Here is a 239,414-nt window from a genome sequence, read left to right on the forward strand (position 1 = left end):
CCCTGGCCGCAGCCAGCCCTGCTGCACCCCCTGCCCACACTAGCCCTGCACCCCCTATCCTGTCCGCACCAGCCCTGTACCCCCTGTCCTGCCCGCACCAGCCCCGCCCCCCCGCCCTGCCTGCAGCCAACCCCGCACCCCCTGCCCTGTCTCCAGCCAACCCCTGCCGCACCCCCCTGCGGCCCTGCCCGAAGCCAGCCAGCCCCACACACACCCCTGCCCGCACCAGCCCTGCACCCCCTGCCCTGTTTCCAGCCAACCCCTGCCACACACCCCTGCCTGAAGCCAGCCAGTCCCGCACTCCTCTGTCTCCAGCCCTGCCAACCCCTGCCGCACCCCCCCGCGGCCCTGCCTTAAGCCAGCCAGCCCACCCCACACCCCCCTGTCTCCAACCAGCCCACCCCACACACCCCTGTCTCCAACTAGCCCCGCACCCCTTGCCCTCCCTGCAGCCAGCCCCATGTCCACTGGTGCCCTGCAGTTCCCAGGGCAGTAACCCTGCACACCTGCTTCAATGAGGGGGGCAGGGAACAGCTGGGACGCAGACATGTGCACCCCCTCCCCCGGGAGTGGCGGGGACCCGCACATGTGAAACGGAGCTCATTAATAACTGATCAACAGCATATATGATGCAATGTACATAATATATCATTGTATTATTTATATAGTTATGGAAAGTGAATAATACATGGAAGAAATGAAAGGGCTTTTTTTTACAGGGTTTTTTGTTTTGTTTATGTTAGTCATCCCTGCCGGGGTCCCGCCGAAAATGTTCGAATTGGGCCCTGCACTTCCTAAAGCCGGCCCTGCCTTTACGTTAGCCCTGAGGCCGGGGTTTGGGGCCGCAAACCTGGACGGGGCTGCGGTCCGGGCTCCGATGTGGGGGCTGATTCCGGGTCACTCCACGGCCTCCAATACTAGGGACCCACGTACCATGGTAGCACGCTCCCTCCAAGAAACCACCTCAGGCCCCGCCCTTCAACCAAGTGAGCCCCGCCCCTCTCCCGTTACTAGGGAAGTGAGGTCACACAGTATGGCGGCTCGGGCCCGGAGACGCTGAGGCGGTCCGGGACCCTGGGGAATCCGCGTCCATCCGACCCGGAGCGGCGCCGCCCGCTCGCCTCACTGGTTTCGAGCGGCGGGACCGGGGGCTGCGATGGTCACAGGAGTTGCCGGGCTCTGAACTGGCATCCGTGAAGCCGACTTGGGCGGGCAGAGCAGCCGAACTGGGCCGCTGCCATGGAGCTGAGAGTCGGGAACCGATACCGGCTGGGCCGGAAGATCGGGAGCGGCTCTTTCGGGGATATTTACCTAGGTAAGGCGTGGGCGCGGAGCCTTGTCCTGCAGCGTTCTGTCTCTGCGGTGTTTGAGCAGCTGCCTTGGGGCTCACGAGCCTATCGCGAGGGGTGGGGGCTCTCGGAAGTCTCTCACTGTGTTCGCCCGGGCCGGGGTAGGGAGCAGGCGGGTGGGGTGGGAGTCAGTTCATCCTCCGGTGTCGCCCGAGCTGTTCTGCTGCCAAAGAAATGCCCCCAAATCTCAGGAAACTTCTTGTTGTCACGTACGGAGGAGAGACTAAATTCGCATTGAAGCATCATGCTCTAATTTAGGCAGGGCTGACAGCCAGATCTCCTGGATTCTATACACATTTTTTGCTGATTTACTCCCTTTGTGACATTGGGCAAGCTGTTTTCACACCCTGCTCCACTCTCTTCCCATCTGTAAAACGGATAAAGATACTGACTCACCATTTGACGACTGTGTAAAGTGACTTGAAAATGAACCATGAACATTGATGCTAGATATCATTATAATTGCTATAGAGTTGATGAAACTGCTGTGACTTTGTTTACTTTTCTGATTAGCCTATAAGAAATTGGCCAACTAATGATAATTATCAGAGGGATAGCCGTGTTAGTCTGGATCTGTAAAAAGCTACAGAGTCCTGTGGCACCTTTAAGACTAACATATGTATTGGAGCATAAGCTTTCGTGGGTGAATACGCATGTGTCTGACGAAGTGGGTATTCACCCACGAAAGCTTATGCTCCAGTGCATCTGTTAGTCTTAAAGGTGCCACAGGACTCTTTGTTGCTTTTTAATGATAATTAGGTATGGGCCAAAAAAATCAAACCCTTTTTAAACCAGTATAATATAGTGGGCCTATGTGACTTTTCTTGCCTTGTGTATCTCACTTACCCAGTCTTGTCATAAGTGTAAGTTCTTCAGGGCAGGGATTATCTCTTCCTCTATGTTTACACAGCACCCAGTTCTGACTGGGGCCTCTGGATTCTATTAATAATTTAAATCATAAGCAGACTTGAGAAATTGCATCTTTTAAAACACATTTGTAATGTGTTCTAAAAAAAGGTCTCTGGATTTTTATCTTTGGAAGGCTATTCCAATTTTTAGAAGCAGACACCTGTGCTAACATGCTACATATAGAATTTGAATGTTAGCACAGGTGTTTGCTTTCAAAAATTGGAGTAAAGATGAGCCATTAAAACATACTTTCCTGCAACCGCTGCTGAAAAATTGTAGCCACCTAAATTAAAAAGAATATCACTGATTTGTGTGTGTGTATCAGCTGCATCTGTATACAAATAAATTAATGTACCTTTCTACACTACAATATTTCTTATTGCAATGGACAGCTGTTCCTCAGAAATAACTTCTAAACTAAAATCACTTGTTCACAGGCACTGAATATTGATTATCCTTGCACAGAACACATGCGTAATGAAGTCTCCATGTTTCTAGCTGAAGGTCTGCAGTGTATATACAGGGAGATCAGGATTCTCAGTCTCTATTAATGTATTCATTTAGAAGGCTGAAGAAGGTGGTATATGTTGCTACGCACATGTAATACCAGTACTCCAGAATCTGCACTGGCTACCTATGGGTTTCTGGGTGGAGTTTAAGATGCTAGTTAGTTTGAGGCCTGCCTGCCTAAGGCCTTGTCTACACAACAGGTGAAATTCAATCTAAGCTACGTAATTTGAGTTACGTGAATAGCATAATTCAAATAGATGTAGCTCAGATCTACTTACTGTGGGGTCCACACTACACAATGTCGACCGGAGATGCTCTGCCATCGACTCCCCCGGAGAGCGATCTGCGGTCATTTGAGCGGGTCTGTAAAGACCTGCTAAATCAACCACCGATGCATTGATTCCCTGGTAAGTGTAGCCTGTGCCTCTCACCATGCAATTCTGCCATAGCTAAGATCAGTAGAGGCATTTGAATTGGACTTCCCATAGTATATTCAGACCTGTAATTATCCACTGTTGCAGTTCCATCTCTGGGGGGTGATGGCGGAGGCAAGAGAGCAAGCCAGCGCTTGTCATCCCTATCTACACTAGAGCTTCTGCTGGTGGAGCTGCACAAGTGAAGTATTAGGGCATGGCTACACTTGCAGATGTAGAGTGCTGTGAGTTAAACCCACCTTTGTAGAGCGCAGTAGGGAAAGCGCTACAGTCTGTCCACACTGACAGCTTCAAGCGCACTGGCATGGCCACATTTGTGGCACTTGCAGCGGCATTGGGAGCGATGCATTATGGGCAGCTATCCTGGCATGCAAGTGACTGCAATGTGCTTTTCGAATGGGGAGGGGCATGGAGTGTGACAGGGAGTGTGTTGTGTGTATGTGGGGAGCGAGAGAGTGGGTTTTTGGGGTGTGTCAGAACCAACCTCCCCCGCCTCTCTCTCACTCACGGAGCTTTGAATGGGCATTTCCGCATTCCTGCAGCCGATTTCACAACAATGACAAGAGTGGCCACTTGACTTAAGGGGATGGATTATGGGACGTTTCCGGAGGCTGATCACAGTGCAGTAATGCAACACCTCGTTCACACTTGCGCTGCTGTGCTCCAGTGGGGGCAGAGCAAACGTTATTCCACTCGCCAAGGTTGAGTACCAGCAGCGTTGTAGCTGCGGAATCAGAGTGCTCTATGTGCCTTGCCAGTGTGGATGGGGAGTGAGCTAGGGCGCCCGGGTTCCTTTATTGCACTGTAAATCACAAGTATAGCCAAGGCCTTAGTCCTGTATTTCCTAGCCTAGACAGTCCCTAAGAGAGAGAGTTGTTTGCAGAACATACTGCATGAGAGTGCCCCCTTTTGGTTCAGAATAACCAACTACTTTGGGGTTAGGGTTAGGCATGATGTTTTGGCAGACATCTGGGGAGAGTTTCAGTTTGAAGGGATATGGTTAATTATGTGGACTTTTTTTGAAGTGGGGGTAGAGAATCTGTTCCCCCCACCCCACCCCCAGGAGGTTTTTGTGAATAACAATTCTTAGTTTTATTATGTTTGTGCATTCAGCTACTTGGTAGGGTGTCTAGAGCCTAGAACAGGTATTGTTTGTCTAAATGTTGAAATAGAAACAAATATGAGCTGAGTCTATACTGTTTTTCCTCCATGTTGGGAAAACAATTTTTAAAACTAGTTTCTTCTCACAATTGTGAAGCCAGTATGAATAGGGCATAACTTAGTCAAAACAAGTTTAAAATCATTTTGAAACTAGTTCACTGCCTAACCAGTAATGACTTAATATTCACTCAGTAGATTTTTAAAATTCCACCCGAATTTTAGATTTAGGATTTTGGTTTCTTTCCCTGCCTTATCCTCCTCCTTCACTACAAATATAGGATGTGCTGGGAGGTTAGGGCCCTCTCAAATGACACTTTTCAGAAAGGAGTCCACAGTTCTTCCTCAGTCACTTTGTGCTTTCAGATTCTCTGCCTCATCCCTCAAGTTGTAGGTGTTTAGAATCACACCAAGCTGGCTGTGTAGGACTTGCAGACAGAATTTCAAAATCCAAAGCACTGTCTGAAATAAAACAGTTTGAAGTGCGAATTTAAAAAGAACAAACTAGGGGTTTAATATACCTAAATCTTTTGAAATTGCCCCCTTGAGAGAAAAAGGAAAAAAAGTAGCATGGATTCTCACATGGTATTTTAAATAGTCCCAAGAATGTATAATATACAGATAGAGAAGAATAACACATTTAAAATAGGTAGCTGTTCTAAAGTTTAATACACTAGGCCATAGTCTTTGGAGTCAAACCAGTATACGTTTTTACAAAACTTGGCCCACTGTGTTTCAGACTTGCGCATGGTGTTTACTGTCAGTTTGATAACTCCTTATTCTAAATCAGATTTTCACAACCTCATTATGTTTACTATTAAAAATAAAATTTAAAAATCTATACTACTGCTACATTTGACCACAAACCATGAAGGCCACCCCAAAGTTATTCTGGAAACTTTCTTTTATTTTATTTAGAATTGTAATAAAATGCCTTGCCTACCCTGATCACTCTCAGCAGTTGCAACTCACCACTTGGGAAACACTGCTCTAGAGTATAACCCTGTATGATTTAATTCTTACATCTAAATAGAACAGAATAAAACCAAATGTTTTCACTAATGATATGAACATTGAAAATTATCTAGACTTAAAATGAGGAAACAGGGAACTAGGAATGCAAAATTGTATGGGTTAAAAACATCACCTGCCCTTGTTTTTTATTAAGTAAAAAAAGGCCTTGTAATGTACACTCCCTTTTCACTCTTTCAAAAACTGAAGTTGATTTTTTTTTTAAATGTCTCATTTATTGTCTGTCTTTAAGGTAATAGTTTGTTTGTTTGGGTTTATACAAAAGAGTGCCTATCCAAGGCTCTTAGGTGCTCTTTACATATCCAGCAGAACTTGATCCCCTACAAAACACTGTCTCCATGTGGATCTCATCCCCATCAAATCCTATCCTCTGCAGCAGCTGATGGAAATATGTGCCTTGCAGCATGCCCTGAAGGTTAGCAGACCAGGACTGTTTCTGACTAGGGTAAGAAAGAAGGCTATTTCTAGAGGTGATGATCCCTGATAGAGAATGCTTCACCACCAGTCCTCTTTCAGACTGAGTGATCTCCATATGGAATGCTTTTACTGATTGCAGCTGTGGTGGTATGGTACAGGGTGGGAGAGAGTCTCTCTAGTCTCTCCAGCTGTGTACTAAAAAAAAAAAAATTCAAAAATTGCTGCTCTGATCTGGCAGGGGCAGGGCCAGCTGAGGGGGAGAGGACAGTGGGCCCAGTGAGTTCAGCAGGGGATCAGGGTGCGGGGATGTGGGTCTCTGGGGGGGCTCTAGGCAGTGAGGGGTTTGTGGCGAGGTGCTGGGCAGCATAGGCCTGGGAACTAGGTGTGTGGGGGATGCTCCAACACCCCCAGGCTTTACTTGGGGCTCTACTCCTGACTCCCTGCACCCGGGGTCCCGGCTGCTGGTTCTGGGGTCCTGGCTGCTGGCCCTGCGCACCCACTCTGTGGAAGGGTCTTTGGGCGGGGGCTGCTGGGCATAGGGGTCTGTGGGAGGCTTTTAGTTGTGGGGGCACTGGTCATAGAGATCTGTGGGGGAGGTCTTTGGGCAGAGGAGTGCTGGGTATAGAGAGTTGGGGTGGGGCAGCACCTGTCGGGGGTCGGTGTGGAGCGTGGTGCAGATCTGCCCCCGAGGGGAAGGGGCAGGCTGGCAGTGCAGGGTTCGGCAGGCCAGCATTGTCTGGCGCAGTGGTTCTCAACTGGCGGCCCACAATGGTAAATAGGTTGAGAATCACTGTTCTAGTAGGAAAGACCCAAGATATATGGAATGCTGTAGGTGAAAATTAACTCCTTAATAATTTAATAAGCAGATAGACCTCTGTTTCATGATCTGCACTCATGTGCTGCCACAGAAGAACCACTTAATAAGCAGGCCCCTTAAGATTTTGGATTGTACAGCCCTGTCTAAAGCGCACTGCAGTAATCCAGGCTCGAGATGACAAAAGCCAAGATCACAATAGCAAGGTTTGAATCCGAAAGAAACACTCACTATCTCCTGGACATTGCTACTATATGATTGTCTAACAGCAGTGAACGGTACCGAAGCACACCCAGATTGCAATTGAGTCACAAATGGCAGGCATATACCCTCTATTAGAGACAGAGAAATAATTTTCTCCATACCTCCTAGTTGCTTTCCTCTGTTTGCCAGCATCCACCTCAATATTAGCCAGATTACGCTTCAGACAACTTCTGCTTTCTTAAGGAGTGCTGTGAAATGTTGCCCAGTCAATATAAACCTTTGTGTTGGCTGAAAACCTGCTTACTTGACAAAGAAGGCTACCTTACCAGGGAAAATTAGGCAATTAAAACTCAAAGTTGCAGTTGATCCCTTTTATTACATTAATAAAAAATTCATTAATTGCAGCCTAGTGTGGGTTTTATGGTTCTCAGAACTAATTTTCGTTAGCATTTTCAAAATTCTGAGTGCTCTCATTCCCCACCTCTCCCCCACACCCAGTGCTATTTCTTTAAAATCAATTATATGCATCAAGCATGCATGTTCTTAGCTCCTTACCCAGGTCTTGGCACTGTATGCTTCGTGCATGCTCCCAGCATGCCTCTTCTCATCCCTCACCCTAAGCGGTAGGGCACCCCCAGATTCAGGCTCACCTGAGGTGTAAGAAGAGGATCTCAGACTACTTCAGAGGGATGATCCTGGTTCATATAGGGTCAGGGAGAGGGACTTAGACCTCCTCCAAAGGAGCAGGGCTTTCCCAGATGCCAGCTCACATGGGGGCCAGAGAGAAGGGCTCTGCCCTTCTCTGAATGACAGGGACCTCTAGATCCTAGCTCATATGGGGAACAGGGAAAGGGGTTCAGACAACTCCAGAGTGACAGCACACCCAGAGGAAGGAAGAACGTCGGGCTAACAGGTGTCCTCTACTTGTGATCCCTTCCACCCACTTCCATGAAACCCCTTCTAGTGTCTGTCCCCTCTCACTCCCCCTGACCCGACTCCTTCCCCTACCACTCATTTTCATTTATCTCCCTCCACTCACTATAGTCCCAAACCCCTCCCCACGCCTCCATTCCCTAATTTCCCCTCCTTGCCAGCAGGCATTCATTTGTGTAATTTATTTTCTTTTCAAAAATAGTTTTAGCACCTTCTGAATTTTATGCTGTACTCTGATTACATTTTTCCAAAACAAAAATCCTCAGAGCCAAATTGTAGGAACATGACAACTTTTTTGTACTTTCAGATTTCTTCAAAGGATCAGATTTGAACTCCTAGGTAAGGCTACACTTTAATCATGGGTATTTTTAGTAAAAGTCTTGGACAGGTCACAGGCAAGACTCAAAAAATCACTACCCATGACCTGTCCATGACTTATACCATAAATATCCCTGATTGAATCTTAGGGGAGGGTGCTGCCAGGGCGGGCGGAGCCCATGGCACAGGCTGCCGGGTGAAGGGATCCCTGGGGGACCAGCCACTGCTCTGGCCGCCGCCGGGGCAGGGGAGCCCCAGAGGGCCGGCTGCTGCTCTGGGTGCCCGGGACTGCTGCTGGGAGTCGCAGAGCAGCGGCTACACCCGTTGCATCCGGGGCTGCTGCTCAGGCGGTCCCCAGGGCCAGCCACACTGGCCACTGCAGAAGTCATGGAGTCCGTGACTTCTTTGACAAACATGGAGCCCTATTCATAGTGCCAGAATGTTGCTCAATTTCAGTGACTGTAAGATGTCCCTTAAGCTATTCAGGTCCAGAATCATGGCTGGCTCACAGTTCTCTTGGGAAATCTGTCTGCATCTGTGCAGCATAATCCGTTAGGTATGAGCCTAATGCTCAAATGCTAATCTGCGGAGCCAAAATCTTTTTTTGAATACTGTTTTCAGTATTTCTTCCTTAAAGAGTTAGTGATTGCCATGCTGAGGTAAATGTTGAGTGATTGAGTCCATTTGGGCAATGATCAAACCATGGCTTTGGAGAAAAGTTGATAAAATCTGTCAATCTTAAGGAACCCTCTGTGACAGGTTCCCCCCAGGGTGTCACCTGGAACTTGGGTACCACTGAGCACTCTGACACACAAGCCTGAGTGCTCTCTCATACTTTACAGCTGTGACAAGCTGCAAAGCCCTCCAGCCTGCACTTTCACCAGCATTCACACAGGTAGGGATACACAGTTACATGCAGTTACACACAGGCTCTCTGACCACCAGATTCTCAGCCTAGTACTCCAGAGTAGTACCATCTTGCCCTGGTCAAATCTGGCCAGTATATGGGTTAAATACCCATTCCACCTCTCCCTCAATGTGAAGATCACAATGCACACCAAGCAGAGATTTCCCCCCATCACTCCAGTCAAAGCTCATTGGTTTATATTAAAACAAAAACAAGTTTATTAACTACAAAAGATAGATTTTAAGTGATAGCAAACAGATAAAGCAGATTACCTAGCAAACAAAAAACTAAAACTAAGCTTAATATACTAAATAAATTGGATATGAATAGCAGATTCTGACCCTAACTGATGGTACAGGCAGACTTGTAGATTCTTAAGGCAGAGCTACACTTGCTTTGCATCTTGAAATCCCCAGGTATTTCATACACAGGCTAGAAATCCCTTTAGCTTGGGTCCAGCACTTCCCCCAGTTCAGTCTTCGTTCTGCAGGTGTTTCCAGGAGTCTTCTTGTGTGAGGAGTGAAGAACCACGGGTGATGGCATTCCCTGTCTTGTATAGCTTTAGCATATGGCGGGAACCCTTTGTTTCAAAACCTGGTTCTCAGACCTGTTCGTGGGAAAAATACTGCTATCCCAAGATGGTGTCCAGAATCATGTGGTCTGGTCATATATCCTTGTAGGCATAGCAGCCATTACTTACAGGCTGTCTGTAGCCTTCTCAGGAAGGCTCACCAAGTGGGAGATAAGCTTCTCCTAAGGCCTGTTGTTTTCCCTAATGGCTCATTGCCCTGAATAGGCCCATCCAAACCAGCTATCTAGACTGAAAGCATCTTGTCTAGTGGGTGTAACCCAGGTGTAATTACATTTGAAGTACAGATACGTAGTCAGCATTTATAACTTCATATACAAAGACGAGGCATGCATATAAATAGGATAATCATATTCAGCAAATCATAACTTTTCCAATGACACCTCACATGACTTATCTTGTACAAAATGCATCATAATTATGCCATAACCATATTTTAATAATATTACTAGGACGAATATGGGGTGCAGTGTCACACCCACATATGCCAGCAATGCTCCTCTGCCATGTACATTGGCCAAACCAGACAGTCTCTACACAAAAGAATAAATGGACACAAATCAGATGTCAAGAATTATAACATTCAAAAACCAGTCGGAGAACATTTCAACCTCCCTGGTCACTCAGTTACAGACCTAAAAGTTGCAGTTCTCCAACAAAAAAAACTTCAAACACAGACTCCAATGAGAAACTGCAGAACTGGAATTAATTTGCAAACTGGACACCATCAAATTAGGCTTGAATAAAGACTGGGAGTGAATGGGTCATTATACAAGGTAAAAACTATTTCCCCATGCTAATTTGTCTCGTATTGTTATTCACACCTTCTTGTCAACTGTTTGAAATGGGCCATCCTGATTATCACTACAAAATGTTTTTTTCTCCTGCTGATAATAGCCCACCTTAATTGATTAGTCTTGTTAAAGTTGGTATGGCAACACTCATTTTTTCATGTTCTCTGTGTGTGTGTGTGTGTGTGTGTGTGTGTGTGTGTATATATATATATATATATATATATATATATATATATATATATATAAATATATATATAAAATCTTCTTACTGTATTTTCCACTGCATGCATCTGATGAAGTGGGTTTTAGCCCACGAAAGCTTATGCCCAAATAAATTTGTTAGTTTCTAAGGTGTCACAAGTACTCCTTGTTCTTTTAGTTGTATTTAGGGAGGAAGGCCACGTCTGGGTGGATCTCAAAGTGACACACTTATCCAAAGTAACAGACTTATTCATATTAATAAATTCCAGGGCCAGAAGAGACCATTGTCATCATGTAATTTGACCTCTTGTGTAACAGCCCATAGAACTTCCCCAAAATAATTTATAGAGCATATCTTTTAGACAAACATCCAGTGCTGATTTAAAAATGGTCAGTGATGGAGAATCCACCACAACCCTTGGTATGTGGTTCCAGTGGTTAATTACTCTCATGCTTGCTATATTTGAAATGTCTCAAGTTGAGTAGGGTTACCATATTGCAGTCCTGGAAAAAGAGGACACTCCAAGGGGCCCTGGCCCCGCCCCAACTCCACCCCTTCCACAAAGTCTCCGCCCCCCTGCTCCACCCCCTCCCCTGCTTCCTGCGAATCAAATGGTTGTGGGAAGCCTGAGGCAGGCAGGTAAGCTGGGGCTGCGGTGGCGGGGGGGGGGGGGGGGGGGGGGGCATGAGGAGGCGCAGCCCAGTCCACCTCCCCCACCCTGGCTGAGTGGCTCCCTCCGGCGGCTGGCCAAGAGGCTCTGGCCCTGGCAGCTCTGGGCTGTTCCTCACTGCCTCAGCTGCAGCTCCTGAAGCCCTGGATCGCAGGCTCTCCTCCCATATGCTTTCTATAGTCCAAGCTTTGCCTGCAGAGAAGCTGACTATGGGGGTTGCGGGGGGAGATATGGTGCTGAGCACCCCCCTCGCTGGGCCCCCCAGGTGGCGGGTGAGGTGACACCCCCACGTGCCCCGGGCCGGGCTGAGCCTGGGTATGTGTCCCTTTAAGAGCGGGGCCTGGCTGAGCTGAGCCGGCAAGGGGGTGGCTTCGCTACCCGCTGCAGGCTGATGCCGGAGCCTGGGCTGAGAGCCCCGCTCGTCTCCTGCACCAGTTCCGGGCAGGGCTTTGCTGCAGCTCCCCCAGTCCCCCAGGACTGGGCTGCCCCACGGTAGGGGCGGGTTGCTTGAGGCAGGGCAGGACCCGGTGACGCCGAGGGCTGAACAGGCCTGGCAGGGCAGTGCAGGGGCTGCTGGAGGGGGAAGCTGGGGAAGGGGTGGCACGGCCTCAAACCCCTGGGGCTGCCTGCCCCGCGGAGGAGGCAGAGGGGCGCAAGCCGCAGCAGAACCCCAAACCCCCGGGGGAGGAGATCTGGGGCCAGCCCGGGGAGGCAGGAGCAGCCCTGGGGTTGCTGGGCGCGTGCAGGGCAGAGCCCCGGGAGAGCCCCAGCCCCGCGGTGGGCAGTGCTGCAGAGGAGCCCCAGGCAGGGGGAGCCGGGCCGCCCGCACCCACCTCTCGCCGCTGCTCCCGGTACCGCTTTCCGCCAGCGCGGCTGCCCTGTCAGCTGCTTTTGGGTCTTTAAATAGCCATCGGGGGGAAATCCCGGACATTTTTAGCTTTTTACAAATTCCCCTCGGACCGCTATTTAAAGACCCAAAAGCCGGACATGTCTGGGGAAATCCGGACGTATGGTAACCCTAAGGTTGAAGGAAAGATCATGATCCACAATAGAAAATGTATCACCTGATTACTTCCTTTATAGCATGAATGAAAATTGATCCTTATTTTGAAAAAAATTAAAAATTGTTTTTTTAATTTTGTTTAAATTGTTTCTTTTTTAAAATAATATGTTTAAAATTAAATCTGAATTTATTATAAAATATGTTAGGGCCTAAATTTATCTCTTAAATCATTTAAATAAAAAAATTAGCTGAATCCAGGAACCTTTATCAAAATCTTTTCTATATAAATAAAGAATATGTGGGAAAAAATCTAACTTTTGAGGTAAATATGGCACAGTAGGTCACTGTATTAAGGTCTTGTTTTGTTTAATAACAAACTTTGTGCTCTTTTGCTTGTTTAAATTCCTGTTATCCTAATGCATCTTGACACAAATCATGTGCAAAAAATTATCTAGTAAATAAGCAATATATCATTTATGATTTTCTAGCATACTAAAATATACAATTAATAAGAATCAGAAAATATTAAAATATAAAATTGCTTAAATGTACATAGTTATAGTGGACCTTCTTAGGTAGCAAAAATATGTACCAAATATAGTCTAAAGGCATGATTGAGTTGTAAATCAACATGTTTTAGTGGTTATATTAACCAATAAGAATGCACCTTTCTTTAGAAAATAAATGATGTACACATGGAAAACTTGATTACAATCAATTATTTAAACTGAGGCTTTCCACTTGGTGATTTAAATCATTTATTTAAATAGTCTTGATTTAAATCAATACACCCTGTTCCCTTCTGTGACTGACTTCTTCCCCCCATCATCAGCTGCTCTAGGTGTAGATTAAGATCTCTTTGGGCTGCTCTTGCAGAATGGGACCTCAGCAGATGTGGAAGATTTGACTTTTAGTATGTAAATTGATGAGTTTATGACTATGTATTTTATAATGAATACCACAGAATATAACTGAGCTGACCTTATTTTACAACCTATTTTCCTGTAGTGTAAGTCCCCTATGGGCACTCATGGTATGTCTACACTGCATTTAGACACCCATGGCTGGGGTTTGCCAGCGGACTTGGGCTCACGGATCTAGGACTAAGGGGCTGTATAATTGCAGTGTAGATTTTTGGGCTCAGGCTGTAGCCTGAGCTCTGGGACCCTCCCACCTCTCAGGGTCTTAGAGCCTAGGCTCTATCCTGAGTCCAAACATCTACACTGCAGTTAAACAGCCCTTTAGCCCAGCCCTACAAGCCTGAGTCAGCTGGTGTGGTCCAGCTGCAGGTTTTTAGTACATACTCTCAGAGAACTGAAAATTAACTTAGTAGATTTCCTTTCTAGGAATAACTTCTCCCCAGGTCCAAGACACGCTTCTTTGGGTATGTCTGCACTGTGGTGTAAGCCCGGAGTTAGTAGAACTCAAGTTAGCAGACCCTAGGCTTGTTAATTTAGGGCTTGAATGTTTACACTAATTTGTAACCCCAGGTTAGCAATTGTTGAACCCTGGGACCCCGCCTTGGGCTCCAGTGTCTACACTGCGTTATGTGGTCCCAAGTCCAACCACTCATATTCCAGACTTTCTAGTGCCCTCCCAGAATGTGGCTGCTCTTGCCCACTGTTCATGGTGCAGTGTGGGAACACTTGACTGTCCAGGGAACAAAGAAAATCAGCCCATGGGATTGTATATTACTTTTGGTGGACTCCAAGCACAAGTCCAATGGGACTGCTTGTCATGCCCTACTCTAGATGAGTACTTCCAAAGCTGAATTGAAACACTACACCCATTAGTAGAGTTATCTGCCTTTCAACTATGGTTTTGGTCCTACTTTACTCATTGCTGCACCTAGACAGCCAGTTGGCTAGAAATGTATTTTTCAGGCTATGTCTACACTATAAATCAACACCTCTGAGCAATGTAAGTTACACCAACCTAAGTGCTGGTGTGGACACCGCTATGCCAGCAGGGGAGCTTCTCCCACCAACATAGCTACTGCCTCTGGCGGAGGCAGGAGTTAAGACGAAGGGAGAGCTCTCTTCCATCTGTTTAGAGCATCTTCACCAGAAGCAGTACAGTGGTGCAGCTGCTGTAGTACAGATATAGCCTCAGTATCCAGTCATCAGGAAGGACTTTCCATTCATATGGGGACTTGGCCTTGGGTTTGTGGGTGATGGATTGTTGGCTAGTAAAGCTTGTGAAAGTGAGCCTGAACAAGGTAAAAGTTATTTGCTTAAAGTAGCTCAGTATAATGAGACACTATCTGTGGAGAACAGCAGTTTAGCTGTTGGGAGTGGCAACTTGCCTGTTAAGGAAGCTGTCCCACTTTCCAAGTATATATGTGAAATCAGCCATGGTTGCTGGGACAAGGAAAGGATCTCTCCAATTGTTTGTTAAGAACAGCAGTGTGCCTGCTGCAAAAGTGTGTGTCTCTAGCTCTTTGTTGGGGGGAGGGATAGCTCAGTGGTTTGAGCATTGGCCTGCTAAACCCAGGGTTGTGAGTTCAATCCTTGAGGGGGCTACTTAGGGATCTGGGGCAAAAAATAAGTACTTGATCCTGCTAGTGAAGGCAGGGGGCTGGACTCAATGACCTTTCAGGGTCCCTTCCAGTTCTATGAGATAGGTATATCTCCATATATTATTTTTTTTTATTTATTTATTAGAAGAAGCCTGTCAGCCTATGGTGGTTGAAAATTTATCAGTTGTACCAGAGCTGGTTCTGGATTCAACTGAAGCCCAGGAAGGAAATGTTCCTAAGTTTGTCTCTCCTGGGGAGAATGACATAGTAACTAGGTCGCACCCAGTTAGTGTCATAACAAAGTCCCAGGGACCAGGCAGTTCTGGTGTGTCTATTTTGCCTGTTGCTAGTGTGTTGCTGAGTAAAGATATGACAACTCTGTTTAATCAGGTTGATATCATGACTAGGGCACAAGCAGAGCATTAAGGTGGTTTATCTGTGTTATCCACTAACAGTGTGGATAGCTTTGAGAATGTTTTAAATGGAATGAAGATTGTCAGGGAATTTGAACAACCCTATGATAACCAACTTGTTGGGAAGACAATGGTGTTGGAACAGGAATGTCTCCATGTTGATTCTATAAATGAACAGTCTGTGTCTCCGGTTCAGAGGGAAGACTGGGTAGCTGAATCTACAGAGCAGGACAGCAGTGCAGTTAATCTCTCGAGAATACAGTGGATGGCAAGTAAACTCCCATCTCTAGATACTTTGGATATGTCTTGTAGTGTCTTAGTGGACTCAACATCTGATTCCATGTGGAAGCAGAGGTTGGTAATGGAAGGACAAAAGAACCTTGAATCTAACATACTAGTGAAAATGGATGGTATCTCTTTAAGATGGAGTCCAGCCTTGGAATTAGTAAAGGTTAAAAATCTGAAAACTAGTAAACAAGCTAGTGTCTGTGTTGTTGTAAATTACTTGACTGATGGTAGGGGGGAGAGACTTACCTGTAGCTGTTAGCAAAGAGGACACACCTAGCCAGCCATTGGATTCTGTTACACAAGAGACCTCAGATTTTGACCCTCCGGAACAGGGAGGAAGCCACAGGTTAACCCTAAAATGCCAAAATCCCAATGGTATTGAGCCAAAGGCATGGCATCACAAAAATGTTTGTAAATATACACTCGTAATAGATGTGATGTTAACTCTTGTAACTAATGTGTTGCTGATACCAAGAACTATAAAAATGTACAGTTGTTCCTAATCTTTTGGAAAAACCCTTGAACATGTTAAGAGTGATATATAAGAACACACTTTATGTTAAAAGGCCTTGTGATACTGATATTTCAAAGCTAGTGCCTGCAACCAGTCTTGGAACTTTTCTCAGCAGAAAAGATTCCAGATCTAATGTGTGGTATAAAAAGGGGAAACTGAGGCACACCATCATATTGCTTTCCTGGCTAAATGCCAAGATTTCTACGCTATGGAGAACATTAATATCTACATTGACTTGAAGTTAATTGGGTTCCAAACATTTGCCAGAGCTTGTTAGAATAAATTAGCTATTTTCAAGAGCAGATCTAATCCACTATTGGTCTAACCAAGTTTTACCTTGGGTTTGTAAAGGGATTCAATGATATTGTTACTTCCATAATGAACCTTACAAAGAAAAAGCTTGTTTTGATCAAACATAATTTGGATAAATCATTTCAGTTATACACGACACTGCTAATATGTGTTAGAAGCTGTAGTAATACAGAACCAAGAATGGGAAGTTCCTACCTTCACTTCCCAGCACAGACAGGTTGCCCAACACCTGCTTGCTTTCTCTTCAGAAACAGTTAACAGGTGCAGTTGCTAAAGTTATAAGGTACCAAACAGCACGTCTTATTCAAACCCACTTTATTATTAAGGTAAAAAGCATTATAGAGAAAACAAAAACAATAAAAGAACCTATATGAACGTTAATTAGCTCACCAAGGTTCACCCTAATGTAGATTGTGGAAGGAGCAATCCTTCAACAACCTCTGCCTCCCAACCCCATGGGTTTCTTTGTGGTTACCAGTTCATCACAGCTTCAGCTCAGAACAAGCACCCAGTCTCCTGGGGCCTCAGTAGGCCAACTCCTTCCAACCTCCCTAAGGACTGGAGCCCTCTGCCATGGGCCAGTTTATAACCAGCCTATTTGTTCAAAAACCCTTTAGTTGTCTGTTGGTTAATGGAGAATCCAGTTTGAACTAGTATATGGGTACCTCTCCATGATGTGGCTTCAAAGGACTAATAATAGAGGAACTAGATTAGCATCCTCCTCCCTATTAGAGGTACGTACAATGCCACAATAATACATGTACAATAGCATTTTAATACAATGTACTCCAAAGATATTAACCCTAACTCAATAAGGTTTAACTTAATTCTGTAAAGTTTATTTTAATTCCATATGGTTCACTCAGGATATTGTCAGTCTGTCACATGATCATTATAGAACAGTTTGTCAGCATCTTGTTTAATTGAAATTATCAATTTTCATACAGGAAACACATTTAGCAATAAATATCTTGGTTTTCTTGCGTTTCAATATCAATTGTCCTTTTCTTTTCTTAGGAACCGACATTGCTGCCGGTGAGGAGGTTGCCATCAAATTGGAATGTGTGAAAACCAAACATCCTCAGCTCCACATAGAGAGTAAAATCTACAAAATGATGCAGGGAGGAGGTAAACTTAAGTTTCTGTCTAATAAGAGTATTTTTGTCTGTGTTCATAGATATCAGATACATTAGTGTTCAGGTTCCCTTTTGGAAATGGGGAACACAGTTTTTCTGTGTTCGAGGATTTGCCCCGAAGACTACCATTTGCTAATCTAGTCAACACAACTCAGAAAAATGTTAAAATATAGCTCTTTTGCTCTGTTCAGTTTTTTAAAAGTTTATCAGTACTGATGTCTTATTGACCTTCAGTGGGATGCTGTCCAGGCACAGAGGATTATGCTAGCCAATCCCAACAGAGTTTTGGGGCCTAAACATATAGCTAACTTATTTTTATTATTAACTGCTTCAAATAAATAAAATCCGTTTCAAACGCTAAGCACAGATAAATGTTTTTATTATGATATGATCATGGTTCTGGAAATCAGAAAATTGAGTTCTAAAGCTTATTCTGACAAGCACACTCTGTCACTTTACCTCAGTCACTTACTTGTCACAGGCTGTCTAGCTGTATAATGGAGCTATTTACCTCCCTTATAGGGACTGTATGAATGTGTGAAATGTTGTCTAAGGCCCTGATCCAACAAAGCACCAATGCATGGGATCACATGCTAAGCACAATATGTGTGTCAGTTCTTTTTTGAAAGAGGAGGATGCTAGTTTAGATATCTCCTGCTATAAATTTTGTGTTAGTCCTTCTGCAGAATCTTAGGTTTATATTCTCAAAACACCTTTACATGGTGTAAAATATTATACATCACTAGCCCTCATTGGGAATATTTAAAATTTACAGAAGAATGTGTTTTTTAAATCTGTCTTAAGGGTCTTGAAGGTCCACGTTCATGATCTATAAAACTCAGATGAAAAGCACTGTGAATAAACTATTTTTCTCTGTTCTAGTGGGTATTCCCACAATTAAATGGTGTGGAGCTGAAGGAGACTATAATGTAATGGTGATGGAGTTGTTGGGACCAAGCCTTGAAGATCTATTCAATTTTTGTTCAAGGAAATTCAGTCTGAAGACAGTCCTGTTGCTTGCTGACCAAATGGTAGGAAATTGCTTAGAAGCTTTTGATGATATATACTTATCATAATAAGGTTTTCAAAGAGAGTTTACTGAGCTATATCCCTTGTCAGGAATTCAGAGGTGGGTGGGGTTTGCTATCTCTTTTAAAGGTTGTAACACTCAAAATTAGGTTTATTTTTGTAAATGCAAAACTTTAAATCAATAATTTTGATGAATGTTTAAATTAAAACAGTTTTTGTTGGAATTTAAATATTCTTCTGAATTGTTTACTACCTAGACGTTGTTACATTGTGCTAGTGCAAAACATCCAGAAAGTGAAGGGGAGTAGAAACAAATGTGAAATTTACTAAGGTGAGGGAACTTGAGAAAGATACGAAAACAATGTAGTGAAAAGTAAATGAAGTTTGTAAAATACATTTCTTTTAATAATCTGAGATTTTAAATGAAAAACAGCTAAGAAAATGTCTGTTTTTAAGACTGTTTCTAGTAACAGAAATTCATGCACGTCTCTTGAATTAATTTCTTCTCTGTATCTAGATTAGTCGGATTGAATATATACACTCTAAGAACTTCATCCACCGAGATGTAAAACCTGATAACTTCCTGATGGGTCTGGGAAAGAAAGGCAATCTGGTCTACATCATAGACTTTGGGTTAGCCAAGAAGTATCGGGATGCTCGAACTCACCAGCACATTCCATATCGTGAAAATAAAAACTTAACAGGAACTGCCCGTTATGCATCTATAAACACTCATCTTGGAATTGGTGAGCTGGAGGAAGATAACTTTCTGTCTAGCGAAATATGTATCTGTCATTTTGAGTCTTCAGTTAATGAAATACACAATCTGGATAAATCCTTTTAGCAAGCAGATATTCTTTTGTAGCTGATGCATTGAAAGAAAATGCCTATTACTATTAATTGGCTGAGTTTGCAAGGCTTACACTCAACTTGATGCTGTCTGTTTGTCATGCAATAACTTTTGAATGCTGCATCCAATACATTCCAGAATTTCAGCAAATATTTTAGGCAACAATGTGCAGAACCCTGTTGATTTTTTGGGGGAAATTAGAAAACTGAAGGGTGCAAATGTGGGGGGCGGAGAGGCACACAGATTTCTTGCCTCCTATTTAGATGAACCACAAATTCAGGCACCTCTGCAATTGTCTATAAATCAAATAACTGGTTGATAGGGGTATTATGTTGGAAGGCGTTAAATGATTCTATCTCATTTCTGGCCATCATTCCAATAGAATTGAAGATACTAAAACCCTGAATCCCAGTAAGAAAGAAAAGCAATAACAATAGTGGGGGCAGGTGGGAAGCAGGGGGTGCACGTAGCACCTTTGGCATAAAGGTGGGTTACAGAGATTTATTGGAAATAGAAGGGAATGGAAAGGTGGCACACAGGGAACTTGTGGTGGGAAATGGAGGAATGCAAGGGGTCCCCTGGTGTGTGCAATGAACTTGGCTTTCGGTGTGTAATTTCTTTAGGCTTATGTCTGCAGGTAGGAATAAAAGCAGGAAACTAATGGTTCCAAGGAATTAGCAAGTTTTTTCATAACTGCAAGAGGGATAACCGTTTCTAATTATTGGCAAGTTTAAGATGGACTTATTGACCTTCAGCCATATATTATGTATATGTAAGGCTTTCAGTGACAGTTTGTGGCATAAACATTTTTGTACCTTCACACCAGAACATCAAAGCTAACAACTCCACTTTTATACTCTTGTAGAGCAGTCTCGCAGAGATGACTTGGAGTCCTTGGGCTATGTACTGATGTATTTTAACCTGGGCTCCCTACCCTGGCAGGGACTGAAGGCAGCAACAAAAAGACAGAAATATGAACGCATCAGCGAAAAGAAAATGTCTACACCCATTGAGGTTTTGTGTAAAGGATATCCTTGTAAGTTATCCTTTTGATAGTATATTGACAAAGTGAGCTTTTTTTTTTTTTGATTTGTTGACATTGAATGGTAGGTTCTATCACTATTTACATTTTAAGATACATTCATTTAGTGATTACTTTGACATCTGTTCATAAATAGGCATACCAAACTCAATGATGGGCTAAATGTTCATGTACATGGATATCATACTTGCTTGTCAGGACTCCTCCCTGTCCCTTGACCAGCTCTCCTCACCATCAATTTTATATTTTATTTGAATGTGCATTCATTGGGACTTGGAGATTGAAAGCTGGCTCTTCAGGTCTCCTGACTCTGTACTTGTATCATATTTTTTGCTCTTGTAAAAATGCTGTGCTGTATGAAGACAGACAAAAATAATTATTTATAGGAGTTGACCAGTTCCAGGTTTTCATCCCTTTGAGTGGGCTGGATTGCAAAGTCAGATGCACCAATAGCACCTGCTGTACTTGGGAACATGGAGCATAGGAATTACCACACTGGACTGGATATATGGTCCATCTGATCCAGTATCCTGTCTCTGAGAGTGGCCAACACCAGATGCCTCAGAGGAAGATGCAAGAAACCTTACATTAGGCTAGTATTTTCCCCCACATTTGATCTGCCCTGTCACACTGTCCCTTCCCTCCCCAGAAAAATTAGTTATCTTCCTAATCTCTGGCAGTTAAAAATTGTTTTAAACCCAGACACATGAGGTTTAATCTCTTCCACAGTTTATTATCATTAACTAAAAATGTGAACATTTTTGTTAGCTGTATAAATGTCCAGTCTTTGAATCTTGCTAAGTTTTTGGCCTCAACAACTACCTGTGGTGACACTTCCACAGTTGGAATTGTGTGAAAAACATATTTTCATTTTTTGAATTTTGCCACCTTTCAATTTAATTGAATGTCCCTTTGTTCTTGTGTTACAAGAGACAACAGAAGATCCTGATCTGTCTTCTCTGAACCATTCATTTGAGTTGTCTGCATTTCATTTTAAGGAAACAAAGCTTACATTATGGTTGAAAATATAAAAAATGGGAAGCTTGCAGTCTAAAGTTCTCAAACAACGTTAACTCTGCCACTGTGTATATGTATAATTGTGTGTGTGTGTGTGTGTGTGTGTATATATATATGTATATATATATATATATATATATATATATATATATATATATATTTATATAAATATAAATAATTTATTGCATGGAGGGTATAGAATAGTAATATATATGTAACAAGAATATTCAGAGTTATAGCTTGTGTGTGTATATAAGGGCTTTCAAACGATTAAAACAAATTATCGTGATTAATCATGTGATTAAAAAAATTAATCGTGCTGTTAAACAACAATAGAATACCATTTATTTTAAATATTTTTGGATGTTTACTACATTTTCAAATATATATACTTTATATTTATATTTATTATTACAAATATTTGCATAGTAAAATATTTTTCAATTCACTTCATACAAGTACTGTAGTGCAATCTCTTTATCATGAAAGTTGAACTTACAAATGTAGAATTATATTTTATTTTTGAATGCAGGTTTTTGGTTTTTTTTTTTTTTTGGTACAGTGTAAAACTTTAGAGCTTACAAGTCCACTCAGTCCTACTTTTTGGTCAGCCAATCATTCAGAAAAACAAGTTTGGTTACAATTTTCAGGAGATAATGCTGCCTGTTTCTTGTTTACAATGTCACCTGAAAGTGAGAAAAGGCATTCGCATGGCACTGTATTAGCTGGCGTTGCAAGAGGTTTACGTGCCAGATGTGCTAAAGATTCATCTATCCCTTCAGGCTTCAACCACCATTCCAGAGGACATGCTTTCATGCAGATGATGGGTTCTGCTTGATAATGATCCAAAGCAGTGCGGACTGATGCATGTTCATTTTCATTATCTGAGTCAGATGCCAACAGCGGAAGGTTGATTTTCTTTTTTGATGGTTTGGGTTCTGTAGTTTCTGCATCAGAGTGTTGCTCTTTTAAGACTTCTGACAGCATGTTTCACACCTCGTTCCTCTCAGATTTTGGATGGCACTTCAGAACCTGAAACCTTGGGTTGAGTGCTGTACTTATTTTTAGAAATCTCACATCGGAACCTTCTTTGCATTTTGTCAAATCTGCTGTGAAAGTGTTCTTAAAACGAACATGTGCTGGGTCATCATCCAAGATTGCTAAACATGAAATATATGCAGAATGTGGGTAAAACAGAGCAGGAGACATACAATTCTCCCCCCCAAGGAGTACAGTCACAAATTTAATGGACGCATTATTTTTTTAACGAGCATCATCAGCATGGAAGCATATCCTCTGGAATGGTGGCCGAAGCATGAAGGGGCATATGAATGTTTAGCATATCTGGTATGTAAATACCTTGCAACGGCAGCTACAAAAGTGCCATGCGAACGCCTGTTCTCACTTTCAGGTGACATTGTAAACAAGAAGCAGGCAGCAATATCTCCTGTCAATGTAAACAAACTTGTTTGTCTTAGCGATTGGCAGAATAAGAGGTAGGACTGAGTGGACTTTTAAGCTCTAAAGTTTTACACTGTTTTGTTTTTGAGTGCAGTTATGTAACCAAAAAAAATCTGTATTTGTAAGTTATGCTTTCACAATAAATAGATTGCACTTCAGTACTTGTATGAGGTGAATTGAAAAATACTATTTCTTTTGTTTATCATTTTTACAGTACATATATTTGTAATCAAAAATAATATAAAGTGAGTACTGTGCACTTTGCATTCTGTGTTGTAATTGAAATCAATATTGAAAATGTAGAAAAAACATCCAAAAATATTTAATAAATTTCAATTGGTATTGTTTATAAGTGTCAATTAATCGCAGTTAACTCACGCAATTAACTCAATAAAATTGATCGCAATTAATCGCAGTCATATAATATAATTTTTTTTTTTTCCAGTGTGGCTTATTTAATGTTTTAAACATTCCCCATGTTTATTGCCTTTATGTAGATGCAGGCTATGCTACATTTTGCATTTTAAATACATAGGTGTGTCCAATAGCAAAAATGAATACTCTTCCATGAAATTTTACATAAATAGAGACTGCCCTTATCCTGAGAAAAGTACAATTTAAATGCATTTAGAAGCAGTGAACGGCACACACAAAATAAGACAGGTTTTTCCTGTCCACGGTCCTCATTGCTACTGTAGGAGTATAACCTGTTCTTTCCTCTCCCACCTTCAGCTGTTTGGGTGGGTACTCTTTCGTCAGGTCATGTTCTCTGCTGCTGGCAAGTGGGGTTTCTACCTACTTTGTGATTGGTGATGAAATATGGAATGTCACACGAATCCTTCCTTTGATGCCCACATCTTTATAGGTGGAGTCCATTCAATAGCTTATTCTCTACCATTTCCTTGTTCCACCTTATCTCCATGCCATTGAGACACAGTACTGTCTCCTCCAAGTCCCAGCATTATGGTTTTGATTTTCCTTTCATTCAGGGGATTCTGTAACATTTATATTCTTGAACCAAATCTTAATGTCTTTAGGCTTTAGAATTTCTGTAGACTTGGCAGTGTAAATATTACAGTTGCCCCAGGAAAAATTAATAGCTTAGCAACTAAAATGGTGCTGCATCTTTTTGATTGCTTGATGTGTCTGAAGGAATAGTTGGGAAGATAGTGTTGCATGTAGAAAAGGATGATAAAATTGTGCTATCCCAGAAAACTACATTAATTTTGGAACAATTATTTAAAAGTAAATATGAAGCTAGTAAACTAGATTTCTCTTGTTACAGCCGAGTTTGCTACATACCTGAATTTCTGCCGCTCTTTGCGTTTTGATGACAAACCAGACTATTCTTATCTAAGACAGTTATTCAGAAACCTGTTCCACCGACAAGGCTTCTCCTATGACTATGTATTTGACTGGAACATGCTCAAATTTGTAAGTAGATAATAACATTGCTGACTTAGTCAAAGAGGCCATTGGAAGAATCAAATTCTTCTATTTAGGATAGCTGCTATATATTTTAAGTTTGATTTCTTTACTAACAGTGTATATTTTGACTGCTACCCAAGACTCCCTGTGTTCAAACAACATTTCTGAGGGCCCAGCTTTCTTTTGGTGTTTTGAGTGCAGTCTGAAAGCTCGAAGAAGATTTTCTACAGAGCCTCTTCATTTCTTTAGTAAAGAAAGGGGGCATTGGCTTGAAGAAATATTGAGATGTTCAAATCAACTAGTATATTCCTTACACGAAGAATAAAATTTTAAGGGGAATTGGAACTTCCCATTATGAATTAATAGGTGGTAAGATGTTAATTTTCAAATGAGATCTCTATTGAAACTCTTTAGTAAATTTATTCCTTAACTTGTAGGTGAAAATGTGTTACATTTAATTCTTTACATCGAAAATCTAATTTTTGTCACTCTCTGGGATCATAGTATGGCTACACTGCAATGTAAGTCCAGGATTAGTGGGACGCAAGTTGGCTGACCCTGGGTTAGAGAACCCAGGGCTTGAGAGTCTACACTGATTGTTAACCCTATATTAAGATTTTTCTAACCTGAGCTTGAACCTGGGGCTCCGGGGTCAATACTGCAGCAGACAGACCTGAGTCAAACCAGCCATATCCCAGACTCCCTGGTGCCTTCCTGAAATCTAGCTGCTCTATCCCTTTGACGGTAGTGCACTGTGGGAAAAGTTGACCGTCCATCCTGCAAGTTTGAACATCCTGCCAACACGTCTTGCTGATCGGTCTTTTTGGTCTATGTGGTCCCAGCATCGTGGAGGAGGTGCCTTTTAAAGAACTTACTTTGCTTTTGTTTTCACTCCTGTGTCAGGAAATGGGCAGAGTTTCTGTGAGCTGCTGGTGGACATTGTGGCAGTGGTTTTTGGCCCACCAAAAGCAACTGAAAGAGATTATGATGGACCACGAGGAGGAGGGGGCAGAGGAGAGGGAGTACCCAAGCATGGCAGACTCTCACTGGCTAAGGCTGCTCATGACACTCCATATAGCTGCTGATGCCCCCTATGTAGGCTAGTGCTTTTGGTGCAGGACCACAAGAACAGACTGATGGGATCACATCATCATGCAGACCTTGGATGACCAGCAGTGGTTCCAGAACTTTTGCAAGAAGAAAGCTATGTGTCTGGAGCTTTGTGAAAGTTTGCCCCACCCACTAGTGTAAAGAAATGTATGAAGCCACCCTTACTGGTCCAGAAGCAGGTTGCTATAGCTATCTGGAAATTGGCTACCCCAGACTGCTTCATGTCTATTGCAAACCAGTTTGGTGTTGGAAAGTCAACTGTGAGTAAAGTGGTGGCAGAGGTTCCTGAGGCAATCAGGCACATGGTTTACCCAAGATGGCGAGCATAAAAGATATTCCTGAAGTAATTGCTAATTTTGAGAGAATGGGGTTTTCCAGATTGCTCTGGGACCATTGATGGGTCACATGTGCCCATGGTTTGTCCTCCTCAAGGAGCACAAGAGTATATATACCGCAAAGGGTACTACTACATTGTTCCCACCATTCTGAGAGATTTGTAGATGGAATCGTGGTCTAGGCTCAAGCCTGAATCTGAGACCAGGCTTACATTGCAGTGTAGACGTAACCAGTAATTACTAGAAATCACTGTACCAGAATAATGGATGTCTAATACCTAGAGTAGGAGGAACAGGACAATAATTGATCTCGAGGGAGAAATTTCCCACAAGTGGCCTTCCCCAAAGTAGGAAATCTTTTGATTGAATCCCTGTGCTTAGAATAATATTTATTGGCGTTTTTATTATGCTTTTGTACAGAAAGAGTTTTCAAAGTTGCCGCGCCTGTTGCTCTTGGGACACCTGATCAGTGTTGCATTCTGGAGAGGTGTAGGGAATGTTTGGGAAAATATAATTCTGCTATTGTAGTTCTGATTTTGGTGATCTCCATCCCAGTTTTCTTCAGAAATTTTGTTTCAACAAATAGCTTGATCTTGCTGCTGCCCATCCCAGTTTCATTACTATGAATCTCAGATCATTCAAAGAAAAATTTGCTGCATCTAGTTATCAGAAAATGCAAACTACCCAAGCTTATAAAACATCTACAAAAACAAATAATTTTTAAAACTTTATATTGCATTAGTTCCCATACTGTCCCTCCCAAACATAGAAGAAGATACACACCTTGCTTGGAAAGGCTTATAATCTGAAAAAACCCTACCAAGTATCATCAAGGGGGGAGGAAAGGGATAAAATGTATAAGCAAAATGATCAGGGGGTGACTGAATGCTTCTTGTTATATAATTGTTTAAGTGAAATTCTAATTATCCACCATTCAACCCCACATGTATTTCCCTGAGACCAATTCACAGGTTCAGTTGCAATGTTATGTCCCTCCACCTCTGCATTGCGTCCTTCAGCATGGATGAGCAGTTTAAAGTATAAGTTAAATAAGTGAAGGAAGTAAGTCAGTGATTTTGTCAGCTGCTTTTGTTATGCTTCCAGAAAGAGGTGTATCTTCAAGAGGGATTTAAATGAAAGAGAGGAAAGTGGCTTTTGTAGATCAGTTCAGGATTGGAATTGCATGCATAGAGGACAACATTAAAAGAAAGCTCGGTGATAGCTGAGAGGCATGGACGAAGTGGGTGTCAAAGTTGTCATTATTCAAACAAGAACAAAAAAGTGCTAAATAGAAGCCTATGGTAATGCCAGCAAAAGTTGATGCAGTACATAAGTGAAGGGAATCCTTCTACATATTCAGAGGGGGCCAGGGATGTGATCAGATCAACTGGTAAGGAGAGTTTAGCAGTTGCATTTTATATGGATTGAATGAGATGTACAGAAATTTGTGCAAGTTACATAACTTAGTTTGCCAGTTCAGATTATTCTTTGTTCAGTGCCCTACTCCTGGATTTTTTGGAAGTTGGCAGTAGCTGGAACCAGCTTCTAATCAGATGCTGACCTAATGGTGATCCTTGTTTTTCACTTCAAAACTAGATTACTGCAATGTCCTCTGCCAGTAGCTTCCCTAAGAGTTTCAAGCGGACTCAGCTTGTGGAGAATGAAATGGTTCAGCTCTTGAGAGGGTGATTTTCTAAGAGTATATTATACCAGTGTTTCATACTTCTGAGTGCAGCTTCAAGTGCTGATTGATGTAAGTCTTGAGTGACATGGAACCCTAAAGATTGCTTTTCCACTATGTCCTGTCACAATGGCTAAGGCCTTGTCTTTGCTACTGGGATAAGTCAACCAAAGTTATGCTACTTCAGCTAAGTGAATAACGTAGCTGGATTCGATGTAGCTTTGGTTGACTTACCCTGGTGTCTTCACTGCGCTGTGTCGATGGGAGACACTCTACAGTTGACTTCCCTTACTCTTCTCAGAGAGCTGGACTACCGGAGTCAACCAGAGAGCACTCCGCCGTTGATTTAGCGGGGCTTCACTAGACCCGCTAAGTTGACCCGTGCTTCATCGATTGCATCAGCGTCGATCTCCCCGTAGTGAAGACAAGCCCTAATATCAGCAGGGTTGTTTCTGGTGTGTTTTTCAGACCCAGGAAAAGTGTGTTCTCAGTCAAGCCCTTCACCAATGAATTCCACTCCTCTTGTGGTCTGCGAGTGTGATCAGCTTTAGGGTACAAAGTAAGATCAAGTACAACCAGATCTTTATTTGGTATTTTCCCATCAAAGCAGGTTCTGGGGTTTGTGAGGTCACCTTCTGAATTTTTGGAAGAAGGCAATTACTGTTATTGTAACTATTGTGAGGTACCCAGATGCCATGACAATGGACATGTGTTAGATAGGATTTCTGACACCCCAGTCCTCCTCATAACTATAATATCTGGATGTTATAATGAAATACAAATTAAATTCAATACCATAGTTTTTATGAGAACTTACAGGAACAAACTGTCAGGTTCCATTTCACATGCCATGTGTTAAATGCAACAGAGTCCTGTGGCACCTTTAAGACTAACAGATGTATTGGAGCATAAGCTTTCGTGGGTGAATGCCCACTTCGTTGGATGCATCCACCCACGAAAGCTTATGCTCCAATACATCCGTTAGTCTTAAAGGTGCCACGGGACTCAGTCTGGATCTGTAAAAAGCAACAAACACGGCTACCCCTCTGATACATGTTAAATGTTATTTTAGTAATTAGTATTTATATGAAATGGAGTACTAAGCTCAATACTCACCCTAATTGTTAACTAGTTTCATGACTTACAGGGTGCAAGCAGAGCCGCTGAAGATGCTGAACGTGAAAGGAGAGAACGAGAGGAAAGATTGAGACATACACGAAATCCTGCAGTACGTGGTTTACCCTCCACTGCCTCTGGGAGGCTGAGGGGAACGCAAGACGTAGCTCCTCCTCCTCCCCTTACTCCAACTTCACATACTGGTAAGTAATCAAATTCCTGGAGCAGACTCATCTTGCAGACTATGCTATTCTTCAGCTACTTCCTGGTTACTGAACTATACCATTTTGCCCTCCTTCAAAATCAACTTGAGTAAATAACCAGGATTAGGGAAATATTTTATAAATATACTCTCTGTAAATGCTGTTCTTTCCATAAATTACTGGACAGGTTTTCCTTTCTGCTGCGCATAATAATTGCCTTGCTACATGCTAGTCTGATTTAGATTGTTGCCTTAAATACCTGCTGTGGTTTGGGAACAATTACACACTTTACTCACTCTAGAAGGATCACCTTTTCCAAGTGAACTTGTTCTCAGGACATTCCATTTATAAAGTCATTACATTTTTATGTGTTTTGCTGAGTCCCCACTTCAAACTAATAAATGTAAAAAAAAAATTGTATGTAAAGAGATTTTCCCTAGTGGTGATTTTATTTTAATTGTATACCAAAATGATTTTCTACTTATGTAAGGAATAACATACGGTTCCATAGGACTGATCTATTATTTTTTCCTTTAAGGCTTTGTTAAAGATTTAATCGCCTAGTGTACTGAAGTTGGGCTTAGATCTTCTTTTATTGCACCTCAGCATAGTTATGAGAAAATAGATTTCCAGCACAGTGGCAAACTGAAATGACTTCAGATACACTTTGAGCTTGCTGCTACATAACAGATCAGTAGTTCCGTACTGACTTCCACTTATTCAGATAATAAAATCAATTTCTTTTTCATGGCATTACCTCCATAGAACCTCACCGCAGAAATCATGTGTTAAGACATGCTGCTACTGAACATATTAGAGCAGTAGTTGAAGGGAAACACAGAGCTCCCTCAAGGCCCATCCTCCTGCTGGAACCAACCTCTCCCTTTTTACTTCATATTACACAAACAAATCTCAATATCAGTTTTAGGCTGAAAAGTTCACTTTTTCAAATTTTTGATATTTTAATTCACATTTGGTCTTACCCAAAATTAGGAATTGCCAAATCAGACATGTGGTCCATCTAGTTTAGCATTCTGTTTCAGACTGTAGTCAGGTTTCAGAGTGGTAGCCGTGTTAGTCTGTATCAGCAAAAACAATGAGGAGTCCTTGTGGCACCTTAGAAAGTAGAGACTAACACATTTATTTTGTTAAAGTGCCACAAGGACTCTTTGTTGTTTAGACTGTAGTCAGTACTAGATGCTTCACAGGAAGGGGTGAGAAAGCCCTCAGTAGACAGATGTGGGATAATCTGCCCCTCTTCGTGCCTTCCCCCCCCCCCCCCCCCCCCCGAAAGTTTTATCCTATTCCCTAATGAACATAAGAATGGCCCTACTGGGTCAGACCAAAGGTGCATCTAGCCCCCAGTATCCTGTCTTCCAATAGTGGCCAATGCCAGGTGCCCCAGAGGGAATGAACAGAACAGGTAATCATCAAGTGATCCATCCCCTGTCACTCATTCCCAGCTTCTGGCAAACAGAGGCTAGGGACACCATCCCTGCCCATCCTGGCTAATAGCCATTGATGGACCTATCCTCCATGAATTTATCTAGTTCTTTTTTTTAACCCTGTTATGGTCTTGGCCTTCACAACATCCTCTGGCAAGAAGTTCCACAGGTTGACTGTGCGTTGTGTACTTCCTTTTATTTGTTTTAAACCTGCTGCCTGTTAATTTCATTTGGTGATCCCTAGCTCTTGTGTTATGAGAAGTAGTAAACAACACTTTCTTATCTACTTTCTCTACACCAGTTATGATTTTATAGACCTCAATCATATCTCCCCTTAGCCGTCTTTCATAAACTGAAAAGTCTGTCTTAATCTCTCCTCATATAAAAGCCATTCCATACCCCTAATAATTTTTGTTACCCTTTTCTGAACCTTTTTCAATTCCAATATATCTTTTTTGAGATGAGGCAACCACATCTGCACATATTATTCAAGATGTGAGCGTACCATGGATTTCTATAGAGGCAACATGATATTTTCTGTCCTATTATCAATCCCTTTCTTAATTATTCCCAGCATTCTGTTTGCCTTTTGAGTGCCGCTGCACATTGAGTGGATGTTTTCAGAGAACTATCCACATTGACTCCAAGATCTCTTTCTTGAGTGGTAACAGCTAATTTAGACACCATCATTTTATAGGTATAATTGGGATTATTCTTTCCAATGTGCATTACTTTGCATTTATCAACATTAAATTTCATCTGCCATTTTGTTGCCCAGTCACCCCGTTTTGAGAGATCCTTTTGTAGCTCTTTGCAGTCTGCCTGGGTCTTAACTCTCTTTAGTAATTTTGTATCCTCTGCAAATTTTAGCACCTCACTGTTTACCCCTTTTTCCAGATCATTTATGAATATGTTGAATAGGACTGGTCCCAGAACAGACCCCTGGGGGACACCACTATTTACCTCTCTCCATTCTGAAAACTGACCATTTATACCTACCCTTTGTTTCCTATCTTTTAACCAGTTACCAATCCATGAGAAATTGGGTTAAACTCTGAAGCACAAGTTTTATAATCCTTCCATACTCTTTAATATTATAACTCTGGATATTCTTTGTATCCATATAAATGTTTGCTCTTTCTGAAGTGTGCTAAAGTAGTAGCCTCATCAACATCCTGTGGCAGTTTCCACAGTCAAATTATGCATTAAACAAAAGAGCATTTCCTTATATCATTGTATGTCCCCTGTTCTTGTGTTATGAGATGGGGAAAACAGAAGCTTCTAATCTACATTCTCTAGACCATTATTTTATATACTTCTATCATGTCCCATTTTATTATCGGTTTCTCCCTCATACCTCCCTATGGTAGTGGCTAAAACCAGGGAATGTCTTAAATGCATTTATCTCAACCAGTTCTGATAACAAATATAATGAATGCCTCCAGTCTAGGATGGGGAACGCATTTAGGATCTCTGTCTGTGGTCTTCGGAAGCCTAACGAGCAGCAGCTCCACATAAATTTGCTAGAGCTGAGGGCCATCAGGTTGGCTTACAAATCTTTTCACCACAGATCAGAAACATAATTGTGTTGCCTCTGTCAGAAAGTAATCAGTCAAAGTGGATGGTTCATTAAAATAATATCTGCTCTGCACTTGACACTTTAAAAAAAAAAAAAAAAGTTGCTTACATCAAATGGAAGGGGACACATCATCCATTACAAGTGAGCATTCAGATCTTTGGTGGCTCATGTGAAGATCTGTTTGAGACCAAGCAGGGATCCCATGTGTATTAGACACCTTTTTTACACTGACAAGAAAGAGGTCCTCTTACACCTTTCATCCACATTTCCATTCATCCTTGAAATATTTATGGAGATTTGGCAGAAGAGACCCAGCATGATCTTAGTCTCACCAACCTGGACACAGCAGACTTGGTTATATCCAAGTTCCTGCATCTGTCCAAAGATTGATCTTCCCTTCCCTCTTATCCCTGCTTCCTCCAATACAAGATTTCTTGTCACAGGAGAACAGCATCTGGTGCAACTGACTGCTGGTCCCTCAGCTAACAGCATAGCTCATAAAGCGACATTTGACGAAGTGGGTATTCACCCACGAAAGCTTACGATCTAATACATCTGTTAGTCTATAAGGTGCTACAGGACTCTTTGCGCTTTTTACAGATCCATACTAACATGGCTACCCCTCTGATATTTGACAGCATAGCTCATGAGTTTCTAGGGCTTGATGTTTTATACTTGATCTGAGATTGAGACAGTCCTGTTTGTCTTCTACAAAATAAAACAGGTTTAAAGGGTTTGTTGAAGGGTAGGAATAAATAATCAATTTTCCTAGTGGAAAGAGGTGAATAGCGGGGTCCCCCAGCGATCTGTATCTGTTCAACATACTAATGAATGATCTGCAAAAGGGGACGAACAGAAGTGGCAATGTTTCTGGACAATACAGAATTAATTCAAGATAGTCAAGTCCAAAGCAGACTCTGAGGAGTTACACAGGGATCTCACAAAGCTGGGTGGCTGGGCAACAAGATGGCAGATCAAATTCAATGTTAAGTGCAAAGTAATAATTTTGTAATAATGGAGATATCCTATCTCCTAGAACTGGAAGGGACCTTGAAAGGTCATCGAGTCCAGCCCCCTGCCTTCACTAGCAGGACCAAGTACTGATTTTGCCTCAGATCCCTAAGTGGCCCCCTCAAGGATTGAACTCACAACCCTGGGTTTAGCAGGCCAATGCTCAAACCACTGAGCTATCCCTCCCCCCATAATGAACATTGGAAAAAATAATCCCAGCTATATATACATAGTGATGGATTCTGAATTAGCTATTGCCACCCAAGAAAGAGATCGTGGCCTCACTGTGGACAGCTCTCTGAAAATGTCCATTCAATACACAGCAGCAGTCAAAAAGGCTAAAAGTCTGTTAGGAGCTATTAGGAAAGGTATAGAAAATAAGACAGAAAATATCATAATTATAGAATCATAATGCTCCTACATATGGTGCGCCTACACCTTGAATACTGTGTCCAGTTCTGGTCACCCCATCTCCAAAAAACTGGAAAAGGTTCAAAGAAAAGCAACAAAGGTGATCAAGGATATGGAAACTTCCATACGAGGAACTAAAAAGATTAGGGCTGTTCAGCTTAGAAAAAAGGGGAGGGGGGGAATCTGATAGGTCTATAAAATCATAAATAGTGTGGAAAAAGTGAATAAAGGAGTGTTATTTACCCTTTCCTACATAAACCAGAGGTCACCCAATGAAAATAATAGGTAGCAGGTTTAACACAAACAAGAGGAAGTACTTCTTCACATGAAGCACAATTAACCTGTGGAACTCATTGTCATGGAATGTTGTGATCCCCAAAAGTATAAGTGTTTAAAAAAAAAAAATGACTAAGTTCATGTAGGATAGATCCATAAATAGCTATTACCCATGATGGTCAGGGACACAACACCATGGTCAGGGTGACCCTAAACCTCTGAATATCAGAAGCCAGAAGGGGTAGATAGGGATGGATCACTTCATAATTGCCCTGGAGACAGGGTGCTGGGCAGGATGAGCCATGGTCTGAACCAGTATGGCAGCTCTTTTGTTCTTAAATCTTGAGCTGTCTTCTGTCCAGTTTAAATGAGTGTATACTTTTTTTTTTCTTCCCCCTCTCTCCCCGTTGTGCTCAAATCCAACGCCTGGTTATTACATATAACTTAACTGCTGTTTCTGCCTACTGTCACTGCAAAAGGGATTTAGGTGTTTGTCCATTCCCTGGTGAAACAGTTTTTTTTGTTTGTTTGTTTGTTTTTTAAACGGTCTTAAAAACTAGCACCTCTTGAAATCCTGTTTAAAACTGTATTACAAGAAAGTTAAATGATAAGGCTAATACAGTCTTTCTCACAGCTAACGCCTCTCCTCGGCCAGTGTCTGGAATGGAGCGAGAACGGAAAGTGAGTATGAGATTGCATCGTGGTGCCCCTGTCAATATCTCTTCGTCTGATTTAACAGGCCGCCAAGATACTTCTCGCATGTCAACTTCACAGGTACAGAATAAACACCTTTTTATGGGAAAGGGAGGGGTTTAATTTGAGAGTACTTATTTTGATCAGGCTGTTGTACCTTCCTATGTCAGTTTACCAGTTTATCAATGGGATTTCATACTGAAGAATATTCACTTTCTTATTTTATAAAGGAGTTTAGAATATTTAGGTATGTAGTTCCTACCTTTTCACTTTGTTGGAGGCACCATTCATAAGGCCTTTGTCTTACGATATCAGTTCAATATATAACAAAGTATCATATTGATCTCTGAAGAACTGAACAAGGACAATATTTTTGTTTAATCTCCATCTTTCTATTTCTTTGTGTATGCCCAGTGGCAAGCCTTTTAATGCCAGGGCTGTATTAAAGAGCCATATGAGAAGATGTTCAGTATACAGTAGGAGCCCAAAGGGTCGTGTGTGCTATTTGGTGGAACATATGCTATATATTTGTTTCACTAAAGCAGTCAGAACCATTTCCTATATTTGCATTAGACATGATTACAGGTAGTATAATATTCAGGGTCTTAAAGGATCTTAAAATTATCTTAGTAATTTTAACTGCAGAATTCAAAAGTCTTGTGCAATCTAGAAAACATGGCTTGTGCATTTTAGTTTTGTTTGTTTTATTTTTTTTACTGCTGAGAGGATCTAATATTGTAGAAATATAGCAGTTGCTGTAATTCTGAGGTGGAAATATGATGATGCGGTATACTTAGTCAAGATAATTAAGTCTTGAACAACATTTTTTCTTCCATGTAATCTTTTACTTTTCTATTCCACTTCTGCTTTGTTCCTTCTTTCACTATATCTTTCTTCAAAAAGAAGAACAGGAGTACTTGTGGCACCTTAGAGACTAACAAATTTATTAGAGCATAAGCTTTCGTGGACTACAGCCCACTTCTTCGGATGCATATGCATCCGAAGAAGTGGGCTGTAGTCCACGAAAGCTTATGCTCTAATAAATTTGTTAGTCTCTAAGGTGCCACAAGTACTCCTGTTCTTCTTTTTGCAGATACAGACTAACACGGCTGCTACTCTGAAATATATCTTTCTTGTTTTGATAGCATGTTTAAGCTAGCTAGCTAACCTAGCTATCAGGTACCTTTCATTTATAACTTTCGGATTTTTCTCTTAATTCCCAGTACTCGTAGTTCCCATTTAAAAGTGTAAAAGTAAAATTTTCTTAAGTTTACTAGTCTTTTGGACATTTTGTAAACATTGGCTTATTTCTTCCCATCTGTGGATTTCTAGAAGAAACAAAACTGCTAATTGACTATTTAATACTTATTTGACAATCACATCATCACTGTCTTTAGTTAGAGTGACATAATTCTGTCAGAATTTAATTTGTATGCCTTCTGCAAAGTTCGCTGACTCTCTGCATTAATGGACTTTTTAACAAGGTTCGGAATTAACAGTAGCTTTTTAATTAGTGAAATTAATACGCTTTTTAAAATGTATAATGCCATTGTTTTTCCTACACATACAGTTAAAATTGTGCCTAAACTGCTTTAGTGACTGATTAAGTGCAACCTGTGTAGCATGGTGGTAGGCTATAGTGTAAATGATCATACTGTGGTGGTGCTCACTATGGAATTGCCTTTAAATCAATACAGCATTCTTAGTGTATAGAGAAGATGAGAAATTCTAGACCCAACAAAACCTGTATCTTAAATTTTAGTGTACACATGGCTTGTCTTAGGGTTCTCTAGAATACAGATTTATCTCCAGACATAGTTAGATTGTAGAGACTTCAGCGGTGTATTTGCTTTGAAATATCAGTTATTGACAGTGTCCTTCTATTGTTTAGGTAGTTTAGTTAATATTAGGGCTATCAATTAATCACGATTAACTCAAAACAAATTAACTCGATTAAAATAATTAATAGTGATTAATCGCACTGTTAAACAGTAATAGAATACCAATTTAAATTTCTTATAACTATCTTTGGATGATTTATACATTTTCAAATATATTGATTTCAGTTACAACACAGAATACAAAGTGTACAGTGCTCACTTTATATTATTTTTTATTACAGATATTTGCACAGTAAGAAAGATCAACAAAAGAAATATTTGCAGTTCACCTCGTATAATGGGGTGGGCAAACTTTTTGGCCCAAGAGCCTCATCTGGGATTAGAAATTGTATGGCGGACCATGAACGCTCACAAAATTGGGGTTGGGGTTCGTGAGGGGGTGAGGGCTCCAGGGTGGGGCCAGAAATGAGGAGTTCAGGATGCAGGAGGGAGCTCTGGACTGGGGCAGCGGGGGGTGGGGGTGAGGGCTCTGGGCTCTGGGGTGGGGCTGGGGATGAGGAGTTTGGGGTGTAGGAGGGTGCTCTGGGCTCGGATCGAGGGGTTTGGAGGGGGATCAGGGCTGGGGCAGGGGGTTGGGGTGCGTGAATTGGTGCAGGCTCCAGCTGGGGATGCAGGCTCTGGGATGAGGCTGGGGATAAGGGGTTTGGGGGGCAGGAAGGTGCTCTGGGCGATCAGGGCTGGGGCAGAGGGTTGGGGTGTGGGCTTAGGAGTGGGGCTGGGGATGAAGAGCAGGGCCGCCCAGAGGATTCAGGGGGCCTGGGACAAAGCGGGGGAGCTGCGGCGCTTGTACTCACCCAGCGACGGTCCGGGTCTTCAGTGGCATTTCAGCGGCGGGGGGCCCTTCAGTCGCTCCGCGTCTTCGGCAGCACTGAAGGGCCCCCCGCCGCCGAAATGCCCCTGAAGACCCGGACCTCCACCGGGCCGGGACCTGGGGCAAATTGCCCCACTCTCCCCCTCCCCCCCCCCCCGGGTGGCTGTGATGAAGGGTTTGGGGTGCAGGCTGCACCAGGGCTGCGGTGGGGAGAGAAGACTCCCTCCAGCCCTCTCTCCCCATAGGAGCTTGGGGCCCGGTGAGAGGCGCCTCTCCCTAGCTGCGGCAGCTCTGATGGCGCTGAGCTGGGCTGGGGGAGGGGTTCCTCAGCTCCAGTGGGGTGGGGATGGGCTGGGGGAGGGGGTCCTCTCCCCCGCAGCTCGGGCGGGGTGGGGCTTGACTGGGCTGGGGGAGAGGCTCCTCTCCCCACCTGCACGGCCCTTGAGAGCCTGCTGCACAGCTGTGCAGCTTATAGGGAACTTAGAATGTCACCTGAAAGTGAGAACATGCATTCACATGTCACTCTTGTAGCTGGCGTTGGAAGGTATTTAGGTGCCAGATATGCTGAACATTTGTATGCTCCTTCGTGCTTTGCCCAGAATTCCAGAGGACATGTTTCCATGCTGATAACGCTTGTTTAAAAAAAAAAAAAAAAAAAAAAGTGTTTAAGTTTGTGACTGAACTCCTCAGAGGAGAATTGTTTATCTCCGGTTCCGTGGTTTTACCTGCATTCTGACATATATATCATGTTACAACAGTTTTGGATGACGACCCAGCATATGTTGTTCGATTTCAGAACACTTTCATTGCAGATTTGACAAAACGCAAAGAAGTTACCAATATGATATTTCTAAAGATAGCTATAGCACTTGACCCAAGGTTTAAGAATCTGAAGTGCCTTCCAAAATCTGAGAGGGACGAGGTGTGGAACATGCTGTCAGAAGTCTTAAAAAAGCAACACTCCTATTTGGAAACTACAGAACCCGAACCACTATAAAAGAGAATCAACCTTCTGTTGGTGGCATCTGACTCAGATGATGAAAATGAACGTGCATCAGTCTGCACTGCTTTGGATTGTCATCGAGCAGAGCCCTTCATCAGTATAGAAGCAAGTCCTCTGGAATGGTGGCTTAAGCATGAAGGGGCATACGAATGCAACTCCAGCTACAAAAGTCCCATGCAAACACCTGTTCTCACTTTCAGGTGATATTGTAAATAAGTGGGCAGCATTATCTCCCAAAAAATGTAAATAAATGTGTTTTGTCTTAGTGATTGGCTGAACAAGAAGTAGGACTGAGTGGACTTATAGGCTCTGAAGTTTTATATTGTTTTATTTGAGTGCAGTTATGTAAAAAATAATAATTATAAGTTACACTTTGACAGTAAAGAGATTGCACTATAGTATTTATATGAGATTAATTGAAAAATATTATTTCTTTTGTTTGTTTTTTACAGTGCAAATATTTGTAATAAAGTATACAGTGCTCACATAATTTTATATTGTGTTATAATTGAAATAAATATTTGGAAATGTAGAAAACATCCATAAATATTTAAATAATGGTATTCTGTTATTGTTTAACAGTGCAATTAAAACTGAAATTAATTGTGATTTTTTTTTAATGTTACAATTAATCACAATTAATTTTTTTAAATTCTTTGACAGCCCTATTTGATATACAGGAATATTATCTGGGAAGTAAATTCAGCTCTCATGGTTGGCATTCCACTTTGTTTTGCTTGCAAATGTGTCAAATTTTGAGATGCTAAGTGCTAATCAACATTTTCCATTTTTAAAAATGAATTTAATGATCTGGGATTTTATAATAGAATTAATGAGTTCAGAATTAATTGCAAATACGTTTATTTTGAAAGTGAACTTGAAAGGCTTTCTCCCTTCCAAAATCTTGCAAAAATTGGACATGGCAAACAAAAAAAATCAGTTCAGAGAGCTCTCATTTTACTTGGCTTTAGAAATATACTAAACTGTAGCAGGGGAAACTATCCTCAATGTGGATTTTGGCAGTAGAGTGAAGGAGAGAGTCAAAGATGACAAATAATTGAAAGGGTTGTAGATGCGGGAGTCAGTACTCTGCACATCATGCATCTCATTGAATGAGCCAGGATTATGCAAAATACAGCTTCATTCAGTCCACACTGTTCAAATTCTGTAGCAAAGGAGGCAGCATTCCTCTGGGCTTCAGCCACAGACACTACAGAGCTCTCTTTCTCTCTCACCATTGAACTTGCACACTGAATGGGGAAGTGGAAAACTTTCTATTTATGGATGCGTGTAATAAACGTATAAAGTAATAGCTACTCTTAATACATTTTAGAAATAGTTGAGTTTATAAAATCTTTATTTGGACTGTTTTTTGTGTTCCTCCACTTGTAAAACCAAACTCTCTTAATATCATTACTCCCACAGATCTCAGAGTAAGAGGGAAATATATTTTTAAAGCCTCTTTTAAAATTACCTTAAATTCTTCACACACACAGAAATTTTATGACTTTTGAAGTCTGATATGTCAGGACCCATCCAGGTTTTAGAAACAAGTCCTGTTTATCTGTTTTGAAATCTGAGAATGGTCTCCATTTTTAGCTCTGAAGGGCAAGTTACTGAACTTTGAGTCCCAGATCACTGACCTGTCTCCTGGTCCCTTTAGTTTAAAGCAGGGGAGGGCTGGAGTTGTACAGTTGGGGAGAGGGAAGAGGTGCTTTTTCAGCAGATTGGGAGGAAAGAAAGCAGCTATTTTGAGAAGTCTTAAATTTGGATTTGTATAAATCCTAGCTGAGATAGTGAGCATAATGTAAGTGAGGTGATTATATCTGGACATTAAATACAGCTTATCATATAGCTTTCACTGCCCCATATGTGATGATTTTTATTATGTTCGGAGATTTGGCAAAGTATAGTTAATATTGTTAAATCCCTTGGAGGTCCTCAGATGAAAAGATGATTGTCTTTTCTAGCCCAATAGGCATTATTTCAGTATTTACTCAGTGTTTAACTCTCAGATTTGATGGAATTTGAGATTGTCTTTGTAACAGACGACATAAAAGCAAGTCATTAGTGGGGAAAAATTGCAGTAAGTGGTGTTTTATTCTTATTCCCTTCCATGTCTGAGTGTATCTTGCTTGTAATGAAGGAATAAAACTCCCGATGGTAAAGTTTCAGAGTGTTCTTAATCCTGGTGTGGTTAGTAATTCATTCCAGTTCTTTAGGTGGCTGTAGTTATGGAATGTTTGGCTCAAATTCGTGCATTGCATTTTTCTGAAGCATTTCTGTATTAAAGTACAAGGAGTATAGTAACATAATCCTGTAACATCTAGAGTTTTATAAATATAAGGCCCTATTCTTTCCAAATAGATCCATGTAGATTTTGGGACTTGCCAACCTGGATTCATGAATCCCTTTGCAATTTTGGAGCCAAAGGGAGTATAGAAAAGAATAATCTATTTTCATACCATGGTAGCTAGCCAAGGATTTCAAACTTTGTTTAAAAGTCCTGTGGTTTCTCAGTCTATAAACTTATTTACTTTAGTGCATAGTTTAAAACATTTCAGGTCTCCGTTAAACTTCAAACATATTTAGGATTTATTGAATTTCACTGATCTCAGAGACTTCCAAAATATTTTCAGGTATTTCAGATTTGAATCACACTTTTGTAATTTAATATAGATGACACTACAAGAATAGTTAGGGAAAATGTTTACTATCAATTTCTAATATAAATATATATCATATACAATATTTGAGAATGTGAATATCTTGAACCATGCAGATTTGTTGTCAGTTTCCTCATTGATTATTCCAGACACAAGATGTTCTTCAAAGCATGTATTTAAGATTATCTTATATATGATTAAGGAATCCTGCCTTTTAATTTGCTGATTGTTCCACTTTTGATACTGAAAAATTGGATTCAGGTTGGTGGTGATAGCTCCAGAATAAAGCAGGAAGTGTTAAAGGTTCTCATTTGCACTGACACTACAGAAATAAGTTTCAGAATTTTTTATTTGAATAGTGAATCATGTCTTAGTTTAGGGGAATTTTTGTTTTCTGTTACAATCCAACCAGACCAAAAGAGATTTTTTCCACATTTAACTTCAAAGGTGCTGAATCCCTTTTATAGAAGATAAAATAAACTTGATTGGGTATTTGGGATCTTTTTGATCAGGAAAATGTCCCATGTCTCACTTCAGTCAAGGGTTCTCCAGGATGATGTTGCCAGTTACTTTTAGGTTTTTTTTTAGCTGTAAGAGATGAAGATACCTGGATATCTGGAACACATAGGTATGTGTTCTTCAAGTAGTCTGTACAGATCCCCACTCCTGGGATGCATCAATGGTGCTGCCTGGACCAAAGTAACCTTCTAGTAGCAGTGCTTGTCAGAGTGCTCTCACACACATGCTGCCCTTCCTCTCGCTGCTACACATATTTGGAGTGAATGGCTATAAAAGGGGGCTTGTCCCGCCAACCACCTCAGTTCTTTCCAGCCCTGATAGCATACAAAACAGGAATCTGGCCATCTCCCCCAACCTGCATTTGATGGAACAGATCATTCCCAGTGCTGTCTTTAGTTTATTATGTAGCCATTTTAATTTCTTTATTTTGCTGAGGATTTCACACGGACTCCGATCCCCCAGTTCCCAACTGTAGAACCGAAGACCACAAAGTTGGGGTTCAAGAGATGTGCCTTTTGCCCTGCTATCTTTCCTATTTCAGATGCACATGTGAATTGTTTGGCCTTCTTGGAGGAAGGTCATTCACTATCTTAATCCTCTATATGCAGCAGACTGACCACCAGGGCTAGCAAAAAGTTTCAGAATCAACTCCAAGCATTGCTACTGGAGGAAGCATTAGCAGCTAAACTTTCTGGCTCCAAGTCCAGGGATCCACAAGTGTTGGAGACCCGATTCCCTTCTGACAAATGATGGGTCCAGAAAACCCAACAGTTCTCTGGTGCAGGTGTCTATCTTCTTAACTGGAGCCAGTCCTAAGGTGCCAGTCAATGTGAATCCACTTCATTGGATCATACTGTGGAGAAATCCCTAGCCTCACAGGTGTCAGACTCTGCTGAAAGAGCCAGACTACGAGAGCATGCCATTAAGGATCTTGTTCCTTACAACAAAATCCAAAATTGTTCCATCAAGGTGGAAGCCAGAGGCAAATCAAATGGTGATATAGAGGACCATCGTTGTAATATAGAGCCATACCCTGCCCCTGATCCAGGGCCAACAGTTAGCTTGAAAATTAATCAGAAGCTTAATAAAACATATATTGCTTCCTTCAAACTGTAGGTTATTGCAAGCTCCATGATTCAGTAGCCCTCTTTTTGTTCTGTGTTTATTCACTAGTATTTCTAGTTCTTCCTGTTTATTCCCCATACCTCTTGAATTAGTATAAAGACATCTAAGATGATTTGGTTTTCCCTCTCTGTTCCCTCTTGTCTCTCCTTTATCCTTCCTATAATTGACCATGCTTCCCCCCCCCCCCACCCCCATTTCCAACCCTTTTCCCAGGTGTCCATGTTTGTGATTTACTTGTAGGCTTTTATCTCCTGTCCCCTTTAAAACTAGTTTAAAGTCCTTCTCACTAGGTTAGCCAGTCTGTATCCAAAGACACTCTTCCCCTTTCTTGATAAGTGGACCCCATCTCCACTCAGCTGTCCTTCCTGGAACAGTAACCTGTGGTCAAGGAAGCCGAACCCCTATGTATAGAGGAATGTTAAAATACCCCTAAATCCTTAATGAAAAGCAACAGAGCACTCTCTATGGCTTGCCTTAGACATACTCTCATATTAGAAATCTGTAGATCTGCCATTTGGCATCTAGATCAGTTGCTCGGTTGGTAAGACAGTACTGCAATCCTCAACCAGGCATTCTCATCCAACCATGCAGAGGGAGAAGCACTACTTGCCAAATTCCCAAGAGTGGGAATATACCAAAAAGGTACTCTTAAGAAGAAACGAAAGCTACTCACCTGTAACCAGTGTTCTTACAGATGACCTTTGCACATTCACACTCCCAGCCCACCTTCCCTTCTTAGTTGGAATGCTGATTTCAACTACATCAATCTGGGCAAAATTATGGAAAAGCTGCTACAGGTTTCCATTAATAAAGAATTGAAAGAAGGCAATATAATGCTAATCCACATGGTTTTATGGAAAATACATCTTGTCAAGCAAATTTTATTTCATTCTTTGAGATGTTTGGATGATAAAAGTAACTGGATAGATGTAATATACTTAAACTTTTGTAAGGCATTTGATTTAGTACTATGTGGCATTCTGATTAAATAACTAGCCCTATACAACAACAATGAAGCACATGTTAAATGGATTAAGACCTGGCTAACTGACAGATCTTCAAAAAGTAGCTGTCAGTTGGGAATCATTAAATAGAGATGTTTCTAGTAAAGTTCTAGGGCCACTGCTATTCAGCATGTAAGTTAATGATCTGGAAGTAAATATAAAATCACTGTTGATAATTTTCAGATGGCACCTGTCCAATTTATTTGAATATTAACATTTGATAGACATGCCTGGTCTGTAAAATATGTGTATATAGAGATTTCACTCAATTCAATGAAATCACTTGACACAACATATTATAGGCACTGTAAAGATGTTCAGTGTGTAATATGGTAACACCCTGTTAAATAGAAACATTGGAATACTGTCAGAGCTATTAGTTTTTGTTTAAAGAGAACTCTTGTAATTGTTCGATATTTACATGGCAATTTTATTAATTGTAAACTAATAAAAACTTCCTCAAATAATATTTTAAAGCATTTTGGAAGAATTGCAGATAGCGCAAATGTTGGCAGAATGTGGTGAGGACAGGGCAGTCATACATAGTTATCTGGATCGCGTGGAAAGTTGGACCCATTCCAACAAAATTAGCCAAATGCAATGTCATATATCTGGGCAGAAAGAATGCAGTCCATACCTAAAGAACAGGGGACTGTATCCTGGAAAGTCATGACCCTGAAAAAGGATTTAAGGGTCATAGTGGAGTTCAGTATGAGCTCCCAGTATGATGCTCTGGCAAAAAGTCCTAATGTAGTCCTTAGATTTATAAACAAAGGAATAGGAATTAGGAGTTGGGATGTGTGTTTACCTATGTATATGGCATTGATGAGAGTGATACTGGAATACTTTGTCCCATGTTGGTGTTCATATTTCAAAAGGAGAGGATGCAGACAAAAGCCTCAAATGATTTGAGGGATGGAAAAAATGCCTTACAGTGAGAGAGATGGAGCTCAGTCTGTTTAGCTTATCAAAAAGTTCAAGAGGTGACTTGATCACTATGTATAAAAGTTCCTTCATGGGGAGAAAATACTTGCTACGAAAGGACTCTTAAATCTATCCGAGAAAGGCATGAGAAGAACCAGTGACTGGAAGTTGAAGCCAGACAAATTCAAATTAGAAATAAGGCACAGTATTTTAAAAGTGAGGATTATGAACTACTGGAACAAACTACAAAATAATATGGTGGATTCTCCATCTTTTAATGTCTTGAAATCCAAGACTGGATTCCTTTCTGGAGGATATGCTCTAGTTAAACACAAGTTAATGGGCTGCACAGAGGTAACTGGAAGAAATGGCCTGTGTGAAGCAGGATATCATACTAGATGAACTAATGGTCTCTTCTGTTGTTAAAATTAATCTATGAACTTTGGATCTGAGAAGGTGGTGGAAGTACCTGAGGCAGTCAGAATGCCATCCTACCTTTTATAGCTACACCCTTTGAGTCTTAAGAGTAGTGATGGAAGGATAGTGGGTGCATGAGCGCTCCCATGGGCACTGCTGCTAAAATTTCCAGTCCAGACTGTACAATCGGGCACATCTCAGGCGAGTGAATGTGCAGAGGTTGTCTTGAACTCTAGTAACAGGTGAGTAACCTTTGCTTCTCTTCATACAGGGCTCAATTCTGTAAGACTGTTTCAGTGGAACTTCTCACGTGCTTAAAGTTAAGCATGTGCTTAAGTGCTTTGCTGGATGCAGAGTGCATAGCACCTTGCAGGATCTAGCTCTTGCACAATTCCTATTTATGTTAATAGTAGATTGAGAATTTCTCTCTGTAGTTGGGAGGAAAAGGTTTAGAATACTTAAGAATAAAGGAATAATGGAATAAGTCTCTTTGACAAAGGAGAATGTTCATTGCCAGTGCTGGCCATTGATTTAAAATCAATCTGTGTTATTACCACTTTATTGGACTAAAACAGAGGCTGGAATAAAAATGCACTCCCAAAATACAGTTCACTTCCTAATGAGAAAACCTTTTATTCATATGTTAATCTTTATAGAGATCATTTTCTACATAGCTCCTCAAACCCTGAGCTTTCAGCTTTCTTTGAGGAAGAATGTTTTTGTTCCTTTTAAAATAGCTATTCGTACAGAAACAAGTCTTGTAGCAATCTGAAATTAAAGTCTTTGGAAAGTATATGTAGGTTCAACTGCAAATTTAGGTTGGATTTTGTAGTCAACTTTATATATTTGGACAGTAGAACTGTTACAAATTGCTGTCTTTTCCCCCCACCTCAGAATAGCATTCCCTTCGAACATCATGGCAAGTAGCTGCTCGTCTCCTCGTTGGAAGGCAGCACTGGGTGAGTCCCTTCTTGTTAGACCCAAATCTTTTTGGATGGGGTGGGATTAAATCCTATGGAAACATCAGATTTGGCTCTTCCTCCTCACATTAACTCTTACAATCGTACGCTTTATCTCTGTGCCCTACGCTCAGATGTCAGGTACTTGACATGGCATTAGGATTCCTTCTGACTGTAAAAGTAAACATCCTTCCAAGAGCTGAAGTATTTACTACTATTCTTCCTAAATTCTTTAGCAGAATTAATTAAAATTGGTGATTTGGGAAGCCCCTATGGCTGTTAAGGCATTGCTAATAAAATAAACAGACCAGCAACTCTAAAACAAGTCTATCCTAGAACCACTAGTCACACCATAATTATGCTCACAATCTCAGACATCCATTCTAAACTAGATTGATCTTTTAAAATTATGAAAACCGATTACTTGTTCTGAACTTGTCATGGAGAACAAAATTAACTAATTCAAGTAAGGATTTATCTTGGCATGAGTGGAACAAGTTATTAAAGTAGCCTTCATTTTTCTATATTTTTTAAATTCTCTTCCATCCCTTATGAGCTGCCAGAGATTAAAAACATTTTCAGATGAACTTCTCTTTAGTGTAGCTGAAACATGAGCACCTTGAATATAGGCAGACTTGAAATTGGACACTCAAAATCCTTTGCCCGTGGATAGTGAAATAATTTCTGCCTTTGTGCGCAGTTTTCTAGTATTTAAGCCAATGGTGTTTTAGCAATAGAAACATTTGTGGGTCAAAATCTGTACCTCACTGTTGAAGGATACTGACTCTTACATTATTTTAGAAGCTGCTTCTTTACTTTGCTATATATTAAAAAGGCAATCCTATTTTTCTGTTCCTTGTTACATTCTGTAGTTCTTTCCACTGCTTTACTTTCTCTATAAAGCTCCAGCTTGCACTAATCCTACATCTGCATTTGGTGTAGTATCCTTCTCTTCCTCTTTTTTTATTTAATTTTCTCCAGTTGTTCTGTGTACTTGGCTGACTCCAGAAGCTTCTTCTTTCTTAAATTGTTGTTGTAATATTCCAAACTGTCTGCAAATGATGGTTTACTTCTTTAGAGCCCCAATCATTAGGGCTTACTCAAGCAAAGCGCCCATTGAAGTCCAATACAAATCTTGCATGAGTTACGACAGCAGGAAACCAGCTGGATCAAGATCTTGTCTGTTGTGCTTGATCTTTATGTGCCAAAAATGTGGTAGCTACTTAAGACTCTGCTTCTCTATCTTAGAATGATATTGCTACTTTGACACTTGTAACTTCTTAAATTAAATGTACTGATGTGTGATGCCTTTAAATTTCTGTGGGCAGAATGTTACTTAAGACAAACTCAAGGTAAGTAAATAATATTGTGAAATGTGTTTAATATGGCATCACCAGTAAAAAGCCAAAGAGCTCATTTTTTTAAACATACTTTTAACTTTATGCTTCGATGTGGGTTTCTTCAGCCTTGAATCACCATCAGTTTTATTTTGAGAGCTCAGCAGTTTAATCTGGTTTTGTTCTTTTTTTGCATTCATGTTTTTGCTCTGATTTGTTTGTTCTTCAAACTCTGTTTTTGCTGAAGAGGTGCATTTCCTGTGTTCACCTTAATACAGAAGGAAAATGCAGATAACGTGATGTGGCTACAGGTAGGTATGAAATAGCCTGTGTAGTCCATTGGATTATAGATTCTAGAAAGATCACCTTTTCCTTTAACAGGGTTTTTATGCCCAGATGTTTTGCAACAAGTGGCTGAAACAATTTTGGTAGCACCATCTACGTGCTAGTTAAAATGACTTGTGCTGATGTTATCTTGTTCTTTGGCCCTGATAGATTCCTGCTCGTGTGACGACCAGTGTTCTCCAGTCTGCTGTGCACCGATGAAAATAATTTTGCCATAGAGGCAGATAATGCATGGCTGATCGCCTATGTTACCAATGGCTTTACTAGCAAAAATACCCCAACCTAGAGCAGAAACATTACAACTGGAGTTCTCCATGCCACTTACAAAGAGATACTTGCAGGAACATGGACAGACTCCAACAGGTGCCATTAAAAGAGGCTCTTGCCAGAAACCCAATGACCTTAAGTGAACTCTGTAGTAACAGGGCTGGAAAAGGAAGAGATGGTTTACAGAGTTAACCGCCTGTTGTTGAATAGCCATTTCAGTTCTCCCTCCACAGGTGGCAGACTTTACCCCTTTTTATTATTCTACTGTAACTATAAATCTTTTACCTGGTTGGTTTAAGAAAATTTTATATCATTTTGCTAAGATTATTGGCTTAATTCTGTGTAAAGAATTCTGTCTTGCTTTTGTCTGATTTAAAAATGTCAAATATGAACAATCCTGAATTAAAGACAATGACTTGAAATTTCTTGTAAAATTTAGTCTGGCAGGGAATATGTAAATTAATTAAAACCATCCGATTTTATTTAAATTGTTTACTTTTTTTGTATGATCCCATTTGGGATGTGGGGTGGGGGAGTTCTCCTGAAAGTTTTTTAATATGCATTAGTTTTATTACTTTGCTGCTTCCACATTTTAAATGGAACTCTCCATGAAACACAGAAACATTTTTGAATTTTTACTCTTCTAATACAGTCAGAGAAAACAAAAGATACTGGACAGAAGTGTCTGGGCTCTTTAGAGATGGTGATATTGATAGATAACTTATTCCTAAAGAATGTGAAGAATAAAGAGGGAGAAGGTCTCTGATATTTGAGGAATTTGTTGGAGTTTAGAGATGGTAAGCATGGCATGTGTTTCTCCTTCATTTGAGAAGGAGGATTGTGTATAAAACACTCTTCCTTGGTAAGATCTAGTTTTCTACATTGTGAGATTGGCTGGTTTGAAGACAGTTGCAAGTGGAACAAGAATTACTGCCATTGCAGACTGAGTGAATTTGTGTACATTTGCTTCAGCATCCACATACATAAAAACAAGTAATTCTGGTCTGCTGTGTATTACCAAGACTCAAAAAGGAATTATAAACAAAATATTCCTGCTGTGAAATCCTGAGAACTGATTCTCCGGCGTGAATTACATTCGTGATATAATACAAGTTGTATATTTCTGGGATTGCTATTCTTTACCTGGAGTTAAATGACTTGTTCAGATGCCTCGAATGTCCAAAATAAAAAGTGCTCTTGGCAGATGTCCCTATTAAGGAATATGGAAGGATCTTTACATTGTTTCTAACTTAAAACATTTTCATAAAGTAATGCTAAATATTTTATCCTTGCAGGAACTAGAAAAGTAGAATTATTAGTCATATTCAAGCAAAGTTAATGTCAATTTCCCTCTTGAAAATGAAAGTGCAATACATAAGTGTTATTAGAAAGATTCCATCCTATTTGGAAACATAGGCTAAAAACAAATCCATTAATGTTTTCCTTGTGCCTCAAACTTTGTTACGATAGTTTTTATTGTTCCAGAGTTTTGCGAATTCCTTTTCTATCCAAAAATCCACGGACTAAATCTGTCAGTCACTTTTCTTGAGATATTTCAGAATGCTAACTAATTGCTTGTGCTTGCTCTAGATCTCATTGGGGGAAACCTGTGTTTTGGGGGAGTGCAATGGAAAGGTTTAAAAGTTTGGTCCATGGATAATTTTGCATAACAGAATCCCTTACTCAGTTACTGTAGATTTCAGGACTTAAGGCATGTGCACTACCATTTGTACAGTTCTACATTTCACTGTGCTTTCTTTGTAAATATGTGTGGTTAATGATGTAACGTTAGAGAGACTTACAAAGGCAGCTTTTTTTTCCTTCCTCTTTATCCAGAATCTTAAATTGCTGTACTGTACTTAAAAGCTGACTGATGCAAATTTCTAGAATTGTACTTGGTTGTGGGCTGTTCTTGCCCTTTCACAATAGTTGTATCCCATCACCTGTAAAAATTAGTTAGAATGTCTGTATAAACCTGTGTATTGGTAACCAATATCTCGGAACACCTCATTTGTACTATCACTGTATTTGTGTACTTTACCAATTGTGTAAATAATAAATTCATAATGACTTCTACTTTTTTCTTAGTGAAATTTCTTTTTAATGGATTCTCAGCACATACACAGGCAAATTCCATACTACTGAGGACATGCAGAAATCGAGGTAATACCGAAACGTTAGCAAGAAGATTGTGGTGTGTACTCCATATTGGAGTACTCTGGCCTAAATTTAGACTAACCATACATTGGGGGAGAACACAAAAGGCCCTCACTCCTGTGCAGGGATTAGTCACAGTCACATTCAGTCCTTCACAAATGCTGAGCATTGAAAACTAGTGCCTACAATGATATCTTTCTTAAAGGTAGGAAGGGGGCAAGGACCGTGTGATGGCCATCTTCCCTGCACTGACCAGCAAAATTGGGTTGGCAAGTCTAGGGGAAAGTATATATTGAAAGTGACACATGCTCCCAGAAGTGTGGTGACTGCCTCAGCCAGATCTGGGGGAGGGGACTTCTGCCCCAATCTAGTCTTCTACTGCAAGTGTTGATTGAAAAGCCATGATTCAGCTATGGGTTTTTGTAGGTTTAGAGGGCTATGTCAGCTTATACCAACTAAGGACCTAACCCAGAGTATATAACACTTAGTGCCTGATCCAATGAAGATGATGGGGAAAAGAGTAACAAACCAATAACTGCAGGTAGCCCATGAGACGATAAGGACCTAACTGTATAGTAGTAGCCCATTTCTTCTCATTGAAATGAATGCCTTTTTTCCCTAATGGTAAAGTATTATTTATTTACTATAAATATAGTAAACTAATATAGTTTGCTTCAGTTTACAGTCTTATAAAGAGAAGCTTTTTCCAAGTGTTCAGTATTCGTCGTTCTTTTATCAAGTATAACTGTGTATTGATATGAAGCTTGGGAAAACAATTGTTGCGCTGTAAGACTTATAACTGAGTGGTAGGAGCTGTAGGTGAAAAGATGGAGGATGTTTTTCATATAACTAGTAATAATAGCTAGCTCTTAGAGAGCTTTTCAGCAGTAGACTGCAAATGCATTAATGCATTTATCCTTGCAACACTCCTGTGAGAGAGAGAAGTATTTTCCCCCATTTTACAGATGAGGAAATGAGGCAGAGAAAGGCCAAGTGACTTGCCAATTGTCACACACAGGAAGTAGTCTGTGGTATAGAGAATTGAACCTGAGTCTGAAGAGTCCTAATAGTATGTATGTTAGTTCTGATGCAGATGTATTACAAACCACTGTTTTCTGGCATTTAATCTTCAAAATTATAATTATTCACAAGTTTCTTCAGGTCATATGTGTCACTGTTGAAAGAATTATTAAAATTATGTTCCGTCAAAGCCTGGAAAGGTAGGCTTTACTTTGCACTTTCATAGCTGAAATGCATTATTTTAAAAAAATCCAGCCTTGCCATGTATGTAGTACTCCATGGGAACAATCTCCTTTGACTTTTTTTTTTTTTTTTTTTTTAACATTGACTTGGGCACCATATAGGGATAGGATACAGAGGGACCTAGACAAATGAGAGGATTGTGCCAAAAGAAATCAGATGAAGTTCAACAAGGACACGTGCAGAGTCCTGCACTTAGGATGGAAGAATCCCATGCACTGCTACAGACTAGGGACCGAGCGGCTAGGCAGCAGTTCTGCAGAAAAGGACCTAAGGGTTACTGTGTACGAGAAGCTGGATATGAGTCAACAGAGTGCCCTTGTTGCCAAGAAGCCTAACGACATTTTGGGCTGTATACATAGGAGCATTGCCAGCAGATTGAGGGAGGTGCTCATTCCCCTCTATTCGGCATTGGTGAGGCCTCATCTGGTGTACTGTGTCCAGTTTTGGGCGCCACACTACAAGAAAGATGTGGAAAAATTGGAAAGAGTCCAGCGGAGGGCAACAAAAATGATTAGGGGGCTGGAGCACATGACTTATGAGGCGAGGCTGAGGGAACTGGGATTATTTAGTCTGTGGAAGAGAAGAATGAGGGGAGATTTGATAGCTGCTTTCAACTACCTGAAAGGGGGTTCCAAAGAGGATGGATCTAGACTGTTCTCAGTGGTACCAGATGATAGAACAAGGAGTAATGGTCTCAAGTTGCAGTGGGGGAGGTTTAAGCTGGATATTAGGAAAAACTTTTTCACAGGAGGGTGGTGAAGCACTGGAATGGGTTACCTAGGGAGGTGATGGAATCTCCTTCCTTAGATGTTTTTAAGGTCAGGCTTGACAGAGCCCTGGCTGGGATGATTTAGTTGGGGATTGGTCCTGCTTTGAGCAGGGGAGGGGGTTGGACTAGATGACCGCCTCAGGTCCCTTCCAACCCTGATATTCTATGACATGGTGAAGTTTGTGTTACCTTTCAAGAATGTTAATTTAAAAAAAAGTGAAAAGATGCAGAAATGCAAAATTAGGGCTACACCTCTCAAACAAGACACTCAAATTAACGCTTCAGCAAGAGAGATGCCAGTTTATTATCGTCCCTTATGCAGCAGAATATCAAAATGTATACCACTGAGCACTGGTTTTATAGTTTCGTTTTGATGGGTCTCCAGTTAATAGTGTAGTGTGGTTTTTTTTGTGTGTTTTTTTGCCACACTATTTTGCTCTTTTGATGTAAGTGCTTTAATAGCATATGTCAGTTTCAGGGGGACCTGCACTGTATTCTCCCCTCCATAGTCCACCCTGGTGTGTGCATTCTGGTTTCAGGACTCCAGCTGTCATCTGTCCCTGTCTCACGCCTTTCTGACCTGGGGTGCCATATGCCATACACTGTGATGTTCCCAACAAGCCTGTCTGCCTAATGGACAGTACTGGAGTTTTGCTTTCTCTTGGAGGGCTATGAACAATGTATTCCCACCAGTTACTATACAGCTCATTCTAAACAAGCACGTTTGTTAAGGTAAAAAGCATTAGAGAAGCCCTAATAAAAACAGTTAACAGACTTAAACACAAACCAACATACCAAGAGTCACCCATCAGCCTTATATAGCCCTAGAAGGCTAAAGTCTCTACAGCCCTTCCACAAAGGGTGATGGCTGTCCTTGAACAGAAGGTCCTTTCTGTTTGCTGGAGTAGCAAGAAGGGCCAGTGTCAGTTTAACCTCTATACCAAAAGCACTCTCTTTATTTGAATCCCTTGAAAGCCCAGTTTGACCCAGTATATGCAAACCTCTTCAGTGGGTGGTACTGCTCTAGAGCTGTTTAGTCTCGGTGACATGCCTTAGTCACACCTTTGTGTTTCTGGTTCCGGCATGAGCTGTGATAAATCTCCTTCATGGAGTAGAACAAAACATTCATAAATTTAATAGTGGCCCCCAAAGAGAGTGCATGGCATTGCACTATCTGTCACAACATCAGCTGGGCTATATGAAACTTCTAGATGGAGACACATGACGCATTGGCTGCATCTGGCATTGATGCACGTGCTATAAGATCCTAAGTACTTCCTATGAGGAGGGCCTGGCAGGATTGGGCTGTGAATGGGCAGTGATTATATCTAATATGGATTTGTTCATTTGGGAGTTTGTAAATATTATTGTGTGTTGCACATTAATGTAAAGAAGGCTGTACAGTGATAGCACCATTATATGCTAAGGGAGTCTAATATTTGGGGGTCACGTAAAATAATTAAACTTTGCTTTGGAAGGGTAACAATGATTTTCTAATTTTGTCAAGACCATCACTTTAGTGGCAGAATGTACAGTGGGTGAGAGATTTGTTTGAGAAATGCAACCTTAACTATGAATTACAGCCACCACATTAAATATTGTGATGGCTGATGTCCATACTACCCTCCCTGGGTTGGTGGTGCGCATCCTCACCAAGAGCATGCCCACCGACCTAAGAGGAGCAGTGTGTGGAGCTGAGAGCTCCCGGCAGGCTGCCCCCGCTCACCTGCCCATTCCCCGTGGGGAGAAGCAGCTGGGGGCTTTTCGCCTCCCTATTCCTTCCCGGGAACTTGGGGGAAATTAAAAAGGAAGACAGTTAACAGCTTACATAAGGAACACACTGTCTACACAGACACTGTCGCCCTACATACACCAACATAACCCCTACACCTCTTGTTAAGGTGATTTTATTATGTCTGCATTAGCAGGGAGTTACATGGGCAAGGGGAATATTTCAGTGTGTACACTTGCACTTTTTTGTCAACAAAAGCTGGCTTTTATCAACAAAATGGTGTGTAGACAAGGGTTAGTCGTCTTTTCATGTGTGTGTATGTAGTGTTTACAGAAGAGGTGAGCACCTCTCACTTCCTCTATTTCTTAATATGTTAACATTTTTATGTAGTTATATTGCTGCAGCTGGGCTCTCACTATATGACTATGAATTTTAAATTGGCATAGGGAAGAAGTAAATTGTCACCACCCATTTAAAACAAAAATCATTTGGATGTTATTGCTGGTCTGTAGGCTGACAAAACTGTAGAATTCCAGTTTTCTGGTTTCATCAGCTCCAGAAGCCACAGCACACAGTCACTCCAAGCTATGCACAGCACATTCAGCAGCCCTCTTTGGGGAAAAGACCAGTATAAAATTTAGATATCAAATAACTTTTCCAATACTGATTGCTACTAATGGATGAACAAAAATTGAAATAGCTGGTTGTATTTGTTGTCTTATTGACATTTATTTGCTATGTATCACATTACATTTTTTAAACAAAATTATATTTTTTCTTGTGATGTCACCTCTCCAGTACAATAATTTTGCTAGTAAAAATAAGGTGATTCTAACAACTTTTTGTCCCCATGTTTAATAATTTTTAGCTGAAATTTAGAGAACGCAAAATTATTTTGACTGAACAACAAAGCATTAACTTTTTTCACCTTTTTTTTTCTTTTTTTTACTGTCCCTTAGCTTTATAGCAGATCCTTCCTTTGCCATTGGCACTGCTATCTGCTTCTCACTCATTCGGTACTAAATTATCTGAGGGAAACAGAAAACATTGGCAGCTATCTAATTTTCATAGTGTGCAGCCGTATGGAAAGCTACTCAACCTAATTTGAGGGAAGCATAACCAACAAGAACTTAGTCCTACAACAGAAATTAGGTTCCAGAATTTACTGATTTAGACAAATTGATATTAAGGCTCCAAAATGTTTTGCTGCTAGGAAACATAGTATGCCCATTATTAAATTAACCAGTAAAACTTCAATTTCTATTTTTACAAAGTAGTAACAAATCACTGGAATTACAATCACTGTGTAATAATACTGAATGAGCTCTTGCTCCATATCTATACCACAGCCTTATATTAAGAGACCATTAAAAGACTTTAGCTTCTATCAGCATCCATTAGTACAGGCCCTGGTTCTGCAGAGTCCCATTGACACCACTAGCAGATGCCAATGCAGGACTGTTGCCTAAAGATGCACAGTTAACACTAAAAAGCAACAGAGGGTCCTGTGGCACCTTTGAGATTAACAAAAGTATTGGGAGCATAAGCTTTCGTGGGTAAGAACCTCACTTCTTCAGATGCAAGTAATGGAAATCTCCAGAGGCAGGTATAAATCAGTATGGAGATAACGAGGTTAGTTCAATCAGGGAGGGTGAGGTGCTCTGCTAGCAGTTGAGGTATGAACACCAAGGGAGGAGAAACTGCTTCTGTAGTTGGATAGCCATTCACAGTCTTTGTTTAATCCTGATCTGATGGTGTCAAATTTGCAAATGAACTGGAGCTCAGCAGTTTCTCTTTGGAGTCTGGGCCTGATAGTTAACACTAACAGGGCCTAACTTGAATACTTAAGTTGCATTCACATTTTTTCATTCCCCCTTCTATGCATGCAGTATTATGAAAGACTTTAAATGCTACATGTGTTTTCAAATACCTTAGATACACTTGGGCTATGTCTACACTATAGCTTATGTCGGCATAACTTATATTGCTGGAGGATGGGGGAAAATAAATCACTCCCCTGAGTGACATAATTTACGATGACACGCATTGGTGTGGACAGCGCTATATCAGCGGGAGCGCTCTCTCCCATCAGCATAGAGCAGTAACATTAGAGAGCTTACAGAGGCATAGCTGCATCAGTGCAGGTGTGCCACTGTAAACTCTCTAGTGTAACCGTATCCTTAGACTAATTTTGTCATCCTGCTGCGTGACATATATGCCAACAACTAACTGTCAGGGTTAGGAAGAAATTCGCCATGGCCCTATACCATCCTCTTAGCACTGTCCACCTTTAGACAACAAGCTGAACTAGACAGATGGTCTGAACTGGTATGGTAATTTCTGTGCTCACACTGTACAAGGACAACCTTCTGCCTACAACCTCCAGTATAGACTTTATAGCTATAATATCACCATCTACTTTACTTCTCTGTGCCCTGCTGTCAGGTTTCACAGTGGGGTGTTCCTACTGGCCATAACTGCAGGCCTGTTCTCTGAGCCTAGGCTTAGGACCACCCTTCAGGGAAAAAAACCTCCAGCATTCTCTGCCTCCAAAGCTGTGCAGATGACAGAGTCCAGGGCTCCCTTTGCAGAGGAGTTTTCCATATTATTTAAAAATCTTTTGTAAAGTAAGTTTGTTTGTTTGTTGGCTTCAAGGTTTTCTCAAAACCCCTAAACCGAACATTTTCTTTTGGCTTTCTGAGGAGTGTTTCAAGGGTAGCAGCTTCCCACCCAACTCAGAGATAGCAAACAGAGAAGAGGGGAAGCAGAACGGCAACAAATATGCCCAATTTTCTCTCCACCACCACCCCTGGCAGGCCTCCGGGGGTAAAGGTGAGGCATCAAACTGACATGTTGGTAAGGAAAGAAATGGCAATAGGCAACAGGGTGACCAGACTAGGGAGCCAGGAGTATATGACTATGGGTAAGTTGTTTTTCCCCCCCTACCTTTTTCGCATTACTCTCACTGTTAAAACATCGCACTTTATTTCTAGTCAGAATTTGTCAAGCTCCCCTTATGCCTTGGTGGATCTTCTATCTTTTGTCTGTTGGATTGAAAGTCCAAGATCAAAATTTTGTTCCCCATGTAGGCACTTATAAATCAGGATCAAATCAGTTTAACCTTTACTTTAAAAAGCTAAATAGAGTGATCTCTTTGAGCATGAGCCTTTCATAAGGCGTGTTTTCCAATCTTTTAGTCAATCGTGTAGCTTCTCTCTGAACCAGCTCCAATTTACCAACATTCCAGTGCCAAATACAGAAGTAATATAACCTCCCTATTCCTACTTGAGATTCCCCATTTATACATCCAAAGATTGCATAAGCCTTTTTGGCCATAGTGTCACACTGGCTGCTCCTGTTCAGCTGCTTAGCCATCAAAATTTTCAATCTTTCTCAGTGCGTCTCCTTCCCAGGATAAAGTTCCCCTTTCCTATAAGCATGGCCTACATTCTTTGCTTTTATATGTATACATTTGGCTGTATGAAAACAGTGTCTATCTGTGCCCAGCTTACCAAGTGATCTAGCTCACTGCTCCAGTGACATATCCTCATTAGTTAACGTTTGCAGATAACACAAAGATGGGGGAGGGTTATCAGTTATCTCAGTTTTCATCCAAGTCACTGATAAAAATATTAAATAGCATAAGTCCAAGAACCAATCCCCGTGGAAGCCCACGAGAAACACACAGGCTTAATGATGAAGATTCCCCATTTATAATTACATTTTGTGACCCAAGATAAGGTGGGTGAGGTAATATCTTTTATTGGAACAACTTCTGTTGGAGAGAGAGAGACAAGCTTTCATACTGCACAGAGCTCTTCTTCAATTTGGGAAACTTATTCAGAGTTGCAGCATCTCAGTCTATAAAATCTTGGTCCAGAGCTTGTATTATCTCTTGGTGAACACATTCTTATGTTATTCAGCAGCCACCTGATGATGTGGTCTGAAAAACTAGTCCATAGCTAACTATACGGAAGTACATGTTCACTTAAAAATATATATAAATTTAATTATAGGCCATATCCACATAGAGACTATGCTTCTATCACCCCCACTCCGGCCTCTGTGTACCCTTTATTTATGCTGCTTCCTGATGAGCCTGGGTATTGGATGCATCCTGGAGTGGACCTGAGGGTAGAGGATGTTGTGGCAGGGATGTTGTGTGCACTGCCAGTTGTAGGCAGCCTTGAGGAGGGTACTGTAACTTAAAGCAGCCTGTCCTCATAGTAGCTTAAGTTACACCAGAAGCTGTTGTGGGTCTTGTAGAACCCAGGATTGGGAGAGTACAAAAGTAGCTCTAAAACCCCTTTGCCCTCCTCTCTTTGAGTTACCCCTCTTTAAGGCACAGTACAGAACCTCAGCCGAAAACACAATGCCTCAATCTACCAAAAATAAAATGCTTTCCCCTCGCCTACTATCCCAATTTCCTCACAGTAAAGCTTGTGAGAACAGCTAGGCTTTGGAACATGCCCCGACGCTCAATGAATCTGGCCTCCTTTGGAGCAGGAGGGCTAAGTAGTTTTCCAGACCTGAGGCTTCCTCACTGGGACTCTCCAGTACTATCCCCTCCCATTTAAAGGATGTTTGTTTGAGCAACCAAGCTGATTACAATTATCAGCATATCATATGAGGATAGCAACAGGTCCCTATGTCAGCCAACAGTCAAAACACTGCGGGTTTCCATCATATGGAAACAAATTGGAAGCCAATGCAGACTACTGCTTACAAGTGTAACATGCTCTCTACAGCAAACACTGTAAAAGATGTGGCCTCCTCCTGGCTGCACCCATGTAGCTTCAGGACAGCTCTGCAAATGTCCGCAGTGTCCCTTTTGGATAATCTAAAGGTCTCTATGCCAGCATGTCCTCAAATTTATCAACATAATTAAACAGAGGGCAAAAGTCCATAACCAAAAGTTCCACAACATAATCGATGTCCTCCCAGTACATGTAGTCTTTTCTAGTCCATCAACAGAGAACATACCGAATGCCAGTGTCTTCCACCACACCTGGGCTCTTCTTTAGTCCACCTCTATCCTTCTGCCAAGACTGCCACCCTGAGCCCTTCCTTCTGGAATACAATGCTGCTCTTCCTACCAGGAACTCATGCAGCCTCTCTGCTAGGTGCCTCATTATTCCCTCTCAGGCACAGCTGTCCAGCAAGGACATGCCAGCAGGTAAGGTCAACTGCTGCCAGGGCCAGCTCCAGCGTTTTTGCCGCAAAAAAAAAAAAAAAGCCACGATTGCGATCTGCGGCAGCAATTAGGCGGAAGGTCCTTCGTTCCAAGTGGGAGTGAGGGACTGTCCGCCGAATTGCCACCGAATAGCTGGACGTGCCGCCCCAAGCACCTGCTTGGCAAGCTTGTGCCTGGAGCTGGCCCTGACTGCTGCTCCCCCTGCTTTCAGCCCTCTCCTGTCCTTGGCTCCAGGTCTCCAGCTTGGAGCCAGCAGGCATCTCCTGCTGCTGCTGCTCCGCCTATCTTTAGTCCTCCTGCCCTGGTTTTCTTGCTTTGCTGCCCTTTCCCAGGAACCATTTTCTCTCTGTGATCACTCTGATCTCCTGTTCTGTCTTCTCTGAGTCAGTTTATTGTCTCCTAATTGACTCTCCAGGCCTCTTACAGCTCCCCAGCTGCTGCCCTACTCTTAATTGGCCAAGACATGGAGTACCTAGACTGGAACAGGAGAGCGGAGCCCAGTTTCCTTTAAGGAAGCAGCTACTCTGAAAGAATTGCCACATTCTATATTAGCTCCAGGTTCCAAATGGTCTTAAGGTATAGTCCCATCTAACGTGCATTCTGTCATTAAATTGGGAAGTGACAAAGGTCTGGATCACCGTGCTGAGGTCCCCATTTCCAAAATAAAATATTGCTACCGAGTAGGTGAGTGCAGATGAAGACAGCATTCTATTCCAATGATTACAGTATCCAGCAGCAAATAAACAGCCAGCAGGCCCCACAAGTTGTAAACCTGAGTATCAAAGAAACTCCTCACTCAAGGTAGCTAATTTTCCATAGCTTATTTCCTGACAGACTCCACCAGAGAGGTCCTTTGGGGCCATCTGCCTGTCCCCAGTCAGGATAAAGGAGGAGGGTTGGGCGTGGGGCTAGCTACTCCACCCCGTAAAAAATTAACTTGCTACAGAAACGCCAACAATAGAGATAACAGAGACTTTTAGCCTGGAAAAAGAAGGGCCTTCAACTCGAAGACACATGACGCTGGGTGGTGAAAGTCATGAGGAAGCCACTAAGCCGATTACCCTTCTTGCAACTAGGAGGATTACCATCGGTACATGGAACATGAGGACCATGTACGAGTCAAGAAAGACGACACAAGTCGCAGCAGAGATGAGGAGCAACAACCTGACCCTACTAGGCATTAGTGAGACAAGATGGACACAAGCTGGACAGAGACGATTGTTGACAGGAGAGCTGTTGCTGTATTCCGGACATGAAGAGAGCGACACACCCCACACACAGGGAGTAGGCTTCATGTTGTCCAAGCAGGCACAGAGAGCACTGATTGGTTGGGAGGCACATGGTTCCAGGATTATCACAGCATCCTTCAGAACTAAAATGAAGAGGATTAAGATGAATGTTGTACAGTGCTATGCTCCAACCAATGACAGTGAAGAGGGGGACAAAGACTATTTTTACAACAGACTTCAGAAAATATTAGAGATTCTCCCAGACAAAGACATTACCATCCTTATGGGAGACTTTAATGCCAAAATTGGACCTGACAACACAGGATATGAACAAGTCATGGGGACCCACGCTCTGGGAGAGATGAGTGAGAATGGAGAGAGATTTGTGGATTTGTGTGCACTTAACAATCTGGTCATAGGAGGTAGCATCTTTCCTCACAAGCGGATCCACAAGAGTACTTGGGTATTGCCAGCAGGCACGATAGAAAACCAGATCAATCATGTCTGTATTAGCAAGAAGTTCAGAAGATCTTTGCAGGACGTTAGAGTTAGAAGAGGAGCAGACATAGCGTCCGACCATCACTTAGTGGTGGCCAGATTGAAGCTGAAGCTGAAGAAGAACTGGATAGACACGTCAGATAAAAGAGCGAAGTATAACGTCAGCCTTTTGAAGGATCATAAGATCAAGGAAGATTTTGGACTGACACTGAAGAATGAGTTTTCAGTACTACAGGATCGGTCTGAGGAAGAGGAAGACAGTGTATCCAACAGATGGCAGGAAGTGAGAGAGACACTTAGGTCAGCATGCCAGGAAGTGCTTGGAATCAAGAAATACCAACAGAAAGAGTGGATCACAGCAGAGACCTTGACTAAGATAGAAGACACCGTGACATTTTGTCTTTCTGATTTGACTGGAAAATAAACTAGAGAGAGCCCTTGGGGGGAGGACTAGAGAGAGCCCTTTTTGCAGTAAAAATGAAGATTCCCTCCTACCCTGCCAGTCACCTGGAATTGAAGCAGAAGAAAGAAGAAGGAGGCAGTAATTAATAACAGCAGGACTAGAGCAGCAAAGGCTAAAGTGCAAGAAGAGTATGCTGAAGCTCATAAAGTAGTGAAGAGGAATATTAGGAAGGATAAGAGAGATTATGTGGATGGACTGGCAGCAGAAGCGGAACAGGCAGCATACAATGGTAATATGAAACAGCTGTATGACATCACCAAGCGACTGTCTGGAAAGTTCAGCAAGCCAGAACGTCCTGTCAAAGACAAGCAGGGAAAGTCTATAACAAGAATAGAACAGATGAATAGATGGGTGGAGCACTTTGAGGAAATCCTAAATAGACCAGCACCACTAAATCCACCAGACATTGGAAGGTCTTCATTGGCTGGGTCAATCAATTGTGATAGACCTACCAGAGATGAGATCAGAAAAGCCATCACTATGATGAAGAACAGGAAGGCGGCTGGACCTGACGATATTCCAGCAGAGGCCCTGAAAGTAGATCTGGATACTTCAGTGGAAATGCTGTACCCCCTTTTTGAGAAGATATGGGAAGAAGAAGTGATTCCGGCAGACTGGAAAGAGGGATACCTTATTAAAATCCCCAAGAAAGGAGACCTCAGCAATTGTGCCAACTACAGAGGAATCACACTTCTGTCGGTGCCAGGGAAGGTCTTCAACTGAGTTCTCTTAGAGAGAATGAAGGATGCCGTCGATCCACAGCTACGAGATGAGCAGGCAGGTTTCCAGCAAAATAGATCATGCACGGACCAGATAGCAACGCTCCGCATCATAGTCAAACAGTCTATGGAATGGAACTCCTCGTTGTACATCAACTTTGTTGACTATGAGAAAGCATTCGATAGCGTGTGGATCGAGAGACTCTCTGGAAGCTCCTTCGGCACTATGGCATCCCAGCAAAGGTGGTTAACTTGATTAAGAACTTATGACGGCATAGACTGTAGAGTGATCCATGAAGGGCAACTTACAAACAGCTTCCAGGTGCAAACCAGAGTCAGACAAGGATGTTTGTTGTCACCATTTCTCTTTCTCCTTGTCATTGATTGGATTATGAAAACATCCACTTATGAGCCCAGGAATGGAATCCAGTGGACGTTGTGGACCCAGCCTGATGACCTGGACTTTGCTATGTGAAAGGAGTGCAAGGTCGTCGGCAAACAGCAGATGCAAGAGAAGACTAACGTAGGGGCAGCCACGTCATCACAGGTTGGCCTCAACATCCAAAAGGACAAGACCAAGATCCTCAAGATTAACTCCATCAGTAATGACCCAGTAATGACTGAATGGAAGCCCTCTGGAAGAAGTGCAGTCCTTCACCTACCTAGGCAGCATCATCGACCAACAGGGTGGCACAGATGCAGACATCAAAGCAAGGATCAGTAAGGCAAGAGCAGCTTTCTTACAGCTCAAGAACATCTGGAGCTCCAGAGAGCTATCTTTGGCAACAAAGATTAGACTGTTCAATTCCAACGTGAAATCAGTCTTATTGTATGGAGCTGAAACTTGGAGGACAACTAAAACAACCACCAGGAAGATCCAGACCTTCATAAATAGTTGCCTTAGAAGGATTCTCCAGATCTGCTGGCCAGACACCATCAGCAACATCTACCTCTTGGAGAGGACCCGTCAACTTCCAGCAGAGGAAGAAATTAGAAGGAGAAGGTGGGGCTGGTAGGACACACACTACGCAAGCAGCCAACCAACATCACTAGACAGGCATTGCGGTGGAACACCCAAGGCAAGCGGAAAAGAGGCCGTCCAAGAAACACCTGGCAACGCGACCTTCAGGCTGATAGCCCATTTTTATGCTATACCTGGAACCAGCTAGAGCAAATGGCCCAGGATAGAGGACTCTGGAGATCTGTGGTTGGCGGCCCATACCCCGATTGGGGTGACGGGCATGAGTGAGTGAGTATTTCCTGACACCGTAACATTGACAACAGAATATATATTTATTCACTACATTTGCAACAGTTGACTATAAAAGCATAAAACAAATCTAAATATAAATCCACACACCTTACATTCAAGTGCATTTACTAAAAAGCAGGGACAAAAAGTGATCTTACTTGCATGAAACTGACATGCAAACTCCCCTCCCCCCCTTCCCAACACAAATAAAACAGCCACAAAAATTCTGCACTTACAATTTTGTAACTACAAGAGCTTTGTTCTTCTGGAAACCCTCCATCACCACAGCCTGGCCTTAAACTAAAGCTGCTCTTTGGGAAATACAAAGGCATACACTTGAGTGTGATGGAGGTTTGTTTGTTTTAGAAATAATTTGCATACACGCTACAAGGGTGGGGTAGTGTTTTTTTGTTTGTTTTTTGCTTTGATGGGGCTTAATATATATTAACATTACTGACTGCTAGATTTTCCAATCCTAAATGCTAGACATCCCTCATTCTCAGCTCTAGGAGAGCTGGATAATTTACTAGCAGCTAATATTGATTCTGTTGTTACTGTATTTATAAGGAGGAAAAACAAGGCTCCTGCTCACTATTTTAAAAGGACTGTTGCATTATTTAAAGATGTTTGGTTCAATCTGTTTTCTTGTATAGCCTCCAAGAGGATACATTATGTTATGTTTTTATTTAGAATTAGAATTAAAAGTAATTAATACTTGCTATGGTGTAGGAGGTGGTAAAGCAGCCTTGATAACTCCTCACTTCTCCTTGAACATATAGAATGTAACTGTCTGCTGCTCCTCTACTTTACTTTGGGTTTGCATACGTTTTTTATATATATATATATATATATATATATATATATATATATATATATATATACACACACACATACATGCACAAACCTATGCAGATACACTGAACATGTATGTTATACAGACACACACTATATTTCTTACATAAGGAAATGTAAGGGCCCAAGATCAAGACAAAATCCAATCTAGAATATTTAACCATAATCTCTATTGTAAACAATATACAGACGGTACAAAGATGAAAACACTTAAAAATTAAAATGTACTGTATATTGTACACCAAAAGAGCGAGTTTTTTTTCTCTTCCTCGCTATTTTAAAAGAAAGCAGTGCAAACTTTTTCTACAATATTGCACTTAGATTTTGCATCTGTATATTCAGATGGTTTCCCCCATAAGCCAGTTAAATGTGTTCTCAAACCATAGGTCCAGAAAAATTGTAATTGTTCAAATATTTTGGGATGCAAAAGAAGTATTGGCTTCTCCGCAATTTGTGAGTTAATTTTTTTTTTCAAAGCGTAAGAAGATGTGCTAGTCTGCAAGACCCTATCTCCTATGCCCTTAAGGTTTGCTAAACAACATGGAATGTTATAAAAATACATTGTGAATATCTGGTGTGCTACGGATTTCAATCACATAAAAGTTACATAACTTGACTCCATTGAGGTCTGGTGCTACTATTGAGGCACTATGCCCCACAAGTGAAGTAGTTATGGGCTACACCTCATGTTCTGCACTTTAAAAAGTTGGACCTATAGCATGTGGAAGTTAAAACAGAAGTAGCATTTCAGAGTAATTGTTTTTATAAAGTTATTTCTTGTCAATGTATAGTAAATAGAATACTTACATTTTGCAAAACTAAGGCCTAGTCTACACTACGAGTTTAGGTCGACTTTAGCAGCGTTAAATCGAATTAAGCCTGGACACGTTCACACGACAAAGCCCTTTCTTTCAATTTAAGGGACCCTTTAAACCGGTTTCTTTACTCCGCCTCCGACGAGGAGATTAGCGATAAAATCGGCCTTAGCGGGTCGGAATTGGGGTAGTGTGGATGGAATTCGATGTTATTGGCCTCCGGGAGCTATCCCACAGTGCTTCATTGTGACCGCTCTGGACAGCACTCTCAACTCAGATGCACTGACCAGCTAGACAGGAAAAGCCCCGCGAACGTTTGAATTTCATTTCCTGTTTGCCCAGCGTGAAGAGCACAGGTGACCACACAGAGCTCATCAGCACAGGTAACTGTGATGGAGTCCCAGGATCGCAAAAGAGCTCCAGCATGGACCGAACGGGAGGTACGGGATCTGCTCGCCATATGGGGAGATGAATCAGTGCTAGCTGAACTCCGTAGCAGTAAACGAAATGGCAAAATATTAGAAAAGGTCTGCAAGGCCATGAAGGACAGAGGCCATAACAGGGACACACAGCAGTGCTGCGTGAAAATTAAGGAGCTAAAGCAAGCCTACCACAAAGCCAGAGAGGCAAACGGAAGATCCGGGGCAGAGCCGCAAACATGCCGCTTCTACGCGGAGCTGCATGCCATGCTAGGGGGTGCAGTCACCACTACCCCAACTGTGTGCTATGACTCCGTCACTGGAGAAACACACAGGGAAGAGGGTTCTGAGTACGAGGAAGATGAGGATGAAGATAATGTAGACAGCTCACAGCAGCAAGGAAGTGGAGAAACCGGTTTCCCCAACAGCCAGGATATGTTTATCACCCTGGACCTGGAGCCAGTAACCCCCGAACTCACCCAAGGCGTGCTCCCAGCCCCTGAGGGCACACAGGGGACCTCTAGTGAGTGTATTACACATGGTTTAAAAGCAAGCGTGTTTAATGATTAATGATTAATTTGCCCTGGCAATCACGGCCAGTACAGCTACTGGAAAAGTCTGTTAACGTGTATGGGGATGGAGCGGAAATGCTCCAGGAACATCTCCAGAAAGCTCTCCTTCATGTACTCCCAAAGCCTTTGCAAAAAGTTTCTGGGGAGGGCTGCCTTATCCTGTCCGCCATGGTAGGACACTTTACCACGCCAGGCCAGTAGCACGTAGTCTGGAATCATTGCATAACAAAGCATGGCAACGTATGGGCCCGGTGTTTGCTGGCATGCAGACAACATCCATTCCTTATCGCGCTTTGTTATCCTCAGGAGAGTGATATCATTCACGGTCACCTGGTTGAAATGGGGTGATTTTATTAAGGGGACATTCAGAGGTGCCCGTTCCTGCTCGGCTGAACAGAAATGTTCCCCGCTGTTAGTCACCTGGTGGGGGGGGGGGGGAGCAGTGAAGTGATCATCCCCGATAATTGGGTGTGTGGGGGGGAGGGGGGTTAGTTGGGTTTGTGCTGCATGTTAACCTGGGAACCACAGCCCCTCCTTTTACATTGCAAACCCATTTTAAATGGCCAACCCAATGAGTGCTTGGTATGGGAAATGAGGGCGCTACTGTTTGAAACCATTCCCACATGTTAAGAAGGTTAAAAAAGCCAAAAGACTGTGGCTTACCATGGCTGCCTGCAAGCCGAAATCTGTTGCCTGGCACTGCATGAGTGATCTCTCACACCAAACTGGCAGGCCCTCAATATAAGAGGAAAAATGCGACCTTGTAACGAAAGCACATGTGCTGTGTAACGTGAACAGCAAAATTTAACGTGAAAGAGTGTATCCATTGTTCTCTAAAATGTGTCTATTTTAACCACCTCTCCTTTCTCCTCCACCAGCTGCAAATGTTTCTCCTTCACAGAGGCTAGTGAAGATTAGAAGGAGAAAACGGCGGACTCGGAATGACATGTTCATGGAGCTCCAGATGTCCTCCCACGCTGAAAGAGCACAACAGAATGCGTGGAGGCAGTCAATGTCAGACTACAGAAAAGCACAGTATGAACGAGAGGAGAGGTGGCAGACTGAATCGCGGGATGAACAGAGCAAGTGGCGGGCTGAAGATGATAGGTGGCGTCAGCTTGCAGACAGAAGGCAAGAGTCGATGCTCCGGCTGCTGGAGCATCAAACTGATATGCTCCAGTGTATGGTTGAGCTGCAGGAAAGGCAGCAGGAGCAGAGACCGCCGCTACAGCCCCTGTGTAACCAACAGCCCTCCTCCCCAAGTTCCATAGCCTCCTCACCCAGACGCCCAAGAACACGGTGGGGGGGGCCTCCGGCCACCCAGTCACTCCACCCCAGACGATTGCCTGAGCATCAGAAGGCTGGCCTTCAATAAGAGTTAAAGTTTTAAACGGCAATGTGTCCTTTTCCTTCCCTCCTCCCCCACCCATCCCGGGCTACCTGGGCAATTATCCCCCTAGTTGTGTGATGAATTAATAAAGAATGCATGAATGTGAAGTAACAATGACTTTATTGCCTCTGCAAGCAGTGCTTGAAGGGGGGAGGGGAGGGTGGGTTGGTTGGTTGGTTGGTTTACAGGGAAGTAGAGTGAACCGGGTGGGGCGAAGGGTTCAAGGAGAAACAAACAAAAGTTTCACACCGTAGCCTGGCCAGTCACAAAACTAGTTTTCAAAGCTTCTCTGCTGCGCACCGCGCCCAGCTGTGCTCTTCTAACCGCCCTGGTGTCTGGCTGCGCGTAATCAGCGGCCAGGCGATGTGCCTCAACCTCCCACCCCGCCATAAATGTCTCCCCCTTACTCGCACAGATATTGTGGAGCGCACAGCAAGCAGCAATAACAATGGGGATATTCTTTTCGCTGAGGTCTGAGCGAGTCAGTAAGCTGCGCCAGCGCGCTTTTAAACATTCAAATGCACATTCCACCACTATTCGGCACTTGCTCAGCCTGTAATTGAACAGGTCCTGACTACTGTCCAGGGTGCCTGTGTACGGCTTCATGAGCCATGGCATTAAGGGGTAGGCTGGGTCCCCAAGGATAACTATAGGCATTTCAACATCCCCAATGGTTATTTTCTGGTCCAGGAAGAAAGTCCCTTCCTCCAGCTTTCAAAACAGACCAGAGTGCCTGAAGACGTGAGCATCATGTACCTTTCCCAGCCATCCCACGTTGATGTTGGTGAAACGTCCCTTGTGATCCACCAGGGCTTGCAGCAGCATTGAAAAGTACCCCTTGCAGTTTATGTACTCGGTGGCTTGGTGCTTTGGTGCCAAGATAGGGATATGGGTTCCGTCTATCGCCCCACCACAGTTTGGGAATCCCATTGCAGCAAAGCCATCCACTATGGCCTGCACGTTTCCCAGAGTCACTACCCTTGATATCACCAGGTCTTTCATTGCCCTGACAACTTGGATCATAGCAGCCCCCACAGCAGATTTGCCCACTCCAAATTGATTCCCGACTGACTGGTAGCTGTCTGGCATTGCAAGCTTCCACAGGGCTATCGCCACTCACTTCTCAACTGTGAGGGCTGCTCTCATCCTGGTATTCTGGAGCTTCAGGGCAGGGGAAAGCAAGTCACAAAGTTCCATAAAAGTGCCTTTACGCATGCGAAAGTTTCACAGCCACTGGGAATCGTCCCACACCTGCAGCATGGCGGTCCCACCAGTCTGTGCTTGTTTCCCGGGCCCAGAATCGGCGTTCCACGGCATGAACCTGCCCCAGTAACACCATGATTTGCACATTGCTGGGGCCTGTACTTTGTGAGAGGTCTATGTCCATAATTAATTTCCTCATCACTCTCGTCGCCATGCTGCAATCGCCTCCTTGGCTGGTCCTGATTTTGCTTTGGCATGTCCTGCCTCTGCATATACTCCAGGACAATGTGCGTGGTGTTCATAGTGCTCATAATTGCCGCGGTGATCTGAGCGAGCTCCATGATCCCAGTGCTATGGCATCTGGTCTGAAAAAAGGCGCGAAACTAGTATCTGACGGACGGAGGGAGGGAGGGGCGAGTGATGACATGGCTACTATTGAGGCACTATGCCCCCCAAGTGAAGTACGACATGGCGTACAGGTACAGGGAATTAAAATCAACAAAGGTGGCTGCGCATCAGGGAGAAACACAAACAGCTGTCACATAGAATGCCCCCCCCCCCCCAAAGATTGAACTCAAAACCCTGGGTTTAGCAGGCCGTTGATTTCACGGAGGGAGGGGGAAGCAAATGAATACAGAACAAATCTATTTTTTACATCGACAGTGCAGCATGACTGATAGCCCTTGGCATCTTCTGGGCGCTTGGCAGAAAATAGCATACTACGACTGATAGCCATCATCGTCGAGACTGCCTAGGTGCCCATGATTGACAGCCACTGCAGTACAACGACGACAGATACCAGTCGTAATATACCATCTTCTACCAAAAGGCAAGGGACTGCTGCTGTGTGCAATGCAGCCCCACGTCTGCCAGCACCCAGATCGCCGATGAAGGCTACCAGGCATACTGCACCGTCTACTGCCAAAAGGCAATTAGCTGCTGCTGTGTAGCAATGCAGTACCACATCTGCCGGAACCCAGAGGACATGTGACGGTGAGCTGAGCTGAGCGGGTATGTTGTCTGCACAGGTAACCCAGGTAAAAAGGCGCGAATCGATTGTCTGCCATTGCTCTGACAGAGGAGGAGGTGCCTGATGACATGTACCCAGAACCCCCCGCGACACTGTTTTGCATCATTCAGGCATTGGGATCTCAACCCAGAATTCCAATGGGCGATGGAGACTGCGGGAACTGTGGGATAGCTACCCACAGTGCAACGCTCCGGAAGTTGATGCTAGCCTCGGTACTGTGGACACGGTCCGCTGACTTCATGCACTTAGAGCATTTTATGTGGGGACACACACAATCAGCTGTATACAACCGATTTCTATAAAACCAGCTTCTATAAATTCGACCTAATTTCGTAGTGCAGACATACCCTAAGTCATGGCTCTAAGGAAACATTTTCCCCTTTCTCATGTCTGATATATTTTCCAGTTACTGTTTTTAAGGTAGCACTGGGAAACCTAAGAACTGGCATTTTTACAGCATTAGGAGAAAACAATGGTGTATAGAATAATTCTCCAGGGGAACTGCATGGCTCACGAACTGGTGTAGGAAAAGCTTATACCTATTTTCATTGCCTCAGTGATATGTTCTGAGAATGTGTTAACTTGTCCTTGGTAAGCGGTTAAGATACAGAAAGAATAAATATATAATTTAGAGTCTTAGGATAAGTCACCCTATATTAGTTCGACTTACAGTCACCACAGTAATTACTGCAGTGGTGCTTGTCCATACTACACTCATTGGGTCGGTGGCGCATGTCCCTAGTAGGAATGCTTCCACTGACCTAAGAGGGGCAGTTGGGGAAACTGGGAAAGCCCAGTCTCTCAACTCCATTGGCAGCTCCCTTCTGGGAGACTAGCTGCCACACAGGCTCCTGGGTTCCTGGCAGGCTGCCTCTCACCCTCTGCTCCCCATTCTCCACTGGGGTAAGGGGTGGGCCTCCCTATTCCCTGCCAGGAGAAGGGGAAGCTGCCCAGGGCTTCTTCCCCCTCCCCCCACCTGCTCCCTGCCAGAAGCCAGACATCCTAGTTAAATTCAACACCATTCAGCAACTGCCCACTAAACTCAACTGAAATGAGACCCAAGTGTTACAACCCACAAGAGACTAGACTTATGCGCCACAGACACATCCTCTGCAGCCTTTCCTTTCCCCAAAACCATTTTTATAATGTATTTTAATGATTCTCTTCATTCATCAAAAAAAAAAAAAAAAGTGTTCTGCATAAGGCTATAATTTAGTCATGGGTATTTTTAGTACAAATCATGGACAGGTCACAGGCAATAAAGAAAAATTCACAGCCTGTGACCTATCCATGACTTATACCAATGACTTAATCTCAGGGAGCAGGCACTGCTAGGAGGAGCGCTCGGGGGGGGGCACCCTGGGGAGGGCCTGCTGTGGGGAGGAGCCTCAGGGGGCCGCTGCTCAGCAGGGGGGCTAAGGGCACCAGGTGCCAGATGCCGCTGACGGTGGCTGCTCCTGCCACCCCCGGGACCGCTGCTCACATGGTCCCCGGGGCCAGCCACACTGGCTGCTGCTCAGGTGGTCCCCAGGGCCAGCTGCCCAGGGCCATCCAAGCAGTGGCTGGTGCGGCTGGCCCTGGGGTTGCCTGAGCGCCTGGCTGTGGAGCTGCTTCAGCAGTGGCCTGTATGGCTGTCCCCAGGGCTACCTGAGCGACCTTGGTGTTAGCCACACTGGCCACTGCAGAAGTCACGGAGGTTGTGTAAAATCAGATTCTATGACTTCCATGACCGACACGGAACCCTAGTTATGCGTTGGGTTAAATCCCATTGAAATTGGTGAGCATAACCGCTGCCTTTCCATTCAGGCTAAATGAGGGAGCAGTTAAATGCCTCTTTGTTTAATAATAGCTGAAACACTAGAGGTCACTGTCCAAAACCCTGAACTCCATGGTAAAGCTGATTAAGAGGAAGCTATTCCATGCGGTCTGAGGGATTGCCTGGGGACTCACATAGCAAATGTAGGGACTAGGGCATTGATTGTGGAGCTGTTTGTGTCTATTTGGGGTGTTTTTAGCACAAGAAATGAAGACACCAAACAGCAGGTCCCAGGGCAGAAAAGCCAATGACACAGGCAGAATAAGCACTGGGAGCGTAGTGCTGAGAAAAGCTAAGGCCAGGTCTACACTATGGGAACTATATCAACATAGCTATGGTGTGCTAGCAATGCTGGCATAACCCTATAGCATAGCTACAGTGACAAAAGGTCCTCCTCTCTCCACTGTAGGAGCACCATCTCCCTGAGCAACTATAGCTAGACTGACAGAAGCACTGTTTTGTCAATCTCCATGCTTCTATACCAGGAGGTTAGGCTGGCATAGCTATGTTTTTCAGGGAAGTGGATATTTCCCACCCCCCCAAAGTGACATAGCCCAAAAGCTCTCTCTCTCAGGCCTAGTCTACTCTTAAAATTTAGGTCAACATGGTTAAGTGATTGGAAATGGGGCTTGGACTTGTAAGCAGGGACACTGAATGCAGCAGGACTCAAACACTAAGAGACAAGGAAACAGGACTTTCTACATTCTTTGTAAATAAAAAAAAGATTGCATCAAATAAACCACCTGACTACATGACCCATTTTACCTCTGAAAATTCCAAGACTCCAAATTTTTATCTAACTGATCAGGTCAAAAGGGGTGTAATGCATGCATAGGGCCAAATCCTGCTCACCTTACTTCTCCAATTAGTAATATTAAGTCAGTGAGACTATATACAGGGGTGATAGATAGGATGACCAGATGTCCCATTTTTAAAGGGACAGTCCTGTTTTGGGGGACTTTTTCTTAGATAGGCACCTATTGCCCCATCCCATTTTTTCCCCCACAGTTGCTATCTGGTCACCCTAGTGATAGAGAGATTTTTCCCCTAATGAAAAGGGGGAGTAACTCAGAGAGTTACTTTTAATTATTTTTAGCACTCTACTAGTATTCAGGGTATGTGAAGAAGCAAAGTCAGCATATTGCTGTACAGAAGTAAGGAGTCAATCTCATGCGGATATCTAATAGCATAGGATGTAACAGCTGCTAGCGTTGTGTGACTTTTCAACCAATTTCAGTAGCAGATGCCTGCATGTGTCAGCGCAGTAGTTACCAATAGGAGTCAGTGTATGTGCAATGCACATAGGCTGTAAAGAAAACAAGGTAAGCCTAGGTAAGGATTAATACTGCTCATTTCATTTTCTTTAGATGCTATTTAGGAATAGCAATTATGTGATTTGCTAAGAACAGGGTCTGAGTGCCTTTCAGTGTACAATATTTACAATAAAAATCCCAATTAAGAAAATTACATGTTTAGCTAAAACTCAGAAATACACTTACTTAAAACAAAGTAATAGATATTATTCTTATTATCCAACTTAGATTAGGGCTGAGCCAAAAAAAAAAAAAAAAAATCTAAAAATAACTAAAAAGTAAGAGGTTTCAAAAACCTTCTGGAGACCAGTAAGTTCCTGAGATTTTTTTCCCTCATCTCATTCTTTCTCCTTGAGAAAGAACACAGAAAGGGAAGTTACGTTTAATTGTACCACACGAACACAAACAAACAATTTCACCTATATTGAATGAAAATGTACATATTCCTCTCTAATTCAAATATATTTTCTTCCAAGTGAGAATTTTCTGGTGATGCATAGCAGGATTTCTACATTTGGTAACAAAGGCTGCTTAGTTTACTTAAAATGTTACAAACACAGAGCTCCACCTCTCACTGATAAATCCAGTTTTAGGTGAAAAGGATTCTTAACAAAGCTTCCAAACAGTGATTTGATTAGCTGATTGGCCCCCAGTTGGTCAAGCAGATGGCCCAGCCCTAAACTAGTTCCGTTTCTAAAATAGTGTTGAAATTATCTCACTCTTCCCTAAATGCTTTGCCACTCATCCTGTGTCACTCACACACACGTTTCTGGGTTAGTTACAATTTCCCCATTTTTTTCAGGTTCATCTTTCAGAAATTGTTCTACTTCAATAGAGTCCACCTTGGCATCTTCAGGTGTTTTGTCTTCGGATTTGTTTAACTCTTCTCTTTCTGCTGCCTCCTCTTTTGTTTGTGGCACTTCTGATTTTTTCTTAACACAGAAGAAATTTCCTAAAGCCATCACAAGGGCTGAAGTAACAACTTCAACTCCAGCAATAATAAAAACAAACATATACGTGCCTGTTGCATCCAAGAGTTTGCCTGAAAGACAAAATTCACAGGTAATTAACAAAAAATGCTTCTCTTGTAATAAATTTTTTTTTTTTTTTTTTTTAAAAACAAAATTAATTTTCCAAATGATTCTTGAAGTGAAAAATCTTACAGGAGTACTGGCATTTTGAGGTAAGATTTTCAAACGTGCCTAAAATTTGGGAACATAGGTCCCACTGAAAGTCTGTTCCCAAATCACTTAGGTGCTTTTGAAAAATTTACCCTTGAAGTCCAATTGATTTTTAAAACAAGTCAAAATAGTTTCACATACATTATGTGCCCTGGGGTTCCTGGCTAATGTCAGTGGTTTTACAGTTTCCTATTTTAAAAAAAAAAAAAAAAAAAAAAAAATGTCCCCTTCCCCTGTTTTGTGTCAAAGACCCACGCTAACAAAAGGGGATAACTGCCAAGCTAACTATGGCAGGAGGTGGGGTTGGGGGTGTGTGAAACTGACTGTATACAATGTGCTGTCAAATGGACAAGGTAAACAAACTGAAAAAACTAACCAATTTCTTTCAATTCTATTAATCTTACATAATTTATAACAAAAGACCAGAAAGAAGTGTGATTTTTAAATCAATGTTGGGTTCTTTTTAAGTGACATATAAAGGGTCTGATTCTGCATCCTTACCTTCACCATGCTTCTCTGTTTGCACATGAAATTTTCCAGGCCCATTGTTTACATTTAGAAATCTATGTACCTGATTGCACTTGTGAATCATAGAACTTGAAGCAGGCTGACCAGATAGCAAGTGTGAAAAATCGGGACTGGGGGTGGAGGGTAATAGGTGCCTATATAAGAAAAAGCCCCAAATATCAGGACTATCCCTATAAAATCAGGACATCTGGTCACCCTAACTAGAAGGGACCGCAAAGGGTCATCTAGTCCAATCCCCTGCACAAGACAGGACTAAGTATTACCTGTCAGGGATTGTCTAGATGTTTGTCCAACCTGCTCTTAAAAATCCCCAATGATGGAGATTCCACAACCTCCCTAGGCAATTTATTCCAGTTCTTAACCACCCTGACAGTTAGGAAGGTTTTCCTAATGTCCAACCTAAACGTCCCTTGCTGCAATTTAAGCCCATTGCTTCTTGTCCTATCCTCAGAGGTTAAGAACAACAATTTTTCTCCCTCCTCCTTGTAACAACCTTTTATGTGTTTGAAAACTGTTATGTCCCCTCTCAATCTTCTCTTCTCCAGACTAAACAAACCCAATTTTTTCAATCTTCCTTCATAGGTCATGTTTTCTAGACCTTTAATAATTTTTGTTAGTCTTCTCTGGACTTTCTCAAATTGTCCACATCTTTCCTGAAATGTGGCACCCAGAACTGGACACAATGCTCCAGTTGAGGCCTAATCAGCATGGAGTAGAGCGGAAGAATTATTTCTCGTGTCTTGCTTACAATACTTTTGCTAATACACCCCGGAATGATGTTTGCTTTTTTTGCAACAGCATATTTAGCTTGTGATCCACTAAGACCCCCAGATCACTTTCCACAGTACTCCTTCCTAGCCAGCCATTTCCCATTTTATATGTGTGCAACTGATTGTTCCTTCCTAAGTGGAGTACTTTACATGTGTCTGAAGTAAATAGGATGAAATTCCATAAGGACCATTTCTCCAGTTTGTCCAGATCATTTTGAATTGTAATCCTATCCTCCAAAGCACTTGCAACCTCTCCCAGCTTGATATCGTCCACAAACTTTATAAGTGTACTCTCTATGCCATTATCTAAATCACTGATGAAGATATTGAACAGAACCAGAACCGATCCCTGCAGGACCCCACTCGTTAGGCCATTCCAGCATGACCTTGAACCACTGATAACCACTCCCTGGAAACAATTTTCCAACCAGTTATGCACCCACCTTATAGTAGCTCCATCTAGGTTGTATTTCCCTAGTTTGTTTATGAGGTCATGCGAGACAATATCAAAAACCTTACTAAAGTAAAGATATACCACATCTACCACTTCCCCCTATCCACAAGGCTTGTTACCTTGTCAAAGAAAGCTATCAAGTTGGTTTGACATGATTTGTTCTTGATAAATCTGTGCTGACTATTATTCATCATATTATCTTCTAGGGTTTGCAAACTGATTGCTTAATTATTTGCTCCATTATCTTTCCGGGTACAGAAGTTAAGCTGACTGGTCTGTAATTCCCCGGGTTGTCCTTATTTCCCTTTTTATAGAGGAGCACTATATTTGCCCTCTTCCAGTCTTCTGGAACGTTTCCCGTCTTTCATGACTTTTCAAAGATAATTGCTAATGGCGCAGATATCTCCTCAGTTAGCTCCTTGAGTATTCTAGGATGCATTTCATCGGGCCCTGGTGATTTGAAGACATCTAACTTGTCTAAGTAATCATGATCTTAGACATCCATGTGTCAGAAGTTGTTCCCACAATTATGTGGCTCCAATATGTAGGCACAAACAGGGAGAAGACTGTCTTTTAAAAATATGTTTCAAAATTAGTAGATGCTTGCGTTTTTAATAGTAAATGCATTTTTAAGGCATTTAACAGCAATAACTTTTGTCAAACAAATATACTTATTGGGAGAGTATTTTAAGACATTTTTCAGCTTGTAGAACAGGGCTTAGGAATGCTCTCTTGTTATGTCAACTTTAAAATATACTGTATTGTTTATATGTCCTGAAACTTGCAAAACAACAAACAAAACAACAATCATAATAAGCTGGGATAGAGCTGACCATGACTCAAGGCAGCTATTGATACATTTCAATATAAACTATTTGCATGGGCAGATAAAGCCTGTACTACTTACACCTGCCTCTTTTCACTCCTGATAGCATTTTCCCTTCCACCCAAGTGCTGCATTTCATATGCTTTTAGATTTAATTTTCACTTAGCGAGCAAAATCTGGAGCACAGAACTGTCTCACAATTCAGCTTCTTAATTCAATTAAATTCAGGTGGACCCAGGGGTAGGAGTATTATTGAAGTGGTGATTGGGCCCTCAGCTGCTTGGAAAGGTTCTCGTTTTACAAAAGACTAAATTAAAGAATAGATACCCCCCCAAAAAAACAAAAACAAAATCTTACAAAATAAAATAAGCTGTAGAGTGAAGTTATATTGCATGAAGTCACCACCATATTTTTTCCAAAAAATTATTTTTAATACATGTCACTGTCACCTAATTTGCAGGACTGTGCAGAGCACTCTGCATGGGCTTGCACAGAGGCAGGCGGGTGGATGACATTAGACAGAAAAGGATAATGCACTGGAATGGGTTACCTATGGAGGTGGAATCTCCTTCCTTAGAGGTTTTTACGGTCAGGCTTGACAAAGCCTTGGCTGGGATGATTTAGTTGGGGATTGGTCCTGCTTTAAGCAGGGGGTTGTACTAGATGACCTCCTGAGGTCCCTTCCAACCCTGATATTCTATGATTCTAAGGGCTGGTCCACACTAAGCCCCCAGTTCGAACTAAGATACGCAACTTCAGCTACGTGAATAACGTAGCTGAAGTCGAAGTATCTTAGTTCGAACTTAAAGGTACTTACCGTGGGTCCACACGTGGCAGGCAGGCTCCCCCCGTCGACTCCGCCTACTCCTCTCGTGGAGCAGGATTACCGGCGTCGACGCCGAGCACTTCCGGGATCGATTTATCGCGTCTAGACAAGACGCGATAAATCGATCCCAGAAGATGGATTGCTTGCAGCCGAACCAGCGGGTAAGTATAGACGTACCCTAAGTGTTGTGTGAAAAAATAATTTCCTTTGATCAGTTTTGAATTTCCCACTTCCTTTTAATTTCCCTTTGTTCTTGTATGATGAGATAGGGAGAACAGAAGCTCTCAATCTTTTACCACATCAGCTCTTATTGTCTCCTTTCTAAGGTAACAATCCCAATCTTTTCAATCCCTCTTCATGAGAGATTTCAGAGTAGCAGCCGTGTTAGTCTGTATCCGCAAAAAGAACAGGAGTACTTGTGGCACCTTAGAGACTAACAAATTTATTAGAGCATAAGCTTTTGTGGACTACAGCCCATGCATCCGAAGAAGTGGGCTGTAGTCCACGAAAGCTTATGCTCTAATAAATTTGTTAGTCTCTAAGGTGCCACAAGTACTCCTGTTCTTCATGAGAGAGTTTTTCACATGACACTAATTATTCACTTCGTGAAGTTTTCCTCCTCCTTCAAATTCCCTATGGGGAGGTAGAATCTGTTCCATTGGGTTTTTAAATAGGGAAAGATTTCAGAGATGGGCCTGAACAAACCCCCAAATCCAAACAGGTCTGAACTTTACAAGAGTTGTGAACTTTCTGGCTTAGACCCATCTCTGATTCTAACAGCAATAAGTTATGGGACTGTGTGCATCGTTAGATCTATGGCGTTTACTTCTTGGGTGACTAATGTTACTTGGCTTTCTATCTCTTGTCTCAACACACATAAGTAGGCACCACTGTTTGAATAACACAAATGGTGTTAAACTCTTAATTGAATGGAATATTTACCTGCTGATGGTGGACCGATTAGAACAGCTAGAGCTTCAGCCAGAAGCACCAAGCCAATGGCACTGGAAAACTTCTGAGTACCCACAATAGCCATGAGAACTTCAAACTGAAGAGCACCTACCATTCCATAGGAAATGCCAAAGAAAATGCAGAAGACCGCCAAGCCACCATAATTGGTAGACATGGAACCTATGAGATCTGTAAAACCATTAAAAATCATAGCAAAACTAAAGAGATAAACACAGCGTGGTCTGACCCACTTCAGACCAGCTACCACTCCACAAATAGGCCGGGCAAAGATATCAACGAACCCAAGAATGCTCAGAAGAAAAGCTGATTTGGTGTCTGGATATCCCAAATCCTTGGCATAGCTCACCACAAAGACTGGAGGCACAAAGAGGCCCAGCACCATGATGGAGGCAGCCACAGTGTAGACTAAAAAACCAACATCTTTAAAGACACTGAAATCCAGAAGCTTTTTCTTTGTTTTCTTCTCAGTAAGTTCTTTAGCAGCTTCAGATTTCTTAGGAGGTTCCAAAGGCCTCATTAATGCCCCACAAACACAGCAGTTAAGCAGCATTCCACCCAGTATAAGGAATCCCCCTCGCCAGCCATACTCATGTTGCAGTATTTGCCCCAGAGGAGAGAGGGTACAAAGAAACACAGGGCTTCCAGCAGCAGCAAGCCCATTAGCTAAAGGGCGGCGTTTGTCAAAGTAGCGATTTAACATGATGAGCGATGGCTGGAAGTTGAGTGCCAGACCCAAACCTGAAATAGAGAGCACACAAAAGTCAGGCGTCAGCTGCAGTGTCTATATAAAAATCTCCACCGTTACAACATTCTTTGATTCACAAACACGGACAAAAAAGGTCAGGCTTCTCTTATGTCAACTGGAGGAAAGATTCCAGAATAATCAAAAACCATTAAAAATGTTCCATCATAATATTATTCCTGCACGCAATGGCTAACATAACAGAAGAGTTAACATTTGTTAGAACTAGTCTGACTAGTTCCTTCCAGGTTGACTTGGGCTCTTCAGAGAGGCCCATTACTGAGGATCTAATGCTTTAGGTGTTTGCCATTGATACCAGTGCGAACGTCAGAATCTGAGATGGAGCTAACTTGCGCATTGTCAGTCACCCACACCTACTTACCAGTAATGACACCTGCAGTGAGATAAAGCTGAATGATGCTGGTACAGAAGGAAGCTGTCACCATACCCAGCGAAGCAAAGAGCCCTCCAACCAGCATGACTGGACGACAGCCAAACCAATTGACACACATGCTACACAGGGGACCTGAGCAAGAGGAACAAGAATATGCTTGATACAGTAACCAGGACAATCCAATTTCTCTATTGATTTAATCTATAGATTCGCATTTCTTCCTACTTTCTGCACATCTCCTCTCTGGTAACTCTCCATACTCAGCACTTTGCAACTTCAGAGTGCTGTGAAACTTTCTTTTTCTACGGAGGATGATGAAAAGGAAGTTACAGAGACTCTTTTTAGAGACATGATGGATGTACCCAGGGAACTGACAATTCATATGTTGCCCTATAGTTAATTTTTTCGAAATGCCTGTTTTGCACGCAGATTAACAATAAGCACTTAAGATCTTTCCTTCTAATGTGAATTTTATTTGTTTGTGTCCCAGACTACATTGTTTTAAAAAACAGATATAATTTACCTGTTCCATAGAGCATAGCCAGTAGAATGGAGGAGATCCATGCTGTGTCACTGTATCCAACACCAAACTCCCGGATAAGCTCTTTAAAGAAGACACTAACAGCCTTTGGAAAGGCATAGGAAAATCCAGTGATGACAAACCCTCCAAAGAGAACGGCCCAGCCCCAACCCCCATCAGGGGCTTTGACACCAGATGGAGCATCATCAACCACCACAGCTCCCATAGTGAAACTCAATGGGTTGCCTAAGAAATAATAAAAATACAGTTACTAGAATCCATAGATACATATTGGAATGATAATCCACTCAAGTTTATTCTACAGGAAGGAGGTGTTGTATATGCAGACACATGAAACGTGAAAACATTCTAAATATAGTGGCCGAAGACTTGGGAACAGAGGTTTGTTTGTTTTTTCCTCCTAATAAACAGAAAATCTGTAGCCATTATGCAGAAATGTAATTATTTGGTAGAATTTTAAATGGATATACATCACAGATCACCTGAAGTTCAAATAGAGAGGATTTCAACCAAAAAGATAGTTTTATAGAGAACTAAGATAAATTCATTATTTCTTGGCTTCTCTTTGCATATCATAAATATGTTAAGCCCACTTGCTATACAGGAAACTCTGCTTTCCTTATGCTGCGAGGACTGTTTGTCAATAACCTTACAAGACCTAGATGCTAGCAAGGAAGGGTGATTCAGTGCTTAGGGCAGTAGCCTAGCATTTGGGAGACCAGGGTTAAAGCCTCTGCTCTGCCAGTCTTCTTGTGTGATCTTGGACAAGTCACTCTGTGCCTTACTTCCCCATCTGTAAAATGGGCATGCTAGTACCTCACATGGATGTTGTTAGGATAAATACTTTATATAGCTTTTGAGGCATTCAGATACAATGGTAATGGGTGCGGGGGCAGAGAAATACAATAGATTAGATAGACACAGACAGACCGACCTACAGTGGTGACACACCTGCAGGCAATTTTCAAAGAACTAAAAACAGTTATAAATCATAGCAATTGTGATTCTTCAGTAGGATTGAAGGAAGAAACTGCCCCCTCATACTCACCCCCCTCAGGTTATGGGCCTGAGAGTGAGTGACAGGATGAACACTGATGCTGTCACTGTGACAGAGAAACAGAGAGTTTGAAAGGAGAGAGGGCCTGAGACTCAGGAGATCTGGATTCAGTTCTTGACTCTGCCAGACGCTGCCTCTGTGACATTGGGCATGTCACTTAAATTCTTTATGCCTCAAGTCTCTATCTTGAAAGTGCAGATAATACTGTAGTCAACCAGGCCTTGGGGCGGTCAGGCCTAGTGGTTGAAATGAGCATTTTTCCTGCTGGCTATAGCTGGGTCCAGGGTGGGCAGAGTCCAGGAATGAGCCAAGGGTCAGTGCCACAGAGATAGAAGCCAAATGCCAGAGCTGGAAGGTCAACCAGGAGCATAAGCCAGAGGCAGAGCTGGGGATTGAAACCAGAAGTCAGAAGCAGAGGGGGAATAGGGGCTACAACAGGGACTGGTAGCAAGTTGGAGCAGGGCTGGAACAAGAGCAAGTGCAGCTGTGGACATAGTACATACTGAGCAAGCCCCTGATTTTTGTTTTTGTCACATCAGCTTCATCATACAAGGCTAGGACATCCACTTGTTTCATTCATTTTTGGCTAAGGTTTTTTTGTTTTGTTTTAAATATATCCTTTTACTCAGGCTAGGATCCTTAAGGACATGCAGCATGGCCTTTTTTGCACTATTCCATTTCCTTGACAGTCTCACTAATCCTTTAGGGAAAAAGGAAACTGCACAAGGAGAACATTGTGCATCACTATCAGAATCCACAGTATTTCAGGAATAAAATACAACCATTGTAAGTGACGAACACCTAATAAAAGTTTGCCTAGTGATACTATCTCCCTCCTTGGTTATGGTTGTGATAAGGAATTTTGTTTAAATTGGAAACAGATAATTCAGTCCCGCTGCCCACACTCTGCAGAATTCTGCCCTCCTCCCTCATACATTGGGTTTAATCACTGGATAGGGGAAAGACTTTGTGGGACCCTCGTTAGAATACTTGAGGTACCTCAGTGGTTCATTAATTTGAATTCATTAGTACTCACTTAAAAAAAAAAAAAAAAAAAAAAACCCACCTTGGTCACCAAATTGACAGTTCACCTGAATGAAAATCTGAGTGTCCACTGTCACGGGAAAGTCACACTAAAACTAGAAAATTTTTCTTATTATTGCATTATATGGGCCTGCTTGGGGTAAGTGGCATATGATCTTACATAATATATTGTACACATGCTCAAAATATGGGATGAGGGCCTGACAAAATAAATTATGCCAGCAGATTATGCTGAAGACACAATAACCCTCTTAACATTCAAATTATGACACAAATTTTGAGTTAAATGTCAGATAAGCTACTAATATATATCTCAGCATCATGGCACTTCACAAAATTCAAGATAACAAAGCTAAAGAGCCAATTAATAAAGAAGATGGAAACTAGCTCAGTCTGAGGAAGTGTTCAGACTCCTGAATTTAGTATCATACTAAAACAATACATTGAAACTTCCTAGCCCTAAATAGTTTTCCCATAGGAGTTTGTTTTATATGCATGTCACAGGGCGAGTTATTCTTTTAAAGGCAGGCATAGGTCCAGTCCATCCTTCCTTCTAGTTCTGACTCTTTAAGGACATGCAGTTTAGCTGTATCCATGTTAGGTGCAGTATATTAGAGAGACAAGGGGGTGAGGTAACATCGTTCATTGGTCCAGTTTCTGTTGATGCAAGACACAACCTTCTGTTGAGAGAGACACAAGATTTTGAACAAAAGTTGGTCCAATAAATGATATTACCTCACTCACCTGGTCTCTTTAAGGACAGGTATTCTGGGACTTGTAGTTGCATGAAAAGTCATATGACAGCAGTCTTTAAAAAAAGCTTGCGGGGGGGACAAGGCTAATATGCTCTGCTCAGTGTGAGGGAGACCTAGGTAAGAAACCCATAGAAGGGAGCTGATGGAGAAGGGGCTTGAGGGAACCTATCTGGAAGAAGATTGAGGGAAAGGTTGGGGAAAGAGGCCTAGGGGGATGGCAAGCAAGTGCTTTGGAGATAAGAAGCAGGATTTATTTTTTAGGTGGAGTGGACAGCAGCTTCATAGAGCCTAACATAGAGGGAGGGTTGCTAACTGTCATGATTTTATTGAGAGTCATGTGATAGCTAGTGTTTTTCTTAAAGCCATAGTTCTGGGAATTGAATGTCAGAATCTCAACTTTTAATTTCAAAGAGTATGTTTATAGCTTTCATAATTGCAGAGAAAAGCTTGAAAACAAAAAGCCTAACGGCTCAAAACCTAGAAGGCAAATAAGACCCAACATCTCATGATTTTTGGGCCTAATTAATGATTTTGGAAAGCTAGGGATTGGCAATGCTGGCACACAGAAGAGGTGTGGAAATGCCTCCAGCCATGGTGGAGGAGCTTAAAGAGAGAAAGCCTTAGACCACAGAGAGACTGAAGTAATGTTTTGTCTCCATTTTCCTAGAGTGCAAGACTGGTCACAGACCTCACTTTGGGGGTGGGGTCCTACACTTATTTGGACATATCACTTAAAAATCGCCAACCCACCAAATCACCCTACCAGGCAAAGGAAATCTGAAGTGGTGGAGGAATCTGCATGCCAGAGAGGTAAGATGCCCATTACTAAGCAATACTTCTATTCTCTTATGAAATATCAAGACAACAGTGATTGTTGATTCATTATGCATTTTGTACTTGGCTCACTGTGCCTTATTCCTGATAAATGCACTTCAAAACCAGTGTGTAGGCCTCGCTATCTTTCTGGTACAGACTTGCTGTCTAGACAGCTGTGTGCTGAATATATGATCATTCTTAGTCTGAAATGAGTGTCCTTTCTATGACATTTAGACCAGCACTCTGCTACTTGGAAGAAATAATTTCACATTCATGTTCCAGAAATAAACCTGGCAGTGATCATCACTGATCTATTTCACAGGTCTGTTCTTTAAGGGAAAGCTAGCACCACACTCCCCCCCACCCCCTTTTTTTTTGGGGGGGGGGGGGATTCAATTGCAACAGATACCTGGTATTCAGGAAGTTGGGTATCAAGACCCTAAAACCAGTATAATACCAACAGGCTGTGAAGCATAAAACCCCAAGAAAGTAAATGTATTTTAAACATGGATGCCAATATTTTTAAAGGTATGTGCTTCCTCAGTACCTTTTGAATGTTAAGTCACTTTTATTTTGGAGAATAAGCCCCTAATCCTTCAAACACTTAAATGTGCTGAACTTTTACTACTGTGAGTAGTCCCATTAAGTTTGTCTTACACACTTAACTCTGAAATTTTGGAATGGAATTTCCATCTGGAATATAAACTGAAAAATTAAAGAATCCTTTGTGGAAGAAAGAAAACAAAATGCCTTGTAGTAAGAGACTTAAAGAACTCAATCTGTTAATGTTTCAATCTATTTTGATAAAATAACTTAACAGTATATAAGTACCTGGATGGGTAATAAAGGGCTCTCTAATCTAGAAGAGAAAGGCAGAACAAGGCATTAAATATAAACACACTCTGAGAAATCTCATGTGTCCAAAAAAGTTCTGGAGACACTAGGATACCAAAGACATATGTCACGCAGGGGCATGCACAAGGGGCAAGTAGGGGCACACTCTCCCACTCCCTTCCCCTCCCACCCCCCCAATAATCAGTGGGGGCCCAGAACTCCAGGCAGGGAGAGCAAGCTCCTCAGCCCCCAGGCCCCTCCAAAAGCAATGAAATTTAAATTCCAGCACATGCCTGGCTTCCTAACACTGGGGTCAACAGGAGTGAAGAGACTATATGTACTTTACTGATAATTATTTTTGCACAGCAAGTTAAAATTCATTAATGTATTTAAACTTGTTGGTTTAATACGTTTTGCTAAATAAAATCATATGCCATTCTGTTTCAGTAAATATTTTACCATTAATTTATTTTGTCGCAAAATTAGGTGATTTGGAATTTGTTCCATTCATCATATAGGTTTCTACCAAAATATTCTTCTTGAGCAAATAGCCAAAGTTGGATTGTATTTCCAGTACATTTGCTAGATAAGTTAGCTTCCTGATTCCAGGGTCTTCAGGACTTTGGTGTGCATATAGAGTGAAGCAACTGCAGGAAAAAGTATTGTTTCCATCATGACATTTTTACAGGAACAAGTTTACAAATGACAGAAAGTAATAGAAGAGACTTTCTATGTGCTCTCGTATCTGGATACCCAACTTAAAAAACAAACAACTTTTCCTACCACAGACGACAGGTCACTACTACTTCCTGTAGATATGGTTTTATGTGTGCCTGTACTGTTTCTTTGGTGAATTTACAGCAAAATTCTTTTAAGGGTAATCCTCTGTAAACTGACATAATTTAGTCACTAAAATATCCATCTGCAAAGCCTCACAGGGGCAGATGGATTATTAACTAATCACTGTTAAATGGCAGCACACTAATTCTTACTAGAAAAAAAAATAGATACAAAATAATGCTTTGACAGAATTCTTTGTCTCCAGTTAGTCAAGCTGCTGCAAGGCTAAACAATGGGAGTATGAATAATGGAGTAGATGACTCTCTCTAAAATTAGAATTCCCACTCTGTCCAGCAGGACAAGGAACCTTTTTTAGAAGCTTCTGTGTCTATAGGCGCTGACTCCGTGGGTGCTCCATGGCTGGAGCACTCACGGGAAAAAATTTTGGGTGCTGAGCACCCACCAGCAGCCCCCTACCCCCATCAGCTCCCCCCACTGCCTCTGCCTGCTGGCGGGCCCTGCAGTTCAGTGCCTCCCCCTCCCTCCCTGCGCCTCCCGCCCGCTGCAATCAGCTGTTTCATGGCGTGCAGGAGGCTCTGGGGGCAGGGCCGGCTCCAGGCACCAGCTTGTCAAGCAGGTGCTTGGAGCGGCCGCTCCGGAGAGGGGCAGCACAACCAGGTATTCGGCGACAATTCGGCGGACGGTCCCTCACTCCACCTGGGAGTGAAGGACCTCCCGCCAAATTGCCGCCGCAGATCGCGGCTTTTTTTTGTGTTTGTTTTGGCTGCTTGGGGTGGCCAAAACCCTAGAGCCGGCCCTGTCTGGGGGGGATGGGGCGGAACTGGTGGGAAGAGGCGGAGTGGGGTCTTGGGGGGGAAGGGGTGGAGTGGGAGCCGGGCTTGGGGCAGAGTCAGGGGTCGAGCACCCCCTGGCACTTGAGAGTCAGGGCCTGCATCTATGAAAGCAAAACATTTTCTTTACAATCCAGGAAAACATTGTAAAAAACAGACATCTAGGAAGAAGCTAGTGACTTCCCTTCATATACAGTCCACCTGCCAATTAAAGTCTCTGCCAACAGATGAGTGCCTTGCTTTTACACAGTAAAACTCCAAATTCATTCCCAAAGCCAGCTGCGAAAACCCTCAAATTCGTGCCCAAACCACTCTGTCAGGCTCTGCCAGTGCATGCAAGAATAAAACATAAGGGCCAAATTCTGTACTCAGTTACACTGAGACCAGAATTAGACCACAGGAGACTTTGCCAGGGATAAGCCTATCAGAGTGAAGCATTCAATACCCATTATGCAAACAAAAGATACAGTATTGCTGCAACTGATATGTGTAACGTTCCCAGTCCCAAAATCAGGAATTCTATGCTTAGCTGAAAGAATACCTGTTCCCTGCAGAAACATGAGCATCCATCCATCCATGTGTGCACACTTTGTGAGCAGCTGCTCACTCACATCAGGACCAGCACCTACCTGTAAACTTATTCTGATCCATAGTTGCACGGGCAGAAGCCCAACTACCAGAACTGTTCATTGCATTCATACTGTAGGTGGAATACAGGTATTCTTATTTCTTTGGTTTTGCCTCACTGTATGAGGGATAAGAATACTACATAGTGAGTCACAGTGTGTTTTGGTATTTCATTTTTATAAAACCTATATCGGTTTTTTCCCCAGCCCTCTATCTAAAAAAGCCTCATGGACAGAAATGGAACCAGGCTACCATTCTGGTAAAAATGGCAGCTCAGTAGAGAACGCTGCTGACCCGCGTTGTGCTGCATGAAGGTTCCTAGCGAAAGCAGTCTCTGGAAGCCAGGACCCCAAAAAGTTTGAATTTGGCAGCAACAAAAAACACTTCAAAGTCAGTTACTGGAACAAGAGAACAATGTTCTAAACATCAAAGGTCTCACAGATTGTGAGGGAGATGGACAACTATGACCTTGAAATCCTGGGCATGTGGGTGGCCAAAACAGGTGGGAATAAGAAGTGCTTCAAGCAAGAGAAGAAACATCTCATCTATTCAGGTTGTAGTGGCACTTGTAAACTCAGAGGGAGTAGCACTCATTAAGATAGGTGAATTTTTCCCACCCACAGAATCTATCAACCAATGCCTCGTGTCAGATTTCAAACCAAATTCCTAAAGATGTCAATCATACAGTGCTATGCTCTGATAGAGGAATACAGTGATGAGGATAAAGATAAGGTCTATAAATGCCTCAAGTATAATTGAAGGTATTGAGGTAAAACGGAATATGGTTAATGGAAAAATTGTGAAACAAGTTGAAATTATTAAAAAATGTTGAACACAATAGTTGGTGAGAATCGGTTTTGGGATGGTCACCTACCACAAAAGGAGTTCTGAATGTAATGTTGCATCCTATAGTTGTAATATGTAGTATACAAATTGTTTGGTTTCACAGTAGTAGCCGTGTTAGTCTGTATCAGCAAAAAGAATGAAACTGTTAGAAATGGGCCATCCTGATTATCACTACAAAAGTTTTTTTCCCCCTGCTGATAATAGCCAATGATTACTTTCGTTATAGCTCGTATGGCAACACCCATTTTTTCAGGGTGGGTTTGTGTGTGTGTGTGAGATAATCTTCCTACTGTATTTTCCACTGCATGCATCCGATGAAGTGGGTTTTAGCCCACGAAAGTTTAGGTCAAATAAATTTGTTCGTCTCTAAGGTGCCACAAGTACTCCTCATTCTTTTTACAAATTGTTTGTCAGTTATGCTTTTCATGTGTTTTTGGACCAAAATAGTGTATTTTACATTGTGAAGCGTTCAAGAGAAAATGAGAATTGAAATGAACCTGTTCAGCAAATTAGACGTGTGATAAGAAATTTGTAAATAGGCCCTGAAATGAAGTATAACCATAAGGAATATCTTCCTTTGAGGACTGGTGAGCCAACGATGGGTATGATGCCTGAAAGACAGGGGCAACCTAAGGCAGGCCCAGTTGTTGGGAAAGAAAAGAAAAAGCAGTGGAATGCAGGCTGCGCTACCAGGAACATGACCAGCAGAGTAAATGCAGCCTAGAGCTATCAATCAAGCTGTCCGATGTGTAACCTCTGTGAATCTGCACATATGCAAAAGGGACTCCTGGCCTGAGGTATGCAGGTCTCAGGATCCTACTTATGATTATGATTCATGTGAAAGATAACTATTTTTAGGTAAACAGTTCTTGGCTGGTTGATTGGGTTAAACTAACAACAGCTCAGGCTCTGTGTTGTTAGGTAAACAAAGTAACCAATCAACAGTTCACATGGCTATGTATTGATTGGTCAATTGCTTTAACTTACACTCTCTCTCTCTCTCTCTCCCAGTTTATTGGAGCTATCTGCTGGTCAGATTACACCACCATGACTCTGCTGAACAGAGCTCTGGTGTCTGTAAACCCACATCTTCAACAAACAATTTGTTAAATACTTACCTGTGTTCCAAGAGTCAATTTCTGTATGGATCAGGAAGTTAGCAGGCAGAACCTGAGGGATTACTACCACCTAGAGCAGGGGTGGGGAACCGCTGGCCCACTGCTTCTTTTCATCTGGCCTGCGGCAAGTCTCTGCACTGTGGGCTGGACACCCTGAGCCTCGGCACTGCCCCACGGGGTTGGAGCCTCGAGCACCAGCTTGTCCCTGCAGCCCCTAGGCGGAGGGGTGATCAGAGAAGCTCCACACACTGTCCTCGTCCCCGGCGCTGGCTCCGCAGCTCCCATTGGCTGGGAACCATGGTCAACGGGAGCTGCGGGGGCAGCGTCTACAGCAGCAGGCAGCATGCGGAGCTGCCGGACCCCTCCGCCTAGGGATCAGACATGCCGGTCACCTTGGGGAGCAGAGCAGAGCCAGGGCAGGCAGGGAGCCTGCCTTAGCCCTGGTGCGCTGCCAACTGGGAGCCGCCTGAGGTAAGCACCTCCCAGCCAGAGCCTACTCCCCACACACACCCCTGCATCCCAACACCAGAGTCCCCTCCTGCACCCAAACTCCCTCCTGGAGTCTGCACCCCCACCTGCACCCCAACCCTGTCCCAGCCCTGAGCCCACTCCCGCACCCAAGCTCCCACCTGGAGCCCACACCCCAAACTGCCTCTTGTACCCCAACCCCATCCCATCCCCACCCCAGAGCCCACACCGCCAGCTAGAGCAACACCCCCTCCCACACCCAAATCCCCTGCCCCGAGCCCGCTTGTGCACCCCAAACCTCTTGGCCTCAGCCCAGAGCCCCCTCCCACACCCTGAACCCATTTCTGGCTCCACCACAGAGCCTAGGGAAGCCCTGAGCCTCTGTGCCCCCACAGAAGTGGGGAGCTGTGGGGGCAGTGCTTGCAGAGAGGGGCCACATGCCCCCACCGCCCTCTCCAGGAGCTGCAGGGGTGCATTGGCCCCTTCCGGGAGCGGCATGGGGCCCAGGGTAGGCAGGGAGCCTGCCTTAGCAGCAGGCACACTGTACCGCCAACCGGGAGCCGCTGGAGATAAGTGCTGCCCAGTGGGAGGCCACACCCCCCAACCTTGAGCCCCCTCCTGGAGCCAGCACCCAAAACCTCCTCCTGCACCCCAACCCTGACCTCCTTCCCGGAGCCAGCACCCTGTACCCCTTCCTGCATCCCAACACTCTGCCCCAGCCCAGAGCCCCCTTCTGCACCCAAACTCCCTCCCAGAGCTGCACCCCTCATGCCCTCCTGTACCCCAACCCTCTGCCCCAGGTTCAGCCCAGTTCCCCCTCACACACTGCAAACCCCTCAGTCCCAGCCCAGAGCCTGCACCCCCTCCCAAACCCCTACCCCAGCGAAAGTGAGTGAGGGTGGGGGGAGAGCGAGCAACAGGAGGGGAAATGGAGTGAGCAGGGCAGGGCTTTGGGGAAGGGGTGGGGTAGATCCTGGGTTGCTCTTAAATTCAAAAAAAGTTATCTTGGGTGTAAAAAAGGTTGGAGACCATTGAGTTACAGTAATTTTTGTTAAAATAAAAGCATCCTTCGATAGATAATTAATTTGATTAAATCTCAGAAACACCTGCCCCATATCAGTTACAAGTGGTTCCTTTCTCGACATCTGGACATTTCCCGAAGCATCACAAGTTTAGAGTTAAAAGGACACAGTGTTATTTAACACCACACAAACACACTACAGAAAACTTTCAGCTTACCAACAACACAATACGGTCAGCTAAAGTTCAGAGTAAAAACAAAATGGATAATAATGTAAAAGCCTTGTAGGGCAATGACATTAATTTATCCCAAATAAAACTCTTTAATGTTGTGTAGCCAGCACCTGTGGCTAACACAGAAAAGATTCTGAGATGTTTAGCCAAGAAATCATGAGTGTTTAACATAAAAAAAAAAAAGATTAATATTTACCAACACTGAAGAAAAATGGGACATCCTCAGAGATAGTGATTCAAGCGGCAACCATCACAGTTAGATATTAAAATAGACAGCCAGAATTGGATAAACCAAGAGATGTTTTCTCTCATAGAGGAAAGAAAAGCACTGAAGGGGGAAGTCCCAAATGCTAAGACCAACTAAATATTGGAAAAAATAAAAAGAGGAGTACAAGAAAGCAAACAAAACAGTGAAAAAACAACACAATGAAAAATAAATGGAGATATGTTGAAGACCTAGCAGCTGAAGGTGAAATTGCTGCTATGACTGGTAAACAACTCTGTGGTTTCCTATTGACTAAAACCCTGTGTGGAAATTTCAAAACATGAAATGGGCCAATAAAAAATTAAGATGGAGAAATGCTTACAACTGAAGTAGAACAGAACAAGAGATGAGTGGGGCATTTCAAATAAGTCCTGAGACAAGCTCTACCTCACTATCAGAATTCAGTTAAACAGGCAAACCTGGTCAACTTGAGATTAACATTGGTCCAACATATATGTCAGGCTGGAGTCAAAAAGCTGAAAAACAACAGAAGTGTTGGGAAATGATAAAAATCACAGCAGCAATGCTAAAAGCACTGGACACCAACACCCTAATGAAACTGACAAAGCTGTTCAAGGAAGTTTAGGGGGGGGGGGGGGGAAGAGACCCCTTGTGGCCAGTGAAAACATGGGAGAATGGTCAGAATACCCAAAAACAGTAATCCTAATGACTGTAGAAACTGGAGAGGAGTCTCTGTTGTAGGGAAAGTTTTCTGTAGTGTGGTACTACCCAGGATGAAAGAGGCAGTGAATGCAAAGCTGAGGAAGATCAGGCTGAAGAGATCTGTATAGATCAGATTTTCATGTTAAGGACATCATAGAAGGATGTCTAGAATGGCAGGCTCCCAGTATCAATTTAATTGATTTTCAAAAAGCATGTGACAACCTGTATAGGCATGCATTGTGGAATATTCTACAGTCTGATGGAATTCCAGCTAAAGTAGTCAACATCATTAACCTATGTACAGTGACACAAAGTCTGCTGTAAAAGTGAACCAGACAACAGCATGGTTCAACTGGACACAGGTGTAAAACAGGGCTGCATTCTTGCTCTCCTGTTGGTTGGCATTGCCATAGACTGGCTGATGAAGAAATGTATTAGCAACACAAACACTGGCATAGCATGGGTAGATAGCAAAGTCTAGGCCTTCTAAACATTTGCCAAATATATCATTCCATTCAATAACACCCCCAAAAAGCTACAAAGCCAGACACCTTGGCAAAAAAACAGCAGGCCAAAGCAAGGCTCAAAATCAGTTATGCCAAAACAAACATCCTTGAAACCTAGATGTCAAGCAGCAACATCATACTGAAAGGTAAAAAACTTCAAGAAAGTAGAACAGTTCATTTATCTGGGCAGCACCATAATAGCCAACAGAGATCTCAAGAAAGAAGTGATATCAAGGTTAAGAAAGGCATCCATAGTATTTCACTACACTCAACATATGGAAATCAAATATATACAGTACCAAAACAAAAAAATTTTTAATTAAAATATAATCTCAGTGCTAACATATGGCTATGAGAGTTGGAGATCTATTAAAAAGTTAGAAAATGAGATGCCTTTGAAAATATAGCCTTTGAAAGACTCTGGGCATTGAATGCAGAGACTTTACCAACCTGCAGCTTGTTTTCATTAGAATTAGAAGGAAGCGTTGTACAAATTGTGGCATGTACTCTGGATGCCAAGACACAAACTCCCACCTGAAGCTGTCAAGTGAAAATTATCTGGTGTAGGGAAACAAAACAGCCCAAGAAAAGCCTTAAGAAGGCCCCTTATAAGGGGGAAGGGGGCAGAATAGTTGCTCTCAAGACCATAGAGCAGATGGAAGCAGCTGCTCATGACAGAGACGGATGGAAGAGACTTGTTACTGCCCTGTGTGCCAACACTGACGTGAGAAGGCTGTACTAATAAATAAAACACAGGCCACATCCTAGAAATAGTTTTATTTCCCTGCTTGCCTGGCTCTTGAGCCAGTGAAACAGACAGCAACTTGACTGAGCAAAGGTACTACTTGCATCCAGCCCTTCCCTTACCCACTGAAGCCTCCTAGTGAGGACCTCCTGTCTTCAAGCCAGGTCTTCTGCATGTAAAATCAGACCCATGGAGTGTCAGAGAAGATTCAATCAAGTAGTGCTGCAGGTGGTGATTTAACAGCTGAGCCACCTGCAAGCAGCTACAGAGTCTTCCTGGACCACTATATGCACTTCTCCTCACCTGCCCCTTATCAAAGGTGAACACCAGATTATGGCAGAACACTTGAGGAGGGGAGAAAGGGATGATCAGCTCTTCAAAAGGGAAAATAAAGGACACTTACAATGCGGTAAGGGAGGGTGGTGAAGGGAACAGATTGTGTGTGATTATCATGGAGGATAGGTGCATCAATGGCTATTAGCCAGGATGCGCAGGGATGGTGTCCCTAGCCTCTGTTTGCCAGAAGCTGGGAATGGGTGACAGGGGATGGATCACTTGAGGATTCACCTGTTCATTCCCTCAAAAGCAGCTGGCATTGGCCACTGTCAGAAGATATGATATAGAGCTAGATGGATCTTTGGTCTGACCCAGTATAACCATTCTTATGTGTGGGTCAGGAAGGTGGGCATAGCAGGGTGTGATGAAGTGAAGAAACTGTCCACCAGCATAGCATAGATTAAGGACAGCCTTTGGGCCCAGCTAGCCCCACCCTATTATACCTGCAGCCAATGTCAAGCCTAGAGGGGGTAGAAAAGGAGAGGGCATGGCCCAGTTCAGGGCTGACTGGTGAAGAGGTATGAGCTAGCTACTGCCCCATCTGATTGGAAGGACCACTCACTTGGCAGCCACCAGGGAGCACATTCTGTCTACCTGCATAGGGATGCTGTGAAGGAGACCTAGGAATCTCTGGCAAATCAGGTAACTGGATGATCACACCCCAGAGATATCGTGGGGGTTTGGCTGTACCAAACTTATAGATACCCTGCCTGAATGAGCCTGGGACAGTGGCAGGGTGTCACCCAACATCCATGAGAGGGCACCATGGGAGGCAAGCCACCCCAGCAAATTGGACAATGGGGCCACACCCCAAACTGAAAGGACTCTGGTAGGAAGTAGCCCAGGGCAGTGGATTTAGACTCCATGCTTAGAATGCCTCCTATTCAGGGGTCAACTCCCCCAGGCACCTAGTGGAGTGGTAGGGCCTGGGTCTCCCTACCCCCACTGCTTGAAAGACTGAGGCACCTTGACCAAGGAAACAAGGGGCTGGAAGTCAGGTGCACAAAACTAGCCTGCCTGGCCCTCCAAGCACTGTTACACATGGCTTTGGCAATAGGGGAAGGGGTAGAGGGAGAAATCTCAACTACTCTCTCATAAGCTGAGCTATCCCCACCTCACCTTCTCTCTTTTCAAGATAAAACTGAACAATTTACAGTAAGAGTCAGGGTAGAAGAAAATAATCCTCATACCACTCAATTCTTTTACCTTTTTCTCCCAGTATCAGCCCCTCTCTTCTCTGTATCTAGATGCCCAACACCTTTAGGAAATTTTTCTTTTCTATGCTCTCATCTTGTGTCTCTGATCTCCACTCTCTCCTAGATTTTCTATTTGTTTTTTGATCCTGTTGCTTCTTTTTCCCCCTCTGCCATACTTTCCCTCTGTTCATTGCTCCCCTCCTTCTTCCTCTTCCACCCCTAAACTGATCTTCCCCTTGCTTTGTCAAATTCATTCCTTTTCTTATTCACCGTCAGTCCTTTGTCTCCCCCTCATGCTCTCTCAACAACAGATTTCAGAGTAGCAGCCGTGTTAGTCTGTATCCGCAAAAAGAACAGGAGTACTTGTGGCACCTTAGAGACTAACAAATTTATTAGAGCATAAGCTTTAGAGGATGAACCTCAACAACAGAGGTTCCCTGCTGCCCTAGACCTGCTCTAATCAGGTGTTCACTGCTGATGCAGGGACAACAGCTTCCAGCAGATGGGAGATGTGACTGAGCAAGACTCACTGTTCCCAGAACTATGCCCATATGTAGATCTAACTTTGCTGGGTGGAGATGGCTAGCTCAAGGGAAGGTCTGGCTCAATGTGGGAAGAGCAGAGGTAGGGCAATCCTGATGGGCAGCCCCTAGGCACACCTGTTCCCAGCAAACATGCTATTCATTTGTCTGGCCTAACCAGCCAGGGCCAGTGGCTCCTTCCAGTCTGCCTGGGTTACAAAAACCTGGGCAGAATAATGGATTTTTCTGAAATCTGTAGGAACAATCACTGAAAGCAGGGGCAGTTCTCATTTCCTGGGACACACACCCATCATATTAGGCTTCCTTGTGTCTCCCTGTTTCTGGGGGAGAGGAGTGGCAAAACTCAATATGAATGAATGAATGAGTGTAGCAGTGAGGGACAGGAAGAATGGGGAAAGGAGTAAACAGGGAGGAAAACCAGTACAGACCTGAGAAAGAACAGGATGGAGATGAAGATCAGGAAAAGAGGAAACAGTGAAGGGAAAACCCAAAGCACGTGCGCCTGCCGCGGGAGGCTAGGAGCCTGTAACAGAATGGGCGGAAGCAGCAACGTGCAGTTTCTCCCACCCCAGACTGGAAAGGGGCCCAGTTTTCATTCGCCGAGCGGGAGGCCCGGCTGCCTTCTCCCTCGTGCGCCGTGAGCCCATCAAGCCATCTCCGCCGCCGCCAGTTCACGCCGCAGCGTCCCACCTTCCCGGCCTCCGCTCCCCACCCGCTGGTCCTTGGGATGCGCTGCCGCCCCGCAGCTTGGCTGGGGGAGGCTCCATGTCGGGCTCAGGCAGGACTCAGGGGCGACACTCGCTGATGCGAGTGCGCTCAGCAAAGGCACATCTGACACTCGAGCGCCCGGCTGCACTGAGACGTGAAGGACGTGACTCAGGCAGACGGGAGCTGTTGCTACCGTAATTACCAGATACGCTCTTGCCATACAAACCAGGGCTCCTAGAATGACCAGAGGATTCACGGTCTCACCACACCGCCCAGAGCGAATGTAATGACTAGAGAATAGCTCTCTCTGCCTCCATTGTCTCTCCCCCCCCCCCCCATTTTACTTCAATATATCCTAAATCTGCCTTTTAAAAAGAATACCAGCCTCTTTCCAGTCACCGTCACCACACAAGGAACTAAACTTTCTATTATTCATATATGCAACACTAATGGCAATTATAATATGTAATGGTTTGTGTATCAACATAACTGTGAAAGGAATACACATACAAACAGCAGTCAGTAGCTATCACATTTGCTCTATTCTATATATGATCCGGTTTGCTTACAATCTATGTTGTACTGCATGCTCAGTATAGAAAGACACTGCTCTACATATGGGTTGAAATGGAGCATTCCAGGAAGTAGATTTTTCAGCCCAAGAATAAATTACACTTACAGTAGCTGTATCAAAGTAATAGGGACTCATCATATGGATTGATGTGATACTTCCAGATCTCATATTATGTTATACAACAAGAGAACAGCAAAGACTCAGGGGTGCTGGAACAATTTGTATAGCGGGGGTGCTGAGAGCCATTGAACCACACTGGAAACCACTTCAAGCCAAGGGGTGCAGCAGCACCCCTAGTACCAGCACCTATGCCAACAATTGCAGATACGACAGCTCCAGAAACTCTGAGGGGCCCTGTCTATGTCTATGTTAGAAAATGAGCAATCAATCCTCCTCTTGTGTAGTTATCTACCCTTTGCAGAGCAGGTCAAACCAGGTTCACTACCTTATTCAGAAAGCCCTTTCAACTCTATTTGGCCTGGTCTACATAGGCTGGCTAATCACATTTGTGTGCTTACAAAGAGGCGCAGTCTTTGAAAATAGGCTAGTTTTCTATTGTAGATGGGCCCATAGGGTCCAATTTTCATAGCTGCTGTTGACCCACAACTTGAACTGAAGTAGGGAGAGCTGCAAATACCCAGAACATCTAAAAAAATCAGGCCCTTGGGTTCCATAGGGAAACAGAGCAAAATCAATTTACTCTTTTCCCTCCCAAAAAAGTGTCAAAGTATATAGGACTAGAGTTCGAAATAAAATCGCAATTTTTCAAAATTGGTCTAATGATGGATTCACACAGAGCTATGAGACAGTCTGATCTTAACCCATTGCCAATTCTCCATATTAAATATGAATTGATGTTAGAAGAGAAGTCTAAAAACTATGAGCGATGAGCTCCATCTCTTTAAACTTATAGAGAAAGCAGATAATGAGCAGTCTCAGGGACAGTGTGTGTTAGAAAGGAGATTTACTAGTCTCACCCAAAATGTCTTTTCAACAATTGTCACAACACAGTGTTAAGATCTCAGTGGTAACTCGTTCCTTGTCTGGTGCTAGCAACAGTGAAAGAACTAGAGGAGCAGTATTGGTGGTAGCAATGGCAGTGAAATGTTAAGGGGAAAAAAATCTAATACAGACAAGAACTAAACTAAGTGATAGATTGGAGATGAAACATCCTCTATTGGCAGGTTACTCAAAAATTGTCCATTACAGGGGTTCAAGCACCTTTCTCTGCAATAGCTGACTCTGGCTATAGTCAGAGATAGGGGGGGGGGGGAGAAAAATCAGACTAACTAGGCTTAATATATGGAGATATACCTATCTCATAGAATTGGAAGGGACCCTGAAATGAAAGGTCCTTGAGTCCAGCCCCCTGCCTTCACTAGCAAGACCAAATACTGATTTTGCCCCCGATCCTTAAGTAGCCCCCTCAAGGATTGAACTCACAACCCTGGATTTAGCAGGCCAATGCTCAAACCACTGAGTTATCCCTTCTGATCCAGCCCACCCATTCCTATATGCCTATGTGTTATGTTTACACTAAATTTCACCTATTAAAGAACTGCATGCTTTAGTAATATTACCCATTTTTAATCATATATAAAATAACCAAAAGAGAATGGGAAGGTTTTATATGCTTCTGCTCTCCAAATTATGTCTTTGCCTGTTCCCTTGGAAACCAGTGCAGGAATAAATATGATGGAACGTTAGCTGATTGTTTACAGCAATATACAGGATGCTGTAGGTATGAGAAGTGTTGGCTTACTGTACCCAAAAGGAGAAGCTTTGTAATATAAAAATTTTTAAACAGAGCAGTTTTAGGATTTGCAAGTCAGCCTGACACCTTCTATTGCCTGTGTAGCAGTATCTCATGGTGCAGGGATTAAGGCACAGATTTTTAAAGGTATTGGGCCACTCAGCGTTCCAAGGATTTAGGAGCCCAAGTCTCAATTCCCAATGGGTACCAAAAGGAAAGCAGATCTTTGATTAGTAGCAATAGAGCAGCAGTTGAGATCAGGACCCCATTGTGTTTCTTGGTGCTATACAAATGCAAAGGAAAGATGATCCAAACCTGAGAGTTGGGTCTCCTAAGTTTAGTATATTAAAGATTGGAAATTGCTTAGTAGTATGATTATGTGGGGCATACAATACCTAGGTGGATAAAAGAGATGGTACCTACCCTGAAGATCTTAATCTAAACGGACAAGACAGAAAAAGAATGCATTATTATCCCCAGTTTACAGATGGTGAATGGAAACAGAGATATTGACTTCTCCAAAAATCACATGGGAAATTATGACCCCTATAGAGATCAATTAATTTTCATTAGACTTCTCCCTTTAAAGCAACCCTCCTCCTACTGATACACTTTTCAAGTCTGCATAGTCAGCCCTGCAACACAGCATGAATACACCTCTATTCTGACACTTTGCTGAATTATTTTCGTGTATTTTTAAATGTCACATCTCGATTACTATAACTCACTTCAATAGTTTCCCAGAATTATCCAGATCCAAACTCTAATCTGTTCAGACTGTAAACCGGTCTTCTCACTCACACAAACAACATCCTCAAAGGCTATCACTGACATCCCATCCACAAGCCCCTTCTAACTACCTCTGTGACTGTCTCTCCCCCATGTCCACTTGAGCCTTTTTTCCCTACCAATCCTGGCTTCCTTTCCACCATGAGAGGTGAATTCTTCACTTCTGCTCTTTGAAACAGTTTGCCAGTTTCTATCATTCCCCTTCTGTCTCTTAACATCCCCTAATCTAATAAAACCCCATGCACCAATTCTATGCTGTCTAGCTGTTGATCATGTTCCACATCAGCACTTACTATATCACCAGCCCATTTCCTATGTCTCTTTACCTTCACACCATCTTATTGTGACACTTCCATTGGTGTAACTACAGTAATATACATGGAGATACTCATCTGAACAATACATTAAACTATATTGAAACCCTCCCTATAGAGAGGAAGCTGGATGCTGCTCCTTTTGAAGATAGGCAATGCTGATCATTACATCACCTGGGATACTAATGGGAATTACAGGAAGTACTCCTTTCTAAACACTGAGCATGTTACCACCAAATATGTCCAGCCTATGCTCCTCCAGAAACAAAACTATCTGAAGATGCAAATATAAATCTGGCTCAATACACTCAGAAATGTTTACGTAGATTTCCTCATATCAACAGAGCTAGAAAGAGCATGTCTGTCAATTATTTTCTTTAACATTTATAGTTAAAGAACACCCATAAGTCCAGCTTTCACCCTATGAATCCTTAAAGTGTAATTCTGTAATCAAGATGTCATTGATCCCTTAGCTTACTGACATTCACTAATTTCTATGTCAAATGTGCTTAATGTACAAATAAGCAGATTTTTTCCCCTAATGCCTGTGTTTTTACATCACATCCACCACCACTGTATCTAAGTGCCTTACTGTCAGCATCACAAACTCACCTTGGGAACTGATAGTCAATCCATGCCCTGTCTTTGTACATAATCAGCTGAAAGCTAACTTAGAGACACCTGCATAGCCCCACTGAAACTCCATTGCCTTCAGTATGTTTGCAAAGGTAGATGTTACTGGACCTGAAGCTAGCGTTCAGTACATAATTGTGTTGATGGTACATGAGAAGGACTAGAACTAAAGTATGTCTTACAGCTATGCTGGCTCTGCAGTACTTCTAAGAGTAATAAATAGTATAAAAAATGGTCATAACTTCTTCATAGCAGGGACTGCCTTTATTCGGTGTTTTTTGAAGCACAAAATAAATAAATACTAATGAAGGCTCAAATCCAGCAAACACATACACATTTGATTACTCATACTGAACATTATGGGACTACTCAGGTATACAGAGTTGTTCACATGCATAAGTGCTTATCGGATCAGGGCCGGCTCCAGGATTTTGGCCGCCCGAAGCAGCCACTTCCCCCCCCCCCCCCCCAAAAAAAGTCCTCAATAGTGATCTGCTGTGGCAATTCGGCAGAAGGTCTTTCGCTCCGAGCGGGAGTGAGGGACCGTCCGCCGAATTGCTGCTGAATAGCTGGACCTGCCGCCCCTCTCCGGAGTGGCCGCCACAAGCACCTGCTTGCCAAGCTGGTGCCTGGAGCCGGCCCTGTGTAGGATCAAAAGCAGATCTGAGTGAATATACAGGAAGAGGTCTGTTGCGTAAGATGGTGTCGTTTTACTCAGTCACTTTTCAGCATAGAAGTAGAACTCTACTTTACAGTCTCACAATTTAAAGTCTATGTGAATTTATGCCTCAAGAATATATGCTTCATTCACAATTTAAGAATGCATACAACTGATGTGAATCCTTGTCCTAAATTACTACTTCCAACTTAATTACAATACTGATACATTGTACTAACCCATGCACACAGGCTTCTGGTCCAAACTCTTTCAAACTCCTGATTTGCCATTCCAAAATAATGGAACCACCACTCCATCAGACACAGACATTGCAAAACTTTAAATAACTCACTATGTAACTCTAAGAGGAACATAACTTTTAATTTATCTGTATTCAGCACTCATGCAGTCAAACACAATGTCCATTTCTGTCTGTGTTCCAGGACCAGTGCTAATAATCTTGTCAAATAAGGAAATGGAACTGTTAAAATTTCAGTCTCTTGCTTTTGATTTTTTTAAAAAGCCAAATAAATTAAATAAGGCAAAGCAATAACTCAGTGTGTGAACAGCCAATCCATTTGTTTGCAAAGTTAGCGTAGTAAGGAAGTTGCAAATCAAAGCAAATGCCCTGAATCTGTACAAAAAGGAGGACATATGGGAGGGGGGAGGGAGAAAAAGTGTGTGTACCTACCTGCAGACACATCCTGGCTCAACCAGAAGAGGTTGAAGTTGTCTCAAGCTGGTCACCAAAAAATTAGCCACCAATATCAATAGCCACTTTCGAAAATATCAGGGGGTAGCCATGTTAGTCTGTACCCACAAAAACAACAAGGAGTCTGGTGGCCCCTTAAAGATTAAGGGATTTATTTGGGCATGAGCTTTCGTGGATAAAAAACCCCTCACTTCTGTTAGTCTTTAAGGTGCCACCAGACTCCTTGTTACTTTAAAAAATGTTGGCCTAAGTAGCTAATGATGTTCACATGCTATGCTGAGATAATTTGTCTTCTTTATAAAGGGGAATATTGGTAGGGCCCTACCAAATTCAAGTCCATGAAAAACACATCAGACTGAAATCTGGTCTCCCCCCCCCCGGTGAAATCTGGTCTTGTGTGCTTTTACACCATGCTACAGATTTCATGGGGGAGACCAGTGTTTTTTTTCCAAATTGGGGGTCCTGACCCAAAAGGAAATTGCGGGGGGGACGGACGGACCAGGGGTGTCACAAGGTTATTCTAGGGGCATCATGGTATTGCCATCCTTACTTCTACACTGCCTTCAGAGCTGGGCAGCTGGAGAGCGGCAGTTGTTGGCCAAGTGCCCAGCTCTGCAGACAGCAGCGCAGAAGTAAGGGTGGCAAAACCATAACATGCCATCTTTACTTCTGCGCTGCTGCTGGCAGTATCTCTGCCTTCAGAGCTGGGCTCCCAGACAGCAGCCACTGCTATCCAGCTGCCCAGCTCTGAAGGCAGCTGCCACCAGCAGCAGTAAGGGCAGCAGTACCCCAACCCCCGCCCCCCCCCCCACACACAACCTTGCAACCCCTCCCCCCAACTCCTTTTTGGGTCAGGACCCCTACAATTACAACACTGTGACATTTCACATATAAATACCTAAAATCATGAAATTTATGATTTTTAAAATCCTATGGACCATGAAATTGACCCAAATAGACCATGAATTTGGTAGGGCCCTACATATTGTGCTTTACTCTGTTTAGTCTTCTATTAAACTTAGTTTGCAGATTTTACATTTAATTGAAGAGGATTTCAGAATTTAAATCATGCTAAAATAAAATATAAGAACATAAGAATGGCCATACTAGGTCAGACTAATGGTCCATCTAGCCTAGCATCCTGCCTTCCCACACTGGACAATGCCAGGGGGGGGAGGGGAGATAAAGGGAATAAAGAAGAGATGGTTGGATGAATAAATCCTCAGCTCCCAGATCTAGGTATAAAACTATCAGAGGCATCACATGAAACACAGAAAACAGCAAGGAATCGATGGAAAAGGCATTTGAGTATCACATTATATATACACTTCTTCAGTACTTGCTGGTGAGGGACACCCTAGCCTAGCCTCAAATGAGAACACTGGGAATAAACGCTCCCAAGACCGCAGTCGTACCAGCTTCATGGTGCAGTGCTTACGTTATAACCACGGAGAAATCCTCCGGATTGTTCTACTCTCAAGAATAATGTAAAGAGTTAAGACAAGACACTAGATAGAAATGCCTCTTTCTTACCTTGTCCAACCCAAAACGGAACAAATCAACTTCCGAGGCTAATTTTGCATATTAATTGTCTGTAACTCAGCCCGATGCAGGCTCATATGAAAACACATCCTTCCCAAGAGCCGGCAGAACCAGATCAGCCGCCACTGGAGCTAGGGTCCGGAGGAGGGGGAGGCGGAGGGGGATCCCAGCTCCAGAGAAGGGAGCCGCAGAGCGCGGGGCCATTGGACACCTGACGCGCAGGTTGGGCACCGGAACATTTTGTGCCTGCGCCATGCCAGCGGAGACAGTCTGTTCCCATCACTCACCGCACGCGAACACGCAGCTCCTACCCTGGGTCTCTGAGCTCCCCAGGGGGCCCAGACTGTCTCCGCGGAGCGGCGCTACAAAGCGCCCGAAGCAGAGAATCTGGACAAAGAACAACAGAGGGGATGCACCTCCCGCTGGCGACCGTTCCCCGCCCCTCCTGCTGCACAAAGGTGCCAGCCTCCCCCGGTTCAGCTCGGATGAGGCTTTTTCTGACCGGCTGGTCGAGTCCTGCCAATGACCAGGCTCCGCTCAAGCACCCCCGCGCCCCGGTGTCCTGGAGCGCCGGCCGAGGGAAAGAGGATGCGCGGGTGCGCTCCAAGCCCGCACCGCACCGGCCTCATGACCTAGCCCAGGCTAATCTGGAAACCCCAACTCCTGGGTTCTGGCCCGCGTCGGGCCGGATCTCTGTCCCGGTTCTGGAGCAGCTGATTTAATCTGCAGCGCCAGGATCCCTCCTGGGGAGGCTCCGACCCGCTGCGGGGCTCGGGGAAGCAGCTGCCGCCTGCGCACCGGAGCGGACAGTCAGCATCTCAGCATCCCGAACGGCTGCGCCCCGGCTCCCTGGGATTCACGTACCTGGGACAAGCCTGCGCCGGTCTCAATCCCGGTTCCGAGACCGACCCAACCCGCTGCTTTCGTCTTGTCTTCCGGGGCGATTTATCGCCTGTTACTCAGCAGTAGCGGGCGGCAGCCGCTAGTTTCCGACGAACGTCAGAGCAGCCGGGTCCGGACTCCTGACGGGTCCTAACGCCTCCTATCGCCCGGTTAATTCAGAGCCAAGCCAGCCCCCGACCTGGGCCCACCCGGGCCACAGCCAGATTGGTCATAACGATCATCATAACATCCAGGGCTACAGATTCGGAGCCACCCCCTCCCGGGCTACCTAACCAGAACCATCCGGGCAATAGGCTCAGGGCTAAAGGTCTGGGTACAAGCAGGTCCAGAGCCTTAGGACCTAATTCCCTGAAGTCCCATGTAGAAGTCAAAGTCCTAAACTCCCCGGGTTTCAGGGCACTGGCTCCCCCCTCATCCTAACAGTTTCCAAGCTCCAGGGTCACGCCGCTTTGGGTAGCTGGGATACAGGACTCCTGAGTTCGCAGACTGGCTCTGACACTCACCTATTTGCTGTGAGCCTGAGCATATCACTTACCCTAACATGAAGATTAGGGAGCTAGGCAGCAGATCCCTGCATTAAAGGCACCTTAGATGCCTGGTGTTATTATTTCAGTGTCTCATTATATCAAACCTATCCAGGCTCTGTCACACCCAAACTGGCTGCATTAATCAGTGTGGGGATCATTATACACCCAAAACAGGTGATTCTGATCCAGTTAATTCTCCCTGGTTTAGCTGTTAATTTTGAGTGGTGAGCTCTGCATTTCAGGAGCCCTGTTACCAAGGTTAATGCAGGATGGTGGGTGTGCTGAATATCAGAAATAAAACAAGTATTTTAAGGGCTGGGAGATCAATATGTTGAACAAAAGGCAGATCTCATGAGCAGTTGCATGGTCGGCTGTATAAAAATTCAAGATTCTAGCTCTAATCTGACCAATTAAAGTATTTTTGTTTTTTTATTAATTATTTTTAGGACACAGGCAATGTGAAATTTAATGGGGTTGTATCTTTTATCTCTGACCCCTCTCCCCACCCAAGCTGCAGACTTCTCTGGAATTGCTCAGATTTCACCTTTCTCCCTGGAAAATCTGTTCACTGACCCTTTCCTATGCAAGCCTATTTTATTCTTAAAGTAAAATAACAACAGAGAAAACATATTAAAAATAAAAGAATGTACATGCATGATAATATGCTTACCAGAGATCACCCCAAGCCTAACATGGGCTCTGGCAGGAGAAATCCTTCAAAATTCTACCCAAGGGGTTCTTTGTGGTTTTAAGTTCATCACTGATTCAGCTGAGAACAAGCCCATAGTCTCACAGGGCCTCAGTAGGCCCTGTCCTTCCAACCCTTCCCTAAGGACTTGGGCCCTGCATGGACCACAAGTCCTGTCCTTTTGCTGAATCACAAAAAATAAAAAGGCCCTGACCCTGTTTCAAACTAAAAATCCTTTATTTGTCTGCTGTTCCCTGCATAATCCAGTTTGAAATAATATATGTGCCCCTCCCCAGGGGGTAGTTTTGAATTGCTGATAACTGGAGGACTGCACCCCCTATTCCTTATAGTGATCTTAATATGATAGGATTGTGACATAATTATGATGTATTTTATGCAAGATAAGTCATGTGAGGTGTAATTGGAAAAGTTATGATTTGCTGACTATGATTATCCTACAGATGCCCCCCGGGTTACACAAATCCGACTTACGCAAATCTGCATTTACAGAAAAAGTTCTGTAAGCTAGAACTATTTTTTTTTTCTGTTGCATAATGGTCAGGTATACGTTTCCGACTTACGCAAAATTCAAGTTACGCAAGGCGTTCCAGAATGGAACGCTTGTGTAAGTTGGGGAGCGTCTGTATTTGTATGCATCTATCATGTTTGTATCTGAAGTCATGAATATTGACTATGGGCATGGCTACACTTGCAGTTGTAGAGTGCCGGGAATTAAACCAGCCCTTGGAGACCCCAACAGAGAAAGCGCTGCTGTGTGTTCATACTGTCAGCTGAAAGTGCAGTGGCGAAGCCACACTTGGCAGCACTTGCACCAGCATTGGGAGCAGTGCATTATGGGCAGTTTCCCACAAAGCACCTCTTCCCATTCTGGCACTGTGGCTTGTGGGAAGGGGGAGGGGACGCGGGGCATCCTGGGTCCTGTCCCAATGCCCTGTGATGCATCGCTTCGCATCCCAGCAATCCCTGTGCTTCTGTCCATATTTGGCGTCATCTTTCAACGGTTTTTGTACTGCACGCTCTGTCTTCCCTTTCGGTCTGCAGGAATGGATCCCCAATTTGTGAGGAACATGCTGATGGGTCTCGCCAGCACGTCACAAATTGCAGTCAAGTTACTTCTTAAGCTACAAAGTGACAATGAGGAGTCCGATAATGATGTCGACACGCATAACGCATATGACACGAGATTGCTTGTGACATTCACGGACATGCTCACCACAGTGGAACGCCGCTTTTGGGCTCGGGAAACAAGCACTGAGTGGTGGGATCACATCATCATGCAAGTCTGGGATGACGAGCAGTGGTTGCAGAACTTTCGGATGAAGAAATCCACTTTCATGGGACTGTGTGCTGAGCTCACCCCCACCCTGCGGCGCAAGGACCCGAGATTGAGAGCTGTCCTGCCAGTGGAGAAATGCATGGTTATTGCAATTCGGAAGCTGGCTACTCCAGACAGCTACTGATTGGTCGCTAACCAGTTCAGAATGGAATCTTGCAAGGCATTGCTCTTGCAACGCCAGACTGCTACCGGTCAGTGGAGAATCAATTAGGAGTGTGTAAATCTACCTTGGGGTATGCTGTGATCCAAGTTGCCAGGGCAATCAATAGACTTCTGCTAAGAAGGGTAATGATTCTGGGAAACGTGCAGAACATAGGGAACCCCATCGTGGCAAAACCATCCACTAACTGTGGGGGGCGATACACAGAACGCATATCCCTATCTTGGCACCAGACCATCTTGCCAAAGAGTACATAAACTGAAAGGGGTATTTCTCATTGGTGTTGCAAGCGCTGGTGGATCACAGGGGCCTTTTCACTGACATCAACGTGGGATTGTCGGGAAAGGTGCATGATGCGCACATCTTTAAGAACTCTGGTCTGTTCAGAAAGCTGCAAGCAGGAACTTTGTTTGCAGACTACAGAATAACCACTGATGATGATGAAATGCCAATCGTGATCCTGGGAGACCTAGCCTACCTCTTTCTCCCATGGCTCATGAAGCGGTACACAGGCATCCTGAACAACAGTAAGGAGCAGTTCAACCATAGGCTGAGCAAGTGCAGAATGGTGGTGGAATGTGCCTTTGGACGTTTAAAAGCCGGCTGGCATAGTTAGCTTACTAGGTTAGACCTCAGTTAAAGCAATATCCCCATTGTTGTTGCTGCATGCAGTGTGCTCCATAATATCTGTGAAACAAAGGGAGAAGAGTTTCTGGTGGGGTGGGAGGTTGAGGCAGATTGCCTGGCATCCAATTTTGAGCAGCCAGACACCAGGGCAATAAGAAGAGCACATTGAGGCATGGTGTGTCTCCGTGAGGCTTTGAAAACTAGTTTAATCAATGACCCACAGTAATGCAACACTTGTGTAGTGTTCCTTGCCAAACTGTCCCCTTCATTGCATGTACTCCCCTGTAAACTACACCCCTGCTATCCACAATGTGCTGAATGAATAAAGAGCCTTTTTTCCTCAATCCATCAATTTTTATTATGCTCACAAACACTGAGAGACAGCAAAGAAAAGTAAGATAACATGGGGCTAAAGGGCTGATAACACTGGGGGAGAGGGGAACAAGGACAGCTTGCTTACAATTGCACTGCAATAACATCAAAGGGAATGGGAATGGGTGCCTTCTGGTCCTTGTACCCTCCCCTGGAGTTGAGTGCAAGGGATACCGGACTCTCTCCCCTCCCCCATCCTAGGAAGTCTGGGAGAGGAGGATGTGGAACTTGGCGACGATGACAGCAGGTTCAGCATAGGCTGCAGTGGGACTCTAAAGTCCAGATGCCTTTCTTGAACCTCAACCAGATGCCTCAATATGTCTGTTTGCTTCATCATAATCCACACCATCTCATCTTGCTTGTCAGACTTATGTTCCCTGCATGCTCTCGTGTCCTCACGGTCATTATGCAGGCTCTCCAACAGTGCAATCCTCCATGTGCTAAGCTCCATCTTGTCATTCTTGGGGGCACGCATTAGCTCATTGAACATATCCTCCTGAGTCTTCTTTTTCTGCTGTGACAGGGCAAGGCCAGATGCCTATAGGAAAGTAGTGGGAGACAGATATATTAGCCCCAGGCTAAACAGATCCCTGTTAGCAGGGTAAGCAAATGGCAGTTGCTCCAGGTCAATTAAGACATCTGGGGCCAATTAAGATCCTTCCAGAAAGCAGTGAAGACAGCTAGGTTGATTGGGACACCTGAAGCCAATCAAGGGCTGTCTGAAACTAGTTAAAAGCCTCCCAGTTAGCCAGGTGGGTGCGTGTGTTAGGAGCGGTAGGAGGAAGTCACACTGCTGGAGAAACTAGGCAGTACAAACCCTATCCAGCACAGGGGAGGAGGCCTTGAGGTAAGGGTGAAGTAGATGGTGAGGAAGTGTAGGGGGCTGCTGCGGGGAAGTGGCCCAGGGAATTGTACCCGTTCTGTTTCAAAGTCAGCTACCAAGGGTTGCTGCTATTAGGGTCCCTGAGCTGGAACCTGGAGTAGAGGGCGGGCCCGGGTTCCCCCCACTCTCCCCCATTAATCACAGAGACTGTGAAGCAACAGAGCCTGTGCAAGGGAGAGTTGCTTCTTCCTACCTCTGTTGCTGGCTTATGATGAAAATGGCTCAGTAGGCTGTGACCCTTGCCCCTTGAGAAAAAAGGGCTACGTGGAAGGTGTCTGAGTCTAGCATAATCAGCCTGGAAGTGTGGGACCCAGTGAGACAAGGTAGGAGCTCTGCCACACCGCCTTTTAATCTGGGAAAGTCTCTGTCCCGGTGTGGAAGATGCGCCTATGGATAAAGTTTCAGCTGCAAAGAATACAAAGCACAAGGGTAGCATTGACAATGCATACATTGTTTCTGGTGCAAGGTTAAATCTTTTTTATAAAAGAAATACCCCTCAATGCACTTCCATGCAAGCCACAACGTAAGCAGAACCGCTGGCTACTGCAAGAGTCTGTTTGCTGCTTCAGCCAGGGTGAGTAAAGCCACGAGACATAGGCGAGAGGTCTTGTGCTGCAGTTTTTGTTAAGACATCCTTGGATCAATGGTTCTGACCTCAGCACAGCCCCCTTTCCCATAGCAACCTGGATGGTGCTTGAGGACAGGCACCAGTGTAAAACCCAGCAAATAGTTTGATTGTTATACCAGGTTGAGGTAGAAGGGAGATGAACAGGAAGTGACGCCCACCCCACCCTTTTAAAATGCTGGCTGCAATACAGGGTGATCCCTTCCAGCCACAACCAGGGCATGCTTGGGAAAGCGTGATTGTGTGACCCAAAATTCACCAAATGGGGTGGATTACCTGTTGAATTGCTTGTGGTTTAAGGGCTAGCATCTAAAACTCCCCCAATTTCTCCTACGTGACCATATGCGATATGACTCTCCGAGGGTAACAGAGTCGGAAACATAAGGGAGCAGATGCTGCAAGCATCTGGGTACAGGCCTGGTCCTTATTCTGCAATGCTGAGTGCTGCAATGATGGCAGAAGAGTTAATATTGGAGTGGCATGGGAAAGTGTCCTACCGTGGTGGATGAAATAAGGCAGCCCTTCCCAGAAACCTTCTGCAGAGTACCTCCATAAAAGCTTCCTAGAGATCTTCATGGAGGATTTCCAGGCCATCCCTTGGCATATAAACAGTCTTTTTCAGAGAGCACCCTCTATGTAGCTGGAGTGGCTGCTGATAACCACTATCCCAATGTTTTTATTGAAACTCAACATTAAAAATAATACCATGTAACTCCTACAGTTTGATTGAAAATGTGTACTCACCAGAGGTGGCTTCCCCAGCCTCACGCTCCTTCGATAACACTGGTCTACAATTTTTGAGAAGTCGTCTGCTTCAGAGATAAAATGTGCTATTTATTATGTATTTTGATGTGCTGAATTCAAATATGACAATTAAAACAACTGATTGGCTACTGTTTCTAAGATATTTAAGTTTTTACATTTTATGTCTATGTATATTGTGTAGATAGTAGAGTTTTAATCATAAATTGTAAACCTGTCTTTTCATGTGTTTATGGTTGCTTTACATGATAATATTTCACCTGTCCTGTTTATGTAACACTTTAAAAATCAACAAGAGGGTTATATAAATAAAATTTATTATGAAACAAAAGGCAAAAAACTATTATGTACATAGTTTAGTCCTATTCAGTGTCTACTCAGCGCTTCTTGGCTTGTCTCTTGTATTCATTAAATGGAGCATCTCTTGTCACTGTCCAGCAATAATCTGCAAGCATTGATGGGCTCCATTTGCCCTGATAGCGTTTCTCCATTGTTGCAATGTCCTGGTGAAATCGCTCGCCGTGCTCTGCTCCGCTGTTCGGTGGAAAAAAATCTAGATGAGAGTGCAAAAAAATGTATCTTTAGTGACATGTTGCAACCAAGGCTTTTGTATGCCTTGAGGAGGTTTTCCACCAACAACCTGTAGTTGTCTGCCTTGTTGTTTCCGAGAAAATTTATTGCCACTAACTGGAAGGCTTTCCATGCCATCTTTTCCTTGCCACGCAGTGCATAGTCAAATGCATCTTCTCGAAGAAGTTCACGAATCTGAGGACCAACAAAGACACCTTCCTTTATCTTAGCTTCACTTAACCTTGGAAATTTTCCACGGAGGTACTTGAAAGCTGCTTGTGTTTTGTCAATAGCCTTGACAAAGTTCTTCATCAGACCCAGCTTGATGTGTAAGGGTGGTAACAAAATCTTCCTTGATTCAACAAGTGGTGGATGCTGAACACTTTTCCTCCCAGGCTCCAATGACTGTCGGAGTGGCCAATCTTTCTTGATGTAGTGGGAGAAAACAGCAGTACTTTGTGTATCCAGTCTGCAGACCAAGCAAGAGAGCAACAACCTTCAAATCTCCACAAAGCTGCCACTGATGTTGGTCATAGTTTATGCACCTCAAAAGTTGTCTCATGTTGTCATAGGTTTCCTTCATATGGACTGCATGATCAACTGGAATTGATTGCAAAACATTGCCATTATGCAGTAAAACAGCTTTAAGACTCGTCTTCGATGAATCAATTAACAGTCTCCACTCATCTGGATCGTGAACTATGTTGAGGGCTGCCATCACACCATCGATGTTGTTGCAGGCTACAAGATCACCTTCCATGAAGAAGAATGGGACAAGATCCTTTTGACGGTCACGGAACATGGAAACCCTAACATCACCTGCCAGGAGATTCCACTGCTGTAGTCTGGAGCCCAACAGCTCTGCGTTACTCTTGGGTAGTTCCAAATCCCTGACAAGGTCATTCAGTTCACCTTGTGTTATGAGGTGTGGTTCAGAGGAGGAGGATGGGAGAAAATGTGGGTCCTGTGACATTGATGGTTCAGGACCAGAAGTTTCATCCTCTTCCTCTTCCTCGTCTGACTCAAGTGAGAATGATTCTGGTGCATCAGGAACCGGCAGTCCTTCTCCGTGGGGTACTGGGCGTATAGCTGATGGAATGTTTGGATAATGCACAGTCCACTTTTTCTTCTTTGACACACCTTTCCCAACTGGAGGCACCATGCAGAAGTAACAATTGCTGGTATGATCTGTTGGCTCTCTCCAAATCATTGGCACTGCAAAAGGCATAGATTTCCTTTTCCTGTTCAACCACTGGCGAAGATTTTTTTGCACAAGTGTTGCAGCATATGTGTGGGGGCCTACCTCTTGTCCTGATCTCCAATTTTGCAGCCAAAATAAAGGTGATAGGCTTTCTTAACCATAGTGTCAAGTATCAGGGGGGTAGCTGTGTTAGTCTGAATCTGTAAAAAGCAACAGAGGGTCCTGTGGTACCTTTACGATTAACAGAAGTATTGGGAGCATAAGCTTTCGTGGGTAAGAACCTCACTTCTTCAGATGCAAGAAGTGAAGTTCTTACCCACGAAAGCTTATTCTCCCAATACTTCTGTTAGTCTTAAAGGTGCCACAGGACCCTCTGTTGCTTTTAACCATAGTGGTTATACTGTGCTTTTGTGATGCAAAAGTCATTTCACCACAAACATAGCAGAAGTTATCTGCACTGTTCACACAAGTACGAGGCATCTCTGCTCACTTTGGCTAAACAGAAATGTGTCCCTTTGCAAAATCAAACACTGACAAATAAGAGAGCATGACACTATGATTTCTAGAGCTTATATTTGGCAATTTGTTCAGCAGAGTGATGTAAGCTTCGTTATGATTGCATCATCCATGACTTCTAGGACTAACATGATGCAATTCATATCCTGTATGATGCAATACCAGCTTCAGATTGCATCATTCATTGTTTTGCCTAAAAAGCAAGTACTGTCCAAACCCAGTCATAGATTTATTCATAGATCTAGTCAAAGATGTATTTTAGTCATTTCTGGTTTAAATTGAGATCCCTTCCCTTTATAACTCACTTATCCTCCGCCATTCCCAAGTCAAGGGTCGTATATACTGACCCAATAGCATATCTTGAAAACTAGAGCCAATCAACAATTTTAAGCATCATTTTCATTCTCAGTGACCCAGAATTAGTAAAGTTTGACTACATTTATTTCAGAAGCATTTTGGCTGTTTGGTCCTGTGAGGCGATGGGCTCCAGAGTTAAAAAAAGGTCTTGGCTGTCGGGGAGAATGGATCCTCCATTTGCCTGCCACGCATTCTCATCCTCCTCTTCCTCGTCAACAATGTCGTCCTTGTTGTTGCCCGAGGTCGCCCCAGGGAAGAAGGTGTCCATGGAGCGTTTTGGGGTAGTGGTGGGGTGGCCACCTAGAACTGCATGCAGCTCCTAATAGAAGTGGCATGTCTGTAGCTCAGAACCAGAGAAACTGTTCACCTGCCTTGTCTTCTGATATACTTGCCAATGCTCCTTTATTTTCACGCGGCACTGCTGTGTGTCCCTGGTGTAGCCCTTCTCCCCCATGCCCTGCGCGATTTTGGCATACATGTTAACGTTTCTTCTGCTGGTTCGGAGCTCTGCCTGCATAGACTCTTCTACCCACACAGCAATAAGATCCACTACCTCCTGGTGTGCTCTCCATGTTGGAGTGCATTTGTGGCCTTGAGTATCCATGGTCAGCTGTGCTGATGAGCTCTCCATGCTGATCAAACAGGAAATGAAAATTCAAAAGTTCCCAGGTCTTTAACAGGGGGGTGGCTGTTTCCTGTGTACCTGGCTGAAGTGCATTGGAATTGAAAGTGCTCTCCAGAGCGGTCACTGTGGAGCACTGTGGGACACCTTCTAGAGGCTAATTCATTTGAATTACACAGCACAGTGTCTACACTATCCCCATGTCGACGTGTGAATGTTTATTGAAGCGCTACACCTCTCGCAGAGATGGAGGACAGAGGTTGAGTTTACAAGACCTTTAGGTTGGTGGAAGGGACTCAGTAGTGTAGACACATACTTTATTAACTTGACCTAACGCGGCATATGTCGACCTAACTTTGTAGTGTAGACCAGGCCTATGGTCCAGCAACGGGACCCATGGTTGGGTTTCTAGCTCCCTAGCCATCACCTCTCTTGGGTGGAGCTAGTTACCGTGGGTCAGGTTACAGCAGAAGAAGACGGTGCAGCTTGTGAGTTGCTCTCCGTGACAGAGGATCCCGGACTCCATTTTGTCTTTCTCAACCTGAGAGGCTACCTGCCAACTGAGCCTGGTAGCCCTCTTCTGTAACGCAATCTAGTGGATAGCCAAGGCTTGATATTGACCAGGAGCACCTAGTGCCACAAAGGAAAGACTTAGCCTTGAGGCTCTGCCTTCCCAGAAAGAACTGATTCCCAGCTGTATCTGGTAAGCCTACCTTGCACCGGAAGAGGACAGCTAGGGATTCACAGGAAAGGGCACTACACCCTTTTTTCAGACTTCAACTCCACCATCCAGCTAAGTCATAAGGCATGACTTCATACACCTGTAGTTATTGTGAAATATAGATTTGGGTGCTGCCTTTGAGGATCTGGGCCTTAGAGCTTGTCCATAGAGAGAATTAGCACATGGGAAGCTGGGGTGTAAATCTACAGTTGCTAGCCTGCTGTGTATTAAGTTGCCATGTGGACCCTGTTACTGTGCACTTAAAGTTCTTTAGTGTGTTTTGACCTTTTGCTTTTTGAAACAGCAGTAGGCCAAAGCCCACTATAGAATTTGTAGAGCTCAGTAACAGAGTCAACAGCTAGTGTGTGGCGAACTCGAGCACTGTAGACTTACACTTCAGCTTGCCATGCACTAAATTGTTGTGTGGACCTGTGCTTAGTCATAGAATCATAGAATATCAGAGTTGGAAGGGACCTCAAGAGGTCATCTAGTCCAACCCCCTGCTCAAAGCAGGACCAATTCCCAGCTAAATCATCCCAGCCAGGGCTTTGTCAAGCCGGGCCTTAAAAACCTCCAAGGAAGGAGACTCCTAGTGTCCAGCTGTACTATGTGCATTTTGTTACAATGATGGATGGTTAGGTAGGACTACTATATAGTAAAGGTTGTGTTAGTACTCTCATTATAACCCAACTTTCACATGCTCAGAACGTTCTGAAAATTTTTCTTTTGGGGCCAAAAGATTCCCAGCTTGTTCTTAGACCAGAGATTTTTTTTTTTTTTAAGTTTGAGACAAATCCTATTCTTCTGTTCAGAAAAGGTGTCAATTTATATATATATATATATATATATAGTCAAATTAAACATCAGGCATCTCAAAGGGCAAATTACTCATCATTGAGTCTAGTTTTTATAACAATTAATGGAAAAACCTTCTTGGTGGCTATAAGTCCCTTATTATTGGGGAGGACATTATATTGTTATTCTTAAAAGCATTTATTTTATTATCCAAATAAGAAATATGCCTGAATCAGTGACAATGCAACAACTTCTTTGTTGTTGTTGATCCTATACACCTCTACCATAATGCTAATTTCTATAAGGCTCTGGTTGGAAAAAGGAGGCATGAGGTCTCTTTAGTCTGGCAGAACCTGGAAACTTGAGATAAATCATCAGTGAACAAACATGTCAGTAAGTTAACTACTTGCTTGCCAGACAGATGAGTCATTGAGAGTCACTAAAGCGGATGATACTTTACATCCTGCTTCTTCCTCCATCTCACATAGATAGTTAATTGAGTACGGGAAGGAGGAGAAGAAGGAGTTCAAATCTTATTTTGGTTTCTGGATATATTAAAAATAACTTTAAATTATGGGTTCCTAGCAATGTCTCATTAACAAAAATCCCTATTCCTGCATTATGCAATCACCTCTATTTGCTAGACATGAGTTTGATTGTTATGAACTCTTCAGAACCTTCCCAAGTAATGTGTAATAGGTGTTGGGAGTCTGCTCATTACATAACTACTCCTAAGAGCTGCAGCTAAAAGGAGTCATGGCACTATCCTTCAGAAATACAGCTTGTGTGCAGGATGGGGTGGGAAGAAATCAGTTGATACTAGATAACCTAGGGGTGGGGATGGAATATGTGGGAAGAGGCACTGAGGGAAGGGACTTATATAATGGATTCACAAATTCCAAGGCCAGAAGGGACCATCATGATAATTTAATCTGACCTCCTGTATTACATAGCCCATAAACATATCTAACATAATTCACAGAGCATCTTTTTAGAATAACACCCAGTACTGACCTATACATTGTCAGTAATGCAGACTCCACCATGCCCCTTGGTAAATTGCTCCAGGGGTTGATTCCTCTCACCATTTAAAAATTTACATCTTAGTTCCAGTCTGAATTTGTCTAGCTTCAACTTTCAGCCATTGGATCATGTTAGGCTTTTCTCTGTTAGACTGAAGAACCCATTATTACATATATGTTCCCATATAGATACTGGCAGACTGTAATCAAATCACCCCTTAACTTTCACTTTAAGCTAAATATCAGCTAGTGCAATGGTTCTCAACCTTTCCAGACTACTGTACCCCTTTCAGGATTCTGATTTGTCTTGCATACCCCAAGTTTCACCTCACTTAAAAACTACTTGCTTACAAAATCAGACATAAAAATACAAGTGTGATAGCATGCTATTACTGAAAAAGTGCTTACTTTCTCATTTTTACCAAATAATTATAAAACAACGTTCTTAGAATATAAATATTGTACTTGCATTTCAGTGTGATACTTGAGCTTGTTTTTCACTTGTGAGCCTTGTCTGAAGCCAGAACCCTCACCCCCTGGAGATGAAGCATGTAACTTAGCTGCACGAGGCCCTGGGCAATTGCACTGCTTGCTACCCCTAATGCTGGCCCTGCACTTGTGACCCCCCCCCCCAAACCTGTCCCATGATCCCCCTGGGGGTTGCAACCTCCAGGTTGAGTAACACTGCTCTAGATGAGTTGAGTACCCCTGTAAGACCTCTGTGTACCCCCAGGGGTACATGCACCCCAGGTTGAGAACTACTGAGCTAATGTATGTGTGTGAGGGGGAGAAAGCGATAGAATTGAGGAAGAGGCTGATACTAGATGTTGGGATGGGGGTATAAAAGGAATAATATTAGGGGAGGGACATGTGTGCTCATGTAATATAGTGTGGTTTCCCAAACAGTGGGTCATGACTGTCATGATAGAGGGGTGACTGTGCTAAACCTGAGTGGCAGTGTGACCACTTGTGCCAGGTCGCAATTCCCAGAATGGGGAGCTGGGCCCAGCCCTGTAGGACAGGAGCTGCCACTGTGGGGTGAATGTGGAGCAGGTTCACATGCCAACCAAAACTCTGCCCCACTGGGCTTCCCCTCTGGACCAGGCTAGGATTAGGGTTATGGCTGGGATGAAGGGTGCTGCTGTGAGTGGTCTGTGCCCTCTCAATGGTGAAGGAGAAGAATCCTGGCCTATTGGCCCTCACCCACAAATTTGAACCCTGGTTAGGTCACAAAAAAAGACAACATGCAGTTGGTGCATTGCCTTAAACCAGTGATAGAGTGAAGGGGCTGATACCTGCCAAGGGGGAGGGAGAATTTGTGGAAAATGTAGGTAAAGGGGACAATACTGCATAATCGGGGAGGAGCTAAAAGAACAGGGCTGACACCTGTTTGTTGGGGAAGACGGGAAGGGGTGTGATGGTGATGTTTAGTACTTCCTAATGTTAAGGAAAATTTGCTTATGTAATTCCATTTTGGTTTGGGCCCGCCCTTAGCTAGAAGCAAGCACATCGCATACCAGGAGACAAGGGGGGAGGAAGGGGGACATCTGGACACAAAGAGATAAGGGCAACAGGGAAAAAAGCTAACCGCATGCCTAAGTAGTTGCAACCCTAGGCAGCATGGGCAAGGGCCTAGCGGGGATAGGTGGTAGATAAGAAAAAGGCTTGTTTATTGGCTAAGGCTTACGATGCACGAGGGCAGCATGCCTTGCTTAAAGGTATATAATCTTTGTGTAACCTCCATTTTGGGTCCCTCCCTGATTAGCAGGGGGGCACCGCACTCGGGCATAATAAACCTGTTATCTTTGGATACTCTGCAGTCGTGGATTTGTTTATGTGCCTCAGCCTAGACTCGAACTGCGCGTGACCTATAGGTATAATTCGCAACACTAATAAAGGTAGAGTTAGAGGCAATTTTGGGGAAAGGGACTGATACTAGCTAATTGTGTGTGGAGAGAGAGCTGGTAGGAGGTAAAGGGCTTAAATTGGATAATAATGGGCGGGACAGCCAGAACTAGCGAATGGGAGGTATGATGACCACATGATTGAAGAAAATGAAGGAAATTGTATGAATCTCCTATGGCAGAGCATGTTCATGGGGGCTTAGATGATGTAGATGAATAAGGGACAGATGAATGGGAAATTGGTAAAGGACTGATAGATTCTGGGGGTTGATGAGGGATATGAGTGGATAGGGCCTTGGTGGGGAATTTTTGGGAGCACAGGTTGGTGGGGGAAATGGGTAGCTAGGGGGTTGGTGAGGTTGATGGGGGATTTGAGGACTTGATTAGAGAATGGGTTGATGGTGAATGTGAGATGATGGGTGTTAATGGGGGGATATAGATGGATGAGTCGTCAGTGGGGACATTGGTAGATAATACACTGGTGAGAGGTTGATAGGTGAATGGGGCATTGGTGAGGGTTGTTTGATAGAAGTATTGGAATGGGCTGAGCGTGACCGGATGTGGGTTGATGGGGTGAGGGTGGATAGAGATTTGGTGGAGGGGTTTATGGGGTAGAGGGTTGAATAGGGTGGATGGTACATTGGTGGGGTGGTAAAAAGAACAGGAGTACTTGTGGCACCTTAGAGACTAACACACACACACACACACACATATATATATATATACACAGAGAGAGAGAGAACATGAAACAGTGGGTGGGGTAGTGATAGAGTGCAGCTCCCTCAATGGGGACAGCTCAGGTAAATGGAGACATGGGATAATGGGGAGGAGTTGGCTTATGCTTTAGTGGGAGCTTTGGTTGATGATAGTTACTGAAAGTGGGTAGGAGAGTAAGGCTGCAGAGGCATATGGGGTATGTGGACTGGGGGGTGGATAGTACAGTGGTGCGGTTCCTGCCATTGTTTACATCACAGCAGCTGGCACAACACCCAAGGCGCGTCTCAAGATATTGGCATGATGCCAGACCCGGTCAGAGGCCAAGGGGGGGCCTCCATGAGGGCGCGAGGGAAGGGGTTTGAAGCGGACCCCACGGGCGGTCCCGATGGGGTTGGGGCCCACGTTCCCTGGGGAGGCGTGTTCTTGGAACACCAGCAGCAGCTACGGTTCCCATGGAGACGGGGCCTGCTCAGCAGAGACCCGCCGCCGCTTAGAGAGCAACTCGTGAGTTCCCTCCCCTCGCCCCCATCGAGCCCGGGCGCCCAGTCACCCGCGCGTCCCCTCCAGCGAGTCGGGGCGCCCAGTCACCCGCGCCTCGTCGGCCCTCCCGCCCCCCATATCCCACCGGGCTGCTCGGTCCCCCGCGCCTCCTCTCATCTCCCCCCCCGCCCCCGAACCGGGGCACTCGGTCACCCACGCGTCCCCCATCTGCCGCTCCCTGTCATACCACCAGGGTGCCCTGTCATTGGTGTGCCTCCTGCTGTCCCATTAAGATACCCTGTGACGATTGTAATAATTTAGTTTGATTTCCTCTGTAGTATAGCACAACCCATAGAACTTACCCAAAATAATTTCTAAAGCATGCATTTTAGGGGGGAAAAATCCAATTTTGATTAAACATTGTCAGTTATGGAGAGTCCGCCTTGTACCTACTAGCATTAACTTTTAGTTGTGTGATCAGTTTCTCTTTCTCTGTTAGGACAAGGTGGAACAGAGAATACAACCATGTTATCTGCACTAGTTTTTGAGTTAGGAAATGGTCATCTATACTATTTAGAAATTCCAAGGATGTTTTAGTACTGGCAGCATGAAACCTGCATCATATGTCACTCGAATTGAAGACCTCCATGAACATATTTTTTTCTACGTTACAGATAGGTACATAAAGAGGATGGTCACTGTGTTCCCTAGTATGGTTTGGTAGTCTGTAGCAGAACAGTTAGTACTCCAGCTTGTGCTGTATCTCTTAGGACATTGATCCATAAGGATTTAAGATAATTTTCTTCTGTGCCATTTTTGATGTAGAGTGCCATTCTCCCTCTCCTTATGTCCACTCAATCCTTCCTAAATATCTTATAACCACTGATTTTAACATTCCAATTGTGTGAATCATCCCATCAGGTTTCAGTAATATCAACTAGATTGAATTTATGCTCCCAGATCAGCAATTCCAATTCCTAACGTTAGTATATAGATTATTAAAGAATGTATTCTTTTAATGTTCTTTGGTTTCTTGATAATTTTGTTCTCAACATCTCAATTTAGTGTTAAGTGCTTATTTCTTCCCTCCATAGAAGTTGGATCAGTGTTCCACAAAACCTTTACCTTAGTACTTACCTAGCTTGCCATTCCGTTCCAGAATCTTCTGCCTTCTGTCTTCCTTTACTTGTGGGACAGGAAGAATCTCAGAGAAGATTGCTTGGATAGTCTTCTTCAGCTGAGTTCCCTGAAGTAATCTACTAGTTTTTGTAGTATTTCATAAAAAGGATCAGATTTTGAATTAAAGCTATCTCTTCCGGTGTTCCATAGCTGAATCTTTTGAACTGAGAATACTTCATCCTTGGCTCTCATGTGCTTTGTTTTGGGCTTTGTGGTATATGGTGACCCAAAGAAAGACATTTGTTTTAGCAGTTCATAGATTGAAATGCATTCTTTAAATGCATGTAGCTGTGATTTAACTCACTGTTTTGAGATTGGGACAAAGCCCTTAAACTGGTAGTGGAAATGAATGGGGAGGACTGAAGTACAGTCTTGATGTGCTCTTGTGTGTACTGTGAAGTACAGTAATCTTGTCTGGGAGGTGACAAATGCATTGATCACTGGGGCCAGCTTCTCATCCCGGAGGTAGGGGTAAAGTTTCCTAGTGCATCCGAAGAAGTGGGCTGTAGTCCACGAAAGCTTATGCTCTAATAAATTTGTTAGTCTCTAAGGTGCCACAAGTACTCCTGTTCTTCTTTTTGCGGATACAGACTAACACGGCTGTTACTCTGAAACTAGTGCATTGGAGATTGGAAAAAAAATGTTTTTAGCCACAAGTGCTACCTAGTGAGCTAAGCTTTAGTGATGATTCAAACAGACCCCAAGACTTTGAACCATTCTGACAAAAGGAGCCTGTATGTCTTTGACAGAAAGGTAGAGGTGTGCAGAGTTCTAGCTAGTTCTTCAAAGTGCTTCCCCCCCTTTCAGCCAGTATCACTTGGTCTTGTCTGGGTTGGTCTGAGCCAGCTGCCATCTGATCTTTTATAGGCATTGTAATATTTTTAGTAATGGGAGTCATTGGATCAGTGACAAATGAGATAGACATTTGAATGTCATCAGCATATTGTTGGCAGCTGAGCCCAGAGCATCTCACAATCTAAGTGGTCTCATGTAGATATTCAGTATGGATCCTAGTGAGATTCTTCATGATTACTCCTCTTCCCCAAAGGCCCTCTTACCAATCATCATTCTTTGGGTTCAACTGGAGAGAAGTCATTGGAATCATTGTAATGTTATGATTTACCCCAGCTGTGTTACGCAGACAGTTTAGCAGTACTTCATTGTTTCTTGTATCAAAAGTTGCAGATACATCCTGCAATATGAACATGAAAATCTTGCCTGTATCCATGACCATTAGGAAGTAATTTTTGGTGCCACTTGGGCTGTGTCTTTACTGTACTCTGACTGAAGCTTGATTGTGAGACATCCAGGATTTTGTTCCAGCTGCTGTATAAAATAATGCAGTAGTTTTCACAATACTGTATACATACCTGTCATAGTTTTAGTAATTCCCTATTGTGAATACTGCTGCTCTCAGAAGCAAATGCTTTCTTCCCATTATTAAGTTCTGTATTTTTAAAGCTTTCCTCACCCCCGTCTAAACCAAGGAAATACTGAGGGACTAGAACAAACCCAAAAAGAAATGACAATTTTTTCTCTGTTAATTACTATTTTCAGTTAAATCACATGCACACAAAACATTAACACTTTTTCTAAATGTAAAATGGAAGATCCTGTAAAAGTAAAGATTGATTTACTCTAAGTTTCATGTTGTTTAACCTCCTTTTGAAAAAATGTGACTTCAGTTTGATAGATACTTAAGGGGAGGTGACAGAGTGGCAGTAAGATGGAAGATCTAAATTTTGCTCCCTTCTGACTGTTACAAAGGTCTTGTCTAAAGATTGTATGGCCAAGTTTAGCTAATGAAGTATGTGTCAGGTTTTATTTTAAAAGCACTTATGAAACTGTTTTGATACCACTCTGTTTATGGGCTGGCACAAAAGCCTCTTTTGTTTAACAGAGCAGATAACTGTTCAGTGCAGTTTGAAATATTTTGAGATGATTCAGCCCACTAATGGATTTTGAACTAATGATAATATTGTTACATTCTGTGTATAAACTTGGCATTTGTTCCTTTGCATTAGAAATATTGTACTTAACATTTGTGGCTGTGTTAACAGTCAAATGCATTTGGAGCAGCAGCAGCTAAAAGGAGTAAGAGGGAGATATAAAAAGAACAGACCTTTCTTTAATGTTGTCTGATAAGTACAAGAAGCACAAAAGAAACATTGCTCATAAATGCCCAGTAATATTGCTTTTGGTAGGAAATATCCATCTCTGCTTACTAAAGTAAAAAGAGAGATTGGATTATAATATTAGGAACACCTTCTCCATAAATACACAACTATCAAATTTAAGTTGAATAGAGTATTCCATTTAATTTTTCTTCCATTAATGGAAACAGTAATGACAATGGCAAAACTGAGCCACAACAAATTTTAAAATCCATCCAGACCACTGATTCCTCTAACAATGGTTACTATGTGATTTGTCAGAGAAAAACAAAGCTTCCTCAGAATACTATGCTGCTTATCATTTTCCATCCTGACCCTCACAGACTAAATTTTAAACCCTGAAGAATGAGATTTGTTAGGTCTATGGGGAAAGAAATCATGTTTAAAATGTGGCATCCTTTTGGAGCAGGGATATTGTATCAGGTTTGCTGATCTGAAAATCTATTTTGCATTTTAAGAGATTAAAGAGCCACCATTGGAAAGACCTGCCAGTCTGATTTATTGTTCTCTGTATCCCCATGCTTATACAGGCAGGATTATCTGTAATAACTGATACAGAATAATACTGTGCTGTGAGAGCATCTGTACTGACTCCAGAGATTTAGGAAAAGGGGCTGAGCAGAGACTATCATATATTATTTTTACAGCACCCAGAAGTGTGAATGGCACTGTACAGAATAAATGGAAAGTCATGGTCCCTGTCCTGAAGAATTTATAATATACTAGATATGATGTAAATGATTGAGGATAACAAACAGTAGGAAGAGGGTGAGAATGGACAAGGATTACAGCAATAAGATTACAAGATTACTCAATTTAGGCTTGTGCACATCTTGAGAGGTAGATTTAAAGATAATTTTAAAATATTGTAATTATTTGACTCATCTTCTGAGTATTGAGAATGGAATTTCAAGGGAAGAGAGGATAGTGGCTTGGCAGAGCAGAATTGGAAGGGAATGATGTGGAAAAAGGTACCCAGATGATTGCGGGGGGGGAAGTGGACAAATAGGGCATAGAGACTAGCACCATCAGCAGAATGGAGAGGTCAGGGAGGCAATGAAATAAGAGACCATTTTGGAGTGTGGTGAGTAAAGTTATTTTCTTTAAGAGGAGCAAAATACATGGGTGAGTCACAACTGTTCAGGCCTGGAGTGGATTTTATAGCCCTAAAAATTGGAGTCTCTAATGGAAAATGTATCATTTCCTTTCTGGTGGTAGTGGTGAGAGCAAAAGTAAAGGATTTTATGTTACTTTTATTATTTGTATTACCATAGTGTATAGCGGCCCTGGTTATAGACCAGGATCCCTTTGTGCTTGGTGCTGTACAAAAACAGAAACAAAAATGGTCCCTGCCCAAGAGTCTTATGGTCAGAAGTGCTTTCATAGAATATCAGGGTTGAAAGGGACCTCAGGAGGTCATCTAGTCCAATCCTCTGCTCAAAGCAGGACCAACACCAACTCTTTTTTTTCCCCCCCAGATCCCTAAATGGTCCCCTCAAGGATTGAACTCACAACCCTGGGTTTAGCAGGCCAATACTCAAACCACTGAGCTATCCATCCCTCCCTCCTCATGGCTGTAGTGTAGATGCTTCCTACATCAACAGAAGGCATTCTAGCTAGTTAATCCACCTTGAGGGTGGTATCTAGGTTGATGGAAGATTTTTTGTTGACCTAGCTGCCTCTACACTAGTTGTTAGGTCAACCTAACTGTAGTGCTAAGGGTGTGAAAATTCCCACAGCCCTGAGTTACTTAGCTAACACAGGAGACAAAAGATGGATGTAGACAGATGTGGAAATACAAGTAAACAAAGAGACATTATTGGTCGGCATATAGGCAGTGATCTCTGCCCGCTAGCAGCCTGTTATCAAGTACTCTGTAGGCATCATGGCAAAGGAGAATTTTGAGGAGTGATTTGAAGGTGGATAATGAAGTAGTTATGCAGATGTTTATGAGGATTGACAATAAAGGGTCTCGAAAATGAATGCAAGCAGTTTGTTCGATGTAAAAATAAGAGAAGGGGGAGCCACTGGAGGGATTCAATGAGAGGGGTGACATGGTCAAAGTGACAGGGTAGGAAAATAACCTTTGCAGCAGCATTCTGAATGGATCTGAATGCAGCAAGACTGCATTTGTCAAGGACAGAGAGAACAATGTTGTAGTAATCAAGATATGAGATGGATGAGAGCTTAGATAAGAGTTTTAGCTATGTGACGGATAGAAAAGAATGCATTTTAGAGATGTTATCCAGAAAGATCAGCAAGATTGAGATATAGTCTGGATTTGATTACATAGAGTGAAGTCTGAGCAAAGGTGATTCTCAGGTTATGGGCCTTCATGACAGGCATGTATGGTTGTGTTGTCTACAGGGATTGGGAAAAGAGGAAGCAGAGATGATTTGTGGGGGAGATTAGAAGCTCTGTTTTAGCCATGTTCAGCTTCAGCTGGTGGCTAGACCTCCACAAGGAGCTTTCAGAGAGACAGGCTGTGATTTTAGTTTGGACCAAAGGAGACTGGTCTGGGTTAGAGAGGTATATCTGTGAGTTGTCAGCATAGAAATGGTAGTTGAATTTGTGTTTGCAGATTAGATTTCCCAGAGATAATGTGTAATGAGAGAACAGAAAACATTAAAGAGTTTTGTTCAGCCTTCTACATAAACAGCTAGCATCTTCCTGAAAATTGTCATTACTGAGCAGGTGCTGATGAGTCCCTAGGTCAGACAGTGAAAGCTGCCACAGAGACCAAAAGTATTAGGAATATAAACTATAATTGAAGTTTTATGGGGGATGGATAAGGAAGAACAGTCCAATGAAGAAGAAGAAGAGCTCTGTGTTACTCAAAAGCTTGTTTCTGCGTCTTCCACCAACAGAAGTTGGTCCAATAAAAGAAATTATTTCACCCACCTTGTCTCAGTCCCATTAAGTAACAGGTTAATTAAAAAAAAATCTTAAAATGGACACCGTTACATATAGAAAACACTGTTGCCTCTATACATCAATGCAAGGGCCTTATCTTCACTAGAAAAAAAGGTATATTTTTAACATATGTTTCAGTTCTAATGTGGACATAAATTATAGTTCTAACATGTGTTAGGTGGTCAACTACAACTGCCTTGTCTTTTTCCACTGTACTTTTTACTCTCCCCCCAAGTTAATAAATTGCCAATTAAATCAAGGTATGTTACATGTTTGCAAAGGCTAATGTGAACATTCCCTATGCATTTGATAAGGAAATAATTATTTATTTTTTACCTTAAAGATCATCCTAGGGCAGTGGTTTTCAAACTTTTTAGGCTGCGTACCCCTTTCCAAATAATGTAGTGTACCCTATACTCCCATCTGAAATAGGCAGAGGCAATGCGTGGGGAGGCACATGGGGTCATGTGCCCCCCAAGTTTTCTGCCTTCTATTTAGCAGCAGCTTGTAGAAGTTTTCAAACTATGGGGCGCACCCCCCCTCTAGGGGGGCACAGAGGAATGTACAGGGGGGGCGAGCAGCAATGCCAGGTGGCTCAGGGAGGGAACGCCACCTCCATCACCTGACTCAACTCAGTGGGCCACCCAGCCTGTCTATATTTGGGGGAGCACAACTAAAAATGTAACTCCCAAGGGGGGGGGGCTTAGCTCATTGTGCCCCCCCCCCAACCCAGACAGCGTGGGCAGCGTGGGTGGCCCGCTGAGGTGAGTCGGGGGTGGAGTGGTGCTCCCTTCCTAAGCCCCGCTGTGTGGGGCTGGCCTAGCTGCCTCTCTTCCCCCCCCTACCCCGCAAACAGTCCTCTGCGCCCCCATTAGGGGTACGTGCTCCACAGTTTGAAAAGTTCTGTATTAAATAAAATGTGTGGTCCGCCAGTACAGGATTTTTCTCACATGCCCCCTGACAAGAGTTTGTGTACCCTAGTTTGAAAACCACTGTCCTAGGATAAAGAACAAATGTTTGTACCCTGGAACAAAGTATAGCAAGTGCCCATACTAGCCTTTACACATTTAGATGGCAATCAGTTAGCTTGAAGGGAAAAAAAGATAGTGCAAAGGCTGTAATAGTGTATGTCTATCAAATTATGAACTTAATTTTGTTCTGTGACCTCCATTGTGCATCCTGTCTTTATGTGCTAACTGCCATTTTGTATTCTGTGTCAAAAAAACAGCCTGATCTTGACAAAGTCAGTCTATTATGCTGCATAATTATGACTATTATGACTTTTTTTGGTGAAAGCTGAAACAAAAAGGTTAGTAGTGATTGGATGTCTAACATAGTGAATGCCAGTGAAAATGAGGCTAAAATAGGGAAAGAACAAGTTAAAAATTGCTTAGACAAGTTAGATGTCTTCAAGTCACCAGGGCCTGATGAAATACATCCTAGAATACTCAAGGAGCTGACTGAGGAAGTATCTGAGCCATTAGTGCAGGGGTGGGCAAACTTTTTGGGCCGAGGGCCACAACTGGATGGGGAAATAGTATGCAGGTGGTTGCAGTGCAGGAGGGGTGCAGGGTGCAGCAGGGAGCTCAGGGCAGGGGGTTGGGGGGCAGATAGGGAGCTTAGGGCAGGGAGTTGTGGAGCGGGGTACAGGAGGGGTTCGGGCTCCAGCCCTGCTTACCTCAAGCGGCTCCGGGATGGCAACAGCGCGCACTGGGACCAGCAGGCTCCCCGCCTGCCCTGGCCCTGGCCCTGGCCCCGGCCCCGGCCCCGGCCCCGTGCCGCTCAAGGAAGCGCTGCGGCCCCTGGGGGAGGAGGGGCGGAGGGCTCTGCGTGCACTGCCCTTGCCATGCCTCCAGGTACCTCCCCCGAAGCTCCCATTGGCCGCGGTTCCCCGTTCCCGGCCAATGGGAGCTGTGGGGGGCGGTGCTTGGAGGCAAGGGCAACGCATGGAGCCCTCTGCCCCCCCGCCCGGGGGCTGCAGGGATGTGGTGCCAGTGGCGCCGCAGGCTGGAATCCAAAGCCCTGAGGGGCCGGATCCGGCCCGCGGGCCGTAGTTTGCCCACCCCTGCATTTGTGATTAGATTGAAAAGTCATGGCAGACGGGAGAGATTCCAGAGGACTGAAAAATGGCATTATATTTGGCCATCTATAAAAAGGGAAGTAAGGACAACCTGGGGAATTACAGACCAGTCATTTTAACTTCAGTACCTGGAAAGATAATGAAGCAAATAATTAAGCAATCAGTTTGCAAACACCTAGAACAGGGGTGGGCAAACTATGGCCCGTGGGCTGGGTCCGGCTTACAAGCTGTTTTAAGGTGGCCCAAGAGCTCCTGCTGGGGAGTGGGGTCTGGAGCTTGCTCTGCTCCGGAGCTCCAGTCGGGACGCAGGGTCGGAGGCCACACCACACAGATCCCGGAAGCTGCGGCATGGCCCCGCTCCGGCGCTCCAGCCGGGGTGCAGGGTTGGGGGGCGCACCACGTGGCTCCCAGAAGCCGCGGCATGGCCCCCTCCGGTGCTCCAATGGGAGCTGCAGGGGTGCTGTCTATAATTTAGGATCCATCATAGAACAATCTAGGTCCATCAACTTGGATTGTCTCTCAACTGCTGGCTCTGCCTAACCCAATGGCACAGTGAACTGTCTATACAAAAGCCTGCATGGGGGAAAGGGGCTAGAGTTTCTCAAGCTGTGTCTACACAACAAGCACCACATGGCAGTGCTGAAGCCAGGCTGCTGTAACACTGTAGTGTGGATGCTTTCTACAGTGTTGGAAAGGGTTTTTCCATTGCTGTGGAAAATCTACCCCCTCTAGAGATGGTAGCTAAGTTGATGGAAGAATTCTTTCATCAACCTAATGGTGTCTATACTGTGGCATAGGTTGGGTTAACTATGTCGCTTGCATCTGAATTTTTGACACCACTGAGCCACATAGCTAGATTGACCTAAGTTTTAGGTGTAGACCAAGCCTCAGTCTGGTCACATGGCTAGAATGAGTGAGATTGTATATAAGAGGGGGTACTCTTAGAGAAGTGGAGATTATTCACTAACACATGACAGAAGACCAGGCTGGAGAGAGAAAAGGAAGGCAGAAGAGAGGGACTCTGCATAGACTGAAATACTGACTAGATCTCAGATTTGCAGGAGGAGAGAAATCAAACTAGAGAGTCACTGTAACTCTCTAGTGCTTTTTAAGAGTAGAGTGACTGGATAAGAAATTCCTTTGCTAAGTTTGTGTTCTTTGCCTTCATACCACGTTGGGCCTGAAGCAGTTAAACTAGAAGCCTAAAGTGTTCAGAACCACCATGGAACTCTGAGGTATCATGTGGGGGGCTTAGGAGGGCAGAGGCACTGGTTCTGGAGCCTGGAGGCCACCAAACAGTGGAGTCCCATATCCCAAAGAAGGGGTCAGACAATGGGTCTGGGCCTGGAAGTATGCCTTACAGACCCAGAGCTAGGAATTGTGAGTAGGTTCTGTCTAGACCCGGTGGTTTAGGAGAACGTGGGATTGAGCAGTTGGGTCTACTCAAAACAGATATGTGTCCATTCAGAAGGAGACTGGGCCAGGTTGTTACAGACACACCGTAGGAATTTAACACGTTAGTTAACTCATGTTAAAAATACACCTTTTTTTCATATTGTAGACATGGCCAAGAAATTTAAAAGCAAAAATGGATAAGATCGGATGTGTGGCATTGCAAAAAGAACCTCTGAATAGGGGTATAACACCTGTGCGACATGGCCCTCACCTGCATAATTGTCCTTCACAGGAATTTTAACAGAATTTGTGGGAAAATGCTGGACACTCATAATCTGAGTTTAAATTTAAAACTAAAATTTAAATTTAAAACTTCCCCCTAAGTTTAGATTTTGGTATCTTGTGGACTATTCTCATCCCAATGGGCTTTTGAAATCCCAGTTACCATACAGAAAATGGAGGAAAAGAATAGATTGGTGAAGGGATGAAGTGGAACACAGACATGAAGAATGGTCCAGTGGTTTGAGTGCTATCCTGGGATTCAGCACTCCTCAGTTAAATTTCCTGCTTCATTACAGACTTCCTGTGTGCCATTGGGCAAGTCTCTGAGTCTCCTGTGCCTCAATTTTCCATCTGCTTAATTGGGGATAATCGTACTTACCTATCTCACTGAGGTGTTATGAGGATAAATACATTGAAAAGATTATGGGGGAGGGTGTCATGTAAGATAAATAGCTTCCTGCTCTTAGCCATGACCCATTTCAGAAAAAGTTAAAGTCCACTTTAAGTCCATAAAACATCTAACTAATTATGCAGTACAACAGATGGAGTGTGGAGAAGTGAATGGTTGGAGAGGAGACATTTTTCAGTCATCAGGCTCCAATCAGTAACTTTCTTCTATCTTAGGCTCAACAATGTTACAAATGGAGAAAGAACTAAATGAACTTCTTGTGAGGAAAGAACAAGAATGGAAAGAGCTACAAGCTCGCCATCTCTGTTTTCAGAAGACAACATTGCAGGATACCAGAAAGCAGCTCCAAGAAATGCATAAAAAATTCAATAGGTTAAAAGAAGATTTCACCTATAATCTGAAAATTCTGGAAGAGAGAGACAGAGAACTGGAGCGCTATGATGCCATGTTTACTCATTTGAAAATGGCTGAAAATGCTAAACAGGCAGAAGTTAGCGATCTTAGGATACAGCTGGATAAGCTGCAACAAACACTTCTCAAGGAAACCCAGAAACAAGAGGCTCTGCAGTACCAATATCAACAAAAACTTAAAGAACATCAGTTAGAGATGGAGCGGCTGCACAGGTAAGAGATATTTTTCTTTATAGTACAGTACTATCTTGGAAAAGTAGACATTGAGCCTCCCAAATGAGCATCTATGGATCTGATAAAGCAATAGTTTCTTTAACACATTAAAAAGGAAGGTACGTACAAATTTGACAAGCAGATTAAAAGCTCCATTCTGGCTGAGCTATGCTTAGCACAAGAACAGAGTTCGGGTCTGCAAAGATAGCTTTAAGTCACCTTTAAAGCATCTGTTTTCACTCTCTAGTGGAGAACTTCCAAACCTCTGGCATTGTTAGAGGAGCCCCAGGGTTGCTCTCAAATGGTGCACCATATCTCTAACACAAAAGCTGCCAGATGGGGGAGGGGGATTGGCATAGAGGTGGATTTCAGAGTTGATAGAGGGAAGGCTTTTCATAAAATCATAGAAGATTAGGATTGGAAGAGACCTCAGGAGGTCATCTAGTTTAACCCCCTGCTCAAAGCAGGACCAACCCCAATTAAATCATCCCAGGCAGGGCTTTGTCAAGCCGGGCCTTAAAAACCTCTAAGGATGGTGATTCCACCGCCTCCCTAGGTAACCCATTCCAGTGCTTCACCACCCTCCTAGTGAAATAGCTTTTCCTAATATCCAACCTAGACCTCCCCCACTGCAACTTGAGACCATTGCTCCTTGTTCTGACATCACTGAGAACAGCCTAGCTCCATCCTCTTTGGAACATACCTTCAGGTAGTTGAAGGCTGCTATCAAATCCCCCTTCACTCTTCTTTTCTGCAGACTAAATAAGCTCAGTTCCCTCAGCCTCTCCTCATAAATCATGTGTCCCAGACCCCTAATCATTTTTGTTGCCCTCCGCTGGACTCTCTCCAATGTGTCTACATCCTTTCTGTAGTGGGGGGGCCCAAAACTGGACGCAGTATTCCAGATGTGGCCTCACTAGTGCCAAATAGAGGGGAATAATCACTTCCCTCGATCTGCTGGCAATGCTACTACTAATGCAGCCCAATATGCCGTTAGCCTTCTTGGCAACCAGAGCACACTGTTGACTCATATCCAACTTCTCATCCACTGTAATCCCCAGGTCCTTTTCTGCAGAACTGCCACGTAGCCAGTCGGTCCCCAGCCTGTAGCAGTGCATGGGATTCTTCCGTCCTAAGACTCTGCATTTGTCCTTTTTGAACCTCATCAGATTTCTTTTGGCCCAATCCTCCAATTTGTCTAGGTCACTCTGGACCCTATCACTACCCTGCATATCTACCTCTTCCCCCAGCTTAGTATCATCCACGAACTTGCTGATGGTCCAATACTGGCCACTGCTGGAAGACAGAATACTGGGCTAGATGGACCATTGCCTACCCCAGTAACTTATGGTCTTAACTTATCAAAATCTAAGAGGACAGAGAAAAGCCTCCAGTAATCAAAGTCCTTTAATTAGTCTAATTCGCTTGGAATGTTTCTCTAATATTGAGACAATTAGAGAGTAGTAAGAGACTCCAGACAAGAAAACTTCCCACAGCTTCTCTCAGTAAGTTTATTGACTGATGTTTATTTGTCTGCTGAAGATAGAAATAACTAAAATAGTTAAATGTTAAAATAGTTAAAAGTACTCTTTGATGCATGAAACATATGTGAAACGTACACAATGATAAAATATGCTTTAAGAACCAAAATCTTTAACTAAATTTTACTTAAAACTAGATTTAAAAGAAAATTTTCATAAAAACCATCACTATTTTGAACAAACTCATGCAATCACTCCAACACTAGATCACCATAACTGACTTTTCTCAACAGTATCTAGGTGAATATTGAAGGTCTTTATTGTTTTTGTGAATCTGAATTTGTCTAGCTTAGTGCGAGATTTGAATATGAGAAGTGCTTGTTGAAGTAATGGAACAAGTAGCCAGTTCAAATGGCAAGTTGCCATGTTTTTGACTTATAAATAGTAGTGTCTGACTGCACTTGGTTCTTGGTTTCCAGTGCAAAAGATCAAGGATCTTCCAAGGACTTGGCTCTGCTTAAAAATGGGCCTTTAATAATAATAATGCTGACCAAACTTATTAACTTTAAAAATGTCACTTGAGTCTGTGATTTTCTTGCATTAAGAGAAAATTTTAATAAGTAATGATAGACAACTGTGCCTGTTCTGTGGCTTATAAACTTGGAGTAAGATTGTTTGTGACAGAGTGAGACCCTGCCCCTGTCTTCTGCTCTGTCTACACAGACTATTCGGACACCTTCCATTGTTAAATACTACCGGGTAGTTTATGTACATGGTTTTTCCAATGACCTTGTTAGTCCATTCACCACCTCATTTACAGCATCAGGTTTCTCCTCAGCCCTCTGCCCAGGAGAGGGAAGAAAGCTGTTCACTGAGAGATCCTTCTTGGTTCTGGCTCAATTAGCTTGCCTCTCTCTTCAGCACTTCCTTTCAGTACCACCTTCTATCCTTTGTGGTAATGGGCTAATTAGCTCTTTAGTCCTCCTCAACCCATTCTAATCTGCTAATTGGGCACAGTCAGGTCCATCCTTGAGTTTGGAAGAATTAATTGGTGTTTAAGTGATCAGAGTGCTGGCTCAGCTTTTGGTTTCCAGCAGTCTATCATACAGTCCCACAATTGGTCTTGGATAGATGCCTATAACTGGATAGCTGATTTATAGTTTTGTATAGAATTGTTGCATTTTTAGATAATTTCTATAGGGATAAATCGTACCTATGATCTTGGACCAACAGCCCGCAGTTGGATATTGGCAAGTTAAATGAAATAAAAGACAGTAATGACTCAATATTGGAGTTTGATTTAATGGGTTAAAGAAGGGGGGACCTATGCTCTTCATGTTGCTTAAGTAACGGGGAAGAAGGATGAGCCATTCAAAACTGTTTTTCAGTAGATCATATAAGGAACACTAGAGCAACTAACTTGGCTTTGCTATAACTAAGGCTATGATTTTTGTCATGGACATTTTTAGTAAAAGTCATGCACAGGTCACGGGCAAGTAACAAAAATTCACAGAAGCCGTGACCTGTCCCTGACTTTTACTAAAAATGTCCATGACACATAGGTGGAGGGAGGAGGGTTCAGCACCCTGCCCTGCTGTGACTGGGTGCTGCGGCCTGTGGCTGGGAGCTGTGGGGGTTGCCTCTGGGGGCTGGAGAGCTCTGGGGGATTCCCCCCACACCCGTGGTGGCTGGGGAGCTCCGGGGGTCCCCAGCACCCATGGAGTCTGGGGAGCTGTGCCTCCCCCCGCCCTTGGTGGCTGGGGAGTTGCCGCCTCCCCCCCCCCCATGGCAGCTGGGGGTCTCCGGGGATTCACAGCACCCACGGTGTCTGGGGAGCTGCCAGGGGATTCCCCCCACGGTGTCTGGGGAGCTGTGGGGGGATTCCCCCCACTGTCTGCGGGGATTAGGGAGCTATGGGTGTTCCCACCATCCATAGGGACTGGGGAGCTGTGGGGGATTTTGCTGCTGCCAGCTGAGGAACTGCCTGGGAACTGTGGGGGACCCCCGTACCTGTGGTGGCTGGGGAACTGCCGGGGGATTCCCCCCACCGTCCATAGGGATTAGGGAGCTCCGGGGGTCCCCGGCACCCATGGGGACTGAGGAGCTGTGGGGGATTCCCCTGCCGCGGCCGGCTGAGGAGCTGCCTGGGAGCTGTGGGGCACCCCCGTACCTGTGGTGACTGGGGAGCTGTGGGGGACCCCGCCATTCCAGGCGGCAGGGGTATCCCAAAGCTCCCGGTCACCAGAGGAGGTGGGGGTTGCCAGCAGCTCCCAGCCGCTACGTGCTGAAGTCATGGAGGTCTGCCGAAGTCATGGATTCCATGACTTCCGCAACCTCTGTGACCAAATCGTAGCCTTAGCTATAACAGAGTCATTTTCTGTAATGAAAAGAGAGAAAAATGCACACTGAGCTAGACCCTCACTTAACTAGCAACAGACTTGTTTGCTGGGTGGAGGAGATGGAGAAGGAGACACTATTACATGTCGGAATGTACTTATTTTTAAGACTTTGAGACAGTTTTAAGCTTTGTGATTTAAGTTTCTAACTAGTTTAGTGATATATTATAGATCCTGCTGCCCGAAGAGGTTGCGCCAGGACAAGTTTCCTTGAAGCCTGCTACTGCCAATCTTCTGTATTATCACCTTGACTCCTTTTTTTGGTGTGTGGGAGGGTACAAATAGTACCTCTGTTTTTTCATAGCCTAGTCTTCAGTCACCTGTGCATAAGGATGTCCCTACCAGGAGGTAACACTGCAGAAGAATGTTAGAGAAATGTTTGCTGTAGGGGGAACTCACAGCAAAAAAGGTTTGCTTTTCTGTAAAAGCCATTATAAAGATGATCTCCAGACATATATGCATAAATTTATACATGATTAAGTATAGTTAAAATTAGATTCGTGTATATTGCTGACTTCTTATCAACATGATATCTTTTGGCAAAAAAGACAGAGCTAAGCTCCCTTCATAATTCAATTAATGATGCTCTGTATTTGTTGCTGCTAAGTAATACAATCATAGAAATGTATGGCTGGTAGGGACCTTGAGAAGTCATCAAGTGCAGCCCGCTGTGCTGAGGCAGGACCAAGTGCACCTACACTATCCCTGACAGGTGTTTGACCATCCTGTCCTTTAAAATCTCCAATGATGGGATTCCACAGTGTCCTGTGGAAACCCCTATTCCATAGCTTAACTGTCCTTATAGTTAGAAAGATTTTCTTAATATCTAACCTAAATATCCCTTGTTGCAGATTAAACCCATTAATTCTTGTCCTACCTTCAGTGGACATGAAGAATAATTGCGCACAGTCCTTCTTATAAAAGCCCTTAACATATTTGAAGACTGCTATCAGGTTCCCGCTCAGTCTTCTTTTCTCAAGACTAAACATGCCCAGTTTTTTTTAACCATTCCTTATAGTTCAGATTTTCTAAACCTCTTATAATTTTTATTGCTCTCTTCTGGACTCTCTCCAACTTGTCCACATCTTTCTTAAACTTTGGTGTCCAGAACTGGGCACAGTTCTCCAGCTGAGGCTTCTCCAGTGCTGAGTAGAGCGGAACAGTTACCTTCTGTGTTGTACATATGGCTAGAATATTAGCCTTTTTCTCAGATGCATCACATGGTTGACTCATGTTCAAGTTGTGATCAATTATAACCTCCCAATTCTTTTCTGCAGTACTACCACCGAGCTCATTATTCTCCATTTTGTCATTGTGCATTTGATTTTTTCCTTCCTAAGTGAACTGCTTGGCACTTATCTTTATTAAATTTAATCTTGTTGAATTCAGACCAATTCTCCAATTTGTCAAGGTTGTTTTGAATTCTAATCCTGTCCTCCAAAGTCCCATGCTCCTCATCTCTGCACTAATGCCTTTTCCAGGCTCTGGTACTGACTCAGACTTCTGGATACCATAGCTCTCCAACACCCTACAGATTTTTTCTCCAAGATGACCTCTTCATACCAGAAGAACTGCAGTCTCACCTGTTATGGACCTCTGACAACCCCTTCCCCAGTACCGCTCAGACACCTTCAACTGCAATCCTCCTGGATTGAACACCAGTAGGACCTTCTGTCTCTGGTACTGACACCTGTATTTGATGTTCCCCCTTTCAGCCGAGGGGAGGATATTTCTTCAGACTGATGTCTTGGCACAAGGCTCTTTTTCAGCACCATACCATCACACCCTTCTGAGCCACTATTCCTGATCTTCCAGACCCCACCAGATGCCCTAAATTCAGGGGTTATGAGTATCTGTGGGGACTGTTCCATTATCTGCTTATTCAGTAGGCTTACTAGAATCCCTGGGGGTAACTTTGGTGAACAATTTTGTAGGGTACCTGCCAGAAAAAGACCCATATACCTGCTGGTACTGCATCATGCTGAGTACTGACTGACCAGTCTTTGGTACCACATGATTGTCCTCTGGTACCCTATGGCCCTTTGGCACCAGGAGGCATGAAGAACAGCAGGAGTGACAAATGGAGGAAACTCAGTCTTGTCATCAAAGTCCTCACTATCCCCTGATGAGGCGATAGTGGCCCCTCCGCCCTCTTATGCTGATAACCTTCAGGCCTCCCAAGTCCTCATGAAATGTCTGTCAGAATCCCTCCACATCCCATTAGAAGAGAAACAGGAGTCTCAACACATTCTGAATATCACCTGTAAGAGGAAATTAGCCCTCCTAATCAATGAGGCTCTGTTACTGCCTATTCGCACCCTCTGGCCAACAATAACAATATTCTTAGACAGCAGAGGTCCGTTATGCCGAGTGTCCATGACCACACTGTATGGCTTTATTCCAGATGTCTAAATGCTCCTTGGGGTTAGTAGTGATCTCGTGCAGCCAGGTTAATCATGGGGTGACTGTGTAACTTCTGCCAGCCTGTTCCCCTCCTGACCTGAAGTCCCATCTTCAGGGCTCTATGTGCACAGACTTTGTCTCTGAGGCAAGCAATGTGCCCAAAAAGGGCTAGCTAGTAGTGGCCAATGATGACTTAAATTCTTGAGGCCAATTCTCAAAGATACATCCCTATTACTGATAAAGTCAAACCATCTCTTACGCATATGAAATGCCTCCAGCTTCCTGGTGTCTTGTTTAAGCAGCGTCCATGTTTCCAATCCATATCAGAGGTACGCAGGTTTGATAAAGTCTGGCAAACACCTAGCACTATCCAACCCACCTATAAATGGGTGGATAAAAAGTACTATATTCCCGGCAAGGGAATAGAGCATTTCTTTTTCCACCCCACTCCCAGTTCCCTGGTGGTGGATGTGGCTAATGAAGGAAATTGACAGACCTGCTCCAGACCCTTTCCCTATGTTATGGAGTCTATATGTTTAGCCCTCCTGGATACAAAAAAGCTACTCCTTGGCAGCTCTCCAGTTTCAGATGGCAACCTACCAACTCCTGTTGGCAAAATATTTAACACGTTTTCCAAGTTCACACATTTTATTGAACATCTGCCACAGGACCAGAAGAAATAATTTCAAGTCCTCATTTTGGAAGATAGTTGATAGTTAAAACCTGCCTCCAGGCTGCCTTACATGCACCAGACACAGCTCCTAGATTCTTAGCCACAACTGTGGTTATATGGAGAACATCCTGGTTCCAGTCTTATGGTCTCCTGAGAGAGGTGCAGAATATGATTGAACGGCCCAAGCCCTTCAGTGATGACAGACTCCTCCTTCCACACCCTGTGGGACTTGAGGGCAACATTATGGCCTCTGAGAATTTACATTTGTGCAACAAAGATATGGTTTAGTAGGTCCCAGATGTCTCAGCACTCTAAATCGTTTCAATACCAAGGGTGTTATGAATCCATTGGGATGTGGCCTCGGTACAGTAACAGTACATTCCACTCAGGCTGAGTCCACATCTATAATGCTACTGAAAGATGTTATAATAGAAATCTGTAGGAATGCAACCTGGTCATCTCTTCATATCTTTGCCAAGCATTACACCATCTTACCTGCTTCCAGAGATGATACTACCTTTGACAACGCAGTCCTTTGAACTGTCTTAGACTTGCCTCCTCAGCACTCACTCTTAGTTACTGCTTGGGAGTATCCTGTGCTAGAGCACCCATAAGGACATATACTCAAAGAAGGAGAGGTTACTTACCATACAATGACTTGAGTTCTTCTAAATGTTTTGTCCCTCTGGGTGCTCCATCTCTCCCCCTCCTCCCCCTTGGCTGTGGAGATTCTGCTTCGTGGTTGAGAAGAAATTGAGTGGCAGCGGATCCGCACCACCTTACATGTCCTTGTTTGGAGGCTCAAGGTGCTGTTCTGCTCAGGTTTGGGACCGTGGATGCTTTGCATTCTCTGGTGGGGAGCACACATGGGCATGCACACATCCAATGATGGACCACCAAAGGGACAAAACATGTTGAAGAACTGAAGTTACTCTAAGGGAAGTACGCTCCTGGTCCCCTGTGCATTCCAAGAATTTATTGGAAATTTTGTGTTTTGCTGTATTACTTTTTCAACAGATGTCTGGGTAGTTAACATCTCCCATTACTACCAAGTCTTGGGTTTTGCATAGTTCTGTTTGTTCCTCATTCACCTCTGGAAGTATTAGTACATAAGCTAAATTATGACTAAGGCTGCAAATCTGTCACGGCCCCCCACCCGGAGCACTGCTTTACCATGTTATATCCAAATTCATGTTATATCGGGTCGCGTTATATTGGGGTAGAGGTGTATATACATTTTTTATGAGGTCCAGAAAGAGGTGAGAGGCCCACCAGTTGAAAGTCCCTGGTAAAGATAAAAGGGAGAAAAATAGGAGTGAAATCTGTGACTCTGTACCTCGGGGAACACCCTGCACCCCCATATTCATCCTTATGATTGTGTGGTATCCAATGTAAAATTTGTCATGTCAGGTGTCTTCTGAAGGCTCATGATGCACTGAGCATTGTTGTTATAGTAATGTTATAGGTTGTAATTTCATGTATATAGTTATGAGGCTGAAAATGTGTCCTCATGGCTTAAAACAAGCCCAGGCAAAACTCTCTAGGAGCAGAGGGACAGTTCACACCTCATCAGGGCATGTATGGGACAAACCCAGCCCAGCCTCACAGGAACAAAGGACACTGGCCTAGACAGCAACAAAGGAGCTGTTGAACTCTCGAATGAGTCACCCCCCCCTTCCCTTGGTCAGTTTGGGACTACGATGGGGTAATGCTCACCTGACTTTGAAGGGTGGGGGCAAAGCCAAGAGGGAAGAAAGGACATGATAAAAGTGAGAGAAGTTTGCCATGCTCTCTCTCGCTTCCACCTACATCTACAGACACCACCATCAAGCGACTGAAGAACTGGTCAAAGAGGAGAGCATGGCTGAAGGGCAGCCAGCCTGCCAGTGGTGAGAAGCATCTAAGTTTGTAAGGGCACTGAAAGTGTTAGGATCAGCTTAGAATGTGTTTTGCTTTTATTTAATTTGACCAAATCTGACTTGTTATGCTTTGACTTATAATCACTTAAAATCTATCTTTTGTAGTTAATACATTTGTTTATTCTACCTGAAGCAGAGCATTTGGTTTGAAGCATGTCAGAGACTCCCCTTGGGATAACAAGCCTGGTACATATAAATTTCTTTGTTAAATTGACGAACTCATATAAGTTTGCAGTGTCCAGTTATACCCGCTGGACACTGCAAGACGGAGGTTTCAAGGGTTGTGTCTGGGACCAGAGATATTGGCTAGTGTAATTCGGTTGCACAATCTATGGAGCAGCTTACATGCCAGAGGCTGTGCGTGAACAGTCCAGGAGTGGGGGTTCTCACAGCAGAGCAGGGTAAGGCTGGCTCCCGGAGTTAAGGATTGGAGTGACCTAGCAGATCACCTGTCTGCATAACACCAGGGGAATGTCACAACATCATGATAAGGGTCTACTATAGACCACCAAATCAGAAAAAGGAGGTGGATGAGGAACAAAACTGAAATATCCAAAAACCACCTGGAAGAAAATCTAAAATAATTGCTGTAATGTTTTCAGATGACAGAAAAATTGGTGGAGTGGTAAATAATGGTGAGAACAGGTAACTTATATGGAGTCACCTGGATCACTTGATAAGTTGGCCACAAACAAAAACCATGCGTTTTAGCTAGATTCAAGGTCATACATGTAGAAGCAAAGAATGTAGGTCATAGTTGCTGCATGGGGAACTGTATCCTGGAAAGCAGTGACTCTGAAGAGCACTTAGGGATTCTAGTGAATGACCAGCTGAACATGAGTCCCCAGTGTGATGCTATGGCTAAGGGTTTTATGTAATCCTTGGATGCATAATTAGAGGAATATCGAATAGGACCAAAGAGGTAGTATTTCTTCTGTTTATGATATTATTACAGTAATGGTCTCATCAATGTGTCCAGTTCTGGTTTCTGTGCTTTAATAAGGATGTTGAAGAATTAGAAGGGGTTCATTAAAGAGCCACCAGAATGAGGTAAGATCTGGAAAGCTGCCTTTCAGGGGCAGACTTAAGAAGCTCGATCTATTTAGCTTATTGTTGTGGGGCAAGCACGTCCGTCTTGGGTCAGGATCGTTACAGCCCCACGGCTGAATCCACTCAACCACCCTTAGCCTTGGGGTGGTGCAACCTAGAGGCCAAAGTCAGTATGGCTGTCCTCTCCCTCAGGGTTGCGTGGCCTAATAACCGGAGTCAATATAGCTGCCCTCTCTTTTGGGGCTAGGTGGTCTGATGGCCAATGGGGAGAACAGGGCTGGCACCTAGGGGCAGGTGGCTGCTGGGACCCAGTTCCCTCTGCTCCACTGGGTCCCAGCCCAGGGTCCTGTCAGTGGTGAGAGTATTTGCCACTGAGTTAGTGGGGATCCAATCAAAACAGACTGACATCACTTGGCCCAATGGCTAGTCCTCCCCTGGGCTACTTCCTACCCTATCTCTGGAAGCAGTGGTCTGGGCATCTCTGGGGTTGCTGGGTTCCTCGGTGTGTGTAGCTCCTGATGGCACCGACCTCACTCGGGCGTCTGTAGGCCTCTGGGTATCTGCCTGGGTCTCTGCATCTCTGGCTTCAGCGGTCTCAGGCTTCAGCAGCTCCTGGACTGGAGCCTGCAATGTGCATCCTCCCTCCTCAGCCATCAGCCCTGACTGAGCTTAGCTGCTCCCTTTTATACCTGGGTTCCAGCTGAAGCATGCCCAGCAGGGCCAAGGGGTCATGGCCTCCTCTGCCCGCAGAGTAGGATTAACTGCTGCTGAACCAGTGCAGTGCAAGTGTGCCCTGTCTCATTTATCAAAGAGAAAGTTCAGAGATGGTTGATCATGCTGTATAAGTACCTACACAGGAAGAAGATATCTGATGCCAGAGGGCTCTTTAACCTATCAGACAAAGGCATAATGAGATCCAATGTCTGGAAGTTGAAGCTAGCCAAATTCAAACTTGAAACGAGTCAGATTTCTAACAATAAGGGTAATTAATCACTGGGCAACTTACAAGGGATGTGTTGGAGTCTCCATCACTTGAAGTCTTTTACTCTTTAGGCCAGGTCTACACTACAGAGTTTATCAGCCTAGCTATGTCTGTCAGAAAGTGTGAAAAATCACTCCTAACTGACATAGCTATGCTGGTAAATCCCCCCATGTAGATACTGCTTATATTGGCAAAAGAGTCCTTTTGATGGCATAGCTTATGTCATTCAGGGAGGTGGTTTAAGTATACTGGCAAAAGACTTCTTTTTGCTGGTATAGTCTGCATCTCAACTAGGAGACTTTGCTGGTATAGCTGTACTGGCTTTGTAGTGTAGTCTAGCCTGGATTAGACATCTTTCTAAAAAATATGCTGAAGCTCAACCAGAAGTTATAGCCTATGCAGGAGTTTGAATTAGATGATTATAAGGGTCCCTTCTGATCTGAAAATGTATTAATTGTTAAATATTTACTTATTTGTAAGACCTGGTCTACACTGGGGGTGGTATCGATCTAAGTTATGCAACTTCAGCTACGTGAATAACGTAGCTGAAGTCGACGTACTTAGACCTACTCACTGCAGTGAGTCGACTGTTGCCGCTCCCCCATCGACCCTGCCTGCGCCTCTCACGGCGGTGGAGTAGAGGAGTTGACGGGAGAGTGCTCGGGAGTCGATTTATCGCATCTAAACTAGACGATAAATTGATCCCCGCTGGATCAATCGCTGCCTGCCAATCCGTCGGGTAGTGTAGACATACCCTAAGAGAATGAAAACAATTATTTTGTAATTGTATGTTGTGAATGGAAAGTTAAGATGCATTTTTGTTTAAGAAATTACATTTTTGCAAGTTATATTTCTGAGTGCATTGTTCCTGGAAGAACCTTTCAGAAGCACCTATTAATAGTTCATAATTGACCACATTTCATATAAATTTGTTTGGTGTTGTTACAGTTCTAAGGTTTCTGACATTGACCATCACTGTGAGGAGTATAAGAAGCTGAAACAGCAGTTGGAGAGAAAACTCCAAGAAGTGGAAGGAGAGCTTGCTTTGCAGAAACAGGTACAGGAGTCTATAGAAAACAACTTTGTGTTAAACAAGCCACAGTAGATGTAATTTCTACTTTACAGTCCATCCATTCTTATGGGAGAATTATGCATTATAGATCATAGAATCATAGGTTGGAAGGGACCTCAGGAGGTCATCTAGTCCAACCCTCTGCTCAAAGCAGGACCAATTCCCAACTAAATCATCCCAGCCAGGGCTTTGTCAAGCCTGACCTTTAAAAACCTCTAAGGAAGGAGAGTCCACCACCTCCCTAGGTAACCCATTCCAGTGCTTCACCACCCTCCTAGTGAAAAAGTTTTTCCTAATATCCAACCTAAACCTCCGCAACTGCAACTTGAGACCATTACTCCTTGTTCTGTCATCTGGTACCACTGAGAACAGTCTAGATCCATCTTCTTTGGAACCCCCTTTCAGTTAGTTGAAAGCAGCTATCAAATCTCCCCTCATTCTTCTCTTCTGCAGACTAAACAATCCCAGTTCCCTCAGCCTCTCCTCATAAGTCATGTGCTCCAGCCCACTAAACATTTTTGTTGCCCTCCGCTGGACTCTTTCCAATTTTTCCACATCCTTCTTGTAGTGTGGGGCCCAAAACTGAACACAGCACTCCAGATGAGGCCTCACCAGTGTCGAATAGAGGGGAATGATCACATCCCTCGATCTGCTGGCAAAGCCCCTACTTATACAGCCCAAAATGCCGTTAGCCTTCTTGGCAACAAGGGCACACTGTTGACCCATATTCAGCTTCTCGTCCACTGTAACCCCTAGGTCTTTTTCTGCAGAACTGCTGCCTAGCCATTCGGTCCCTAGTCTGTAACATGGGATTCTTCCATCCTAAGTGCAGGACTCTGCACTTGTCCTTGTTGAACCTCATCAAGTTTCTTTTGGCCCAATCCTCTCATTTGTCTAGGTCCCTCTGTATCCTATCCCTACCCTCCAGCATATCTACCACTCCTCCCAGTTTAGTGTCATCTGCAAACTTGCTGAGAGTGCAGTCCCCGCCATCCTCCAGATCATTAATGAAGATATTGAACAAAACCGGCCCCCAGGACCGACCCCTGGGGCACGCCACTTGAAACCGGCTGCCAACTAGACATGGAGCCGTTGATCACTACCCGTTGAGCCTGACGATCTAGCCAGCTTTCTATCCACCTTATAGTCCATTCATCTAGCCCATACTTCTTTAACTTGGTGGCAAGAATACTGTGGGAGACCTTATCAAAAGCTTTGCTAAAGTCAAGGAATAGCACATCCACTTCTTTCCCCTCATCCACATAGTCCGTTATCTCCTCATAGAAGGCAATTAGGTTAGTCAGGCATGACTTGCCCTTAGTGAATCAATGCTGACTGTTTCTGATCACTTTCCTCTCCTCTAAGTGCTTCAGAATTGATTCCTTGAGGACCTGCTCCATGATTTTTCAAGGGACTGAGGTGAGGCTGACTGGCCTGTAGTTCCCTGGATCCTTCTCCTTCCCTTTTTTTAAAGATGGGCACTACATTAGCCTTTTTCCAGTCATCCGGGACCTCCCCCGATCGCCATGAGTTTTCAAAGATAATGGCCAATGGCTCTGCAATCACAAACCCAACTCCTTTAGCACCCTTGGATGCAGTGCATCCAGCCCCATGGACTCGTGCACGTCCAGTTTTTCTAAATAGTCCTGAACCACTTCTTTCTCCACAGAGGCCTGGTCACCTTCTCCCCATACTGAGCTGCCCAGTGCAGCAGTCTGGGAGCTGACCTTGTTCATGAAGACAGAGGCAAAAAAAATCATTGAGTACATTAGCTTTTTCCACATCCTCTGTCACTAGGTTGCCTCCCTCATTCAGTAAGAGGCCCACATTTTCCTTGACTTTCTTCTTGTTGCTAACATACCTGAAGAAACCCTTCTTGTTACTCTTAACATTTCTTCAAAAAGAACAGGAGTACTTGTGGCACCTTAGAGACTAACAAATTTATTAGAGCATAAGCTTTCGTGGACTACAGCCCACTTCTTCGGATGCATATAGAGTGGAATAAATATTGAGGAGATATATATACACACATACAGAGAGCATGAACGGGTGGGAGTTGTCTTACCAACTCTGAGAGACCAATTGAGTAAGAGAAAAAAAACTTTTGAAGTGATAATCAAGATAGCCCAGTACAGACAGTTTGATAAGAAGTGTGAGAATACTTACAAGGGGAGATAGATTCAATGTTTGTAATGGCTCAGCCATTCCCAGTCCTTATTCAATCCTGAGTTGATTGTGTCTAGTTTGCATATCAATTCCAGCTCAGCAGTCTGAACTTAACATTTCTTGCTAGCTGCAACTCCAAGTGTGATTTGGCCTTCCTGATTTCACTCCTGCATGCCTGAGCAATATTTTTATACTCCTCCCTGGTCATTTGTCCAATCTTCCACTTCTTGTAAGCTTCTTTTTTGTGTTTAAGGTCAGCAAGGATTTCACTGTTAAGCCAAGCTGGTCGCCTGCCATATTTACTGTTCTTTCTACACATTGGGATGTTTTTTTCCTGCAACCTCAATAAGGATTCTTTAAAATACAGCCAGCTCTCCTGGACTCCTTTCCCCCTTCATGTTGTTCTCCCAGGGGATCCTGCCCATCAGTTCCCTGAGGGAGTCGAAGTCTGCTTTTCTGAAGTCCAGGGTCCGTATTCTGCTGCTCTCCTTTCTTCCTTGTGTCAGGATCCTGAACTCGACCATCTCATGGTCACTGCCTCCCAGGTTCCCATCCACTTTTGCTTCTCCTACTAATTCTTCCCAGTTTGTGAGCAGCAGGTCTAGAAGAGCTCTGCCCCTAGTTGGTTCCTCCAGCACTTGCACCAGGAAATTGTCCCCTACACTTTCCAAAAACTTCCTGGATTGTCTGTGCACCGCTGTATTGCTCTCTCAGCAGATATCAGGGTGATTAAAGTCTCCCATGAGAACCAGGGCCTGCGATCTAGTAACTTCTGCTAGTTACCGGAAGAAAGCCTCATCCACTTCATCCCCCTGGTCTGGTGGTCTATAGCAGACTCCCACCACAACATCACCTTTGTTGCTCACACTTCTAAACTTAATCCAGAGACTCTCAGGTTTTTCTGCAGTTTCATACCGGAGCTCTGAGCAGTCATACTCCTCTCTTACATACAACGCAACTCCCCCACCTTTTCTGCCCTGCCTGTCCTTCCTGAACAGTTTTATATCCATCCATGACAGTACTCCAGTCATGTGAGTTATCCCACCAAGTCTCTGTTATTCCAATGACATCATAGTTCCTTGACTGTGCCAGGACTTCCAGTTCTCCCTGCTTGTTTCCCAGGCTTCTTGCATTTGTGTATAGGCCCTTAAGATAACTCGCTGATTGTCCCGCTTTCTCAGTCTGAGACAGGAGTCCTCCCCTCTTGCACTCTCCTGCTCGTGCTTCCTCCCGGCATCCCATTTCCCCACTTACCTCAGGGCTTTGGTCTCCTTCCCCCGGTGAACCTAGTTTAAAGCCCTCCTCACTAGGTTAGCCAGCCTGCTTGTGAAGATGCTCTTCCCTCTCTTCATTAGGTGGAGCCCATCTCTGCCTAGCACTCCTCCTCCTTCTTGGAATATCATCCCATGGTTGAAGAATCCAAAGCCTTCTCTCCGACACCACCTACGTAGCCATTCGTTGACTTCCACAATTTGACGGTCTCTACCCAGGCCTTTTCCCTGCACAGGGAAGATGGACGAGAACACCACTTGCGCCTCAAACTCCTTTATCCTTCTTCCCAGAGCCACGTAGTCTGCAGTGATCCGCTCAAGGTCATTCTTGGCAGTATCATTGGTGCCCACGTGGAGAAGCAGGAAGGAGTAGCGATCCGAGGGCTTGATGAATCTCGGCAGTCTCTCCGTCACATCGTGAATCCTAGCTCCTGGCAAGCAGCAGACCTCTCTGTTTTCTCAGTCGGGGCGGCAGATAAACTCAGTCCCCCTGAGGAGGGAGTCTCCGACCACCACCACCCTCCTCCTTCTCTTGGGAGCGGTGGTCGTGGAACCCCATCCCTAGGACAGTGCATCTCATGCCTTCCAATCTGTGGAGTCTCCTTCTGCTCCCTTCCCTCAGATGTATCATCTAGTCCATTATCCGCATTAGTACCTGTGGAGAGAACATGAAAACGGTTGCTCACCTGTATTTCCATTGCTGGTACATGGATGCTCCTCTTTCTTCTTCTGGAGATGACATGCTGCCAAGTTTCTTCACCGTCCCTCAGTCGCCTCTGCGCAACCTGCTCCAATTCCTCAGAACGTTGTGCCTGTAGAAGCATATCCTGACGTCTGTCCAGGAAATCTTCATTTTCTCATATGCAACGCAGAGTCGATACTTGTTTCTCCAGACCTCGAACCTTCTCTTCCAATATGGAGACCAGCTTGCATTTTGTACAGACAAAGTCATTTCTGTCCTGTGGAAGAAAGACAAACATGGCACAACCTGTGCAGGTTACAACAACTGAACGCTCACCTTCCATAATTTCTTCCTTCTAAGAGCTTCCTCAGCTGTTGCAGCAACTCGCGGAAGCCCGTGAGATGTAAGCCTCAGTGGGCTCTCCCGAGGCAAACTCCCTCTGTTAGCCTCCACTGTTCGCTGCTCAGCTGGTTCACTGCTGACTGCCTTTTTATACCAGTCAGGCCCACTCAAGGCCCTCCTGGAACAAAGCACTCCCAATTCACACTGTTCAAACAAACAATCAAACAATCAAGCACACGGTCAAACTGACAAACTGGCCCCTGCAACAGACACTCAGATACTCACCAACACAGTCCCTGCAACAGACACTCAGATACTCATCAACACAGCCCCCCTAATGCAGCACTTAGCGTACCTCCTCTCTGACAGATCCCAGGCAAACTCCCTCTGTTAGCCTCGGCTGTTTGCAGCTCCCCTCCGCTGTTTGCCGCTCGAGATGAATCCTCTGGGTAGGTGTAGTTATCTGATATCTATTCAGGCAATCCTTTTTAGCTCTAATGTTAAAATTAATGTAAGATGTGCAATGGGCAGTACTGCATGTTTCTTTACAGTAATAGGTGTCATGTGGTATTTGCATACTGGCGGATGCTTTACTTACTAGTCTGGCAGCCTCCCCTAGGGAAGAATTGGTAAGATTATGTTTAGTAAACTGAGATGGTGTAAGATTCTTGTATATGAGGATACAGCCAGCACACTGTGCTAAATTGGCTAACGTTGAAATTCCAGGAAAGGTCAGCTTCTATAAATCAGAAGCAGCTTTAGGCAGGCATATAGGCTAAATAAACACATTAGCATGTGCCAGCATGCTGTACTTCTCTGATTTCAAGACTTTTTCCTCCCACTTTTTATGCCATTGTTAACACACAATCATCTGCTACTATTAATACTCAATCATTTCATAATATGAGAATACTTAGCAATGGAGTTTGTTTGAGCTTTAGTTGTGTCACCTGACTGAGGGTGTCTTACTACCCATATATTGCAAAAATGACATTTTTTAGGATAATTTATACTCCCTTCACTTTTTTTTTTTTAATTTTATTTAGGACATGTCAAGTTTACAAGTCATTGCCATGTAAATATCAGAAACAAAATGATAATGATTACAACAGTGGGCTTATTTTTTTGTTTAGCAAAACATGCAGTAATATAATAACCAAATCTCTCTATTTAACAGGGGGTTACCTTGACAGGATTATTGGCCTGCTGGATGGTGGGAAGCAGGAGATATGACATATTTTGATTTTCATAAGGCTTTTGACACAAGCCTTACGAAAATCAAAATTTATCATATTTACTGCTTTTGGGTCATTCCTGGGTCTGGTACGACTCAATGTTTTAATTAATTACTTGGATAATGGAGTGGAGAGTATGCTTATAAAATTTTTAGATGACACCAAGCTGGGAGGGGTGCAAGCATTTTGGAGGACAGAATTAGAATTCAAAACAATCTTAACAAATTGGAGAATTGGTCTGAATTCAACAAGATGAAATTTAATAAAGTTAAGTGCCAAGTACTTCACTTAAGCAGGAAAAAATCAAATGCCCAACTACAAAGTGGGGAATAACTGGGTAGATGGTAGTACTGCTGAAAAGGATTGGGAGTTACACTGGATCACAAATAGAACATGAGTCAACGATGTGATGCAACTGCGAAAAAGGCTAATATTCTGAGGTGAATTAACTGGAGTGTCATATATGACTGAGGGGGAAATTGATAAGTCTTCAAATATGTTAAAGGCTGTTATAAAGAGGACCGTGATCAATTGTTCTCCATGTCCACTGAATATAGGATAGGAATTAATGGTCATAATCTGAAGCAAAGGAGATTTAGGTTAGCTATCAGGAAAAACTTTTCTAACAGTAAGGGTAATTAAGCTATGGAATAGACTTCCAATGGAGGTTGTGGAATCCTCTTTATTGGAGGTTTTTAAGGACATGTTGCAGCTGATACAAAACTACTCAAGATAGTTAAGTCCAAAGCAGCCTGTGAAGAGCTACAAAGGGATCTCACAAAACTGGGTGACTGGGCAATAAAATGGCAGATGAAATTCAGTGTTGATAAATGCAAAGTAATGCACCCTCGAAAACATAATCCCAACTATCCATATAAAGTGATGCAGTTTAAATTAACTGTTACCACTCAAGAAAGAGATCTTGGAGTCATTGTGGATAGTTCTCTGAAAACATCCACTCAATGTGCAGCAGCAGGGGGCTGGATTTGATGACCTCTTGAGGGCCTTTCCATCCAGTGGCGCTGGAACACTTTTACAGTGGGAGTGCTGAAAGCCAGTGGTCCCCAAACTTTTTGCTTTGCACCCACCTTACCCCTGTCTGTGCCCCCTCTCCCCAGAGCTGGGGCCAGGACCAGGCCATGGCTCTGGGAAGGGGGGGACACGGACAGGGGTAAGGGGGCTGATACTGGGCCCACAGCTGGAGGCAGGAGCAGAGCCCCGAGTGCGGGTCCGGCAGCCGGGACCCCGAGTGCAGGGCCGGAAGCAGAGCCCTGGGTGTGGGGCCAGGAGCAGAGCCCCGGGAGCAGGTCCTGCAGCCGGGACCCTGGGCGTGGGGCCAGGAGCAGAGCCCTGGGCACGGGGCTGGCAGTGCTAGAACCCTGGGCACAGGGCCGGCAGCCGGGACCCCGCACAATGCACCCTTAGTTCCCACACCCTATGCTTCCATCCCTATATTTCTATGATTTTATATTATAGTGAATCTCTTTACACCATCAAGATCATGTTGTTTTGGGGCATTTTATTAACTTCAGTAAAACTACTGACTCCTCTCATTGCTTCAATTCTCCAATTGTATTTGTGCCAAATTTTCTGAAGATTTAGATTTTTCTGGTAGTATTCATAGTTCAAGTAACTAGAATAACATCTAATTTATGCAAGAATAGAAAAAATGGTCACACTCTAATATCAAGTTGCATTTATAAAATATTAATAAATGATAAATATGTGTTTTAATCAATTGTCATAGATTATTATGAAGTCCAACAGGTCACTAGATTGTGTATAACCATTTGTAACTACTTTACTGATATGATTATAACCATCTATAACACACACTATTCATGTCTGTTAAAATTTAACATTTATTATCCCTTTATAAACTATTTATAAATGGAACCTTAATACACAGTATGACCAAAAAAGTTATGCTGAAATCATTTATTCTGTTTTTCGCAACTTGTAGTCTACTTGATTTATTGTTATTAGTAGTTTGAGGTTATTGCTTGTTTTTTGACAATTCATATGTCTAGAACAGGGGTGGCCAACCTGAGCCTGAGAAGGAGCCAATATTTACTAATGTACTTTTCCAAAGAGCCACAGTAATACATCAGCAGCCCCCCATCAGCACCCCTCACCCTGGCTCCCAGAGCCTCCCACCCACGGGCAGCCCAGCTGATCAGCACCTTCTCCTCCCTCCCCTCCCGATCAGCTGTTTCATGGCATGCAGGAGGCTCTGTGGGGGGAGGAGTGAGGGCACAGCAGGCTCAGGGGAAGGGGTGGGAAGGGGTGGTGTGGGGGCAGGGCCTGTTGCAGAGCCAGGGGTTGAGCAGTGAGCACCCCTCGGCACATTGGAAAGTTGGCGCCTGTAACTCCAGCCCCAGAGTCGGTGCCTATACAAGGAGCCGCATATTAACTTCTGAAGAGCCGCATGTGGCTCTGGAGCCACAGGTAGGACACCCCTGGTCAAGAAGGAAAACCCCACAGTACTGGAAGAAACAGCACATTCTTGGATCCATATGGGGGTATAGTTTATTTCACTGTTCAAGTAAGATTTAAAGCAAAACTCATATTTTCTTATCAAAAGTTATAGGTTGCATAGTTGGATAAATATTTATTATAAAGGAATATGACTTTAACATATGTACATTTTTAGTTAAGAAATACATTTGGTAATTTCATCTTTTCTACGACTGTGGATTGTTTTGACTTTAATATTACATGGAAGATGCCATTTTAGGTAACACAGGAGCCTTCTTTACACTGAGCTTTTTCTTTAAATTCCCCATTGGCATAACTCCACTGGTGCAAGCAATGGTGAGAGAATTACTGTACCCCAGACACAATGTTTTAGCCAGTTTGTTGTCTAATTCTCCTCAAATCAAACCTAGATAAGACAGTGGTTAAGACACAATGGTTTAAGACACAGTGGTAGCTGACATATGGTCTATATTAGGATTCCCATTCTTTATGCAATTATTAATCCATTCCCTGTAATCCATTACAGGAGCTGCTAGTGGAATTTGGTGCAGAAATTAAAAAGAGAGAACATGCATTTCGACAGCAGGCAGATGAAATGAGTAATTTAGTTCTTTCTCATGAACTGAAGGTAATTGTGTCTTTAAGCTATACTTTCATTTTGTCTACAAAATAAACACACTTTACTATCATCCCAAGTTTGATATATTCTGTGACACACATAGACAGGTCACACTCTTCCTTTCTTCGCTAGTGGACCGAATGAGTTGTTTCCAGGATAGTAGAAACTGGAGGTACTTGAGGGTTGCATCTTAATTCCATTATGGTTAACAGAATCTTCCTGCACACTGATGAGAAAATTTACCTGTCAGTCTCCAGAATGCCTATCTCATGAGATTGATGTTTGTTGACTATTAGTGAAGAAATATGCAGAGAATCTAAATAGAAAGATGAATTCAACATCACTTGGATGTACCCTTTTTGTTACCAGTGTCAAGTTATTTCAGTGTGTTCTAATTTTTTAAAGCGCTTATGAGATAGGTACCACTCAAAACCAGTTACAGCATCTTGTGCATAGATATTGACAAAGGCTTTTACTTCCTCAGACTTTATTGAGTTTAAGACATCATTATAACAGTAATAAGGTGAAATTAGATATTTTATAAATTTGTTTTTGTTTCATCATTTATGGCTTTTGAATTTGAAGGCTAAAGGGCCGAATTCTGGCCCCTGTCTGGCTGCTGCTAACTTGGTGCCTTTATTCATACTATATATGTAGTATTTCCTATTCCTGTTTTCCTTGTTGAATTTAAACTTTTATGTATTATTGTTTTTTATTAATATATAGATATCAAATAGATAGTGTATGTGGTACAGCTGAGTTGATACAGTGGAAGAAACCTTGACCTTTGGAATTTTCTGACTTTGGAGTGCTTATTTTATAACTTTATGTATGTTTGTGTGTCCATAATTGTAGTGCTGACCTAAATATGTGCTTTTCAACATCTGTTCATGTTAAGTTTATTATTTGAATGCCACCAGTGTGCTAAGTGCTGTATAGAGGAAGACACTCTGTCTATAGGTCAAAGATCTTTTCTAAGTCAAATAGAGATAACACATTTCAGATACAAATAATATATTTGATAATGATGCAAACTTTAGGCAATTGAGGGAGATTTTTTTCATTAATGAGGCACATTGCTGAAGTAAGTAGAGATCATTGTTGAAAAGCTTTTTGAAGAAGGGAATTTTAAGTGGTGATCCAAAGGGAAAATGGTAGGTCATTTAGTACACAAAAAGAGGTCTAGGGTTAGCAAGGAAGATAAATGAGGGGAAAGGATACAAAATGAGTGTTTGGGAGGTGTATAAAAGGGAGAGGGTGAATGGGAATAAATGAGTGGAGATTGCACTCATAGTGTGGGTTTTCAAACGAGCTCAGTGTTGGCCTGGGGCTAATCCCAATCAAAGTAACTGACACTTCTGAAAATCTCACCCATAAGATTTATTCTAGTATTTTATTGCATTTTACTATTTATAAAATAGTTCAATTAGACCAAGCAAGTGTTTTGACCTTTTAAAAAAAATCCTAACTAAAAAAAATCAAAATCAAAGAGGGAAGTATTGTGCCTGGTTGACAGGTTTCAGAGTGGCAGCCGTGTTAGTCTGTATCAGCAAAAAGAACAGGAGTACTTGTGGCACCTTAGACTTATTAGTCTCTAAGGTGCCACAAGTATTCCTTTTCTTTGTGCCTAGATGGGAAGAGAAAGAACTCTTTCTGGAGTAGGAATACATTTTCATGATCCAACCCTAAGGCAGGGATTGCAATCTCTTCTGATTTCAAAAAGGGTAGGAGAAGAGGGAGGAGGTAGAGTTTTAGCACCCTGATATTATTTTGTTGTTCTTGAGATATTATGAGTTTCTCTTGATATGCTGATTATATGTGGTGGGGTTTACAACCTTCCTGCTGTCGCCAGGAGCATAGTGAAATAGTTCTGTTATGCCCTTGTTATTACTTTCTAATTTTGAGTAATTTGAGTAATTACTTTTTAATTTTGTTTCCTCCTTTGAAAGGTGAAGTTGTTGACCAGAGAACTGGAGGCTCTGAAAGAGGCTGGGATGAAAGCTGCAGAATCATTGCAAATAGCAGAAACTACTAATTTGAAGTTGGAGAAAGAGGCCAAATGCAAGGACTGGGAACTTAAAGATCTTGCAGCTGTGAAAGATGCTCAGTACTGTACAACCCTAGCTATGATTAAGAGCAACTACTTTTGAATTCACGCTTCCCTTCTTTTCCTTCCACACTCTTTTATAATCTCAGCAGCTTCATACCTCTTGTATAAACAATCACCTACTCTAATAGTACATACTATCCTATTCACAACAGAAGGAAATGTCCATTGATCAGAGTGCTCACTAGAGTGTCTCTGGGTAGTGTGGGTTTTAGACCAGTTCTGCTGCATTCTTTATTTGGTGTAATTTTTTAAAAATTTTCTTTGTTTGTATAAAGTATTTATAAACACTGTGTTACATTGCATGCCTGAACTATATGTTTGAGCATTATCTCAGTCTCTCCCGAGGTCACCCTTTCCAAGAGACACGTCTATACCTGCACTTCTTTCAGAGTGGAACCCTATGGTTCACCCCACTTTGTCGCCAGGTTACAGTACATCCTGTTTACCGGCTGTACTTACCTCCACCAGGCCCATCTGGATTCAGGCCTGCTATATGCTTCCCCCCCAAGGACCTCTGACCAGCTGGTAAACCCATTGATAGAAAACAGCTTACTCAAAACAGAGTATGGTTTATTTATTCATAGGAACTTCACGAACAGAGAGAACAGGATTAAAAATAACAAAAGCTTATATGCATATTGTCTTCCCTAAGCTTGGCCCTACCTTGCCAGTTCAGGTCGGACTGCACTTATTCCTTGTGCTCCAATATCTGGGAACCGTGTTACTTTAGACCCTCCATCCTTCTTCCTCTCTCCAGATCTAGGTTTTTAACTGCTTTCAGTGTCTTTGTTGAACATTCCTGCCTGGGCTCCCCCCCCCGCCCTTTGGAGTCACCAACCTGCTTGCTGATCAGAGCATGGTGGGGGTGAATTTTCAAAGGAATTGACACTTGTGTTATATTAAGTATTGGGATTAGGGTTAGCTACACTTGTTGTCTGCCTTCCTGTAGTCCTACAGAGCCCCATAGAACTGAGTTAACCCTTAGGCTTCCATATAGCTATTGCCCACTCATAATCAAACAAATGGAGTTTCCCATAATCATCATAAAAATATTACAGATTGGTCCCTCATTTTTCACACACTGCTATGTGGAAACTTGGTGTAGATTATCACATTTTTACTTTCATAAACTTCTTAAACCAGCTGTTCGTCAGAGCTTGTAAACTCTGTAGGTTGTGCATGAATTTAAGGGCAAAGTACTTTGACACAGACAGGCTTACAATTGGTCCATCTTTCCTAAAGTGTGGTGCCCAGAACTGGACACAGTAGTACAGCTGAAGCCTCATCAGTGCCAAGTAGAGCGGGACAATTACCTCACATGTCTTATATACGACACTCCAGTTAGTACACTCTAGAATATTAGCCTTTTTTTCAGCTGCTGTTGACTCATATTCAGCTTGTGATCCACTGTATCCCCTGATCATTTTCAGCAGTACTACCACCTAGCCCATTATTCCTCATTTTATAGTTGTTCATTTGATTTTTCCTGCCTGAGTGAAGTACTTAGGACTTAGCCTTATTGAATTTCATCTTGTTGAATTCAGACCAATTCTCCAGTTTGTCAAGGTTGTTTTGAATTTTAATCCTGTCCTCCAACGTGCACCCCTTCTTAGATAGGTGTTATCTGCAAACTTTATAACCATACTCTCCACTCCATTATCTGAGTCATTAATGAGAATATTGAATAGTACCAGACCCGAGACTGATCCCTTTCGGGACCTCAGTAGATATACCGTCCCAGTTTGACAGCGAATCACTGAGTATGGTCTTTCAACCAGTTGTTCACTCACCTTATAGTAATATCATCTAGACCACATTTTGTTGGTTTGCTTATGAGAACGTCACGTGGGACTGTGTCAAAAGCTTTACTAAAATCAAGATATATCATGTCTACTGCTTTCCCCCATCTGCTAGCCCAGTAACCCTGTCAAAGAAGGAAATTAGATGGGTTTTTAAACAATGACATTAATTTTAAAAATCAATATTTTTACAAAAAGAGAAGTGCGTCTGATTTTTTTTTTTCAAGCCATTGTATCTCATTAGCTCCTGTTGTAACGGGCTCCCTTCACAGGGTCTGACTCTCAAACACCTCAGTGAAGAACATGGTATAAATATAAATAGAGAGAGACTGTATGTCCTTTAAATTCACTGCCATTTTTATAGATGGAATTCCTAAATGTGCCTTTTTATTTTCTTTTTAGAAGATCATTGCTTTGACTTCAAATGGAATTGATTAAGCCAACTGCCAGAGCTTCTTTCTTGCTTCAGTTCCCATCTTCGCTACTAGTCGTCTCACTTTATTCATAGGAAGCAAACTCAAACATTTCTTTTGCTTTGTCTCACATTTTGTCTAATTCAAGTTCTTACATATCACTATAATTCTCAGCCCCTTCTTCTTGTTATTCTCTCATTTTTACTTCTCTCTGAAAGCAATACATTCTCGTACCACATGCCCATTCTCAAATATCTAACCACCTTTGAACCTTGTTCTAAATTCTGTCCATTGTCCACTTTCTGACTTTATCCCTCCTTTCCTGGCCATTTAATATTTGACCTTTTTCTGGTTTCTTCTCCTTATTCTGAGTTACTTAATCCCCACCATCTTCCTTCCTTGCTGTAACTAAGCATAACAATTTCAGTTACAAAATTGATAAATCTTATTTCTTCCTTTCCCAATGTTTGCTAATTTAGGATACAGGATTTAGAATGTAAACTTCATTTAGTATACCAGACCTGGCAAAAAGAAGAGGAAACATTTCAGAGAAAGTAAGTATTTCTGATATATAATATTGTATTTCTCAGTATTACATGTTTGTTTAAGGAAGCATTATTTCACTGTGTGACATCAGCCTGTATAAGTGTTCTATCTTAACAAATAGATTGCATGTAGATCAATTCATGAGGGTTTCAGTATTCATTTGTCACTACCAGTTACTCATATGGTTCCTTATTCAGTTCTGAGGTTTCCTGACATCAATAAGTACAACTGTGTAATGGCTGTGGAACACCTGACTCAGCAGAATGTTTTTGCCGTGTCTTTTCTCCTAAATTTTAGCCAGCCCTTCTCTGCCTCTCTTTAAGTGTATTCTTCTTTCGGTGTTGAAGATTGGTAAATGAAATGATGATGAAAACTTGATTATTCAGCTTACAAGAGAAGTTCTTCTTCGAGTGCTTGCTCATGTTGATTCCATTCTAGGTGTGTGCGTGCCCATGTGCACAGTTGTCAGAGACTTTTGCCTTAGCAGTATCTGTAGGGTTGGCTGTGATGCCTCCTTGAGTGCCGCGCTCATGTGTCGGTATATCAGGCGTGGCCAGTCCTACACCCTCTTGGTTCCTTCTTACCGGCCGTGGTGGTTGGCCGGAGCACCTCTCCCTTGCTTCGCAAGTGGTCAGCGGTTTCTTTACTCTTCGAACTTCATGTTCCAGATGTAAATAGTTTTGGTTTATTGTAGATTAGTTATTAACCCTAACCCTAAACTGTTAAGTACTGTAGTTAGTCAGCTAAGGTCCTGGCGGGGCATGCCCCAGTCACTGGGTTTTAAGCCCTGCGCTGACTGTAATAGGCCTATGCCTGTTAGTGACCTGCATGGCAGCTGTCTGAAGTGCCTGGAGGAATCCCACATTAGAGAACAGTGTCGCATCTGTAAGAACTTTTGTCCCAGGACACAGAAAGAACGCAACGTTCACTTGAGGGCCCTACTCATGGAGGCTGCTCTTCGCCCAGCCTCAGAAGTGCACCCCCAGCACTGGGCTGTACCTGGCATCAGTCCCTTTTGCCAGTGCCCAAGAAAAAGACCAAGAAGCGGGACCTGGCACCAAACAAGTTGGACCAAGGGGCACTGGGCAAAGGACACTGCTCGAGCTACTCGTCCACACCAGAGCTGTAAGGGGGCACATCCTTGAGGGGATCTCCTACCCTCCTAAGGGATCTGCCACCAATTCCAGGGAGTGGTAGGGAACCCAGACTGATGGCGCAGTCACCACCTTCTCAGCTCCCAGCTTCCAGAGAGCAAAGGACTCTCCCATTGCAGCCGGCTCCGCATGCAGCGATAGACCCGACAAAGGCTCCAGATGAGGGCAAGCCAGCCGTGAAAGCCTCCCAGAAGGCAGTGGGTGATGTCGGTCTCTGGAGCCAAGGCAATAATAATAAAAATAATAATATATGGAGATATACCTATCTCATAGAGCTGGAAGGGACCCTGAAAGGTCATTGAGTCCAGCCCCCTGCCTTCACTAGCAGGACCAAGTACTGATTGACCCCAGATCCCTAAGTGGCCCCCTCAAGAACTGAACTCACAACCCTGGGTTTAGCAGGCCAAACCACTGAGCTATCCCCTCTCCCCAAAGCAGAGCCCTTTGTTGCCACCATAGGCAGCAGGGGAACCCCTGCTTTGGGGAGGCTAGCCCGCCGGCCCCACCCCTTCTGCCCAAGGGCCCCCCCCACGCATGCCGGAGCCCCAACCACCTCCCTCCCTCCCCCCGTAAAAGGAAAAGCCCTGAGGGGGCCCCCCAACCAGAGGAGCCCGAGCCGTCCTTAGCCACATTGGGCCAAGCCGCCGCTGCCAGCCCCCAAATGCCAGTCCCCCGACCCACCGCCAGCAACAGCCTGAGCCTCCACCCCCCCCCAAGCACCGGGCCGAGAATTTAGGAGAAATGTAATCTGAGTACAGCAGATAATTCATACAATCATAGAATATCAGGGTTGGAAGGGGACCTCAGGAGGTCATCTAGTCCAACCCCCTGCTCAAAGCAGGACCTAATCCCAACTAAATCATCCCAGCCAGGGCTTTGTCAAGCCTGATCTTAAAAACCTCTAAGGAAGGAAATTCCACCACCTCCCTAGGTAACCCATTCCAGTGCTTCACCACCCTCCTAGTGAAAAAGTTTTTCCTAATATCCAACCTAAACCTCCCGCACTGCAACTTGAGACCGTTACTCCTTGTTCTGTCATCTGGTACCACTGAGAACAGTCTAGATCCATCCTCTTTGGAACCCCCTTTTAGGTAGTTGAAAGCAGCTATCAAATCCCCCCTCATTCTTCTCTTCTGCAGACTAAACAATCCCAGTTCCCTCAGCCTCTCCTCATAAGTCATGTGCTCCAGCCCACTAAACATTTTTGTTGCCCTCCGCTGGACTCTTTCCAATTTTTCCACATCCTTCTTGTAGTGTAGGGCCCAGAACTGGACACAGTACTCCAGGTAAGGCCTCACCAATGTCGAATAGAGGGGAATGATTACGTCCCTCGATCTGCTGGCAATGCTCCTACTTATACAGCCCAAAATGCCGTTAGCCTTCTTGGCAACAAGGGCACACTGTTGACTCATATCTAGCTTCTCGTCCACTGTAACCCCTAGGTCCTTTTCTACAGAACTGCTGCCTAGCCAGTCGGTCCCTAGTCTGTAACAGTGAATGGGATTCTTCCGTCCTAAGTGCAGGACTCTGCATTTGTCTTGTTGAACCTCATCAGGTTTCTTTTGGCCCAATCCTCTCATTTGTCTAGGTCCCTCTGTATCCTATCCCTACCCTCCAGCATATCTACCACTCCTCCCAGTTTAGTGTCATCTGCAAACTTGCTGAGAGTGCAGTCCCCGCCATCCTCCAGATCATTAATGAAGATATTGAACAAAACCGGCCCCAGGACCGACCCTTGGGGCACTCCGCTTGAAACTGTCTGCCAACTAGACATGGAGCCATTGATCACTACCTGTTGAGCCCGACAATTTAGCCAGCTTTCTATCCACCTTATAGTCCATTCATCCAGCCCATACTTCTTTAACTTGGTGGCAAGAATACTGTGGGAGACGATATCAAAAGCTTTGCTAAAGTCAAGGAATAACACATCCACTGCTTTCCCCTCATCCACAGGTTCCATTTATAAATAGTTTATAAAGGGATAATAAATGTTAAATTTTAACAGACATGAATAGTGTGTGTTATAGATGGTTATAAAAATTGATTCCTTGAGGACCTGCTCCATGATTTTTCCAGGGACTGAGGTGAGGCTGACTGGCCTGTAGTTCCCTGGATCCTCCTCCTTCCCTTTTTTAAAGATGGGCACTACATTAGCCTTTTTCCAGTCATCCGGGACCTCCCCTGATCGCCATGAGTTTTCAAAGATAATGGCCAATGGCTCTACAATCACATCCGCCAACTCCTTTAGCACCCTCGGATGCAGGGCCGGCTCCAGGCACCAGCCGACCAAGCATGTGCTTGGGGCGGCACCTTGGGCCGGGGCGGCGCTCAGGTTTTTATTAATTTATTTATTGGGCGGGGGCTGGTGCGGCGCTGGGGGGGCAGGGGCTGGCGCTTGGAGGAGGGGCGGGGGCTGCCGTGGCGCGGCGCTGGGGGGGACTGGCGCTCGGAGGAGGGGCGGGGGTTGGCGCAGCGCGGCGCTGGGGGGGCGGAGGCTGGTGCTCGGAGGAGGGGCGGGGGTTGGCGCGGCGCTGGGGGGGGCGGGGGCTGGCGCTCGGAGGAGGGGCGGGGGTTGGCGCGGTGCTCGGAGGGGGCGTGGCTTCGGGCGGCATGGCGTTCTGGGGGGCGGGGATTCAGGCGGCGTGGTGCTGGAGGGGCGGGGATTTCGGTGGCACTGGGGGGGTACAGCGGCACAGCGTGGCGCTCGTGGGGGGTGGGGGGGCAGCACTCTTCTTTTTTCCGTGGGGCGGCAAAACAGTTAGAGCCGGCCCTGCTTGGATGCAGCGCATCCAGCCCCATGGACTTGTGCTCATCCAGTTTTTCTAAATAGTCCCGAACCACTTCTTTCTCCACAGAGGGCTGGTCACTTTCTCCCCATACTGTGCTTCCCAGTGCAGCAGTCTGGGAGCTGATCTTGTTCGTGAAGACAGAGGCAAAAAAGTCATTGAGTACATTAGCTTTTTCCACATCCTCTGTCACTAGGTTGCCTCCCTCATTCAGTAAGGGGCCCACACTTTCCTTGACTTTCTTCTTGTTGCTAACATACCTGAAGAAACCCTTCTTGTTACTCTTAACATCTCTTGCTAGCTGCAACTCCAAGTGTGATTTGGCCTTCCTGATTTCACTCCTGCATGAAAAACTGCATAAGGTGCTCAGACTATTTTCAGAAAGGGGGAAAAAAATGCAGCATGTAAATGCTTGCTGGAAAGGGAGGGGCAGTATGTGGCAAAGGAGTTAGGGGAATAAGGAGAGAGGGGTTTGGGACTATGGGGAGGGGAATGGGGATTATGAGGATGGGGAGGGGATGAATGGAGATGGGTCATAGGTAATGTTCCCTCTAATTTTTTTTGTCCATGTGCAGAATGAATTTTGTTATGTGCACCAATATCGAGGTAATGTGCAGATGTGTGCCACCATTAGAAACAAAACAACAGAACAGCTGATGTAACTCATATGGGGGGGACGGATAGCTCAGTGGTTTGAGCATTGGCCTGCTAATCCCAGGGTTGTGAGTTCAATCCTTGAGGGGGCCACTTAGGGATCTGGGGCAAAATCAGTACTTGGTCCTGCTAGTGAAGGCAGGGGGCTGGACTCAATGACCTATCAAGGTCCCTTCCAGTTCTAGGAGATAGGATATCTCAAGAATTAAAGAACAGATCTGATATATCTTTTTTTAAAAGTTACCATAGGGATAATTACTCCAGCCAGGACAGGTTAGGCATTTTAGAACTCATTACTCAGAGAATTAAATTTAAACATAAGAGAGCAATAAACTTATGAAATGCATAGAACAGTCAAAAATCTAAAATAATAGCACTTTGAAATTTTGGCACATAGACCATGTCTGTCATTTCTTTCACGGGTCCTGTCAGCAACTACACAAGCCAAACATTTCAAAGCAGGACCATTATCCCCTTTAAACTAGCAAAATGTACAATGAGAGGAGGAGCACTTAAGAATGACATAGCAGCCATGTGGCCTAGCAAAAAGAACTCTGGACTGGGACTAAGAAGATCTGGACTCTATTCCCAGCTCTGTAACTTGGAAATATCTGCATGCACTACAGCTGCATTCACTGTCAGCTGTAACTGTATTGAATGGCAGAAGGACTAGTTGGAGAAGGTTGGCGGAGCTGCGATTGTGATATGAAGCAATCTGGGAGGCCTTGCCCTTTGAATGGTCTGAGCCCCTCTCCCCTTGTGTGTGATGAAAGGAAGGAGTTGAGTGTGTACGTTGAAGGATGCACTTAGCTTCATTTCAGCACTGAGCTGTGTGACATGTGTCATTAGTGGTGCCCAGGAGTCTTCTTCCCATGGGAATAGTCAGCAGCAAGGTGGGATATGAGAATGATCTGTGAGCTTAATGATGGGTAAATGAAAGTATAATGTTAGATGGCATCCTGTGCATAAGGATGAAGAGGCTGGAAACTTAGCATGTATGGTGTTGTTTCTGTGGAGCTGGCTCAGTATTTGAGTGAACAGGTGTGGGTAACTCCTGTTAAGTACAGCTCACCTAAGCAGAAGTTTTGCTTTTGCAAAAAGAAAGCATTAGATCCTGTCCTACAATGACCTTGTGCCTGTTCCCTTATTCTTCTGCACTGTCTTCAAAAACAGAGTGTGAGTAGGTGGGTTTATTGGGTCATTGCTCAAAGATGGAAAAGTTAAGGTTGTGTGGACTTGTACCTCAATTCTTCATTTCCTAGTTTTTAGAGGTTTGAGTGTAACTGAATTTGACCTTCCAGAAGGACACAAGACACCCCAGGGCAACCTTAACTCTGCGTTAACAAAGCATATTGTCAGTCAATTAAGAAAGTGTATTAAGAAAGTGACAGTTTTGTTAATGTTGTTGAAGTTTAATGCCTTGATTCAATAAAGCATTTCAATATGTGCTTAACTTTAAGCATGAGTGGTCCCACTGTTGTCAAATGGGCTATTTTATGTACTTAAGGGTAAGCACATGCTTAAGTGCTTTGCCGAATGGCTGCTAAACTCATTAAAATTATATAATATATTTTTGTCATTTTACACCAGATTGCTTGGCTCCTTTGAATAGTATCATTCTTTGTTGAAGAAAATATTTAATCTGTCCCATGGATAGATGAGATTGACTCTAATGGTTTTGGTACTTATTCTGAGAGCTTTGACTTTTTAGTTCTCCAGATCTTTGCAAACAGAAGTGACACAAATATTTGTCAGTCCCACTGATACACACAAGTTTACTCTGTACTTTGTATCAGTTAGGGGAATGTGTGTCTTCATTTTAAATCTTGGACTTGAGGGAAAAACCCAAACGAACAATGGCCTTATTTTGCATATTTGTGTTTCTAGACATGAGGTGCTAGATCGCTTTGCGAAGGAAAAGGATGCAGTACTGGCTTCAGTGAAAGAAGTCCATGCTGAGCAAATACAGAAGTGGGAAAATCAGATAAGAGAACTGCAAATAAGTCATGAAACTCTGGAAATGGAGCTGCGTAGAAGGGAATGGAAGCATGCAGATTGTTTGAAAGAGAAAGACACTGTTATTGAAAAGTGAGTGATTTGATTCATCTTAGTTCAGTGAAATACAAGTGAAGATAGAATTCAGAATATCTTACATGAGCAGTGTTGTGTTTCATTGCTTATATGAATCAAAAAGTGTACAATTATTTAATTAAGATTGCTTTAAATACCAGGTGTGGTATCTGACCAAAGGTGAGTATTTATAGAATTTTGGAAGTAAAATGTTTTTGAGAGTAGAACCAGTGGAAAAAAATTATTTTTGCTATTACCAACATAAAAATTTAAGACCTTTTTTTAACCTCTCTATTGTTGAAAGTGAGAGGTTGTTAAAGTTAAAATATGGCATAGATATATCCTTAGGTTGGACTTTTATAGTCTGGTAAAATCTGTTTTGATTTGGCTAAATTATAAGTTTAGAAATTGTACTACTCTCATGTGAACTAATATTTTTAAAAACAGCAAGGGTTTTTAGGATTTGGGGTTTTTTTGTTTGGAATTTTAGTAATATTTTTCCAGCATTATAATGCCAAAATAGCTACAAGATGGGATAGGCCCGTTACTCAGTGGGGGTGGGGGGGAAACAATAACAGAAAATGTAGAAATGGCAGAGGTGCTTAATGATTCTTTGTTTCGGTTTTCACAAAGAAGGTTGGTGGTGATTGGATGTCTAACATAGTGAATCCCCGTGAAAATGAGGTAGGATCAGAGGCTAAAATAGGGAAAGAACAAGTTAAAAATTACTTAGACAAGTTAGATGTCTTCAAGTCACCAGGGCCTGATGAAATGCATCCTAGAATACTCAAGGAGCTGACTGAGGAGATATCTGAGCCATTAGCGATTATCTTTGAAAAGTCATGGAAGATGGGAGAGATTCCAGAAGATGGGAAAAGGGCAAATATAGTGCCAATCTATAAAAAGGGAAATAAGGACAACCCGGGGAATTACAGACCAGTCAGCTTAACTTCTGTACCCAGAAAGATAATGGAGCAAATAATTAAGCAATCAAGTTGCAAACATCTAGAAGATAATAAGGTGATAAGTAACAGTCAGCATGGATTTGTCAAGAACAAATCGTGTCAACCAACCTGATAGCTTTCTTTGATGAGTAACAAGCCTTGTGGATAGAGGGGAAGCGGTAGATGTGGTATATCTTGACTTTAGTCAAGTTTTTTTTTATACCATCTCGAATGACCCTCTCATAAACAAACTAGGGAAATGCAACCTAGATGGAGCTACTATAAGGTGGGTGTAAAACTGGTTAGAGAACCATTCCCAGAGAGTAGTTATCAGTGGTTCGCAGTCATGCTGGAGGGACATAATGAGTGGGGTCCCATAGGGATCAGTTCTGGGTCCGATTCTGTTCAATATCTTCATCAATGATTTAGATAATGGCATAGCCAGAACACTTATAAAGTTTGTGGATGATACCAAGCTGGGAGGGGTTGCAAGTGCTTTGGAGGACAGGATTAAAATTCAAAATGATCTGGACAAACTGGAGAAATGGTCTGAAGTAAATAGGATGAAATTCAATAAGGACTAATGCAAAGTACTCCATTTAGGAAGGAACAATAGGTTGCACACATACAAAATGGGAAATGACTGCCTAGGAAGGAGTATTGTGGAAAGGGATCTGGGGGTCATAGTGGACCACAAGCTAAATGTGAATCAACAGTGTAACATTGTTGCAAAAAAAGCGAACATCATTCTGGGATGTATTAGCTGGACTGTTGTAAGCAAAACATGAGAAGTAATTCTTCCACTCTACTCTGCGCTGAGTAGGCCTCAACTGGAGTAGTGTGCCCAGTTCTGGGAGCCACATTTCAGGAAGGATGTGGACAAATTGGAGAGAGACCAGAAAAGAGCAACAAAAATGATTAAAAGTCTAGAAAACATGACCTATGAGGTAAGATTGAAAAAATTGGTTTTTTTTTAGTCTGGAAAAGAGAAGACTGAGAGGGGGCATGACAACAGTTTTCAAGTACATAAAAGGTTGTTACAAGGAAGAAGGAAAAAAATTGTTCTTCTTAATCTCTGAGGATAGGACAAGAAGCAAGGGGGTTAAATTGCAGCAAAGGAGGTTTAGGTTGGACATTAGGAAAAACTTCCTAACTCTCAGTATTTTTAAGCACTGAAATAAATTGCCTAGGGAGGTTGTGAATCTCCATCATTGGAGATTTTTAAGAGCAGGTTTGACAAACACCTGTCAGGAATGGTCTAGATAATACTTAGTACTGCCATGAGTGCAAGGGACTGGACTAGATGACCTCTCGAGGTCCCTTCCAGTCCTATGCTTCTGTGGTCATTCCACCTTCTCTCCCCTCTCTGAGCTTGTGATATATCAATACCAGACAGGTTGAGATGAGCAGCACATGACTGACACAATCATCCAGCCAAATTCTGCTGATAGTCTTTGAGGTCATGTGTCTTGGCTGATATTAAGTTGTTGATGGGTCATCAATAGAACTATTACTATCTTGCATATAACCAGCATGAACCTGAGTTTCAGATTGTATGCTCCAGGTGTCCCTCCTCCAGAGAGATGGTCACAGGTAAAGTCACAGAGATGGATGGTCTCATCTAGGAGTTAATCTTGTTTTGTGCACATCATGTCTGGGATTGGGGTGATCAGGGAGTGTTTGCCCTTTGGGTTTGGCATCCCCCTTGTGTGCCCAATCCTAAGACATACTAGGATATTTTTATCCCCTTCAACTGCTGTACTGTCATGTTGTTTCTTGAAAAGTAGCATATCCCCTGGTGAATGTTGGGGATAAATTTAATATTGGTTGTGGAGATAGGATAGAAGAAAGGTAGGAGGGAAGAAAGTGGGTTTGGTCTCCACAATAACGCTTTAAAGGGTAAGATAAGTAAATACCAGAGGCTTTTCTGCTGGCCTAGGATTTACCGTCCTTTCCTCTTTTTGAACTTCTAGTCAACCTCCTCATACGGACTCTGAGCTGTGTGTATATTGGAAATGTGGACTGATATTGAGAAAATAACACCTGACATAATTCAGGGAGACAATAACTGACTGGTAGAAATGAGCCTCTTTGGCTAAGGAGCCTGTTTTAAGGCTTCCCTTGGCCTGGAAGACTGCAGCTGGAACAACATGGGCCTTTTTTTCTAGGGTGCCTCCATTTTTTTTACACATTTGATAGTACACAATTTGCAAGCACACATTTCTGACTCAAAAAAGTGGGCGCTTCTGTGATATTTAAAAAGATTTGTCATAAAACAGTCCTCAGTCCTCTTCACTGAAAGTCTATTAATTTCTGTGGTTTTTAGAGAAATCATCATTAATATTAATATTGCTTTGGTATATTTGCAAAATGTAAATTTTAGGAGCATAATACACCTCTACCCCAATATAACACGACCCGATATAACATGAATTCGGATATAACGTGGTAAAGCAGTGCTCCAGGGGGGCGGGGCTGCGCACTCCAGTGGATCAAAGCAAGTTCGATAGAACGCGGTTTCACCTATAACACGGTAAGATTTTTTGGCTCCCGAGGACAGCGTTATATCAAGGTAGAGGTGTAATAGACATGTATTTAATAGAATCAGTTGCTTTGAATAAGACTTGCTTGCTGTCTTAAAAAGAAAAAAGATATTTTGTTTGTAGAAGTATATGTTTTTATATACTTTGTATAGGCTTCAAAGAGAGCTAACAACACTGAAAACAAGCTGGGATTCTCATCTAGCTCAAATCTCCAAAGAGACTGTTTCTAAAGACCTTCAAATTCAGTCATTGCATGAGGAGGAGGTGAAGCTGAGGGCAGAATTGGCCAGATTCCAGCAGGATATAGAAAGGTAAGGGATTCTAAGAGATTGTTAAACCTTTGACCCCTTAATGTTTTTGTTTAGGGATAAATATTTAGAATGGGTATTTTAAAAGCTGTCATGATATGTCTGCACTGTAGCTGGGAGCGAGCCTTCTAGCCCAGATGGACAGACTTGCACTGGGGGCTCAAGCTAGCACCCTAAAAATAGCACTGTGGAGGTTGCAGCTTCAGCGAAGACATGAGCTGGCCACCCTAGCTCAGATCCAGGGGGTCAGATGGGCTTGAGACCCCGAGCTGCAGCCCAAGCCACAACATCCACACTGCTATTTTTAGCACATTAGCTCAAGCCCCCACTAGTGTAAGTCTGTCTATCTGAACTGAAAGGCTTGCTCCCACTTGCAGTGTAGACATACTCCAAGTGATTGGACCTACCCTTGGTGCCATTTAAATCAATAGGAATTTTGGCGTTGATTTCAGCGGGAGCAGCATTTAGTCAATACTGAGTGCTCTGGAAAATCCCACCCTTAAGTCTGATTCTTTTACTTTCCCCTATCAACCATGTGTCCTGGTTCACCCGAGCATCAATTATATTCCATTCTCAAGGTGTCTCATTCTACTTTTCTGTTATATTACAAATGGAAGAAAAATCACAGTTCAGTCATCCTGGAGTTTCTCTATGTTGTTATCTCCATCTTTGTTTAACCAGAGTCATATTCTATTTCACACAACCTAGTTTTTTTTCCATGGTTGTAATTTCTTCTCATTTCATTTACCCATTCAGCTAACAATTTTTTTTTGCCATTTTGAATTCATTTCTACAAGTTGATTTACTATCCATGAATACTATATTCCTACCTTATCTCTACACTCCCTTTTTCCATTTCTTGTATAATCCCAGTATTCATTTCAGCTGTATACATAACTATCTTCATTCATGACACATTAGCCTTCCCTCTGTGCCTCCTTTGTGGTACAATATCCTGTAGGATCTTCCATCCTTCACTTACTTCTTTCCCCATTAATACTTCTGTTCATGGGACCTTGTCCAATAGTTCCCTTCATTTCTCTAGTTGTTCTTTATAGAATTGGTGTAACTTTGTCTAACTACTACTTTATAATTTTCTTTCTCAGTTTTCACCAAATTGATTGGTATGTACTCCAAGAATTCTCCTTTACTATCAATACCCTAATTAGCTCCCTTCCAAGTACATATAAAATCCAAAATTGCCTCTCCTCAGATTGTCTTCCACATTCTTTGAAACAAGAAGTTGTCCTCTACAGAGTTCAAAATGTCAGTTAATTACCCATTGTATGTTTCAGTAATTAAAATCTCCCTTCAGCACCAGAGCTTCAGATATTGGACATACTATGTTGTTTCCCCAGTTCGATGGTCTCTTAGGCCTAGTCTTCACTTACCGGCTGGTCCGGCGGCACGCCATCGATGTTCTGGGATCGATTTATCGCGTCTGGTTAAGACGCGATAAATCGATCCCGGATCGATCCCGGAAGTGCTCACAGTCGGCGCCGGTACTCCAGCTCGCCGAGAGGAGTACGCGGCATCGATGGGGGGAGACTTCCTGCCGCGTCTGGACCGCGGTAAGTTCGGACTAAGGTACTTCGAATTCAGCTACGTTATTAACGTAGCTGAATTTGCGTACCTTAGTCCGATTTGGGGACTTAGTGGGGACCAGGCCTTAGTAACTGAACTAGAAATTCAGGGAATGGAAAAAAACATTCACGCTGGTCCTCTGTGTCATAGGTATAAGCAGCAACTGTCTCTGGCAGCAGAACGAGAGCAGATTCTGGAACGGGCTAAAGTGCAAGCAGAACTGGACTGGCAGCGGCGCTGTGAAAATGCTGAAAGAAATCAATATCAGAAATCAGAGGATCTAATACAGAGCCTGTCAACAGCAAGGGACCAGGTCATTATTAGATCAAATTGACTTTGGTCTGTACTGAATGGTTTCATCACTCTCGAGGTCTCTTCCAGCCTTACATTTCTGTGATTCTACAGACTACTTACTTGGATTTAGAATAATAAAAAAAAGATACCCTGTCCAAGGCTGTAGGCACCTTAACATCATTAATAAAACAATAAAATCCCAGCCACATTAAAGTAATCATTTCAACAGGAATTCAGACAGCTGGACACCTACAAATACTCTTTTCTACTCCTTCATCATTATGGGAAGCTTACCCTCAGAACTCTCCCCAGAGCCTATCAAACAGATTTATTTTGCAATGTTTTCAGGAAGTCACCCAAATTCGGGATATTTTGGATCAAGTGAGGGGAGCAAGTCCTAGGTCTCGGAGCCCTCATGGAGAACACTCTGCCAGCCACCCTTTTCTCTTTTCTCATGAAAGGAGTTCAGGTTGAACACCCCAGCTGTGTCAGTATGGCATAGAAAGAGAAGTGATTCCTCAGGTACATAAACTCCACCTGGAAACCAATGGGGAGCCAGTGTAGATCCCAGAGCACTGGTGTCATAGTCTTCCAGCAATATGCCCTGCTCATGAAGCAAGCCATTGGATTTTGCACCAGCTTCAATCTCTGAATGGTTTTAAAGTATAGTCCCATGTAGAATGGACTACATTGCAGACACACCTTCTTGTTCAGAGATTTTACAGAATGTACTGGTTGATGGTTGTCAATGGCCAGTTGCTAAGTAACCACATGGGTATAATGAAATGACCTATTTACTATTTTAAAAAGTAAACTTTAATCCTGGTGTTTTATAACACCATTCTGTATCCCAAGTGCTTTATAGACATTAATGAATATCTGGGAGGCAAATTATTATTATTGTCACTTTTACAGGTTAGGAAGTTGAGGCACAGGGAAGTTAAGTGACTTTTTCAGGGTCACATAGGAGGTCTGTGGCAGAGCCAGAAATAGAACACATGTTTCTTGATTTCCTGTCATGTGATTGAACCAGAAGACCATTGTTCCTCCCTTCTAATAGCTCTGTACTGTCTGTACTTAAGACACAGTAATTTGTGTTTTGTAGGTTACAGCTCAGCTACAAGAGAAGGAAAAGAAGCTGTGTGAAATGGAAACAGTCCTGTCTGCTTTGACCTTTGAAAGAGACCAAGCAGTGCAGGCTCTTCAGAAACATGGTATATTGCCTGAAGGAGAGAAACAGGTTAGACAACACTTATTGCCTTGTCTTTGGTTGAATTAATTCCGATACAGCTAGCTATGTGGGGCTTGTCTTCACTAAATCTGTATACCTCAAGTTAATTGATTGCTTGTTAATTTGAGGTACAAACATTTCCAGCCTAGAACAAATGTATAGGGGTGTCTACACTAGCCTTTACAAATGTGTTAAGTATCTGTACCTCTGGTCAATGTATACCATAGAAGATATTCCATTTAACAGATGTAACATGTGCACTGGAAAGGACGGTCAGAGACCCCAACAATTCATTTTGGGATATTATCCTTTAAAGGAAAATTCAGTGATTAATGCAAACACCTTAGGTAACTTAAGGGCTAGATCAGTGGTTCCCAACTTTTTTCGTCTGGCAGGCACCAGACGACGACTCACGGAGGACCGTGGTGGTGGACGAGCATCCGCCATGCCACCGACAAGCAGTGTCATCCAGAGGCGTCGCCGCCGAAAATTGGCGGCATTTCGGCAGCGACACCTATTGACGTTGCCGCTTGTCGGCGGCATTTCGGCGGATGCTCATCTGCCGGCCAGTACGCGGGCACAATGGCGCCCGCGGGCACCGCGTTGGGGACCCCTGGGCTAGATTATCATTGGCCTTATTCAGTCATGCAATGGGCCCTCTCTTACTCCCCTGTTTGGTCCTGCTCAAATTTAGATTCTGGCCATAGGAAGGACAGAAGAGGCTACTCGTCCACTACTTTGAATGAGTGGACAGGGATGGGGAGGAGCCCTGACTGCCCCAATCACTCACTGGCCAAAGTATTATGCCAGGTGTACAGAGGAGGTAAACTGCTCCAAGAAAAGGAGGAGCAGAGAAAAAATTGTGATTCTCTGTTCTGCTCCAGGGTTGGCACAGTGCAAATTTTAAGGTTATGTTAGTCTTAAATGAATATTTTAAAAATATATGAAATTGCAAAATCTGTTTAGAATGCCTGCTGCTGTTTTAATATCTCAATTACTGTCTCCCATTAAGAGCTGCCATTTTACTAATTCATCTCAGCAGGAAGTCCAATTTGCAAACATAGGCTTCAGTTGCAAATGTACTTAAGCACAGTGGGACGTAGGGCAATAGTCATCATCCCATCACATGGAACCATAGGTGCTGCATTTGTAAAATTTTTAGTGGGGCCCAGAGGTCAGGGATGCAAGGGACAGCGCCTCCTATAATTGGAGTCTGGGGGGGTGAAACCCTCCCAATTAGGAGAAAAATACCTGCCATACCTCCAGCATACTTGGTGCATAGGGTCACAGTGCCACTCAAATTTGGTCCAGATACCCCCCAATGCCACTCAAATTTGGGGTGTCCCAGTAAGTAACCTGGATCCCCTCTTCTGGTTGCACTCTTGGCTTAAACATTGGTAGGGCTGGGCCTTCTTTCCAGAATATTGGTGGGGCCTGGTCCCCCATGAGCCCATATAGCCCAGCGTCTATGCATGGAAGAATGATTCTCTGCTGAGTTTTCCCTGAATCATAGAATCATAAAAGTATAGGACTGGAAGGGACCTCAAGAGGTCATAGTCCAGTCCCATGCACTCAAGGCAGGATTAGATAATAATTAGATCATTCCTGACAGATGTTTGTCTAACCTGTTCTTAAAAACCTCCAATGATGGAGATTCCACAACCTCCCTAGGCAATTTGTTCCTGTACTTAACTACCCTTACAGGAAGTCTTTCCTAATGTCCAACCTAAACCTCCCCTGCTACAATTTAAGCCCATTGCTTCTAGTCCTATCCTCAGAGGCTAAGGAGAACAATTTTTCACCCTCTTCTTTCTGTACTTCGTGTCCCCCCTCAGTCTTCTCTTCTCCAGACTAAACAAACCAATTTTTTTTCAATATTTCCTCATAGGTCCTGTTTTCTAGACATTTTTGTTGCTCTCCTCTGGACTTTCTCCAATTTGTCCAGACCTTTCCTGATAGGTGGCGCTCAGAATTGGACACAATACTCCAGTTGAGGCCTAATCAGCATGGAGTAGAATGGAAGAATTACTTCTTGTGTCTTGCTTCCAACATTCCTGCAGAACGATGTTTGCTTTTTTGGCAACAGTGTTACACTGTTGACTCATATTTAGCTTGTGCTCCACTATCACTCCCAGATCCCTTTCCGTAATACTTCTTCCTAGGCAGTCATTTCCCATTTTGTATGTGTGCGATTGTTCCTTCCTAAGTGGAGTACTTTGCGTTTGTCCTTATTGAATTTCATCCTATTTATATCAGATCATTGTCCAATTTGTCCAGATTATTTTGAATTTTAATCTTATCCTCCAAAGCACTTGCAACCCCTCCCACCTTGGTATCATCTGCAAACTTTATAAGTGTACTGTCTATCCTTGAGTGGCACTGCGACCTCATGCACCAGGTATGATGGAGGTATGGCAGGTATTTTCTCCTACTGGGGGTTTTTGCCCCCAGACTGCAATTTAGAGGGCTCTACAGCTTGTACCCCGACCTCTGAGCCCCACCAAAAATTTTATAAGGAATTATTCCTTTTGGGGATCTTAGGAAGAATGTACTATTTTTCTCAATTTATTTCTGCAGTTAGCTAGAAAAATGGATTATAAGTGAAAGTTAGTTTGTGTTTTCATTAGGTGGTAATATGGTTTTAAATTTGTTGTGGACAAAGATGAAGTGGTTGGCTCCTCCCCAGCCCCGTCTCATATCCTGTACTTCTAATCTTATATTAATATGTCATTGTGGCTGTCCTTGAAGGACTGTATATTTCCCATCCTTGTTGAAGTAAAGTGGCCTTTTAGTACTGCAAAATCATTCTTGCTGCCTTCTGTCCTTGAAGATTGTAGTCCACAGATACTTGGCTCTGGACCAGTTCGTATATGACCAGAAATAGAAAGCAGGCACATAAATTGTGTGTAGACAGAAACTTGGCTTCTTGTTTGAATATTACAGTGGAAGGAACTATAATGTTCAGGGAATAATTTTTGCCTTTGAATGGCATGTGCTAAAGATCTGAAAGAAATTAAATTCTGTTGGAAATATTAAAAAATTACTGTTTTATAAGTTTCATTGTGATGAGGTAGACAGAAATATCATCCCACTGCAGCAAGTAACAGTTAAGGGACAGGCTTGTCATGTGTATTTACATAATTATGCCACCTCTGACTGAATAAAAATTTGGGAGACTGTCGAGAATCCCAGACTGAGAGAGCAGAAGGAAAATTTGAAAATCTGAAAATATTCCAGAGGAAAACATTTTTGAGGTTGCTGTACTCTAAATGGGGAAGCAGGCAATAAAGAGTTTTTCAGCAATGCTTAAAATTATGCTGTAAATATTAAAATGGAATAAATCGGACATGAAAAAACCATCATGTGGTGAAGAAATCTGCAGGTAGGATTTAGAAAGTTGGAAAGAGACTTGTCTGTTAGAATATTGAAGAAAAATGGAGAACCATATCCCTAGCATATTTTTTCATAATGTAGCTGAACATCTAATACGAATCAGCCTAATAATACAGATTTCCAAGATACATTCAGTTTGTGCATTAATTTTGGACTTTCATTTGTTTTCTACTTTCATATTTTATATTGTGTTAAGGACTGCAGTGCAGTAGAACAGGAAAATGTATCCCAAGCATAGTTGAATCCCTAAACACTACTTTCTGGCTATATGTGTAACTTTCAACACTTCTGCCATCTGTATTACTGATCCCTGCTTTAGGTTTAAATCCTTCTAATCAACTTGCAAATCATTGAGAAATGTGAAAACTTTCCTGGGGCTGGACAGGAGATTTCTGATTTTGCTAATATCTGTTGCTTCACCCCATTGAGATTTTGGCAGAACTGTATTCATAACAGGCCTTTCTGAAGGATGAAAGTGAAGAACGTATTGTGGTACACCCTAGTGCCCAATCACTACTTGTTAACCAGGAAAATGGGGTCCTCCCTGAATAGAACATGAAGAACTGTGTATGTATTAAAAAGCAGTATTAACCAGGTCTACTATTTTCGGGAGGTAGGATACAGAATTTTTAGCTCAAAGAAAATACTACAATACAGTTTTTATATATTCCCAGGCACAACGTACATGAAAATAGTTAAGGTTGCAAATACATATCAATTAAGAAAAACAATTGTTACAGTATTTCTACTATTTTAAAACAACAACAAGCACATATTTGAAAGCCTGGAAATCTAAATTAAGAATAAAGTTCTAGGGGCAGATCCTCAGCTGGTGTAAATTGTCATAGTTCCATTGAAGTCAATAGATCTATGGCAGTTTTCAGCTGCTGAGAATCTATTCCTTTAGGTTACACAAACAACCTTAACTCTGGCCCCACATCAATACTCATCTTTGCCTGTCCAACAACAGCTTGTTTACACCCAACTACCAAAATGCCATACCACAGTGTCATAACATTTCTAATATGGATCACAAACCCTCTGCTGCAAACCATCTCCCATTCGTCACATATGAGCCACAAACCGAAATGCAAGCACTCCTCAACTTCAATACTTAAGTTTTACATTCTCATAACATTTCATATAAATATCATATAGTAGCATAACTAAACCAAGCATTTTGTTACATTTATTAATCTTATGCTTTCTCAAAAATTCTCCTCTGGCAGAAATTTCTCTACACAAGAAATTTCAGGTGGAAAGAATTTGTTTTGAGGAAGTAGTAAGGTGAGGGAACAAAACTGGGCTGACGATGGAAAGCTGGTTATTGTGTAACCTTTCTTATAGAGTCACTTCAGCAACTTTATAAGAAAGTGCAGACTGCATCACCATATATATCTGAAACTCACCTGACTCTCCATTCATACTGGCTGCTTTTATTCTTCCCTCACTGTAAGTTGGTGCCAATAATTATTACTGAGATTTTTTCAGTGTTACATTTCTGTTTACATTTATAATTTTTCCTTTTCTGCCTCTGAGAGACACTATACCCATCTGTGCAAAATGTTCTCTCTTGTCTCTGCTTTTGATGAAGGACCCTATTTAAATAAAAAAAATGAAGGACCCTATTTAAATAAACAAAACGTGCCCCTGTGCCCAGCCCACCCTGGCCTGGGGCTGGCAAGACAGGCGCTCAGGGCATCAGTGATCAGGGTCAGGCCAGGCCTGCAGCCTCGGCGGGTCTCCTGGCTGCAGGGTAACTGCATTGTTGGTGCTTTGGGGGGGTGCCCTTGTTGGTTGTTTGCCTAATTTAATAGAGGGGAGCGTGTCAGGCCACCGGTGCAGAAGCACGCATGGGCACACAGGTGTGGGCATTTTTCTCTCCCGTGTGAGCCCCCCTGTGTATGTGTGACCAATGCGGGGGAACAGGCGCGTGCAGCACTGTGTGCCCATGTGCTTGTGCATGACTGGGGCATGGGCCAGTGTGTAAATGCACATGGGTGTGAGCACCTCTGGGGCTGCCCCCCTCTCCCGCGTGCACGACTACAACCACAGGCGCACGAGGGCGTGTGCACATGCATCCGAAGAAGTGGGCTGTAGTCCACGAAAGCTTATGCTCTAATAAATTTGTTAGTTCTAAGGTGCCACAAGTACTCCTGTTCTTCCTATTTAAATAAAAACTCCATTGAATAGAGAGGGGAAGAGTGTATTTCTGTCAGTTAAACTGATCTACTTTTTCTTTGTCATTTTAATAAATCTGACCACAGTTCTAACTGTTGTACTTTTTTCTCAGGTAACTCCCAGAATTACCTGATTATTTTCCTCTTTCAGCTGTTCTCTTCCCATATGATCTTAATACTTTTTAACCTTGAGCGGATTATTATTTGCTGTGTTTGGAAGACACAAAACTCTAGTTTGTCTCCATCACTGATAATAACATGATGTCACTGTTTTATTTTTCAGATGTTTCTAGGTGGTGATAAAGGAGTTCTTGGAAAAGATTTTCCTGCCACAGAGATCCAAAGATTAAAGGAACAGAACACCAGCCTGCGGGCTGCTATTGCAGAAATGAGGAAAGAAATGGAGACTCTCAGTGATCAGACAGCATCCTCGTTCCCCAGGAAAGAAAATATACAATATACACAGCAAACTGCCACTGATACTAAGGCTGCTACAGTCATATTTACTCCTGGTAATATAGAGAACTGGGTTGAAAGTGCTACTCTGTAGTAGTTGTGTATGGCATTTCACACTTTCCTCTCAAGTCACAGCTCTTGCCTTAGAATACTATTTTCAACTTATTTAACAGAAATAATAGCTATAAACAAGAAAAAATGCTATTTTAAAATGTATCCCGCCTGCTTTGTCCACTGCTTGCAGGAAGAGCAGCCTGTTGGAGCTAGCTGGTGGGGGCTTGTAATCAGGGTGGACTGGCAGCCCCCAATCAGCTCCCCTAAGTTCCCTGTGCTGCAGCTGCCCAGCAGGCTAGCAATTGCAGGCACTGAGCTGTCCCTCCCTCACTGCCATGTGCTGCTCCTGCCCTCTGCCTTGGAGCTGCTCCCAGAGACTCCTGCTTGCTGTACGGGGGTAGGGGAGACGTGCGGGGCTAATGTCAGGGTGTCCCCCTCCCCCTGCACTCCACTTACCCCATTTCCATAGAGCAGGGGGTACACATGACAGGGTGGAGGGAGCTTCCAGGCAGCAGCTGCAGTCTCAGCAAGCTGATCTAATTAACAAGGCAGTGTACTTAAGACTGGGGTCAGCTACTTAAAGGGGAAATGTGCATCTCTCGCTCTCAGACACAGGTGTGTGTCTCTGTCTCTGTCTGCTATGCTTTCTCCCCTCCCTCCATGCCTGCTGCCTTGTAGTAGGGTTACCATACGTCCTCTTTTTCCCTGGACATGTCCGGCTTTTCGGCACTCAAACCCCCGTCCGGGGGAATTGCCAAAAAGCCGAACATGTCCGGGAAAATGGCGGCTCTGCTCCTCCCCTGACTCTTCGGCTCTGTTTAAGAGCCGAGCTGCCCGAGCGCTATGGGCTTCAGGCAGCCCCCTTGCCGGACCCCAGCCGCCGGCCTGGCACTTCCCCTCCCAGGCTCCAGCGGCGCAGGGTCCGGAGGCATGGGGGCTGCCCGAAGCCGGTAGCGCTCGGGCAGCCTGGCTCTTAAACAGAGCCGAAGAGTCAGCAGAGGAGCAGAGCCGCGGAGGCTCTGCTCCTCCCCTGACACTTCGGCTCTGTTTAAGAGCCGGGCATGGGGACTGCCCGAAGCCGGTAGCGCTCGGGCAGCCCGGCTCTTAAACAGAGCCGGGCTGCCCGAGCGCTACTGGCTTCAGGCAGTCCCTGTGCCTCCGGACCCTGCGCCGCCGGAGCCCGGGAGGGGAAGTGCCCGGCTGGGGGCGCAGGGTCCGGAGGCAAGGGGGCTGCCCGAAGCCCAAGCGCTACTGGCTTCACGGTTTGCCGGGCAGCCTCCAGACCCTGCGCCCCGGCTGGGTGCTTCCCCTCCCAGGCTCCAGCTGCACTGGGGAAGCGCCGGCCGGGGGCGCAGGGTGTGGGGGCTGCCCGGCAAACCGTGAAGCCGGTAGCGCTCGGGCAGCCCTTTCCCCGCGGCTGGGAGTGGGAGGGAGGAGGGGGCGGAGTCAGGGCAGGGAAGGGGTGGAGTTGGGGCGGGGCTGGGGTGGGGAAATGGGCGGGGCCAGGGCCCGTGGAGGGTCCTCTTTTTTTATTTAATAGATATGGTAACCCTACTTGTAGAGTGAGGCTACATTAACAACCAGTTAACCCTTGAGGGCTCAGCCAAATGCTAGTTCATCATTTAGCAGTAAGGTATTCCCTGGGAAATATCCCACCCTCTGACTTCACCCCAGCTTCACAATCATCATTGCTGTGTGCCAGTATTAAATTGTTTGTTTAAAACTTATACTGTGTGTGTGTGTGTGTGTGTGTGTGTGTGTGTGTGTCTATGTATATATATATAGAGAGAGAGAGAGAGTCTTTTGTCTGGTGAAAAAATTTCCCTGGAACCTAACCCCCTCATTTACATTAAATCTTATGGGGAAATTGGATTTGCTTAGCATTGTTTCACTTAAAGTCACATTTTTCAGGAACATAACTACAACGTTAAGTGAGGAGTTACTCTATTTTAAATACTCATCACTCAGAAGGAAATTCAGAGAAGAATACATGGGTTGTGAATGAACATGTACATTACAGGGGGAACTGGTAGCAACTACTATAGTTAAGATTTGCCAGTTATTTCTGTTTGCAACCCCCAGCTCATAACTTGCTGAAAATTTAACCATTTGAGCTACAGTTTTGCAGGCATAGTCTCTACCAAAAATTTTCTAAAATAAAGTTTGGGCCAAAATTGTTCACTTTTTTGAGTATAAGGAGAATGAAAACTACAATTTCCCCTTCATAAAGAAATTCTTGTGACCTTTTTTGAACTTTGGGAAAGAAAGATAACTGTAATTTGATAGGGAAATAACCATCCCAAAAGAGAAGCATTTGAATGTTTTGGTGAAAAATTGACCATTTTTTGAGCCTTTTAATGGCCCTTTTGCACATGTATGGTACAATTGGTATAGATTTTTTAAACCCTTTTTTTTTTTTTGCCAATAATCTAAACATGTGCAGATGAACTGCATATTTGCTCACTGCACATGCCTCGCTTAGCTAAACATTCAACTTCTGAGTCCTCTGAATTATTCCAAAGCCAGCCTAGACCATTTTTTGGATCTGAGAAAACCAGACAGACCCAGCAAAGTAGATTCTCCTGCACCTGCTGCATTCCCCTCCAAAATGGCTGTTTATTCTGTTCTAACTTTGAGGTTTCATTTTGAATAATTATGAATAGTTAAGAATAGTTAACACAGTTATTTTACACCTTGCCATTTCCAAGCAAACATGAATTGATGGGCTAATTATTATGTGCAGAGGTGTTCATTAGACATAAACTCTTATTTTACCTATTAATTTATACTCTGTTAGTGAAACAATATGATTACTCAGTTCAATCAAAGATTTCTATTCATTAATTCTAAAGGACATTTCTCTCTTCAATCTTCTATGCTAGTTCTGATATGTGCATATAGTTCTTCCCTGCTAATAGCTGAAGACAATACCATTGAGCCTTTTTGTTGACACCATCTTCCTATATATAAAAAGTTTCCAGCTGCCAGAGCTCAGTTGTTTCTGTTTCCAGCAGTTGGAGGATATAGTACTCTTATCAGCTGGATCTGATGCTGTTCACCCGAGGGTACTGAAAGAAATAGCTGAAGAATTCTCTGCGCCACTGGCAATAATATTTACGAACTTATGGATGACAGGAGAGGTCCCAGAAGACTGGAGAAGGGCTAATGTAATGCCCATTTATAAAAGGGGGAAAAAGGAGGAGCTGGGGAACTAGAGACCAGTCAGCTTGACTTCAATACCTGGGAAGCTACTAGAGCGATGTATAAAACATTCAGTTTGCGAATACCCGGAGGATGAAGGGGTGATCACTAGAACAAATCATGCAAAACCAGCTTGGTTTCCTTCTTTGACAGGGCAACTGATTTGGTGGATGGGGGAATGTGTTGGACATAATATACCTGGACTTCATCAAGGCTTTTGATACAGTCCCATATGCCATTCTGATAAGTAAGCTGAAGAAATGCAGGCTCGACAGAACTCCCACTAAGTGGATACATAATTGGTTAAACAACTGCAAACAAAGAGTAACTATTAATGGAATCAGGTTGTTGGGTTGGACGGATGTCTCAAGTGGGATTCCACAGGGATCTGATCAAGTTTGCAGGTGACACAAAGCTAGGGAGGCTGCCAACACTTTGGAGGATAGAGCTAAAATTCAGAGCGATCTTGCTAAATTGGAGAACCGAGCTATAGACAACAAAGTGAAATTCAACAAAGACAAACGTAAGGTGCTACACTTAGGGGGAAAAAATCAAATGCACAAATACAGAATTGGGGGAAACTGGCTTGGCAGCAGCACAGCTAAGAAGGATCTGGGAGTTGTCTTGGATCACCACCTCAACATGAGTCAGCAATGCGATGGTGTTGCAAAAAAAGCAAATGCAATTTTAGGTTGCATTAACAGAGGCATAGCATGAAAACCATGGGAAGTGATAGTACTGCTCTACTTGGTGCTGGTTAGGCCTCAGCTGGAGAACTGTCCAGTTTTGGTCACCAGTGTATAGAAAGGATGTAGAGAAACTGGAAAGGATCCAGAGGCGAGTGACAAAGATGATCAAAGGGATGGAATGCAACCCATATGAGCAAAGTCTGAAGGAAATGGGTCTGTTTAGTTTGGAAAAGAGGAGATTAAGGGGGATATGATTGTGGTCTTCAAATACTTGAAAGGCTGCAATAAAAAAGACGGAGAAATGTTCTCCTTTTGCCACAAAAGGCAATGATTTCAAACTACAGCATAGCAGATTTAGATTAAATCTCAGGAAAATTTTCCTAACTGGTAAGAACAGTAGGACAATGGAACAGACAGCCTAGGGAGGCTATGGAAGCTTTTTCACTGGAGGTTTTCAAAAGGAGGCTGGATAACCATCTGCCTTGGATGGTTTAGACACAACAAATCCTGCACTTTGGCAGGGGTTAGACTAAGATGATCCTTGCGGTCCCTTCTAACTCTAGAACTGTATGATTGGATAAAAGGAAATTCTCTAGCAAGTGGTCTGCCAAACTCACTATGATTTAATTGCTTGTTTAAGTTAAAATACCTTTTCCAAGATCATTTCTTTTATGTTTGTAGATTATGTTCAATCCCTGGAAGAGGAAATAAGAAAGTTAAAGCATAAATACTGGATAATGGAAGAGCAACTAGAAAAGGCATTTAAATTTTCCAGAAAATCATCTGCTCCATCCCATGACCCATCCAGCACTCAGCACCACTCAGCTCCACCCATCACTCAGCTCCACACCCACAATTTCCAGGAAACTAATGGTAAGAGAAACATGTTTTAGCATTAATCTCAACTAGGATCCAGTTGGTGCCTCCCTGCCATGTGGCCTTGTAGGAGAACTGCAAAGGAGAACCAGCCTCAGACTCCTGCTGGTAGGAGCAGAAGCAGCCAAAGCATACTTTTGGCACTCTTGACATTCCAGTTAAAACTGCGGAATGTTCTCAGACTTTTTCTCTGCCCTGTGCTGATTGGCTGTTTGCTCCAACCTACTACTCCTCCATCCCCTCCCTCACATCCTCCTCACTTCTGCTTCACTCCACACCTGCCCTTCCTGCCCCCTGCAGTAGTCATATCATATAATTTAATTTTCTGGGAATTTAGCAGTATTTATTTAAAAAATTAATAAACAGCCAAAGAGGAGTGTAAAAAATTAACTTCACAGTTTTCTAGGTGAATATCAGGGTTAATATTGGGGAACAGGAAGAGAGAAAAAAGCAACAGAGAGAAAAGTAAGAGTTTATTGTTTATGAAATCATTATCTCTAATGCCTGTTGGACAAATAAAACTTATTTTTAAAACAAAAATAGTTTACTTTGGGTGACTTTTACAGTTACACTGAGGCCTCTTGTATCAAGTGTAAATTCCAAAAGTCCTAGGGAGTGTAGGAAAAGTGTCTTTTCCAAGGCTTGTTCTCCTGAAGTCTTGGACATATCCCTGGACCCAGCTTCTCACACAGGCTATCACTGGGGTCTGTGGGTGGTGAGTAAGGGGTGCCCAGTGAGAAGAGGGAAGGTCCCCAATACTCATGGATCCCAAAATCATCTTTCCTGTCACAGAGGTGGGACACAGGGGCAGGGAGTCAGGAGAGAGCAGTTCCCAGTCACTGATTTGCAAACAGCAGGGGGGCTGCCATTACCCTCCTCCCCACATGGTGTGCTCTCCAGGTATACTCCTCAGGGCCACAGGGAGATAGAACAACTGTTCCTGGCCCAGGGGCAGGCAGGAGCTCTGTCTGGTGGTGCAGTGGATGGAGTTTTGTGCTCTGGGGCTCCTCTCCAGACAATGACATGTCTCCAGACAGAGCTGCTCACAGGAATTATCACAGAAAGGGGAAATGGGGGGTGGGGTGGCAGGGAGAGGGGTGTCTGTGGGGGCTAGGGGTACCTGATTCGGTGGCAGGGGGAGGAGGTGTCAGATGGGGGAAGGGGTGCCCAGCATTCATGGCGGGGAAGTTGGGGAGGGAGATACCTGGTGGGTGGGAGTGGTAGATAGGGGAAGTGGACTGGTGGAGAGAGATGGGCTTCCTGGCATGCACAGGGGGGAGCGGGTCTGGAAGTGGAGAGGGAGACAGAGATTGGGGGAGCAGACAGGAGTCTTTGCCCTGGGCCGTGCTGAATGGCTGGGGTCAGGAGGGGGCCAGTACTCACCAGGTGCAGCCTTTCACTCCTTGTAGCCTATCATTGCAGCAGTCAGTGGTCTCAGCAGGCTCCTTACCCATCTTGCGCAGCTGCAATGGTCACCAACTGGCACTTACCCTCCCCCGTGCAGGTGCACTGTGCTTTCTGTTATGGAGTCTGCAAACAGGCCTGGGGAGTTTGAGCAGGTACAAAATCCAGATAGAAAATGGAAAAATCTGAATACTGGATTTTTCAAAACCTACATTTTTTTGGAGGGTTTATGGTAAAACCTGAAAACAAAGGGCACTACTTATAACGATGACACTCTTTCTAGTCTAATAGTATCTCCGGAGGATATTAAAGAGCTGCTACTAAAGTAGAAATTTTAAAATCAGCAGGTCCAGATAATATGCATCCAGCTGATTATCCACTGAATCTTTTTCAGAGTCACGGATTCCCAGGATAGAGTTGGCCATATTTATAGGATGATCTACATTCTTTGTTGCTAGATGTATACATTTACATTTGGCCATATAAAAACACATACTGTTTGCCTGTACCAAGCTTACCAAGCGATCTAGATCGCTATCAGTGACATATCCTCTTTATTTTTTTCCACTTCTTCAATCTTTGTGTCATCTGCAAACTTTATCAGTGTTGATTTTGTTTTCTGATTAAAATGTTTAATAGTGTAGGGTCAAGAACCGATCCCTGAGGGACCCCACTAAAAGAAACACCCGTTCAATGATGATTGTCGATTTACAGTTACATTTAGAGACCTATCAGTTAGCCAGCTTTTACTCCATTTAATGTATGCCATGTTGATTTTGTATTCTAGTTTCTTAATCAAAATGTTATGTAGCACCAAGTCAAATGCCTTTACAGAAGTCTAAGAATATTATATTTGCATTATTACCTTGATCAATCACATTTGTAATCTCATCATAAAAAGATATCACATTAGCGTGACAGGAGCTATTTTCCATAAATCCATGTTTATTGGCATTAATTATATTACTCTCTCTTAATTAATTAAAAAATATATATGGAGATATACCAATCTCATAGAACTGGAAGGGACCCTGAAAGGTTGTTGAGTCCAGCCCCCTGCCTTCACTAGCAAGTACTGATTTTGCCCCAGATCCCTAAGTGGCCCCTTCAAGGACTGAACTCACAACCCTGGGTTTAGTAGGCCAGTGCGCAAACCACTGAGCTATCCCTCCCCCCCCATATGAGTTATATTAGCTGTTCTGTTGTTTTGCCCAGGATCAATGTCAGGCTGACAGTCCTATAATTTCCTGAGTTGTCGGGTCCACCCTTTTAAAATATTGGCACAACATTAGTTTTTTCTAGTCTTCTGGAAAAAGTGTTCCAAGGGTTATTGAAAATAAATATGCTGACTCTAAGGGTACGTTTATACTTACCTGCTGGTTCGGCGGCAAGCAATCGATCTTCTGGGATCGATTTATCGCGTCTCGTCTAGACGTGATAAATTGATCCCGGAAGTGCTCGCTGTCGACGCCGGTAATCCTGCTCCGCGAGAGGAGTAGGCGGAGTCGACGTGGGAGCCTGCCTGCCGCGTGTGGACCCGCGGTAAGTACCTTTAAGTTCGAAATAAGATACTTCGACTTCAGCTACATTATTCATGTAGCTGAAGTCGAAGTATCTTAGTTTGAACTAGGGGCTTAGTGTGGACCAGCCCTAAGGCTACCATCTCCTAATCATCCTATTTACATTTGGAACTAATTTTGGAATGTGAATACCAGGTGCCCAAGATTATTTCCGCCGATGTAGCACCCTTTAAACAAAGTTATTGAGAGGTGAATGCTCATGATTTATGAAGCATGAGCCCTGTTGTATTATCTAGAAGTATTTCTGTCTATCAAAGACAAATAATAACCATATACTGTTAAGTTACCCTACTGTATCTGCATGTTCAGGACTGTCTACTATAAAATATTCATTACCTCTGGTGGAACAATATACCTGTGTTGAAATCAGACCAGATAGTTGCTATTTAAATCCCTCAAATAAAAGATTCTTGATCCATGGTGTAGTTCTTGTAGGTGCTAATATGTTATGGTGTTTTTTTGCTTTATTTACCTTTTTTCTTTCAGGTGCATTTTGTGCTCATGAAGTTTTCTCTGGAGCTCCTTTGAAGAAGCTGGAAGCCAGAACAGCACCCTTGGACGCCATGGTAACACAGCACATACAAAAGGTATGAAGAATCTTGAGCTACCCAAAGCTGTTATCTTTGCTATTTTATATATTTTTGTTATACAAATTTTCTTTGTGGGTAAAATGTTCAGTATATGGAGCAAGATCTGTCGCACAGGCTGGCCTTTACAAAGGTGTCAGGGACTGGCCTACTGTGATAGATTCCTGTAAGGGAGAATGAGCCAATTCAGATCTACCTGGAAGTAATTAGATCTGTAGGTGGCTGGTTGGGTACTAAGCCTGCTAAAGGATTACCAGGGCTCAGCTGAGGTGGTCCCTAGAGACAGGAAGCTCCTGAGCAGAAGTACTCCCACAAGAGCGAAGCAGGAGAGCTCAGCAGAGCAGGGGCCTGGAAGGTGTGCTGTGGGGGACGGAGAACTCCTGAACGGTGGCAGGAAGCCCAGCCTGTTAGGAGCTATATGCTGAGCTGCAGCTGACAGATCTCCACAGACCTCTGGCACCAGCAAAAGATTCTCCTCACATAACTGGCAAGAGGCCTGACTCCAGGGAAGGTACTGAGCCAAGAGAACCCTGTTGGAGGGGAGTAGCGGCCCCTGGTTGGAACAGATAATCTAAGATTGACTCTGTTGCCCAGCTAGGATGCTGAGGTGAAGGTTTTCTTGTATTTTCATTAGGCCTTCAGAAGGGGCCTTGTTCACTATGTAAAGCCTTGTTTAACTTATTGATGATGTATGGGAAAACTGAGGCTTGGTCCACTTGGGGTGCTATAGGGCAGGTACACCCTGTGACATCCTCCATCTGGCTAATCAGTACTGTCCAAGACTGGAGAGGAAATAAAGGTGGCTTTAAGCCAACTTTATGTTCCTCCAGTCCTGGGGCAAGCTGGTGTCTGGTACTGTCCCTGGTTCATGTCCTTTCTTGATGTTTACACTTTTCAGATATTTTGTCATGCCTACTACCTTTTGTTGTTGCTTGTCTAAACTATGCAGATCTCACTCTTTTAGTCTTTCCTCATAAATTGATTCTTCCATCCCCCAATAATTTTTATTGCTCTTTTCTGAACTCCCACAAATATTTCAATATCTTTCCTGTAATGAGACACACAGACTTGAATGCAGTATTTTAGGTGTGATCTCACCAGAGTCCTAGAAAGAAAGCAGAACTATTATGTTGATGTTTCATAATGTGTGATGGTTTTTATATGCAATTCAAACTACATTCATTGTTTTTTTTACAACTATATCACTTTGATAAACTCATGTCTGATTTGCTGTCCGCTAGAGCCATAAAACTGCTTAAAAGAGTAAAAAACATGCCTTAATGGATAGACTTAAGGAGCTCACTTAGCTTAACAAAGAGAATGTTAAAGGGTGGTCTCTGTCTCTCCCTCTCTCCCCCGCCGCAGCAGCTCCCGAGCTGGGGCTCGGAAGGAGGACTGTCTCTCCCTGGCAGCCACAGCCCTGGAGCTGGGGAAAGTCATCTCTTTCTCTGGCTGCCGCAGCCCTGCACATCCCAAATTCACCCCACCCGCTCCCCCCTACCACCTATTCCCTCCAAGGCCACCACCTCACCTTACATGTGTGTCTTCTCCAGGTCCAGGCACCTAATTAGTGAAGCCACACCTTCACAGCTCCACTAATTAGGTGGGTGGCCTGTCAATGTCTTGTGTGCGGCCGCCCAGGCGCGCACCTTAGAGGGAACTATCTGTGGACCACCTGAATGGAGCTCGGTCCGCAGACCACAGGTTGAGAACCTCTGATGTAGATCATTTTACTGTCAAGAACTTAGTTTTCATATGTTGAGTGGTTATGCTTCTGATAGTTATGCCCCTTAGGAAGCCACCTGATGTGCTGAGATAGCACTGAGTCTACCTGTTCTGCCAGTTTGGGCCCCCTTTAACCTGTCTTGCTGAGCCAGGCAATTAAAGCTGCCTCTAACCCACACAGGCAGGGCCACACCCAGCTGCAGATCACTCTGGGAAGACTCAGTTTAAGGGACTTGCTCCAACACTCTGATGCTCACTCCTTTTAAGGGATACAACCCAAAGCTTTTATGAAATTCGCCCCCTCCCTCAATGTAGAGAGAGGTGTGCACACTTCTTGCCCCCCCCCAGTTAGAAATTACAGAAACTGGGTTTAATAATAAACAAAACAAATTGTATTAACTATAAGAGACAGATTTTAAGTGGTAAAAGGGGTACTGATTACTGACCAAACGAAATCAAACACGCAAACTAAGCTAGTTTCACTAAAGAAATTGGTTACAAATAGTATTTCTCACCCTAGATGTTGTTGCAGGCAGGTTGCAAAGTTTCTGTGATTCAGAGTTCCAGTTACATTCCTTTTCAGACTGGACCGCTGTCTCAGTCTGGACTCCCCCTTTGCCTTCCCTTCAGGTGGCGTTTGCAGTCTTTCTTCTTGGGCAGACAGCCATGGAGAGGAGTCCAGTTTGCCTTCCTCCCCACCCTTAAATAGGATTTACTTAAGGCAGGATTCCTTTGTTTCCCATACTTGATCCCCCTTCCCTTACAGTGGAAAGTTATAAGAAGTCCCAGGAAATGTTTTAGTATCAGGTTACAAGACCACCTGACTCTGCAGTATCACAGCGTCCATGAGTAAGTGGCAGTATGGAGTGTCCACAGGAAAGCCAAGCTTTTCACAGTCCATTGTCCTCACTGATGGGCCATCCACCCTGTCTGGCTTTTCCATTGTTGTACCTGAAGTGTTAGCAGTTGGCGTCACCCAAAGTAGCACAGTTGAAATACAGATACATAGTCAATATTCCTAACTTCAGATACAGAAATGATACAGGCATACAAATTGGATAATCATATTCAGTAAATCATAACCTTTCCAATGATATCTCGCATGAGCCATTTTGCATAAAGTATATATCAGTTATGTCATATTCATAGCATAAGCATATTTTCATAAAGAATATGGAATGACACATCACAATGCTGTACTTCTATATAATATGTTTTCCAGTTGTGAGCATGAATGAGGGTCAATTTTATGGATTTGCTAAGTTGCCAGTTAGATTTTAAAGCTGAAATCTAACAGACTAGATTTGCCAATTTGATAAGTGTTTATGGTCACTATTGTGGTGGAATTTAATCAGGATAACCCATTTTTATTGAGTTCAGGGTATGTCTTAACTACCAATGTTAAAGCGCTGCCACGGCAGCGCTTTAACGTGGCTGTGTAGTTGCGGCACCAGCGCCAGCAGTGGGAGAGAGCTCGCCTAGCGCTGTAAAAATAACCCACCCCCACGAGGGGAATAGCTCCCAGCGCTGGTGCACTGTCTATACTGCCACTTTACAGCGCCGAAACGTGCATCACTCCAGGGGGGGGTTTTCACACCCCTGAGCGAGAAAGTTTCAGCACTGTAAAGTGGCAGTGTAGACAAGGCCTGAGCTTATTAATTTTAACTCTAGGTTCTTTTCAGGTCAATTTTTACCTTGGACAGTATTTCTTAAATCAGGACACCTAGTGTTTTTAATCAACACTTTATTCATTCATCCAAAAACACATAAGTATATACACAGTTACATACATCAAATTTTCTAGGTATGTACAGAACACACAAATGCAGTCTCTCAAGCAATTGTCATAGGGTAAGTTTGAGTCTCAGCAGTTATACGATATATCAATACAAATGATCAAGATTCTTATTACATTTTCTTATGCTCATCAATCATCACTTCTTTATACTGCTAACACATTTCTTATTCCAAGAAGTAAGGATGTTTTATTTTAAAGACTCTTTTAAGAGTGAGGTCCCTGCTATTTGAATAGTTTGGTATGGAAAAGTCAAGTTTAAAATGTCAAAAGCAATTACAGAAAGTTATTTAAATCTCTCTTAGGCCGCTTTGCTTGGGCTTACAAAGGAGAGCACGCATGTAGCATTAATTAGTTAAAATCCAAAACATGAGGTCTCACTAAAGAGTGTGGACTCAACAAGAGAACTTTCAGTTATTTATATTCAAGAACAGAAAGAGAAATACAGTCTTTGAAACGAAATCTTATAGTTTCTTCTTTGTCCTGTTAACCCTGGAACTGGGTCTTTTCTACACAGCTGGTCCAAGTGTTGGTAGCACTTCTGGATTCTGCAGCTTCTATATAAATTCATTCAGCTCTAGGGTCCACATGAGGGCAATCTTCTTATTTTCTATTGGGTACTGATTTTCAGGGCACTCTGATTTCAGCTTATCTGCTGCTTCCATTGTTATCCAGTAGATGGCAATAGTGTATAAGAAATTTCTTCCATGTTTCTCTGAGTTGGAGGGTTTTCATGTTTGATCAGTTTCAAAAATTTCACGTCAGGATTAGCACACATTATTCATGGAATTCCACCCCTCTCCCATTTTTAAGCAATTTCTCTTAATATTTCAAAGTTATACTCTGGTTATGTGATTATATCTTTCAGTATCTTGCATGGATTCTTAAAAATCTCCAATGATGGAGATTCCACAACCTCCTAGGCAATTTATTCCACTTCTTAACCACTCTGATAGTTAGGAAGTTTTTCCTAATGCGCAACCTAAACTGCCCTTGCTGCAATTTAAGTCCATTGTTTCTAGTCCTTTCTTCAGAGGTTAAGAAGAGCAATTTTTCTCCCTCCTCCTTATAACAAACTTTTATGTACTTGAAAACTGTTATCATGTCCCCTCTCAGTCTTCTCTTCTCCAGACTGAACAAACCCAATTTTTTCAATCTTCCCTCATAGGTCATGTTTTCTAGACCTTTAATCATTTTTGTTGCTCTTCTCTGGTCTCTCTCCAATTTGTCCACATTCTTCCTGAAATGTGGCACCCAGAACTGGACACAGTATTCCAGTTGAGACCTAATTAGCGCAGAGTAGAGCGGAAGAATTACTTCTTGTGTCTTGCTCACAATACTTCTGCTAATACATCCCAGAATGATGTTTGTTTTTTCGGCAACAGTGTTACACTGACTCATATTTAGCTTGTGATCCACTATGACCCCCAGATCCCTTTCCACATTACTCCTTCCTAGGCAGTCATTTCCCATGTATGTGTGCAACCAATTGTTCCTTCCTAAATGGAGTACTTTGCATTTGTCCTTATTGAATTTCATCCTATTTACTTCAGACCATTTCTCCAGTTTGTCCAGATCATTTTGAATTTTAATCCTATCCTCCAAATCACTTGCAACCCCTCCTAGCTTGGTATCATCTGTAAACTTTATAAGTGTACTCACTATACCATTATCTAAATCATTTATGAAGATATTGAACAGAATCAGACCCAGAACTGATCCCTGCGGGACCCCACTCTTTATGTCCTTCCAGCATGACTGTAAACCACTGATAACTACTCTCTGGGAATGGTTTTCTAACCAGTTTTGCACCCACCTTATGTAGCTCCTCCATCTAGGTTGCATTTTCCTAGTTTGTTTATGAGAAGGTCATGTGAGACAGTATCAAAAGCTTTACTAAAGTCAAGATATACCACATCTACCGCTTCCCCACTATCCACAAGGCTTGTTACCCTGTCAAAGAAAGCTATCAGGTTGGTTTGACACGATTTGTTCTTGACAAATCCATGCTGACTGTTCCTTATCACCTTATTATCTTCTAGATGTTTGCAAATTGATTGCTTAATTATTTGCTCCACCATTTACCTTGTGCATGTTGGTTCTATCACTAAGCCTTTTATACCAGGCCTCATGTTTCTGGCTCACTCCCTCTCTACTACAATGAGCACTAAGTTTGTGTTCTTCGTTTTCTGGTTGCCTAGGTTGACACACCTGGGGACTGAATGTAGAAGTACTGAGCTCTCACAACTGCAACTGAAGTCAATGGAAGCTGTGAGTGCTCAGCACCTCCAGCAGTAAGACTGTGTTCTGGAGGAATGAGAACAGAGGGACAGAGTTCTAGACCTGACTCTGCCAGTTATTCACTATGTGGTCTCATGTCAAGTCTTTGACTGAGTTTCTCCATGTGTAAAATGGGGATAATACTGTTCTTCTATCTCAACATTTATTGTGAAGATATATTAATGAATATTTGTGAGGCACTCAAGTACTATGGGGTCTAGTGTCCTGGAAAAGAGCATGGTGAAATAAATCTGTATTAATTGAGACATTGGATAACATGCAGTAAATAAGGCAATGGACATTAATTGAATAATGGGAATAAAAATACTGCTGCCTCATTCCTTGAGCACTGGCCATCCTCTGTTCTGAATAAGACAAATGCTGTGGAAAAAATAGTAGGTGGTCATTTAATTAAAGACTGTGTCAAAATACACATGTCCTATGGGGCAGAATTAAGATTGCATGGACAATCTAAATTTTTCCATTTCCTAACTTTCAAGTGTTTGACTTTGTACCTTAAATAATGTTCTTTTAACATAGATTTTTAGTATGTAAATATAGGCAGTGGTGGTAGTTAAGGTTGCCTAATACTTTCCATTATAAGAACCTGTGTTCAGTTTGTTATAACTGCCTAGCTTTAGCCATTTGGACTGAATTTTTCCTTGTCAGGTGTCTGGGAAAGTTTCAGCAAAAACTGTTGAGGCATTTCCATGTATGAGTTGTCAAGGAGTCCAACTCCTGAGCAAGCCCCACATGCCCAGAAGCAACTCGCCAACTGGTATCCTCTTGTGGCTGGGTGTGGTGGTTGTTTCGGAGAATAACAGCGTTCTCACTCTTTGTTTGGGTACAGCAAAGTCAGATACTTTATTCTCTTTAACAGCTGTGTAAAGGAAGAGAGTGCACTAGGACACAGGGTCTCCCCCTCCTAGGCAGGTCTCTTCACAGGTAAACAATTACAGCAAGCATTTATACCTTTGTTACAGACAATAATAAGCAACAGCTGCATTTTGTTTATACATTGGTCATTCTGATATCTTGTTTTTCTCACTTATGTAGACTCTTAGTCTACATTCCATATTGTCTGCACATTATCTAACATTATCTACACAAAAAAGCAACAGAGGGTCCTGTGGCACCTTTAAGACTAACAGAAGTATTGGGAGCATAAGCTTTCGTGGGTAAGAACCTCACTTCTTCAGATGCAAGTAATGGAAATCTCCAGAGGCAGGTATAAATCAGTCTGGAGATAACGAGGTTAGTTCAATCAGGGAGGGTGAGGTGCTCTGCTAGCAGTTGAGGTGTGAACACCAAGGGAGGAGAAACTGCTTCTGTAGTTGGATAGCCATTCACAGTCTTTGTTTAATCCTGATCTGATGGTGTCAAATTTGCAAATGAACTGGAGCTCAGCAGTTTCTCTTTGGAGTCTGGTCCTGAAGTTTTTTTGCTGTAAGATGGCTACCTTAACATCTGCTATTGTGTGGCCAGGGAGGTTGAAGTGTTCTCCTACAGGTTTTTGTATATTGCCATTCCTGATATCTGACTTGTGTCCATTTATCCCCTTGCGTAGTGACAGTCCAGTTTGGCCAATGTACATCCCGCAAGGATTCGTTCTTGGCCCTGCGCTATTTCACATTCTTATCAATGACCTGAGCCAGCTCCACTACAGCTATTTCCTTCCCCCTGGGAGGATGAGATGATCTGGAGCGAAACGTGGACATTATTCTGTAGCCTGGAGGCTGCAGCTCCGCAGCGGGGCAGGCAGAGCCCGGGGCGGCTCCAGCTGGCCCCACTCAGAAGGTTTGGCAGACTTCAGGATAGGCGAGGCTGAGCAGGATATTTCCTACAGTTACTCCTCCAAGCAGTTAAGAACTGCTGTGGCACCCAGCACCATAACTGAGAATAGAGAGACTCTCTCTCCTGTGCTCTCAATGCTTTTCGTGCTGGTGCCTGGGCAGCATGAGGAGAAGGAAGCAGCCTGACTTGTTCAAATACAGTGGTATGGAGAAGAGGACTGGAAGGATGTGGAGAGTACAGGCTGAAGGGACAGCGGTAGCGGAGTAGGATAGGGACAGTTTATGCAGGGATAGGACCAAAAGGGAAAGTGGACAGAATGCAACATGGCAGATTGGAACTGAGTAGAGGCAAAAGGGTCTGTACCTTCCACTGTACCTTGCAGTTACTATATCTGGCAAATTGTGTATCTCCTCCCCTGCTAATGGCTGGTCCACACACAGAATAATTGTTTATTATAGCTGTAAATTACTGTGTTAACTCCAGTCCTACTGATGTCCCATGTAGAGCTCAGTATGCTTCCATATGAATAAATTTCTATTTATTTTGTCAGTTTTGTTTTTTTAAAAACTGAGCAAATTACAAACAACCTTAATTTGCCTCCCTTGTGTATATGGATTATGAAGCAGTCTTTAGTTATATGATCACATACTATTTTTCCTCATGACCCCTGTCTTCTCCAGTGCACAGGATCGAATGTAGTCAGAGAATCAATCAGATGTGGCAAAAGTACACTTTGAATGGCAGGGCAGAGAGATGGAAGTGGGAACAGAGTGGGTGCTCTGCATGGGGAATGAGGGGAGTGACTGACACTCAGAGGAACTGGTTCCAGGTTGGGAAGGGGGATCCTTGCAGTTCATGTTTCTCTCATTAGCGACAGAATGTAGCTGCTCCCAGCCCCAGCCTACCACCCCAGTTCCTATCTGCTCCCTTGGCCTGATCATGGGCACCATGGTGCCCCTCTGGGTCCTACTCTTGTCTTCATCTCCCCATGCATGCATACAGTTTACAGAGCAAATCACATAAGCCAAACTTTTCACAGGTGGCAGCTGTTTATTCCTTATTTGCTGAGTGCATATCTTGAGACACCTGGGTCCTGATTTGCAGAAATGCTGAATATTCACATCAGTAAATTAAGTAAATGGGAGCTGTGCTTTAAACATATACAGCATTATTAAAAGGCTAAGTACTCTGAATAATCTGGTTCTAGGCGCATCAACTTTGGCACTCAACATTAGTGGACATTTGACAATTTTAGTTTTAATCTCTCTGTGACTTAACTCTCCATCTGTAAAAACGGGGCTAATAGTACCACCTTACCAAATAGGGGTGTTGTAAAAATTAATGTTTGTGAAGAATTTAAGTACTCCAGGGATGAGTGTCATTAAAAAGCCTATGTTGAAATTAATAATTCTGTATTCAGTGCAGGGTTCAAATGATGTGCAGTATATAAAGCTTGAGGCCTCACATTGAATGGTGAGGATAAAAGAAATAGTGAATAGCTACCCATTTAGTTAGCCTGATCTATCCAGCCCACTGAATGAGACAGATCCAGTTTTGTAAAAGATTCCAAGGCCTGAAGGAACCATTCTGATCATCTAATCTGGCCTCTGTCATAATGCAACCCATAGAACTTCAACAAAATAATGCCTTTTGAATTGCATAGCTTTAAAAAAATTCAATCTTGATTTAAAAATTCCCACTGATGGAGAAGCCACCACAACTCTTGGTGAATTGTTCCAGTGGTTAATTACTCTGTTAAAATGTATGCATTATGTCCAGTCTGAACAGGTCTAGCTTCAACTTCCAGCTACTGGATTTTGTTACATCTTTGTCTGCTCATTATCAAATATTTAGTCCTCATGTGCAGGTACTTTATAGACTGATTAAATCACCCCTTAACCTTCTCTTTGATAAGCTATAATAGTTTGAGCTCCTTGAGTCTATTGTTATAAGGCATGTTTTCTAATCTTTTAATCATTCTCATGGCTCTTCTCTGAGCCCTCCAATTTATCAACGTTCTTCTTGAATTGTGGATATCAGAACCGGACACAGTACTGTAACAGCAATCGCACCAGTGCCAAATACAGAGGTAAAACAACCTCTATACTCCTACTCGAGATTCTCCTGTTTATGCATCCAACGATCACATTAGTCCTTTTGGCCACAGTGTTCCATTGGGAGTTCATGTTCAGCTGGTTCTCCACCACGACTCCCAAATCTTTTTCGGAGCCACTGCTTCCCAGGATAGAGTCACCCATTTTGTAAGTATGACCCACATTCTTTGTTCCTTTGCTTGTGCCCAGATTGCCAACTGATCTAGGTCTGTATCAGTGGCCTGTCTTCTTCATTATTTATCACTACCCCAATTTTTTTGTCATCTTCAGGGGGAAAAAAATAAAGTGAACTTGTAATTAAAGATTCTCATAATGCATATGCACAGGTGAGCCAAATTAAGGTTGCACAGGTCAACTTAATTCTGTAATTTTCTAACTTGTGAGTGCTTGACTTTGCAACATTAATTTTTAACAGCATTTTTTGGTATGTGATATATTACATCCAAGAATATGACTTTTTTTGTACTGGGGTGTTGCACAAAGAGCTTGCATTTAATTTACTGCCTACTGTGAATTCTCATTCTCAAGATCTTTCTCAGGCTTACTGCTCTCCATTTTATAATTGTGCTTTTTCTTTCCTCCTCCTAGATGTCTGGTATTACATTTACTAGTAATGAATTCCATGTTAGTGTATGAAGACCACTGTTCTAATCTTTTCAGATGGTGATTTAGGCCCTGGCTGAATTTATACCGTAGACTACATTGCTAATGGAAATACTAAAAATGGGCTCCAGTATCGGCTCTAGTTGAAAGTGTTACCATTCAACTATTTTGTTTTGTTGTTGTTGTTTTTGGCTTTTTTTGTGGGGGGCGGGAGGGAACAACCAACTTCTAAGTAAAATAGTTTGTATCCTACTCTTATCCTTAAATTAAAGGAACTTTTATGCTGTCTCTTTCCCTTTCAGGGTTCAGTGATTAAAGGGCTTCAAGACGAGATTGTAGATCTCAGACAACAATTATCAGGGGTGGAGTCAGGCGATGGCCCCCACCATTGTATAAATTGCTCTGCACAGCAGATGCAGAGTAAACTGAAGGAAGCAGTGAGAAAGATCTCTATTCTGAGCCAAGAAAAGCAACAACTAATTGAAATGGGAAACAGATTTCGAGCAGAACTTGGTGTAGTATCAAAGGAAGGTAAATTCATTCTATATAAGGCTTTTGTTCCTGATGGGAGAGTAAATCACACTGATTTGAGATGTAGAGAGCTAGATGGGCTTGTCTACACTTACCAGGGGATCAATGAGTGGCAATTGATGCATCGCTGGTCAATTTAGCGGGTCTAGTGAAGACCCACTAAATTGACGCAGATCGCTCTCCCATTGACTCCGCTGGATCGAGAAGAGTAGGAGGAGTCAATAGGAGAGTGTCTCCCGTCGACATTGCGTGGTGTGGATCCCATGGTAAGTAGATCTAAACTATGTCGATTTGAGTTACGCTATTCATGTAGCCCAAATTGCATAGCTTAGATCGAATTTCCCCTGTAGTGTAGACAAGGCCTAATGTGAAAGTAAAGTGCGGGGAGCAGGCTGATCCCTGAGACAGTGCATTTCTGTTCCTAATGTGAGAATTAGGTGCCAGTGCAGGGGTGGGCAAACTTTTTGGCCCAAGGGCCACATCTGGGAATAGAAATTGTATGGCGGGCCATGAATGCTCAGAAAATTGGGGTTGGGGTGAGGGGCTCTAGTTGGGGGTGCAGGCTCCAGGGTGGGGCCAGAAATTAGGAGTTCAGGGTGAGGGAGGGGGCTCTGGTCTGGGTTGGGGGAGTGGGGTGCAGTGGGGGAAGTGAGGACTCTGGCTGGGGGGAAGGCTCTGGGGTGGGGCTGGGGATGAGGAATTTGGGGTACAGGAGGGTGCTCCAGGCTGGGATCGAGGGGTTTGGAGTGTGGGAGGGGGATCAGAGCTGGGGCAGGGGGTTGGGGCATGGGGGGAGGCTCAAGGGTGCAGGCTCCGAGCAGCGCTTACCTCAAGCAGCTCCCGGAAGCACTGTCATGTCCCTTCTCCGGCTCCTATGTGGAGGCACAGCCAGGCAGCTCTGCACGCTGCCCTGTCTGCAGGCACCGTTCCTGCAGCTCCCATTGGAGCACTGGAGGGGACCATTAGAGCGCATAGGAGCCAGAGGGGGGCCATGCTGTGGCTTCCGGGAGCTGCGTGGAGCAGCCCCCGACCCTACTCCCTGTCTGGAGTGCCAGAGCGGGGCGATGCCGCGGCTTCCAGGAGCCGTGTGGTGTGGCCCTTGACCCTGCGTTCCAGCTGGAGCACCGGAGCTGGGCAAGCCCCAGACCCCACTCCCCAGCGGGAGCTCGCAGGCTGGCTTAAAACGGCTTACAGCAGATCTGGCCCACAGGCCATAGTTTGCCCACTCCTGTGCTAGTGGTTGAGAGCAAGTTTGTCCCTAATGCAGAAGATGCTGGGCTAAAACATGACACAGAGTTTGCCAGTCAGTAACTCTTGGATATGAAGATATTCAGTAAAGAACAACCTAGTGCTAAAGTGTCAGTGTGGACTTTGCATAAGAGTGAAAATTTGGTTCTGTATTTATAAAGAGGTTATTCGTCTCATGTTTGATCCTCATGGAAGAGGAGAAGAAAGCAGAATAACCTTATTGAATAAACTTAAGATGAATTTTGAGGTCATGTGAGAAAATTTCATTGTAGAATTAAAATCTCTACAATGAAAATCTCTCACTAGTAAAAGGGTTGAAAAAAATCACTAGTAGGAAAAGACATTTCTAGGCTAATTCTGACACAGCTTTGTATCCCTATGCAATGAGAGGCTGCCATGTTCTGTAACTCATTTATGACTGCTGTAAGCACCTAAATGAAGAGGAAATATTTTTTTTAGTTAAGAGTGACAATATAGAAAATTCCCTCTTCATAATTTATTTTCTCTCCTTTTTAGGACTTCAGCATTACATTAGCTCTAAACAGTGCCCTGTTCATACGGTTTATGGTGCTCTGTATCCTAAAGAGCTTGCCAATGAAGCACAACATCGATTCTCAGCTTTAGAGCATCTACAGTACCAGCTTACAACACAGGTAATGATATATCCTCCATAAAACTAGGCTTTTGATCAGATTATTGAGACATTGTGCTAAACCCGTATTTTCAGTTGCTTATAACTGTCCCCAGAATCTTCTTGGATTGAAATATCTCATGCTAGATCTGAGCCCAGAAGCCTTTTTGGACCATTTGTGCTAACTCCATTTGGCTGACTTTGAGTTAACTAAACCTAGAGTGGAGGGGAAATGTTTTTCACCTAAGAAACTTTTCAGATTCATTTCTATGTTACTATATTAAAATTTCAGTCCTAAATGAGGAGTATGTCTGTCTTGAAGAAATTTAGATTTAAAATAATAGTTGTGGTCCATTTGAAAACATGTGACATATGTTTAAATTTACTTGGAATTCACAGATTTTTTAAAATGCACTCATCCAAATAATTATAATAGCATGTACATTCAAACATGCAAACTGGGAGCATGAGGGGAGGAAGTTGGAGAACGGAGCGCTAAAGTCAGATTTTATTCGTTTAAAATGAAGTTATGGTCAGAAAAACTAGGGTTACCATCCGTCCAGGTTTCCCCGGACATGTCCGGCTTTTTCAGCCTTAAATGGCCGTCCGGGGGGGATTTCTAATGAAGTAGAAATGTCTGGGATTTCCCCCTTCCCCTCCTGCGGAGTGCGGCGCAGCTGATTGGATGCCTGGCCTGATTGAAAGCCGCTCGCAGCCACTAGGGCCTCTAGCAGCCAGAGTCCCTCCCCTTCCCCCCGCTCCCTCCTCCCCCACAGAGCAGCGTGGAAGTGTTTGAGTCCACGTGGAGCCTGCATTTCTCCCTCTGCCGGGTGAGTGGGGGGAGCAGGGCAGGCGGCGGCGGGGGTGTGTGTAGAGGCTGCAGGGCGAGTGGGGAACAGGGGGCACAGAGGCTGCAGGGGCGGGGGGGTGGAGAGGCTGCAGGGCGAGTGGGGAGCAGGGGGCACAGAGGCTGCAGGGGTGGGGGGGTGCAGAGGCTGCAGGGCGAGTGGGGAGCAGGGGGCACAGAGGCTGCAGGGGCGGGGGGGTGCAGAGGCTGCAGGGTGAAGAGGAGCAGGGCAGGCAAGGGCATAGAGGCTGCAGGGCGAGTGGGGATCAGGGAAGCACTTAGCAACCCCCAGCCAAGATCAGAGCGGGAGGGAGGAGGGGGAATGCGGGGTGCTCAGAGGAGGGGGCAGAGTTGGGGCAGGGACTTTGGGGAAGGGGTTGGAATGGGGGCGGAGAAGAGGTGGGGTTGGGGCGGGGAAGGGGCGGAGTTGGGGCAGTGCCGGGGGTGGGACCGGGGCCCCGTGGAGTGTCCTCTTTTTTAAATGTTTGAATATGGTAACCCTAGAAAAACAGAATGTGAGTGAAATCCTGGCTCTATAGAGGTCAGTCGGGGGTTTGCCATTGACTTTGGTGGAGCTGGCATTTCACTCTGTGTACTTTAATTAATCAGTAGATACGTTCTTTGTATGCATTGAGTCAGAGCTGCTGTCTTTTCACTACTCTCAACCCTGTAGCACCAGCACAGTTTTGCAAGAGGGAGCTAGAGCTCTTCTGACTTACACATCTTCAATAGAACTACTAACCAAATGCCAGTGACACAAAGTTCACTCTCAATCCATCCACCAACAGCCATATGCTCAGGGCCAGTGCAAGAAAGTTTCGCACCCTAGGCAAAACTTCCACCTGTGCCTCTTCCCCCCCCGACCCCAGCCCTGCGGCAGCTCCCAGCCCTGAGGCACCCCTCCCCTCCCCCCCCCCCCGCGGCAGCTCGGCCCCCCCCGGGGAGCCGTGCGGCAGCTCCCCACCCCAGCTCACCTCTGCTCCACCTCCTCCCCGAGCATGCCGCCCCCGCTCTAATTCTCTTCCCCTCCCAGGCTTGCGGCGCCAAACACCTGATTGGCGCTGCAAGCCTGGGAGGCAGGAGAAGTGGACCGGCGACCGCGCGCTTGGGGATGGGGTGTAGGAACGATGTAAAAAAAATTGGGGGCACCGCTTTTTGGCGCCCCCAAATCTTGGCGCCCTAGGCAACCGCCTAATTTGCCTAAATGATAGCACCTGCCCTGCATATGCTATTCCAGTAACAATCAAAGGTAATTGTCATCATAGCTTCAAAACCATGGTTGACAGAGCTGTTGCAAACCTATGCCGTTAGTGACCTGCACTCCAGCTGCTTAAAGTGCTAGGGGGAAACTCAGGTGAGGGACAAGTGCCAGATCTGTCGGGACTTCAGACCCTGCACTAAAAAGGACAGAGACATTAGGCTGAAGGTTGTCCTCATGGAAGCCGCCCTCAGATAACTCTCGGAGCTGAGCCGCTCCGATTTGGCACTGAATACTTTGGCATTGGTGCAAAGTGCTCCCTGGCACTGAGCTCTTCTTGCAGAGGTGCTGGAACTAGGGGTGCTGGGGGTGCTGCTGTACCCCGTGGCTTGAAGTGGTTTCCATTATATACAGGGTTTACAGTTTGGTTCAATGGCTCTCAGCACACACACACCCAACTATAAAAATTGTTCCAGCACCCCTGGAGGTTGTGGAGAGAGTTTGGGAGGAATTATTAGGAGTGGAGTTTTGGCCATTGTCAAGGGTGAGCATTGTCAAGGGGTGAGCACATCCCCTTGGAGCCCTACTAGTGCATTGCACTCAGCATCCCCTTGGGTTCTTTCAATCAAAAACCTGTATCTCCTTTCTGGGATCTGATTTATTAATTTCTTCTACATAGGATGACTTGCTTGTTAGTTGCCCCTGCACTGGGTCCCTAGAAAAGTCCTGGTCAGCTGTTCATGCTAATTCAGAAAGTTATTACCTCTCTACTTAAATAGGAGTGCTCAGCTCTCCTCCTTGGGGCTGGGTTATAATTTAGCCAGCTGAAAACTCGTAGCCATCTGCTTCCTCAGCTGGCCCCTTTTTCCTCAATTAATCTTCAGGCTAAGAGGATCCAGCAGGCAGCCCTCTCTTCCTGATGTCTGTCCTGTTATGAGGGAATAGCTAGCTTATATGCTAGTCCCCATCTCAAATCCAGCTCATTCCCAATTGACTGGGTGAGATGGGAACCTGGCCACACCCTCTCTGCAAGGCTCCTGGCTCCAGGCCCCTAAAGATACAGTGATGAGATTTCGTCCCAAGCATCATTCATTCCTGGGACTGCTTCCTCTCTGTCTATATTCCCCTTAGGTCCTTATACTGAACATTTCAAACCTTTAAAGGTCCATGTCATGTAGCGGGATGGGCTGACCACTACGTGCTACTGCGTGTGCAGGGAAAATTACCCCGTCATCGCAATATTGATCTTGTGGGTACATAATGTAGTTTAATTTCCTACTTGACACATAAAATAGAGATATTATTTAGTGCTTACAGTAATCACAAGAAACTGACCTGTAAATACAGTCTTTCCAGAGGCTCAGGAAATACATTGCAGGTTATCTGTAGATGCTTGTGTTAAATGAAATGTGCAATAATTTGGGCTGGCTTCTTTTCATAACAGGAGCTCCAGTATGCACAGCGACAACGTTTCTCAAGATTGACTTCTATGATTACGTTTCCTAGCTCAATAGAGAGCTTAAGTGCTGGAAATGTTCCAAGTAGCGGTGGTGAGGGAGCGGAACTACCTGAGATTCAGGTACATTCCAGGAATTTTTGACTAGTTTGATCTACTTTTAAACATGTGATTTAGTTCTATGTAACTAATACTCATTTTCTAGAAGACACTGAAAATTCATTACTTTAGTTGTTTATTGATTAAGTGCAAAATAGTATTTATAATACAGCTTTATTTTATAAAACATATTTTAAACAAGTTGTATTCCAACCACACTGTCCATGTTCTAACCTCATCCTCTTTCCCCTTATGCCCTGTCTAAATTAGAAATAATAACACAGCTTGTCTCCCAGCTGCTGAAACCATCTAGCTATCTCATTGAGAAGCTCCCAGCCCTACCCTCTCCCCTCCCTCTTTTGATTAACCCAATTTCCAAGTGTCCTCCATCTGAAGAGTAGATATCCTCTTAAGGGGATGTTTGATTCTCACAGGTTCAACTGGAATCTTCTGTTAGAAATTGCAGTCCAGGGCAACAAAAGGAATGTACATCCTCAGAAACAGACCAATCACAGCAACTCAGTAGGGAGAGCACTAGCCAATCCCAACAGGCCTGGATGTCATCATCTGGAGTACACAGCTCCCTCCAGGATATTTGGCAAATTCTAGATATGGGATCAAGCCCTTCTATTCTCAGCCCTCAAAGCAACATAGATCAAGGTAAGCATGACTAGGAAAGAATTCACAGTAGGTCAGTCTTCTGGAGGAGTGAAGATACAATAGTAGATTCTCTCTATTTACACTAATTTTAGTATATGAGAGTGGTCCTAAAGTTACAGTCACTTAATTATCCATAAACCCAACTGTCATAGATGTTCCAGGAATTACTTAGGGTACATCTACACTACAGCGGGGAGTCGATTTAAGATACGCAAATTCAGCTACGTGAATAGCGTAGCTGAATTCGACGTATTGCAGCCGACTTACCCCGTTGTGAGGACGGCGGCAAAATCGACTTCTGCCGCTTTTTGTCGGCGGCGCTTACTACCACCTCTGCTGGTGGAGTTAGAGCGCCGATTCGGGGATCGATTGTCGCGTCCCGACGGGATGCGATAAATCGATCCCCGAGATGTTGATTTCTACCCGCCGATTCAGGCGGGTAGTATAGACCAGACCTAAGATAACTGAATATTGAACAGTTAAGAGGAACACTAACACTTCTCCCCAGTATTATCATCCTTATTAAGAATACTCTTCCCCTCTTAATAAAACAATTAACTAGAGGAATATAATACCACTCGCCTTTATAGCAGAACTTTATTAGGAGAAGATATTAAAATGAGTCCTCAATAACTGAACAATTCATATACTGTCATGTTGCTGTTGGAGCAGCATTGTAACTTGGTCAGTCCTTACAAAGCTATTATTTTGTGGCAGGTATATGCTCCCATAATATTATTTATTATTTATTTGTATTATGGTAACAGATAGAGACCCCAGCTGAGATCAGGGACCCATTGTGCAAGTTATCATACAAACATATAGTAAGGAACAGTCCCTACCTGAAAAATGTTACATTTTAACTAGAAAAGACAAAACAGACAAAGGGTGGAAGGAGAAATAGAGGGACAGAGAGCTAATGCAAAATGGCCAAGGTTACACAATGGAATAACACCCGTGTCTCCTGACTTCCAGCCCAGTCCCCTGTCCACTGGACCGCACTGCCTCTCCATAACCCTACTATGCTAACAATTTATTGGCACAGATTTAAAGATATCTCTGTAATTCTGAGGCACTGTGGATTAATGTTGCATAGTGTTTAAGGCCAGAAAGGTCCATTAGATCATCTTGCCTGAACTCCTGTACATCATAGACCATTACATTTCATCTAGATACCCCTATATAAAAGTCAGAGATTTTGGTTAAACCAAAACATTTCAGCCCTCAGGAGACTTAACTATGTGTCACATGCTGAGTACAGGAGAAAACAAGGTGGCACCAATACCCAAGGTCCCTGCTGTGGCACAGAATTGATTGAGATGATCCCAGCAGGTGAACCATGCCCTTTGCTTCAGAAGAAGGTGAAAAATCCTCAAGATCCCAGTCATTCTGACCTGAAGGAAAATTCCTTCCTGATCCCAAATCTGGTAATCAGTATGATTTTGAGCATATGAGCAAGACAAGATGTGTGAGATAATATCTTTTATTGGACCAACTTCTGTTGGTGAGACAGACGAGCTTTCGAGCTTGCACACAGCTCTTCTTCAGGTTTGAAGAAACTAACTCCCAGCCATGCATCTAGAAAGAAGATCCTCTATAACTTCTCAGGCCACTGGTCCACTGCTTGGTGTCCCATCTCCAGCTGTAACCAATCTCTGATGCTTCAGAGGAAGGCAAAACTGAAAACTGAATACATTTAAGCCAATTGTACATCAGCTTAAAAAATTCCTTCCTGATCCCTGCAGGCAACTGGCTGAAGCCCTGAAGTATAAGATTTGATTATAGAACTGAAAGTGTTATGAGCCTGTTGAGAGTGAGGCAGGCAAACCTGTTCTCCCCATGGCCTTGAAGGAAGGGGAAGACTAGGGGAGACTCAGTAACAGATTCCAAAATCAGAAAGGACTATTATGACCATCCATCCTGCCCCCATGCACACAGGCCATAGAATTTCTCTTAGAAGCTTGATTAAAGTGTATCTTTTAAAAAGATATCTAATTTCTTCATAAAGACTCTAAGCGATGGTGAATCCACCACCTCTCCCAGTAAGCTGTTCCAATGTTTAATCACACTCACTGCTAGGAAATTGTGTCTTATTTCAATGTTGAATTTATCTAAATTCAACTTCCAGCGATTGGATCCTGTTATGCCTTTGTCAGCAATGTTGGAAAGCCCCCCACCCCATCAGATGTCTTTTATAGCTGTAAGTGCCTATGTGCAGCAACTGAGTCGCCTTTCAGCTGTATCTTGGATAAGCTGAGCTCCCTAAACCTCACATTTTAAGCAGGGCCGGTGCAACCATTTAGGCAAACTAGGCTGCTGCCTAGGGCGCCTAGTGGTTGGGGGTGCCTAAAAGCCCGCTCAAGCGAGGAGGTGGAATGGAGGTGAGCTGGGGTGGGGGGAGAGGGGGGAGGAGAGAGGCGGTGTGGGGAGGGCCACCCACAGTAACGGGGGGGTGGGGAGACGCACAGGGGAACTGCTCCCCGCCCCAGATCACCTCCACTCTACCTCCTCCGCTGAGCACTCAGCCCCTGCTCTAAGTCTCCTCCAATTGGCGCCACAAGCCTGCGAGGAGAGGAGAATTAGAGCGGCGCCGGCGTGCTCAGCGGAGGAGGTGGAGATGAGGCGAGCTGGGGCGGGCTCCCCAGGCGGGGTTAGCTTCCACGGGGAGGGGACTCCGCAGGCGGGGTTAGCTGCTGTGGAGGCAGGCTCCCCGGATGGGGTTAGCTTCCGCAGGGGGAGTGGGGGGGTCTCCCTGGGCGGGGTTAGCTGCCGCGGAGAGGGTGTAGCTGCTGCCGGGGGGGGAGGGCTCCCCGGGTGGGGGGGGGTGGCGGGGTCCCCAGGTGGGGGGCTGGGTTAGCTGCCGCGGGGGGACGGGGTTAGCTGGGAGGGGGGGGGAGTGCGAAACTTCCTTGCACCGGCCCTGATTTTAAGGCTTGTTTTTCAGCCCCTCGATCATTTTTATGGCCTTTTGTTGAACTCTCTGTAGTATTTCCACATCCTCCTTGAAGAGTGGCTATCAGAACTGGACATAGTATTCTAGTAGTGATCTTACCAATGCTATGTACAGAGGCAAGTTCACTTACCTACTTCTACTTGATGTTCCCCTTTTTATTACATTCAAGGAGCACATTAGCCCTTTTTGTCACAGCATTGTATTGAGGTCTCATGTTAAGTTGATTATCTATCATGACTCCTAAGTGCTTTACCAAAACTGAATCTTGCATCCTGTAGGTATAACCTCCGATCTTGGTTCCCAGATGTATTACCTTGCATTTGGCTGTATTAAAACACATTTTGTTGCATTGTAACCATTTAACCAGGCAATTCAGATCACTGTGTAACAGTAACCTGTCCTCCTCGTTATTTACTACCCCAGCAATCTTTGTCTCATCTGCAAATTTTATCAGCAAATGTTTTATAAAATCATTATTTTATATATCGTTATTATTGTATAAGTTCATCTAGATTATTCATAAAAATATTAGTGTGATAGTATATCTCACCATTACCAACTACATGTTGAGATCTGTCAGTGAACCAGTTTTTAAACCATCTAATGTTTTTTTAACCCTGTTAATTGCGTATTGTGACATTCCCCAGGGTACAGTCTGGACTGTTGAACAGATGCATCCCCTCAATTTTCCAGCGTGGGGTGCCTTTCTCACTGCTTCGTTGTGAGAGTAACCACTCCTGGTTTGCTCACAAACAGCCTCCAGCATGTAAATCACTCCCAGCTATACTGTATGAGTGCTATAGCTAGCCACCCATGAATTACACTGCAGGGCAATACCAGGAAACTCTCAGTCCCAGACTTTTCCCCAGAAATGTGGATCTTGTACTACCCAGTACCATCCTGGACAATACAAGCTCATTGAAGGTATATCATTTCATTAATAGAAAATATGCACAAATCCTGTTACCCCAAATGCAGTTTCCCAAACACTTCAATCCAAACACTCACTGGTTTAGATCAAGCAAGTTTATTAACTACAGAAAGATAGATTTTTAAGTGATTACAAGTAGGGCTGTTGATTGATCGCAGTTAACTCACATGATTAACTAAAAAAAATTAATCGCGATTAAAAAAATTAATCACACTGTTAAACAATAGAATACCAATTGAAATGTATTACATATTTGTGGATGTTGTTCTACTTTTTCAAATATATTGATTTCTATTATGACACAGAATACAAAGTGCACAGTGCTCACTTTATATTATTATTTTTATTACAAATATTTGCACTGTAAAAATGATAAACAAAAGTAGTATTTTTCAATTCACCTCATACAAGTATTGTAGTGCAATCTCTTTTTCGTGAAAGTGTAATTTACAAATGTCATTTTTTGTTACATAACTACACTCAAAAACAAAACAGTGTAAAACTTTAGAGCCTATAAGTCCACTCAGTCCTACTTCTTGTTCAGCCAATCGCTAAGACAAACAAATTTGTTTACATTTATAGGAGATACCGCTGCCTGCTACTTATTTACAATGTCACCTGAAAGTGAGAACAGGCATTCGCATGGCACTTTTGTAGCCGCTGTTGCAAGGTATTTACGTGCTGGATATGCTAAACATTCGTATGCCCCTTTATGCTTCAGCCACCATTCTAGAGGACATGCTTCCATGCTGATGATGCTCGTTAAAAAAATAATGCGTTAATTGAATTTGTGACTGAACTCCTTGGAGAATAGTGTATATCCTGTTCTGTTTTACCTGCAGTCTACCATATATTTCATGTTATAGCAGTCTTCGATGATGACCCAGCACATGTTCGTTTTAAGAACACTTTCACAGCAGATTTGACAAAATGCAAAGAAGATACCAATGTGAGATTTCTAAAAATAGCTATAGCACTCAACCCAAGTTTTAAGAATCTGAAGTGCTGTCCAAAATCTGAAAGGGACGAGGTGTGGAGCATGCTTTCAGAAGTCTTAAAAGAGCAATGCTCAGATGCGGAAACTACAGAACCCAAACCACCAAAAAAGAAAATCAATCTTTTGCTGGTGGCATCTGACTCAGATGATGAAAATGAACATACATCGGTCTGCTTTGCTTTGGATTGTTATTGAGCAGAACCCATCATCAGCATGGATGCATGACTTCTGGAAAGGTGGTTTAAAGCATGAAGGGACATATGAATCTTTAGCACATCTCGCACGTTAATATCTTGCAACTCCGGCTACAACAGTGCCATGCGAACACCTGTTCTCCCTTTCAGGTGACACTGTAAACAAGAAGCAGGAAGCATTATCTCCTGCAAATTGTAACCAAACTTGTTTGTTTGAGCGATTGGCTGACGTAGGACTGAGTGGACTTGTAGGCTCTAAAGTTTTACATTTTTATTTTTGAATGCAGTTATTTTTTGTACATAATTCTACATTTGTAAGTTCAACTTTCATGATAAAGAGATAGCACTACAGTACTTGTATGAGATGAATTGAAAAATGCTATTTCTTTTATTTTTTACAGAGCAAATATTTGTAATAAAAATAAATATAAAGTGAGCATTGTACACTTTGTGTTGTAATTGAAATCAATATATTTGAAAATGTAGAAGACATCCAAAAATATTTAAATAAATGGTATTCTGTTATTGTTTAACACCATGATTAATTGCGATTGATTTTTTTTAGTCGTTTAACAGCCCTAATTACAAGTAATGAGGTATAAAAGTCAGAATTGGTTAAAAAGAAATAAAATGTAAAACGCAACTAACACCTAATTTAACAAGCTAAGTGAATTCAAAGCAAAAGGTTTATCTCACGACATGCTTTAGCAGTATTACTGGTTGGATCTTTCAGCCAGGATCCCTCCTCAGTCCAATGATGCTTCCTTTGTCCTTCAGGTGGTGTTGATGCCGTGAGTAGAGATGAAAGGAGAGATCATTTGGGGCGTCTGTTCCCCCATTTTTATATCTTTTCCTCCTCTTTGCGAAACATCTCCAGGTGGGGTAAAGGAGACAGAAAGTCTGTGGGATGGGAACTTCCAGCTGTTTCTTTGCCAAGATGTAAATTTCTTGCTCACACTCTTTCCTGCCAAAGAATAGCTGCTTAACCAAGTGATAGTCCATTTGATTTTGTTGACACCTAGCTGAGGTGTCAGTTTGCGTTTTGTCTTTGAGGAACAAGTTTGTGCCTGCTTTTCTGAACTTGGAATATGTCTCAGTAATTTTATACAGTAGAATCTTATAACTTTACATACAATGGAGGGTCCTGTGGCACCTTTGAGACTAACAGAAGTACTGGGAGCATAAGCTTTCGTGGGTAAGAACCTCACTTCTTCAGATGCAAGAACCTCACATCTTGCATCTGAAGAAGTGAGGTTCTTACCCACGAAAGCTTATGCTCCCAGTACTTTTGTTAGTCTCAAAGGTGCCACAGGACCCTCTGTTGCTTTTTACAGATTCAGACTAACACGGCTACCCCTCTGATACTTTACATACAATGTTGTTGTCACATATTTTACCAGCACAGTATGAGTTTTTCAGTGATACCTCACAAGGCATACTTTGTACAAAATCCATTATAGCTTTGTAAAAAGAGTGAACATAGGGATACAGACTGTCACACATATAATGAAAGTTTGTAAATCAAAATGTCATGTGGTACTAGGTAAAATACCTTGGAGAAATCCATATGTATTCTATCAACACAGTTCCTTTTATCAATGCTATCCAAAAAAGACAACAGCTTTATTTGACAAGATCTATCTTCTGAGAAACCATGCAGAGTGGCATTCTTTTTTTTTTTTTTTTTTTTTTGTCTCTAATCCTTTGTTGCTAGTCACAAATTAACTGTTCCATTATTTTACCCAGAATCTCTGTCTGGCTGATCGGTCTATGGAACCCTGGATCATCCCTTGACCCTTTTTAAATATTGGAACTATGTTGGCAATCCGCCAGTCCTTTGGAATTTTCCCAATTTTTCAAGATTTTTTTTAAATATTTACGTCAGTGGTTCAGAGAGCTCCTCAGCTAGTTCCTTTATGATCGTTGGATGTAAGTTATCTGGGAGTACTGATTTGAAAATGTTAATTTTAGCAGATGCCGCGTCACATCCTCCTTTGTTACAGATGGCAAACTTTCTGTTCCATCTACATCATCATATGGGTTGGATACATCTTCCTGCTTCATTCCAAATTCTGAACAGAAATATCCATTCAACATTTCTGCTTTTTCTACATCACTGTTTACAATTTTACCATCTGCATCTAGCTATGGTTATATACCTGACATCGGGTTTTTCTTGTTACTGATTACATTTAAAAAACGTTTTCTTATTATCTTTAACTCCTTTGGCCACTGATATTTCATTGATTCCTTTTGGCTTCCCTTTTTTATGTCACCTAATTTTTTTTTACTTTTATAACTTTATATTCATTGCCATTTAGTTCCTTGTTTACCATCCTTTATATATAATTGTTTTATGTTTTATTACCACTTTTGCATCTTCTTTTAACCAGGTTGGCGTCTAGCCGAGAATTACCTTTTTGTCTATCTGTGGGATCATGGATATCCAATAGGACAGTGGTTCTCAAACTTTAGCAACCCGAGGATCCCCATTTTGATTTAAATTTTTTTTGCGGACCCCCAAACCTCCCACTAAGCCCCAGGCCCCACCCCCACCCCACCTCTTCCTGCCCCCGCTTCACCCCTGCCCCTCCCCCAAGCTCACCCCATCCCCGCTCCTCTCCCTCCCTCCCAGCGCCCCCTGCACACCACTGAACAGCTGTTCCCCGGCATGCAGGACTCAGGAGGCTCTGGGAAGGAGGGGGAGGAGTTGATCAGCAGGGCCCTTGGATCCCTGGAGTACCCTCATGGATCCCCAAGGTCCAGAGACCCCAGTTTGAGAAACACTGCAATAGGATATCCTTGAACAAGTCCCAGTTTTCGTTAAAGCTTTTCATTTCAGATTTGTTTTCCCAGACAGTTATACCACTGATTACATTAATCTTTGGGAAATTAACCCTTTTAAAGTTCTAAATATACATATTATTGATTGGTGCCATATTCTGTTTGGACAAGGTAAATGTAACGAGATTGTGATCTTTGGTACAGTGGTAACACTAATGTTTAGGTCAGTGATTAACTCTTATTTGAGTTAATGAGGTCCAACTATTGAAGGTACCCCATGTTGGGTGCAGGACTTCCTGTGTTAAGAAATTATCATCTATTATTTTGAGAAACTTTAGGGGAGTTTTGTAACTGGCTGCATGAGGTGTCCAGCAAATGCCCCTGTCATGGGGCAGCTGCCTCACTCCAAGGTAAAAGGGATTAAGAGCAGCTGAGGGAGGCTGGTGAGGTAGTTGGTCCCAGGTGTGGCTGGCTTAATCAGGCCACAGCTGGCCTGGATAAAAGGGCTGTGGGGCCAGGAGACAGAAGAGTCTCTCTCTAGCATTGGAGAGAGATGGATCTATCTGCCTGAAGGAGCAAAGGGTACCTTGGACAGAGCAGTGCTGGGGAAGGGCAAGAGGAGCTCCAGCCTGGCAACTCCCCAGGCTGAGGCCTTGCTAAAGGCCTACGTAGGTACTGGGGCTGGGAGGTGCAGCCTGGGAATAGGCAGAGACAGCTGGTCTGACCCCCTTGCCAATGATGAGTCCTGTTTCTAAAAGGTCAGCTACCATAGCTGATACTATTAGGGTCCCTGGGCTGGAGCCCGGAGTAGAGGGTGGGCCCAGGCTCCCCCCTTACCCCCTCCTCCCCCCCCAAATTAATCACTGAGACTGGGAGACAACAGAGACTGTGCAAGGGAGAGTAGTTCTAGAGTAGTTCTCCTCCCTTGCTGGCTTATGATGAAAATGGCTCAGTAGGCTGTGACCCTTGCCTCTAGAGAGAGAAGGGCTATGTGGAGGGTCACAGTGAGCCTCTGAGGCTAGCAAAATCCGCCAGGAAACGCGGGACCCACGGAGACAAGGACAGAGCTTTGTCACAACAGGATAAACAAAAACTGTGTTTGGTCATGTATATGTCATGAAAATTTTGCTGATAATATCATGTTGTTTCATGCTGCTGAGTCTGGTGCAACACAGCTGGCAACCTTACAAGGACACCAATTTCCTAACCTCTAGCAACTTCCAACCAGAGTTGCAACACTTGCTGCAAGATTTTCAGGTGTCCAGAGCCCACTGAAATAGAAGAGAGCAGTTTCAGAGGGGTAGCCAAGTTAGTCTATATCAGCAAAAACAACGAGGAGTCCTTGTGGCTCCTTAGAGACTAACAAAATTATTTGGGCATAAGCTTTCGTGGGCTATAACCCACTTCATCAGATGCATGGAGTGGAAAATACAGTAGGCAGGTGTAAATACACAGCAAGAGAGACACCACTATTTCTGATAGAATTTCAGAGGTGGAAGAGAATGAAGCATCATTAGGTGAAGATATCCAGTTGTGATTACAGCCTGAATCTGATAATCTGAGAATAGTTAACTGAGGAGCTTCTTATTGATCCCACTCAGGCTCCAAAATGAATAAGGACTGCAGAACATTGTGTTGTTTTTAAATTGTTTGCTGCCTCCTTCTGAAGAAGGAGGAAAATTTCTCCCTTTTGAAACTGCTTTAAGGGCCATCATGTGCACTGAGAGTCTTGAATAACTTGGGGTCCAGTTCACGAAAGCATTTACATGGAAAAACTGAAACTTGAACAAGAAATTTGTGCTTTGGATCTGTTACTATGCTTAAATCTTTCAAGATGACAAAAGGGAGGCAAATTACTCAAGAAAGAGCTTTTTCCATCCATATTATCAAGAGACTAGCTAATTCATTTCTATGCCTGCTTGAACCAATTTACAGAAATTTGTTAAAATAGTTATTTATCTCAAATACCTCGTTACAATGTGAGTTGAACAGCAGAAGCTACTAGCTATCTATATTCCCAGAATCAACAATGATTTTGCTGTCATAATTAACAGGGAAATAAACAAAAGGCAGCTATGATAGCTTCTGCTCTTTTAGTAACACAAGAAAACAGTTCAGTGTTTGCCAAATGGAAGTGAACAAAACTAGTAGAGAAATCATTTTCAAACTTTAAATGAGTTACAAACTAAATTTAGGAAAAATTAACAAGCTATTTAGAAAAGTATACTATTGGTATTCTTTAATGAAATGATAAAAATTTCCCAGGCAATCATTGTTATGCTTTCATTTGTTCCCTTCTCCAAACAATCTCCTTAGTTCCGCTAGATTGTCCAGTAATTTCGCAGGTTTCAGGAAAAGAGGTTGTAAAGCAATAGCTCTCTCATTTACATCTATTTGACCTTCACCGTAGAACAGTATATACAACATTTTCAGGGTGTTTACATTTTGTAATATGATGATCAAAAGTGGAGTTAGCAGATGGTATCATTGCAGGTTCCTGATTCACAGATAGTTATTTCAATATGTTTCATACCTAATGATAACCCTTTGATTTAATTTCTCCATCAAATGTTCCATAGTTCTGGTGAGAGCTAGTGTAAAGACTGACTTGTGTCTGGCAAGAGGACCTGCAATTTCCACGCTGGAAACTCACTAACAACGAGGATTCTGAGCCAGCTTGTCTATTTAAGCATGTCTGTTTAAGTAAGTCCAACACTGTAAATCAGCCCCAGCAATAACATTTTTGTATTTATCACTTCCAGTGAATCAAGGCTTAGTTAAAGAAAGAATAAGAACATAAGAACGCCATAGTGGGTCAGACCAGTGGTCCATCTAGCCCAGGATCCTGTCTTGGACAGTGGCCAATACCAGAGCTTCAGGGGCAGTGTAGAAAACAGGGTAGTTTTCAAAAGATCTTATCCCTTTCTTCCCCTCCGAACTTCTGGCAGTCAGAAGTTTAGGGGGTTGCCCTGAGCGTGGGGTTAGATTCTCTGACCATTTTGGCCAATAGCTATTGATGGATTTATCCTCCATGAACTTATCTTGTTGTTTTTTCTTAACCCAGTTATACTTTTGGCCATAACATCCCATGGCAATGAGTTCAACAAGTTACTTTTTCAGACAATGCACAATTATTTCCTTAGGTTTATATTAAACCTGCTGCCTATTAATTACATCAGGTGACCTCTATTTTTTTTACTGGGGGGAGAAGTAAATAACACTTCTTTATTCACCTTCTCCAGATCCAGACTAACACAGCTACCCCTCTGATAGTCTTCTCCACACCATTCATGATTTTATAGACCTCTATCACATTGTCCCCTTAATTGTCTCTTTTTCCAAGCTGAACAGCCCTGCTCTTTGTAGTCTCTCCTTGTACAGAAGCCATTCCATACCTGTGATCATCTTTGTTACACTTCTCTGAACCTTTACAGTTCCACTATATCCTGTTTGAGATGGAACCAGAACTGGTCACAGTATTCATGGTGTAGATGTTCCATGGATTTATATAAGAACATAAGAATGACCATACTGGGTCAGACCAAAGGTCCATCTAGCCCAGTATCCTGTTTTCTGACAGTGGCCAATGCCAGATGCTCCAGCAAGAATGAACAGAACCAGTAATCATCAAGTGATCCATCCCCTGTCACTCATTCCAGCTTCTGGCAAACAGAGGCTAGGGACACCATTCGTGCCCAAAGTCATCATAGTGACGTTATGATATTTTCTGTCTAATTTTCTACAGCGTTCCTAACATTCCTTTAGCCTTTTTGACTGCGGAAGCTCTGAAGCGGTTCAGGACATATAGACAGGCCACATTATAGTTCTGATTCCTCAAACAGTTACAGCACAGCTTGTTGAGGTTTTAAATGGTTGGCACTTCAAGCTAAAGCCATTTGCCCACTAAAACGTGTCATGCCTTGGAAGTATAGGAATGTGTTTTTCTGAAATTTGACTTAGAAGCAGCATTAAATTACTGAAGTTTGACTTTGTAATAGGCTCTGCTCATCCCACAATAATATTCTAAACTTTCTGCAAACTGCCAACCAAACTGGGCACTCTGAGGAATCTGTTATTTACAAGAGATAATAAGGAGACTTGCAAATTGTATTTTAAGAATTTGAAAAAGAGAGACCAAACTAAAATTGCATTAATTACACAAAGAAATGGAAAGACTAGTTTTAGAATGAGCACAGGCATTGTTCATTTGTCTTTTATTGTATTACTAAAGGGAGCGTGTCCTGGCATTCAGCTCGACACATACAACCTAGGCTCTAAGTGTGGTAAACTGACTTTTTTATAACACTTAAACACTTCAGAAGTCTTGTACTAACCTGGAAATGTGCAGACACTTGTGTACTGCTTCCCTGTCTCTGGCCCATCCCATGGAACAAAACAGTGGTCCCTGTCCCAAAGACCTTATAATCTAAGTATAAGACAAGAAAGAACAGACGGGGGAGTACAAGTAAATAGTGAGACAGTATTGGTCAGCATGATGGACCGTGGTCTCTGCACATCAACGGGGTAACCGTTGTCAAGTTTTTGTAAGCATCACCACAGAGGAGAGTTTTGAGGAGGGGTTTGAAGGTGGATAATGAGGAGGGGTTTGAAGGTGGATAATGAAGTATGATAATGAAACATGCAGATGTTTACAGGGAGCACCTCCCAAGCGAGTAGGGCAGCGTGGGAGAAGACCAAAGGTGCTTGTTTGAAAATTTGAGTGGGTAGTGAAGGCTGCCGTCATAGTCCAGTCAGAAGTGAGCATTGACAGCTTGATTGCAAATGAGAGATAAGTAGGGTGGGGATTAACTGTGAAGGGCCTTCAAAGAAATTGGGTGGACTCACTCATGCCAGGTATCTTGCCTAGACCTGACCCAATCTTTGACATGGCTGTGGGAAACCTTCACTTATTCTTGACATAGCACCCCTTCAGCCTGACTGAAAATCCAAAAACAGCCTATCAAAGGACAGCTTTATAAAGGCTGAGAAGATTATAACTTTTTGTATATGGCAGCTTGTAAGCAAAAGGTAACAAAATAAAAAAAGCTCAAAATGTTACTATCTCTGGACTTGGGACTGACTCTGAGAGCAAAGCAAAAGGAAATTCTTCCTGTAAAGCAATAATGAAGAGGACAGTTAATCCCCACCCTACATATCTCTCATTTGCATCCACTGCAGTTTTACATCACTTGTGCATGTGCACACTATGCTAATTGTATTGGTGGTGTGCTTCCTCACCAGGAGCACTTGTATTGATGCAGAGTGCAGTGCACCAGAGGTATCTATCTCACTGTGCAACTCGCCACCTTCCAGTGCAGGGTGTTTTATGAAGTTTTTGCAATGCCTCTTGAGTAGGGCCCTACCAAATTCACAGTTCACTTTGGTCAATTTCATGGCCACAGGGTCTTAAAATTGGTCAGTTTCACAATTTCAGATGTTTGCATCTGAAATTTCACGGTGTTGTAACCGTGGGGGTCCTGGTCCAAAAAGTGATTTTGGGGGAGTCCCAAAGCTATTATAGGGGTGTTGCAGGATTGCCATACTCACTTCTGTTTCCTGCAGCTGTAGGAGGCTCCCAGAGGTGGAGGTAGGTCCTCTCTCTCCACTGCTGCTGGGAGCGCCCCACATGAGGGCTCCTAGCCACTAGTCAGGGCCAGTGGTGGGTTAACATATGAGGCCCATAGGGCCCATGCCCAGATGCCCTGGACAGGAGCCACGGGGTGGAAGCCCTAAGCCCCAGCAGGCGTTGCAGGGGCTGAGCTCGGATGCCTTGAGCCCCGACTGGAGCTGAGGGGGAGAGGGGAGGTGGAAGTCTGGTGCTCAGGCAGGACCTGGGGGGCAGGGCAAAAGCCCCAGGGAGTGGCAGCCCCAAGCCCAGGTCCCTGAGCTTGGGCAGCAGCAGCAACCCCCAGCCCAGGCACCCTGAGCCTGGGTAGGAGCCGTGGGGGACAGCAGTCCCCAGCCTGGATGCCTCGAGCCTGGGCAGGAGCCCCAGGAGATGGTAGCCCGGAGCCCAGCTCTAAGGCTGCTGCAGCACAGAAGTGAGGGTGTAGTTTTGGAGTTGGGTCTGATCTCCCTCCAATAACAGCCAAGCAGGGGAAGGACAAGTCCTGCCCTCCCCAGCCCGGCTGATTTCAGGGAGATCAGATTTCACGGGGCAGGGCCAATTTCACAGTCCATGACATGTTTTTCACAGCCGTGAAATTGTAGGGTCCTACTCATGAGGCCAAAACAAGTCATACGGGATGACTGGGTACATGAGGTCAACTAGACAAATTAGAGGATTGGGCCAAAAGAAACCTGATGAGGTTCAACAAGGACAAGTGCAGAGTCCTGCACTTAGGATGGAAGAATCCCATGCACTGTTACAGACTAGGGACCGAATGGCTAGGAAGCAGTTCTGCAGAAAAGGACCTACGGGTTACAGTGGACGAGAAGCTGGATATGAGTCAACAGTGTGCCCTTGTTGCTGTCAAAGTTAGACTCAAGACACATAGTTTGTCAGACCACTCTGTTTTATTAGCACAGCGCTCTGCTAATACATTCAGATAATGTGAGCCCCCATGCAAGATTCAAACAGTCTTATTTATACAGATAAAAGCATGTGAACTAAACAAAGGGACAGAGAGAGCAAATTGAAGAATTTGCCTAGGGCACAATATGCATATCCTACTTCCTTATTAGCTCTTATTATCTAAGGCTAACGCTTCACCAATCGCCCTTAAGAGGAGCAATTGATTAACAGTTTCCTGACATCTGGATTGCAGCATTTCATACAGCATTCTTTAATTCATTCTATTTCTTTAATATAATTCATTTCACTTTCACATTGCCAAGAAGGCTAACAGCATTCTGGGCTGTATAAGTAGGGGCATTGCCAGCAGATCGAGGGACATGATCGTTCCCCTCTATTTGACATTGGTGAGGCCTCATCTGGAGTATTGTGTCCAGTTTTGGGTCCCGCACTACAAGAAGGATGTGGAAAAATTGGAAAGAGTCCAGTGGAGGGCAACAAAAATGATTAGGGGGCTGGAGCACATGACTTGTGAGGAGAGGCTGAGGGAACTGGGATTGTTTAGTCTGCAGAAGAGAAGAATGAGAGGAGATTTGATAGCTGCTTTCAACTCACTCAGACTGTGGGGACCTAAAAGGGGGTTCCAAAGAGGATGGATCTAGACTGTTCTCAGTGATACCTGATGACAGAACAAGGAATAATGGTCTCAAGTTGCAGTTGGGGAGGTTGAGGTTGGATTTTAGGAAAAACTTTTTCACTAGGAGGGTGGTGAAACACTGGAATGGGTTACCTAGGGAGGTGGTGGAATCTCCTTCCTTAGAAGTTTTTAAGGTCAGGCTTGACAAAGCCCTGGCTGGGTTGATTTAGTTGGGAATTGGTCCTGCTTTGAGCAGGGGGTTGGCCTAGATGACCTCCTGAGGTCCCTTCCAACCCTGATATTCTGTGATTCTAAACTTCCCATAATGTAGTGTTCTCCATCCTATAATTTCATCTGCAGCCCATAATATTTCACCCCTTTTTTTTTTTTTCAAAATCCCTGCAAACCTGTGTGTCCCTTTTCACTGTCCACCATCTCTGACAGAAGCATGGAGCATGTAAAGCTGTGCACTACTGTCATGAGTATTGCAAGCACAGGGCACCTGATCCTATGGTATTTGCAGAGCTGCAAAAGGAGCTGTGGGGAATACGACAATTCCTTGGAGGCTAGCTTGCGGTGGGACATAGAAACAATTCAAGGTTGTTGGCAGTGTTCACAGAGCAGCCGCAGATGGTGGAGCGCTGCTTCTGGGTCTGAGAAATAAGCACTGACTGGTGGGATCACATCATCAAACAGGTTTGAGATGACAAGCAGCAGCTGCAGAACGTTTGGATGTGCAAGGCTACATTGCTGGATCTGTGCGCTGAACTTGCCTCAGCCCTCCAGCGCAGGGAGACCAAAATGAGAGCTGCACTGACAGTTGAGAAGCAAGTGGTGATTGCCCTGTGGAAACTTACAATGTCAGATTGCTACTGATCAGTCCAGAATCAATTTGGAGTCAGGAAATCCACCACAGGGGCGATTGTCATGCACATGTGCAGGGCTATTAATCACCTCCTGTTATGCAGGACTGTGACTCTGGGCAATGTGCAGGGCGTAGTGGATGGTTTTGCAGCAGTGGGGTTCCCAATCTGCAGTGGGGTGACAGATGGCATGACTACAGTGCTTAAATTCAGCTGGAGCTGTCCAGAGAGATCTCTGGTAAATATTTTCCCTTGACTCCAGCCTGATGGCATTGGTTCTGAACGGGGGTTCTGCAGCTCCAAACCAATTTCAGGGGTTCCGTGGGGCCCCACAGCTGAAGCCTGAGCCTCGGCATGCCCTGCAGGGCATAAGCCCCAAGCCCCAGCACACCCCACAGGGCTGAAGCCTGGAGCCCTGAATGGGGAGTCGCATGGGGGGCTTTGGGAAATACTCTGAGAATTTAAGCCCTGCACACACATCCCCATTTTATCACCATACCACCTTGCCACAGAGCACATCAGCTGAAAGGGCTACTTTTCTATGGTAATGCAAACACTGTTAGATCACCGGGGACACTTTACAGACATGTATGTGGGCTGGTTAGGGAAGGAGCATTATGCATTCATCTTTAAGAACACAGGACTGATCCCCCACACTGGTTATCAAGAAGCAAAAAAAAGATATGACACAGCCCCCTTTATTGCATTCAAGTCTCTGGCTCCCAATCAGCACCTAGGTCCAGTACAGTGAGAAGTTATTTTAAACTCTGCTAACATATACAAAATATTCTTCTGACGTCATCAGGTCATTATAGGTTTGGATTTTAACCAAAATACCACACTGCCAGCCAATCCTTTAGTGTCTAAAGCTAAAGGTTTATTATAAAGAGAGAACAAGAAGAGAGATGTTAAATGGTAAAACAGTGACATACATACAAAGACTTCGAAGTCCATATATCAGGTTCTTAGCAGTATTGGTGAGTTTGCTGGCTTGAAAGTCCCTCTGGTACACATCCACAGCTTGGATGGGTCATTCAGTCCTTTGTTCAGAGCTTCAGTTTGCAGCAAAGTTCCTCCAGAAGTAAGAAGTGGGATTGAAGACAAAATGGAGAAGATGCAGCTGCCTTTTATAGATTTTTGCCATGCGGCTTGTGCTTCCTTTGTTTCAAACAGAACCTGCCCAACACATGGCTTGGAAGCCTTAGAGTTCTGTCGATAGGCATGCCCTGCATGCCTTGCTGAGTCATAAGGTGTATTCCTTGCCTTCTCTCAATGGATCGGTTGTAAATCTGATGGTCCTTAATGGGCTATCAAGCAGGTTAGGCAGTGCTGAAACTGTCTGGGGGTGTCACCCAGAAGCACAGCACAAGTTTTGAAATACAGAAAATACATACATATCTATAACCCGTAATACAAAGGTGATACAAACATATAAACAAGATTATCATATTTGGCAAATTATAGCATTTTCACAGATATCTTACATGGTATATCTGGCATAACTCATTGCCATTTTACCATATTGGTATTCATAATATCCTAAAGTGTCCCCCAGATTCTATACAGCGTCACATTGATAAATTGGAGAGGGTTCAGAGAAGAGCCACAAGAATGATTAAAGAAAGGACTGGAAAATATGCCTTTGTAGATACAGACTCAGTCACAGTCTGTTTAGCTTAACATAGGGAAGGTTACAGAATAACTTGATCAGGTTTATAAGTTCTTAAACGGGAAAAAATATTTGATAATGGGATCTTCAGTCTAGCAGACAAAGGCATAACATTCAGTGGCTGGAAGTTGAAGTTAGACAACATTCAGACTTGAAATAAAGCATAGATATTTAACAGTGAGGATAATTAAGCATTGGTACCACTTACCCTGGGTTGTGGGGGCATCCCCATCATTGTCCATTTTAAAATCAAGGTTGAATGTTTTTCTAAAAGATTCTGTTCTTCAAATAGGAATTATTTGGGGAAAGATCTGTGGCCTGTGCTATACAGGAGGTAAGACTAAGAGATAAGTGGTCCCTTCTGGCCTTGGAATCTATAAAAGCCATCTTTGATTGTCAGTAATATTGAATCTTCATTCATATACAATTCTGTACGTCTGAAGCCTGGGGGCCTTTAATTAGTTTAGATTTATTTGGGTATTAAGGTGTCTGAATAATATGAAGTTGCATGGACTCAAATTCAACTCACTGCTAGTATATGAGTGCATGGTGGTGGGTTTTTTTTCGGGGGGGGTGGTGGGGGAGAGTTGTTTTTGCTGGCTAGAAAATCATTGTTTCTTTCGTTTTGTGTAAGATGAGAGAGCCTAAGCAACACTTCTTGACCTGAAGCTGAGAATAAGTTGTGAAAACAGAGTATTTTGAAAAGCCTAGAATTTCAAATAAAATAGTATGTTATATTAAAAGTGGTTTTTTGGGGGAAGGGGGGTTTGAAGGAAGACAAGTAAGACATGCTAAATGCAAAGGGTAAGGTACATAATTTATGTATGGTTTGTGTAAGAGGTTCCTGGCTGTGGCTGTCAACCCTGTCTGGCCACTCTCTGTACTGCTTGAAGGTCCCTGAGCTAAAACACACTCAGAACTTGTTTTTACACCTGGGAGAAGAAGTGGCCATTGACTTTGGGCTAAAGGAATACCAGGAAATCAAATTAATTAATCACCCAAAGAAACAAATATGGCAGCTGAGGATCTCTAAAATGCGGGAAGTCTGTTACCCTAAACTGGCAGCTGGGGGAGGGCCTGAATGGAATAGGAGCAGCTAAGTTTGGCATTTGGTTTGAGAATGCATCGTGTGTTAAAGAGCAAAAGAACTGGAGATGCTTGGAACTTAAATAACTTTTCTGTTGCAATATTTGAACTTAGATATAGAAAACTAAAGAGCCACTTTACCACAGCCCCTTTCTTGCTGTTATTGGCTCAGCTGTCTGGCCAGAAATTCTACACTTTATGGGTCAGATGTTATCTCTTACTGTCTCATACTAGACAGAATTTCAACAGCTTTGACTTCAGACTGTTGGACTTTTAAGAGCTATCCATGTAGGTAAAATGCCAGCTACGGCAGGGATGTTGTGTAAAACTTTAACCAAGAGAGATTTCTACTTCTTTCTGGCTCTAGACAGAAGAGGACTCACTATTTCTGATCTATGTAAAGTAAAACTTTTCATCTTCAAAGTGCTTTACAAATATTAACTAATTGGCCCTGGTTATGCTTTCTACACTTAAAAATTTTTCCAACCTGAACTGCAGTTATTCCTGGTGGCAAGTGATTCAATGTTTCTGCAGCAGTGGTGGCAGTTCTAAACGTACATACAGGGCCAACGTTTCGGCAGCATAAAAAGCCTCCTTTTTGAAGATTCAGCTTGCATATACAAAATGTCTACCCAGAATTCAACTACAGGCTAGAGTGACCAAATGTCCTGATTTTATAGGGACAGTCCAGATATTTGGGGCTTTTTCTTACATAGGTGCCTATTACCCCCCACCCTCTGTCCCAATTTTTCACACTTGCTATCTGGTCACCCTGCTGCAGGCACAAATCTCAGAATGTGGGTGTGTATCAAAGAGGCATGGCCTTGGAGATTGACAGTGAGGGAGGGCCAGATGCCCCCTGGTGGGGAGAACCAGGAAGGCCATGCTCACCACGCTGGAAGCAGAGGGGTGGGACAGGAACAGAAAGTATAAAAAGCGGGCCCTGTACTTGCTCAGTTGCGAGGCAGCTGCCAAAGGAGATGGACACATTGTCCCCCCTCTTCAGGCCAAGAGGCCTGTGCTTGTCTGTCTACCACAAGAGCCAGGATGACAGATTGTACCTGGGTGCCTAACCCTTGGCCGGAGCTCCCTAGACTGTTTGCTGGGTGCTTGCCCCTGCCTGAGGCCTGGAACCCAAGACAGTGTTTGGTACCCTGCCCGGTCTGAGGGCCTAGGTTTTCAAGACTATACCTGACTATAACCTGCCTGAGGGTTGGGCTTTAAACTGTTTGGCGCACTCCCCCTGCCTGAGGGCTTGGGCCCCTGAACAACTCACTGCTCTACCCTGCTGGAGGGATCGAGCACTGAGGCCTGGTCTACACTAGGAGGTTATGTCGAATTTAGCAGCGTAAAATCGAATTAACTCTGCACCCGTCCACACAACAAAGCTATTTAGTTCGACATAGAGGTCTCTTAAATTCGACTTCTGTACGCCTCCGCAACGAGGGGAGTAGCGCTAAATTCGACATGGCCATGTCGAATTAGGGTAGGTGTGGATGGAAAAAGACGCTAATAGCTCTGGGAGCTATCCCACAGTGCACCACTTTGTTGACGCTCTGGACAGCAGTCCGAGCTTGGATGCTCTGACCAGCCACACAGGAAAATCCCCGGGAAAATTTGAATTCCTTTTCCTCTCTGGGCAGTTTGAATCTCATTTCCTGTTTGGACATCATGGCGAGCTCAGCAGCACTGGCAACGATGCAGAGCTCTCCAGCAGAGATGGCCATGCAATTCCAGAATAGAAAGAGGGCCCCAGCATGGACTGATAGGGAAGTCTTGGATCTGATCGCTGTGTGGGGTGATGAGTCCCTGCTTTTGGAGCTGCGATCGAAAAGACAGAATGCAAAGATCTACGAGAAGATCTCAAAAACCATGACAGAGAGAGGATACAGCCGGGATGCAACGCAGTGCCGCGTGAAAATCAAGGAGCTGAGACAAGGGTACCAGAAGACCAAAGAGGCAAACGGACATTCCGGATCCCAGCCCCAGACATGCCGTTTCTACGAGGCACTGCATTCCATCCTAGGTGCGGCCGCCACCACTACCCCACCACTGACCGTGGACTCTGAGGATGGGATATTGTCGACGGCCGCTTCCTCGGATGGGGAAGATGAGGAAGGAGATGAGGAGGACGAGGCAGTCGACAGCGCTTACAACGCTGATTTCCCAAACAGCCAGGATCTCTTCATCACCCTCACAGAGACCCAGAATCAGGAGAAGGATCAGTCGGTAAGTGTTTTAAACATGTAAAAATTTATTTTGAACAGAACATTAATATTAACATTTGGTTTTTCATGATTACTTTGCCCTAGGCGCTTAATGATTTAGTCCTTGGCAGTGCAACTACTGCAAAACAATCTAACAATGTCCGGTTTATCATGATTGGTTTGCCCTAGGCGCTCAACTGTTTAGTCCTTGCCAGTGCAGCTACAGTAAAATTCGGTCTATATGTCCGGGGATAGAGCTGAAATCCTCATGGGACATCTCCATGAAGCTCTCCTGGAGGTAATCGGAAAGCCTTTGCATGAGGTTCCTTGGGAGAGCGGCCTTGTTGTGTTCTCCATAGTAAGAAACGTTTCCGCGCCAGGCTAGCAGCAAGTACTCCGGGATCATTGCCTTGCAGAGCATGGTGGCATACGGCCCTGGTCTTTGCAGGCTTTCACGAAGCATGCGTTCTCTGTCGGTATCTGAAATCCTCATCAGAGTGATTTCGCTCATGGTGACCTGCTTTGAATTAGGGGAATGTTAGTATTGGGACTACTTGCCTGTTCCTTTACAGAACTGTAAACGGCAGTTTACAGCCATGCGGTGGAGGCGGGAGAGGGGCAGCATACAGGAATCTTTCCTGGGGACAGCCGCGAGGGGGTGGGACAGGGGCAGAGTTCATGCTTGCCAGATTGCTGGCAGCAGGAACTGGCCAACGCTAGGAGCATTGCTTTGAACGTGAAAGGAGGGCAGTGCTATTATTAAAATTTTAAGCAGCCACAAGTCTACAGCTTACCATGTCAGCCTGCTACCCAGATTCCGCTGTCCTGCCCCGCTTGTCTGATCTGCACTGCAAGACCCCAGGCACTGAATGCGAAGGCCGAAAATTTGACCTTGTCCTGAGTGCGCATGTAATAGGTGCTGTGCATGGTCTTGTTCACAGAGAAAGACTATGTTCTTTGTTCACAAAAAAATTGATCTTTCTGAGGAATTCACTCCCTTTTTCCCATCCCACAGCTGTGACTGTCTCCGGACCTACCCTGGCATCACACTCCCAGAGGCTGTCACAGATTAGGCGTAGAAAGAAAAGGACACGGGACGACATGTTCTCAGAACTTATGGGCTGCTCCCGAGCCGAGGCAACCCAGCAGACCCAGTGGAGGGAGAACATGTCACAATACCAGCGAGCACACAGCGAACGGGAGGAGAGGTGGCGGCAGGAAGACCAGCAGGCGACTCAAACACTGCTTGGACTAATGAGGGAGCAAACGGACACGCTCCGGTGCCTTGTGGATGTTCTGCAGGACCGGAGGCAGGAGGACAGAGCCCCGCTGCAGTCTATCTGTAACCACCCTCCCCCGCCACAAAGTTCCATCCCCCCCTCACCCAAAGTACCAAGAAGGAGGGGCGGCAGAGTCCGTGAAAACTGTCACTCCATTCCTGCAGACTGCTCACGTAGCAGAAGGCTGTCATTCCCCAAAATTTGATAAGTCCTTTCCTTCCCGCCTCACTCAAGTCCCCATCCCAGTTTCATCCCCTAACTGTGTAGTTGCTAATAAAAAATACGTTTCTGTTAATTACTGTTTCCATCATGTTTTTTTAGAGGAGAGTCTGTTTGAAGGGGGGGAAGGGGGTTGGTAATTGGACAGGACAGTCACCTTTACCAGGGTACAGACACGGGGGCAGGTTCAGCAGCAGGTCACACACACCTTGCAGTCACTAGGCACCCTGGTGAGTCTGGGAGGTGGTTTTCATTTTCTGTGTGGGGTGGGGCTATGTGACTTTGTGGTGGGGGAGGGCGGTTAGAGATCTTATGCAGCGGTCCTTATCCTGGATCACAGAGCCACGCAGCAGGGGATCGGTAACCATCCTCCCCCTGCCACAAAGTCACATAGCCCCCACACACAGAGTCCCGAACAGGAGGGGTGGCAGGCTCCGTTGAAACAACCAGTCCACCAGTGTGGACCACTCTAGAAGCAGGAGCCTGTCATTCCTCGAGTTTAGAAGCATCCGTTGCATCACTACACTACACCCGCTCCCCACCACAGTCTGCATCCCAGTTTCAACACTTTACTGTGAAAACAGTAATAAAGAAAACGGTGTTCATTAACAAATTTCCAGTGATTTTATTTTTAAACGTATGTTGGAAGGGGGGGAACTGGGTGAACGGGGTATGAAACTGGAGAGGATAGTGAACATTCACTGGGTAAAGAAACGGGGGCAGGTTCAGCTTCTCTGTAAACAAACCTAATAGTCACAGGTTACCCTGCTCACTCAGGAACCTAGCTTTCAAAGCCTCCCGGATGCACAGCACGTCCCGGTGGACTCTTCTAATCGCACGGCTGTCTGGCTGGGCGTGATCAGCAGCCAGGCGATTTGCCTCAACCTTCCACCCCGCCATAAAGGTCTCCCCCTTGCTCTCACAGAGATTGTGGAGCACACAGCAAGCTGCAATAACAATGGGGATATTGGTTTCGCTGAGATCAGAGCGAGTCAGTAAGCTTCTCCATCTCCCCTTGAGATGTCCAAAAGCACACTCCACCACCATTCTGCACTTGCTCAGACGGTAGTTGAAGAGTTCTTTTTCACTGTCCAGGGCGCCTGTATAGGGCTTCATGAGCCAGGGCATTAGCGGGTAGGCTGGGTCCCCAAGGATCACTATAGGCATCTCCACATCCCCAACAGTTATTTTGTGGTCCGGGAAGTAAATACCTTCCAGCAGCCGTCTAAACAGACCAGAGTTCCTGAAAACACGAGCATCATGAACCTTGCCCGGCCATCTGACATTGATGTTTGTAAAACGTCTCCTATGGTCCACCAGTGCTTGCAGCACCATTGAAAAGTAGCCCTTTTGGTTAATGTACTGGCTGGCCTGGTGGTCCGGTCCCAGGATAGGGATGTGAGTTCCATCTATAGCCCCACCACAGTTTGGGAATCCCATCGCAGCAAAGCCATCTATGATGACCTCCACGTTTCCCAGGGTCACTACCTTTGACAGCAGTACCTCAACGATTGCGTTGGCTACTTGCATCACAACAACTCCCATGGTAGATTTGCCCACGCCAAAGTGGTTCGCGACTGACCGGTAGCTGTCTGGCGTTGCAAGCTTCCAGAGGGCTATGGCCACTCGCTTCTGGACAGTCAGGTCTGCTCACATCCGTGTGTCCTTGCGCTTCAGGGCAGGGGACAGCAACTCACAAAGTTCCAGGAAAGTTCCCTTCCGCATGCAAAAGTTTCGCAGCCACTGTGATTCATCCCAGACCTGCAGCACTATGCGGTCCCACCAGTCCGTGCTTGTTTCCCGTGCCCAGAATCGCTGTTCCACAGCATCAACATGACCCATTGCCACCATGATGTCCATGGCACGGGGTCCCGTGCTTTGTGACAGGTCTGTGCCACTCTCAAACTTCATGTCCTCACCGCGCTGCCGTTGCCTCCTCGCCCGATTTCTCAGCATCTGCCTCTGGAAAAGGTGGATGATAAGGTGCGAGGTGTTGACAATGGCCATAACTGCAGCGATGGTCGCAGCGGGCTCCATGCTCGCAGTGCTGTGGCGTCCGCGCTGTCGCTCACCAGAAAAGTGCACGAACTGATTGCCCGCCGGCGCTTTCAGGGAGGGAGGGCGGGAGTGACGGTTGGATGATGACAGTTACCCAAAACCACCCTTGACACATTTTTTTCTCCAGCAGGCATTGGGGGCGCGACCCAGAATTCCAATGGGCAGCGGGGCCTGCGGGAACTGTGGGATAGCTGCCCACAGTGCACCGCTTCTAATGTCGACGCTTGCCCTGTTAGTGTGGACTCACACAGTCGAATTACTGTCCTTAGTGTGGATACACACGTTCGACTTTGTAATATCGATTCCACATATTCGATTTAAGTAAAATCAAACTACTCTCGTAGTGTAGACATACCCTGAGACTGCTAACTTCCCCATTATCTTAGACTGGCCTTACAGGGGTATGACAGCAAAGAGGTGTGGCCTCCCTTGGAAAGTGACAGCGCGGGAGGGCCACACACGCCTACAGGGTACAAATCAGATGTAGGGTAAAACTTTCAAAAGAACCTAAGTGACTTGGGAACTTAAGAATCATTTTCAAAAGTGATTTAGGCACTTGGCCAAAGTCCCATTGACTTTCAATGAGACTCAGGCTCTTAAGAGTCTAAGTCACTTTTGAAATTGGGCCTTAAACTCCTAAGTCACTTTGGGGCTTTTGAAAGTTTTACATATACTCAGATTTATACCTGCTAAAAGAGAAACCAGGCCCAGCCTTTCTGAAAATTTACCACACATAGCATATCTTCCTGATGGTTGTATCAAACGCCTTTCAGAGCTATGTACAGTACCAAGCAGACTCTGACATATGGAGCTTTTCCTGCCCTTACTCCACTGCCCTCTTGTAAATATTTTTGCTTTAAATAGCATATATCAATTAATGCAGACACTTTGTGTTCAAAACCCAATTTTGGGAATGGGCATATAGGATTTTAAGACTGGAGGCATTCAGATTAGTCCATCCCCTGCACGAAGGCAGGGCAAAGTATACCTAGACCATCCCTATTAGGTGCTTGTGCAACCTGTTCTTAAAAATCTCCAATGATGGGGATTCCACAGCCTCCCTGGGTAACGTGTTCAAGTTCTTAACTATCCTTATAGTTTAAAAGTTTTTCCTAATATCTAATCAAAATCTCCCTTACTGCAACCTAACCTGATTACACATGTCCTACCCTCAGTGGACAAGGAAATCAACTGATCATTGTCCTCTTTATAACAGCCCTTAACATATGACTGTTCTCAGGTCTCCCCTTAGTCTGTTTTTCTCAAGATTAAATATACCCAAGTCTTTCAATGTTTCCTCATGGGTAATGTTTTCTAGATGTTTTATTTTTATTGCTCTCCTCTGGACTCTCTCTAATATGTACACATCTTTCTTAAAGTGTGGTGCCCCAAACTGGACACAGGACTTCAGCTGAGGCCTCACCAGTGCTGAACAGAGCAGAATTACCGCCTGTGTCTTACATACAACACCTCTGTCAATACATTCCAGAACTATATTAGCATTTTTTGCAATTACTTCATTCTGTATACTAATTTCATCTAGACCACATTTCCCTACTTTACTTATGAGAATGTCATGTGGGGCTGTGTCAAAAGCCTTACTAAAATCAAGATATATCACATCTACTGCTTCCCCCATCCACTAGGTCAGTAATCCTGTCAAAGAAGGAAATTAGGTTGGTCTGGCATGATCTGTTCTTGACAAATCTATGTTGGCAGTTACTTATCTCCCTATCATCTACTTGGTGCTTACAAATGGATTGTTTTAATCATTTGTTCCAGTGTCTTTCCAATGTCAAAGTTAGGCTAACTGGTCTATAAATCCCCAGGTCCTCTTTTTTTCCTCCCATTTGTAAAGATAGATAATATGTTTGCCCTTCTCCAGTCTTCTGAGGCCTCACCCTCACTGTCCTCCATGGGTTCTTGAACATAACTGCTAATGGTTCTGAAATGTTCAGCTAGATCCTTAAATACTCTAGAATCATAGGGTTAGATGAGACTTCAAAGAAGGGACTTGCCAAGATGGAAGATTTGTTGTGTTTAAACCATCCAAGACAGATGGCTATCCAGCCTCTCTTTTGAAAACATCCATTGAAGGAGCTTCCATAACCTCCTAAGGCAGTCTGTTCCATTGTCCCAGTGTTCTCACAGTTAGGAAGTTTTTCCTGAGATTTAATCTAAATCTCCTATGCTGTAGTTTGAACCCGTTGCCTCTTGTCCTGATCTCTGCAAAAGAGAACAACTTTTCTCCATCTTTTTTTATGGCAGCCTTTCAAATCTCTGAAGACAATTTATTATATTCCTCCTTACTCTCCTCTTTTCTGAACTAAACATAGCCAGTTCCTTCAGCCTTTGTTCATATGGCTTGCATTCCATCCCTTTGATCATCTTTGTCACTTGCCTCTGGATCCTTTCTATACACTGGTGATCAAAACTGGACATAGTACTCCAGGTGAGGCCTAACCAGCGCCGAATAGAGCGGTACTGTCACCATCCGAGACCTGCATGCTATGCCTCTGTTAATGCAACCTACAATTGCATTTTTTTTTTTTGCAACAGTATCGCATTGCTGACTCATGTTGAGGTTATGATCCACCACAACTTCCAGGTCCTTCTCAGCAATGCTGCTGCCAAGCCAGTTTTCCCCCATTCTGTATTTGTGCATTTGTTTCATCAGGCTCTGATGACTTATATAACGTATCTAAGGCTTTGTCTACACTGGAAACTGAACAACAAAACTTTTGTCGTTCAGAGGTGTGAAACCCCTCTCCCCCGAATGACAAAAGTTTTGCTGACCAAAAGCACCAGTGTGAACAGTGCTTTGTCGGCAGGAGAGCTCTCCTGCCAACAAACCTACTGCTGCTTGTTGGGGTTGGAACTTTTTTGTCGGTAGGAGAGTTCTCTCCTGCTGACGAACAGCAGCTACACTGCGCGCCTTTTAGCGGCATGGCTGTAGCGGCACAGCTGTGTCGCTAAAAGGTGCGTAGTGTAGACATAGCGTAAGTATTCTTTAAGCTCTTCTTTCCCTATTTTGGCCTGAGTTCCTTCCCCTTTGTTGTTAATATTAATTGTGTTAAGCATTGCTGTTCTTTATATTAATGGACAAAAAAGAAGTTAAAATGTACTTTTCTTTCATGACACAGCCTCCACACAGGGCGCGGCAGGGGAGGGCGCGGGGGGGAGGGCGGCCAGAGCCCCGGGGGGAGGGCGGCGAGCCCCGGCCGGGGCTCCGCTCTCCCCGGCGGCCGGGGGAAGGGCGCCGGACGGGGAGGGCGGCCGGAGCCCTGGGAGGAGGGCGGAGTGCCCGGCCAGGGCTCCGCTCTCCCCGGCGGCCAGAGCGCCGGGGGGAGGGCGGCGAGTCCCGGTCGGAGCTCCGCTCTCCCCGGCGGCCAGAGCGCCGGGGGGAGGGCGGAGTGCCCGGCCGGGGCTCCGCTCTCCCTGGCGGCCAGAGTGCCGGGGGGACAGTGGAGTGCCCGGCCGGGGCTCCGCTCTCCCCGGCGGCCAGAGCGCCGGGGGGGAGGGCAGCGAGTCCCGGTCGGGGCTCCGCTCTCCCCGGCGGCCAGAGCCGGAGCGCCACACTGCGCCGCCCCCTCCAGGTGCCGCCCCAAACACAAGCTTGGTGGGCTGGTGCCTGGAGTCGGCCCTGCCTCCACAGAAACCCAGTGTAAATATTATATGTCTAACTATGTGGCCACAGAAGCATTTTTGAGAGTAGTTGGCCATTAAAGGGTGTGTGCACATATACCAAGTGGCCTACATTTCATACACTAGTGTAGAAATACTCCATGCCCTCTAGCAGTTTCTCTATCCACCTAGTGGAACAGTCAGAGAACCAACTTCTTTCTCCTGCATGTTTCTTTGCATAAAATAGTTGTAAATAGTTTGAAAGGAGTTTGATTTTTTTTCCTAGTTCTCATCAATTTTTTGTTGGTTTTCTGTTATCTCAGGCCTTGCCCAAGATAATGGACCTGTGTAGGAAAACAGGGTTTAAGGAGTGTTCTCCTTGCCCCACTATGTTTCCCCTTTCATCTGGGCATGAAAAGTACCTTTTAGTTCTAATTTCTCAGGCATTTAGCATAGGGCTGTGATGCCTGCAAGGCCTTGCCCAAGATGACCATAAAACTCCTCTCTGGAACCTGCTCCTGCAAGAGACTAGTAGCACGAGTCTGGGCAGGGCCAGCTCCAGGCACCAGCTTGTCAAGCAGGTGCTTGGGACGGCCACTCCGGAGAGGGGCGGCACGTCCAACTATTCGGCGGCAATTCGGCGGACAGTCCCTCTCTCCGGCTCGGAGTGAAGGACCTTTCGCCGAATTGCCGCCGCAGATCACGATCACAGGGGTGGGGGGGAGGGTTGTTTTTGTTTTTTGTTTTGGTTTTTTTTGGCTGCTTGGGGCGGCCAAAACCCTGGAGACAGCCCTGAGTCTGGGTGACCTTCTCCTAAAGTGTTCACCCCATGTACAAACAGTGTGGCTGCTGAGCCTCCATCAGTTCCAAAACCTGATCCAAAATCCCAGTCCTATTGCAAACACTTCTCGAACCATCGAAGGAAGTTCTTCCAACTAAAGATCAGAGTTCTTCAGAGGAAGCTGAAGAAAACACCTTTTACAATTCCAGGAGTTCCAAGAGGCCATATAGTTCAGCAAAATGGTGTTCCCACAGAGATCTGTTGTCTCATCCAGGTGGACCCCATTGCAGTCTGCTTCTGTGGATCATAGGATTCCCAAGAAAAACAATGCCTCTTCTGATCCAAGCAGGTTGGATCAGTTATCCTTTACCCATCAGATCTGTTTGTCCAAAGTACTAGGAGTCAACATTCTTTGAAGGCAATGGGAGAGGGGATGCTGAATGACTTGGAACTGTCGGTGCTGATGAACCCTGCCTACTCCCCCTTTGCATCCATTGGACTGGTTCCTCCAAAATCTCCTCTGAAACAGTTATCCCCTCAGCATTGTGCATATGAACCCTTAGTGCTGAAAGAAGTTTGTTTCAAGGCTAGACTGGTGCCATCATCTGATCTGTGGAGCCCATGGAACTGAGCTCAGTATTGTGGCCTTGGATCCAAGATAAGTAGGTCAATCCCATTCTGCTGCAAATCCTGATGAGGAGGAACCTAGTTCAATCAAAGAAAAATAGTTGGAGCTTTATGTCCCCTTGTACACCTCCCAGAGTTTAAAACTTATCTAGGTTTTCTTCATGTAGATACTATACCGCTTGGGACTACTTCTTCAAGTGTTGTCCCGGTGGGTGCTCCACTTCAGGTGTCGGTGTGTCCCGGTGCTGTTGATCAGAGATTTATAGTAGCAGTGTCCACATGGGTCATGCTTGCGCAGGAGGCATCTTGTGGTCGTTGGTGCCGCATGTAGCACATGCACAACCCAAGCCCTTCAGTTCCTTCTCAACTGTCCTCGGTTAAAGATGCAGCGCTGGGGCAGTGTTAGCACTCTTCCCTAAAACCGTTAGAAAAATATTTTAAATAGCTAGTTAGTTAGATAGAAAGTGATAGTTAGTGTTAGTTTTATTCTAAAAATAATTTTGGTTTTATTTCTTTAGCTACCTCCCCACAGGGGACAGTTAACCGTTAAGATGTCTGGCTCCCCAGGCTTCAAACACTGCAGCTCCTGCTACAAAGGAGTCCGTTTCAGACAGACTCTCATTGTGTGTACGGTGTCTGGGTGAGGCGCATAGCCCCCAAAAATGTGCCCACTGCAACAATTTGAAAGTGAGAGCCTGACATGAGCGGGATCTTAGGCTAAAAATTATTTTAATGGAGAAATCCCTACAACCCAACTCGGACAAGCAGACTGCCTCTCCGGGCACTCCTCCAACTGAAAAAGGAGATGTACCCTCTAAAAGACCAAAAAAAGAGGGCTCAGACTTCTCCTCAGAGAGTACCGCAAAAACAACGGCGGTCTCCTGCCAGGTCGCTACCCCCAATGCTGACATATGCTCAGCTGAGCACCTACGACGCTCCAGTGACCTCCGGCACCACCGAGGTCCAAATGAAGGAGACGGAGTTTAGGCACAGACAAAGACATGTCTCCTCCATGGCACCGAATTCACCCTTAAGGGACTCTGCACCAAGTTTCTCATCAGACACCATGCCTCCACCCCCGGTACCAACAATGCAGTCAGCACCAGTGGAGAAAACCAAGTTGGCACCGACCACACTGACCAAACAGTCACAGCATTGGTCGGCACTGATGCCAGCAAGAGTGGAACCGACGGTCCAGACATCAGCACCGACACAGTCTCTGCTGCACCAGAGAGACTTGATGATATCGTCGGCACCGCACTCCCTGATACTCACTACTGAGGGCTCCCCTACAGGCTCTAGAGGAGATCTTGATATTGCACATTTTTCTAGCAAAGATGATGATGAGATGCAGGAACAAAGCACCTTCTCACCACACCATTTCTCACCGAAAGCACATCAACCATCTTAGAGTCATATGGGGTCAAGATATCTCCAGACGGCTCAACCATGGTGCAGACCACCATGGATGTAGACCCCAATGGCCTTTCCAATGCAATAGGCACATTGGGAACCCTGAGCATCTTACATAGACTATAAAAAGCGAATGACCCAGTGAGACAGTCCTAGGTGTGCCCTTCTTGTACTTCATCCCCTGATAAAGCTGTTTTGACTGCTCCCTTGTTTCCTCTAAGTGACATCAGTTGTTGATATTCCTTTAGTATCTTTGCCCAGAGAGTCTCACAAAAAATAGAAATCCTGGCTCTCCAGGTTTAAAAAAAAAAAAAATCAAACAAACCCACAACTCTTCCCTCTGCTGCTGACAGGTATAATAATACCATAGGTAATAACCTGAGTTGAAAGGGTGCAGTTCATTACAAGTGGTCACTCAAACCCTAAGTGTTTTACCAGGTGAGCACCGTCCATACACATACTTGTTTGCTACATATTAGAACAACCAGGGGCTAAAATTCTGCTTCAAAGTGTGCAAGGATATGCAGTGTGTATCATGTCTTTCTGATACATAGAGGGGAAAGTGCTCCTTTACACCTTTCCTCCATTTCCTTTCGTCCCCAGAGTTCTGAGGAGGATTCAACAGGTCTGAGCCTGTGCATGGCAGACCTAGTTCTTGGAACGTCTGTGCCCATGTAAAGATTATCCATTCAGTCTTTGTCCTTCTGAGTTAAGATCTGTCATCTCAGCCAAATGGCAGGATGGGGTATTTGGACCTCAAGTCATTTTACTTGACAGTGTAACTACTAGGTTTTTAGGTCAGGATGTCCTTAATGCTTGTCTCAGGAGAACAAGGCAGCCCTCCTAGACTCCATCCACCAGGAAATATTATGCTGTCATACAGAAAACTTGTTTAAAAGTTTTGCTCAAGGTAGAAGCCTTGCTTTGGTATCATCCCAGTTTTAGTTACCTTAGACTTTCTTCTATCTCTCTGGTGTGGTCAAAGATATTATTGACAACTGCAAAGGTTTATTTTAGTCTACTATGTCCCTGCAAAACAGACGCCTCTTGATGCAGTAATCTTTAAAGCAGCTCACAGATATGTACCCTCCCATCAAGAAATTACTCATCCTTTGGATTTGAGTTTGATGTTGAACAAGTTAATGGAAATGCTTTTTGAGCCCTTGGGATCTTTCTCCTTGTATCATCTCTTACTGAAGGAATCATTCCTGGTGGTGATTTCCTCCTCATCAGAGTTCCAGGTCCTGCTGGCCAATTCTATCCTTTTTCACAATGTTAAGCCAGTATTTAGGTCTCAACTCCAATAGCTAACCACAGTTGTGTCTTGAGTCTCATATCATATAAGTTAACGTCACTATATGTGCTTTTCCCAAAGACCCAGGGCCACGCTGGGGAGTGAGGTGGCACACGCCTAATGTCAAAACAGTTGTTAGACAGAACAGTGACTCTTGTTCACATACTGAATGGACTCCCCTCTATTACGCAGCCCAGAATTAAATAGGTTTAGGACATTGAGAGGAACTGAGGGTCAAATAGATAGGGCAAAGAATTTAAACCAATCAATCAATCGAGTGCAGGGCCCAATGGACATTTACATGTTCCCTAACTCTGACTATTGCTCAAAGCTGGTTACATAGCCAGGCATGCAACACCTACTGTGCGGCTCTATAAAGGCAATATAATCAATATTCAGTTTTCAGAATGGAGAGAAGTAAATAGTGGTGTCCCCCAGGGGTCTGTTCTGGGACCAGTCCTATTCAACATATTCATAAATGATCTGGAAAAAGGGGTAAACAGTGAGGTGGCAAAATTTGCAGAGGATACAAAATTACTAAAGCGAGTTAAGACCCAGACAAACTGTGAAGAGCTACAAAAGGATCTCTCAAAAACTGGGAGTCTGGGCAACAAAATGGCAGATGAAATTTAATGTTGACAAATGCAAAGTAATGCACATTGGAAAGCATAATTACAACTATACATATAAAATGATGGGGTCTAAATTAGCTGTTACCACTCAAGAAAGAGATCTTGGAGTCATTGTGGATAGTTCTCTGAAAACATCCACTCAATGTGCAGCGGCAGTCAAAAAAGCTAACAGAATGCTGGGAATAATTAAGAAAGGGATTGATAATAGGACAGAAAATATCATATTGCCTCTATATAAATCCATGGTATGCCCACATCTTGAATACTGTGTGCAGATGTGGTCGCCCCATCTCAAAAAAGATATATTGGAATTGGAATTGGAAAGGGTTCAGAAAAGGGCAACAGAAATGATTTGGGGTATGGAACAGCTTCCATATGAGAAGAGATTAATAAGACTGGGACTTTTCAGCTTGGAAAAGAGACGGCTAAGGGGAGATATGATTGAGGTCTATAAAATCATGACTGGTGTAAAGAAAGTAGATAAGGAAGTGTTGTTTACTACTTCTCATAACACAAGAACTAGAGGTCACCAAATGAAATTAATAGGCAGCAGGTTTAAAACAAATAAAAGGAAGCATTTCTTTACACAACACACCGTCAACCTGTGGAACTCCTTGCCAGAGGATGTTGTGATATCCAAGACCATAACAGGGTTCAAAAAAGAACTAGATACATTCATGGAGGATAGGTCCATTGATGGCTATTAGTCAGGATGGGCGGGAATGGTGTCCCTAGCTTCTATTTGCCAGAAGCTGGGAATGAGCGACAGAGGATGGATCGCTTGATGATTACTTATTCTGTTAATTCCCTCTGGGGCATCTGGCACTGGCCATTGTCGGAAGACAGGATACTGGGCTAGATGGACCTTTGGCCTGATCCAGCAGGGCCATTCTTATGTTCTTATGTTGTTCTATTCTGAGAACAAAAGGTACTGACAGTAAATAACTCCATTTTCCTCAACTCTTCAGTCTTACTCATAACTGCAAATGGAAGAACAAATACATTCTCTCCTTTCCTTTGTTCAGTAGAGTTCAAAGCTACCCACACAGCCAAGAAGTTTGAAGAGTCTCAGCAAAATATCGAAACTGGGGATCAAGAAAGAGCACCAGCTGCTGACTTGACAGTCAAAGGAACCAACATTGAAGTTCAACCAAAGTTAATAGCCAACAAATCATCTCGGAATCACCCCATAAAGTCAAAAATCTCCCACCAGATGCAAAAAATCCGGAACTACAATGTTAAACATTGATTTCTTTGACAGTAAGTTTAGCTCTGTACAAACTCTGAGTACAGGACTGCCCCTGCCCCGAAGAGCTTACAGTCTAAATAGACCAGACAGCCAGAGGCTGGGGGAAGGGATAGAACTCACTAGCAGAATGAACAAGGTGATGGCAGCAAATGTGGGGTTAGTTCCATAGTTTAATTTTTACTGTTTATTTGTTTACTCACTTATTTTGGATGGGTTTACTTAGGAGGGGATAAGCTAAATGGAAACAGAAGGGAAGTGGATAGGAGAAGAGGATAAGAGAGGCAAGGGTGAAGTTCAGGTGAAGGGACTGTTGGGGAGAGGAGGGAGAGGGTTGGACAGCCAATCAGCACGTAACTGAGAAAGTACAATCAAAAGTGTGGATGGGTCTCTGAATATCCAGAGGTCCTTGTTTTGGCACCTTTAGCCTCTTTGACTCCTCTCTGCACATCTCCAGGGCACAGGGAAAGGAGTGAGGCATCACTTGGGTACTAGTGCCCCCAAAGTGGGGTGTCTCCCCTACACAGTTCTGGGTTCAGGAAGGTGCTGAGGGAGGGATAGCCCCAGCTTATTGTTTGACCTTATTAAATGTCAGTTCATCCACCTGCTTTCTGGAGGTTAGATTCATAGATTCATAGATTCTAGGACTGGAAGGGACCTCGAGAGGTCATCGAGTCCAGTCCCCTGCCCGCATGGCAGGACCAAATACTGTCTAGACCATCCCTGATAGACATTTATCTAACCTACTCTTAAATATCTCCAGAGATGGAGATTCCACAACCTCCCTAGGCAATTTATTCCAGTGTTTAACCACCCTGACAGTTAGGAACTTTTTCCTAATGTCCAACCTAGACCTCCCTTGCTGCAGTTTAAACCCATTGCTTCTGGTTCTATCCTTAGAGGCTAAGGTGAACAAGTTTTCTCCCTCCTCCTTATGACACCCTTTTAAATACCTGAAAACTGCTATCATGTCCCCTCTCCGTCTTCTCTTTTCCAAACTAAACAAACCCAATTCTTTCAGCCTTCCTTCATAGGTCATGTTCTCAAGACCTTTAATCGTTCTTGTTGCTCTTCTCTGGACCCTTTCCAATTTCTCCACATCTTTTTTAAAATGCGGTGCCCAGAACTGGACACAATACTCCAGCTGAGGCCTAACCAGAGCAGAGTAGAGCGGAAGAATGACTTCTCGTGTCTTGCTCACAACACACCTGTTAATACATCCCAGAATCATGTTTGCTTTTTTTGCAACAGCATCACACTGTTGACTCATATTTAGCTTGTGGTCCACTATAACCCCTAGATCCCTTTCTGCTGTACTCCTTCCTAGACAGTCTCTTCCCATTCTGTATGTGTGAAACTGATTTTTCCTTCCTAAGTGGAGCACTTTGCATTTGTCTTTGTTAAACTTCATCCTGTTTACCTCAGCCCATTTCTCCAATTTGTCCAGATCATTTTGAATTATGACCCTGTCCTCCAAAGCAGTTGCAATCCCTCCCAGTTTGGTATCATCCGCAAACTTAATAAGCGTACTTTCTATGCCAATATCTAAGTCGTTGATGAAGATATTGAACAGCGCCGGTCCCAAAACAGACCCCTGCGGTACCCCACTCGTTATGCCTTTCCAGCAGGATTGGGAACCATTAATAACAACTCTCTGAGTACGGTTATCCAGCCAGTTATGCACCCACCTTATAGTAGCCCCATCTAAATTGTATTTGCCTAGTTTATCGATAAGAATATCATGTGAGACCGTATCAAATGCCTTACTAAAGTCTAGGTATACCACATCCACAGCTTCACCCTTATCCACAAGGCTCGTTATCCTATCAAAGAAAGCTATCAGATTGGTTTGACATGATTTGTTCTTCACAAATCCATGCTGGCTGTTCCCTATCACCTTACCACCTTCCAAGTGTTTGCAGATGATTTCCTTAATTACTTGCTCCATTATCTTCCCTGGCACAGAAGTTAAACTAACTGGTCTGTAGTTTCCTGGGTTGTTTTTATTTCCCTTTTTATAGATGGGCACTATATTTGCCCTTTTCCAGTCTTCTGGAATCTCTCCCGTCTCCCATGATTTTCCAAAGATAATAGCTAGAGGCTCAGATACCTCCTCTATTAGCTCCTTAAGTATTCTAGGATGCATTTCATCAGGCCCTGGTGACTTGCAGGCATTTAACTTTTCTAAGTGATTTTTAACTTGTTCTTTTTTTATTTTATCTGCTAAACCTATCCCCTTCCCATTAGCATTCACTATGTTAGGCATTCCTTCAGACTTCTCGGTGAAGACCGAAACAAAGAAGTCATTAAGCATCTCTGCCATTTCCAAGTTTCCTGTTACTGTTTCTCCCTCTTCACTAAGCAGTGGGCCTACCCTGTCTTTGGTCTTCCTCTTGCTTCTAATGTATTGATAAAAAGTCTTCTTGTTTCCCTTTATTCCCGTAGCTAGTTTGAGCTCATTTTGTGCCTTTGCCTTTCTAATCTTGCCCCTGCATTCCTGTGTTGTTTGCCTATATTCATCTTTTGTAATCTGTCCCAGTTTCCATTTTTTATATGACTCCTTTTTATTTTTTAGATCATGCAAGATCTCATGGTTAAGCCAAGGTGGTCTTTTGCCACATTTTCTATCTTTCCTAACCAGCGGAATAGCTTGCTTTTGGGCTCGTAATAGTGTCCCTTTGAAAAACTGCCAACTCTCCTCAGTTGTTTTTCCCCTCAGTCTTGATTTCCATGGGACCTTACCTATCAGCTCTCTGAACTTACCAAAATCTGCCTTCCTGAAATCCATTCTCTCTATTTTGCTGTTCTCCCTTCTACCCTTCCTTAGAATTGCAAACTCTATGATTTCATGATCACTTTCACCCAGACTGCTTTCTACTTTCAAATTCTCAACGAGTTCCTCCCTATTTGTTAAAATCAAGTCTAGAACAGCTTCCCCCCTAGTAGCTTTTTCAACCTTCTGAAATAAAAAGTTGTCTCCAATGCAGTCCAAGAATTTGTTGGATAGTCTGTGCCCCGCTGTGTTATTTTCCCAACATATATCCGGATAGTTGAAGTCCCCCATCACCACCAAATTTTGGGCTTTGGATGATTTTGTTAGTTGCTTAAAAAAAGCCTCATCCACCTCTTTCACCTGGTTAGGTGGCCTGTAGTAGACTCCTAGCATGACATCTCCCTTGTTTTTTACCCCTTTTAGCCTAACCCAGAGACTCTCAACACTTCCGTCTCCTATGTCCATCTCTACCTCAGTCCAAGTGTGTACATTTTTAATATATAAGGCAACACCTCCTCCCTTTTTCCCTTGTCTATCCTTCCTGAGCAAGCTGTACCCATCCACACCAACATTCCAATCATGTGTATTATCCCACCAAGTTTCAGTGATGCCAACAATGTCATAGTTGTATTTATTTATTAGCACTTCCAGTTCTTCCTGCTTATTGCCCATACTTCTCGCATTTGTATATAGGCATCTAAGATACTGGTTTGATCTTTCCTCCCAGTTTTGTCCTGACCCTCCTTTCTCTCTGACAATATAGCCCACACTCCCTCTCGTTTCCGACCCATCTCCCCGGTCTCCATGTTCCCCACTTACCTGTGGGCTTTGCTCACCTGTCCCCGTCGAACCTAGTTTAAAGCCCTCCTCACTAGGTTAGCCAGTCTTTGTCCAAATAGGGTCTTTCCTCTCCTCGAAAGGTGAACGCCATCTCTGCCTAGCAGTCCTTCCTCGAATAGCATCCCGTGGTCTAGGAAGCCAAAGCCCTCCTGGCGACACCATCTTCGCAGCCAGGCATTCACCTCCATGATGCATCTGTCTCTGCCCGGGCCCCTACCTTTGACAGGAAGAATTGAAGAGAATACCACCTGCGCTCCAAACTCCTTCACCCGTACTCCCAGAGCCCTGTAGTCACTCTTGATCCGCTCAGTGTCACACCGCGCAGTATCATTTGTGCCCACATGGATGAGTAGCATGGGGTAGTAGTCAGAGGGGTGGATAATCCTCGACAATGCCTCCATAACGTCTTGGATACGGGCTCCCGGCAGGCAGCATACCTCCCCAGATGAAATGTCAGGGCGACAGATGGGCGCCTCCGTCCCCCTCAGCAGAGAGTCTCCGACCACCACTACCCTACGTTTCCTATTCGCAGTGGTGGCAGCAGACCTCCCAGCCTTAGGAGTACGAGGCTTCTCCTCCTTTACTGTAGGGAGTGATTCCTTCTTTCCTGTAACAAGAAGAGCATAATGGTTACCTATTACCACGGCAGGAGGATTCGGAGCAGGGGTGGAGCACTGCCTGCTGCCAGAAGTAACCAGCTGCCAGTGTCCACCCTGAGCCATCTCCTCCTCCACCAGTGGTGTATCAGCAGTCCTGTGTACTGGGACAGCTACCTCAGCTGTCTCCACATGGACACTGTCGAGGAATTGCTCGTGGATTCGGATGCTCCTCAACCTAGCCACCTCCTCCTGTAGCTCTCCCACCTGCTGCCTGAGAGATTCCACCAGCAGGCACCTCTCACATTGGATGGTCCCCCCAGCCTGGATATCAGTAAATGGAAATTGCAAGTTACAGTCTCTGCAAAACCACACCAGGATCTGGGTAGAAGCATCCATGCTCAGGTGCTCTGTCTGGCTACAGGCACAGGTGGAGGAGACAGAAGCAGTGCTGGCACAGGTGTTGCGGGTCTTCCTAACCATCGTAAGCCTCCCTCTGTCACACTCCTGTCTGCAGCCCCCTGTCCGCTGAAAGGGTTGTTTAAGCAAGAAGTTTTGAATGTAGTTGGTTTATAAGTATTAAGGGGAATAAAGGGAAAACAGATAGAACCGGCAAGGGACCCTCGCCCCCTTCCTGCTCCCTTGCGAAACTCCCTGTTAGCAGCCCCTGTTCGCAAAAGCTCCCTGGTCGCTTGTAGTATAGTATAGATTCCCAGCTATTAAAGATTTAAACTCTTGTGTCTTTAGGCAGAGCTTGCAGTTTTTAGCAAAATTTTGTTGAGAAACACTGGAGTGTGGGTTAGACAGGGGAAAATGTATCTCTGTGGGCTGCCTTAGCATGCTATTTTCCTATGCTTACTAACACTGCACTCATTCTACATACTGTAACAATCAATTCTCTGTAGCTGATTAATATTAATTTTAAAGCCAGGGGTACAAAGAGATGGGCCTGATTCTGCACTACTTTGTACCTTCTGTAGGCATTTATGCGTGTGCAAAATGGGTGTAAAATGATACAAAAACAGAATTCTCCATTCACTTACACTGGTAGTATTGATTAGCACAGGTGTAAGTGATGTCACAAGTTTCAAGACTGTGAGAATCAGGCTCATTAATAATACTTCGAATCTTTCATTGGATGAACTAAAAGCATTGTACAAATGACTAAGCCTTACAACATGTTTCCAGCTGAAATTGCAGGAAAAAATTTGAGTTGTAATTTGACCAGCACACCACTGTACTTATGAAAAGTGTCATGACCTTTGAATGATCATGAGTTCTCAGGATCTCTGTTTTGTTTCGTTTTGAAAATGGCAAGATGGCACCTCCAGTAGCATTGCAGGAAGCTGGGGTATTGGTTTCGTGCTAAAGCCCTGACTCTCCAAACACTTATTCATGTGCTTAACTTTACTACTGGGAGTGGTCCTATTGAAAAGGACTACTCGTGGTAGTAAAATTAATAATGTGTGTGTTTGCAGGTTAAGAGCCTAAGATGGAAGAAAGACTTACTGAATCACCTGCACTTCTTCCTGCAACACATAGGTGTCCAAATTCTGTCTCTAGACAACCCTGCTCAGTTTGAGATCTGAAAGGAACACAGTACAAAGTTGTACAGCGTGGCTGTAGGCAGCTCAAGAATAACGTGAAAAAATTGTTCAATGTTCTGTTCAAAAATGTTTTGCTTTAACATATAGATAATACGAATGGTAATACAAATAATATGGTATTATAAATAATAAATAATAGTAATAAGTTGCATGCTTAGTAGCCATTATTTCATTGTGCTTTTATTATGTCAGTACTGGATCTGAGGCGTCCTCTGTGCCCTTTCCCAATTTATTTTGCTTGAAGGTCCCATCATCAGATTAAATATTTTTTACATTGTTCCTTCATGGACCAGAACAACATGATGCATTCCCCTCATCCAGAGCCTGCTGTGACTGCAGCTCAAAGCACAGTGGTTTCCAACAAGTAGAGAAATTTTGACCTCACATCATAGTTGCAGCCAACTGTTGCTATACAGTTTGCCT

The 239,414-nt window shown here is 43.7% G+C and overlaps 3 protein-coding genes across 8 annotated transcripts; 2 read left to right on the forward strand and 1 right to left on the reverse strand.

Moving 5' to 3' along the window:
- The first annotated feature begins 1,031 nt into the window (after positions 1 to 1,031).
- Positions 1,032 to 49,465, forward strand: CSNK1D (casein kinase 1 delta). 3 transcript variants are annotated; one of them, XM_054048431.1, is made up of 10 exons: positions 1,032 to 1,315; positions 17,306 to 17,416; positions 18,307 to 18,455; positions 18,971 to 19,199; positions 20,169 to 20,339; positions 24,109 to 24,257; positions 28,525 to 28,696; positions 34,053 to 34,192; positions 45,376 to 45,440; positions 47,273 to 49,465. In XM_054048431.1, the coding sequence occupies exons 1-9, from the start codon at positions 1,240 to 1,242 to the stop codon at positions 45,406 to 45,408; spliced, it is 1,230 nt and encodes a 409-aa protein (XP_053904406.1). In that variant the 5' UTR covers positions 1,032 to 1,239; the 3' UTR covers positions 45,409 to 45,440; positions 47,273 to 49,465. The 3 variants fall into 3 exon arrangements, with proteins under 3 accessions (XP_053904406.1, XP_053904407.1, XP_053904405.1); XM_054048432.1 differs by having other exon boundaries at positions 34,053 to 34,099; XM_054048430.1 differs by lacking the exon at positions 45,376 to 45,440.
- A 13,222-nt stretch (positions 49,466 to 62,687) lies between these two features.
- On the reverse strand, positions 62,688 to 102,711 carry SLC16A3 (solute carrier family 16 member 3). Of its 3 annotated transcripts, none has more exons than XM_054047537.1 (5): positions 102,560 to 102,711; positions 79,292 to 79,534; positions 78,757 to 78,900; positions 77,603 to 78,370; positions 62,688 to 73,117 (listed from the first exon to the last, which is right to left on the reverse strand). In XM_054047537.1, exons 2-5 carry the CDS (start codon positions 79,512 to 79,514, stop codon positions 72,831 to 72,833), a joined length of 1,422 nt encoding a protein of 473 aa, XP_053903512.1. In that variant the 5' UTR covers positions 79,515 to 79,534; positions 102,560 to 102,711; the 3' UTR covers positions 62,688 to 72,830. The 3 variants fall into 3 exon arrangements, with proteins under 3 accessions (XP_053903512.1, XP_053903514.1, XP_053903513.1); XM_054047539.1 differs by lacking the exon at positions 102,560 to 102,711 and adding an exon at positions 101,687 to 101,792; XM_054047538.1 differs by lacking the exon at positions 102,560 to 102,711 and adding an exon at positions 94,441 to 94,827.
- Positions 102,712 to 117,446: 14,735 nt separating this feature from the next.
- On the forward strand, positions 117,447 to 239,140 carry CCDC57 (coiled-coil domain containing 57). Of its 2 annotated transcripts, XM_054047535.1 has the most exons (19): positions 118,104 to 118,182; positions 128,152 to 128,560; positions 140,413 to 140,521; positions 149,237 to 149,338; positions 151,279 to 151,436; positions 154,131 to 154,205; positions 160,679 to 160,879; positions 164,501 to 164,659; positions 166,391 to 166,553; positions 167,640 to 167,774; positions 173,622 to 173,850; positions 178,420 to 178,611; positions 182,085 to 182,185; positions 192,799 to 193,027; positions 194,792 to 194,928; positions 198,396 to 198,530; positions 198,941 to 199,166; positions 232,955 to 233,189; positions 238,863 to 239,140. In XM_054047535.1, the coding sequence occupies exons 1-18, from the start codon at positions 118,128 to 118,130 to the stop codon at positions 233,176 to 233,178; spliced, it is 3,039 nt and encodes a 1,012-aa protein (XP_053903510.1). In that variant the 5' UTR covers positions 118,104 to 118,127; the 3' UTR covers positions 233,179 to 233,189; positions 238,863 to 239,140. The 2 variants fall into 2 exon arrangements, with proteins under 2 accessions (XP_053903511.1, XP_053903510.1); XM_054047536.1 differs by lacking the exons at positions 118,104 to 118,182; positions 232,955 to 233,189; positions 238,863 to 239,140 and adding exons at positions 117,447 to 117,528; positions 200,388 to 201,546.
- The last annotated feature ends 274 nt before the right edge of the window (positions 239,141 to 239,414 follow it).

Source organism: Malaclemys terrapin, chromosome 13 (genome assembly GCF_027887155.1).
Source record: "Malaclemys terrapin pileata isolate rMalTer1 chromosome 13, rMalTer1.hap1, whole genome shotgun sequence".
NCBI lineage: Eukaryota > Metazoa > Chordata > Testudines > Emydidae > Malaclemys > Malaclemys terrapin.

Excerpts from the sequence above, each read along its gene's own strand:
- CSNK1D (XM_054048430.1), top strand. The coding sequence starts at position 1,240 with ATGGAGCTGAGAGTCGGGAACCGATACCGGCTGGGCCGGAAGATCGGG. Across the intron at positions 17,417-18,306 it reads CAAAATGATGCAGGGAGGAG|TGGGTATTCCCACAATTAAA; the intron begins GTAAACTTAAGT and ends TCTCTGTTCTAG. Across the intron at positions 19,200-20,168 it reads AAACACTCATCTTGGAATTG|AGCAGTCTCGCAGAGATGAC; the intron begins GTGAGCTGGAGG and ends ATACTCTTGTAG.
- SLC16A3 (XM_054047537.1), bottom strand. The coding sequence starts at position 79,514 with ATGGGAGCTGTGGTGGTTGATGATGCTCCATCTGGTGTCAAAGCCCCT. Across the intron at positions 78,371-78,756 it reads CACTGCAGGTGTCATTACTG|GTTTGGGTCTGGCACTCAAC; the intron begins GTAAGTAGGTGT and ends TCTCTATTTCAG. Across the intron at positions 73,118-77,602 it reads AATCGGTCCACCATCAGCAG|GCAAACTCTTGGATGCAACA; the intron begins GTAAATATTCCA and ends TTTGTCTTTCAG.
- CCDC57 (XM_054047535.1), top strand. The coding sequence starts at position 118,128 with ATGTCACTCGAATTGAAGACCTCCATGAACATATTTTTTTCTACGTTA. Across the intron at positions 154,206-160,678 it reads GAGGAAACATTTCAGAGAAA|ACATGAGGTGCTAGATCGCT; the intron begins GTAAGTATTTCT and ends TTGTGTTTCTAG. Across the intron at positions 182,186-192,798 it reads TAACACAGCACATACAAAAG|GGTTCAGTGATTAAAGGGCT; the intron begins GTATGAAGAATC and ends TTTCCCTTTCAG.